The following is a 288,358-nucleotide window of genomic DNA, read 5'->3' as shown; positions in this document are numbered from 1 at the left end:
TGCATGACCACTCCGACCACAGCGCCCCCCGCAGGCAGCCGCTTCCGTACATCCCTCAGGATCTCTCGCATCTGGCGCAGTGATACCGGGAGAAGCACGGACTCCGGCCGGCACAGGAAGAACACCAGTCCGAAGCGCATAGTCCGGCTCGGGGCGGTGTGCGGCGGCTTCTCCCGCGGGGCTTCCTGGTCTTCAGCGTCAGGTTTCGGCGTCTGCTGCGGAGAGGCTTCCTTGTTTCTAAATAAGTCTCCTCCATTCCCCAGCTCAGCCGGAAACAGCTCCTGCAGGAAGCCCCGCAGCAGAGCCCGGCTCTCCGCCCGCTCCCACAGCTCCCCGACCAGCAGCACCTGCTGAGGACCCCCGAAGCGCTCCAGCACCCCCCGGAAGCGGCTCTCCGTGCAGTCTCTCGCCATGCCGGCCTCGGAGTGCCGGCGCCCACACTGTGTACAGCGCCGCACGGAGCGCTGGCCGGCACATAGTCCAATGAGGAAGGGCCCAGCCGTCACCTGCGGCCGCCATAGGTCAGACACCGACACGCCCACCCCAGACTGCACCCTCGGGCCTATCGCCTCCATAGGACGGGATACGGTACACCCACCTGAGACCACACCCAAGTCATGTCTGTGGCCTCCCATAGGGCGGTACGTGACACACCCACTGGCCACACCCCCCGAGTCCTGTCCATGTCTTAAGGCCCCGTCTCACTAAGCGATTTACCAACGATCACGACCAGCGATATGACCTGGCCGTGATCGTTGGTAAGTCGCTGTGTGGTCGCTGGGGAGCTGTCACACAGACCGCTCTCCCCAGCGACCAACGATCAGGGGAACGACTTCGGCATCGTTGAAACTGTCATCAACGATGCCGAAGTCCCCCTGCAGCACCCGGTAACCAGGGTAAACATCGGGTTACTAAAGGTACCGTCACACTAAACGACTTTATAACGATATCGCTAGCGATCCGTGACGTTGCAGCGTCCTCGCTAGCGATATCGTTTAGTTTGACACGCAGCAGCGATCAGGATCCTGCTGTGATATCGCTGGTCGGAGCTAGAAGTCCAGAACTTTATTTGGTCGTCAGGTCGGCGTGTATCGTCGTGTTTGACAGTAAAAGCAACGATGCCAGCAATGTTAAACATGGAGCTAACGACCTGTGAGAACGATAAGTGAGTCACCGTTACGTCACAGGATCGCTCCTGCATCGTTCTGGAGCTGCTGTGTTTGACATCTCTACAGCGACCTAAACAGCGACGCTGCAGCGATCGGATCGTTGTCTATATCGCTGCAGCGTCGCTTAGTGTGACGGTACCTTAAGCGCAGGGCCGCGCTTAGTAACCCGATGTTTACCCTGGTTACCAAAAAAAACAAACAGTACATACTCGCCTTTCGGTGTCCAGGTCCCTTGCCGTCTGCTTCCTGCTCTGACTGAGCCGCCGTACACTGAGAGCGCAGCGGTGACGTCACTGCTGTGCTCTCACTTCTCACTGTACGGCCGGCAGTCAGTGAGAGCAGGAAGCAGACGGCAAGGGACCTGACGGACATCAGAAGGCGAGTATGTAGTGTTTGTTTTTTTTTACATTTACGCTGGTAACCAGGGTAAACATCGGGTTACTAAGCGCGGCCCTGCGCTTAGTAACCCGATGTTTACCCTGGTTACCAGTGAAGACATCGCTGGATCGGTGTCACACACACCGATTCAGCAATGTCAGCGGGGCCTCAACGACCAAAAAAAGGTCCAGGCCATTCCGACACGACCAGCGATCTCGCAGCAGGGGCCTGATCGCTGGTACGTGTCACACATAGCGAGATCGCTATGGAGGTCGCTGTTGCGTCACAAAACTTGTGACTCAGCAGCGATCTCGCTAGCGATCTCGCTATGTGAGACGGGGCCTTAACCTCAAGTCACTATTACCGCAGTGATGCCCGGGCCCCGCCTGCTGCTTCTCATCTTCAAGGGAACCTGTCACCCCCCCCCCCCCCAGGCGTTTTTAACTAAAAGAGCCACCTTGTGCAGCAGTAATGCCTTCACTCTGTGGTCCAGCTCACCCCAAACCATCTCGATTGGGTTCAGGTCTGGTGACTGTGGAGGCCAGGTCATCTGGCGTAGCACCCCATCACTCTCCTTCTTGGTCAACTAGCCCTTACACAGCCTGGAGGTGTGTTTGGGGTCATTGTCCTGTTGGAAAATAAATGATGGTCCAACTAAACGCAAACCGGATGGAATAGCATGCCTCTGCAAGATGCTGTGGTAGCCATGCTGGTTCAATTTTGAATAAATCCCCAACAGTGTCACAAGCAAAGCACCCCCACACCATCACACCTCCTCCTCCATGCTTCATGGTGGGAACAGACATGTAGAGTCCATCCGTTCACCTTTTCTGCGTCGCACAAAGACACGGTGGTTGGAACCAAAGATCTCAAATTTGGACTCATCAGACCAAAGCACAGATTTCCAGTGGTCTAATGTCCATTCCTTGTGTTCTTTAGCCCAAACAAGTCTCTTCTGCTTGTTGCCTGTCCTTAGCAGTGGTTTCCTAGCAGCTATTTTACCATGAAGGCCTGCTGCACAAAGTCTCCTCTTAACAGTTGTTGTAGAGATGTGTCTGCTGCTAGAACTCTGTGTGGCATTGACCTGGTCTCTAATCTGAGCTGCTGTTAACCTGCGATTTCTGAGGCTGGTGACTCGGACAACCTTATCCTCAGAAGCAGAGGTGACTCTTGGTCTTCCTTTCCTGGGGCGGTCCTCATGTGAGCCAGTTTCTTTGTAGCGCTTGATGGTTTTTGCAACTGCACTTGGGGACACTTTCAAAGTTTTCCCAATTTTCCGGACTGACTGACCTTTATTTCTTAAAGTAATGATAGCCACTCATTTTTCTTTACTTAGCTGTTTTTTTCTTGCCATAATACAAATTCTAACAGTCTATTCAGTAGGACTATCACATGTGTATCCACCAGACTTCTGCTCAACACAACTGATGGTCCCAACACCATTTATAAGGCAAGAAATCCCACTTATTAAACCTGACAGGGCACACCTGTGAAGTGAAAACCATTCCCTGTGACTACCTCTTGAAGCTCATCAAGAGAATGCCAAGAGTGTGCAAAGCAGTCATAGCAAAAGGTGGCTACTTTGAAGAACCTAGAATATAAGACGTATTTTCAGTAGTTTCACACTTTTTTGTTAAGTATATAATTCCACATGTGTTAATTCATAGTTTTGATGCCTTCAGTGTGAATTTACAATTTTCATAGTCATGAAAATACAGAAAAATCTTTAAATGAGAAGGTGTGTCCAAACCTTTGGTCTGTTCTCTATATATATATATTATATTTCATACAGAGTTAGATAGCAGAAAAGCTGGTAATTCAATTGTCGGGTTCTGAAAATCATTGCACAAGCCAACAGGATATGAGACATGGTCCATTAGATTTATATATGTCCCTCACTAATAATGCTAGTAGTGTGTGTGTTAAAATTTGCTGCTGTAGGTGTTAAATTAAAGTATTAATTCACAGAAAAAACTGGCATGGGCTCCCGTGCAATTTTCTCCGCCAGAGTGGGAAAGCCAGTGACTGAGGGCTGATAATAATAGCCTAGAGAGGGACCATGGTTATTGCCCCCCCCCCCCCCCCCCGGCATAAAACATCTGCCCCCAGCCACCCCAGAAAAGGCACATCTGTAAGATGCGCCTATTCCAGCACTTAGCCTCTCTCTTCCCACTGCCCTGTAGCATTGGCATATGGGGTAACAAGGGGTTAATGTCACCTTGCTATTGTAAAGTGACATTAAGCCTGGTTAATAATGGAGAGGTGTCAGTAAGACACCTATCCATTATTAATCCAATAGTATGAAAGGGTTAGAATACACACACAATAAGAATAAAGTCTTTTAATTAAATAATGAAACACAGGTTTAACATCCTTATTGTACGCTCAATCCAAGCAAAGCCCTCGTTCTCCTGTAAAAAAAAAAAAAAAAGCTAAATAAAAAAGCAACAATATCCCATACCTGTCTGCCGTACAGTCAAGTCCCACGCAGTAATCCATATCTGGGGGCATTTACATTTTACTTCCAGGAGCGCTGCTAATGTGACCGCTCCCGGCAGATGGGGGTTGTTCTCACAGCCCAACACCGTGCAGGATGATTGGCATTTGCTACAGAACACCAGGATTGGCAAATTTGCCACTGGCGCATTGCGGCAAATGCGAAGCGTCCTGCATGGTGTTGGGCTGTGAGCGCAACCCCCATCTGTGGACGTCAGGCACTCAGACCATCCTCATGGAGTCGGTTTTTAACCATTTGTGCAGGCACATGCACATTTGTGGCCTGCTGGAGGTCATTTTGCAAGACTCTGGCAGTGCTCCTCCTATTCCTCCTTGCACAAAGGCTGTGGTAGCGGTCCTGCTGCTGGGTTGTTGCCCTCCTATGGCCCTGTGATGGTGTGATATGTTATGTGGGTATCATTTTTGTGTATATTTATATTTTACTGATTGTTATCTTGTAGTATGAGTTATTTGCCAATTGATGAATGGCTGTTATTTGCCATCTGATATCAGCCCCCACATTCCTGTATTGTTATCTGTCCACAGGGTCAGTGAATAAACCTGTTTGCTAATATGCTAATGACATTGAACTAGCTTGTTGAAACAATGACCCCCTGTAGTGCCTTAATCCACCAGGCACCTTTGTCAGGTGTGGGAGGCCTGAAAACAACCCCATCCGGTCTGACTACTCCTGGAGATAAGGAGAGGACAGGAGCTGGGGGAGATTAGATCCTGTGTGGAACCCATGATGTGAAGACAGCACGTCAGAGAGAGAAAGAAGGGAATATGGACTGTCATCCTCTGTGCTGGATTGTTGGACTTTTATTCTGTAACTGAACTGTATTCGTGTTCTGGAATATTTAATCCTTTGTGTGATGGATCGTATATATGGACCTTTCGTGTTTTGCCTAAATAAAGGTCTTGGAATTGTTCACTATTCTCTTGCTCTGTTGATTGTATGGTACCCGAGAAGGAACCCGTGACAACTGGTGGCAAGCAGCGGGATCAACAGAATGTAACCTAATGGAGAACCACACACAGAGTGAGTACTGAAATTGGACTGTATCCATTTTACAGGATGGAGCCAGAGACCTGGGCCTGAACTACCAGGGACTGACTAAAGAGGCCTTAATTGATCTACTGGTGGGTGCTAGCCAGACTACCTACTCCCATATGTCTGAAGGACAAGCACTGGAGACGAGGACCCCCACCCCAAAAAGCCAGTGGGTGGTGTGGTACGAAGAAGACATGGCGGTTCTGGGCCCAGGTGTCTCTCAGGAGTACAAGGAGGAGGCTGCCCGCCGGGCACAGCGGAGACAAGAAGCAATGGAGCTTGAAAGAGGGAGTAATGCAATGTGGAATGTAAACCCAATGATCCGGGAGCCTGTACGGATCACCCGGACAGAGTTTAAGCCATTTGATGAGGCTTCCAGAGATGTGGATGGGTTCTTCAAGAAATTTGAGCAGCAGTGTGCTGTGATGGAGGTGCCCCACTCTGGCTGGATGCGTTTGTTAGTGGGCCTCCTGAACGGTAGCCTTGCGGAGGCTTACCGAACCATTGACTCACAGCGGAATCGGGATTATAACATTGTAAAGCAGACTCCTGGATTACCATGCTATCACCCCAGACTCATATAGGGCCAAGTTCCGAGACCTCCCATGCACTACGGGGGGATCGTTTAGGATGTATGCACATAAGATGTCCCAGGCATGTCGGAGATGGCTGGAAGCAGAAAATGCCTTTACTGTGGAAGATGTTATACAGGCGTTCCTTATAGAACAATTTCTTGCCAAGTGCCCCGCAGAGGTACGGGAATGGGTCCGGGAGCACACGCCGTGCACCGTGGATAGAGCTGCAGCCCTGGCCGATGAAGCCCTTACTATCCGACCGCAATGGAGGAGGCTTCTGGACAATGAACCACGGCCTTCGACCGCTCCCCGTCCCCCTCCGACTATATCTGCCCTTCCACCCAGCCGCAGGCCGATAACAATCACAGCTCACAATCCTGGGCCCCAACAGTTCCTACCACGACCTGGGGGTATCACAGAGAGATGTTACGGGTGTGGGCAACCTGGACATTTGCAGTCTGGCTGTCCCTCAAGGATTCGGAGGGAGTCCCACGCAGCCCCACCTCGTCCAGTGCACCTTGTGCACTCCATCCCGCCTGAGGAAGAGCTACCACCACCCCCACCAGAGTGGACCACTGACCACGGCACCATAGATACCCCTCCTGGAGTGTACAGACTCTGGCCTTTGTCCATCAGAAATGCACAGCAACGGCATTGCCACCTGCAGGATGTCTTAATTGATAGATACAAAGTGTCGGGATTTAGAGACACGGGAGCATTCCTGACTATCGCTGACCCCCGTGTGGTTCGACCCGAGGCAATTCACCAGGGCCCGGGAATTCCCATTGTCCTGGCGGGGGGTGTCCGCAAATATATACAGAGAGCTTTGGTACGTTTGGATTTTGGTTTTGGAGAAAAACTGTGTTGGATTGGAGTTATGGGAGCACTTCCTGCAGATATCCTCCTTGGAAATGACATTGGGGAGTTGCAAAGTCATTTTGTGGGAGCAGAAGGTCCGTGGGCCTCTCACTCTGAAAGAACAATCGGAGGGAGATATCGCAGATACCGTAACGCCCATCATTCCCTACGTTCTAGAGTTCAGAGACTGTCTCGCCAAGCTAGCTACCTTGACTAATGAACATCAGCGAACGGCCCAGTCCAGTCAAAAAGCCTGGTATGACCATAAAGCCAGGACCCGGGAATTTATGGACAACAAGTGCTCATGATTATTGCAACCCCTGCCACTGTACAAGGAACTATAAACAGTGGAGCAAAGTGGACTAAAGTGAGCAGGCCAGAGGTCTGTGTAGACCTAATGGCGTGCTCACTTATTATAAGGGGGGAGAGGTTGTGATGGTGTGATATGTTATGTGGGTATCATTTTTGTGTATATCTATATTTTACTGATTGTTCTCTTGTAGTATGAGTTATTTGCCAATTGATGAATGGCTGTTATTTGCCATCTGATATCAGCCCCCACATTCCTGTATTGTTATCTGTCCACAGGGTCAGTGAATAAACCTGTTTGCTAATATGCTAATGACATATTGAACTAGCTTGTTGAAACAATGACCCCTGTAGTGCCTTAATCCACCAGACACCTTTGTCAGGTGTGGGAGGCCTGAAAACCACCCCATCCTGTCTGACAGTCCTGGAGATAAGGAGAGGACAGGAGCTGGGGGAGATCAGATCCTGTGTGGAACCCATGATGTGAAGACAGCACGTCAGAGAGAGAAAGAAGGGAATATGGACTGTCATCCTCTGTGCTGGATTGTTGGACTTTTATTCTGTAACTGAACTGTATTCGTGTTCTGGAATATTTAATCCTTTGTGTGATGGATCGTATATATGGACCTTTCGTGTTTTGCCTAAATAAAGGTCTTGGAATTGTTCACTATTCTCTTGCTCTGTTGATTGTATGATACCGGAGAAGGAACCCGTGACAGGCCCCCTCCACGTCTCCTGGTGTACTGGCCTGTCTCCTGGTAGCACCTCCAGCCTCTGGACACTACACTGACAGACACAGCAAACCTTTTTGCCACAGCTCGCATTGATGTGCTATCCTGGATGAGCTGCACTACCTGAGCCACTTGTATGGGTTGTAGAGTACGTCTCATGCTACCACGAGTGTGAAAGCACAACCAACATTCCAGTGACCAAAACATCAGCCAGAAAGCTTTTGTACTGAGATGTGGTCTGTGGTCCCCACCTGCAGAACCACTCCTTTATTGAGGGTGTCTTGATGATTGCCAATAATTTCCATCTGTTGTCTATTCCATTTGCACAACAGCATGTGAAATTGATTGTCAAACAGTGTTGCTTCCTAAATGGACAGTTTGATTTCACAGAAGTTTTATTTACTTGGAGCTATATTCTGTTGTTTAAGTGTTCCCTTTATTTTTTGAGCAGTGTATATATACAGTACAGACCAAAAGTTTGGACACACCTTCTCATTTAAAGATTTTTCTGTATTTTCATGACTATGAAAATTGTACATTCACACTGATGGCATCAAAACTATGAATTAACACATGTGGAATTATATACTTAACAAAAACGTGTGAAACAACTGAAATTATGTCTTATATTCTAGGTTCTTCAAAGTAGCCACCTTTTGCTTTGATGACTGCTTTGCACATTCTTGGCATTCTCTTGATGAGCTTCAAGAGGTAGTCACCGGGAATAGTTTTCACAGGTGTGCCCTGTCAGGTTTAATAAGTGGGATTTCTTGCCTTATAAATAGTGTTGAGACCATCAGTTGTGTTGTGCAGAAGTCTGGTGGATGCACAGCTGATAGCCCTACTAAATAGACTGTTAGAATTTGTATTATGGCAAGAAAAAAGCAGCTAAGTAAAGAAAAACAAGTGGCCATCATTACCATTACTTTAAGAAATGAAGGTCAGTCAGTCCGAAAAATTGGGAAAACTTTGAAAGTGTCCCCAAGTGCAGTGGCAAAAACCATCAAGCGCTACAAAGAAACTGGCTCACATGAGGACCGCCCCGGAAAAGGAAGACCAAGAGTCACCTCTACTTCTGAGGATAAGTTTATCCGAATCACCAGCCTCAGAAATCGCAGGTTAACAACAGCTCAGATTATAGACCAGCTGACATTGCATCGTTCGCCCATACTCATGCGTCAGATCCCACACCTCAGGCAATTAAATGGGAAGCACTGAAGTGCATCATGAGAGGCACCTTAATCAAACATGGGGCTAGAATCAAAAAACTTCAGACTGAGGAAATAGACGCTTTGCTGTCACAAATTCAGACCCTGGAAAGCAGGCATAAGAATTCGAGGTCCTCCGAGACTTTGGTCGAGCTCACTACAAAACTTAAAGGCCTGCTGGATAGACGGTTTATGGGTGACAAGGAAAGAACTAAAGGGTTTTTCTACAAAAGAGCTAATGTTTGTGGGCGCCCTCTAGCACGACTGCTTCATCCCAGATCGGGTCCCACCCTTATCTCATCACTCAAAAATGATAAGGGCCAACTGGTCCATAGTAATGAGGAGATCCTAGAGGTCTTTCAAAAGTTCTATAAATCCCTGTACAACATTAGGGGCAGGTACGCTGACTTGGATCCCACCACGTTGAAAAATAAAATTAAATCTTATATGAATAGGATCAAGGTCCCGTCCCTCCCTGAGGCGGATTTGGCGGTCCTGGAAAAGGACGTAACCCCTGAGGAGCTGTCAGAAGCTGTTAAATCCACGTCCACCTCTAAATGTCCTGGGCCGGATGGGTTCACTCCCTTATTCTATAAATCCCTTCTATCTGACTTGCTTCCCCAAATGGTCCTCACCTTTAATGCGATTTCTGAGGAGAATAGCTTTACCCTCCAGTCCCTAGAGGCTCATATTTCTGTTCTTCCAAAGCCTAATAAAGATCCCCTGCTGGCCGGGAGTTATAGGCCAATCTCCCTGATCAACGTCGATGTAAAATTATTTGCCAAGGTATTGGCTGACAGATTGTCGGGACTTCTCCCATCTATTATCGACCTTGATCAGGTGGGCTTTGTCAAGGGCCGGGAGGCACGGGACAGCATTATCAGGTCTCTTCACCTTATTGAGAGGACCAAGATGCAAAAGTCCCCTCTTTGTCTTCTGTCGATTGACGCGGAAAAGGCCTTTCATAGAGTCCATTGGGACTTTCTATGGGAGACCCTGACCCATATTGGCTTACAATCCAATTTCCTGGGGAAAATTATGTCATTATATTCAAAACCCTCAGCTCGTGTTAGAGTCAATGGATCTTTGTCCGATCGTTTTTATATTCAGAACGGTACTAGACAAGGCTGCCCGTTGTCGCCCCTATTATATGTTTTAGTTATTGAGCATTTGGCTAAGGCTATCCGAGTTAATGACAGTATCTCAGGGATTCAGGTTGGAAACTCTAACCATAAAATGGCCCTATTTGCCGACGACATCCTCCTCTTCGTCTCTAACCCAGTTGTCTCTTTTCCAGTGCTTATGAAGGAGTTTGAATCCTTCGGGGATTTAAGTAACTTCAAGATTAATTACTCCAAAACTGAGGTCCTAAACATTTCTCTATCTTCTTCCGTGGTGGCTTCCTTGAAGCGGGCCTTCCCCTTTAGATGGCAACAGGATCAGATTTCATATCTCGGGGTGAACCTCACCTCGGATCCTCTTCAATTATTTTCTTTGAACCATCAGGTCATTTTGAACAGGGTGGGATCCCTTCTGGAGTCTTACGGCCCATTGAGGCTGTCGTGGCTCGGTAGGATTCAGGTGGTTAAGATGGATATCCTGCCGAGATTTCTTTATATCTTTCAGGCGATTCCCATTTGGCCACATAAATCGTTTTTTATTAAAATACAATCCTTGATTTCCCGTTTTATCTGGAAGGGGAAAACACCGAGGGTGAGTTACAAGGTTTTATCTAGGCCACGCCAGTTTGGTGGGGTGGGTCTACCCAACCTCCGAAACTATTGCAGGGCGGCCATATTAGTTCGCCTCTTGGACTGGAAATATAAAATTAAATTTAAAAAATGGGTAGAGTTGGAACAAGAATGGTCCGATTTACCTCTTCATTATCTTCAGTGGATCCCAAAGCAATATACTCTTCAACGGGGGAGATTTTCCTTCCTAACCTCAGAGGCTATGAGGGCATGGCACTGCAGTGGTGTGAAGGGGTCCGCTCCTCTTGGGGCCAGCCTTCTTACACCTATTTTTTGCAACCCGGCATTTCCTCCGGGCATTCACAGGAAAGCCTTAATGGGATGGAAATACGAGGATGACATACGGGTTGGTGATATCTTACAGCGTGGCGAGATTCCCACCCTCTGTTCCCTCCAAACCCAATCTCCCTCCACTAAACTTCTTTGGTGGGAGTACTTGCAGGTCTGGTCCTTCCTGGCCTCTTTGAATTTGCCAAGGGGTTCGATGTTATGATCCTGGTGGTAGGATCTCAAACTGACCTGACACATATACCCTGAATATATAGGACAAGTTCTGGGGATGTGGAAGCTATACTGACTGCAATCCTGATCCTATCCAAACACACTAAAGGCAGCTGTGGAGCGTTACCTGAAAACCTAGACGCCTCGTCACAGCCTGAGAAACTGACTACCCCTAGAGAGAAAGCAAAGACCTCACTTGCCTCAGAGAAATATCCCCAAAGTTTTAGATAGCCCCCCACAAATAATAACGGTGAGTTAAGGGGAAAACACAAACGTAGAGATGAAACAGGTTTAGCAAATGAGGCCCGCTAATACTAGATAGGCAGATAAAGATAGGTGTCTGTGCGGTCAGTACAAAAACTATCAAAAGTAAAGCACGCAGAGAATACAAGAACCCCCACACCGACTCACGATGTGAGGGGCGCACTCTGCACCCCAGAACTAACCAGCAAGCAAAAAATCACATGAAAGCAAGCTGGGCTGAACTCATAATATAATGAGAAACGTTTTCAAGGAAATAATGAGAAACTGAACAAGCAAACTTAGCTTCTCATAGCAGGAGACTGGTCACAAGGAATATTCAGGAGAGCACAGGATCAGGACTGAATACACCGACAGCAGGCGACAAGTAAAGGTCCAGGTGAGTTAAATAGGCCCAGCCTAGCAGGAGATGAAACAGCTGAGCCCAGCCATATCGCTAAAGGCCACCAGAGGGAGCCCAAGAACAAACTCACACAGTACCACTCATGACCACAGGAGGGAGCCCGAGAACGGAATTCACAACAGTACCCCCCCCCTTGAGGAGGGGTCACCGAACCCTCACCAGAGCTCCCAGGCCGATCAGGACGAGCCAAATGAAAGGCACGAACCAAATCGGCCGCATGGACATCGGAGGCGACAACCCAGGAATTATCCTCCTGACCATAACCCTTCCATTTCACTAAGTACTGAAGTCTCCGTCTCGAAATACGAGAATCCAAGATCTTCTCCACCACATATTCCAACTCCCCCTCGACCAAGACCGGAGCAGGAGGATCAACAGAAGGGACCACAGGCACCACATATCTCCGCAACAATGACCTATGGAACACATTATGAATGGCAAACGATGTTGGGAGGTCCAAACGAAAAGACACAGGGTTGAGGATTTCCAAAATCTTATAAGGACCGATGAAACGAGGCTTGAACTTAGGAGAGGAAACCTTCATCGGGACATAACGAGAAGACAACCATACCAAATCCCCCACACGAAGTCGGGGACCCACACAGTGACGGCGGTTAGCAAAGCGCTGAGCCTTCTCTTGGGACAACGTCAAATTGTCCACCACATGGTTCCAAATCTGCTGCAACCTATCCACCACAGAATCCACCCCAGGACAGTCAGAAGACTCAACCTGACCCGAGGAGAAACGAGGATGAAAACCAGAATTGCAAAAGAAAGGTGAAACCAAAGTAGCAGAACTAGCCCGATTATTGAGGGCGAACTCAGCCAATGGCAAAAAGGTCACCCAATCATCCTGGTCAGCAGAAACAAAACATCTCAAATAAGTTTCCAAGGTCTGATTAGTTCGTTCGGTTTGACCATTCGTCTGAGGATGGAAGGCTGATGAAAAAGACAATTCAATGCCCATCTTAGCACAAAAGGATCGCCAAAATCTGGACACAAACTGGGATCCTCTGTCGGACACAATGTTCTCCGGAATACCATGTAAACGAACCACATTCTGAAAAAACAGTGGCACCAAATTGGAGGAGGAAGGCAACTTAGGCAAGGGTACCAAATGGACTATTTTGGAAAAACGATCACAAACCACCCAGATGACAGACATCTTCTGAGAGACAGGAAGATCCGAAATAAAATCCATGGAAATATGTGTCCAAGGCCTCTTCGGGACAGGCAAAGGCAAAAGCAATCCACTGGCACGAGAACACAAAGGCTTGGCCCGAGCACAAATCCCACAGGACTGCACAAAGGAACGCACATCCCGCGACAAGGAAGGCCACCAAAAGGATCTCGCCACCAAATCCCTGGTACCAAAAATCCCAGGATGACCTGCCAACACCGAAGAGTGAACCTCGGAAATAACTCTACTGGTCCATCTGTCTGGGACAAACAGTCTCTCCGGTGGACAACGGTCAGGTCTATTGGCCTGAAACTCCTGCAACACCCGTCGCAGGTCAGGAGAGATGGCAGACAAAATCACCCCCTCTTTGAGAACACCAGTCGGTTCACAAACTTCCGGGGAGTCAGGTACAAAACTCCTAGAAAGGGCATCAGCCTTCACGTTTTTCGAACCCGGAAGATATGAAACCACGAAATTGAAACGAGAGAAAAACAACGACCATCGAGCCTGTCTCGGATTCAACCGTTTGGCAGACTCGAGATAAGTCAAATTCTTGTAATCCGTCAAGACCACCACACGATGCTTGGCTCCCTCAAGCCAATGTCGCCACTCCTCAAATGCCCACTTCATTGCCAACAACTCACGATTACCAACATCATAATTCCGCTCGGCAGGCGAAAACTTTCTTGAAAAGAAAGCACATGGTCTCATCACAGAGCCATCAGAGCTTCTCTGCGACAAGACAGCCCCTGCTCCAATCTCAGAAGCATCAACCTCAACCTGAAAGGGAAGAGAGACATCGGGCTGGCGCAAGACAGGAGCCGAAGAAAACCGACGCTTAAGCTCCTGAAAGGCCTCCACGGCCGCAGGAGACCAATTCGTCACATCAGAATCCTTCTTGGTCAAATCCGTCAAAGGCTTAACCACGCTAGAAAAATTAGTGATGAAGCGACGGTAAAAATTAGCAAAACCCAAGAACTTCTGAAGACTCTTCACAGATGTAGGTTGAGTCCAGTCATGAATAGCCTGGACCTTGACTGGATCCATCTCAATAGTAGACGGAGAAAAAATAAAGCCCAAAAAAGAAATCTTCTGGACTCCGAAGAGACATTTAGAGCCCTTCACAAACAAGGCATTGGCACGCAGGACCTGAAATACCATCCTGACCTGCTTCACATGAGACTCCCAGTCATCAGAAAAGACCAAAATATCATCCAGGTACACAATCATAAATCTATCCAGATACTCTCGGAAGATGTCGTGCATGAAGGACTGAAACACAGAGGGAGCATTAGAAAGCCCAAAAGGCATCACCAAGTACTCAAAATGGCCTTCGGGCGTATTAAATGCTGTTTTCCATTCATCGCCCTGTTTTATGCGCACAAGATTATACGCTCCTCGAAGATCTATCTTGGTGAACCAACTGGCCCCCCTAATCCGAGCAAACAGATCAGACAACAGTGGCAAGGGGTACTGAAATTTGACCGTGATGTTATTTAGAAGGCGATAATCTATACAGGGTCTCAGAGAACCATCCTTCTTGGCCACAAAAAAGAACCCCGCACCCAAAGGGGACGAGGACGGGCGAATATGCCCCTTCTCCAAGGACTCCTTTATATAACTCCGCATAGCGGCATGTTCTGGTACAGATAAATTAAAAAAGTCATCCCTTAGGGAACTTACTACCAGGAATCAAATTTATAGCACAATCACAATCCCTATGAGGAGGTAGGGCACTGGATTTGGGCTCATCAAATACATCCTGGTAGTCTGACAAAAATTCAGGGACTTCAGAAGGAGTAGAAGAAGCAATTGACACCAAAGGGGCATCGCCATGAATTCCCTGGCAACCCCAACTTGACACAGACATTGCTTTCCAATCCAGGACTGGATTATGAGCCTGCAGCCATGGCAGACCAAACACGACAACATCATGCAAATTATGTAGCACAAGAAAGCGAATCACCTCCTGATGTGCAGGAGTCATACACATGGTCACTTGAGTCCAGTACTGAGGTTTATTCTTGGCCAATGGCGTAGCATCAATTCCCTTTAGTGGAATGGGGAATTGTAAAGGCTCCAAGATAAAACCACAGCGCCTGGCAAATGACAAATCCATCAGATTCAGGGCGGCACCTGAATCCACAAAAGCCATAACTGAGTAGGATGACAGAGAGCAAATCAAAGTAACAGACAGAATGAATTTAGGTTGTACAGTACCAATGGTGACAGATTTGGTAAACCTTTTTGTGCGCTTAGAGCATGCTGAGATAACATGAGCAGAATCACCACAGTAAAAGCACAACCCATTCTGACGTCTGTAGTCTTGCCGTTCAACTCTGGTCAGAATCCTGTCGTATTGCATAGGCTCAGGTTTCTGCTCAGAAATTACTGCCAGATGGTGCACAGGTTTGCGCTCCCGCAAACGCCGATCAATCTGAATGGCCAAAGACATTGACTCATTTAGACCCGCAGGCGTGGGGAACCCCACCATGACATCTTTAAGGGCTTCAGAAGGACCCTTTCTGAAAATCGCAGACAGGGAGCACTCATTCCATTGAGTGAGCACAGACCACTTCCTAAACTTCTGACAGTAAATCTCTGCTTCATCTTGACCCTGAGAGAGAGCCAACAAAATCTTCTCTGCTTGATCTACCAGATTTGGTTCCTCATAAAGCACTCCAAGTGCCAGAAAAAACGCATCCACATTTAGCAATGCAGGATCTCCTGGCGCCAGAGAGAATGCCCAATCTTGAGGGTCACCACGTAACAAAGAAATTACAATTTTAACTTGCTGAACAGAGTCACCAGAGGAGCGAGGTCTCAGAGAAAGGAACAACTTACAATTATTCTTAAAGTTCAAAAACCTAGATCAATCTCCGGAGAACAGTTCAGGAATTGGTATTTTAGGCTCTGACATAGGACTGCGGACTACATAATCCTGAATGCCCTGCACCCTTGCAGTGAGATGATCCACACTAGAAGACAGACTCTGAATGTCCATATCTGCAACTGAATTCAGAACCACCCAGAGATTAAGGGGAGGAGAGAAGCCAAACACAGTGCAGAGGAAAAAAAAAAATGACTTCAGGATTTCTCTTCTCCCTCTTCTGCTGCATTAACACTTTGTGGCCTGCTGTACTGTTATGATCCTGGTGGTAGGATCTCAAACTGACCTGACACATATACCCTGAATATATAGGACAAGTTCTGGGGATGTGGAAGCTATACTGACCGCAATCCTGATCCTATCCAAACACACTAAAGGCAGCTGTGGAGCGTTACCTGAAAACCTAGACGCCTCGTCACAGCCTGAGAAACTGACTACCCCTAGAGAGAAAGCAAAGACCTCACTTGCCTCAGAGAAATATCCCCAAAGTTTTAGATAGCCCCCCACAAATAATAACGGTGAGTTAAGGGGAAAACACAAACGTAGAGATGAAACAGGTTTAGCAAATGAGGCCCGCTAATACTAGATAGGCAGATAAAGATAGGTGTCTGTGCGGTCAGTACAAAAACTATCAAAAGTAAAGCACGCAGAGAATACAAGAACCCCCACACCGACTCACGATGTGAGGGGCGCACTCTGCACCCCAGAACTAACCAGCAAGCAAAAAATCACATGAAAGCAAGCTGGGCTGAACTCATAATATAATGAGAAACGTTTTCAAGGAAATAATGAGAAACTGAACAAGCAAACTTAGCTTCTCATAGCAGGAGACTGGTCACAAGGAATATTCAGGAGAGCACAGGATCAGGACTGAATACACCGACAGCAGGCGACAAGTAAAGGTCCAGGTGAGTTAAATAGGCCCAGCCTAGCAGGAGATGAAACAGCTGAGCCCAGCCATATCGCTAAAGGCCACCAGAGGGAGCCCAAGAACAAACTCACACAGTACCACTCATGACCACAGGAGGGAGCCCGAGAACGGAATTCACAACATTTCGAACTGTAGACTCTCTCCCTTGGAACTGTTGTTTGCAGGTGGAGACGCCCCGAGCAGGGGAATCTCTTCCCTCTACTCAATTTTTTCAACACCTGACTCTGACGCAAGGCTCTATTTCCAGTCTGCTTGGGAGAAGGATTTAGGGCGGACTTTGTCGGATGAGGAATGGGAGCGTTGCTTCCTGATGAACCATAAACTCCCGAGTTCCAGTGAGGCCTCGGAGAAGGGGTATAAACTGCAATATAGGTGGTACCTCACACCTGACAGGTTACACAAATTTTCTCCCTCAATTTCAAACTGCTGCTGGAGGTGTGGAAATGGCATTGGCTCCCTTTTGCATATCTGGTGGGGCTGCCCCTTGATTAGAACATTCTGGGACCAAGTGTTCCGAAATTATGGTTTGATCACAGGCAAGCACATCACCGGTACTCCGGAGATGGCATTGCTCTCCATGATTCCCGGTTCGGTGGGATCCCAAAAAAAGGACATCCTTAAATTTTGCCTAGCGGCTGCTAGGACAGTGATCCCCCGCCGATGGCGAGACCCGGTTCCCCCCGATGTTGTGGAGTGGTTTTCAGAATTTGAAACCATCTTTAGGATGGAGGAAATTGATGCAGACCTTTCACAGACAAGGGTCTCCTTTTTAGGTATCTGGACTGAATGGATTCTATTTAAACATTCTGCTCATTTCCCTGACCTGTTTACCTGAATACACCTGTCTATTCTACAGTCGATTACTAAGCTACTCTTCTTTTCTTTTCGTGTTCTCATTTTATATTTCTTTTCTTGAGCCCCACCTACGTGGGCTCCCTCCTCTATTTCCTCCTCTTTCTATCTCCCCCCTGGGTGAGCTGTTCACCTTCCACCAGCTCAGTGTGATAGGTCTGTACCATGATTTACCAGTTACTTTTATAATGTTACTATTTGCGTTCATGTCTCGCTCTAGGGGACATGGGCGAACTGATTTTAGGTATGCTTTCTTTTATTCACGGTAATGAAAGTCCTCGCCTGTTGCGGGGCAAGGAGTTATTGCTTATATGTTAAAGTTACTGTTTTTTTTTTTCTTTCTTTTATGTAAGATTTATGCAAGGTTTGTGAACGAGTGTTTTTTGTGTTACTCTTCTCGAATTGTATATTATAAGAAAAAGTACTTTGATCATTGTCGTAGTTTTCAACTACTGTTTTTCTTGTAAAATTCTCTTCTCTTTAATAAAAATATATTTACCCACAGATTATAGACCAGGTCAATGCCACTCAGAGTTCTAGCAGCAGACACATCTCTACAACAACTGTTAAGAGGAGACTTTGTGCAGCGGGCCTTCATGGTAAAATAGCTCCTAGGAAACCGCTGCTAAGGACAGGCAACAAGCAGAAGAGACTTATTTGGGCTAAAGAACACAAGGAATGGACATTAGACTAGTGGGAATCTGTGCTTTGGTCTGATGAGTCCAAATTTGAGATCTTTGGTTCCAACCACCGTGTCTTTGTGCGACGCAGAAAAGGTGAACGGATGGACTCTACATGCCTGGTTCCCACCATGAAGCATGGAGGAGGTGTGATGGTGTGGGGGTGCTTTGCTGGTGACACTGTTGGGGATTTATTCATAGTTGAAGGCATACAAAACCAGCATGGCTACCACAGCATCTTGCAGTGGCATGCTATTCCATCCGGTTTGCGTTTAGTTGGATCATCATTTATTTTTCAACAGGACAATAACCTCAAACACACTTCCAGGCTGTGTAAGGGCTATTTGACCAAGAAGGAGAGTGATGGGGTGCTACGCCAGATGACCTGGCCTCCACAGTCACCAGACCTGAACCCAATCAAGATGGGGTGAGCTGGACCACAGAGTGAAGGCAAAAGGGCCAACAAGTGCTAAGCATCTCTGGGAACTCCTTCAAGATTGTTGGAAGACCATTCCCGGTGACTACCTCTTGAAGCTCATCAAGAGAATGCCAAGAGTGTGCAAAGCAGTCATCAAAGCAGAAGGTGGCTACTTTGAAGATCCTAGAATATAAGTCATAATTTCAGTTGTTTCACACTTTTTTCTTAAGCATATAATTCCACATGTGTTAATTCATAGTTTTGATGCTTTCAGTGTGAATGTACAATTTTCATAGTCATGAAAATACAGAAAAATCTTTAAATGAGAAGGTGTGTCCAAACTTTTGGTCTGTACTGAATATATATATATATTTATATAGGATAGTGCATGTCCATAGAAACGTGACTGAGGTATATGTATGTTTTGTGGTGTTAATTACATTGCCACTTGACCGGCCATTTATGATCTGAAGAAATATTATTTGTTTGACAAGGATATCGTACAGTGGGGCAAAAAAGTATTTAGTCAGTCAGCAATAGTGCAAGTTCCACCACTTAAAAAGATGAGAGGCGTCTGTAATTTACATCATAGGTAGACCTCAACTATGGGAGACAAACTGAGAAAAAAAAATCCAGAAAATCACATTGTCTGTTTTTTTATCATTTTATTTGCATATTATGGTGGAAAATAAGTATTTAGTCAGAAACAAAATTTCATCTCAATACTTTGTAATACATCCTTTGTTGGCAATGACAGAGGTCAAACGTTTTCTGTAAGTCTTCACAAGGTTGCCACACACTGTTGTTGGTATGTTGGCCCATTCCTCCATGCAGACCTCCTCTAGAGCAGTGATGTTTTTGGCTTTTCGCTTGGCAACACGGACTTTCAACTCCCTCCAAAGGTTTTCTATAGGGTTGAGATCTGGAGACTGGCTAGGCCACTCCAGGACCTTGAAATGCTTCTTACGAAGCCACTCCTTCATTGCCCTGGCGGTGTGCTTTGGATCATTGTCATGTTGAAAGACCCAGCCACGTTTCATCTTCAATGCCCTTGCTGATGGAAGGAGGTTTGCACTCAAAATCTCACGATACATGGCCCCATTCATTCTTTCATGTACCCGGATCAGTCGTCCTGGCCCCTTTGCAGAGAAACAGCCCCAAAGCATGATGTTTCCACCACCATGCTTTACAGTAGGTATGGTGTTTGATGGATGCAACTCAGTATTCTTTTTCCTCCAAACACGACAAGTTGTGTTTCTACCAAACAGTTCCAGTTTGGTTTCATCAGACCATAGGACATTCTCCCAAAACTCCTCTGGATCATCCAAATGCTCTCTACCAAACTTCAGACGGGCCCGGACATGTACTGGCTTAAGCAGTGGGACACGTCTGGCACTGCAGGATCTGAGTCCATGGTGGCGTAGTGTGTTACTTATGGTAGGCCTTGTTACATTGGTCCCAGCTCTCTGCAGTTCATTCACTAGGTCCCCCCGCGTGGTTCTGGGATTTTTGCTCACCGTTCTTGTGATCATTCTGACCCCACGGGGTGGGATTTTGCGTGGAGCCCCAGATCGAGGGAGATTATCAGTGGTCTTGAATGTCTTCCATTTTCTAATTATTGCTCCCACTGTTGATTTCTTCACTCCAAGCTGGTTGGCTATTGCAGATTCAGTCTTCCCAGCCTGGTGCAGGGCTACAATTTTGTTTCTGGTGTCCTTTAACAGCTCTTTGGTCTTCACCATAGTGGAGTTTGGAGTCAGACTGTTTGAGGGTGTGCACAGGTGTCTTTTTATACTGATAACAAGTTTAAACAGGTGCCATTACTACAGGTAATGAGTGGAGGAAAGAGGAGACTCTTAAAGAAGAAGTTACAGGTCTGTGAGAGCCAGAAATCTTGATTGTTTGTTTCTGACCAAATACTTATTTTCCACCATAATATGCAAATAAAATGATAAAAAAACAGACAATGTAATTTTCTGGATATTTTTTTTCTCAGTTTGTCTCCCATAGTTGAGGTCTACCTATGATGTAAATTACAGACGCCTCTCATCTTTTTAAGTGGTGGAACTTGCACTATTGCTGACTGACTAAATACTTTTTTGCCCCACTGTATATGCATGATCTGAGTCCCCGGAGGCGTAGTGTGTTACTGAATGTAGTCTTTGTTACAGTTTTTCCCGCAGTACGTTGTTCCCAGCCGCCATTACTTTTCCAGGAGGGCCATCCCTGCCCTGCACAAACATGTTGCGGACCAAATCTGGCGTGCACTGTGATACGTGAGTACAGGTAGGAACATTATATCTCCCTAATTGCCCACTGGCACTGGGACTGGGGTGAAAGGTGTTCTAGCTCTTGTACTACTGCCTTGTATTGCTGGACGTTTATCTGTCCAGGTTCGGTCCTCCTCCTACTCTGCTTCCTCCACCGCCTCCTCATTCGGTGAAAGGAAGACCTACACCATCAACTTGAGCACAGCCAGTGGGTAACGGTTCTTAAACTCCTCTGTTTGGGGGACAAATGCCATAACGTGTAGGAGCTGTGGACTAGGATCAAACAGCAGACAGATGAGTGGTTGGTGTCGGTGAACCTCAAGCCCTGCCTGGTGATGTGCGATAATGGGAGAAATCTCGTAGCAGCTCTGTAGCCGTTTTGACACACATACCTTTCTTGGCATATGTGCTAAGCTTGCTGGTGCAGAGCTTCCTGAAAAATGACCCACACATGTCGGAGCTGCTGCTGAAAGTGCGGGCAGTGTGTGCGCACCTTCATCGTTCTCACACTGCTACTGCTTGCTTGTCTGCGCTACAGCATCACTTCTGCCTTCCTGCTCACAGGCTGATATGTGACTTACCAACAAGGTGGAACTTCACCTTGCATATGTAGCGCCCCCACTGCCTCAGGGACGAGGGGTACCCGGTACCGGGCCTCTAAGTCTCTGTTCTGGGGTTGTCACGGTGGCTAGACCCGGTCCGTGACCATGCTGAGGGGCGTACAATGAAGGTGGAGGAAATGGTGATGATGTGGTGGTGGTGCGGTGCAGTAAATAACGAGGACACCAGGTTGCAGTCTCTTTACCTCTTTACTGAAGGCTTCAGGGTCCTCAATCCGGAATACGGTTAACTGGGCTGCGCAAGCCTGGTCGGTCCGATGGCACCTCCAGAGTTCCCTTTGCAGGTGGAAATCTGTGCCTACCCGCTAGCGCTTGTGTGTTGTAGTCCTTCCCTGCTGAGCACCACGGGATAGTCCTCACAACTGTTGTGTCTGTTTCTCGTGTTCCCTCACAACTCGATTCTGATGTTCTTCCATGTCCCCCAGATCTTATGGTTAGGACGCACCCGTATGACGGGGAGGCTCGGAGCTATTCCGGGACTCTAGCGTCGCCCCACTCCTGTTGTTACCCCCCTGTGTCTTCCTAGGTCAATTGGGTGAGACAGCCCGCCTCTAACTGACTGTCCTGCCATAGGTTTGAAGTTTGGCTTGGAGCTCTATACTTCCTCGGCGTTCCGGCCACCGGTATTGCGCCTCAATAGGATGTTGCCTCGTCTTACAGCATGACTCCTACTGGTATTCTCCTTGTTGCGTTGATCTTGTTTCTCACTCAGCACAATATACCTCGCTTCTTATCCTTTCTTGGGATACCGCCGCTATATCGTGCAGGCGCGGTCCCGTAACGTTCTCTCTGTGTGCTAGGCCTCTGTCAGGATCCCACCCCTGACAGGGACCCCTCTGAATCTTCCCCTACAACACCCTCTGCCACAAGGTGTTGCCTGGTTCCAACCCAGTCAGCTTTCTCCCTAACTTCCTGCCTAACCCCCAGTTTTACCAGATTGTGAGGAGTGGCCTAATGAATAGAACCCTTAGCTCCCCCTGGAGGCCAGACTGTGAAATGTATTGGTGTCTGTGATACCTGGTCAGAAGAACTCCTTCAGTGCCATCAGACGTACCATAGCCCCCCTTAGCGGCGGAGCCACAGTACTGCAACGACCAGGACTCTGGGGCGCTGCACATATGCTGGAGAGGCTGTGCAAACAGCATCAGGCAATAGGGGAGTTCCAGCTGCAGCATGCACAGCTGAGTCGCTCTGCAGAACAACACCACTTCACCACCAATGACAATGTAGGACGTGTGTGCCGTATTGTGCTGCTTCAAATATTCCACTAATATGGCTAGCGCTGATGATGCCATCATCAACGTTACTATACCACTTATTTGACTGCTGGAAAAAAAAAATTCATGCCATGATGTCTGAGGTGGTGGCACAGGAGGAAGAGGAACAGAAGTAGGAGCACAGCCAATTCACATCGTTATCAGGCCTGTCGTCCACACATGGATCGTAGGGTTGCCACTGGACAGTTTTGGAGGATGTTGATGAGAAGGAGGAGTCGAAAGAGAAGGAACAACCGTATTCACAGCAAGGTGGCATACAGATCAGCTCATGGGCATGCCTGAAGTGTGGCTAGGGGGATACAGGGTGCCCAGATGATATACCTCCCACCGAGGACAGATTGTCATCATTGTCTCTGGGCAGCCTGGCACACATGAGCCAATACATGCTGCAGTGCCTGCAGAATGATCACCGAGTTACCCATATAGTTACCAGTGTAAATTACTGGGTGACCACCCCTCTGGATCCCTGCTACAAGGGCAACTTACCATCATTATTTCCATCACGAGAGGGATCACAAAATGCATGAATACAAGCCCACACTGGTAGAAAAACTACTAATGGCTTTCTGACCTGACAGCGAGGGCTGTGTGGAACAACAAGGCAGAGGCGGAGTAGAAAGTTGCCAATGCAGCTGGAGCACTGCCAGCACCTCGGAAAGCAGGGTTAGCATAGCCAAAGCAAAACTTTATGAGCATGCCACAACATCCTGCACCACCATCTGATACGATCCACATTAGCAGGAGGCAGCATTACAAAAACATGGTAGAAGAGTACGTGTCCCCACGTACTAATAGATGGGTCTGCCCCATATAACTTCTGAGTCTCCAATTTGGACACATGACCTGAGCTTGCCCTCTATGCCTTGGGGGTGCCCTGCGGAAAGTGTACTGTTGGGTTCATTCTATATTCTGTATTCTTTGAAATCAGTTCCCTAACAAAATAAGAAACCGTATTGAACACAAGGAAACGGAGTAGAAATGTCCAAAACCACATATTTATAAAAAACATTAAATCTTTATTTCTCATAAATTAGACTCAATATAAACAATTATAACACAATATTATGTGCATTGAGCACTAAAAGGAGAGCAACAGGAAGGAGACATGACAAAAACCAAGCACAGTCGGGGGAAACATGGGTCAATCTACGTCCCTTTCTAAATCAGCAGCAATGGAAAGACCCTGATAATATGTATAAGGACCAGCCGGTATCCCACACAGAAAGTAACCTAATTATATTGCTGAATATAGCAAAACAGGATATCAAGCTTACCCATTGCGGTCATACAGGTAGATTACCCCCTCCTTGCTTGGCGCCCCCGGACGCGCGTTTCGCGTATTCGCTTTCTCAGCGGGGTACACACAGAGTCAGTCTCGTGCTGTTTAAATAGCCCAAAATACAGGAAATGGAGCCGGGAATGTAGCGCATGCGCAGTGGCGCCCGGCGCTCGTCGCGTCTGGAGCTGTCATAGCAGGGCGGAAATCCGCCTGTGACGTCATGTGACGCGCACCCTGCTGTTTAAGACAGCTACAGCAAGTGGCCAGCACTCCGGGCGGCAGTGGGCATGCGCACCTCCGGCAGCCATTTTTAAGAAGACCACGGCAGCGGCCATATCTAAGAAGATCAAAAAATAAACTGCATAGACATACTCTCTGAAAAGCGTGCACAGTGACTATAATGAGCAGCGTGCAACAGTGAGTATAGCATATAAAGAAAGAATAATACGCCACACCTATCATAAACATTTAAAAGAACAATCAAAAAATCAAAATGCATAAAAAAGGACATCCCAAATATGTATACAATATAAAGTGACAAGTGCAGTGAATAAGGGCAAAATCATGCCATACAATAATAATAATGGAATCAGAGCTTTATTATTCTTTATCCTCTTTTCTATGTTCCATATTCTTTTATTCATTCAATATGAGTCTTTAGTGAATTCCACAAGGGAAAAAGCAGCAGAGGGTTGATGCAGAAAAAATGGCATCCGCAGCCGTGGGCACATATAAGAAAATACTAAAAACAAAACACAAGACAAATTGTTAATAGACAATAATTAAATAGAATGGTGGATTAACATAACTTCCAGAGAGAGAACCAATTGGTCAATCTAATGATCAGTAACATATCCAATACCACACAGGCCTAATAAGAAATAGTGGTACGCATATAAGTAGCGTCATATTACTTATAAAAATGGGGCAAAACTTAGCTTCTCATTCAACCCATTAGGGGCCATGGTATCGAGGGTGACAATCCACCTACATTCACGTTGTGCGAGTATTTTGGTCATGTTGCCACCCCGAATCCCACCATGTATCCTCTCAATGCCCCTTACTTTCAGACCTCTGGGGTCAGATCCATGACACTTCCGAAAATGTCTTGGCAGGGTTTTCAAGCTTGCCACATCTATCACTTCTTTCGCGGCCAAAATATCGGGTACGTGCTCACGTGTCCGAATTCTCAATTCTCTAGACGTGAGACCGACATAGACTAGGGAGCAGGGGCATGTAGCGTAGTATATCACAAAGGATGTACTACATGAGATATAATCTCGTATTTTATACTCCCTGCTCCCGTCTGAAGTTCTGAAGGTCCCACATCTGAGAATATTCGGACACGCGACGCACGACCCACATGGGAAACACCCCTGTCTTGGGCTACCAACATCCAAGAAGCTTTTGTTCTTATTCTTGGCCACATAATGGCTCCTTACCAAGGCATCTTTCAGATTTTTACCCCTACGTTGTGTCATTAGGGGTGTCTTCGTCAATTGTGAAGCCAGTATGCTATCAGTCTGCAAAACCTGCCAATGTTTAGAAAGTATCTCACGGATGTGGTTCCATTGGCAGTTAGCCGTAGAAATGAATCTGACCCCAGAGTCGTCATCTGATTTGGGTCTCTTAGTTGGTAACAACAAATCTGCCCTACATGTAGATTTTGCCCTTCCATACCCTGCCCTGATGCAACGACGGCTGTAACCCCGTGCCCGGAACCGTTCAGCAAGGATGGTGGACTGCCTCTCAAAGCGGGTCTCTGTGGAGCAGACCCGTCTATTCCTGAAGAACTGTCCAACTGGGATGGCCTTAATCACCGAATAATTGTGTGCCGAGGATGCATGCAGTAGCGAATTTACTGATGTTTCTTTCCGGTAGAGATCAGTCTCCACAGAACCATCCCCGGCAACACATAAAGTGATATCCAAAAAATCAATTGTATTTTTGTGCCAAAAATAAGTGAATTTCAAATTAAATGTATTGTGATTTAATTCCTGCATAAATTTGGATAGGCTGGCTTCGCTATCGTTCCAAATCATTAGAACGTCATCAATATAGCGAAACCAGCCCACCACTGGGTCCGTGGCGTGTGCCCCGTCCCCCTGGAAGATGTGTCTCTCCCAGAACCCCAAAAATAGGTTTGCATAGGACGGAGCACACGCCGCGCCCATTGCAGTACCTTGTAGCTGTAAATAATATTTGTCCTTGAAAACAAAATAATTATGGGTTAAAATAAACTCAAGTAACTCCAAAATAAATTCAGAAAGGTTGCCATCCCAGTTGGTGCTCTCGAGGAAAAAACGGGCCGCCCTCAATCCATCCTCATGTCTTATCGATGTGTATAAAGATTCAATGTCAATAGTGACCAGAATCATACCCGCCTCGAGAGACAGTCCATCCACTCTTCTTAGTACATCAGTAGTGTCCCTGACATAGGAGGGAAGTGTCTCCACCAGAGGTTTCAAGTAGAAATCTACAAATTTGCAGATACCCTCACACAACCCCCCTATGCCAGAGACAATTGGCCGTCCGGGTGGGTTAACAGCGTCTTTATGCACCTTGGGCAGGGCATAGAAGGTAGCAATTCTAGGGAATTTGGGCATAAGTCCCTCCAATATCTTCCCTGGGACAATACCCGACCCGCTCGCCAGATCCAAAATACGTGCCAATTCATCAGTAAAAATCTGAGTGGGATCTCGTGGTAATACACGATACGTATCCTTATTCCTCAACTGCCGCAGAATCTCCCTTTCATATTTATCAATTGGCCATAACACCACATTCCCCCCCCTTGTCCGCCGGCTTAATGACCACGGAGTCTAACTCCTGTAATTCTCTCAATGCTTTCCTTTGATTTATTGTCAGATTATCATTATGTACTCTCCTTGACAATTTCGTCAGATCTTCAATGACCAATCTGCAAAAAATATCCACCTGTGGGCATAAAGACAAGGAGGGGAATGTGGTGGACCTAGGCTTGAGTGAGGAGGGAAATTTACCTATAAAATCAGGTTCCTGTTCTCTGAGCAAGTCTTCCAATGCTGATAAGGCCTGAGCCTCCACATCATTTAACGACTTATCGCCAAGATTTTTTTGACCATGTAGCTTCTTGAGGAGCAGTTTGCGACAAAATAGATGAGTATCTTTTACGACTGTAAAAAAATCAAATCCGTTAGATTGAACAAAATTAAGACCTAATTGTAAAACTTCAATTTGTGTTTTGGATAAAGAGTGAGTGGATAAATTAATCACCTCTAAGTTAGTGCCTTTTGCCTTCCGTTCATAAGACGGTGGAGAGGTGAATTTTCTTTTTTTATTATTGTTTTTTCCTTTTGCCGCTCTATTCGGCTGTATCTTTCTCCCTCTATCTCCATATGTTTTCGATTGATCGGAGGCCACACTTGACTCTTCAACAGATGTAACTGATGATATAGAGCCTGATCTCATATGTGATATTGGGCGAGTTTTCATTTTACCCATCCTCCATCGGTACACTCGATTGTCACGATAATCTGCATTATCTCTCTGTAGTTTTTTAGTTTTAGTAGCACTGATTTCCTGCTCCCATTTTGCAAAATCATTATCCAAGTCATTATTTAATTTTTCCAATGCATCTGTCGTTAGATCATCTCTTATGGTACATTGGATATTATCAATCTCCCTCTCCAACTCAGCCAGCTTATCTGCATCTAACTTCATGAGTAGTTCAATGAACCCTCTGGAGCATTTTGTAGCAATTGATTCCCACTCAGATCTAAATGATTCGTCCTCGACAGGGAAGGACGGAAATATCTGGACACGTAGACCTCTAGGAATCAGGCCACGGGCCAGGTACTGTCCCAGAGTGGCCCTATTCCACCATAATCTCGTCCGCCTGTGTAGCATGGACTTTAATTTAATGATTCTCTCTCTGGAGTCACCACCACTCGTTAATAAAAGACCGTCAGAATCCTCCCTAAAAACCTCCTGTAGACGAGACAACCAAGTCTGGTCTCGTGTCCGAAAATCCATCGGCTTCTGATTGTTAGCTGTGAAAAACACAGAGGAACAATATTTATTAATTGGATCAGAAAGCACAAAAGTGAATGACACAGGTGAGCACACCGAATAGGCTCCCCTACAATATTCAAAGGACGACCAAGCGTCAGGACAACTCCAAACAGAATTGAACACAAGGAAACGGAGTAGAAATGTCCAAAACCACATATTTATAAAAAACATTAAATCTTTATTTCTCATAAATTAGACTCAATATAAACAATTATAACACAATATTATGTGCATTGTGCACTAAAAGGAGAGCAGCAGGAAGGAGACATGACAAAAACCAAGCACAGTCGGGGGAAACATGGGTCAATCTACGTCCCTTTCTAAATCAGCAGCAATGGAAAGACCCTGATAATATGTATAAGGACCAGCCGGTATCCCACACAGAAAGTAACCTAATTATATTGCTGAATATAGCAAAACAGGATATCAAGCTTACCCATTGCGGTCATACAGGTAGATTACCCCCTCCTTGCTTGGCGCCCCCGGACGCGCGTTTCGCGTATTCGCTTTCTCAGCGGGGTACACACAGAGTCAGTCTCGTGCTGTTTAAATAGCCCAAAATACAGGAAATGGAGCCGGGAATGTAGCGCATGCGCAGTGGCGCCCGGCGCTCGTCGCGTCTGGAGCTGTCATAGCAGGGCGGGCGCAGGGCGGAAATCCGCCTGTGACGTCATGTGACGCGCACCCTGCTGTTTAAGACAGCTACAGCAAGCGGCCAGCACTCCGGGCGGCAGTGGGCATGCGCACCTCCGGCAGCCATTTTTAAGAAGACCACGGCAGCGGCCATATCTAAGAAGATCAAAAAATAAACTGCATAGACATACTCTCTGAAAAGCGTGCACAGTGACTATAATGAGCAGCGTGCAACAGTGAGTATAGCATATAAAGAAAGAATAATACGCCACACCTATCATAAACATTTAAAAGAACAATCAAAAAATCGAAATGCATAAAAAAGGACATCCCAAATATGTATACAATATAAAGTGACAAGTGCAGTGAATAAGGGCAAAATCATGCCATACAATAATAATAATGGAATCAGAGCTTTGTTATTCTTTATCCTCTTTTCTATGTTCCATTTTCTTTTATTCATTCAATATGAGTCTTTAGTGAATTCCACAAGGGAAAAAGCAGCAGAGGGTTGATGCAGAAAAAATGGCATCCGCAGCCGTGGGCACATATAAGAAAATACTAAAAACAAAACACAAGACAAATTGGTAATAGACAATAATTAAATAGAATGGTGGATTAACATAACTTCCAGAGAGAGAACCAATTGGTCAATCTAATGATCAGTAACATATCCAATACCACACAGGCCTAATAAGAAATAGTGGTACGCATATAAGTAGCGTCATATTACTTATAAAAATGGGGCAAAACTTAGCTTCTCATTCAACCCATTAGGGGCCATGGTATCGAGGGTGACAATCCACCTACATTCACGTTGTGCGAGTATTTTGGTCATGTTGCCACCCCGAATCCCACCATGTATCCTCTCAATGCCCCTTACTTTCAGACCTCTGGGGTCAGATCCATGACACTTCCGAAAATGTCTTGGCAGGGTTTTCAAGCTTGCCACATCTATCACTTCTTTCGCGGCCAAAATATCGGGTACGTGCTCACGTGTCCGAATTCTCAATTCTCTAGACGTGAGACCGACATAGACTAGGGAGCAGGGGCATGTAGCGTAGTATATCACAAAGGATGTACTACATGAGATATAATCTCGTATTTTATACTCCCTGCTCCCGTCTGAAGTTCTGAAGGTCCCACATCTGAGAATATTCGGACACGCGACGCACGACCCACATGGGAAACACCCCTGTCTTGGGCTACCAACATCCAAGAAGCTTTTGTTCTTATTCTTGGCCACATAATGGCTCCTTACCAAGGCATCTTTCAGATTTTTACCCCTACGTTGTGTCATTAGGGGTGTCTTCGTCAATTGTGAAGCCAGTATGCTATCAGTCTGCAAAACCTGCCAATGTTTAGAAAGTATCTCACGGATGTGGTTCCATTGGCAGTTAGCCGTAGAAATGAATCTGACCCCAGAGTCATCATCTGATTTGGGTCTCTTAGTTGGTAACAACAAATCTGCCCTACATGTAGATTTTGCCCTTCCATACCCTGCCCTGATGCAACGACGGCTGTAACCCCGTGCCCGGAACCGTTCAGCAAGGATGGTGGACTGCCTCTCAAAGCGGGTCTCTGTGGAGCAGACCCGTCTATTCCTGAAGAACTGTCCAACTGGGATGGCCTTAATCACCGAATAATTGTGTGCCGAGGATGCATGCAGTAGCGAATTTACTGATGTTTCTTTCCGGTAGAGATCAGTCTCCACAGAACCATCCCCGGCAACACATAAAGTGATATCCAAAAAATCAATTGTATTTTTGTGCCAAAAATAAGTGAATTTCAAATTAAATGTATTGTGATTTAATTCCTGCATAAATTTGGATAGGCTGGCTTCGCTATCGTTCCAAATCATTAGAACGTCATCAATATAGCGAAACCAGCCCACCACTGGGTCCGCGGCGTGTGCCCCGTCCCCCTGGAAGATGTGTCTCTCCCAGAACCCCAAAAATAGGTTTGCATAGGACGGAGCACACGCCGCGCCCATTGCAGTACCTTGTAGCTGTAAATAATATTTGTCCTTGAAAACAAAATAATTATGGGTTAAAATAAACTCAAGTAACTCCAAAATAAATTCAGAAAGGTTGCCATCCCAGTTGGTGCTCTCGAGGAAAAAACGGGCCGCCCTCAATCCATCCTCATGTCTTATTGATGTGTATAAAGATTCAATGTCAATAGTGACCAGAATCATACCCGCCTCGAGAGACAGTCCATCCACTCTTCTTAGTACATCAGTAATGTCCCTGACATAGGAGGGAAGTGTCTCCACCAGAGGTTTCAAGTAGAAATCTACAAATTTGCAGATACCCTCACACAACCCCCCTATGCCAGAGACAATTGGCCGTCCGGGTGGGTTAACAGCGTCTTTATGCACCTTGGGCAGGGCATAGAAGGTAGCAATTCTAGGGAATTTGGGCATAAGTCCCTCCAATATCTTCCCTGGGACAATACCCGACCCGCTCGCCAGATCCAAAATACGTGCCAATTCATCAGTAAAAATCTGAGTGGGATCTTGTGGTAATACACGATACGTATCCTTATTCCTCAACTGCCGCAGAATCTCCCTTTCATATTTATCAATTGGCCATAACACCACATTCCCCCCCTTGTCCGCCGGCTTAATGACCACGGAGTCTAACTCCTGTAATTCTCTCAATACTTTCCTTTGATTTATTGTCAGATTATCATTATGTACTCTCCTTGACAATTTCGTCAGATCTTCAATGACCAATCTGCAAAAAATATCCACCTGTGGGCATAAAGACAAGGAGGGGAATGTGGTGGACCTAGGCTTGAGTGAGGAGGGAAATTTACCTATAAAATCAGGTTCCTGTTCTCTGAGCAAGTCTTCCAATGCTGATAAGGCCTGAGCCTCCACATCATTTAATGACTTATCGCCAAGATTTTTTTGACCATGTAGCTTCTTGAGGAGCAGTTTGCGACAAAATAGATGAGTATCTTTTACGACTGTAAAAAAATCAAATCCGTTAGATGGAACAAAATTAAGACCTAATTGTAAAACTTCAATTTGTGTTTTGGATAAAGAGTGAGTGGATAAATTAATCACCTCTAAGTTAGTGCCTTTTGCCTTCCGTTCATAAGACGGTGGAGAGGTGAATTTTCTTTTTTTATTATTGTTTTTTCCTTTTGCCGCTCTATTTGGCTGTATCTTTCTCCCTCTATCTCCATATGTTTTCGATTGATCGGAGGCCACACTTGACTCTTCAACAGATGTAACTGATGATATAGAGCCTGATCTCATATGTGATATTGGGCGAGTTTTCATTTTACCCATCCTCCATCGGTACACTCGATTGTCACAATAATCTGCATTATCTCTCTGTAGTTTTTTAGTTTTAGTAGCACTGATTTCCTGCTCCCATTTTGCAAAATCATTATCCAAGTCATTATTTAATTTTTCCAATGCATCTGTCGTTAGATCATCTCTTATGGTACATTGGATATTATCAATCTCCCTCTCCAACTCAGCCAGCTTATCTGCATCTAACTTCATGAGTAGTTCAATGAACCCTCTGGAGCATTTTGTAGCAATTGATTCCCACTCAGATCTAAATGATTCGTCCTCGACAGGGAAGGACGGAAATATCTGGACACGTAGACCTCTAGGAATCAGGCCACGGGCCAGGTACTGTCCCAGGGTGGCCCTATTCCACCATAATCTCGTCCGCCTGTGTAGCATGGACCTTAATTTAATGATTCTCTCTCTGGAGTCACCACCACTCGTTAATAAAAGACCGTCAGAATCCTCCCTAAAAACCTCCTGTAGACGAGACAACCAAGTCTGGTCTCGTGTCCGAAAATCCATCGGCTTCTGATTGTTAGCTGTGAAAAACACAGAGGAACAATATTTATTAATTGGATCAGAAAGCACAAAAGTGAATGACACAGGTGAGCACACCGAATAGGCTCCCCTACAATATTCAAAGGACGACCAAGCGTCAGGACAACTCCAAACAGAATTGAACACAAGGAAACGGAGTAGAAATGTCCAAAACCACATATTTATAAAAAACATTAAATCTTTATTTCTCATAAATTAGACTCAATATAAACAATTATAACACAATATTATGTGCATTGTGCACTAAAAGGAGAGCAGCAGGAAGGAGACATGACAAAAACCAAGCACAGTCGGGGGAAACATGGGTCAATCTACGTCCCTTTCTAAATCAGCAGCAATGGAAAGACCCTGATAATATGTATAAGGACCAGCCGGTATCCCACACAGAAAGTAACCTAATTATATTGCTGAATATAGCAAAACAGGATATCAAGCTTACCCATTGCGGTCATACAGGTAGATTACCCCCTCCTTGCTTGGCGCCCCCGGACGCGCGTTTCGCGTATTCTCTGTGTACACACAGAGTCAGTCTCGTGCTGTTTAAATAGCCCAAAATACAGGAAATGGAGCCGGGAATGTAGCGCATGCGCAGTGGCGCCCGGCGCTCGTCGCGTCTGGAGCTGTCATAGCAGGGCGGGCGCAGGGCGGAAATCCGCCTGTGACGTCATGTGACGCGCACCCTGCTGTTTAAGACAGCTACAGCAAGCGGCCAGCACTCCGGGCGGCAGTGGGCATGCGCACCTCCGGCAGCCATTTTTAAGAAGACCACGGCAGCGGCCATATCTAAGAAGATCAAAAAATAAACTGCATAGACATACTCTCTGAAAAGCGTGCACAGTGACTATAATGAGCAGCGTGCAACAGTGAGTATAGCATATAAAGAAAGAATAATACGCCACACCTATCATAAACATTTAAAAGAACAATCAAAAAATCGAAATGCATAAAAAAGGACATCCCAAATATGTATACAATATAAAGTGACAAGTGCAGTGAATAAGGGCAAAATCATGCCATACAATAATAATAATGGAATCAGAGCTTTGTTATTCTTTATCCTCTTTTCTATGTTCCATATTCTTTTATTCATTCAATATGAGTCTTTAGTGAATTCCACAAGGGAAAAAGCAGCAGAGGGTTGATGCAGAAAAAATGGCATCCGCAGCCGTGGGCACATATAAGAAAATATTAAAAACAAAACACAAGACAAATTGTTAATAGACAATAATTAAATAGAATGGTGGATTAACATAACTTCCAGAGAGAGAACCAATTGGTCAATCTAATGATCAGTAACATATCCAATACCACACAGGCCTAATAAGAAATAGTGGTACGCATATAAGTAGCGTCATATTACTTATAAAAATGGGGCAAAACTTAGCTTCTCATTCAACCCATTAGGGGCCATGGTATCGAGGGTGACAATCCACCTACATTCACGTTGTGCGAGTATTTTGGTCATGTTGCCACCCCGAATCCCACCATGTATCCTCTCAATGCCCCTTACTTTCAGACCTCTGGGGTCAGATCCATGACACTTCCGAAAATGTCTTGGCAGGGTTTTCAAGCTTGCCACATCTATCACTTCTTTCGCGGCCAAAATATCGGGTACGTGCTCACGTGTCCGAATTCTCAATTCTCTAGACGTGAGACCGACATAGACTAGGGAGCAGGGGCATGTAGCGTAGTATATCACAAAGGATGTACTACATGAGATATAATCTCGTATTTTATACTCCCTGCTCCCGTCTGAAGTTCTGAAGGTCCCACATCTGAGAATATTCGGACACGCGACGCACGACCCACATGGGAAACACCCCTGTCTTGGGCTACCAACATCCAAGAAGCTTTTGTTCTTATTCTTGGCCACATAATGGCTCCTTACCAAGGCATCTTTCAGATTTTTACCCCTACGTTGTGTCATTAGGGGTGTCTTCGTCAATTGTGAAGCCAGTATGCTATCAGTCTGCAAAACCTGCCAATGTTTAGAAAGTATCTCACGGATGTGGTTCCATTGGCAGTTAGCCGTAGAAATGAATCTGACCCCAGAGTCGTCATCTGATTTGGGTCTCTTAGTTGGTAACAACAAATCTGCCCTACATGTAGATTTTGCCCTTCCATACCCTGCCCTGATGCAACGACGGCTGTAACCCCGTGCCCGGAACCGTTCAGCAAGGATGGTGGACTGCCTCTCAAAGCGGGTCTCTGTGGAGCGGACCCGTCTATTCCTGAAGAACTGTCCAACTGGGATGGCCTTAATCACCGAATAATTGTGTGCCGAGGATGCATGCAGTAGCGAATTTACTGATGTTTCTTTCCGGTAGAGATCAGTCTCCACAGAACCTTCCCCGGCAACACATAAAGTGATATCCAAAAAATCAATTGTATTTTTGTGCCAAAAATAAGTGAATTTCAAATTAAATGTATTGTGATTTAATTCCTGCATAAATTTGGATAGGCTGGCTTCGCTATCGTTCCAAATCATTAGAACGTCATCAATATAGCGAAACCAGCCCACCACTGGGTCTGCGGCGTGTGCCCCGTCCCCCTGGAAGATGTGTCTCTCCCAGAACCCCAAAAATAGGTTTGCATAGGACGGAGCACACGCCGCGCCCATTGCAGTACCTTGTAGCTGTAAATAATATTTGTCCTTGAAAACAAAATAATTATGGGTTAAAATAAACTCAAGTAACTCCAAAATAAATTCAGAAAGGTTGCCATCCCAGTTGGTGCTCTCGAGGAAAAAACGGGCCGCCCTCAATCCATCCTCATGTCTTATCGATGTGTATAAAGATTCAATGTCAATAGTGACCAGAATCATACCCGCCTCGAGAGACAGTCCATCCACTCTTCTTAGTACATCAGTAGTGTCCCTGACATAGGAGGGAAGTGTCTCCACCAGAGGTTTCAAGTAGAAATCTACAAATTTGCAGATACCCTCACACAACCCCCCTATGCCAGAGACAATTGGCCGTCCGGGTGGGTTAACAGCGTCTTTATGCACCTTGGGCAGGGCATAGAAGGTAGCAATTCTAGGGAATTTGGGCATAAGTCCCTCCAATATCTTCCCTGGGACAATACCCGACCCGCTCGCCAGATCCAAAATACGTGCCAATTCATCAGTAAAAATCTGAGTGGGATCTCGTGGTAATACACGATACGTATCCTTATTCCTCAACTGCCGCAGAATCTCCCTTTCATATTTATCAATTGGCCATAACACCACATTCCCCCCCTTGTCCGCCGGCTTAATGACCACGGAGTCTAACTCCTGTAATTCTCTCAATACTTTCCTTTGATTTATTGTCAGATTATCATTATGTACTCTCCTTGACAATTTCGTCAGATCTTCAATGACCAATCTGCAAAAAATATCCACCTGTGGGCATAAAGACAAGGAGGGGAATGTGGTGGACCTAGGCTTGAGTGAGGAGGGAAATTTACCTATAAAATCAGGTTCCTGTTCTCTGAGCAAGTCTTCCAATGCTGATAAGGCCTGAGCCTCCACATCATTTAATGACTTATCGCCAAGATTTTTTTGACCATGTAGCTTCTTGAGGAGCAGTTTGCGACAAAATAGATGAGTATCTTTTACGACTGTAAAAAAATCAAATCCGTTAGATGGAACAAAATTAAGACCTAATTGTAAAACTTCAATTTGTGTTTTGGATAAAGAGTGAGTGGATAAATTAATCACCTCTAAGTTAGTGCCTTTTGCCTTCCGTTCATAAGACGGTGGAGAGGTGAATTTTCTTTTTTTATTATTGTTTTTTCCTTTTGCCGCTCTATTTGGCTGTATCTTTCTCCCTCTATCTCCATATGTTTTCGATTGATCGGAGGCCACACTTGACTCTTCAACAGATGTAACTGATGATATAGAGCCTGATCTCATATGTGATATTGGGCGAGTTTTCATTTTACCCATCCTCCATCGGTACACTCGATTGTCACAATAATCTGCATTATCTCTCTGTAGTTTTTTAGTTTTAGTAGCACTGATTTCCTGCTCCCATTTTGCAAAATCATTATCCAAGTCATTATTTAATTTTTCCAATGCATCTGTCGTTAGATCATCTCTTATGGTACATTGGATATTATCAATCTCCCTCTCCAACTCAGCCAGCTTATCTGCATCTAACTTCATGAGTAGTTCAATGAACCCTCTGGAGCATTTTGTAGCAATTGATTCCCACTCAGATCTAAATGATTCGTCCTCGACAGGGAAGGACGGAAATATCTGGACACGTAGACCTCTAGGAATCAGGCCACGGGCCAGGTACTGTCCCAGGGTGGCCCTATTCCACCATAATCTCGTCCGCCTGTGTAGCATGGACCTTAATTTAATGATTCTCTCTCTGGAGTCACCACCACTCGTTAATAAAAGACCGTCAGAATCCTCCCTAAAAACCTCCTGTAGACGAGACAACCAAGTCTGGTCTCGTGTCCGAAAATCCATCGGCTTCTGATTGTTAGCTGTGAAAAACACAGAGGAACAATATTTATTAATTGGATCAGAAAGCACAAAAGTGAATGACACAGGTGAGCACACCGAATAGGCTCCCCTACAATATTCAAAGGACGACCAAGCGTCAGGACAACTCCAAACAGAATTGAACACAAGGAAACGGAGTAGAAATGTCCAAAACCACATATTTATAAAAAACATTAAATCTTTATTTCTCATAAATTAGACTCAATATAAACAATTATAACACAATATTATGTGCATTGTGCACTAAAAGGAGAGCAGCAGGAAGGAGACATGACAAAAACCAAGCACAGTCGGGGGAAACATGGGTCAATCTACGTCCCTTTCTAAATCAGCAGCAATGGAAAGACCCTGATAATATGTATAAGGACCAGCCGGTATCCCACACAGAAAGTAACCTAATTATATTGCTGAATATAGCAAAACAGGATATCAAGCTTACCCATTGCGGTCATACAGGTAGATTACCCCCTCCTTGCTTGGCGCCCCCGGACGCGCGTTTCGCGTATTCTCTGTGTACACACAGAGTCAGTCTCGTGCTGTTTAAATAGCCCAAAATACAGGAAATGGAGCCGGGAATGTAGCGCATGCGCAGTGGCGCCCGGCGCTCGTCGCGTCTGGAGCTGTCATAGCAGGGCGGGCGCAGGGCGGAAATCCGCCTGTGACGTCATGTGACGCGCACCCTGCTGTTTAAGACAGCTACAGCAAGCGGCCAGCACTCCGGGCGGCAGTGGGCATGCGCACCTCCGGCAGCCATTTTTAAGAAGACCACGGCAGCGGCCATATCTAAGAAGATCAAAAAATAAACTGCATAGACATACTCTCTGAAAAGCGTGCACAGTGACTATAATGAGCAGCGTGCAACAGTGAGTATAGCATATAAAGAAAGAATAATACGCCACACCTATCATAAACATTTAAAAGAACAATCAAAAAATCGAAATGCATAAAAAAGGACATCCCAAATATGTATACAATATAAAGTGACAAGTGCAGTGAATAAGGGCAAAATCATGCCATACAATAATAATAATGGAATCAGAGCTTTGTTATTCTTTATCCTCTTTTCTATGTTCCATATTCTTTTATTCATTCAATATGAGTCTTTAGTGAATTCCACAAGGGAAAAAGCAGCAGAGGGTTGATGCAGAAAAAATGGCATCCGCAGCCGTGGGCACATATAAGAAAATATTAAAAACAAAACACAAGACAAATTGTTAATAGACAATAATTAAATAGAATGGTGGATTAACATAACTTCCAGAGAGAGAACCAATTGGTCAATCTAATGATCAGTAACATATCCAATACCACACAGGCCTAATAAGAAATAGTGGTACGCATATAAGTAGCGTCATATTACTTATAAAAATGGGGCAAAACTTAGCTTCTCATTCAACCCATTAGGGGCCATGGTATCGAGGGTGACAATCCACCTACATTCACGTTGTGCGAGTATTTTGGTCATGTTGCCACCCCGAATCCCACCATGTATCCTCTCAATGCCCCTTACTTTCAGACCTCTGGGGTCAGATCCATGACACTTCCGAAAATGTCTTGGCAGGGTTTTCAAGCTTGCCACATCTATCACTTCTTTCGCGGCCAAAATATCGGGTACGTGCTCACGTGTCCGAATTCTCAATTCTCTAGACGTGAGACCGACATAGACTAGGGAGCAGGGGCATGTAGCGTAGTATATCACAAAGGATGTACTACATGAGATATAATCTCGTATTTTATACTCCCTGCTCCCGTCTGAAGTTCTGAAGGTCCCACATCTGAGAATATTCGGACACGCGACGCACGACCCACATGGGAAACACCCCTGTCTTGGGCTACCAACATCCAAGAAGCTTTTGTTCTTATTCTTGGCCACATAATGGCTCCTTACCAAGGCATCTTTCAGATTTTTACCCCTACGTTGTGTCATTAGGGGTGTCTTCGTCAATTGTGAAGCCAGTATGCTATCAGTCTGCAAAACCTGCCAATGTTTAGAAAGTATCTCACGGATGTGGTTCCATTGGCAGTTAGCCGTAGAAATGAATCTGACCCCAGAGTCGTCATCTGATTTGGGTCTCTTAGTTGGTAACAACAAATCTGCCCTACATGTAGATTTTGCCCTTCCATACCCTGCCCTGATGCAACGACGGCTGTAACCCCGTGCCCGGAACCGTTCAGCAAGGATGGTGGACTGCCTCTCAAAGCGGGTCTCTGTGGAGCGGACCCGTCTATTCCTGAAGAACTGTCCAACTGGGATGGCCTTAATCACCGAATAATTGTGTGCCGAGGATGCATGCAGTAGCGAATTTACTGATGTTTCTTTCCGGTAGAGATCAGTCTCCACAGAACCTTCCCCGGCAACACATAAAGTGATATCCAAAAAATCAATTGTATTTTTGTGCCAAAAATAAGTGAATTTCAAATTAAATGTATTGTGATTTAATTCCTGCATAAATTTGGATAGGCTGGCTTCGCTATCGTTCCAAATCATTAGAACGTCATCAATATAGCGAAACCAGCCCACCACTGGGTCCGCGGCGTGTGCCCCGTCCCCCTGGAAGATGTGTCTCTCCCAGAACCCCAAAAATAGGTTTGCATAGGACGGAGCACACGCCGCGCCCATTGCAGTACCTTGTAGCTGTAAATAATATTTGTCCTTGAAAACAAAATAATTATGGGTTAAAATAAACTCAAGTAACTCCAAAATAAATTCAGAAAGGTTGCCATCCCAGTTGGTGCTCTCGAGGAAAAAACGGGCCGCCCTCAATCCATCCTCATGTCTTATCGATGTGTATAAAGATTCAATGTCAATAGTGACCAGAATCATACCCGCCTCGAGAGACAGTCCATCCACTCTTCTTAGTACATCAGTAGTGTCCCTGACATAGGAGGGAAGTGTCTCCACCAGAGGTTTCAAGTAGAAATCTACAAATTTGCAGATACCCTCACACAACCCCCCTATGCCAGAGACAATTGGCCGTCCGGGTGGGTTAACAGCGTCTTTATGCACCTTGGGCAGGGCATAGAAGGTAGCAATTCTAGGGAATTTGGGCATAAGTCCCTCCAATATCTTCCCTGGGACAATACCCGACCCGCTCGCCAGATCCAAAATACGTGCCAATTCATCAGTAAAAATCTGAGTGGGATCTCGTGGTAATACACGATACGTATCCTTATTCCTCAACTGCCGCAGAATCTCCCTTTCATATTTATCAATTGGCCATACCCTGCCCTGATGCAACGACGGCTGTAACCCCGTGCCCGGAACCGTTCAGCAAGGATGGTGGACTGCCTCTCAAAGCGGGTCTCTGTGGAGCGGACCCGTCTATTCCTGAAGAACTGTCCAACTGGGATGGCCTTAATCACCGAATAATTGTGTGCCGAGGATGCATGCAGTAGCGAATTTACTGATGTTTCTTTCCGGTAGAGATCAGTCTCCACAGAACCTTCCCCGGCAACACATAAAGTGATATCCAAAAAATCAATTGTATTTTTGTGCCAAAAATAAGTGAATTTCAAATTAAATGTATTGTGATTTAATTCCTGCATAAATTTGGATAGGCTGGCTTCGCTATCGTTCCAAATCATTAGAACGTCATCAATATAGCGAAACCAGCCCACCACTGGGTCCGCGGCGTGTGCCCCGTCCCCCTGGAAGATGTGTCTCTCCCAGAACCCCAAAAATAGGTTTGCATAGGACGGAGCACACGCCGCGCCCATTGCAGTACCTTGTAGCTGTAAATAATATTTGTCCTTGAAAACAAAATAATTATGGGTTAAAATAAACTCAAGTAACTCCAAAATAAATTCAGAAAGGTTGCCATCCCAGTTGGTGCTCTCGAGGAAAAAACGGGCCGCCCTCAATCCATCCTCATGTCTTATCGATGTGTATAAAGATTCAATGTCAATAGTGACCAGAATCATACCCGCCTCGAGAGACAGTCCATCCACTCTTCTTAGTACATCAGTAGTGTCCCTGACATAGGAGGGAAGTGTCTCCACCAGAGGTTTCAAGTAGAAATCTACAAATTTGCAGATACCCTCACACAACCCCCCTATGCCAGAGACAATTGGCCGTCCGGGTGGGTTAACAGCGTCTTTATGCACCTTGGGCAGGGCATAGAAGGTAGCAATTCTAGGGAATTTGGGCATAAGTCCCTCCAATATCTTCCCTGGGACAATACCCGACCCGCTCGCCAGATCCAAAATACGTGCCAATTCATCAGTAAAAATCTGAGTGGGATCTCGTGGTAATACACGATACGTATCCTTATTCCTCAACTGCCGCAGAATCTCCCTTTCATATTTATCAATTGGCCATAACACCACATTCCCCCCCTTGTCCGCCGGCTTAATGACCACGGAGTCTAACTCCTGTAATTCTCTCAATACTTTCCTTTGATTTATTGTCAGATTATCATTATGTACTCTCCTTGACAATTTCGTCAGATCTTCAATGACCAATCTGCAAAAAATATCCACCTGTGGGCATAAAGACAAGGAGGGGAATGTGGTGGACCTAGGCTTGAGTGAGGAGGGAAATTTACCTATAAAATCAGGTTCCTGTTCTCTGAGCAAGTCTTCCAATGCTGATAAGGCCTGAGCCTCCACATCATTTAATGACTTATCGCCAAGATTTTTTTGACCATGTAGCTTCTTGAGGAGCAGTTTGCGACAAAATAGATGAGTATCTTTTACGACTGTAAAAAAATCAAATCCGTTAGATGGAACAAAATTAAGACCTAATTGTAAAACTTCAATTTGTGTTTTGGATAAAGAGTGAGTGGATAAATTAATCACCTCTAAGTTAGTGCCTTTTGCCTTCCGTTCATAAGACGGTGGAGAGGTGAATTTTCTTTTTTTATTATTGTTTTTTCCTTTTGCCGCTCTATTTGGCTGTATCTTTCTCCCTCTATCTCCATATGTTTTCGATTGATCGGAGGCCACACTTGACTCTTCAACAGATGTAACTGATGATATAGAGCCTGATCTCATATGTGATATTGGGCGAGTTTTCATTTTACCCATCCTCCATCGGTACACTCGATTGTCACAATAATCTGCATTATCTCTCTGTAGTTTTTTAGTTTTAGTAGCACTGATTTCCTGCTCCCATTTTGCAAAATCATTATCCAAGTCATTATTTAATTTTTCCAATGCATCTGTCGTTAGATCATCTCTTATGGTACATTGGATATTATCAATCTCCCTCTCCAACTCAGCCAGCTTATCTGTCATGATCTCAATGGCAAGAGATCATAGCATCAGCATATATAGGAACTAGCTCTTGGAAGATGGAAACTGAGCTGACCATGAACTAAACCTAACGCACAACTAGCAGTGGCCGGGTAGCATGCCTACGTTGATTCTAGATGCCCAGCACCAGCCGGAGGACTAAATAAAGCTAGCAGAGGAAAATATTAGTCCTAGCTCACCTCTAGAGAAATACCCCGAAAGGAGACAGAGGCCCCCCACATGTATTGGCGGTGAATCAAGATGAAATAACAAACGTAGTATGAAAATAGGTTTAGCAAATTTGAGGTCCACTTACTACATAGCAGAAGACAGAAAGGACACTTTCATGGTCAGCTAAAAACCCTATCAAAACACCATCCAGAAATTACTTTAAAACTCTGGCATTAACTCATAACACCAGAGTGGCAATTCCTGTTCACAAGAGCTTTCCAGACACAGTAACGAAACTACAGCTGTGAACTGGAACAAAAATGCAAAAACAAACATGGACAAGAGTCCAACTTATCTAGTAGTTGTCTAGGAGCAGGAACAAGCACAGAGAGGCTTCTGATAACATTGATGACCGGCAAGCAACTAACAGAGCAGCAAGGTTATATAGCGACTCCCACATCTTGATGGGAACAGGTGAACAGAGAAGATGAAGACACCAGTTCAATTCCACCAGTAGCCACCGGGGGAGCCCAGAATCCAAATTCACAACAGTACCCCCCCCTCAAGGAGGGGGCACCGAACCCTCACCCGAACCACCAGGGCGATCAGGATGGGCCCTATGAAAGGCACGAACCAGATCAGAGGCATGAACATCAGATGCATTCACCCAAGAATTATCCTCCTGGCCGTATCCCTTCCACTTGACCAGATACTGGAGTCTCCGTCTGGAAACACGAGAGTCTAAGATTTTCTCCACAACGTACTCCAACTCACCCTCAACCAACACCGGAGCAGGAGGCTCAACGGAAGGTACAACCGGTACCTCATACCTGCGCAATAATGACCGATGAAAAACGTTATGAATAGAAAAGGATGCAGGGAGGTCCAAACGGAAGGAAACAGGGTTAAGAATCTCCAATATCTTATACGGGCCGATGAACCGAGGCTTAAACTTAGGAGAAGAGACCCTCATAGGGACAAAACGAGAAGACAACCACACCAAGTCCCCAACATGAAGACGAGGACCAACACGACGACGGCGGTTAGCAAAAAGCTGAGTCTTCTCCTGGGACAACCTCAAATTGTCCACCACCTGCCCCCAGATCTGATGCAATCTCTCCACCACAGCATCCACTCCAGGACAATCCGAAGATTCCACATGACCAGAGGAAAATCGAGGATGAAACCCCGAATTACAGAAAAACGGGGACACCAAAGTGGCAGAGCTGGCCCGATTATTGAGAGCGAACTCCGCCAATGGCAAAAAAGCAACCCAATCATCCTGGTCAGCAGACACAAAACACCTCAGATATGTCTCCAGGGTCTGATTAATCCGCTCAGTCTGGCCATTCGTCTGAGGATGGAAAGCGGACGAAAAAGATAAATCTATGCCCATCCTAGCACAGAATGCCCGCCAAAATCTAGACACGAACTGGGTCCCTCTGTCAGAAACGATATTCTCAGGAATACCATGCAAACGAACAACATTTTGAAAAAACAGAGGAACCAACTCGGAAGAAGAAGGCAACTTGGGCAGAGGAACCAAATGGACCATCTTAGAGAAACGGTCACACACCACCCAGATGACAGACATCTTCTGAGAAACAGGCAGATCTGAAATAAAATCCATCGAGATGTGCGTCCAAGGCCTCTTAGGAATAGGCAAGGGCAACAACAATCCACTAGCCCGAGAACAACAAGGCTTGGCCCGAGCACAAACGTCACAAGACTGCACAAAGCCTCGCACATCTCGTGACAGGGAAGGCCACCAGAAGGACCTTGCCACCAAATCCCTGGTACCAAAAATGCCAGGATGACCTGCCAACGCAGAAGAATGAACCTCAGAGATGACTCTACTGGTCCAATCATCAGGAACAAACAGTTTATCAGGTGGGCAACGATCAGGTCTATCCGCCTGAAACTCCTGCAAGGCCCGCCGCAGGTCTGGAGAAACGGCTGACAATACCACTCCATCCTTAAGGATACCTATGGGCTCAGAGTTACCAGGCGAGTCAGGCTCAAAACTCCTAGAAAGGGCATCCGCCTTAACATTCTTAGAACCCGGTAGGTATGACACCACAAAATTAAACCGAGAGAAAAATAATGACCAGCGCGCCTGTCTAGGATTCAGGCGCCTGGCAGTCTCAAGATAAACCAAATTTTTGTGGTCAGTCAATACCACCACCTAATGTCTGGCCCCCTCAAGCCAATGGCGCCACTCCTCAAAAGCCCACTTCATGGCCAAAAGCTCCCGATTCCCAACATCATAATTCCGCTCAGCGGGCGAAAATTTACGGGAAAAGAAGGCACAAGGCCTCATCACGGAGCAGTCAGAACTTTTCTGCGACAACACTGCCCCAGCTCCGATCTCAGAAGCGTCGACCTCAACCTGAAAAGGTAGAGCAACATCAGGCTGACGCACCACAGGGGCAGAGGAAAAACGGCGCTTAAGCTCCCGAAAGGCCTCCACAGCATCAGGGGACCAATCAGCAACATCAGCACCCTTCTTAGTCAAATCGGTCAATGGCTTAGCAATATCCGAAAAACCAGCAATAAATCGACGATAAAAGTTAGCAAAGCCCAAAAATTTCTGAAGACTCTTAAGAGAAGAGGGCTGCGTCCAATCACAAATAGCTTGAACCTTGACAGGATCCATTTCAATGGAAGAGGGGGAAAAAATATATCCCAAAAAGGAAATCCTCTGTACCCCAAAAACACACTTAGAACCCTTCACACACAAAGAATTAGACCGCAAAACCTGAAAAACCCTCCTGACTTGCTGGACATGAGAGTCCCAGTCATCCGAAAAAATCAGAATATCATCCAGATACACAATCATAAATTTATCCAAATAATCGCGAAAAATATCATGCATAAAGGACTGGAAAACTGACGGAGCATTTGAAAGACCAAAAGGCATCACTAAATACTCAAAGTGGCCCTCGGGCGTATTAAATGCGGTTTTCCACTCATCCCCCTGCCTGATTCGCACCAAATTATACGCCCCACGAAGGTCAATCTTAGAGAACCACTTGGCCCCCTTTATGCGAGCAAACAAATCAGTCAGCAACGGCAATGGGTATTGATATTTAACAGTGATTTTATTCAAAAGCCGATAATCAATACATGGTCTCAAAGAGCCGTCTTTTTTTGACACGAAGAAAAAACCGGCTCCTAAGGGAGATGACGATGGACGAATATGTCCCTTTTCCAAGGACTCCTTTATATATTCACGCATAGCAGCATGTTCAGGCACAGACAGATTAAATAAACGACCCTTTGGGTATTTACTACCCGGGATTAAATCTATGGCACAATCGCACTCTCGGTGCGGAGGTAACGAATCAAGCTTGGATTCTTCAAAGACGTCACGATAGTCAGACAGGAACTCAGGAATTTCAGAGGGAATAGATGATGAAATGGAAACCACAGGTACATCCCCATGAGCCCCCTTACATCCCCAGCTCAACACAGACATAGCTTTCCAGTCGAGGACTGGGTTGTGAGATTGCAGCCAAGGCAATCCTAGCACCAAATCATCATGTAGATTATACAGCACCAGAAAGCGAATAATCTCCTGGTGATCCGGATTAATACGCATAGTTACTTGTGTCCAGTATTGTGGTTTATTATTAGCCAATGGGGTGGAGTCAATCCCCTTCAGAGGAATAGGAGTCTCCAAAGGCTCTAAATCATACCCACAGCGTTTGGCAAAGGACCAATCCATAAGACTCAAAGCGGCGCCAGAGTCGACATAGGCGTCCGTGGTAATAGATGACAAAGAGCAAATCAGGGTCACAGATAGAATAAACTTAGACGGTAAGGTGCAAATGGAAACAGATTTACCAAGCTTTTTAGTGCGCTTAGAGCATGCTGATATAACATGAGTAGAATCACCACAATAGAAACACAACCCATTTTTCCGTCTAAAATTCTGCCGCTCGCTTCGGGACAGAATTCTATCACACTGCATACTCTCTGGCGATTTCTCAGTGGACAACGCCAGATGGTGCACTGGTTTGCGCTCCCGCAAACGCCTATCGATCTGAATAGCCATTGTCATGGACTCATTCAGACCCGCAGGCACAGGGAACCCCACCATAACATCCTTAATGGCATCAGAGAGACCCTCTCTGAAAGTCGCCGCCAGGGCGCACTCATTCCACTGAGTAAGCACAGACCATTTACGGAATCTTTGGCAGTAAATTTCCGCTTCATCTTGCCCCTGAGATAGGGACATCAAAGTTTTTTCTGCCTGAAGCTCCAAATGAGGTTCGTCATAAAGCAACCCCAAGGCCAGAAAAAACGCATCCACATTGAGCAACGCAGGATCCCCTGGTGTCAATGAAAAAGCCCAGTCTTGAGGGTCGCCCCGGAGCAAGGAAATCACAATCCTGACCTGCTGTGCAGGATCTCCGGCAGAGCGAGATTTCAGGGACAAAAATAATTTGCAATTATTTCGAAAATTCTGAAACCCAGATCTATTCCCCGAGAAAAATTCCGGCAAAGGAATTCTCGGCTCAGATACAGGTGCATGACAAACAAAATCTTGCAAATTTTGTACCTTCGTGGCGAGATTATTCAAACCTGCAGTTACACTCTGAAGATCCATTGCAAACAGGTGAACACAGAGCCATTCAAAGGAGAGAAAAAAAAATAAAAAATTTCAGCAGACTACTTATTTCTCTCCTTTCTCAGCCAAGGATTTTAACCCTTTAGTGGGCCGGTCAAACTGTCATGATCTCAATGGCAAGAGATCATAGCATCAGCATATATAGGAACTAGCTCTTGGAAGATGGAAACTGAGCTGACCATGAACTAAACCTAACGCACAACTAGCAGTGGCCGGGTAGCATGCCTACGTTGATTCTAGATGCCCAGCACCAGCCGGAGGACTAAATAAAGCTAGCAGAGGAAAATATTAGTCCTAGCTCACCTCTAGAGAAATACCCCGAAAGGAGACAGAGGCCCCCCACATGTATTGGCGGTGAATCAAGATGAAATAACAAACGTAGTATGAAAATAGGTTTAGCAAATTTGAGGTCCACTTACTACATAGCAGAAGACAGAAAGGACACTTTCATGGTCAGCTAAAAACCCTATCAAAACACCATCCAGAAATTACTTTAAAACTCTGGCATTAACTCATAACACCAGAGTGGCAATTCCTGTTCACAAGAGCTTTCCAGACACAGTAACGAAACTACAGCTGTGAACTGGAACAAAAATGCAAAAACAAACATGGACAAGAGTCCAACTTATCTAGTAGTTGTCTAGGAGCAGGAACAAGCACAGAGAGGCTTCTGATAACATTGATGACCGGCAAGCAACTAACAGAGCAGCAAGGTTATATAGCGACTCCCACATCTTGATGGGAACAGGTGAACAGAGAAGATGAAGACACCAGTTCAATTCCACCAGTAGCCACCGGGGGAGCCCAGAATCCAAATTCACAACACTTATCTGCATCTAACTTCATGAGTAGTTCAATGAACCCTCTGGAGCATTTTGTAGCAATTGATTCCCACTCAGATCTAAATGATTCGTCCTCGACAGGGAAGGACGGAAATATCTGGACACGTAGACCTCTAGGAATCAGGCCACGGGCCAGGTACTGTCCCAGGGTGGCCCTATTCCACCATAATCTCGTCCGCCTGTGTAGCATGGACCTTAATTTAATGATTCTCTCTCTGGAGTCACCACCACTCGTTAATAAAAGACCGTCAGAATCCTCCCTAAAAACCTCCTGTAGACGAGACAACCAAGTCTGGTCTCGTGTCCGAAAATCCATCGGCTTCTGATTGTTAGCTGTGAAAAACACAGAGGAACAATATTTATTAATTGGATCAGAAAGCACAAAAGTGAATGACACAGGTGAGCACACCGAATAGGCTCCCCTACAATATTCAAAGGACGACCAAGCGTCAGGACAACTCCAAACAGAATTGAACACAAGGAAACGGAGTAGAAATGTCCAAAACCACATATTTATAAAAAACATTAAATCTTTATTTCTCATAAATTAGACTCAATATAAACAATTATAACACAATATTATGTGCATTGTGCACTAAAAGGAGAGCAGCAGGAAGGAGACATGACAAAAACCAAGCACAGTCGGGGGAAACATGGGTCAATCTACGTCCCTTTCTAAATCAGCAGCAATGGAAAGACCCTGATAATATGTACAGTTAGGTCCATATATATTTGGACAGAGACGACATTTTTCTAATTTTGGTTATAGACATTACCACAATGAATTTTAAGCAAAACAATTCAGATGCAGTTGAAGTTCAGACTTTCAGCTTTCATTTGAGGGTATCCACATTAAAATTGGATGAAGGGTTTAGGAGTTTCAGCTCCTTAACAAGTGCCACCCTGTTTTTAAAGGGACCAAAAGTAATTGGACAATTGACTTCAAGGATATTTCATGGACAGGTGTGGGCAGTCCCTTCGTTATGTCATTCTAAATTAAGCAGATAAAAGGCCTGGAGTTGATTTGAGGTGTGGTGCTTGCATTTGGAAGGTTTTGCTGTGAAGTAAACATGCGGTCAAAGGAGCTCTCCATGCAGGTGAAACAAGCCATCCTTAAGCTGCGAAAACAGAAAAAAAAACATCCGAGAAATTGCTACAATATTAGGAGTGTCAAAATCAACAGTTTGGTGCATCCTGAGAAAGAAAGCACTGGTGAACTCATCAATGCAAAAAGACCTGAGCGCCCACATAAGACAACAGTGGTGGATGATCGCAGAATAATCTCCATGGTGAAGAGAAACTTCTTCACAACAGCCAACCAAGTGAACAACACTCTCCAGGAGGTCGGCGTATCAATATCCAAATCTACCATAAAGAGAAAACTGCATGAAAGTAAATACAGAGGGTTCACTGCACGGTGCAAGCCACTCATAAGCATCAAGAATAAAAAGGCTAGACTGGACTTTGCTAAAAAAAACAACTAAAAAAGCCAGCACAGTTCTGGAAGAACATTCTTTGGACAGATGAAACCAAGATAATCCTCTACCAGAATGATGGAAAGAGAAAAGTATGGCGAAGGCGTGGTATAGCTCATGATCCAAAGCATACCACATCATCTGTAAAACACAGCGGAGGCAGTGTGATGGCTTGGGCATGCATGGCTGCCAGTGGCACTGGGTCACTAGTGTTTATTGATGATGTCACACAGGACTGAAGCAGCCGAATGAATTCTGAGGTATTCAGACCCACACTGTGTGCTCAGATCCAGCCAAATGCAGCCAAACTGATTGGTCGTCATTTCATACTACAGATGGACAACGACTCAAAACATAAAGCCAAAGCAACCCAGGAGTTTATTAAAGCAAAGAAGTGGAATATTCTTGAATGGCCAAGTCAGTCACCTGATCTCAACCCAATTTAGCATGCATTTCACTTGTTAAAGACTAAACTTCAGACAGTAAGGCCCACAAACAAACAGCAACTGAAAACCACCGCAGTGAAGGCCTGGCAGAGCATCAAAAAGGAGGAAACACAGTGTCTGGTGATGTCCATGAGTTCAAGACTTCAGGCAGTCATTGCCAACAAAGGGTTTTCAACCAAGTACTAGAAATGAACATTTTATTTAAAATTATTTAATCTGTCCAATTACTTTTGGTCCCTTTAAAAACAGGGAGGCACATGTTAAGGAGTTGAAACTCCTAAAACCTTCATCCAATTTTAATATGGATACCCCCAAATGAAAGCTGAAAGTCTGAACTTCAACTGCATCGGAATTGTTTTTTTTTTAAATTCATTGTGGTAATGTCTATAACCAAAATTAGAAAAATGTTGTCTGTGTCCAAATATATATGGACCTAACTGTATAAGGACCAGCCGGTATCCCACACAGAAAGTAACCTAATTATATTGCTGAATATAGCAAAACAGGATATCAAGCTTACCCATTGCGGTCATACAGGTAGATTACCCCCTCCTTGCTTGGCGCCCCCGGACGCGCGTTTCGCGTATTCTCTGTGTACACACAGAGTCAGTCTCGTGCTGTTTAAATAGCCCAAAATACAGGAAATGGAGCCGGGAATGTAGCGCATGCGCAGTGGCGCCCGGCGCTCGTCGCGTCTGGAGCTGTCATAGCAGGGCGGGCGCAGGGCGGAAATCCGCCTGTGACGTCATGTGACGCGCACCCTGCTGTTTAAGACAGCTACAGCAAGTGGCCAGCACTCCGGGCGGCAGTGGGCATGCGCACCTCCGGCAGCCATTTTTAAGAAGACCATGGCAGCGGCCATATCTAAGAAGATCAAAAAATAAACTGCATAGACATACTCTCTGAAAAGCGTGCACAGTGACTATAATGAGCAGCGTGCAACAGTGAGTATAGCATATAAAGAAAGAATAATACGCCACACCTATCATAAACATTTAAAAGAACAATCAAAAAATCGAAATGCATAAAAAAGGACATCCCAAATATGTATACAATATAAAGTGACAAGTGCAGTGAATAAGGGCAAAATCATGCCATACAATAATAATAATGGAATCAGAGCTTTGTTATTCTTTATCCTCTTTTCTATGTTCCATATTCTTTTATTCATTCAATATGAGTCTTTAGTGAATTCCACAAGGGAAAAAGCAGCAGAGGGTTGATGCAGAAAAAATGGCATCCGCAGCCGTGGGCACATATAAGAAAATATTAAAAACAAAACACAAGACAAATTGTTAATAGACAATAATTAAATAGAATGGTGGATTAACATAACTTCCAGAGAGAGAACCAATTGGTCAATCTAATGATCAGTAACATATCCAATACCACACAGGCCTAATAAGAAATAGTGGTACGCATATAAGTAGCGTCATATTACTTATAAAAATGGGGCAAAACTTAGCTTCTCATTCAACCCATTAGGGGCCATGGTATCGAGGGTGACAATCCACCTACATTCACGTTGTGCGAGTATTTTGGTCATGTTGCCACCCCGAATCCCACCATGTATCCTCTCAATGCCCCTTACTTTCAGACCTCTGGGGTCAGATCCATGACACTTCCGAAAATGTCTTGGCAGGGTTTTCAAGCTTGCCACATCTATCACTTCTTTCGCGGCCAAAATATCGGGTACGTGCTCACGTGTCCGAATTCTCAATTCTCTAGACGTGAGACCGACATAGACTAGGGAGCAGGGGCATGTAGCGTAGTATATCACAAAGGATGTACTACATGAGATATAATCTCGTATTTTATACTCCCTGCTCCCGTCTGAAGTTCTGAAGGTCCCACATCTGAGAATATTCGGACACGCGACGCACGACCCACATGGGAAACACCCCTGTCTTGGGCTACCAACATCCAAGAAGCTTTTGTTCTTATTCTTGGCCACATAATGGCTCCTTACCAAGGCATCTTTCAGATTTTTACCCCTACGTTGTGTCATTAGGGGTGTCTTCGTCAATTGTGAAGCCAGTATGCTATCAGTCTGCAAAACCTGCCAATGTTTAGAAAGTATCTCACGGATGTGGTTCCATTGGCAGTTAGCCGTAGAAATGAATCTGACCCCAGAGTCGTCATCTGATTTGGGTCTCTTAGTTGGTAACAACAAATCTGCCCTACATGTAGATTTTGCCCTTCCATACCCTGCCCTGATGCAACGACGGCTGTAACCCCGTGCCCGGAACCGTTCAGCAAGGATGGTGGACTGCCTCTCAAAGCGGGTCTCTGTGGAGCGGACCCGTCTATTCCTGAAGAACTGTCCAACTGGGATGGCCTTAATCACCGAATAATTGTGTGCCGAGGATGCATGCAGTAGCGAATTTACTGATGTTTCTTTCCGGTAGAGATCAGTCTCCACAGAACCATCCCCGGCAACACATAAAGTGATATCCAAAAAATCAATTGTATTTTTGTGCCAAAAATAAGTGAATTTCAAATTAAATGTATTGTGATTTAATTCCTGCATAAATTTGGATAGGCTGGCTTCGCTATCGTTCCAAATCATTAGAACGTCATCAATATAGCGAAACCAGCCCACCACTGGGTCCGCGGCGTGTGCCCCGTCCCCCTGGAAGATGTGTCTCTCCCAGAACCCCAAAAATAGGTTTGCATAGGACGGAGCACACGCCGCACCCATTGCAGTACCTTGTAGCTGTAAATAATATTTGTCCTTGAAAACAAAATAATTATGGGTTAAAATAAACTCAAGTAACTCCAAAATAAATTCAGAAAGGTTGCCATCCCAGTTGGTGCTCTCGAGGAAAAAACGGGCCGCCCTCAATCCATCCTCATGTCTTATCGATGTGTATAAAGATTCAATGTCAATAGTGACCAGAATCATACCCGCCTCGAGAGACAGTCCATCCACTCTTCTTAGTACATCAGTAGTGTCCCTGACATAGGAGGGAAGTGTCTCCACCAGAGGTTTCAAGTAGAAATCTACAAATTTGCAGATACCCTCACACAACCCCCCTATGCCAGAGACAATTGGCCGTCCGGGTGGGTTAACAGCGTCTTTATGCACCTTGGGCAGGGCATAGAAGGTAGCAATTCTAGGGAATTTGGGCATAAGTCCCTCCAATATCTTCCCTGGGACAATACCCGACCCGCTCGCCAGATCCAAAATACGTGCCAATTCATCAGTAAAAATCTGAGTGGGATCTCGTGGTAATACACGATACGTATCCTTATTCCTCAACTGCCGCAGAATCTCCCTTTCATATTTATCAATTGGCCATAACACCACATTCCCCCCCTTGTCCGCCGGCTTAATGACCACGGAGTCTAACTCCTGTAATTCTCTCAATGCTTTCCTTTGATTTATTGTCAGATTATCATTATGTACTCTCCTTGACAATTTCGTCAGATCTTCAATGACCAATCTGCAAAAAATATCCACCTGTGGGCATAAAGACAAGGAGGGGAATGTGGTGGACCTAGGCTTGAGTGAGGAGGGAAATTTACCTATAAAATCAGGTTCCTGTTCTCTGAGCAAGTCTTCCAATGCTGATAAGGCCTGAGCCTCCACATCATTTAACGACTTATCGCCAAGATTTTTTTGACCATGTAGCTTCTTGAGGAGCAGTTTGCGACAAAATAGATGAGTATCTTTTACGACTGTAAAAAAATCAAATCCGTTAGATGGAACAAAATTAAGACCTAATTGTAAAACTTCAATTTGTGTTTTGGATAAAGAGTGAGTGGATAAATTAATCACCTCTAAGTTAGTGCCTTTTGCCTTCCGTTCATAAGACGGCGGAGAGGTGAATTTTCTTTTTTTATTATTGTTTTTTCCTTTTGCCGCTCTATTCGGCTGTATCTTTCTCCCTCTATCTCCATATGTTTTCGATTGATCGGAGGCCACACTTGACTCTTCAACAGATGTAACTGATGATATAGAGCCTGATCTCATATGTGATATTGGGCGAGTTTTCATTTTACCCATCCTCCATCGGTACACTCGATTGTCACGATAATCTGCATTATCTCTCTGTAGTTTTTTAGTTTTAGTAGCACTGATTTCCTGCTCCCATTTTGCAAAGTCATTATCCAAGTCATTATTTAATTTTTCCAATGCATCTGTCGTTAGATCATCTCTTATGGTACATTGGATATTATCAATCTCCCTCTCCAACTCAGCCAGCTTATCTGCATCTAACTTCATGAGTAGTTCAATGAACCCTCTGGAGCATTTTGTAGCAATTGATTCCCACTCAGATCTAAATGATTCGTCCTCGACAGGGAAGGATGGAAATATCTGGACACGTAGACCTCTAGGAATCAGGCCACGGGCCAGGTACTGTCCCAGGGTGGCCCTATTCCACCATAATCTCGTCCACCTGTGTAGCATGGACTTTAATTTAATGATTCTCTCTCTGGAGTCACCACCACTCGTTAATAAAAGACCGTCAGAATCCTCCCTAAAAACCTCCTGTAGACGAGACAACCAAGTCTGGTCTCGTGTCCGAAAATCCATCGGCTTCTGATTGTTAGCTGTGAAAAACACAGAGGAACAATATTTATTAATTGGATCAGAAAGCACAAAAGTGAATGACACAGGTGAGCACACCGAATAGGCTCCCCTACAATATTCAAAGGACGACCAAGCGTCAGGACAACTCCAAACAGAATTGAACACAAGGAAACGGAGTAGAAATGTCCAAAACCACATATTTATAAAAAACATTAAATCTTTATTTCTCATAAATTAGACTCAATATAAACAATTATAACACAATATTATGTGCATTGTGCACTAAAAGGAGAGCAGCAGGAAGGAGACATGACAAAAACCAAGCACAGTCGGGGGAAACATGGGTCAATCTACGTCCCTTTCTAAATCAGCAGCAATGGAAAGACCCTGATAATATGTATAAGGACCAGCCGGTATCCCACACAGAAAGTAACCTAATTATATTGCTGAATATAGCAAAACAGGATATCAAGCTTACCCATTGCGGTCATACAGGTAGATTACCCCCTCCTTGCTTGGCGCCCCCGGACGCGCGTTTCGCGTATTCGCTTTCTCAGCGGGGTACACACAGAGTCAGTCTCGTGCTGTTTAAATAGCCCAAAATACAGGAAATGGAGCCGGGAATGTAGCGCATGCGCAGTGGCGCCCGGCGCTCGTCGCGTCTGGAGCTGTCATAGCAGGGCGGGCGCAGGGCGGAAATCCGCCTGTGACGTCATGTGACGCGCACCCTGCTGTTTAAGACAGCTACAGCAAGCGGCCAGCACTCCGGGCGGCAGTGGGCATGCGCACCTCCGGCAGCCATTTTTAAGAAGACCACGGCAGCGGCCATATCTAAGAAGATCAAAAAATAAACTGCATAGACATACTCTCTGAAAAGCGTGCACAGTGACTATAATGAGCAGCGTGCAACAGTGAGTATAGCATATAAAGAAAGAATAATACGCCACACCTATCATAAACATTTAAAAGAACAATCAAAAAATCGAAATGCATAAAAAAGGACATCCCAAATATGTATACAATATAAAGTGACAAGTGCAGTGAATAAGGGCAAAATCATGCCATACAATAATAATAATGGAATCAGAGCTTTGTTATTCTTTATCCTCTTTTCTATGTTCCATATTCTTTTATTCATTCAATGTGAGTCTTTAGTGAATTCCACAAGGGAAAAAGCAGCAGAGGGTTGATGCAGAAAAAATGGCATCCGCAGCCGTGGGCACATATAAGAAAATACTAAAAACAAAACACAAGACAAATTGTTAATAGACAATAATTAAATAGAATGGTGGATTAACATAACTTCCAGAGAGAGAACCAATTGGTCAATCTAATGATCAGTAACATATCCAATACCACACAGGCCTAATAAGAAATAGTGGTACGCATATAAGTAGCGTCATATTACTTATAAAAATGGGGCAAAACTTAGCTTCTCATTCAACCCATTAGGGGCCATGGTATCGAGGGTGACAATCCACCTACATTCACGTTGTGCGAGTATTTTGGTCATGTTGCCACCCCGAATCCCACCATGTATTCTCTCAATGCCCCTTACTTTCAGACCTCTGGGGTCAGATCCATGACACTTCCGAAAATGTCTTGGCAGGGTTTTCAAGCTTGCCACATCTATCACTTCTTTCGCAGCCAAAATATCGCGTACGTGCTCACGTGTCCGAATTCTCAATTCTCTAGACGTGAGACCGACATAGACTAGGGAGCAGGGGCATGTAGCGTAGTATATCACAAAGGATGTACTACATGAGATATAATCTCGTATTTTATACTCCCTGCTCCCGTCTGAAGTTCTGAAGGTCCCACATCTGAGAATATTCGGACACGTGACGCACGACCCACATGGGAAACACCCCTGTCTTGGGCTACCAACATCCAAGAAGCTTTTGTTCTTATTCTTGGCCACATAATGGCTCCTTACCAAGGCATCTTTCAGATTTTTACCCCTACGTTGTGTCATTAGGGGTGTCTTCGTCAATTGTGAAGCCAGTATGCTATCAGTCTGCAAAACCTGCCAATGTTTAGAAAGTATCTCACGGATGTGGTTCCATTGGCAGTTAGCCGTAGAAATGAATCTGACCCCAGAGTCGTCATCTGATTTGGGTCTCTTAGTTGGTAACAACAAATCTGCCCTACATGTAGATTTTGCCCTTCCATACCCTGCCCTGATGCAACGACGGCTGTAACCCCGTGCCCGGAACCGTTCAGCAAGGATGGTGGACTGCCTCTCAAAGCGGGTCTCTGTGGAGCAGACCCGTCTATTCCTCAAGAACTGTCCAACTGGGATGGCCTTAATCACCGAATAATTGTGTGCCGAGGATGCATGCAGTAGCGAATTTACTGATGTTTCTTTCCGGTAGAGATCAGTCTCCACAGAACCATCCCTGGCAACACATAAAGTGATATCCAAAAAATCAATTGTATTTTTGTGCCAAAAATAAGTGAATTTCAAATTAAATGTATTGTGATTTAATTCCTGCATAAATTTGGATAGGCTGGCTTCGCTATCGTTCCAAATCATTAGAACGTCATCAATATAGCGAAACCAGCCCACCACTGGGTCCGTGGCGTGTGCCCCGTCCCCCTGGAAGATGTGTCTCTCCCAGAACCCCAAAAATAGGTTTGCATAGGACGGAGCACACGCCGCGCCCATTGTAGTACCTTGTAGCTGTAAATAATATTTGTCCTTGAAAACAAAATAATTATGGGTTAAAATAAACTCAAGTAACTCCAAAATAAATTCAGAAAGGTTGCCATCCCAGTTGGTGCTCTCGAGGAAAAAACGGGCCGCCCTCAATCCATCCTCATGTCTTATCGATGTGTATAAAGATTCAATGTCAATAGTGACCAGAATCATACCCGCCTCGAGAGACAGTCCATCCACTCTTCTTAGTACATCAGTAGTGTCCCTGACATAGGAGGGAAGTGTCTCCACCAGAGGTTTCAAGTAGAAATCTACAAATTTGCAGATACCCTCACACAACCCCCCTATGCCAGAGACAATTGGCCGTCCGGGTGGGTTAACAGCGTCTTTATGCACCTTGGGCAGGGCATAGAAGGTAGCAATTCTAGGGAATTTGGGCATAAGTCCCTCCAATATCTTCCCTGGGACAATACCCGACCCGCTCGCCAGATCCAAAATACGTGCCAATTCATCAGTAAAAATCTGAGTGGGATCTCGTGGTAATACACGATACGTATCCTTATTCCTCAACTGCCGCAGAATCTCCCTTTCATATTTATCAATTGGCCATAACACCACATTCCCCCCCTTGTCCGCCGGCTTAATGACCACGGAGTCTAACTCCTGTAATTCTCTCAATGCTTTCCTTTGATTTATTGTCAGATTATCATTATGTACTCTCCTTGACAATTTCGTCAGATCTTCAATGACCAATCTGCAAAAAATATCCACCTGTGGGCATAAAGACAAGGAGGGGAATGTGGTGGACCTAGGCTTGAGTGAGGAGGGAAATTTACCTATAAAATCAGGTTCCTGTTCTCTGAGCAAGTCTTCCAATGCTGATAAGGCCTGAGCCTCCACATCATTTAACAACTTATCGCCAAGATTTTTTTGACCATGTAGCTTCTTGAGGAGCAGTTTGCGACAAAATAGATGAGTATCTTTTACGACTGTAAAAAAATCAAATCCGTTAGATGGAACAAAATTAAGACCTAATTGTAAAACTTCAATTTGTGTTTTGGATAAAGAGTGAGTGGATAAATTAATCACCTCTAAGTTAGTGCCTTTTGCCTTCCGTTCATAAGACGGCGGAGAGGTGAATTTTCTTTTTTTATTATTGTTTTTTCCTTTTGCCGCTCTATTCGGCTGTATCTTTCTCCCTCTATCTCCATATGTTTTCGATTGATCGGAGGCCACACTTGACTCTTCAACAGATGTAACTGATGATATAGAGCCTGATCTCATATGTGATATTGGGCGAGTTTTCATTTTACCCATCCTCCATCGGTACACTCGATTGTCACGATAATCTGCATTATCTCTCTGTAGTTTTTTAGTTTTAGTAGCACTGATTTCCTGCTCCCATTTTGCAAAGTCATTATCCAAGTCATTATTTAATTTTTCCAATGCATCTGTCGTTAGATCATCTCTTATGGTACATTGGATATTATCAATCTCCCTCTCCAACTCAGCCAGCTTATCTGCATCTAACTTCATGAGTAGTTCAATGAACCCTCTGGAGCATTTTGTAGCAATTGATTCCCACTCAGATCTAAATGATTCGTCCTCGACAGGGAAGGACGGAAATATCTGGACACGTAGACCTCTAGGAATCAGGCCACGGGCCAGGTACTGTCCCAGGGTGGCCCTATTCCACCATAATCTCGTCCGCCTGTGTAGCATGGACTTTAATTTAATGATTCTCTCTCTGGAGTCACCACCACTCGTTAATAAAAGACCGTCAGAATCCTCCCTAAAAACCTCCTGTAGACGAGACAACCAAGTCTGGTCTCGTGTCCGAAAATCCATCGGCTTCTGATTGTTAGCTGTGAAAAACACAGAGGAACAATATTTATTAATTGGATCAGAAAGCACAAAAGTGAATGACACAGGTGAGCACACCGAATAGGCTCCCCTACAATATTCAAAGGACGACCAAGCGTCAGGACAACTCCAAACAGAATTGAACACAAGGAAACGGAGTAGAAATGTCCAAAACCACATATTTATAAAAAACATTAAATCTTTATTTCTCATAAATTAGACTCAATATAAACAATTATAACACAATATTATGTGCATTGTGCACTAAAAGGAGAGCAGCAGGAAGGAGACATGACAAAAACCAAGCACAGTCGGGGGAAACATGGGTCAATCTACGTCCCTTTCTAAATCAGCAGCAATGGAAAGACCCTGATAATATGTATAAGGACCAGCCGGTATCCCACACAGAAAGTAACCTAATTATATTGCTGAATATAGCAAAACAGGATATCAAGCTTACCCATTGCGGTCATACAGGTAGATTACCCCCTCCTTGCTTGGCGCCCCCGGACGCGCGTTTCGCGTATTCGCTTTCTCAGCGGGGTACACACAGAGTCAGTCTCGTGCTGTTTAAATAGCCCAAAATACAGGAAATGGAGCCGGGAATGTAGCGCATGCGCAGTGGCGCCCGGCGCTCGTCGCGTCTGGAGCTGTCATAGCAGGGCGGGCGCAGGGCGGAAATCCGCCTGTGACGTCATGTGACGCGCACCCTGCTGTTTAAGACAGCTACAGCAAGCGGCCAGCACTCCGGGCGGCAGTGGGCATGCGCACCTCCGGCAGCCATTTTTAAGAAGACCACGGCAGCTGCCATATCTAAGAAGATCAAAAAATAAACTGCATAGACATACTCTCTGAAAAGCGTGCACAGTGACTATAATGAGCAGCGTGCAACAGTGAGTATAGCATATAAAGAAAGAATAATACGCCACACCTATCATAAACATTTAAAAGAACAATCAAAAAATCGAAATGCATAAAAAAGGACATCCCAAATATGTATACAATATAAAGTGACAAGTGCAGTGAATAAGGGCAAAATCATGCCATACAATAATAATAATGGAATCAGAGCTTTGTTATTCTTTATCCTCTTTTCTATGTTCCATATTCTTTTATTCATTCAATGTGAGTCTTTAGTGAATTCCACAAGGGAAAAAGCAGCAGAGGGTTGATGCAGAAAAAATGGCATCCGCAGCCGTGGGCACATATAAGAAAATACTAAAAACAAAACACAAGACAAATTGTTAATAGACAATAATTAAATAGAATGGTGGATTAACATAACTTCCAGAGAGAGAACCAATTGGTCAATCTAATGATCAGTAACATATCCAATACCACACAGGCCTAATAAGAAATAGTGGTACGCATATAAGTAGCGTCATATTACTTATAAAAATGGGGCAAAACTTAGCTTCTCATTCAACCCATTAGGGGCCATGGTATCGAGGGTGACAATCCACCTACATTCACGTTGTGCGAGTATTTTGGTCATGTTGCCACCCCGAATCCCACCATGTATCCTCTCAATGCCCCTTACTTTCAGACCTCTGGGGTCAGATCCATGACACTTCCGAAAATGTCTTGGCAGGGTTTTCAAGCTTGCCACATCTATCACTTCTTTCGCAGCCAAAATATCGCGTACGTGCTCACGTGTCCGAATTCTCAATTCTCTAGACGTGAGACCGACATAGACTAGGGAGCAGGGGCATGTAGCGTAGTATATCACAAAGGATGTACTACATGAGATATAATCTCGTATTTTATACTCCCTGCTCCCGTCTGAAGTTCTGAAGGTCCCACATCTGAGAATATTCGGACACGTGACGCACGACCCACATGGGAAACACCCCTGTCTTGGGCTACCAACATCCAAGAAGCTTTTGTTCTTATTCTTGGCCACATAATGGCTCCTTACCAAGGCATCTTTCAGATTTTTACCCCTACGTTGTGTCATTAGGGGTGTCTTCGTCAATTGTGAAGCCAGTATGCTATCAGTCTGCAAAACCTGCCAATGTTTAGAAAGTATCTCACGGATGTGGTTCCATTGGCAGTTAGCCGTAGAAATGAATCTGACCCCAGAGTCGTCATCTGATTTGGGTCTCTTAGTTGGTAACAACAAATCTGCCCTACATGTAGATTTTGCCCTTCCATACCCTGCCCTGATGCAACAACGGCTGTAACCCCGTGCCCGGAACCGTTCAGCAAGGATGGTGGACTGCCTCTCAAAGCGAGTCTCTGTGGAGCAGACCCGTCTATTCCTCAAGAACTGTCCAACTGGGATGGCCTTAATCACCGAATAATTGTGTGCCGAGGATGCATGCAGTAGCGAATTTACTGATGTTTCTTTCCGGTAGAGATCAGTCTCCACAGAACCATCCCCGGCAACACATAAAGTGATATCCAAACAATCAATTGTATTTTTGTGCCAAAAATAAGTGAATTTCAAATTAAATGTATTGTGATTTAATTCCTGCATAAATTTGGATAGGCTGGCTTCGCTATCGTTCCAAATCATTAGAACGTCATCAATATAGCGAAACCAGCCCACCACTGGGTCCGCGGCGTGTGCCCCGTCCCCCTGGAAGATGTGTCTCTCCCAGAACCCCAAAAATAGGTTTGCATAGGACGGAGCACACGCCGCGCCCATTGCAGTACCTTGTAGCTGTAAATAATATTTGTCCTTGAAAACAAAATAATTATGGGTTAAAATAAACTCAAGTAACTCCAAAATAAATTCAGAAAGGTTGCCATCCCAGTTGGTGCTCTCGAGGAAAAAACGGGCCGCCCTCAATCCATCCTCATGTCTTATCGATGTGTATAAAGATTCAATGTCAATAGTGACCAGAATCATACCCGCCTCGAGAGACAGTCCATCCACTCTTCTTAGTACATCAGTAGTGTCCCTGACATAGGAGGGAAGTGTCTCCACCAGAGGTTTCAAGTAGAAATCTACAAATTTGCAGATACCCTCACACAACCCCCCTATGCCAGAGACAATTGGCCGTCCGGGTGGGTTAACAGCATCTTTATGCACCTTGGGCAGGGCATAGAAGGTAGCAATTCTAGGGAATTTGGGCATAAGTCCCTCCAATATCTTCCCTGGGACAATACCCGACCCGCTCGCCAGATCCAAAATACGTGCCAATTCATCAGTAAAAATCTGAGTGGGATCTCGTGGTAATACACGATACGTATCCTTATTCCTCAACTGCCGCAGAATCTCCCTTTCATATTTATCAATTGGCCATAACACCACATTCCCCCCCTTGTCCGCCGGCTTAATGACCACGGAGTCTAACTCCTGTAATTCTCTCAATGCTTTCCTTTGATTTATTGTCAGATTATCATTATGTACTCTCCTTGACAATTTCGTCAGATCTTCAATGACCAATCTGCAAAAAATATCCACCTGTGGGCATAAAGACAAGGAGGGGAATGTGGTGGACCTAGGCTTGAGTGAGGAGGGAAATTTACCTATAAAATCAGGTTCCTGTTCTCTGAGCAAGTCTTCCAATGCTGATAAGGCCTGAGCCTCCACATCATTTAACGACTTATCGCCAAGATTTTTTTGACCATGTAGCTTCTTGAGGAGCAGTTTGCGACAAAATAGATGAGTATCTTTTACGACTGTAAAAAAATCAAATCCGTTAGATGGAACAAAATTAAGACCTAATTGTAAAACTTCAATTTGTGTTTTGGATAAAGAGTGAGTGGATAAATTAATCACCTCTAAGTTAGTGCCTTTTGCCTTCCGTTCATAAGACGGCGGAGAGGTGAATTTTCTTTTTTTATTATTGTTTTTTCCTTTTGCCGCTCTATTCGGCTGTATCTTTCTCCCTCTATCTCCATATGTTTTCGATTGATCGGAGGCCACACTTGACTCTTCAACAGATGTAACTGATGATATAGAGCCTGATCTCATATGTGATATTGGGCGAGTTTTCATTTTACCCATCCTCCATCGGTACACTCGATTGTCACGATAATCTGCATTATCTCTCTGTAGTTTTTTAGTTTTAGTAGCACTGATTTCCTGCTCCCATTTTGCAAAATCATTATCCAAGTCATTATTTAATTTTTCCAATGCATCTGTCGTTAGATCATCTCTTATGGTACATTGGATATTATCAATCTCCCTCTCCAACTCAGCCAGCTTATCTGCATCTAACTTCATGAGTAGTTCAATGAACCCTCTGGAGCATTTTGTAGCAATTGATTCCCACTCAGATCTAAATGATTCGTCCTCGACAGGGAAGTACGGAAATATCTGGACACGTAGACCTCTAGGAATCAGGCCACGGGCCAGGTACTGTCCCAGGGTGGCCCTATTCCACCATAATCTCGTCCGCCTGTGTAGCATGGACTTTAATTTAATGATTCTCTCTCTGGAGTCACCACCACTCTTTAATAAAAGACCGTCAGTATCCTCCCTAAAAACCTCCTGTAGACGAGACAACCAAGTCTGGTCTCGTGTCCGAAAATCCATCGGCTTCTGATTGTTAGCTGTGAAAAACACAGAGGAACAATATTTATTAATTGGATCAGAAAGCACAAAAGTGAATGACACAGGTGAGCACACCGAATAGGCTCCCCTACAATATTCAAAGGACGACCAAGCGTCAGGACAACTCCAAACAGAATTGAACACAAGGAAACGGAGTAGAAATGTCCAAAACCACATATTTATAAAAAACATTAAATCTTTATTTCTCATAAATTAGACTCAATATAAACAATTATAACACAATATTATGTGCATTGTGCACTAAAAGGAGAGCAGCAGGAAGGAGACATGACAAAAACCAAGCACAGTCGGGGGAAACATGGGTCAATCTACGTCCCTTTCTAAATCAGCAGCAATGGAAAGACCCTGATAATATGTATAAGGACCAGCCGGTATCCCACACAGAAAGTAACCTAATTATATTGCTGAATATAGCAAAACAGGATATCAAGCTTACCCATTGCGGTCATACAGGTAGATTACCTCCTCCTTGCTTGGCGCCCCCGGACGCGCGTTTCGCGTATTCGCTTTCTCAGCGGGGTACACACAGAGTCAGTCTCGTGCTGTTTAAATAGCCCAAAATACAGGAAATGGAGCAGGGAATGTAGCGCATGCGCAGTGGCGCCCGGCGCTCGTCGCGTCTGGAGCTGTCCTAGCAGGGCGAGCGCAGGGCGGAAATCCGCCTGTGACGTCATGTGACGCGCACCCTGCTGTTTAAGACAGCTACAGCAAGCGGCCAGCACTCCGGGCGGCAGTGGGCATGCGCACCTCCGGCAGCCATTTTTAAGAAGCCCACGGCAGCGGCCATATCTAAGAAGATCAAAAAATAAACTGCATAGACATACTCTCTGAAAAGCGTGCACAGTGACTATAATGAGCAGCGTGCAACAGTGAGTATAGCATATAAAGAAAGAATAATACGCCACACCTATCATAAACATTTAAAAGAACAATCAAAAAATCGAAATGCATAAAAAAGGACATCCCAAATATGTATACAATATAAAGTGACAAGTGCAGTGAATAAGGGCAAAATCATGCCATACAATAATAATAATGGAATCAGAGCTTTGTTATTCTGTTATCTGTTTGGAGTTGTCCTGACGCTTGGTCGTCCTTTGAATATTGTAGGGGAGCCTATTCGGTGTGCTCACCTGTGTCATTCACTTTTGTGCTTTCTGATCCAATTAATAAAAAATAAGAAACCGTGTAGGATTATTCCTCCCTTGCCACTTCCACCCATACCACCAGATATTTATTAATTTAACTCATTTATATAGCACCATTATTTCCACAGCGCTTTACAAACATTATTCCATTGGGGCTCACAATCTAGAATCCCTATCAGTATGTCTTTGGAATGTGGGAGGAAACCCACGGAAAACATACAAACTCCTTGCAGATGTTGTCCTTGGTGGGATTTGAACCCAGGACCCCAGCGCTGCAAGGCTACATTGCTAACCACTGAGCCACCATGCTGCCCCCAATACAACATTTCCTTGACTCAGACCTACACCTCGATAGCTAGTTTTAGTTTTGTAAATTTTAGGTTGTTTTAAGGGAGTTGCATTAAAAAAAGACATTAAAAAAATACAAGAACAAAAAGTTGGTTTAGTCCTCCTTGCCTCTTCTACCCATATAGACATATCCACCTCTTCCTCCACTTGAATCTACGTCTCGTGGTTAGAGATAGCTAATTTTCTAAATTGTAGGTTATTTTAAGTCAGTTCCATAACAAAAATAGAAAACAAAAGGCTGAAAAAAAACTGAAAAAATAGTGTTGGATTTCTACCCCTTGCTTCTTCCATCCACCTCACTTCCTTCACTTGAGCCTACGCCTCATGGTTCGAGATAGCTAGTTTTTTTTATTTTTTTTATTGCAGATTCTTTTAAGTGAGTTCCAAAACAAAAATAAAAAGTCTGAAAAAAAAAAAAAAAAAAAGCAGTGTTGCCTCTTCCACCCAAAACAAAAAGCAGTGTTGCCTCTTCCACCCAAAACAAAAAGCAGTGTTGCCTCTTCCACCCAAAACAAAAATAAAAAAGTCTGAAAAAAACTAAACAAAAAGCAGTGTTGCCTCTTCCACCCATTTCAACACGTCCAGCTCTTCCTCCACGTGGACCTGTGCCTTGTGGTTCAAGATAGCTAGTTTAGCTTTGTAAATTGCAGGTTGTTTTAAGTCAGTTGAATAATAAAAAAGAAAAAACAAAAACAAAACAAAATGAAAATAATAAAAGTCTGAGAAAAAACAACAAAACAAAAACAGTGAATACAAAACTCCCAAATACATTTTGTGAGCGCACAAGGTTTGGCAGTAGATACACCAAAAGACCCCGACCTCACCAAATCAGCTCAAAACAAACCATGCCAAAAGGAGAAAAATTCAGAGCAATGATTTATAAAACAAAACTTTAATTGCCATAAATAGTACAAAAATATATATCAAAACATTACATTATTTAATGACTAGAGCACAGGATGAATGTCCCAGGAATGCTGGAAAAGCGCCCATCCCCCAACTATGGTTATCCCCCTGAGGAAGTGGCACTGGTGGCCACGAAACGTGCGTTGGGGACCATCGCCCAACCGCCCCCTCCTACCTCTGTGTAGTGGTAAGTGCTAGCACCTTTTTTCCACCACCATACTTAATGGCATTATTATAGAATCCCACTGTTTTGGGGTGACCTTGGTTGGATAATGTAGGTGCTTTTCCTTATGCATACCATTACAAGGGTATTTACATCTGGGGGAGTGGGGGGATGGGCGCTTTTCCAGCATTCCTGGGACATTCATCCTGTGCTCTAGTCATTAAATAATGTAATGTTTTGATATATATTTTTGTACTATTTATGGCAATTAAAGTTTTGTTTTATAAATCATTGCTCTGAATTTTTCTCCTTTTGGCATGGTTTGTTTTGAGCTGATTTGGTGAGGTCGGGGTCTTTTGGTGTATCTACTGCCAGACCTCGTGCGCTCACAAAATGTATTTGGGAGTTTTGTATTCAATATTCTCTGTGTTTCTCACAGCTTTCCCATTTTTAGGCATGGATTTCCGTGCGCGTGACTGCACCTGGCGAGCACAGATTAATGATGTCTGTCTTGACAATGCTGACGGGGTGGTTGAGGGGTCCTCCAAGGAGTTGCAGGAGGTGGTACATCGTTTTAAGGAACTTTTACGTAAGAGGACTCGGACATGGTGGAACCACGAGTTTCTGGATATGTATATCCAGAAGGATCTTATCCCACGTGGGCTTCGGATCCAAGTGTTTCCGTCATTCCCTATCTTGGATGACAAGTTTAAAAATGATTGGGAGGAATTGACTAATACCTGCTCCAGGGGGTTCATGGTTCTACTAAAACGGTTGAACCATGAATCTCTGGAAGTAATTGAGAAGGAGATTGATGAGTTACAGGTGTGCCTGCAGAAGGACATGTCAAGTGACGCTCTAAAAAAGCTAAATGAAGAAATTGATGCCGACTTGCAGAAGTGGGCCCATGACATTCAAACAACTAAAACAAAAAAATTTAATCGTGATATTCTGGATAAACAGCAGTCTAGAGTATATAGATGGCGGAACCCATGGGGTCGTTCTCGCCCAAGGTCGAGGAACATGTCTTATTCCCGGTCGAGATCCACTTCAGCATTTTCTGGCAGATCCAACCATGAGGAAGACGCCAGGTCCAGCACTTCTCAGTCTGAACAGGTTCCAATGTCTGAGTCCGGCAACAAGAGGATGACTACCAGACAACACACCAGGAATAAGGGAGCTGGGGGAGCTATGGCCCGGGGTGGCCGCCAGGGTGGACTCCAGGTATTGAACTTATCATCACATGCACTTACTGAGTCTCAGTTGGATGTTCTGAGTAGGGGTCTGAGTTTCTCTCCAACAAATTCATTTGACTATTTTACAGCCCTAAAGGACCTGCATCTCTTTTCCCGCAAATTGATTTTGAGAAAACTGCATGGAAGGGATCCTACATCAGAATCCATGAGTGCAGTTGAAGCACAAGCACTTCGTGATTTGGAGGACCTATTGGAGGAACAGGAGTGTCCGAATGTAAGTAGTTTTCCGTCTTTTATCCTGCCCAGGTCCACAAGGTTCCCCCCCTTGTCCTTAAGCCCGGCAATTGAAGTATTCACTAGATTGGTTAGTGAGGATTTCAAAAAATTGTCTACTAGGCGAACTTACGATAATTTAACCGCTAAACAACGTCAGGCTATCGGGCAGCTTCAATCATTGCGGGATGTTGTATTTAAGCCTGCGGACAAGGGGGAGAACATTGTGGTCTGGCCAAGTGATAAATATGAGCGAGAGGCATTCCGCCAGCTCCGGAACTCTGACACCTACATTAGGTTGTCCTCCAATCCGATGGTGATATATCTGCGGGAGTTAGAGCAGGTTCTATTTGGAGCTTTCGAGGGGGGTATTATCCCCAAAAAGGTCTTCGATGGTTTGATGGTCAGATCCCCCAGAACTCCTACCTTTTATTTGTTGCCCAAAGTCCACAAGGATGCCCTCAACCCCCCGGGACGTCCGATTGTGTCTGGGATTGGGGGTTTATGTGACCGTGTGTGTCAATTTATTGATTTCTATCTGAAGCCCCTAGTCCAGACATTACCTTCTTATATTCGTGACACCACGGATGTCCTAGCACGGGTTGACGGCATCCTTGTGGACAAAGCAACCCTTCTCGTCACTGCTGACGTTGAAGGGCTGTATACTTGCATAGAACACTCTTGTGGGTTGGAGGCGGTTCGCTTTTTCCTCGGGACCTCCGATCTGGACGGCCCCTTACGTGGATTGATACTTGAGCTGCTGGACTTTGTTCTCACACACAATTTTTTCGTCTTTAAAGACGTTTTTTATTTACAGAAGCGCGGCACAGCCATGGGCGCGGCCTGTGCGCCTTCGTATGCTAATCTCTTCCTTGGTTATTGGGAGAGATTCCTTTTTGGCGATGAGGGCCCACCGGCCGCCTCCCATGTGCTGTGCTGGTATCGTTTCATTGATGACATTCTTTTTTTGTGGGATGGGACTGTCCAGCAGCTCCAGGACTTTATGGGTGCTGTGAATAACAACACTCTTAATATCAAACTTACGCACGTTTACAGTGAGGTTGCGGTCGACTTTCTGGACGTCCGTCTTGAGATCGACAACCATCGTCGTATCCAGGCGGATGTCTTCAGGAAGTCGACCTCTGTTAACGCACTGTTGCATGCCTCATCGGCACATGATCCGTCCACGGTTAGGGCCGTCCCGATCGGACAATTCCTGAGGATGCGGCGAATCTGCTCCTCTGAGTCAAAATTTGAGGCACAGGCCTCTGATCTCAGGGACCGATTTTTGGCTCGGGGGTATAGCCGGCGATCCATAAAACATGGTTATGATCGCGCCAGAAAGACCCCACGTGAGACTCTACTGCATCCACGTGACCGGCAGATTGGCAGGGATGGGGCTGGCACCATTCGCTTTATTTCTACGTACAATCATGAGTGGAATGGGATGCGCTCCATCCTTGCTAAGCACTGGTCAGTTCTTGGGGCTGAGCCCTCCCTGGCGGCCTCCCTTGGCCCATACCCTCAGATGACCTCTAGGAGATGCAAAAATTTGAATGACCTGCTGGTGCGTAGCCACTATGTCCCCAGTCCGAGTAACCCATTTGGTTCGAGGGGCCCCACTTTGGGGTGTTTCCCGTGCGGGCACTGTCTTGCCTGCACCAATGTCCTGCAATGCTCCAGTTTCACTTCTACTGATGGAACGAGAGAATTTGACATCAGGGAACGGATCTCATGCAGCACAACTAATGTAATCTACTATGCGACATGCCCGTGTCCTATGATTTACATAGGCCTTACCACACGGGAGCTGAGAGTACGTGTCCGTGAGCATGTCCGGGACATTGGTGCGGCCAAGACAGTGACCGACACGTCGGACCTTAAACCCATTCCACGACATTTTTTGCGGCACCATAAGTGCAATGCAAATCTATTAAAGGTGAGGGGTATTGATGCCTTGCACTCGGGTATTCGGGGTGGGGACAATAAAAAACTTCTAGCATAAAAAGAAACTAGGTGGATAGTTAGACTTGGTACTATGTCACCAGCGGGTCTGAATGAGGCTTTAAGCTTTGCTCCCTATTTATGAGTACTTAATGGCCACACTAAGCTGAATGTGCCTGCCCTCGTCAGATCGCAAATGCTAAGCAGCTTGAGGCTAGGCAAGGACCAACATGGGAGACTGGCTGGGAATCCCTGGTACCGTTTGTACTATTTATTGTTTATTCCTTATTTGTGTGTGCCAAGGTGTCATTCTCTGCTTCCTTTTGTATTTAAATATATGACCCTTCCAGCCCTGGGCGTCCTTATCCCCTGTATGGTTCGGGATTTTTTGGTTTTAGCATTTGTTTTTATGTTTGTGTTTGTGATTTTAACCTCTGGTTTATTTACATTATTAGTGATAATAATTGATCCGAGGCCTTAAGGTTTGACTTTTGAATATGTCCTTGGCTCCGTTCAAGTAACCAGCGTGGATACCATCCAAATCGGGGCAAAGTGGACTCATCAAGACATCTGCTTCAGAGAAAATGGGACAAACATTCTTACTATGGAGACTGTTATACTGAAGCGATGCACCTTTCCCACTATAATGTGAAGCCGATGTATAGAATACGGCTTAGTTCCACTTTGTATATTTATTTATTTACCGGTTTTTATTATGAGCTGTATTTTTGATGGGTCCTCAATTGTCCTGTATTGGTAGTAGCTATGAGTAGTGGATGTGGAGGGAGTAGCTTTTATATCTATATTGTGCATCTTAGTATCTTCCCTCATCAGTGGCCGTGCGCATCGCGCTGTGATTCGTCCTGTCCCTGTGTGGACCGGCGTCTTAGGGCTCGGTGTGTGCGCTCTGGGCATTTTTTTGCCCTGGGCGTGCGCACCTGGTATGACGCTGAGTTTCACTGCCGGGACCTGCCGGACACAGTGCGCATGTGCCGATGGTGCCACTGTGATTGGCTGCTGTGTACCATGTGACCGGGGCCAAGGGCTATTTTAAGGTCCTGTTAGGCAGTATATGGTTATCCCCTGAGGAAGTGGCACTGGTGGCCACGAAACGTGCGTTGGGGACCATCGCCCAACCGCCCCCTCCTACCTCTGTGTAGTGGTAAGTGCTAGCACCTTTTTTCCACCACCATACTTAATGGCATTATTATAGAATCCCACTGTTTTGGGGTGACCTTGGTTGGATAATGTAGGTGCTTTTCCTTATGCATACCATTACAAGGGTATTTACATCTGGGGGAGTGGGGGGATGGGCGCTTTTCCAGCATTCCTGGGACATTCATCCTGTGCTCTAGTCATTAAATAATGTAATGTTTTGATATATATTTTTGTACTATTTATGGCAATTAAAGTTTTGTTTTATAAATCATTGCTCTGAATTTTTCTCCTTTTGGCAAAACAAAAACAGTGTTGGATTGCTGCTGTCTTGCCTCGTCCACCCATACCGACATGTCCACCTCTTCCTCCACTTGGACTTATGCCTCTTGGTTCGAAATAGCTCATTTTGTTTTGTAAATTGTATGTTGTTTTAACCCCTTAACGACCAGAGGTATTTTTGGTTTTGCATTTTAATTTTTTGCTCCCCTTCTTCCCAGAGCCATAACTTTTTTTTATTTTTCTGTCAAAATGGCCATGTGAGGGCTTGTTTTTTGTGGGACGAGTTGTATTTTTGAACAACATCATTGGTTTTAACATATTGTGCACTGGAAAATGGGAAAAAAATTCCAAGTGCAGTGAAATTGCAAAAAAAGTGCAATCCCACAGTTGTTTTTTGTTTTGCTTTTTTACTATGTTCACCGAATGCTAAAACTGACCTGCCATTATGTTTCTCCAGGTCATTATGAGTTCATAGACACCAAACATGTCTAGGGTCTTTGTTATCTAAGTGGTGAAAAAAAATTCCAATCTTTGTTAAAAAAAATTGCGCCATTTTTCGTGATGTTGGATTGGGTGAGGGCTTATTTTTTGCTTACCAAGCTGATGTTTTTAATGATACCATTTTGGTGCAGATACGATCTTTTGATCACCCATTATTGCATTTTAAGGCCGGCCTCACACTCAGCGTATGTAAATACGGTTCGTTTTTTACGGCCGTAATACGCAGAAAAGTCCCCAAAATAGTGATCCGTATGTCATCCGTAGGCAGGGTGTGTCAGCGTATTTTGCGCATGGCATCCTCCGTATGTAATCCGTATGGCATCCGTACTGCGATATTTTCTCGCAGGCTTGCAAAACCGATATCTAATGGATTTATGTGCTCAAATGTTCGGTAAAACATAGATTATATATATACTGTATGTATCATTGAGACACATATATATATATATATATATTCTGTATTTATATTTAATTCAGCGCGATATATGTGAAAAGCCGGTAATTCAATTGCCGGCTTTTCATTTCTCCTTCCCAAACCCGACAGGATATGAGACATGGTTTACATACAGTAAACCATCTCACATCCCCTTTTTTTTTTTGCACATTCCACACTACTAATGTTAGTAGTGTGTATGTGCAAAATTTGGGCGCTGTAGCTGCTAAAATAAAGGGTTAAATGGCGGAAAAAATTGGCGTGGGCTCCCGCACAATTTTCTCCGCCAGAGTGGTAAAGCCAGTGACTGAGGGCAGATATTAATAGCCTAGAGAGAGTCCATGGTTATTGGCCCCCCCGGCTACAAACATCTGCCCCCAGCCACCCCAGAAAAGGCACATCTGGAAGATGCGCCTATTCTGGCACTTGGCCACTCTCTTCCCACTCCCGTGTAGCGGATATGGGGTAATGAAGGGTTAATGTCACCTTGCTATTGTAAGGTGACATTAAGCCAGATTAATAATGGAGAGGCGTCAATTATGACACCTATCCATTATTAATCCAATTGTATGAAAGGGTTAAAAAAACACACACATTATTAAACAGTATTTTAATGAAATAAACACACAGGTTGTTTTAATATTTTATTGCTCTCTCAATCCACCTGAAGACCCTCGCTCTGAAAAATAATAAACCAACAATATACATACCTTCAGATGATCTGTCACGTCCCACGAAGTAAATCCATCTGAAGGGGTTAAATCATTTTACAGCCAGGAGCTGTGCTAAAGCACTCGCTCATGCCTGTAAACCCTGGGTACTGAAAGGAAAGCAGGATGATCTGTACTTACCTTGAGTTGCGGTGATGCGCCCTCTGCTGGATGTCCTCATGAACTGGAGCCTTGGAAAAGTTCCCACGCTCGAGTTCATATGAGGACATCCAGCAGAGGGCGCCTCACCGCAACTCAAGGTAAGTACAGATCATCCTGCTTTCCTTTCAGTACCCGGGGGTTTACAGGCACGAGCGAGTGCTTTAGCACAGCTCCTGGCTGTAAAATGATTTAACCCCTTCAGATGGATTTACTTCGTGGGATGTGACAGATCATCTGAAGGTATGTATATTGTTGGTTTATTATTTTTCAGAGCGAGCGTCTTCAGGTGGATTGAGAGAGCAATAAAATATTAAAACAACCTGTGTGTTTATTTCATTAAAATACTTTTTAATAATGTGTGTGTGTTTTTTTTAACCCTTTCATACAATAGGATTAATAATGGATAGGTGTCATAATTGACGCCTCTCCATTATTAATCTGGCTTAATGTCACCTTACAATAGCAAGGTGACATTAACCCTTCATTACCCCATATCCCACCGCTACACGGGAGTGGGAAGAGAGTGGCCAAGTGCCAGAATAGGCGCATCTTCCAGATGTGCCTTTTCTGGGGTGGCTGGGGGCAGATGTTTGTAGCCAGGGGGGGGGGGGGCAATAACCATGGACCCTCTCCTGGCTATTAATATCTGCCCTCAGTCACTGGCTTTACCACTCTGGCGGAGAAAATTGTGTGGGAGCCCACGCCAATTTTTTCCGCCATTTAACACCCTTTATTTTAGCAGCTACAGCGCCCAAATTTTGCACATACACACTACTAACATTAGTAGTGTGGAATATGCAAAAAAGAAGGGATATGAGATGGTTTACTGTATGTAAACCATGTCTCATATCCAGTCGGGTTTGGGAAGGAGAAATGAAAAGCCGGCAATTGAATTACCGGCTTTTCACTAACACTGCTGCGTATTTCTCGCAAGTCACACTGCTGGTGCGTGTGGAATCCGTATTTTTCTCGCCCCCATAGACTTTCATTGGTGATTTTTTTTGCGCAATACGGTGACAAACGCAGCATGCTGTGATTTTCTACGGCCGTACAAGACCGTATATTACGGATGCGTAATATACGGCAGATAGGAGCTGGGCCATAGAGAATCATTGGGCCGTGTGTAATGCGTATTTTACGGACGTAGTTTATGCGCTCATACGTCCGTAAAACTCGCTAGTGTGAGGCCGGCCTAATGCAATTTCGTGGTGACCAAAAAAACGTAATTCTGGCGTTTTTTATGTTTTTTTACCGCTATGACATTTAGCAAACAGGTTAATCCCTTTTTTAATTGACAAACTGGGCGATTCTGAACGCGGTGATACCAAATATGTGTATGTTTGATTTTTTATATTGTTTTATTTTTAATGGGGCGAAAAGGGTGTGTTTTGAACTTTTATATATTTTTTTATTTTTTTTTAGATTTTTAAAAACTTTTTTTACTTTTGGCATGCGTCAATAGTCTACATGAGAGACTAGAAGCTGTCATAACCCGATCGGCTCTGCTACATACAGGCGATGATCAGATCGGGTGGCGCTCACAGCAAGCCGGCAGTGACAACCATAGTTGTACCCTTTTCTTTTTTGCTTGCTGGTAGTGCTTCATCCTTAGGTGTGCCATCTTCATCCTCTACAAATATTTGATATCAGTTCTTCAGTTGTGTGGTTGGTGATTTCTCCATGGTCTTCTTGCTTCTTTTGGTCACATGCTTCCACTCATCTGCTTTTGGAGGTTCTCTGACACTTTTTTCACCTTCTGTGACCAGTAGAGATGCTTCTGTTCTGTCTAGAAAGTCTTCATTCTCTTTGAGTTTCAAAGTTGCTATTCTTTCTTCCAGACCCCGCACCTTTTCTTCTAAAAGGGCCACTAGTCTACACTTCTGATAGGTGAAATTGGATTCTTCTTCTGGTCGATCTGTGAACATGTAGCACATGCTGCAGCTCACCATGCAGGTTGTCATATCTGCCATGTTGCTCCTAGATCCTGCTGACTTGCTGTGTGTTTTCCTTCTTGTGTAATCTACTCAGCCAAGCTTTCTTGCAATAATGTCCTACAGGCAAAAATTTGCGCGCCGTAAGGCGCGCGGTTTGGTGATGCTTTCCAAGCAGCTGGTCCTGGCTGTACCCAACGATCTTCTTGCTGAGGGAGACTCTTCGCTTTTCCCAGAAGGCACCTGGAATATGCAAATTATCCTCCTCAAGCTTGAATCCCTGGTTTGGTGATGCTTTCCAAGCAGCTGGTCCCGGCTGTACCCAACGATCTTCTTGCTGAGGGAGACTCTTCGCTTTTCCCAGAAGGCACCTGGAATATGCAAATTATCCTCAAGCTTGAATCCCTGGTTTGGTGATGCTTTCCAAGCAGCTGGTCCCGGCTGTACCCAACGATCTTCTTGCTGAGGGAGACTCTTCGCTTTTCCCAGAAGGCACCTGGAATATGCAAATTATCCTCCTCAAGCTTGAATCCCTGGTTTGGTGATGCTTTCCAAGCAGCTGGTCCCGGCTGTACCCAACAATCTTCTTGCTGAGGGAGACTCTTCGCTTTTCCCAGAAGGCACCTGGAATATGCAATTTATCCTCAAGCTTGAATCCCTGGTTTGGTGATGCTTTCCAAGCAGCTGGTCCCGGCTGTACCCAACGATCTTCTTGCTGAGGGAGACTCTTCGCTTTTCCCAGAAGGCACCTGGAATATGCAAATTATCCTCCTCAAGCTTGAATCCCTGGTTTGGTGATGCTTTCCAAGCAGCTGGTCCCGGCTGTACCCAACGATCTTCTTGCTGAGGGAGACTCTTCGCTTTTCCCAGAAGGCACCTGGAATATGCAAATTATCCTCCTCAAGCTTGAATCCCTGGTCATGCATACAAGGATAGGGATGAGGAGCCATGCATACCAGGACAGGGATGAGGAGTCATGCATACAAGGATGGGGATAAGGAGCCATGCATACAAGGATGGGGATAAGGAGCCATGCAGACAAGAATGGGGATAAGGAGCCATGCAGACAAGGATGGGAATAAGGAGTCATGCAGACAAGGATGGGGATAAGGAGCCAGGCATACAAGGATGGGAATAAGGAGCCATGCAGACAAGGATGGGAATAAGGAGCCATGCATACAAGGATGGGGATAAAGAGCCATGCAGACAAGGATGGGGATAAGAAGCCATACAGATAAGGATAATGATAAGGAGCCATGCAGACAAGGATGGGAATAAGGAGCCATGCATACAAGGATGGGGATAAAGAGCCATGCAGACAAGGATGGGGATAAGAAGCCATACAGATAAGGATAATGATAAGGAGCCATGCAGACAGTGATGGGGATGAGGAACCATGCATACTAGGATAGGGAATGAAGGGACAATGCATACCCCGGCTTATACTCGAGTCAATAATTTTTCCCAGTTTTTCGTGGCAAAATTAGGTGCCTTGGCTTATACTCAGGTCGGCCTATACACGGTATATATGGTACTTCCTATTTTACCATGATAGCTATGGTGACAACTCCTTTTTAGTTATTTCCCTTTTTACATTTGTTTGAAGGACAATCATCCTTCTTTGACCTCTATTTAGCTTACTTTTGCAGCCCCTTAGCTCGGACTATGACCATTTTATAGCCATTATAAAGCATCGAAGTTGGGTTCTATTGGGAACTTTAGTACAAAGTTCAGTTTGGGTACCAGAATTGTACCCGAACTTGAACCTGAAAACAAACCTCATTGAAAAGATCTCTTTCTCTCCTTCTGCTCATCTCTGTAGATGAGGTGAATTGCATATAGCAATCTACCAACTGATACATGTACCTCTTGTATGAGTTGAATTAATGAATTTTGTGACTCTCGCTTATTCTGGCATCTGTAAACAATGGAGTTCTTATCTCTTTATATTATAGATCTACTTTATTTACACTCCTTTAATTTTTAACAGAAGTCAATCTGAGAGCAAAGCCTCACTTCCAAATCAGGGTCAAATTCTTATCAATGGCAGAAGCAGAGAGATGGTCAGGAACAGTTAAATGAGGTAAATCTACTGGTCACATGTGATAAACAGTTGCCACATTGTATTTAAAGAGAACCTGTAATCTCGTAAAATGCTATTTACCTGCAGTTTCTGGTTAATCTGCTGGTAAATAATAGAAAGCTGCCCAGCCGCCTTAAGGCCCCGTCTCACATAGCGAGATCGCTAGCGAGATCGCTGTGAGTCACAAGTTTTGTGACGCAACAGCGACCTCAGTAGCGATCTCGCTATGTGTGACACGTACCAGCGATCAGGCCCCTGCTGTGAGATCGCTGGTCGTGTCGGAATGGCCTGGACCTTTTTTTGGTCGTTGAGGTCCCGCTGACATCGCTGAATCGGTGTGTGTGTGACATGGATTCAGCGATGTCTTCACTGGTAACCAGGGTAAACATCGGGTTACTAAGCGCAGGGCCGCGCTTAGTAACCTGATGTTTACCCTGGTTACCAAAAAAAAACAAACAGTACATACTCACCATCTGATGTCCGTCAGGTCCCTTGCCATCTGCTTCCCACACTGACTGAGCGCCGCAAAGTGAAAGTACAGCACAGCGGTGACGTCACCGCTGTGCTCTGCTCTCACTGTACGGCGGCACTCAGTCAGAGCAGGAAGCAGACGGCAAGGGACCTGACGGACATCAGATGGTGAGTATGTACTGTTTGTTTTTTTTGGTAACCAGGGTAAACATCGGGTTACTAAGCGCGGCCCTGCGCTTAGTAACCCGATGTTTACCCTGGTTACCCGGGTGCTGCAGGGGGACTTCGGCATCGTTGAAGACCGTTTCAACGATGCCGAAGTCGTTCCCCTGATCGTTGGTCGCTGGAGAGCTGACTGTGTGACAGCTCCCCAGCGACCACACAGCGACTTACCAACGATCACGGCCAGGTCGTATCGCTGGTCGTGATCGTTGGTAAATCGCTATGTGTGCCGGGGCCTTTACTGGAAAGTGCGGGACAAAACTTATCTTCTCCCAGGAGTCGTCAGCTTGCAGTCATGGTAGCTTTGCAGGAAGCGATTAAAGTCACAAAACCGCTCTCTATATATTCACTATTTCAATAACTTGTTAGATATCTCACTATACTATGAGTGGCGACTGTAGGAACGCCCCAGCACTTTCATTGACAGCAAGCTATGCTGTCTGGTTCAAATACAATAATATTAGAAATCCCAAAACCATATTATTAGTCTGGAACAACACATATGTGTTGTATATAACCAGACCCATCAATTCGCTCCAAACAATATGAAAGAAAATAGGAGAAACAGGAGCATAATTATATAGAAAAAATACTTTATTATGACAAAAAAGTTAAAAACAGCAGTAATATTAGGAGGTATATAATAAGTACCATGATTCGCATATGTCAGAGGGCACCCACCCCTCTAAAATCCCCATATTAATAATACTCCAAGAGGGAGATCCCCCATATAATACAACCTGGTTTAGCGATCAGCAAGGAGATCAAATGTTAATTCAAAAAAGTACTGAGTAATAAATTAAGCTAAATCAGCTTACCAGGGTGCAGAATGTCCTCTTGGATTGTGTGACCCCTAAAGGACTCAATGAGTCCTTGAGTTTTGCTCCATACCTCTAGTTATTCACTGGTTTTAAGTGTGATACATATGGGTTCTCATCATTATCTCGCTAGTTTTATTTATTTGTTTTTATTTTATTTTTTTCTACTTTTAACTCTTGTTGTTCTCGTTTTTGCAGTATTAATTATTGTCCTTACCTGTGGGCCCTTCTTTGGCCGTTGCTACTCCTCTGTCCTGTCGGTTTGGATCCGTTGTTCCGGAGTTTCTGTTGCCTCAGGATGTGGACATCTGTGGAAGTATAAATCAATCATTATACCATCTGTGTTACTTATTGGATATATTGATTTTGCCGTCCTTTTTAGGGTGCAGATGCATTTTGACATCTAAAAAGACTTATGTTTAATTATGTTTATTATTATTATTTTTGTAATTTCGATGCATTGCTATACTATGTATTGTATATATTTAATTTTTTATATTTTTGTCATTCAGAGAATATATACCATCTATGCTCGATATTCAGTATTTTTGTAAAGCTTATATAATTGTTACTGTATTATGTTGCTATGGCAATGCATCCTCTGTACCCGTCTCAGATTCCATCATGTGATGTTATATATCTTTATATATTGGTGTATATATTCTTAGACCCACATATAGGCGTCCATTCTTGAGACCCAATTATGCTCCATCTTGTCTGAATACATATAAATTACTATGTTATGAATTTTGGCCGGGACTCCAAGTAGCCACCTCCACTCAGTGGCCGTGCGCATCGCCCGGTTGGTGGGCGGCTCCCTCATGTGGGCGGGCGTCTCAGTGCTTTGTGCGGGCGCTCCGGGTTCACTCTCGGCGCGTGTGCACTCGGCCTGACGCCCTGCCCCCATGGCGGACCCGTCCGTGACCGTGCGCATGCTCCTGTTTCTCCTATTTTCTTTCTGGTTCAAATACAGTAGAATAAAAGACACAAAAGTAAATCTACTTTGCAGGAAGGGTGAGCTACTAGTTGGATTTTTGGGTGGTGTTCGTAATAACCCACTCTCAGCAAAAATACAATAGGTACACTGTAAAAGTTTTGGCACTCCTGGTCAAAATTACTGTTATTATGAACAGTTAAGCAAGTTGAAGATGAAATGATCTCTCTCTATATATAATGCAGATATTATATATATATATATATATATATATATATAGTACAGACCAAAAGTTTGGACACACCTTCTCATTTAAAGATCTTTCTGTATTTTCATTACTATGAAAATTGTAAATTCACACTGAAGGCATCAAAACTATGAATTAACACGTGGAATCATATACTTAACAAAAAAGTGTGAAGCAACTGAAAATATGTCTTATATTCTATGTTCTTCAAAGTAGCCACCTTTTGCTTTGATGACTGATTTGCACACTCTTGGCATTCTCTTGATGAGCTTCAAAAGGTAGTCACCGGGAATGGTTTTCACTTCACAGGTGTGCCATGTCAGGTTTAATAAGTGGGATTTTTTGCCTTATAAATGGTGTTGGGACCATCAGTTGTGTTGAGCAGAAGTCTGGTGAATACACAGCTGATAGTCCTACTGAATAGACTGTTAGAATTTGTATTATGGCAAGAAAAAAGCAGCTAAGTAAAGAAAAACGAGTGGCCATCATTACTTTAAGAAATGAAGGTCAGTCAGTCTGAAAAATTTGAAAAACTTTGAAAGTGTCCCCAAGTGCAGTGGCAAAAACCATCAAGCGCTACAAAGAAACTGGCTCACATGAGGACCGCCCCAGGAAAGGAAGACCAAGAGTCACCTCTGCTTCTGAGGATAAGTTTATCCGAGTCACCAGCCTCAGAAATCGCAGGTTAACAGCAGCTCAGATTAGAGACCAGGTCAATGCCACACAGAGTTCTAGCAGCAGACACATCTCTACAACAACTGTTAAGAGGAGACTTTGTGCAGCAGGCCTTCATGGTAAAATAGTTGCTAGGAAACCACTGCTAAGGACAGGCAACAAGCATAAGAGACTTGTTTGGGCTAAAGAACACAAGGAATGCACATTAGACCAGTGGAAATCTGAGCTTTGGTCTGATGAGTCCAAATTTGAGATCTTTGGTTCCAACCACCGTGTCTTTGTGTGACGCAGAAAAGGTAAACGGATGGACTCTACATGCCTGGTTCCCACCGTGAAGCATGGAGGAGGAGGTGTGATGGTGTGGGGGTGCTTTGCTGGTGACACTGTTGGGGATTTATTCAAAATTGAAGGCATACTGAACCAGCATGGCTACCACAGCATCTTGCAGCGGCATGCTATTCCATCTGGTTTGCGTTTAGTTGGACCATCTTTTATTTGTCAACAGGACAATGACTCCAAAGACACCTCCAGGCTGTGTAAGGGCTATTTGACCAAGAGGGAGAGTGATGGGGTCCTACGCCAGATGACCTGGCCTCCACAGTCACCAGACCTGAACCCAATTGAGATGGTTTGGGGTGAGCTGGACCGCAGAGTGAAGGCAAAAGGGCCAACAAGTGATAAGCATCTCTGGGAACTCCTTCAAGATTGTTGGAAGACCATTTCCGGTGACTACCTCTTGAAGCTCATCAAGAGAATGCCAAGAGTGTGCAAAGCAGTCATCAAAGCAAAAGGTGGCTACTTTGAAGAACCTAGAATATAAGACATATTTTCAGTTGTTTCACACTTTTTGTTAAGTATATAATTCCACATGTGGTAATTCATAGTTTTGATGCCTTCAGTGAGAATTTACAATTTTCATAGTCATGAAAATACAGAAAAATCTTTAAATGAGAAGGTGTATCCAAACTTTTGGTCTGTACTGTATATTTTTTCATCTTTTACATTTTAACACATACAAAAAGGAAAATGATCTGATGCAAAAGTTTGGGCACCTGTTGTGAATTTGGATTCTGGGCTCCCCCGGTGGCTACTGGTGGAATTGAACTGGTGTCTTCATCTTCTCTGTTCACCTGTTCCCATCAAGATGTGGGAGTCGCTATATAACCTTGCTGCTCTGTTAGTTGCTTGCCGGTCAACAATGTTATCAGAAGCCTCTCTGTGCTTGTTCCTGCTCCTAGACAACTACTAGATAAGTTGGACTCTTGTCCATGTTTGTTTTTGCATTTTTGTTCCAGTTCACAGCTGTAGTTTCGTTACTGTGTCTGGAAAGCTCTTGTGAACCGGAATTGCCACTCTGGTGTTATGAGTTAATGCCAGAGTTTTAAAGTAATTTCTGGATGGTGTTTTGATAGGGTTTTTAGCTGACCATGAAAGTGTCCTTTCTGTCTTCTGCTATGTAGTAAGTGGACCTCAAATTTGCTAAACCTATTTTCATACTACGTTTGTTATTTCATCTTGATTCACCGCCAATACATGTGGGGGGCCTCTGTCTCCTTTCGGGGTATTTCTCTAGAGGTGAGCTAGGACTAATATTTTCCTCTGCTAGCTTTATTTAGTCCTCCGGCTGGTGCTGGGCATCTAGAATCAACGTAGGCATGCTACCCGGCCACTGCTAGTTGTGCGTTAGGTTTAGTTCATGGTCAGCTCAGTTTCCATCTTCCAAGAGCTAGTTCCTATATATGCTGATGCTATGATCTCTTGCCATTGAGATCATGACAGTTTGACCGGCCCACTAAAGGGTTAAAATCCTTGGCTGAGAAAGGAGAGAAATAAGTAGTCTGCTGAAATTTTTTTTTTTTTTTTTTCTCTCCTTTGAATGGCTCTGTGTTCACCTGTTTGCAATGGATCTTCAGAGTGTAACTGCAGGTTTGAATAATCTCGCCACGAAGGTACAAAATTTGCAAGATTTTGTTTGTCATGCACCTGTATCTGAGCCGAGAATTCCTTTGCCGGAATTTTTCTCGGGGAATAGATCTGGGTTTCAGAATTTTCGAAATAATTGCAAATTATTTTTGTCCCTGAAATCTCGCTCTGCCGGAGATCCTGCACAGCAGGTCAGGATTGTGATTTCCTTGCTCCGGGGCGACCCTCAAGACTGGGCTTTTTCATTGACACCAGGGGATCCTGCGTTGCTCAATGTGGATGCGTTTTTTCTGGCCTTGGGGTTGCTTTATGACGAACCTCATTTGGAGCTTCAGGCAGAAAAAACTTTGATGTCCCTATCTCAGGGGCAAGATGAAGCGGAAATTTACTGCCAAAGATTCCGTAAATGGTCTGTGCTTACTCAGTGGAATGAGTGCGCCCTGGCGGCGACTTTCAGAGAGGGTCTCTCTGATGCCATTAAGGATGTTATGGTGGGGTTCCCTGTGCCTGCGGGTCTGAATGAGTCCATGACAATGGCTATTCAGATCGATAGGCGTTTGCGGGAGCGCAAACCAGTGCACCATCTGGCGTTGTCCACTGAGAAATCGCCAGAGAGTATGCAGTGTGATAGAATTCTGTCCCGAAGCGAGCGGCAGAATTTTAGACGGAAAAATGGGTTGTGTTTCTATTGTGGTGATTCTACTCATGTTATATCAGCATGCTCTAAGCGCACTAAAAAGCTTGGTAAATCTGTTTCCATTTGCACCTTACCGTCTAAGTTTATTCTATCTGTGACCCTGATTTGCTCTTTGTCATCTATTACCACGGACGCCTATGTCGACTCTGGCGCCGCTTTGAGTCTTATGGATTGGTCCTTTGCCAAACGCTGTGGGTATGATTTAGAGCCTTTGGAGACTCCTATTCCTCTGAAGGGGATTGACTCCACCCCATTGGCTAATAATAAACCACAATACTGGACACAAGTAACTATGCGTATTAATCCGGATCACCAGGAGATTATTCGCTTTCTGGTGCTGTATAATCTACATGATGATTTGGTGCTAGGATTGCCTTGGCTGCAATCTCACAACCCAGTCCTCGACTGGAAAGCTATGTCTGTGTTGAGCTGGGGATGTAAGGGGGCTCATGGGGATGTACCTGTGGTTTCCATTTCATCATCTATTCCCTCTGAAATTCCTGAGTTCCTGTCTGACTATCGTGACGTCTTTGAAGAATCCAAGCTTGATTCGTTACCTCCGCACCGAGAGTGCGATTGTGCCATAGATTTAATCCCGGGTAGTAAATACCCAAAGGGTCGTTTATTTAATCTGTCTGTGCCTGAACATGCTGCTATGCGTGAATATATAAAGGAGTCCTTGGAAAAGGGACATATTCGTCCATCGTCATCTCCCTTAGGAGCCGGTTTTTTCTTCGTGTCAAAAAAAGACGGCTCTTTGAGACCATGTATTGATTATCGGCTTTTGAATAAAATCACTGTTAAATATCAATACCCATTGCCGTTGCTGACTGATTTGTTTGCTCGCATAAAGGGGGCCAAGTGGTTCTCTAAGATTGACCTTCGTGGGGCGTATAATTTGGTGCGAATCAGGCAGGGGGATGAGTGGAAAACCGCATTTAATACGCCCGAGGGCCACTTTGAGTATTTAGTGATGCCTTTTGGTCTTTCAAATGCTCCGTCAGTTTTCCAGTCCTTTATGCATGATATTTTTCGCGATTATTTGGATAAATTTATGATTGTGTATCTGGATGATATTCTGATTTTTTCGGATGACTGGGACTCTCATGTCCAGCAAGTCAGGAGGGTTTTTCAGGTTTTGCGGTCTAATTCTTTGTGTGTGAAGGGTTCTAAGTGTGTTTTTGGGGTACAGAGGATTTCCTTTTTGGGATATATTTTTTCCCCCTCTTCCATTGAAATGGATCCTGTCAAGGTTCAAGCTATTTGTGATTGGACGCAGCCCTCTTCTCTTAAGAGTCTTCAGAAATTTTTGGGCTTTGCTAACTTTTATCGTCGATTTATTGCTGTTTTTTCGGATATTGCTAAGCCATTGACCGATTTGACTAAGAAGGGTGCTGATGTTGCTGATTGGTCCCCTGATGCTGTGGAGGCCTTTCGGGAGCTTAAGCGCCGTTTTTCCTCTGCCCCTGTGTTGCGTCAGCCTGATGTTGCTCTACCTTTTCAGGTTGAGGTCGACGCTTCTGAGATCGGAGCTGGGGCAGTGTTGTCGCAGAAAAGTTCTGACTGCTCCGTGATGAGGCCTTGTGCCTTCTTTTCCCGTAAATTTTCGCCCGCTGAGCGGAATTATGATGTTGGGAATCGGGAGCTTTTGGCCATGAAGTGGGCTTTTGAGGAGTGGCGCCATTGGCTTGAGGGGGCCAGACATCAGGTGGTGGTATTGACTGACCACAAAAATTTGGTTTATCTTGAGACTGCCAGGCGCCTGAATCCTAGACAGGCGCGCTGGTCATTATTTTTCTCTCGGTTTAATTTTGTGGTGTCATACCTACCGGGTTCTAAGAATGTTAAGGCGGATGCCCTTTCTAGGAGTTTTGAGCCTGACTCGCCTGGTAACTCTGAGCCCACAGGTATCCTTAAGGATGGAGTGGTATTGTCAGCCGTTTCTCCAGACCTGCGGCGGGCCTTGCAGGAGTTTCAGGCGGATAGACCTGATCGTTGCCCACCTGATAAACTGTTTGTTCCTGATGATTGGACCAGTAGAGTCATCTCTGAGGTTCATTCTTCTGCGTTGGCAGGTCATCCTGGCATTTTTGGTACCAGGGATTTGGTGGCAAGGTCCTTCTGGTGGCCTTCCCTGTCACGAGATGTGCGAGGCTTTGTGCAGTCTTGTGACGTTTGTGCTCGGGCCAAGCCTTGTTGTTCTCGGGCTAGTGGATTGTTGTTGCCCTTGCCTATTCCTAAGAGGCCTTGGACGCACATCTCGATGGATTTTATTTCAGATCTGCCTGTTTCTCAGAAGATGTCTGTCATCTGGGTGGTGTGTGACCGTTTCTCTAAGATGGTCCATTTGGTTCCTCTGCCCAAGTTGCCTTCTTCTTCCGAGTTGGTTCCTCTGTTTTTTCAAAATGTTGTTCGTTTGCATGGTATTCCTGAGAATATCGTTTCTGACAGAGGGACCCAATTCGTGTCTAGATTTTGGCGGGCATTCTGTGCTAGGATGGGCATAGATTTATCTTTTTCGTCCGCTTTCCATCCTCAGACGAATGGCCAGACTGAGCGGATTAATCAGACCCTGGAGACATATCTGAGGTGTTTTGTGTCTGCTGACCAGGATGATTGGGTTGCTTTTTTGCCATTGGCGGAGTTCGCTCTCAATAATCGGGCCAGCTCTGCCACTTTGGTGTCCCCGTTTTTCTGTAATTCGGGGTTTCATCCTCGATTTTCCTCTGGTCATGTGGAATCTTCGGATTGTCCTGGAGTGGATGCTGTGGTGGAGAGATTGCATCAGATCTGGGGGCAGGTGGTGGACAATTTGAGGTTGTCCCAGGAGAAGACTCAGCTTTTTGCTAACCGCCGTCGTCGTGTTGGTCCTCGTCTTCATGTTGGGGACTTGGTGTGGTTGTCTTCTCGTTTTGTCCCTATGAGGGTCTCTTCTCCTAAGTTTAAGCCTCGGTTCATTGGCCCGTATAAGATATTGGAGATTCTTAACCCTGTTTCCTTCCCTTTGGACCTCCCTGCATCCTTTTCTATTCATAACGTTTTTCATCGGTCATTATTGCGCAGGTATGAGGTACCGGTTGTGCCTTCCGTTGAGCCTCCTGCTCCGGTGTTGGTTGAGGGTGAGTTGGAGTACGTTGTGGAGAAAATCTTAGACTCTCGTGTTTCCAGACGGAGACTCCAGTATCTGGTCAAGTGGAAGGGATACGGCCAGGAGGATAATTCTTGGGTGAATGCATCTGATGTTCATGCCTCTGATCTGGTTCGTGCCTTTCATAGGGCCCATCCTGATCGCCCTGGTGGTTCGGGTGAGGGTTCGGTGCCCCCTCCTTGAGGGGGGGGTACTGTTGTGAATTTGGATTCTGGGCTCCCCCGGTGGCTACTGGTGGAATTGAACTGGTGTCTTCATCTTCTCTGTTCACCTGTTCCCATCAAGATGTGGGAGTCGCTATATAACCTTGCTGCTCTGTTAGTTGCTTGCCGGTCAACAATGTTATCAGAAGCCTCTCTGTGCTTGTTCCTGCTCCTAGACAACTACTAGATAAGTTGGACTCTTGTCCATGTTTGTTTTTGCATTTTTGTTCCAGTTCACAGCTGTAGTTTCGTTACTGTGTCTGGAAAGCTCTTGTGAACAGGAATTGCCACTCTGGTGTTATGAGTTAATGCCAGAGTTTTAAAGTAATTTCTGGATGGTGTTTTGATAGGGTTTTTAGCTGACCATGAAAGTGTCCTTTCTGTCTTCTGCTATGTAGTAAGTGGACCTCAAATTTGCTAAACCTATTTTCATACTACGTTTGTTATTTCATCTTGATTCACCGCCAATACATGTGGGGGGCCTCTGTCTCCTTTCGGGGTATTTCTCTAGAGGTGAGCTAGGACTAATATTTTCCTCTGCTAGCTTTATTTAGTCCTCCGGCTGGTGCTGGGCATCTAGAATCAACGTAGGCATGCTACCCGGCCACTGCTAGTTGTGCGTTAGGTTTAGTTCATGGTCAGCTCAGTTTCCATCTTCCAAGAGCTAGTTCCTATATATGCTGATGCTATGATCTCTTGCCATTGAGATCATGACAGGCACCCTGCATGGTTAGTACCTAGCAGCAACTCCTTTTGAAAGTTTCACAGTTTGTAAATGCTCTTTGTAGCCAGCCGAGAGTCTTTCAATTCTTGTTTGAGGGATTTTCATCCATTCTTCCTTGGAAAATTTTCGAGTTTTGTGAGATTCGTGGGTTGTCTTGCATGCACTGCTATTTTGAGGTTTAGCCACAGATCTTCAATGATGTTCAGATAGGGGACTATGAAGGCCATTGTAAAACCTTCAGCTTGCGCCTTTAGAGGTAGTCTATTGTGGATTTTGATGTGTGTTTAGGATCATTATGCATTTGTAGAAGCCATCCTCTTTTCAACTTCAGTTGTTTTACAGATGATGTTATGTTTGCATCAATGATTTTTTTTTAAGTCATATTGCAAGACTTGTTAAACGGTTGATATTGACATGTAGGGTTGCTACTTCCAATAGGTGGCACTGGAGTTGAAGTCCTCTTCCTTTCTGAAGAGACAATTTGTATAGTTAATTTCCCAGAGGAGCATGCAAGTCTCCTCATACTGGCATGCCAGACCTGGCATGTCACTCTCCACAAGGAGAAACATTACACCTTAGATCCCAGTCTTAGCTTCTCACTTAGCCAAATCAGATCTCATACTTGCACTGTCGTGGGACAATAAAATATTCTATTTTAACCTCATCGGTCCGCATCACAGTGATCAAAATAAAAAAGTAGTAAATCAAACCCCCCTTTATCACACCATTAGTTAGGTAAAAATAATAAAATAAAAAATGTATTTATTTCCATTAGGGTTAGGCTAAAGTTAGGGTTGGGCTAGGGTTGGGGTTGGGCTAGGGTTAGAGTTGGGGCTAGAGATAGAGTTGGGCTAAAGTTAGGGTTGGGCTAACGTTAGGGTTGGGCTAGGGTTGTGTTTATGGTTGGGATTACGGTTAGGGTTGGGATTAGGGTTAGGGGTGTGTCAGGGTTAGGTTTGTGGTTAGGGTTATGGTTGGGATTAGGGTTAAGGGTGTGTTGAGGTTAGTGTTGGAGTTAGAATTGGGGGGTTCCCACTGTTTAGGTACATCAGGGGGTTTCCAAATTCGACATGGAGCCACCATTGATTCCAGCCAATTTTGCATTCAAAAAGTCAAATGGTGCTCTCTCCCTTCTGAGCCCTGCCATGCGCCCAAGCAGTGGCTTTCCCCCACATACGGAGTATTGGCGTACTCAGGAGAAAGTGCACAACAAATTTTGAGCGTGTGTACTCGTTGCTCGGGTTTTTGGGTAGCAACCAGGCAACCCCCACATGTACTTAGGCTGGCTACTAGCTATAAATCATTCAGCGGCCTCGATGAAAACTAAATCTCCAAGCAGTCATAAATACTCGGAGGCCACCCGAGCGTGCTCGGGAAAACCCGAGCAACGAGTACACTCGCTCATCACTAATAATGATAAGATCCACAAACAATCTAATTAGGAATTCCAATGGATAGAACGCTCCAGCTGCCCCTCAGTCTGAGGAGGACACCGGTTTAGTGTTGAAACGTGTAGTTTTATGCATCACAAGAAAGGTTTAGTGCATTGATCTTTGTCCCTTGGATCATCCACAGTCTGAACATCTTATCTCCATTAGCGTCCCTACTCGTTACACGCACATGCATGGTGGATACTTCTACACTACAAGTGCTTTTCTTCTCTATTAGGATCTGCACAAACAATCTGATGTCTGTCGAACTCCTGGCCAAAACTACAAGACTTTACTGCAAATATAAAAAAGAACATAGCCTCCGGCATCGGATGTCATAGATTTTTCTTGAAAGGGTACGTGCACACAACTTCTTTTTCAGCTGGGTCCGTTCCGTAACCCATTCCAAAATGTACTAAAGAAAAGCTGAAAAGAATGAACATATGAAATGCAATGTGAACCGACTTGCCGTGCATATTTTCAGTCTTCTGAACTTCTTTTAGCTGATTCATTTTTCCAAAGACATGAAGCAGGTAAAAGAAGTGGCCTCGCCATTCTTCAATTGTCTTCCATTTGGAAGCTCCTCACTAGTTTGTTCAATACAAAATATGAAAAAAAAAAACCTGAAAAACTCACTGGGGTCACACATGTCTAAAAGATGTCATGTGGACATACCCTAAAAATAGAGGAATATGAGCTTTACTAGAATTCAGGGACCATCAAAGTCAGGTACTGACATACGTCGAAATGGGATTTTTTTCTGCAGGTTAATTCTGAGGACCCTACTAAGAAAAGCATGGATAAGAATATATGTAGTTTCTAAAGTGAACACTTTTATTGAGAAATGGATAAAAGCATATTAAAATAAGTATGGAATCCATTCAAGATCCAGATCCAGATAGGAGAATGGGCTGGGCACCTGGTGGACCCATAAGGGTTGCACAATGGTGATGAACACCATGCACATGCAAATTACAAAGGTGCAGTGACACTGAATGAATGACACCCGTGACAGTTATATAAGAGAATACAAATGTAAGCCACAGTCAATGAAACTTGATACTCAACATAATTAAAAAAGTAACAGGTAGTCACAACAGAACATTGCACTAGCTAGGAAAAATATATACAGCATAATCAAGTTCAAGGTAATAATAATCTTTATTTATATAGCGCCAACATATTCCGCAGCGCTTTACAGTTTAAGGTACCAACCAAAGTGGATGGGAGTCCAGGTGCCTGGCCAGCAGACATGCGTTTCACACAGCGTGCTTTATCAGGGGTAAGGTTATTTCTGCAGCATTGCTGGAAATTAGTCAAACCCCATTATGATATATAGCATTGATTATTTCTGCAACACAACTTTACCACTTGTAAATGTACCCTAAAAGCCCTCCATTGCTTTGCTATTGAAATAAAGATGGCTGGCATGAAACAGATGCTTTTCCAGTTTTGAGTTTAAATGTATACATAATTATAGACGCTATTTTATAAGAAGTGAGTGCTAGGTGACGGCTATGTTGTCACTTTTGTTCCCTAAGTGATGTGCTTGCTGTAAAGAATTAATGAGGCTATACTTCCTCCCATGGGGGCGGCCGGGGCTGTCATCAGTACTACTCATCCTGCACAGCTTTCTAAGTCATAAAATGTATTTCAATTAGTGTAAAATACTAAAAGGAACTTTCCCGGCAATATTTTACTGCCAGTGAAAACTGTGAAGCCTTCAGAATGTGCTCTCATGCTCAATGTGGTTAACTGTTAATTCAGTAAGGGCAGCACGGTGGCTCAGTGGTTAGCACTGCAGCCTTGCAGTGCTGTAGTCCTGGGTTCTAATCCCACCAAGGACAACATCTGTAAGGAGCTTGTTTGTTCTCCCTGTGTTTGCGGGGGTTTCCTCTGGTTTCCCTCCACATTCCAAAGATAGGGAATTTAGATTGTGAGCCCCATCGGGGACTGTGAGGATAGTGTGTGCAAAACTGTAAAGTGCTGCGAAGATTATTACTATATACAGACACATTCATTAAATGGCCACTTTATTAGAGACACCGGCTCTTTGACAATTAGACATTAGTCACCTAATCCTGGAGTGACATCAAGTCAACAAGTTTTCTGTGGGTCAGCACCAGTGGGAATCCACATCAGACTCGGAAAATCAGTTGGCTTGGCCGAGAGTATACCAAGACTGGTGTGATTGTGGAAAGACATGCAGCAAAAGGGGATCCTGTGGAAATAAAACAGCTCATCAGCAAAAAGAATCAGGAGTCAAGAATGATCCTCACGAATAGGCGCTGCCGAGCTGAATACAACACGGGTGATCCTACTGGCATGTCTGAACAGAAAACGTGTTCCTTAGCAGAGCTAAGCAGAGCCATTATGAATGTCATTACTGCCTAGAGGAAGCAGGACAAGACTCCAGTGGGTAAAGGAGCCCAAATTTGGATATCTGAGCAGTAGAATAACATCTGGTCGAATGTATGCAGATTTCATTTTCACCATGCAGTTGGAAAGGACGGACTCTGGTGCGAGCACTTTGAATCCATGAACCCTTCCTTTCAAGTGTCAGCACTTTATCATGAGGTTGGGTTCACAACTCATTTGCCCCTACATTCAGTGTCGCCATTGGGGCTCATGTCTAAACCCCGGCAAAATGGAATTTGGGTGTATACGCTGATAGGGCCATGGACTATAAGGCTGCCATCACACTATCAGTATTTGGTCAGTATTTTACCTCAGTACCTGTAAGCCAAAACCAGGAGTTGGTGATAAATGCAGAAGTGGTGATGTGTTTCTATTATACTTTTCCTCTAATTGTTCCACTCCTGGTTTTGGCTTACAAATACTGATGTGAAATACTGACCAAATACTGAGAGTGTGACCGTAGTCTAATGATGCAGACGGAGTTACAGTGTGTTCTGTCCTGCATCAGCTTTGGTCGTATATGCCTAACTGAGGCGGGCAGCAAGAAGTAATCGACTACGTCCTACTGCCCACCTCCAATAGACATATACAGCCAAAAATGATGCATGACAGTGCAGACTGTGACTCTGTCTGTATCATTGTAATCAATGGCCTTATCTGCACATACGTCCGAATCCTGTTTTACGGGGATTTGGACATAATCACTGATGGAGCTACTGGATGTAGGGGCAAATGCTATGTGAACATAGCCTGATAGAGATGAAGTAACGTGCTGTGGGTGACGTTTTCTTGGCACTCACTGGGTGCGCTTTGGATAGATGTTTGGACAGTAGGGCTGTCATAGCTCATCCCTTTATGGGAGCTTCTTGTTTTCCTGGTCTTCACAGACCCCAACTCTTAATCCTGTAAAGCATCATTTGGACACAGTAATGATGCCAAAGGAGGTCTTACACATAAAGTGGTCAATTTATATTACCAACATATACTGCCGGGCTGTACAGAAATAAAATCCACTCACACTATGGGTTTTATTACTACATATCAACATAGAGACATTATATTGATGACTTTAGAGATTAATGATCACACTTGAATTATGCACATACCAACCAAATGGAGGACATACGGACTCCCTCAGAATTATGGCACTTTTTACCATGTAGCGCATTGAGACTGCCTATCCCTGTTTACTTTGAAGTTAATAGGGCTAGACAAAGAATTATGGAAGCATCCAGATCAATGTTTGACATGTGATTAAAGTCTTTAATCTAGCTTATAGATGTAAAGGAAAAAACACATTAGGAAAGGGTGTGGAATGGCTTCTTTCAGGTAATTGCACCTTTAACAACACAGTAAACGTCATATTTCGATAATGCTCGGCCCCCCACCTCAATAGTGGGTCCGTCAGTATCTCCTGCATGATGGGAAGCATGTCCTCTGTGCAGTGCTGGGCAAAGGTAAAGTTACACCATGTTGTAAGGCATGGAGGGAAGCATAAATGTAAGGCCATGTTCACACGCTGCGGTTTTTACCGCGGAACCGCGGCGATTTTGATGCTGCGGGTCCGCAGCAGTTTCCATAGCGTTTACATTAACATGTAAACCCTATGGAAACCGCAAACCGCAGTGCACATGCTGCGGGAAAAACCGCGCAGAAACGCAGCGGTTTACAACCCGCAGCATGTCACTTCTTTGTGCAGAATCGCAGCGATTCTGCACCCATAGGAATGCATTGAACCGCTTACTTCCCGCATGGGGCTGTGCCCACGTTGCGGGAAGTAAGCGGATAATGTGCGGGTGGTACCCGGGGTGGAGGAGAGGAGACTCTCCTCTAGGCCCTGGGAACCATAAAATAGTGTAAAAAAAAGAATTAAAATAAAAAATGATGCTATACTCACCTCTCAGCGCTGCCCGCGGCCGTCCGGTCTCAGTTGCTGTGCCGAACAGGACCTGTGGTGACGTCGCGGTCACATGACCGTGATGACGCCGCGGTCACATGACCGTGACGTCACGAAGGTCCTTGTCGGCACAGCAGCTTGCAGCGCCGGGGAGATCGCAACGTCAGTGGGTGAGTATAGCCAATTTTTATTATTTTTTACATTACTATTGATGCTGCATATTGCTGCATATGCAGCATCAATAGTACAGCAGTAATCCCGCAGCGGAAACCGCGGAACAAACCGCGATAAATCTGCAGGGATAACCACAGCGGTTTTGCCCTGCAGATTTTCAATTCCGCTGCGGGATTAACCCGCAGAGGAACCCGCAGCGTGTGAACATGGCCTTAATGATCACTCTCCCACAAGTCAGTGCATTAGATTTTATTAGTTAACCTCTTCATGACTGTGACATTTTTCTACTTGTGTTTTTTTCTTCTCTATCCAAAGGCCTTTGGAAACTTTGGAAGGGCTGAAAATGTTTTTGAAGTGTGGGGAAATCCAGCATTGTTTTTTTGAGTTTCAGTTTTCTATTATTTATTAGGTTGTAAAAATGACCTGGCAATATGATTCTTTAGATCAGCACAATTATGGCAATTCCAAACTGTCATATTTAGTCATTTAAAAAAAAAATCAGGACTTTTTGTTTTTACAAATTGGTTTCGGTCACCATTTTTTAAGGCTAGTATTTTTTTTCCTTTGCTGGACCTGTGATGATTAGTTTTCTAAGCACCAAGCTGAAACTTCTATTGATAACACTTTAGGATACATATTACGTTTTCCTAACTTGTTATCAAACTATTTTGGGTTATTTTGGCACACAATTTTTTTTTTTTTTTTTTTTTTTTGGGGGGGGTGCATTTAACATACAGTGTGAATAATTTTATACTTTGGTTTCTACTTATATTTTTATTTTTCAGCTTGGAAAAGGAATTTGAACGTCATGCTTTTTAGAACAATTTTTGAGGGGGCCTCCAGTAGGCCCCTGGCTGGAACGGTGACTCAACGGCTCTCCGCAATTGTTTTCTGCAACTGCAATATGTCCAGTTAAATGTCGCTGTTGGTGATTGACAGCAGCATTTAAATGGTTAACCAGCAGATATGAGGGCTAGCTCTGGTCGCTGCTGTCACAGGTAAATGCAGCTAAATATACCACACACGAGATCTGTGACAAAAATCAGGTCATTAAAAGGTTAAACAGTAACCACTGAGAAATGCTTACATATGTTGTGATCGCTTTTCTTGTGCACGCAGATGTTTATAGAATGTCTAGAAAAACAATGCTTGGTTTTGGGGACTTTAGTTGCCAATGGCGTTTTTAAAAACAGAATGCTGCAAGTATGACTTTTTGAGACATAAAAAAATTTACAGAAAGAAATGCACCCCCCCACCCCCCATTATCAAATATGATTGAAAGAAATTCATTGTGGGTACAAGAAATGTTGTGTGGAGGAGACCTTACAGCACCACTCCAGCATTTTTTTACTTTTATTTCAGCAGTGGAGTGGTGCCACTAATCTACGGTAAGTTCCCCGCACTTAGAATTATACTCACCAGGCACCGTCTTCTTCTTTTATTGGTGCCGCTCCGGTCGTCTTCTGCTGGTTGTGACCTACCGGATCGCTCCAGTGTTTGCTGGGGAACTGGAAGTGTCTACTCAATGTAAGTCTATGAGAGACGGAACGAGGCCAGAACAAGGGTCTCATAGACTTACACTCAGAGCTTGTGACAGTTACCTCTAACTTCCAGTCAGTCAGAAGTTGTAGTCACAAGATGGCAGCATGGGAAAGGAGCGGTGCCAGGAACTGCAAAAGACGGCGGCTTGTGAGTATAAGACTAGGCTCAGGGACCTTACATTAGTGGCACCACTCCAGTGTGGTAATAAAAAAAACAAACTGTGAAGCGGTGCTTTAAATGTTGTCAGAGAAGGACGAGATACGTAAAACTTAAACTCGGTCATACTCACCCTACCACCCATACCACTCCATGGTCTACACAGAGATAGTAAGCAGTGATGTCCTCATTCCACCAGCTGCTGGACCACATCATAAAATATCTGATGAAGAGCTGCTGTAGTCACTGGACCACTGCAGTCAATCACCAGCAGCACAGGTCTGGCAGTTGGTGGAACCGTGACATCACTGCTTCAGATCTCTGTGCGGACCATGGAGCGGCCTGCGCTGGATCCAGGAGGGTACCAGTAAGAGAGTATGACTGAGTTTGTTATTTTTCACATATCCCATCTGCTTCCCATCCAGGGAACACTTAAACAACAGAATATAACTCCAAGTAAATCAAACTTCTGTGATATCAAACTGTCCACTTAGGAAGCAACGCTGTTTGACAATCAATTTCACATGCTGTTGTGCAAATGGAATAGACAACAGATGGAAATTATTGGCAATTATCAAGACACACTTAATAAAGGAGTGGTTCTGCAGGTACCAATGCTTTCTGGCTAATGTTTTCACCATTTTTGAATGTTGGTTGTGCTTTCACACTCGTGGTAGCATGAGACGGACTCTACAACCCACACAAGTGGCTCAGGTACTGCAGCTCATCCAGGATGGCACATCAATGCGAGCTGTGGCAAGGTTTGCGGTGTCTGTCAGCGTAGTGTCCAGAGGCTGGAGGCGCTACCAGGAGACAGGCCAGTACACCAGGAGACGTGGAGGGGGCCATAGGAGGGCAACGACCCAGCAGCAGAACCGCAACCTCAGCCTTTGTGCAAGGAGGAACAGGAGGAGCACTGCCAGAGCCCTGCAAAATGATATCCAGCAGGCAACAAATGTGCATGTGTCTGCACAAACGGTTAGAAACCGACTCCATGAGAATGGTCTGAGTGCCCGGCGTCCACAGATGGGGGTTGTGCTCACAGCCCAACACCGTGCAGGACGCTTGGCACTTGCCATAGAACACCAGGATTGGCAAATTCGCCGCTGGCGCCCTGTGCTCTTCACAGATGAAAGCAGGTTCACAATGAGCACATGTGACAGACTTGGCAGAATCTGGAGACACCGTGGAGAGTGATCTGCTGCCTGCAACATCCTTCAGCATGACAGCGGCGGGTCAGTAATGGTGTGGGGTGGCATTTATTTGGAGGGCCGCACAGCCTTCCATGTGCTTGCCAGAGGTAGCCTGTCATTAGGTACCGAGATGAAATCCTCAGACCCCTTGTGAGACCATATGCTGGTGTGGTTGGCTCTGGGTTCCTCCTAATGCAGGACAATGCCAGACCTCATGTGGCTGGAGTGTTTCAGCAGTTCTTGCAAGATGAAGGCATTGAAGCTATGGACTGGCCTGCCCGTTCCCCAGACTTGAATCCGATTGAACACATCTGGGACATCATGTCTCGCACCATCCACCAACATCACGTTGCACCACAGACTGTCCAGGAGTTGGTGGATGCTTTAGTCCAGTTCTGGGAGGAGATCCCTCAGGAGACCATCCGCCGCCTCATCAGGAGCATACCCAGGCATTGTAGGGAGGTCACACAGGCACGTGGAGGCCACACACACTACTGAGCATCATTTCCTTGTCTTGAAACATTTCCACTGAAGTTGGATCAGCCTGTAACTTAATTTTCCACTTTGATTTTGAGCATCATTCCAAATCCAGACCTCCGTGGGATATTAGTTGTGAATTACGTTGATAATTTTTAGGTTTTATTGTTCTCAACACATTCTACTATGTAATGAATAAAGATTTACAACTGGAATATTTCATTCAGTGATTATATTTTTGAGCAGTGTATATTATTCCAAAGACCATTAATTTAGTAATTACCACGCACACTGACATCACATTAGCATTTGGGCTTTGTCGGTTCCAGGTTGTCCGGCATCAGAGCAGTAGATGGAGGTGCTGAGTTCTGCAACAGATTCATCCATCATGGCTGTGCTGTCATTATACACAGCTCAGAGAACCTGAGGATTAGTGATTTCCCTTGCGCAGACCTTTCTTAATCCATATTTAGCGTAATCCAGTTTAAAAATAATATGCTACTAAAATCTCTTGATCATATGATTACTTATCTGCTAAGGATCCCTCAAGTAGCATTTATTGCTGAGATAACCTGGTTGGTATAATTGGTTACTTATACATGGGACTGTAATTCTAAAAAAATTATTGACTGTGCAAGTGGACCTAGAAGAATCAATGCTTTAATGCTGCTTTTGGAGTCAAAAGGAGATTACACTAAAGATCGATTTTAGATCTCACTTTACATCTAGTTATGATAAAAATTAACTTAATATTTCTATTTTTGAAAGAATTCCTTGCAGCATTTTTTTCCTGTTTGCCTATAGCTTTTGCACGGTATCGTATAGTCAGACACAGCACCATATACAGTGTCACTGTATGTACCCTGCTGAGCTCTCCTATAGTTAAAGGGAACCTGTCAGCAGGATTGTGCTCAGTAACCTACAGACAGTGTCAGGTCGGAGCTGTTATACTGATTATAATGATATCTTGGGTGATGAAATCCGTCTTGTGGTTGTTAATATTTTCAGTTAATGATATGCTTGTGCTCTGGGGCGGCCTGTGGGGGGGTCTTCATATGGTTCTCTGCTTACATATTCATCTGTATGGCTTCTGACAGGTCACCGATCCCTCACTGACCTGACCCCTAGTTTACATACTGTATATCTTATTATTTGAAAAAATAAAAATTATATTCATGTCAGCGCTGTAGCATGATTGGATCTATAATAGGCATATTTTCATGTTATTGTCATAAATTTCTTGAGAAAAAAAATTCTTAATCAAAATGGCGCCGGCGGCTGTGCTTGTACAGTAGCATAATTCGGAATGCAATAGATGCTACTGCGCATGCTCCGCCATTTTGCTACAGAAAAAAAAGATTTGGCTCAATAAAGATGGCAGTAGTAGCATGGGCAGGACGGTGGCGCAGTGGATAGCACAGCAGCCTTGCTGGAGCCCCACTAAGGACAACATCTGCATCTATCGGATCGCCAACAGATGCTACTGCGCAGGCACCACTGCCATTTTGATGGAGCCAAATTGTTTATTTTCTCTAGCAAACTGGCGGAACATGAGCAGTAGCATCTTTCGCATTCCGAATGATGCTACTGCACAGGCACCATTTTCATTAAGAAATTTCTTGAGAAAAAAATATGACAAAATCAAAAGAAAATATAGTTATTATAGATGCGATCATGCTACATCGCAGGCGCTGCCGACTTCATGATGAATGTAATTTTTTTTTATTTTTTCAAACAATAAGATATGCAGTATGTAAAGTAGGGGGCAGGTCAGTGAGGGATCAGTGACCAGTCATAAGCCTTAAAGGATGAATATGTAAGCAGCAGTGTTGAGCATTCCGATACCGCAAGTATCGGGTATCGGCCGATATTTGCTGTATCGGAATTCCGATACCGAGATCCGATACTTTTGTGGTATCGGGTATCGGTATCGAAACAACATTAATGTAAAAATGTGTAAAAGAGAGAATTAAAATAAAAAATATTGCTATACTCACCTCTCCGACGCAGCCTGCACCTTACCGAGGGAAGCGGCAGCGTTCTTTGTTTAAAATTTGCGCTTTTCTTTCCTTTACGTGAAGTCCCGGCTTGTGATTGGTTGCGTCGCAGTCACATGGGCGACGCAACCAATCACAAGCCGGGACGTCACGGGAGGCTGGACAAGCGCGCATTTTAAAATGCGCGCGTGTCCAGCCTCCCGTGACGTCACGGCTTGTGATTGGTTGCGTCGCCCATGTGACTGCGACGCAACCAATCACAAAGCCGGGACGTAATTTTAAAATCCTTAAGGACCTGAAATTACGTCACGGCTTGCTGTGATTGGTTGCGTCGCCCATGTGACTGCGACGCAACCAATCACAAAGCCGGGACTTCACGTAAGGAAAGAAAAGCGCGAATTTTAAACAAAGAACGCTGCCGCTTCCCTCGGTAAGGTGCAGGCTGCGTCGGAGAGGTGAGTATAGCAATATTTTTTATTTTAATTCTCTCTTTTACACATTAATATGGATCCCAGGGCCTGAAGGAGAGTTTCCTCTCCTTCAGACCCTGGGAACCATCAGGGATACCGTCCGATACTTGAATCCCATTGACTTGTATTGGTATCGGGTATCGGTATCGGATTGGATCCGATACTTTGCCGGTATCGGCCGATACTTTCCGATACCGATACTTTCAAGTATCGGACGGTATCGCTCAACACTAGTAAGCAGTAAATATATTTAGACGTAAGTACAACTGCTATCTGGTGCGCAAGTAGGTTCCCAAACCGTGCTGGACTAGTAGGGTATGTGCACACGTTGCAGATTTCCTGCAGATCTGCAGCTTTTTTTCCCGCACAGAAACGCTGCAGATCTGCAAGTGATTTACACTACAATGTAAATCAATGGCAAAAAAAAAAATGCTGTGCTGATGGTGCGGAAAAATCTCCACGGAAAACGCAACAGGTTCAAAAAAGGACCATGTCAATTCTTTGTGCAGATCTGCTGCGTTTCTGCACCCATTCCATAATAGAAATCTGCATAAAAATCTGCAACGTGTGCACATACCAAAAAAAGGTGCAGATTCTGACCTGCGTTTTCTGCCAAGAAATGCAGAATCTGCACAGAAAATTCCACGGTCAAATCTGCAACGTGTGCACATAGCCGTAGAGTAAACTTGGCACACAGGAAATTGCATAAGTTGTATTAATGATCCATGTGTTGTAGTAAAAAATTATACATACAAACGTTTCGGCCAATCAGACCTTCCTCAGTAAACCGACTGCAAATAGAAATAGGTATGTGGTATAGACACGGTTATCCAGTGCCATACGACAAGCGGTGGATACCGCGCCGCTGCCCCCCACTCATCACAGCAAGATAAGGTGTTTTCCTTTTGATACAGCCATAGGCCATTCATCACATAGCAGTGTCTTTACCACATACCTATTTCTATTTGCAGTCGGTTCACTGAGAATATGTCAGCAGAGCACCACCCACAGGAAGCCCGAGCACCAGCATATCATTAACTGAAAATAAAGATTAAACAACAACCACAAGACGGATTTCATCACCAGGTATTATTTTATTCAGTATAACGGCGCCGACCTGACAGTGTAGGTTACTGTGCACAGTCCTGCTGGTAGGTGACGTGCAAACACTGGATAGACGGAGTCCAAATATTTGGTAAGAAAAACCAGGTCATGCGAGGACTGTGCGGTACACAGGTGCCACCTGGTGGACAAACAGGAATACTGCAAAGAACTACAGTATTTTGTACATTTTGAATTATCCTATGTCATGTACCCTCTATTATTTATTCATACAGCACAATTGATTCCATGGTGCTGTACATGAGAAGGGGTTACATAAAAGTTACAGATATCACTTATAGTAAGCAAACTATCACAGACTGATACAGAGGGGCGAGGACCCTGCCTTTAAGGGCTTACATTCTACAGTCCCTCTGTCAGCCATCCAGGTTCTTTAACCCCTTTAGCCCCAAAGGCGAAGGTAATTTGCACATTAATGATCAGGCCAATTTTTACAATTCTGACCACTGTCACTTTATTTGGTTATAACTCTAGAACGCTTCAAAGGATCCCGGTGATTGTGAGACTTTTTTGTGACACATTGTACTTCATGTTAGTGGTAACATTTCCTTGATATGACTTGTGTTTATTTGCGAAAAAAAAATGGAAATTTGGCGAAAAATTTCGCAATTTTAACATTTTGAATTTTCATGCTCTTAAATCACAGACATCACACGAAAAAGTTAATAAGTCACATTTCTCACATGTCTAATTTACATCAGCACAATGTTGGAACCAACATTTTTTTTTTGTTAGGAAGTTATAAGGGTTAAAAGTTGACCAGCGATTTCTCATTTTGCTGGAACAATTGGCAGACACCATGTTGCATTTTGAGAGCTCCTGATGTACCTAAATAGTGGAAACCCCCCACAAGTGACCCCATTTTGGAAACTAGACCCCTCATAGAACTGATCTAGATGTATGGTGAGCACATTGAACCCTCAGGTGCTTCACAGAAGTTTATAAAGTTGAGCCGTGAAAAAAAAAAAAAAAATTCCCCACAAAAATGTTATTTTGGCCCCAAATTTTGCATTTTCATAAGGGTAACAGGGGAAATGGCACCATACAATTTCTCCAGATAACCCATATGTGGGGGAATACTACTTTTGAGGCAGTTAAAGAACACCCACTGAAAATGCAGAATTATTATTATTTATATAGCACCATTAATTCCATGGTGCTGTACATGAGAAAGAGGTTATGTACAGGTTATAGATACCTCTATCCAGCGAAATCCCTAGTAGAGGAAATATTGCGTCTGTTATCAATCTGCTAATGGACATATGAATGGCAGACCATTCGGATGAAAATATTGTTGGAAGAGAAAAAAAAAAAAGAAACGAGTAGTCTTAAAGAGTATGGAAACATTGCTTTAAGAAAGGTAATAAAAATTAAAAAAAAAATTGAAAAAAAATAAAAATAAAAATGTATTCTCCCCCCCTCCGCACTCACTCCGAAACGTGCCTCGGGGACACACCGGACCACCCAGGTACTCTACATGTTGCTCCCCTAGCTTAGCCTCCATGTAGTCACTGATTTGGCTGACTTGAATGCTTCATGCACAGTCATCCTATATAAACTCTATTCACTTGGTACGTCCAGCCACACTGTGTATACCAATACTGATTTACCCATGCCACAGTGCATATACCTTATTACATGGTGTCATACATTGGGTCATCCATGCAATAATCGAAAAGCACTCACATTTTGGGTTTTACATCTTGCCATCTATAGCTCTGGCAGGGGTCTTCTATGATATTGAATCTTCACAACCATACTCTGTTCCTCCTCCTGAGAGCTTCATATTTTTTTTGCAATCTGCTCATCACCCTTAGGAGCCATGGTGTACATTTAAGGAGAGCATATTGTACCCTATGTGTGATGTCATGGTAGACCTCCATGCTGTACAGGTTATCCATTGATTTGTGCGTCACAGAGCGAATTTCATACACTCTGTACATACACCATTCCGCCCGCGTTCTACATATACTTTTGGAGATTGCTACAGGTAGGGCACCAAGTCAGCCACATTGAGTAACATTGGGTAGCGGTGTCTTTGTACTGTGCATGCTGTGTATGTTTTTTGTACATGAGTGCGGGCACCTATTTGTATGTAGTAACACTTTTACCATGTTTATCCAATAAAAAATACTTTAACTTTTCTAAAAGCAACATTTCTGTACTCTTTTAGACCACTCGTTCAGGTTTGAGGCACAGTGCAATATTCAGAAGGGAAGAGGCGCCATATTGGGGCTCAGATATTGCTGGAATGGGTTGAGGGTGCCATGTCACATTGGCAGAGCCCCTGAGGGGCCAGAACAACAGAAACCCCCTAAATGTGAACTCATTTTACAAACTGCACTCCCAAAAGATTTCATCTAGGGGTGCAGTGATCATTGACATTTTCCAGAAACAAGCAGCAATGAATGTTGCGAGTAAAAATTGCAAACTACCGTTGTAATGACCAGTACGCTGTAGGGACCAGTACGTTATGCCCAGCCCATGCTTCTGGAGGCATAAACCCGCAAGTTAGGCAGGCTCTCATCGCTCCAGAAATGCCAAACGTGGGTGCTATATGTGGTTTAGGCGCACTGGGGCTCAGAAGGGAGGGGGCATTTGGAAGCGGAGAATTTGCTGAAATTCTTTTGGCAGGTGAGGAGCCATTTTGCTTTTCCAGAGCCTTTGTGCTAACAGTAATGTGGAAGTCCCCTGTATTTCCATTAACAGATGGCAGATCTGAGTGATGGCTTGCTTTTTCTTTGTGGATTGAGTTGAAGTTTTTATTGTGAACATTTTACATAACGCTTGGGATCACAGTTATCAGTCTCAACGCTGAGCACTTACATTGGGGTTTCCATCTAAATCTCTGAGTGAAATGACTCAGATGAATCCCCCGGGGGATCCATTCACTATGAGACAGCAGAATTACTTTGGACTCTGTCTGGCCTCTATTCAGCAGTGTTCTTTTCAGAAGTGCACAAAACTGTGGCCGATGGCACTTTTATGCAATCCTAAGAAGACGGACACCACCAGATCACAGGTCAGATGTCGTCCACACTGCCTCCATCTGCCTCATTATAGGAATCTTTCCCCAGAGGTTCAGTCTGAATCACGCATTTCAGATATTTACACAGAAACCCCGGTGTAAGCGCTTAGTGCAGGATAAATGTGCACCGAGCCTTACTACGATCTTTGGGAGGCAGAATGAAAAAAAAAAAAAAAAAATCAACAGCCAGTGAAGAATTGGTTTAATTTTTTAATGCCGTTCCTCATGCGGTATAAGTGATTAAGCGACTTTATTCTTCAGATCAGTGCGATTACATACAGGTCCTTCTCAAAAAATTAGCATATAGTGTTAAATTTCATTATTTACCATAATGTAATGATTACAATTAAACTTTCATATATTATAGATTCATTATCCACCAACTGAAATTTGTCAGGTCTTTTATTGTTTTAATACTGATGATTTTGGCATACAACTCCTGATAACCCAAAAAACCTGTCTCAATAAATTAGCATATCAAGAAAAGGTTCTCTAAACGACCTATTACCCTAATCTTCTGAATCAACTAATTAACTCTAAACACATGCAAAAGATACCTGAGGCTTTTAAAAACTCCCTGCCTGGTTCATTACTCAAAACCCCCATCATGGGTAAGACTAGCGACCTGACAGATGTCAAGAAGGCCATCATTGACACCCTCAAGCAAGAGGGTAAGACCCAGAAAGAAATTTCTCAACAAATAGGCTGTTCCCAGAGTGCTGTATCAAGGCACCTCAATGGTAAGTCTGTTGGAAGGAAACAATGTGGCAGAAAACGCTGTACAACGAGAAGAGGTGACCGGACCCTGAGGAAGATTGTGGAGAAGGACCGATTCCAGACCTTGGGGAACCTGAGGAAGCAGTGGACTGAGTCTGGTGTGGAAACATCCAGAGCCACCGTGCACAGGCGTGTGCAGGAAATGGGCTACAGGTGCCGCATTCCCCAGGTAAAGCCACTTTTGAACCATAAACAGCGGCAGAAGCGCCTGACCTGGGCTACAGAGAAGCAGCACTGGACTGTTGCTAAGGGGTCCCAAGTACTTTTTTCTGATGAAAGCAAATTTTGCATGTCATTCGGAAATCAAGGTGCCAGAGACTGGAGGAAGACTGGGGAGAAGGAAATGCCAAAATGCCTGAAGTCCAGTGTCAAGTACCCACAGTCAGTGATGGTGTGGGGTGCCATGTCAGCTGCTGGTGTTGGTCCACTGTGTTTCATCAAGGGCAGGGTCAATGCAGCTAGCTATCAGGAGATTTTGGAGCACTTCATGCTTCCATCGGCTGAAATGCTTTATGGAGATGAAGATTTCATTTTTCAGCACGACCTGGCACCTGCTCACAGTGCCAAAACCACTGGTAAATGGTTTACTGACCATGGTATTACTGTGCTCAATTGGCCTGCCAACTCTCCTGACCTGAACCCCATAGAGAATCTGTGGGATATTGTGAAGAGAAAGTTGAGAGACGCAAGACCCAACACTCTGGATGAGCTTAAGGCCGCTATTGAAGCATCCTGGGCCTCCATAACATCTCAGCAGTGTCACAGGCTGATTGCCTCCATGCCACGCCGCATTGAAGCAGTCATTTCTGCCAAAGGATTCCCGACCAAGTATTGAGTGCATAACTGAACATTATTATTTGATGTTTTTTTTGTTTGTTATTAAAAAACACTTTTATTTGATTGGACGGGTGAAATATGCTAATTTATTGAGACAGGTTTTTTGGGTTATCAGGAGTTGTAGGCCAAAATCATCAGTATTAAAACAATAAAAGACCTGACAAATTTCAGTTGGTGGATAATGAATCTATAATATATGAAAGTTTAATTGTAATCATTACATTATGGTAAATAATGAAATTTAACACTATATGCTAATTTTTTGAGAAGGACCTGTAGATACCAGATTTATATTGGGTTTTTATGTTTGGCTGCTGTCACACACTAAGGCTATGTGCACACGTTAGGCTTAGGAATTTCTGGTGCGGATTCTGCATCTCTTGGCAGAAAACACAGGAGCGGATTTGCTGCGTTTTTTACCCCTGTGGATTTCTATAATGGAATGGGTACAAAAACGCTGCAGATCTGCCAAAAAAGAAGTGACATGCTCTTTTTAATCCGCAGCGTTTCAGCATGGAATTTTCCGCACCATCAGCACAGCGTTTTTTTTTTTTCACATTGATTTATATTGTACTGTAAATCACTTGCGGATCTACAGCGTTTCTGCACCGCAAAAAACACTGCGGATCCACAGGAAATCCGCAACATGTGCACATACCCTAAGGCTATGTGCACACGTTGCGGTTTTTACCACGGCGATTTTTATGCTGCGGGTCCGCAGCAGTTTCCATTGCGTTTACAGTAAACATGTAAACCAATGGGAAACCGCAAACCGCTGTGCACATGCTGCGGGAAAAACCGCGCAGAAACGCAGCGGTTTACAACCCGCAGCATGTCACTTCTTTGTGCAGAATCGCAGCGATTCTGCACCCATAAGAATGCATTGATCCGCTTACTTCCCGCATAGGGCTGTGCCCACATTGCGGGAAGTAAGCGGATCATGTGCAGATGGTACCCGGGGTGGAGGAGAGGAGACTCTCCTGCAGGCCCTGGGAACCATATTTGTGGTAAAAAAAAAAAAAAAAAAAGAATTAAAATAAAAAATAATGCTATACTCACCTCTCAGCGCTGCACGCGGACGTCCGGTCTCAGGTTTGCTGTGCGAGCAGGACCTACGGTGACGTCGCGGTCACATAACCGTGACGTCACGAAGGTCCTTCTCGCACAGCATCTTTGGAAACGGACCGCCGCGTGCAGCGCCGAGGAGATCGGGATGTCAGAGAGTGAGTATAAACCATTTTTATTTTTTATTTTTAACATTACTATTGATGCTGCATATGCAGCATCAATAGTAAAACCAAAACCCGCAGCGGAAACCGCAAGACAAAACGTGATAAATCTGCAGGGATAACCGCAGCGGTTTTGCCCTGCAGATTTATCAAATCAGCTGCCGGAGAACCCGCAGGGACCCGAACCTACGTGTGCACATGGCCTAAAAAGTCGCTTTTTATTGCGGAAACTAGTTTTTGCATCACCATGTTTTGAAAGCTATAATTTTTCCATTTTTGGCCCAGAGTCATGTGATGGCTTGTTATTTTTGTGGTGCACGTTGACGTTTTTATTGATATCATTTTCAGACAATACATTTATTGATTGCTTTCCATTTCGATTTTTGAGAAGCAAAATGAACAAAAACGAGCAATTCAGGTTTTTTTTTTTTTTTTTTTGGGGGGGGGGGGGGGAATTGATAAGGCAGCTTTATTCTTTGGGTCAGTACGATTACAGCGATAGCTCATTTATAACTTTTTTATGCTTTGGCACTTGTACACAATAACAATTTTATAGAGAACAAAATTATTTTTGCATCGATTTATTCTGACAGCTATAACTTTATTTTCCCACTGTATGGCGGCTTGTTTTTTTGCGGGACAAGATTACGTTTTCAGTGGTGCCATATTTATTTATATCTGTATTTTTGATAGCGTTTAATTCCACTTTTTGCTTCAGCTGTATGATAAAGAATTGTTTTTAGCCTTTTTTATGGTGTTCACTAAACGGGCTAACTAGTAGGACAGTTTTATAGATCAAGTCGTTCTGGATGTGGCAATACCATACGTGTACTTATATTGTTATAATATTGTATTATATTGTTATATAATGTCATACAAAAAATTCTTAATGGGTACTAATATACTAATAAAATATATATATATATATACATACACACACACAATTTTTTTTTATACTTTGCCCCACTATGGGACTATCATTTTTGCAGGGCGATCACTTGTTCAGCAAGGGGATGTAGCAGGATCCCTGTGCTATGAAAACTGTCAGCTCTGCACGGACAGGGAAAGTTGTTGATCATGCACTGAACCTGATCTAGCAACTTTCCTAGCTCTGGTGACCCAGATATCGTCATGATGACATCGGATCACCATGGCAACGACTGGGACCCCATGAGGTCTCCGATCCAAGGGCAGAGGGGCTGTCATCCCTCTGCCTGCCCTGGGAATGCTGGGAGCAGTGCGGGACCGCTCCTGGCACTTAGTGATGGGTGTCAGCTGTCAGAATCCGCTGATACCCAGCGGCAATCGTGTGCGCACAGCCTATGTGCACACACGATCGCTTGGACGCAATAATCCGTCCCATAAGGCCCAGAGCGCGTGGACGTATTCCAATGACTTCCAATGTCAGAAAGGGGTTAAAGAAAAATCTGTATTCCTCATTATAGAGCAGGGGGCGCTGAGTAGATTGTTACATTGTTCTACAAGAAAAGATTCAGAATAACCCGTTTTCAGCATTTAATCCTGTCCTCTTTCTGGGATTAGGTGGTTCCATCAGTGACTGACAGCTGGCTGTGTATAGGAATGTATACATGGATAGCAAGCAATCACTGTTGGGACCACCCACTGGTCAGAGAGTAGAGGATTAAATGACTAAAGCACAGATTATTACTGAATTATTTCTGATAGTGTTAGCAGTCTGCTCTGCTCCCCTGCTCCATAACATGGAGCCTGCAGATTGGATGGCATTTTCCATTTAACGATACTGCACTTATAAACATTATTGTTGCAGGATGAAGTGATCATAAAAAAAACAAACAAGTGTTAAACACAAACCCCAATTCCTAGTGGGAGTCATGCTGCGCTCGTGTAAAGATTTGGGCCCTCCATGAGTTTTGCCCACATAGTGAACTCCTTTCATGAGAAGATTCCAGTAAAGGTGTAAAAGTATTAGGGCTTATACAGACTGCTCAGAGATCGGACTGCAATTACCGGCCTCATCAAAATACATGACACTTTTATGGCTCAGAGATTAGTTTTTCTCATAAGAATTCCATCTGTGATTATCTCAAACAGAACTTGTACAAGTAATCTACACAAAATCACAGACAAGTCTGATTTTGATCAAAGGATAAAGGGGTATTCCCATCTCCAAGAGCCTATCCCAATATGTAGGAGAATACAATAATAGCAAATACCTCCAATTAGAAATGTAGTATAGTTCTTCTGATAAGCTATGTCGCTTACCCCATGTGCAGGAATTGCAGTAGCTTAGGTATCCATGGTTACAACCACTCGTACAGTGACAGTTAGTTGCTAGTGGCCATAACCATGGATACCTATCAGGGCAGCGCCCTGATGCCATCAGTGTAGGAGGAAACCCACGCACACATGGGAGAGCATACAAACTCCTTGCAGATGTTGTGCTTGGTGGGATTTGAACTACGTTCAGAAACGCCCGATAAAAATATAAAAGCCGATCTGATCGGTAATAGGCATAAAAATGCCAGAACTACGTGGTTTTTTATTGGGTTGCCGCAACACTGCAACAACAGGCGATCAAAAGATTGTATCTACCCCAAAATAGTATCAATAAAAACATCTGCTCTGCGCTCAAAAAAAAAAAAATAAGCTCTCACCCAGCCCCAGATCACCAAAAAAAAAAAAAAAAAAAGAATCGAGATGCTAAGGGTCTTGGAAAATTGAATTTGGATTTTTTTCACCACTTATCATAATGGCAGGCCAGCTTTAGCGAACATGGTTATATATTAAAAAAAACCCCACAAAACAATTGTGTAATTGTACTTTTGCAATTTCACCGCATTTGGAATTTTTTCCCACATTTTCCAGTACATGATATAGTAAAACCAATGGTGTCTTTCAAAAGTACAACTCATCCCGCAAAAACAAGCCCTCACATGGCCACATTGACGGAAAAATAAAGTTATGGCTCTGGGAAGAAGGGGGGCAAAAAAAGAAAAAGCAAAATCCCAAGGTGGTGAAGTGGTCACTTGATTGCACATAACCATGACAGATACCCAGAGGATTTTTTACATAGAGTTTACACAATTCTGTAGACACGGGCAGGAATACAATTCCCACTCATCACCGCACATATTCGCACCACTTATTACAGTCATAACCATTCATCAGCTGAGAGAGTGACAAAAACTTCCGACATAAAAAAAGATCCAGAATGTTCATTTATTTATACAGAATGTTTAGATCCTTGAAGGGTACAACATCTGCAAAAAAGAGAGAACACAAACATTAGAACTGCAAATATTTTTTTACAGTTTGACTTAATCTTCATCCAAACATCTGACAAAACTGGAAGAGAACAATTTTACTTTTCATAGTCAAGGAATGCGTCAATTTAGGATAATATAGAAATTTAGTAAATTTTTTGATGAAGTGTAGATTATAGATAACAATGGGAATGAGAGGATTTTTTAACCCCTTAGGCTACGTTCACATTTGCATTGTGCGCCGCTGCGTCGGCGACGCAACGTACAACGCAAACAAAACCGCAACAAAACGCACGCTAAAACGCTGCGTTTTGCGACGCATGCGTCCTTTTTTGCCGAAAGATGAACGCAAAAAAAATGCAACTTGTTGCGTTCTCTGCGCCCAACGCTTGCGGCCATGCGTCGCAAAACGCAGCACAACGCATGTCAATGCGCCCCCATGTTAAATATAGGGGCGCCCGACGCTTGCGGCGACGCTGCGGCGCCCGACGCTGCGGCGCCGAACGCTAATGTGAACGTAGCCTTAGTGACGGAGCCACATTTTTTAAATCTGACCAGTGTTACTTTAGGTGGTAGTAACTATAGAAAGCTTCAACAAATCCCTGTGATTTTGAGACTGTTTTTTCGTGGCACATTATACTTTATGATAATGGTAAATTTAGGTTGATATTTTTTTATAAATAAACACAAAACATAAAAGAAATTTGAGAAAAATGTTAAAAAATTAGCAATTTTCAAACTTTGAATGATTATCCCTTTAATTCAGATGGTGATACCACAGCAAAACATTAATAAATAACATTTCCCACATGTCGGCTTTACCTCAGCATCATTTGTAAAATGTTATTTTATTTTGTTAGCATTTTAGGAGGTTTAAAAATGTAGCAGCAATTTTTCATTTTTTCAAGGAAATTTACAAAATGTATTTTTTTAGGGACCTATCCAGGCTTGAAGTGCCCTTAGGGGTCCCATATATTGGGAAACCTCCAAAAGTGATACCATTTTAAAAACAGCACCCCCTGACATATTGAAAAATGCAGTCTGGTAGTTTATTAACCCTTCAGGTGAGTATCAGGAATTAATGCAAAGTGACATGACAGAAATGAAAATGTGTATTTTTACCACCTAAATGCCTCTAACTTCTGAACAGGCTACAGCAACCGGCAGACTCTAAGGCCGCTATTTGGCTGTGAATTGTCACCGCAAACATCAGGACCACAATATCATGATCTGAGGGCACCAACTGGGATAAACAGGAAGCCCACACACTGTTAACCATTTATATGATGTAATCATTATTGACAGCAGCATCTAAGGGGTTAAACAGATTTGGATGGTGCAAACACAAACGTGGCTGATACAGCAAGTTGTCAGCTATAGTGGACAGCAAACAGCTGCTGGATTGTCACCTGTATGGGGAGGCTATTCTCTTATATCTCAGGTCAGTTAAAAGACGTATTGGCTGCCATTAAGGGGTTAAACCATGTATTGTTGGCAACAAATGTTTACACCATGGTTTCATTGAATGTGTTTAACAGTTTGGCTTCTACAGCCTTTGTCTCACAGAACATGGTTGACTGCAAAATGAGGTACGGTAATGTGTCAGTCTGTGAGCTCATCGCTAAGGAGATAAGGGTGTCACTTAAAGGGCCACTGTCACCCCCTCCAGCCGTTATAAAGTAAAAGAGCCACCTTGTGCAGCAGTAATGCTGCATTCTAACAAGGTGGCTCTTTTAGTTTTTGATTCAGTTAATCCCTCAATAAAGCGTTTTAAAGTTTGCCACAAATACCTGACTTTGTACCTGGAGGCGGTCCGAAGCCTCCTCTATGAATCTCCCAACTGCCGTCACTCTTCTCTTCAGGGGCGATGGTCGCCGCCCCCTTCGCGCTGTTGCTTCTTAAATCCGGCGCCTGCGCTGTGCGTGCCTGCCTGGGGCAGGCGCAGTCTTCATTGTCAGTCACAGCTCAGACGCAGGGTGCCGCAATATACACTAATCCTCACCAGCGTTTGTAATGAGGCAGCCGCAAATAACAATGCTGGAAGGCGGGGGAGCGTCCGAGATGGGGGAGCGCCTGAACAGCGCAGTGCGCATGCCCAGGAACCCCAGCCCCGCACTGTGCATAATTAATAACAGTGCGGGGCGGGGATTCAGTAACAGGGCGGCCGCACTGCCCGCACAGGCGCAGTCAGGCACCCTGCATCTGAGCTGTGACTGACAATGAAGACTGCGCCTGCCCCAGGCAGGCACGCACAGCGCCGGATTTAAGAAGAAACAGCACGAAGGGGGCGGCGACCATCGCCCCTGAAGAGAAGAGTGACGGCAGTTGGGAGATTCATAGAGGAGGCTTCGGACCGCCTCCAGGTACAAAGTCAGGTATTTGTGGCAAACTTTAAAACGCTTTATTGAGGGATTAACTGAATCAAAAACTAAAAGAGCCACCTTGTTAGAATGCAGCATTACTGCTGCACAAGGTGGCTCTTTTACTTTATAACGGCTGGAGGGGGTGACAGTGGCCCTTTAAAGACAAAATATAATACTCTCATGCAAATTCAGTGTTGACAAGCGGGATCCCCTTTTGAGGACTCACAACTATTTGAACTATTACAAGTATCGTCCTTGTTCCGAAAGAGTCAACATAAGCACAATACATTCACCTATTACTTTCCACAGGAACTAAAGGCCCCGTCTCACTTAAGGCCCCGTCTCACTTAGCGATTTACCAACGATCACGACCAGCGATACGACCTGGCCGTGATCGTTGGTAAGTCGCTGTGTGGTCGCTGGGGAGCTGTCACACAGACCGCTCTCCCCAGCGACCAACGATCAGGGGAACGACTTCGGCATCGTTGAAACTGTCTTCAACGATGCCGAAGTCCCCCTGCAGCACCCGGGTAACCAGGGTAAACATCGGGTTACTAAGCGCAGGGCCGCGCTTAGTAACCCGATGTTTACCCTGGTTACCAAAAAAAACAAACACTACATACTCGCCTTTCGGTGTCCCTTGCCGTCTGCTTCCTGCTCTGACTGAGATCCGGCCGTACAGTGAGAGCAGAGCGCAGCGGTGACGTCACTGCTGTGCTCTCACTTCTCACTGTACGGCCGGGAGTCAGTGAGAGCAGGAAGCAGACGGCAAGGGACCTGACGGACATCAGAAGGCGAGTATGTACTGTTTGTTTTTTTTTACATTTACGCTGGTAACCAGGGTAAACATCGGGTTACTAAGCGCGGCCCTGCGCTTAGTAACCCGATGTTTACCCTGGTTACCAGTGAAGACATCGCTGGATCGGTGTCACACACACCGATTCAGCAATGTCAGCGGGGCCTCAACGACCAAAAAAAGGTCCAGGCCATTCCGACACGACCAGCGATCTCGCAGCAGGGGCCTGATCGCTGGTACGTGTCACACATAGCGAGATCGCTATGGAGGTCGCTGTTGCGTCACAAAACTTGTGACTCAGCAGCGATCTCGCTAGCGATCTCGCTATGTGAGACGGGGCCTTTAGCGACGCTAAAGCGATCCCGACAACGATACGACCTGTCAGGGATCGTTGCTGCGTCGCTATGTGGTCGCTGGTGAGATGTCAAACAGTGAGATCTTACACGATCGCAGCTGCGATCTCACTGTTTGACATCTCACCAGCGACCTGTAGCGACCTGTACAATGATGTCACATGGGAGCTATTATGACGATTCAGTGTCTGAGTCGTCAACGAGGTCGTTGGTAAGGTGTCAAACACAGCGCTGTGTGCTACCCAGTGGGACCTCAACGATCAAAAAAAGGTCCAGGCCATTCCGACACGACCAGCGATCTCACAGCAGGGGCCTGGTCGCTGCTACGTGTCACACAAAGCGAGATAGCTACTGAGGTCGCTGTTGCATCACGAAACTTGTGACTCAGCAGCGATCTCGCTAGCGATCTCGCTAGCGATCTCGCTAGCGATCTCGCTAGCGATCTCGCTAGCGATCTCGCTTAGTGTGACGGGGGCTTTACTCATGTAGCACCACTAAAGTAAAAACAAAAAAGGACACAACCCTTTTAGGACGCAGTCAGATGGCTGTAAAAATCGTACTGAGATTGGACAGCAATGCCTGGATTGGCCGCGGGTCTGCCGATCCAAAACGTGACAGCAGTATAGAAATATATGAAGCCATCGCACCTGGGTTGGGAGAGCTACCGGTCAGTCTGTGCATGGCGGTCCAATTTATACAGCCGTCTAACAGCCCTTTCGCACGCTATTTTTTGGCTAGTCATGTCATGTGGAATTAGAAATTCGAAGGAAAGATCATCAGTTCTAGATTTATAGCAAATAGGGGAGCACTAGCACAGGCGGTGACATTACCAGCCAAAAATCAGGCTGCTGAATTTATCTCACAAAAGGTAAATTAAAGGGACCAACAGCTACATGCTACATATGGCTTGGGCAGAATGTATCAGGCACTGGCTGTAGGATTTCAGATAGATGTGCTGGACTCCTCCGGTGAGCAAGCTGCTCTGCAGACTAGTTACATTGAATTCTGATTGGTAAACCTTGCATGAGTGGTGGTTAACACACCATTAACGTAAACAATAAAAATGGCCATAGCAACTAGTTAAAAGTAGTTATCCAGGACCATTTTTTCTCACCACGGGCCTAAGAACTTACAGGCCAAGACGTTAACTACCTGCCTGTTGTGCCCACTGCCAATCTCTGCAGTTTGCTTGCTGGCGATTCAGCAGCTTCTGCCGACGTCACACAGAGCAGTGGCTAATTGCTGGGAGTCGGCAGTCAATCAGCATGACGTCTGCAGTCGCATCCCATCAACAGAGAGGTCTGGAGGCAGAAGAGCTGCTCTGTTGATGCTGAGCAGCTGAATCATCAGCAGAAGTGGTCGGTTAGGGCTCGGAGTCGGTAGATGAGTTGCCCATTAGGCTATGTTCCCAAAAAACATTTTTAATTCCTCCTGTGCTGTATGGAAATCGTCTTGTTCCGATGGGTGTTGCTTTGGGCCTCTCCATCCTCATTCTTTAGTTGAAATGGATGTCGATCCACATTCGCGGTGCAACATCTTGTGCACAGTATGCTTTGCCCAACTGCAGGCAAAGCCGATAAACAGAAGGGCGCATGCACTGCACAAGCATTTCCAGCTCACATACTGGAAATGCATGTGCGGTGCATGCACATTTCTGTTTTTCAGCTTTGCTCGCAGTTGGGCAAAGCATACTGCACAGACACGAGATGCAATATTTCTGCACAGGCACGAGATGTCGCACAGCGATGTGGATGGACGACGAGGCGTCATCCACATCAATTAAAGAAAGACTGCGAGCAGCTGCCGGAGGGGAAGGATCCGAAACCAGGCCCATCGGACCAGACTGAGGTTACCATACAGCGCGCGAGAAATTAAAAAAAGGTTACGTCATCCACAGTCTACACACTCCAGCGCAGGCGCTGGTAAAGGTCAAAGAGGCCCAGAGCACTGCAGTACTTTACTCTGCCCTCAACAGGGCAGAAAAGTACGCCTGCGCAGGAGCGCAATACTGTGGAGACGGTGTGGATGACGTAGGGACGCATCATCCTCACGAAGCAAGAAGGACAGCATTTCAAAGAGGGAGGAGCTGGACCAAGACCAGTGACACCCCTCGGACCTGACCGCCCTGCAGGTGAGTAATAAAATCTTTTTCTTCTCTTTCAGGTCGGGTAGGGAGCAGATGTACAGCATTATAGAATGCCGCACGTGAGGGCTGAAAGGTGATGGCCGTATCTCATATCAGCCAAACCTGGCAACAGGTTTGTTGTAAGTATGTATGTACATTTGCCATTTGTGTATTTTAAAGCAAAGCAACTAGAGGTTTACAAGTGACAAGACGCAACATGAGCACGACACCATAAACCATATACTAAGAAACCTATAAAGACGCACAAGAAAATGCCTCAGCCTTTTAAGTTCATGGCTTGTACTCACCACGCGGATTCTGTGTCCCATCGCCTTGGCCGGCAGGTTTGAGCGAAACTTGGCACGCACCATGCCACTGTTGCCATGAGCTCTGGTCACCTTACCCCAGATCACACGAGTTTTATTTGGTTTGCCTCCTGGTGTTACTGTTTTGCTAGAAGAAAAATCACAAGAGGAAAACCATATTAAAAAGGGGCACCGGAGAGATGAGAAACAATGGTAGAGTCTCAAATAATATTTGTTTTTCAAAGAACAATTCCTCTAAAGAAAATGGAATCACAGTAATTGGATTTTATCGTCACTGAGAATTGTGTTCCTGCAATCAAAAACTTCACCCGGAATTAGAAAGTATTGCCAACAAGAGAACACAACATTTGCTGCCACTGAGTAACATATTACTGTGTTAAACCAATAGGGTAACAAATCTTCATAAAGTAAACTAAGGTACTCAGATGTTTGGATAAAAAAAGGCAATAATGTATTAGTATTGCTAAAAAGGTTCCAGGTACATTAAAAACATTGTACTAAAAGGAAAAAAAGGAGCGTTTCGGACATGGAACTGTCCTTAGTCATGGTAACAAACCTTCATGCTTATTAATAAGTTAGGGAAAATCAAGCAAAATGCATTAAAATTCTTTTGGAATTTACACCCCACTGGTTTGGTTTGAAAAGTGCACAGAAAAGGGGATATTACTTAAGAGAAGCTCCAGATTTACTAACGGCATGCACTATTATTTTGGAGCAAAATAAGCCAACACGTGTCCTTGTTCGGATGAGTGCTCCAATGTACTCTATAAGAGCCGTCACCAGACATGTCTGGCGGTGGCATAATGCCGAGATTAAATTAGAGTGGACATGCCCGATCAAAATCCGCCCCCCACCAATCAGGGACCCACACACAGAATGCCAGTCAATCCTGGCTGCCATTAGTCTAACATGTATGTGGGGCTTTTAGGCTATGTGCACACGTTGCAGATTTACTGCAGATCCACAGCGTTATTTTTAACATGCAGAAACGCTGCAGATCCGCAAGCGATTTACAGTACAATGTAAACCAATGGAAAAAAAAATGCTGTGCTAATGGTGAGAAAAATTCCAAACGGAAAAGCTGTGGATTAAAAGAAGGAGCATGTCACTTCTTTTGTGCGGATCTGCAGCGTTTTTGTACCCATTCCATTATAGAAATCCGCAGGGGTAAAAAAACGCATCAAATCCGCACCTGCGTTTTCTGCCAAGAGATGCAGAATCCGCACAAAAAATTCCAGAGGCAAATCTGCAACGTGTGCATATAGCCTTAGACTGCTGCCATCTTCCCTTGCAGCTGTCTCTTGTGATAGACTTGTGTTACAATCACCGGCACACCGAGAAGTCAGTGCAGAAAATGTACTAAGCAACTACTGAGAATCGGGTATCAGGTAACTACCGCACAAAAACCATTGGAGGGTAGATCCTGGAGTGTCACGTAGGAGTGGGAACTCTGCTAACGTTGGCACAATTCACCCCTGGAGAGATGAAACACTTACTTTTTTGCTTTGTATACATAGGCGCATTTCTTGCCCAAGTAGAAATCTGTCTCATCTCTGGCGTAGACCCCTTCAATCTTCAGGAGGGCTGTGTGCTCCCTCTGGTTTCGGAGGCCTCTCTTGTAGCCAGCAAAGATTGCTTTGCACCACAATCTGGTATAGGGGGAAATGATACACAGATTAGGCATCTGCAGAGACCAGACCATTGGGATAGCACAGGAGACTTTACTAGCTTACCTGCCAGGCATTTTGAGATCGTATCCAGATGCAGGGAGTACTGCAAGGAAACACAAGGAGGTGGTCAGAAGTGAGAAAATCAACTCCATCACTCATACAGCTACAGGGATTCTGTCCACTTATATGTAGGCTACAAGTTCCAGAGACTTTACTAAAGATGTAAGGCTGCCACAAAAATTAGCCTAAGAGATTATGAATGATACTGACCTGCTAAACTACATATGACCGATCACAATACAAGTATCACAGTCACAGCTTTGGCACATGTTGGATATTAGCCGAGTAGGTTTAGGTGATGTTCACACGCAGAGGTTTTTGCAGCTTTTTTTTTTCCTTCAGCCAAAACCTGCTCTCTTGGCAGTAAAGATGGCACAGGTTTTGCTGCAGATTAAATGTGCGATTTGTCCACAGTACAGACAGTTTTATTAACAAAATGCAGTAACATCTGTTTGCTGCTCTTTTTTTACAGCACACTCTGCTTTCTATGGGTGAAAAAACGCTAAGAAGGGACATGCTGAGGATTTTAAAAGTGTTGCAGTTCTCATATTCAGCCAGTAAAAAAAACCCCTTTGTGCTTGAGATTTCTAAAACTGGTACTGCAGCACCAAACGCCGTGTTAGAGCATAGCCTTATAACACTGGGCATTACACTCATCACCTGCTGTCATTGAAGAAGGACATTCGCTATTTCATATGATGAATACAGTATAAGCCACACAGACCAAGTATTCATCATATTCCATCAGATAAGCCCTGGCTGTGACCGGCAGGAGGAAAAGGCATCTAACCCCCCACCTAAGGTATCGCAGGCCTCAGGGTAGGTGGGAGATAGAAGGATTTCACCACCAGATCCCTGCGTTCTGCTGGCAGATAACCCACAGTGGTTTACTCTGCTCTCCCCATAGACAGGAAGGACACCCACCCTCCCCATCCATAACTGGGGGAGTCAGGACAAAAGCCGTTCATTAGGCCGACAGCTGGAGGAAATGCTGTTCTCCAATAAATTATTTGGCACAGGCCGGTGTTTTCTTCTAGAAATGTGAATACATTGAGGTTGGGGTGTTAGTAGCTGACGGGGTAGTTTTTTAGTTTAGTCACAAGTTTCCAGGAGGAACAATAGGAGCGGCAGATTATGGGGAATACTGGGATTTCCTAACCTAGAGCACAGGGGATGCGAGTATTCGGGGGGCGATCGGAACCTCTCAGCAGTGACATCTTTCTACCCAGGAAACTTAGAATGTACTCACTCACGGACAGCATGCAGCCACCTGGAAACTCAGGCATTTCCCAACCACGTCCATGATCAGGCTCTACAAGCGCCGGACCCCTGAGATAGCAGCCGGACCCCTGAGACAGCAGCCGGACCCCTGAGACAGCAGCCGGACCCCTGAGACAGCAGCCGGACCCCTGAGACAGCAGCCGGACCCCTGAGACAGCAGCCGGACCCCTGAGACAGCAGCCGGACCCCTGAGACAGCAGCCGGACCCCTGGGATAGCAGCCGGACCCTTCAGCACCCTGGGGTGAGCAGCCATATCCACACATGGACATCAGTGGGCCGCACACTACGAGCTGCTGCGGCCTGACCCCACACATCACTGGTGGGTACGTGGCCATCTCCAGCAGCCCCCACCGATTACCAGGTGGGACCCCCTCGTAAAGCTGCAGTAACCCTTTAGCCCCTGGAGCCCATATGGACATACCATGAAGGCAGCGGCGTACGGGCGGTCAGGGCAGCGCTGCAGGCAGGACACGCCGGGAACCCCGCTCCCACACCGTAGCGACCGGCCACGTCCTGCACATAGTGCGGCAGACACTGACAAGTCCCCGGGGCCGCACAATCCGGCCGATATCGCTGCCATCCCCCCGCGCACAGCCCCGCCACACCCCGCAGGTCACGGAGCAGCGCCCGCACTACACGTCCGGCCCGATATTCCGAGCACAAGAGGCCTCCACAGCCCGAACCCCGCAACCTGCATCAGACACTCAGCTCCGCTCACCCGCACCGGAATCCAAGATGGAGGGAAAGGAAGTCAAGACGCGCTGCACGCTGGGAAATGCGAAGCGCCCTCTACTAGGTGTCTTTACTATTGCCTGGGCGGAATATACACGGAACTCTGTGTATCCAGCGATTATACTCACGGACGCCGTGTAGCGAGTGTCAGTACACCGGGAACCGGACAGCACATAGAGGTAAAACAAAACAGGCAATCAACGAGTAGCACAAAAAAGGCCCCTGGGGGCGGAGCTTTGGTGTCCATGGAAACGCAAAGCCACATTTAGACGCCATCTGTAACTTACCGGAGTATCGAGCTGGTAAGGCAGATGCAGCACCGCGGTGTATTAGTTACCTCTTTATAGCGCTACACATGACGTCCAACCCTCACAGTGCGCCCTGTCATGTAGCGGACGGATAGTGCCGCAGCACACAGAGATGGCGCATCGCATGGCTCAGATTCCCTGCGCTTGTGGCCGCATTCACACTATCAGGATTTGGTCAGTATTCTACCTCAGTATTTGTAAGCCAGAACCAGGAGTGGGTGATAAATGCAGAAGTGGTGCATATGTTTCTATTATACTTTTCCTCTAATTGTTCCACTCCTGGTTTTGGCTTACAGACACTGAGGTAAAATACTGACCAATTACTGCTAGTGTGCACGTGGCCTTTCTGTCATGTCACTTGCCCGACACGCCGTCCACCACGAGGCCGAGGGCTGCACAACGGAGCGACACGGCGCGGCCATTAGGCGGAATATTCACTTTCTAGTGGAAACCTCAGGAGACGCTTCTTCCTTCCTGGAGGTGGTGGGGACGTTTACCGTTCCCTGAAGTGTTTGTGGAGAGGTATTTTTTTCGCAGCTTTCTGACAGAACGGCGCCTGGTCTGGGGCATTTCTCATCACGAGCCGCTTGGAAGAAATCACAGGCACTTTCTCTTCTCCCATCAGATGTTCTTGAAAACACAAAGTAGAAATTAACGCCCAGAAGTCTGGAGGTGTGAGGGGCGCCGGGGTTTTACAGCAGAAATGATTAGGAAGAGTCTTTTTAGTGTCTTTTGAGCCCTGTATTTGTAGCAGTTTTAGGGTATGTGCACACGCTGCGGATTTTGCTGCGGATCCGCTGCGGATTTTGCTGCGGATCCGCAGCGGATTTGACGCTGCGGATCCGCAGCGGTTTTCCCAAAGTTTACAGTACCATGTAAACCTATGGGAAAAAACCCCGCTGTGCACATGCTGCGGAAAAATCCACGCGGAAACGCAGCGGATTATTTTCCACAGCATGTCAATTCTTTGTGCGGATTCCGCAGCGGTTTTCAACCAGCACCAATAGAAAAGTGCAGTTGAAAACCCGCAGAGGAATCCGCAGAAGAAACCGCGAGAAAATCCGCAGTGAAAACCGCAGTGGTTTTGCACTGCGGATTTTCCAAATCCGCTGCGGAAAAATCCGCAGCAGAATCCACAACGTGGGCACATACCCTTAGAAGCAGACCCGCTAATAAAGACTCCGGCAGAAGACACAGTGTGGACACGCGCTTAGGTCATGTGCGCACAGCACAGAGTGTGTGTGCGTATGTATATATATGTTTTTAGGAGTTTTTAGAGCGTGCCCACTTGAAAAAAAATGGCTGAAAAATTCAGACCTGCTGAAAAAACTCTTCCCTTCGATTTGTTGTAAAGCCCCGATGCCGCCCACACGTTCAGTGTTTGGAGCGTTATTTTCCACTTCTAGGTTTTGAAAAACACTTTGTGGGAGAAAAGAAAGTGCAGGTGATTCCTTTGACGCGTCTCATGAGGACAAATGCCCCAAATAAGAAACTGTCCAGACAGAAGGCTGCAAGAAATAAACGCTAAGAAAACTCTTTATAACACACAAAAAGCTTCCAGAGACTCCAGGAAGGAACGTTTCCAAAACTAAGTTTCCACTAAAAGATTCACCAGTTTTGACCACCTAATGAAAACTCCACGTGAACATACCCCTAGGATTTGTGCCCACCCAAAATACATACATTTCATGTACACAAATAACGGGAGATTCTATAAAGAGCCCAGTTTTCGATAAATGTGGCCGCTTCTGGACTGCCGGACATCAGACAATCTACGTCGGCCAGAGACATGGACGGTAGATTTATCACTGCCTTTAGAGCAGCAGTCTGATGTAACCTCACTGAACACTGCCGCATTGTGCCATTAATGTACTTTTACTTTCTTGTATCAGATCATATTGATTTGACATTTTTCTCTATCTTTATCACTAGGTAGATGGCGTATTAGTAATCGTCAGCAGGATATACAAAGATTTCTCGTTCTTTATTCATGTTCTGTTGTCGTTTTCATGTACAAATGCCATAGAAATCCAGGCCAGAGGCAGAGACACGGAAGGGATGGTATCATTGCCAGAGATAGAAGTCCTGCGGGTGCGCACGGTGCTGGAGGACAGCTTGGATCAACTCTCTGTCCTAGGATACATCATGCCAGTCTCTTACCAAGGTAGAAATAACGTAAGTAGGAACGTGAGGAGAAACCACAAAAAAAGCAAAATGTCGAAGAAATGTTGCCGTTTTCTGTGCAAACCTTATTCATCAAGTGAATAAAAAAGGTACAAGCCATGTAATACATTTACTATGGAAATGTGTTGTATACCAGTGCCCATCACCCAATTACAACAGCTCCTCCGCTCTCCCCAGGGACAGGACTCCGCTCAGTACATGCCAATTGCATCTTCTGCTCCTGCTTCTGTTCTCAATGTACAACACCTTCTCCTTCTGCTCATACAGGCAGTGATATGGGTGAAAGTAGTATACAGTGGAGCAGGAGTATTTGTAAGGCTACATTTCTATGATGAGTACTTAGTCCCTTTTTTCTGATGTGTATACAAGTGCTTCTCACAAAATTAGAATATCATCAAAAAGTTAATTTATTTCAGTTCTTCAATACAAAAAGAGAAACTCATTATATAGAGTCATTACAAACAGAGTGATCTATTTCAAGTGTTTATTTCTGTTAACTTTGATGATTATGGCTTACAGCCAATGAAAACCTAAACGTCATTATCTCAGTAAATTAGAATACTTTATAACACCAGCTTGAAAAAATGATTTTAACATCCAAAATGTTGACCTACTGTAATGTATGTTCAGTTAATACACTCAATACTTGGTCGGGGCTCATTTTGCACCAATTACTGCATCAATGCGGTGTGGCATGGAGGCGATCAATCTGTGGCACTGCTGAGATGTTATGGAAGCCTAGGTTGCTTTGATAGCAGCCTTCAGCTAGTCTGCATTGTTGGGTCTGGTGTCTCATCTTCCTCTTGACAATACACAATAGATTCTCTATGGGGTTAAGGTCAGGTGAGTTTGCTGGCCAATCAAGCACAGTGATACTGTTGTTTGTAAACCAGGTATTGGTACTTTTGGCAGTAAGGAGAGGTGACAAGTCCTGCTGGAGAATGAAATTTCCATCTCCAAAAAGCTTGTCGGCAGAGGGAAGCATGAAGTGCTCTAAAATTTCCTGGTAGACGGCTGCGCTGACTTTGGTCTTGATAAAACACAGTGGACCTACATCAGCAGATGACATGGGGCGAGAGGTTTAGGTCCTAACAGCAACACACACAGCGGACTCTGAATTTTCCAGGTAATTATTTGCGGTGTTTAAAATTCCATTCAACAATCACATCGGCCACTTGTATTTCCTACTTTGCAGGACACAATCTGGTTTGATTTATATACATCAATATGTATTTATTTGGATTGGACATTGCACCTTATAATATATATATATAGTTTAAACATTTGTGTATAGATTTCTACTTAAAACGCTGGTACAGCTGTGTTTGGCTAGATTTTGGCATTACATACATGCATTTTTCTCAGTTTGGGAGCCACAGTACCACCTCGTGGCCAATTACGATATTAATGGCATTAATAAAAAAATTGTTTTATAAATAATTTCTTTGCACTATGCACTTTAATTAATATTTTGACATGGATATTTAAAATTTATTTATGAATATAATTTGCCATTTATCCATTGGTTGCCATTTGTGGTTATACTGTGCTATTTAAAATTGTCTGCCTTATATGTCAGTAGTGATCCTTTATTTACCCTCTATTTTTCCAGTATTTGTTATGTTCCTGAACATTTTTTAATCATGTTTTGAATAAATTAATAAACTATTGTAGTTTTTTAAAATATTTTGTGTCAACCTCCAGAGATTTTTTCTTGCGCCTCTTTTTTGATTACGGTGCATGAGAAATAAGGCTGTTTTGATAAACTAGTAGGAAGTGTTGGACCTTGTTTATGGGCACTCTTACTGATTGAGGACTTGTTGGTTTGATCAATGTGGCATGGCGGCGATCAGCCTGTGGCACTGCTGAGATGTTATGGAAGCCCAGGTTGCTTTGATAGCAGCCTTCAGCTAGTCTGCATTGTTGAATCTGGTGTCTCATCTTCCTCTTGACAATACTCCATAGATTCTCTATGGGGTTAAGGTTAGGCGAGTTTGCTGGCCAATTAAACACAGTGATACTGTTGTTTTTAAACCAGGTATTGGTACTTTTGGCAGTGTGGACAGGTGCCAAGTCCTGCTGGAGAATGAAATTTCCATCTTCAAAAAGCTTGTCGGCAGGGGGAAGCTTGAAGTGCTCTAAAATTTTCTGGTGGACGGTTGCGCTGACTTTGGTCTTGATAAAACACAGTGGACCTATACCAGCAGATGACATGGCTTACAAACCATCTGATTGTGGATACTTCACACTAGACCTCAAGCAGCTTGGATTATGTGCCTCTCCGCTCTTCCTCCAGACTCTGGGACCTTGATTTCCAAATGAAATGCAAAATTTACTTTCATCTGAAAACACCACCTTGGAGCACTGAGCAACAGTCCAGTTCGTTATCTCCTTGGCCCAGGTAAGAAGCTTCTGGCATTGTCTATTGGTCATGAGTGGCTTGACACAAGGAATGCGACACTTGTAGCACATGTCCTGGATACGTCTGTGTGTGGTGGCTCTTGAAGCAATGACCCAGCAGCAGTCCACACCTTGTGAATCTCCCCAAAATTTTTGAATGGCTTTTTCTTAACAATCCTTTCAAGGCTGAGGTTATCCCGGTTGCTTGTGCACATTTTTCCACCACACTTTTTTCTTCCACTCGACTTTCCATTAATATGCTTGGATACAGCACTCTGTGAACAGCCAGCTTCTTTAGCAATGACCTATTGTGGGTTACCCTCCTTGTGGAGTGTGTCAGTGACTGCCTTCTGGACATCTGTCAAGTCAGCAGTCTTCCCCATGATTGTAGAGCCTACTGAAACAGACTAAGGGACCTTTTTAAACGCTTAGGAAGCCTTTGCAGGTGTTTTTGTTAATTATATTAATTTACTGAGATTATGACTTTTGGGTTTTCAATGGCTGTAAGCTATAATCATAAACATTAACAGAAATAAACACTTGAAATAGATCACTCTGTTTGTAATGACTATATAATATATGAGTTTCACTTTTTGTATTGAAGAACTGAAATAAATAAACTTTTTGATGATATTCTAATATGGAGAGAAGCACTTGGATATATGTGCAAAACTCCAGGATGCTACATTTTCAGCAAAGAGTCAGTGATTTATAAAAATCTCATGCCCACTAGTGATTAGCGAGTGTGCTCGTTACTAGAGATTTCCGCGCATGCTCAAGTATTCTCTGAGCATTTGGCTGGGGTCACACATGGCGTAAGAAAATACGCCACGTATTATACGTCCGTACTACGGCCGTAATACGGAGAAATGTCCCCTAAATATTGATCCGTAGTCAGGGTGTTTCAGCGTATTTTGCGCATGGCATCCTCCGTATGTAATCCGTATGGCATCCGTACTGCGAGATTTTCGCGCAGGCTTGCAAAACCGACATCTAATGGATTTATGTGCTCAAATGTTAGGGAAAACATATATACAGTATATATATATATATATGTCATTGAGACACATATATATATATATTCTGTATTTAGATTTCATTCAGCGCGATATCTGTGAACAGCCGCTAATTCAATTGCCGGCTTTTCATTTCTCCTGCACAAACCCGACAGGATATGAGACATGGTTTTCATACAGTAAACCATCTCATATCCCCTCTTTTGTTGCATATTCCACACTACTAATGTTAGTAGTGTGTATGTGCAAAATTTCAGCGCTGTAGCTGCTGAAATAAAGGGTTAAATGGCGGAAAAAATTGGCGTGGGCTCCCGCGCAATTTTCTCCGCCAGAGTGGTAAAGCCAGTGACTGAGGGCAGATATTAATAGCCAGGAGAGGGTCCATGGTTATTGGCCCCCCCGTGGCTAAAAACATCTGCCCCCAGCCACCCCAGAAAAGGCACATCTGGAAGATGCGCCAATTCTGGCACTTGGCCACTCTCTTCCCACTCCCTGTAGCGGTGGGATATGGGGTAATGAAGGGTTAATGCCACCTTGCTATTGTAAGGTGACATTAAGCCAGATTAATAATGGAGAGGCGTCAATTATGACACCTATCCATTATTAATCCAATTGTAGGAAAGGGTTAAAAAACACACACACACATGATTACAAAGTAGTTTAATGAAATAAACACAGCGGTTGTTGTAATAATTTATTGTTCTCCCATTCCATTTCCAGGACCTCGCTTGGCAACATAATAAACGCACAAGATACATACCTTCTGCTGTCAGATCTCGTCCCACGAAGTAATCCATCTGAAGGGGTTAACTAATATTACAGGCAGGAGCCCTGCAAATGCAGCTGTGCTCCGTGCTTGTAATCCCCGGGGAATGAATGAAATGTAGGTCATTGACCTACATTTCCTTCAGTCGTGGTGATGCGCCCCCTGGTGGATGTCCTCATATGACCTGGAGCGTGGGAAAAAGTTCCCAGGCTGCAGTTCATGAGAACATCCAGCAGGGGCGCATCACCGCGACTGAAGGAAATGTAGGTCAATGACCTACATTTCATTCATTCGCTGGGGATTACAGGCACGGAGCACAGCTGCATTTGCAGGGCTCCTGCCTGTAATATTAGTTAACCCCTTCAGATGGATTACTTCGTGGGACGAGATCTGACAGCAGAAGGTATGTATCTTGTGCGTTTATTATGTTGCCAAGCGAGGTCCTGGAAATGGAATGGGAGAACAATAAATTATTACAACAACCGCTGTGTTTATTTCATTAAACTACTTTGTAATCATGTGTGTGTGTGTTTTTTAACCCTTTCCTACAATTGGATTAATAATGGATAGGTGTCATAATTGACGCCTCTCCATTATTAATCTGGCTTAATGTCACCTTCCAATAGCAAGGTGGCATTAACCCTTCATTACCCCATATCCCACCGCTACAGGGAGTGGGAAGAGAGTGGCCAAGTGCCAGAATTGGCGCATCTTCCAGATGTGCCTTTTCTGGGGTGGCTGGGGGCAGATGTTTTTAGCCACGGGGGGGCCAATAACCATGGACCCTCTCCTGGCTATTAATATCTGCCCTCAGTCACTGGCTTTACCACTCTGGCGGAGAAAATTGCGCGGGAGCCCACGCCAATTTTTTCCGCCATTTAACCCTTTATTTCAGCAGCTACAGCGCTGAAATTTTGCACATACACACTACTAACATTAGTAGTGTGGAATATGCAACAAAAAAGGGGATATGAGATGGTTTACTGTATGAAAACCATGTCTCATATCCTGTCGGGTTTGTGCAGGAGAAATGAAAAGCCGGCAATTGAATTACCGGCTTTTCACTAACACCGCTGCGTATTTCTCGCAAGTCACACTGCAGGTCCGTGTGGAATCCGTATTTTTCGCGCCCCCATAGACTTTCATTGGCGTATTATTTGCGCAGTACGCTGACAAACGCAGCATGCTGCGATTTTGTACGGCCGTAGAAAGCCGTATAATACTGAACCGTAATATACGGCTAATAGGAGCAGCCCCATTGAGAATAATTGTGCCGTATGTAATGCGAGTTTTACGGACGTAGTTTCTGCGCTCTTACGTCCGTAAAACTCGCATGTGTGACCCCAGCCTTTTACTGTACTCGGAGATTATGTTTGAGTCGCCGCAGCTGCATGACTTGCGGCTGCTAGATAGCCTGAATACATGTGGGGATTCCCTAACAAACATGCAACCCTCACATGTACTCAGGCTATCTAGCCGCCGTAAATCATGCAGCTGAGGCAACTGAAACATAATCTCTGAGGATGCCCAAAATACTCGGAGAACACCCGAGCATGCTCAGTAATCTCGAGTAACGAGCACACTCACTCATCACTAATGCCCACTGATCTTTTTTTTTTAAACACAGTATCAAATGACCTATGGTGCAGTTTTGAAATCCACAGCATGTCAGTTTCACTTACAGTATATATGCGTTTTGTTTGTGGATTTTACTCATCGACTTGATCGAAATGTGGAAAAACCACAGATAAAATATGTATATTCAATTTAATTGCATTTTCACCGTGGATATACAGTAAAGACGCAAGTGATCTGCACATGACTATCGTGAGGCTTTTTTCCCCACGATCCCTTTTGGTGAGTTTTGATGCTGCTTATTTTTGAAGAAATGCAAGTAAACTTAAATGGAATCTGTCACCCCCTGGGATGTATATGACTTATTAATATGGACATACAGGTAATAGAAATGTTACACTAGTCCTATCTGTATGCCTCATATATTAGTGGTCTTGTTGTTAAGAAATGTCATATATTCTGTCGTTATGCTAATGATTTCTTCCAGGCTCCGGGGCGTGCGGTGCATAGAAGAAATCTCTACCTCCTGTCTTCATTGTAATATTACTCCCCTTCCATGCACGTCAGTTATGACCCTGGAATCCCACGCCTCCACCGATTAGGAGGAGAAATGCTGCAGAGAATCTGCAGCATCAAAAATACTCAAAATGGAAACTTAGGGTACCGTCTCACTATACGATTTACCAACGATCACGACCTGCGATACGACCTGGCCATGATCGTTGGTAAGTCGTTGTGTGGTCGCTGGGGAGCTGTCACACAGACCGCTCTCCAGCGACCAACGATGCCGAGGTTCGCTGGTAACCAGGGTAAACATCGGGTTACTAAGCGCAGGGCCGCGCTTAGTAACCCGATGTTTACCGTGGTTACCAGCGTAAAAGTAAAAAAAAACAAACAGTACATACTGACCATCTGATGTCCGTCAGGTCCCTTGCCGTCTGCTTCCTGCTCTGACTGAGTGCAGCCGTACAGTGAGAGCAGAACGCAGCAGTGACGTCACCGCTGTGATCTGCTCTCACTTTCCGGCCGGCAGACAGACAGAGCGGGAAGCAGACGGCAAGGGACCTGACGGACATCAGATGGTCAGTATGTACTGTTTGTTTTTTTTAACTTTTACGCTGGTAACCAGGGTAAACATCGGGTTACTAAGCGCGGCCCTGCGCTTAGTAACCCGATGTTTACCCTGGTTACCAGCGAACGCATCGCTGGATCGCTGTCACACACAACGATCCAGCGATGACAGCGGGAGATCCAGCGACGAAAGAAAGTTTCAAACGATGTGCTACGACGTACGATTCTCAGCAGGGTGTCTGATCGCAGTAGCGTGTCAGACACTGCGAGATCGTAACGATATCGCTAGAACGTCACGAATCGTGCCGTCGTAGCGATAAAAATGCCACTGTGTGACGGTACCCTTAGCCTAATACCACGTTTACACATTCATTATGTGGTCAGTATTTCACATCAGTTTCTGTAAGCTAAAACCAGGAGAGGAACAATAAGAGGAAAAGTATAATAAATACAGAAGTGGTGATGTGTTTCCATCACCCACTCCTGGTTTTGGCTTACAAATACTGATGTAAAATACTGACCAATTACTGAATGTGTGACCCTGGCTTAATAGTACGTAGCAGACACTGCAGGATCACTTGTATTTCTCCTCTTAGATTGTCGGAAGTGAACTTGGTAAAATTTTGAAGACTCAGAGACAAATAGAGGGAAATTTTGAAGACTTGATGGGGACACGTGCAGACATCCAGCTATCACCACCTCCCGTGTTAAGCAAGTTGCAGGATCTGAAGGTGGAGGTCCATGAAACTAGTGAAAAGCTGAAAATGAGCAACGTGCAGTTCACAAAGGCCGTCAGACAAAGCCCTTTAACTTCGGACAACCTAAAGAAAGTCCAAGCGGACAGGTAAGGCTCTCATTCACAGTCCTGTATGTTCTACTGTTACCACCTGACCAGAAGCTCTATTATTATCATTATTAATCTTACCATCTGCATTATTAATGCAGACATGCTGTGTTATAAACTTAGCTCTTTGTCTTACAGACAGTTTGCAGCAGATATTATTGCAAATATGTTAATGGAATTGGAGACCTCTGGATCGTTTTTGAGTCTTGAACGTGTTGTGGCAATGGAGAAGGAGAAAAAGGAAGACCTGTACAATATAATAGAAAGGTGATACTTGGTGTAAGCCTTCTAATGTAGCCCTGGAGATAGACCGCCTTGAACAAACATTTCATAGATTATTAAAAACCTGTACATTTCCTAATCCTAATATGCCAGCATTATTTACAATATGTATAACATCACTATTCTTCCACAGAGAACAGGAGGGGAGAAAAAAGATCAAATTGCTACAGAAGCAGTTACAGGATGTAAAACAAGAGAAGAAGGTGGAATTACAGGTAAAAAAAAATGGCTTTTTATACACGATTATACGATTCTTTTTCATGGCAAATAAAATGTAGGATTATAATTGATCTGAAACGTTGCATATCTACAATCTCCGTCTTGTTCATATGGTTTGTGAAGTGTTCAATAAAGCCATCCCTTATTTTACTTGGATCCTGGGAGCTGGGTGTTACTTTGTTTTCCTACTAATATAGCACCACTATATTCCACAGTGCTTTACAGGCAACATCAGACATCATCACTGTCTCTGTTGGGGCACATAATATAAATTCCCTATAAGTATGCCTTTAAAGTGTTGGAGGACTAGAGTACCCAGTGGAAACCCATGCAAACACCAAGAGAACATATAAACTTCTTGCAGATGTTGTCCTTAGTGGGATTTAAACATGTCGTATTTAACGGTTTTCTGACTGTAACAACTGATGATCATTAGTGGACAGAGATGGTGGAGAAGTTGATCTTCTTTCTTCAAACTGCACCTTTAACCCAATCCCACCTTTACCCTCCCTTATCCTCCCCTCTTTTGAAGTCTACTCTGTCCGCAACTACTCTCCCTCCAACTCCAAGTGGCCGTCATATACCGACCTCTGGGCCCGACCACTGCCTTTATTGACCAATTCGCCATCTGGCTTCTTCACTTTCTCTCTGCTGACATTCCCACCATCATCATGGGTGACTTCAAAATCTCCACTGATACCCTTCAGTCAGCAGCCTCCAAACTTCTGTCCCTTACTTCATCTTTTGGACTTACTCATTGGTCCTCTGCAGCCACCCACACAGATGGACATACACTAGACCTGGTCTTCACCCGTCTCTGCTCTCTATCTAACTTCACCACCTCCCCTCTCCCTCTATCCGACCACCATCTGCTCACGTTCTCATCCCTGTCCTCCTCACCGGTCACCCATGCCCAGCAACATGCGCACCCCCGCAGAAACCTTGCACACCTAGACGCCCACACACTCTCTGACTCTATCCTACCACTGGCATCCATATCCTCACTCCACGACACAGACAGTGCCACTGCTTTCTAGAATGCCACTCTTGCATCAGCTATTGACGCGGCTGCCCCTCTCGTTCATGGCAGAGTGCAACGTATCAATAGACAACCCTGGCACAATAACACCACTAAAAAGCTCTGGCAACTGTCCAGGGTTGCAGGGCGGCATTGGAAGAAAACACATTCGCAAGATGACTTCACTGCATTCAAACAGGCAACACTTGCTTTTAAATCTGCTCTCACCTCGGCTAAACAGGCCTACTTCACAACCCTCGTATCTTCCCTATCCTACAACCCCAAACAGTTATTCAAAACCTTTAACTCCCTCCTCCGCCCCCCACTACCCCCTCCAACCTCCCTCATCTCTGCTGAGGACTTTGCCACACACTTTAAAAATAAGATTGACCAAACAAGGCAAGTCTTCATTGTTCAACCACCACAACCCCTTTGTATACCAGACCAATGCCCAAACCCCATAACCTCCCTATCCAACATCACTGAAGGGTGGCTTAATTGTCTCCTCTCCAAATTGCACCTCACAACCTGTGCGCTCTACCCCATCCCATCCCACCTCCTCCCCAACCTCACCACCACTCTTATCCCATCCCTATCCCACCTCTTCAACCTATCACTAACTTCTGGCATCTTCACTTCTGCTTTCAAACATGCCACAATCACATGTATCCTTAAAAAGCCAACCCTCGATCCAACAGCTATGTCCAACTATCTCCCAATATCGCTGCTCCCATTCGCTTCCAAACTCCTGGAGCAGCACGTCCACGCTGAACTTTCTTCCCACCTCTTATCTAACTTGCTCTTTGACAATCTACAATCTAGTTTCTGCCCCTATCACTCAACTGAGACAGCCCTGACCAAAATTACTAACGACCTACTTACAGCCAAAACTAACGGACAATACTCTGTACTCCTCCTTCTAGACCTGTCCTCTGCTTTCGACACAGTTGACCACTGCCTCCTACTACAGATCCTCTCCTCCTTTGGCATCAAAGACCTCACCCTATCCTGGATCTCCTCATACCTTTCCAACCGCACATTCAGCGTCTCCCACTCCCACACTACCTCCTCATCCCACCCTCTCTCTGTTGGAGTCCCCCAATGCTCTATTCTAGGACCCCTACTCTTCTCAATCTATACACTTAGCCTGGGACAACTCAAAGTCTCATGGATTCCAGTACCACCTTTATGCTGATGACACTCAGATCTACCTTTCTGGCCCAGACATCACCTCTCTGCTGTCCAGAATCCTGGAGTGTCTATCAGCCATATCCTCCTTCTCCTCCCGCTTCCTCAAACTCAATGTGGACAAATCTGAACTCATCATCTTTCCTCCGTCTCATAGATCTTTCTTACCTGATCTATCACAATTAACAACATCACGCTTTTTCCCGTACTGGAAGTCCACTGCCTCGGAATAACCCTCGACTCTGCCCTGTTCTTCAAACCGCACATCCAAGCTCTTTCCACCTCCTGTCGCCTCCAGCTCAAAAATATCTCCAGAATCCGTCCTTTTCTCAACCGTCAATGTACTTAAATGCTTGTGCATGCCCTCATCATCTCCCGCCTTGACTACGGCAACATCCTTTTCTGTGGCCTCCCTGCTAACACCCTTGCACCTCTCCAGTCCATCCTTAACTCTGCTGCCCGACTAATTCATCTCTATCCTCGCTACTTCTCCTCTTCTCCCCCTCTGCAAAGCTCTTCACTGGCTCCCATTCCCTCAGCGTATCCAGTTCAAATTACTAATACTGACCTACAAAGCCATCTATAACCTGTCTCCTCTATATATCTCTAAACTAATCTCCCGATATCTTCTCTCACGTAATCTCCGGTCCTCCCAAGACCTCCTTCTCTCCTCAACCAACCGCCTCCAAGACCTCTCCCGAATATCCCCCATCCCCTGCAATTCTTTGCCCAACACGTCCGACTATCAACCACATTCGGATCCTTCAGTTGGAACCTGAAAACCCACCTCTTCAGGAAAGCCTACAGCCTGCACTGACCCCGCTGCCTCCTCACCACTACCGAAGCTACCGCCTCACCAACACCGGAGCTCCTGCAACCCTCAACCTATTGTCTCCTTCCCCACCATCCTGTAGAATGTAAGCCCACAAGGGCAGGGTCCTTGCCCCTCTGTATCAGTCTGTAATTGTTAGTTTGCTTACTGTAAGTGATATCTGTAATTTGTATGTAACCCCTTCTCATGTACAGCACCATGAAATCAATGGTGCTATATAAATAAATAATAATAATAATTAGTGCTCAAAGGCCAAATTTACCTCTCCGTATAGAGACCATGTTGTACGGACTGGTCAACGGCTCTCCCAACAGGAATTCAACAGCCTACATACTATACAGTGGTAAAAGTTTGGCCACCCTTGTCAAAATTACTCTTATGAACAGTTATGCATGTTGAAGATGAAATGATCTCCAAAAGGCTAAAGATGACACTTTAACCTTTGTTTTTTTGGCATTTTTTGTCATTTTGTACATTTTAAAAGCTATAAAAAGGAAAATGGGCCAATGCAAAAGTTTGGGCACCCTGCATGGTTAGTACTTAGCAGCACCACCTTTTGAAAGTCTCATGGCTTGTAAACGATTTTTGTAGCCAGCCGAGAGTCTTTCAATTCTTGTTTGAGGTATTTCCATCCATTCTTCCTTGGAAAATTCTTCCAGTTCTGTGAGACTCCTGGGTCGTCTTGCATGCTTTGCCATTTTGAGGTCTAGCAACAGATTTTCAATGATGTTCAGATCAGGGGACTGTGAGGGCCACTGTAAAACTTTCAGCTTTCGCCTCTTGAGGTAGTCTATTGTGGATTTTGAAGTGTGTTTAGGATGTTCATCCATTTGTAGAAGCCATCCTCTTTTCAACTTCAGCTCTTTTACAGATGGTGTTCTGTTTGCATCAATAATTTGTTGAAATTTCATTGAATCCATTCTTCAATCTACCCGTGAAATGTTCACCGTGTCATTCACTGCAACAGAACCTCAAAGCGTGATTGATCCACCCCCATGCCTAGTGGCTGGCGAGATGTTCTTTTTCTGAAATTCTGTGCTCATTTTTTTCCACACATACCTTTGATCATTTTGGTTCTATTTTAACCTTATCGGTCCACAGGACTTATTTCCAAAATGCATCAAGCTTATTTAGATGTTCTTTTGCATTCTTCTGATGCAAAATGTTATAGTGAGGATGCAAGAGAGGTTCCACAACTCCAGAGTCTGCTAAATCTTTCTGAAGGTCTTTTGCAGTCAAGTGGGGGTTCTGATCATAAGTGTTCTAAACAGAACTAAGGAAAAACGTTGTTTTTGCAAATATAACTCTTGTTTTCTGTCCTCCCAGAGTCGCACTGAACTAATTGCACACCTAAAGGATCAACTACAGGAGATGAAAGCTAAAACCAGCATGGAAGGCAGATATGTGAAGAAGGACTCCGACCTTCAAGTGTCTCAGACACAGAAGAGGTGCAACACAGCAGAGTCTGACCTGCTGATGGAGCTCCAGGTGCAGGAAATAACTTACTAAAATACTTTTCAAGTTACTAAAGTCCCATTTAGGCGAGCCAGTAATCGAATGTTTGTCCTGCCTTTGTGAACATGCTGCCGATCACCTGGGGTACGAGGAAAACACTCATTCATCTGGTGATTGGGTCATTTATGCCAATTGTTTTTGACAGGGAATGTTGTGCCAACAACATGGTACTGTATGGGGACTGAATGATCGTTCTTCCTCATACAATTTTTGTCAGCCTGTAGTAAACGAGCACCGATTGACTTGACTATAGTTAATCATGGCTCATTGATAAGCCAAATCTGTCCATGTAATTGGGCCTTCCGTCGTTATACAGCAAATATTCAGTAAAATAAGTACATACCAACCAAAACAATTACTGAACAACATGAATAAAACATGAAAAAGACAAGACATTTCCACCCAAATTAAGTCAGGAGCCAGGAATAAATAATTCTACACTTTTGGACATCAGATCTTGAGATGCTTATGGCATTCACATATTTTTTTTTATTTCCAGATGGCTACTAAAACATCAGTGGCTCCCAATCATGTGAAAGTGTTGGAATGACAACTATTTAGAGAAAAACCACCTGAAAGAGCGCCCAGAAAACACGCAAAAGACTGAACATGTATATTTCTAACGAAAAACAAGTTCAGTCTTTTGATTATCTTTTAATTGCTTCAGGTTTTCAAAGATGCCAAAGAGTTAAGATAAGTGAAGTGACCATTCTTCAGGTGACTTCTGCTCGGAAGATATTCATTAGTTTATATATTCAAATACTATAAAATAATGAAAAAGTCAACAGGAAGGCTCAAAAGATTCCAGAATATATGCATGTGCGTCCTTTAGGGCACTGTGTCAGCGGTTTTTGTTACAATAACTGCTAGCGGTTTGTACATTGTTGGAGTTAAAAAACTATCAGAAAAATACCAGCATAAAAGACGCACCAAAAACAACGGAAAAACGCTTAAAAAAAACAATAATTGTCAAAAAAGTAGAAAAAGCAGTCAGGAAACTTCAGGGAAAAAAAAAAATAAAACGGCATTTCCTGAAGGGTCTTTTTAAAAAAAACCTCTGGGATCACCTGTCTGAACAAGATGTTGTCGTAGAGGGTTTTGGTTACCTAGAGCTTCACAATTCATACCTACAAATGCCAATGAAGCCCTTAGTAGGCACAGCCAATTAAAAATGTATTCTGCGAAAATTTAATTTTAACCTCTTCCCAGCATGTGACATACAAGTGCTTCTCACAAAATCATCAAAAAGTTAATTTGTTTTAGTTCTTCAATACAGAAAGTGAAACTCATTATATAGAGTCATTACAGAGTGATCTATTTCAAGTGTTTATTTCTGTTTATGTTGATGATTATGACTTACAGCCAATGAAAATCCAAAAGTCATTATCTCAGTAAATTAGAATACTTTATAATACCAGCTTGAAAAATGATGTTAAAATCCGGAATGTTGGCCTACTGAAATGTATGTTCAGTAAATGCACTCAATACTTGGCCGGGGCTCCTTTTGCATCAATTACTGCATCAATGCGGCGTGGCATCTGAGAGCAGCATAATGTAGGGACAGATTTCAGCAATATGCTCCTTGTGGACCTGCTTGCTGTAATTTTGAGAATCTGCTGATAAAACAGTGATTTTATCACAAGAGGACTAGCAAACCTCCTGCCATGTAGTCCTGCATATTTATTAGCTTTGCATAACCCCGCCCCACTACTGATTGGCAGCTCTCTGGCAGTGTACACAGAATGCTGCCAATCAGTGGTGTGGGAGGGGTTATACAGAGCTCAGCATTTGGAGAACTGGTAGATATGCAATAGACAAAACAGTAATTTTATAAAAACTGCAGCAAGCAGCCCAGTAAGTGACACATTGCTGAAATCAGGGTCTCTGCCTCTATATCATTCTGATCTCAAATGAAGAAGCAAAAACCTGCTCACAGATGCCTTTGTCAAAATGACACCTAAACTGGATCTACTAAGGGCATCTTTTTGATATTGCAGGAAGAAAACTATCAGTTTGTGGTGGAGGCAATAACCTTTAGCTGTAGAATTACAGAAATTAAAAAGTTGTGATGAGCCCTACTAGGACGACCCCTTCTCAATCTGAATGTTTGCCTTCGTTAAAATAAACATCTATACTCACCTTCCATAGTGGCGCTGTTCAGGCGGTGCCGGCACTCGTGTGCCCAAGGTTCACACGAGGTTGTTACGTCACATGAGCGCTGCATCCAATCAGCGCCGGCTTCACTGCCCCCGCCTTTCAAGAGCAGCCACAGCCCTGACTTCGTGTCAATGCTCGATTCGTCCGCACGTGGTGACAGTGAAGCCAATCAGTTGCAGGGCTCGTGTGACGTAAGAACCTCATGTCAACAACGCTGGAGCCGCACGGGAGGTGAGTGTAGGCATTTTGTCCTAGTAGTCAATAACCCCTATAGAGAAGTGTTTATGAGCCACACAAGGTGAGTAATATGATACATTTCTGGGCCTTGATATGTAACCTCAAAGTTTTTTTTTTTTTAAACAGAAAATTAAAGAAAAGATGGATGAGGAGATAAGGGTCCACGTTGAGATAGAAAATTTTCTTAGGCAGCATCAGCAGGTGAGTATAACATTCCTCACATTGGTGATACAACTAAAATGACAAGATTTGGGGCTGGATTTCCCAAGGTCACAAGTTAAATACATTGAAATGTCGGAAAGTTACTGCCAGCTCTGCCAAAGTTGGCGGAGATGGCGCAGGATAGGACAAGGTGAAGCCTGCCCAACAAATTCAGCAAAATGTATACTAAAAATATACTCCCTGACTGAAGTGCCATTACTGGAGGAGGCGCACGGCTTAGATGCACCTAATTCATTAAGTAGCTGAGGAATGAGGTGCATCTCATTCCAGTGGTGCCTTCATGAAGACTAGCTTACAAAGGTCCGGTCTAAGTGGATCAGGTCCATTCTATACAGATTCCAGCAATAGTATTGTCTGCCATATATTTCCTTTTGAAAATTATATTTACTGGATTCCATCTTCAAAAATATACTTTAGGTCATTTATTTTGTCATCAGTTCATTACCTCATTCTTGGACAAAGCAGGGGGGTTGTTGCAGCAATGAGGCGCCAGAGGGAGCTCCTTATTCCTGACAACCACCTTCATGCTGTAGTCACTATTGACTGTGGTATCTAAGGGTTAAACATATGGAATCAGAGTCCTCATACTGACAGCTCCTGGCTAGGTCCTGGTGCTACCACTGTGAGGTCTGGTTTATTTTTGTTTCTGTGGACATCACTTAAACCGAATATATGGGCATGTGAAGGTAGCCTTTATAGGCCAGTAAAGGAAATCAGTCACCAGTTTGGGTGTTGGAAAACTGCTGACAGTACTAAATAAGGGAATAGGAACTCTGTCAAATAAATTTAAAGGGTATGGCTCTAGTAGCAGTTTAACTGAGAAAATTCAGTTTTAATCTGACACAAGCTGTCATAGCAAGTGCTTTCTGGGCAAAGCCCAAGATTGGCGTGTCCTCCGCTTTCTGCTGAAGCCCTCCACAACCCCTTCCCTCTGCTGGAGTTCTGGGAGCGCACTACAACCGCCACACAAGAACGCTGTGGAGGGCTTACTGAGGAGCCGGGGGCACTTCAGTGGTATGGAATGCCCTTACCAGCATGGCCTACGCTAGATTAAAAGTTCACTATTTAGTTATACTGCTACTAAAACCCTACACAAAGGGATGTTTAAATATCTTTCCATGTTCTTGGGTATTTACCATTGTCAGCAGTTTTGAAGGGTCAAACTTGCAAAACAGACTAATTTAATATTTCATTTGGGGGTTGTCCCCTTCATTGAACTTGATGGAGCTGCAGTACATAGGGTGTTAAGTCTGATAACAATGAAGGAGACAGCTTCCCAACTTCCTTGTCAGAGCTGATTGTTGGGGTGACACTCCCATTGATCAGATATGGCTGGCTTCTCCAAAAGATTGCACATCATAGACCAATGTCCTCACGGCCCCCAACAGATCAGGTTTTCAGGATTTCCTTAAGGTACCTTCACACGAAACGACATTATAACGATATCGCTAGCAATCCGTGACGTTGCAGCGTCCTCGCTAGCGATATCGTTTCGTTTGACACGCAGCAGCGATCAGGATCCTGCTGTGATGTCGCTGGTCGCTGAATAAAGTCCAGAACTTTATTTGGTCGTCCGATCGCTGTGTATCGTTGTGTTTGAAAGCAAAAGCAACGATACCAGCGATATTTTACACTGGTAACCAGGGTAAACATCGGGTTACTAAGCGCAGGGCCGCGCTTAGTTACCCGATGTTTACCCTGGTTACTAGCGTAAAATGTAAAAAAAACAAACAGCACATACTCACATTGCGTCCCCTGCAGTCTGCTTCCTCCTCTGACTCAGCGCCGCAAAGTGAAAGTGAAAGCAGCACAGCGGTGACGTCACCGCTCTGCTCTCACTGTACGGCGCTCAGTCAGTCAGGAAGTGGACGCAGGGGGACGTGAATGTAAGTATGTGCTGTTTGTTTTTTTTAGATTTTACGCTGGTAACCAGGGTAAACATCGGGTTACTAAGCGCGGCCCTGCGCTTAGTTACCCGATGTTTACCCTGGTTACCAGGGGACCTCGGCATAGTTGATCGCTGGAGAGCGGTCTGTGTGACAGCTCTCCAGCGACCAAACAGCGACGCTGCAGCGATCGACATCGTTGTCGCTATCGCTGCAGCGTCGCTTCGTGTGAAGGTACCTTTAGTATTGCTCAGATGAGAGAACCTGTGACTGTTTCTGATGCATTGATAATAATTCTATCACCTCTGTAATATTAAGGAAATTCTGAAAACGTGATCTGTTGGGGGGCCGTGAGGACTGGAGTTTCGGAAATTCCTATTGGCCAAATAGACCAATTGGTACCTAATGGTACAGTCTGTAGGTTGTTATATGAGTGTTTATTTCTTCCATAGTCCAAATGTTGTGGTTATTTACCATGTTAATTAATCGTTAGGAGCTGGAAGAGAAGTTGGAGTACTGGATGGAGAAGTATGACAAAGACACAGAAGAGAAACAGGCTGAACTGAATGCTCTGAAAACTTCTAGAGCTAATGACCTTTCACTGCTGAATGAGCTAACTAAGCAGGTAAGGGTAACACTCGCTGGGTCGCTCTCTGACATGTGTATTTGCGGTAGAAATCATGTCTTCATTTAGGCAACCATGCTGGAACATCTACAGGTAGCGGATTGCAGGGTTCTTCTGCGAACCCTTTTTTCTCTTGATGAACTACTCAATGTGAAGGGAAATGAGTCGAGATTTTCATGAGTACACTTATTTGTTATTATCTATAGCACTGACATTTTGCCATACAAGTTTATGTATACCACTGGTTAGGGGACCATTTTAAGTGGATTAGTATACAAACAATTGGTTACTTAATGTTTTCATCTGACGTGGGTTTTATGCAAGTCATGTGAATACACAGAGCAGACCTAGGGATTACTATGGTAAGTGGATGTTGAGGGGGGACGCAACTGTCATGTTATCTTTAGGGTGCCATCTCTTACGATCAGGCAGGTGACACGAATATGCATATTAGGGTCTCTTACTTTCTTCTTGACTTGTTTACCCCTGATAATGTCATCAGTTTACAATATAGGGAATTTTTCCCTCTTTGCAGGCTTTGCCTTTTCACTTCTTACAAACCATGCTAGTTATATTATGTACACACACTCCTTTCATGGTATAATCATCTGAGGTCATTTTTTGATGCATAGCTAATAAATTTGTTTCTTTATCGCTTCATTGGGGAACCCAGGTAACCATGGTGTGTGCTGCTGTCGCTAGGAGGCTGACACTAGACAAACACCCACCGACTGGCACAAGGCTCCTCAGTTTTAGCAAAGTGCCAGTAGGGGACAGACGTGGATATGATCTCAGATCCATCTTTTTCTCCTTAGGTCACCCTGTTGTATGTTATTAACTTTTCCTTTTGTCTTTCAGATTCTGGTCTTCAGGGTAACGGGGTGTAAAGTCTCACCCTGTTTTCCCCAAATAGCTACTGAGAGAATGATGTGGTGCCGTCCACATCATCTACGAGGCAGTACTTTTCTCAATAACACAAGCGTGTCTCATGGTGGATCGTGGCAGGCAGTCCTTTGCCTTCTCCCCACCCCATCCCTCCCCTAGGAGCGGTGTTGGGAAGAAAACAATGGCCACTTCTCAGTGGCCCTCCCCTCCACAGGGTCGACACAGTCTTCTGCACCATCTGGGACCAGGACAGTGTGGGAAGGAAAACGTCCTTTTCCGGTGACCCTCACCTCACCTGGGGCTCCTGATATCATTCTTGGAATGGAAAAGAAGGAGTCAGGACCTAGTCTAGACAGGTACCCTTTTCTTCACAGTACATCTTCAGGCGGCGGAGAGGCATCACAAAGAGGTGGAGATCATAGCTCCCCCCACCAGTTCTCTGAAGCGCCAATGTGCACACACTATAAATTTAATCCCTGGTCTCTCTTGACGCCTACTCGAGCTTTAACCACTCACCCCTTGTGCGCGAATCCAATTAGGAATCGTGGGCTCGCATGCTCTTTTTTCTGCTCCTTCCTTCATTATCAGGCTACACTCAGCCACAGCCCCCTACGAACACCAGCCAATAGCGTGCAATGTCTTGTGTGCCTTTTCCGGCCTATGGGAGCCCAACTTATTATTATAAGGACGGACCGTAACGCACGTTGGGGCGGGCTCACACTCCCCTGGTCCCCTACCTCTTGCTGCGCACTCTGCACTTTATAGTGAGTATTGTGATAGATATAAATGTGGGGTGGTGTCTCATATGGACATGGCCCAGTGATGAGTCACAAGCTGTGAACGTGTGATGGATATTTGGTGCAGGGCAGTGTTAATGGGGAAAAGACCCTGTTTTTAATTATAATAGATAATTTTGTTATGGGAATTGGATATTGCTGGCGATACACAGGGGGGTGTTGTGCCTTATGGTATAAGTGTTTTTCATAGTTGCGTTGGACACACACCTGTCAATTTCTTTTAATTGATTCTAATAAAGATTATATATAAAGTTTTAATTGGACAAGTAGAATCCTTTGTTCCATAGTGGAATTTGGTTGTCAGTGCCATAGCCTGTAGATTGGGATACATAAACCAACAGGGTGGGACACACAGTGAATCAGTCATGCTAGAGGTCTCACTGATTCCATCTTGGGCCAAACGGAAAGTACCAGCGATCCACATGCCAGGCGTGGACAACTGGGTCTCCGACTTCCAAAGTCGTCAAGGTTTCTCCTTGGGTGAATAGTGCCTCAACCCATCTGTGCTCAAACAGGTCTGTCAGAGGTGGAGCACTCCGATGTCGATCTAATGGCGTCTCTGGTGAAAAACAAGGTGCCTCAGTTCGTGGCCAGGTCTTTTGACTCCCTGGCGATTGGTTACGATGCCCTGGTCATTCCATGGTCTCCGTTTCAACTTCCTACCTTTTTCCACCCCTTCCTCTGATTCCCAGACTCATCAAGATGATCAAGGCTGAAGGAGTTCCAGGCATTCTAGTGGCTCCAGTCAGACCCAGAAAAGCTTGGTACGCAGAATTAGTCAACCTGCTTTCAGACGTTCCTTGGAAGCTCCCAGACTGAACAGACCTATTGTCTCAGGGTCCCCTCTTTCACCAGAATTCTCGGTCTCTCGATTTAATGGCATGGCCGTTGAAGCCGAAGTCCTGAGAAAGGCAGTCTTCTCTCCTCAGGTAATTCAGACTATGATCAAGGAGAGGAAACCGTCATCTTAACGCATTCATCATCAGTCCTGAAAGGCGTTTTTTCGCTGGCGTGAAGATAGACACACAGCTCCCATGTCCTTTGCTCTTACATCTATTCTGGCTTTTTTGCAATCAGGAATATAGTCCAGTTTGTTTCTTAGTACCCTCAAGGGCCAGGTCTCGGCACTCTCAATCCAGTTCCAACAAATTTTGGCATCTCGCCCCCCAGGTCAAGGCTTTCCTTCAGGGTGGCACTACCATATCGTCCCCCCGTTGTCACGATCGTGGTTTGTGGAACCACTGTGCCACGGGCCGCGGAGAGCCTGGAGGGGCATGACTAAGCGAGCATCAAACTGTTCACTAGAGCCTCTGATGGTGAGGTTAGACTTGGCTCCCGATGAACGCCAGGTGCCACTCCAGGACAGACCATTTGTCACGCAGCAGCTGCACCCATAGGACAGACTGAATGGGGCAGCAGGCAGAGCTTGTATCAGAGAAAGAGTTTGTGTCTGAGTGCAGCAAGCAGGATTTGCTTCAGAGTGCAGCAAGGAGGCTTTGCTTCTGAGTGCAGCAAGCAGGATTTGCTTCTGAGTGCAGCAAGCGGGATCTGTACTTGGAGTACAGCAAGCAGGATTTATACTTAGAGTATAACAGGCAGGACCTGCACTGGTATGCGACCTTACACAACATAGACTGAAACAGGAACATTGCTCAAGCACCTCCCCAGTGGAGAGGAAGCAATATATACATAATGCCTCAAAACCATTGGCTGGGGAGGAAATAGCAAGTGCATGCGCTGGACCTTTAAGTGGGCGGGAGCGCACGAGTGCCCTTATAACATAGCCAGAGGCCCGGCTGGAAGTGCTGCTGGGAGCATGTGGAGCATGAGAGGAAGAGGAACCAACTGCAGTGCGGGTGAGTGAACTGACACGCCAGGAAGCCAGCATGGTGCTAACACCCGTGGGACCTTATCCTAATTATAAGCATTCTCCAGGGATCCCCCTTTAAGCCCATCCAGAATATCTAAACTCCCTTCTCTCCTGGAAGGTTGCAATCACTTCCATTAGACAGATCTCTGAATTAGCAGCTTTCTTGCTGCTGTCCCTTTCTTGTCTTTCCCCAGGATAAGTTGCTTCCAATGCCCTCCTTCCTTCCTAAGGTGGTTTCCCTGTTCCATATCAGAGGATATTGTCCTTCCATCCTTCTGCCTGTCACCCGTACATGATCTGGAAAGGTCTGTCCACAACCTGGACCTAGTCAGAGCACCGTGCTTCTACCTCTGAAGGACAGCATCCTTCAGACGATCGGACTCCTTGTTCGTCATTACTGAGGGTCACCGGAAGGGACTCCCTGCCTCCAAATCTACTATCACCCATTGGATCCGCTTAGCTATTCGGGAGGCTTATCATGTCAAAGACAAATGGCTCATTCCACTAAGGTGGAAGGCCGCTACTTGGTCATCTCTCCATACATTTGCAAGATTCTATAGGGTACATACCTACAGTTACGCTGATGCCGTCCTAGGTAGGAAAATACTGCAAGCGTCGTTAGCCCAACGTGATTTGAGCAAGTTATTCTGTCCCCCAATGAAGCGATAAAGAAAGAAGTATTTTTGGTACTCACCGTAAAATATCTTTCTTGGAGCCTTCATTGGGGTACACAGCACCATCCCTGGTTTATGCATATGTTGGGCCTATGTACCTTCAGTTGGGCCTGTACATAGTTGCTATTGTTTGCTTCTCCTACTGCCTTTTCACTAAGAGCTTTGTGCTAGTCGGTGGGAGGAGCTAATTCTTTTTTTTGCCTTGTGTCAGCCTCCTAGAGGCAGCAGCATACTCTCATGGATACCTCTGTCCGCCAATGAAGGCTTCAAGAAAGATTTTACGGTGAGTAGCAACGATCCTTTAAGAGGTTTTCTCACAAACATTTTGTGATATAGATGCCTTATTGATTTTTAGTTGTGGAAAACTATCATTAACATAGTCCCCAACATAAGAAACAAAAAGCTTTTCAATACAGTTTCCTCAAAAAGGAGCAAAAGAGGAATAAAATACCTACAATTTTCTCAAAGGTGTTTCACCAATTTCTGTTAGATTGCCATTGCTTTCTTGTTATACCATTTCCCTACCCTTTTGACTCTTTTCAATCCACACATTTAGGCTGGGGCTACTGTGACTTTGGCTGCAATAGCTGTAGGTGTTGCCTGTGTGACAATGCAACACTACCCCATTAACTTATATAGCGACACAATCTACCAGTGACACTGAGCAAACATCTGTCATGGCTAAAGTCACAGTATAGCCACAGCCTTAGCATCATTTAGAATCCTACAATATGAAGTCATAGCCATAGAGAGGTACAGAGGTTATACAGAAATGGAGTGCAGAAGGCTCTTATTCCTATCCAGGCTGATATGTAACAATGATCGACCATTACTACACTAGAGTCACAAAAATATTTTTAAAAGTGTTATTTCTTCAGCTTTCGCTGAGGACATACTTTTATTCATCGCTAATCCAGCCCAAGTAATTCCGGCTATAATGGAGGTCCTGAAAGACTTTGGCAAGTGCTCAGGCTTCAAAATCAATTACAACAAATCTAGGCCGTATCACTCTTCAGATCGGGGAGGTTGTGTGATCCCTTATTCCCATTTCATTGGAGCCAAGAGTCTATTAATATATTTGGGTATACAGCTCCCAGCAGACCCGTCCATTTTATATAGAATCAATTATAGAACATTAATATCTACTATGTAATTGTCTAAGGGTCACTTCTGTCTGTCCTTCTGTCTGTCTGTCTGTCACGGATATTCATTGGTCGCGGCCTCTGTCTGTCATGGAATCCAAGTCGCTGATTGTTCGTGGCAAAACAGCCACGACCAATCAGCGACGGCCACAGTCCGGCAGAAAAATTGCCACCCCTTCCTCCCCGCAGTCAGTGCCCGCTCCGTACTCCCCTCCAGTCTGCCCTCACACAGGGTTAATGGCAGCGGTAACGGACCGCGTTATGCCGCGGTGTAATGCACTCCGTTACCGCTGCTATTAACCCTGTGTGACCAACTTTTTACTATTCATGCTGCCTATGCAGCATGAATAGTAAAACGATCGAATGTTAAAAATAATAAAAAATCGTTATATACTCACCGTCCGTCGGCCCCCGGATCGACAACAGGCCTCTCCCGCTTGCGACGCTCCGGTAACCGGTCCATGATGCGATCTCGCGAGATGATGACGTAGCGGTCTCGCGAGACCGCAATGCACTCTTGGGACCGGAGCGCACGAGCAGCGTCGGTAACCTCTTCGCTTGGATCCGGGGGCTCCGGAAGGTGAGTATATAACTATTTTTTATTTTATTTCTTTTTTTTTTTTTTTTAACAGGGATATGATGCCCACATTGCTATATACTACGTTGGCTAGGCAATATACTACATGGGCTGGGCAATATACTACGTGGCTGGGCAATATACTACATGGGCTGTGCTGTATACTATGTGGCTGGGCAATATACTACGTGGCTGGGCAATATACTACATGGGCTGTGCTATATACTACGTGGCTGGGCAATATACTACGTGGCTGGGCAATATACTACATGGGCTGGGCAATATACTACGTGGCTGGGCAATATACTACGTGGCTGGGCAATATACTACATGGGCTGTGCTGTATACTATGTGGCTGGGCAATATACTACGTGGCTGGGCAATATACTACATGGGCTGTGCTATATACTACGTGGCTGGGCAACATACTACGTGGCTGGGCAACATACTACGTGACTATACAACGTGGGCTGCGCAATGTACTACGTGGGCTGCGCAATGTACTACGTGGCTGGGCAATATACTACGTGGGCTGCGCAATATACTACGTGGGCTGCGTAATATACTACGTGGGCTGCGCAATGTACTACGTGGGCTGCGCAATGTACTGCGTTTGTTGTGCAATGTACTGCGTGGGCTTCGCAATGTACTACGTGGCTGTGCTATACACTACGCATACATATTCTAGAATACCCGATGCGTTAGAATCGGGCCACCATCTAGTCATCAATAATCAGTCTCCTAAACTCTTGGAAACACTTCACATTATCCTTTTCAGGACGATGCCACCTTATCTAAATGGTAGCGTTTCCTAAATTGATGTACGCTTTTCAGACTCTTTCTCTACTACTATCCCGAGCAGATCTCAAACTGTTAAACACAGCTTTTCGGAAATTTATCTGGGGTGATATGGGTAGGACACGCATAAGACTATTAAAATTACAGGCATCAAGGGCAGAGGGCGGAATTAATTTCCCAGATATAGGTAGGTATAACCTGGCAGTTAATTTTAGGTACGCCATAGACTGGATATGGAGAGTCTCTCATTTCGCTAATGTAAGCCTAGAACAACAACTATGTTCACATATTTCACTGTCGGCTATATTGCATCTGGGCGGTGAGGAACTTCCGGCTGAGGTCCAGAAACACCCAACATTGTGGCAAACAATATTGACTTGGAGACGGTGTAGAAAGCTTTGCAAACTACATACCAGGCTATCCCCATTCCAACCATTTATAGGTAAATCCTGGCTTCTTAAAAGGCACTCCAACGTCGTCTTATAAACTTCTCGCAGATCAGGGATGCACACAAGCAATAGATTTGATGGACCGTGGATTTTCCGTGCTGTTTCTTGATCTAGCATCACAACGCTTCCCGCTGTTTAACCCCTTTCTGCCAGCTGACGGAATAGTACGTCAGCTGGCAGATCCCCTGCTTTGAGGTGGGCTCCGGCGGTGAGCCCACCTCAAAGCCGCGACATGTCAGCTGTTTTGTACAGCTGACATGTGCGCGCAATGAGCGCGAGCGGAATCGCGATCCGCCCGCGCCCATTAACTAGTTAAATGCCGCCGTCAAACGCTGACAGCGGCATTTAACTAGCGCTCCCGGCCGCGCGGCCGGAGTTGCTCGCACCGCTGACCCCCGTCACATGATCGGGGGTCATCGGTGCATTGCCATAACAACCAGAGGTCTCCTTGAGACCTCTATGGTTGTTGATGGCCGATTGCTTTGAGCCCACCCTGTGGTCGGTGTTCAAAGCAACCCTGCATTTCTGCTACATAGAGGTGATCTGTGCTTCACTTCTATTTAGCAGAGCCGATCGTGTAGTGCATGCTTCTAGCCTCCTATGGAGGCTATTGAAGCATGCCAAAATTTTTTAAAAAAGTTTAAAAATATAAAAAAAATAAAAAATATATAAAAGTTCAAATCACCCCCCTTTCGCCCCAATCAAAATAAAACAATAATAAAAAAATCTAACCTACACATATTTGGTATCGCCGCGCTCAGAATCACCCGATCTATCAATAAAAACAAAGGATTAACCTGATCGCTAAATGGCGTAGCGAGAAAAAAAATCAAAACGCCAAAATTACGTTTTTTTGGTCGCCGCAACATTGCATTAAAATGCAATAACGGGCGATCAAAAGAACGTATCTGCACCAAAATGGTATTATTAAAAACGCCAGCTCGGCACGCAAAAAATAAGCCCTCACCCGACCCCAGATCACGAAAATTGGAGATGCTACGGGTATCGGAAAATGGCGCAATTTTTTTTTTTTTTTTTAGCAAAGTTTGGAATTTTTTTCACCACTTAGATAAAAGAGAACCTATACATATTTGGGGTCAATGAACTCGTAATTACCTCAAAAATCATAATGGCAGGTCAGTTTCAGCATTTAGTGAACCTAGCAAAAAAGCCAAACAAAAAACAAGTGTGAGATTGCACTTTTTTTTCACTTTCATCGCACTTGGAATTTTGTTCCCGTTTTCTGTTACACGGCATGGTAAAACCAATGGTATCGTTCAATGGTACATCTCGTCCCGCAAAAAATAAGCCCTCACATGGCCATATTGACAGAAAAATAAAAAAGTTATGGCTCTGGGAAGGAGGGGAGCGAAAAACGAAAAAAGCTCCGGGGGTGAAGGGGTTAATAACCATCCTTTTCTCTTCCTTCAGGCACGTAGTTTGGTACAAAAATGCTTGCCAGGTGGAGGTGTGGGGGAAGGGAGGAATAGTATGGATGGTTTTCTCAGGAATGCGAGATTACAATCGGCATCCACAAGTAGCATTTACGCTTTACGGCGCAAAAAGTGGTCATGGGAGGAGAGAGATACGGGATTAGCGAAATGGTCAAGGGACATTCTGGGCTTTGAGACGGGTGACTTCCTTGATGCCACTGCTGCACAGAGAAAGATCTTGGCATATAGCAGCTATACGGATATGGCTCTATTGATATTACACAGGGCCTATATAACCCCATATATCCAATCTAAAATGTCTCCTTCAACTCTTTATTCATGCTCAAAATGCAAACCACGAAACACTGATATATACCATAATTTGTGGAGTTGTTCAAAAATACAGGAGTTATGGGGTATCATACATGCAGAGCTACAAAAGATGTGTGGGATTACCTTACCACTCACACCACAGCGGGCTATCTTTAATATCCTGGAAGAAACTCAGTGTAAATTACCTAAACATATTAGAGCTACTCTCACGATTTGGGCCTCGGCCACTAGGAAAAGCATATTGCACCACTGGTTGAGCCCGGCTATACCGCCACAATCCCTCATACACACTAAGATTATGTGCCCTTTCAAAATGGACTGGCTGGATGCGCTGACCGATAAGGAAAGATTGTCGGGGAAAATTTTAAACACATGGTCTCTCTTTATCCATTTCTTCCTTCAGGGATCAAAGAAAAACTACAAGCTCAATTTGAGAATACCCAATGGTACCCAATGCAGCGGATAGGTGGTCCTACACCAATTCCATAGTATAACTCATGTAATAGGTGCACGCAGAGAAGGGTAGGGTGGGATTAGGGAGGGTTAGGGTACTTGGAAACAAAGTTGTTAGCTTCAGTCATTGGTATTGCTATATGATTTGCTTAGATGTACTGTTTATATGTGCTCTTATAGTAAATTTAATAAACAGAATTATAAAAAAAAAAGTTATTTCATGGATCACTATTTCAATATATTTTTGGTTCATTGCATGTAAAACAGGAGACAAAACCACAGATGGATTACAGACCATGAATGCTACACCCTTGTACTTTATGGATGTATTTGAAGTGACAATATCCACTCTAAATTGCCGAGATTACTGCAGTTTCAGCTTCCTGGATGCTGTGAATGTGCCGCTGAGTTAGACAAAATACACAGCATAAATCCACAACATTCTCATTCACCATACTGTTCCTTTAATCTGCAACAGAACGCACCCTTATGATTTGCTGTAATCTGCATGCCGGATCATATTAGGTGTATTCTTGAGCTTTTGTGGCCTATTCAACAATTTTTTTTTATTATTCAGTATGAAGAGTATGAAACTGTGATTATTGAAGATCGCTTAGAGAAAGAGAGAGCCCAGCAAAAGAAGAAGCAAGAAAAGATGGAACTCGCAAGTGCAATTAAGGTAATCTATTTGGAGTATGTTAACCCTTTCATTATATTGAACGTAACGGTACATCCTACTTCCAAAGTAATTACTGCAAATGAATGTAACAGGTGCGGCCCCTGCTAGCCAACTGTTCCCATGTAGGGGAGGGTCCCTCTGCGTCAGACGTACAAACACCACGATACCCCAGAAGGAACACTGAAGGATTCAAGCACTTTGGCCAGAGAAGTCATAGATTGCGACAGAGACGAGACCCACTCAGGGGACTTAGGGCACTGGGGTCAGTGTCAGCGAGGGGGGCTCCTGAATGCATTTGGGCTCACAGGCTTTGCAGAGCAGCAAACTCTGAGCTTTTGGAAATGCAGACTGGCGGGGGTTACATGAAGTGAAAAAGACTAAGAGCCTTATGAGGCTTTTTAGGTGCCTGAAGCTGGGACATCATGTACTCCTATGTGCCCCCTTAATCAGGGTTCCCACAGAGGAAAGGATACTGAAAGGGAGAGAGAGCTAATGCAGCGCTCCTTACCCAGGTCCTGTGTCCCAGCCACGAGAATCACACTCCGCGTTGCTATTTGGGCAAGCAGGAGGCTTCCTGAGCATCCGGAGGCCCTGTCAGCTTTGCGACAGGGTGTAGGAAGATGGCCAACGAGATTTCATGGGCAACTCTCGTTCAGAACGAGGAGCGCTGAAAAAGTGGGCGGGGCCACTGGAACGCATCACAGCGGGGGCAGAGCGGGCGCAGAGCTTTGGCCTGTACAAGGCCAAATCCGAGAACTAAATTTTTACCCAGGTCCGAAAAACGCCCCCCCCCGCCAGGAAGTCTGCTGCCTGTGCCCGGACTGCTCAGAGCCCCCCTCCTGGAGAAGTCCTTCGGACGATGTTGCAGGTACCTTCGCTGTAGTGCAGGTACCTCCGTTGTGCAGCTGCTGTCGCTGGTGATTTTGGGACGGTGCAGGGATGTGCATATTTTTTTAATTTTTTTAATTCGTTTATTAATTCAGAATAAAACAAACATTACACAGATTTGCATTTGTCATTGTCAATTACACCATAATATACAAATAATTGCAGAGTTATATCTTATCCACAGTTTACAGAGGTATTACGCTGTGTATGTTAAATCACTTGTACCTTATAAAATACCTATTATATAACTTTAACTACTTAACCTTCTATAGTAAGTCGCCGAAAGGAAAATCATACGTAAATCCTGCTCTGCGAACGGTGCCCCCAAAAACCACTCATCTATCTCCCCACATTTGCATCCAGCCCGTGTAGATAACAGAGTGTGGTGAGAGGAATTCCATCTACCCCAGATCTTTTCAAATTTACCTGGACATCCTCTATTTTGGTATAGTGTTTTTTCATATGGGATAACCAAATTCACCAAATCTATCCAAGCCCTGAGAGTCGGGGGGGAACCACCCATCCATCTTAACGCCAGTACCTTCCTTGCCATGAAAAGTGTTTCTCGAAGGAAGATCCCAGTATAATGATCCCAAGTTTCCGCATCCCACACCCCGAATAAACAGGTCAGCGGCTCAGGTGGGACAGGAATTGACAATAAAGACGTTAGTAATGTCGTCACCTCTTTCCAGAAATGTAGAACTATCGGGCACCTCCAAATCATGTGAATAAAGTCTGCATCACGTGTATGACACCGTAAGCAATCTGATGAGGGGAAGCGACCCATTCTGAAGAGTCGTGTCGGAGTCAAATAAGTTTGGTATATAATATATAACTGGGTCATCTTATTATTCACTGAAGGAGAAACTTTAGTAGGAGACTCCAGAATCTCTTCCCATTCCTCTCCCATTACATCGGGAAGAAGTCCCTCCCACTTCCCTTTGATAGAACTGATGGTGGACCCATCTCCCATAGAAGGGATGTGCATATTTGACGCCTCAAAAAATGCAACATGGTGCGTTCGCCACACACCGCAAAACGATGCATGCTAATGCATCCGCATACAAACGCATCCCAACGCATGTCCCTGCTTACACAATGTAAAATATATGTACGCAAGATGCATGCAGATCTATACGCAGGCATACACTGCGCAGATACGCTAATGTGAACCCGGCCTTATATAGACAGGTGTGTGCCTTTCCAAATCAAGTCCTATCAGTTTAATTAAACATTGCTGGGCTCCAATGAAGGAGTAGAACCATCTCAAGGAGGATCACAAGGAAATGGACAGCATGTGACAAATACGAGTGTCTGAGCAAAGGGTCTGAATACTTATGACCATGTGATATTTCAGGTTTTTATTTTGTATTAAATTTGCAAAAATTTCTACATTTTAAAAGGTGTCTGAATACTTTCCATACCCACTGTATATAGATTAGATTGAGTTTCATAAAACATTTTTAACCCATAACATGAAAATAAGGTTAATGATATAAATTTTTATTACAAAACCTTCAGTTTTACTCAAATCAGTTGATGCAGAAAAGACAAATTTAGCCATTGGGTTCAGATCAGGAGAGATACTTGGCCACTGAATCACTTTCACCCTGTTCATCTTCTGAAATGCAGCAGTGGCCTTAGATGTGATTGTCGTGATGAAAAAAGTGCACAACTACTAAGAGCACAGGTTGATGGTATCAGAGGCAGAACAATTTCCGTTGCAGTGGATGCAACCTGGCCTGAGCGGGAGGGGGGCTGCCGACGCCTATTTCAGCTGGATTGTGCATACTCTGGGTACAGTTCAGCTGAAATGTATTGCAGTGCAGAGACCCTCCTGCTCCCTGCAACACTATACATGCAACTTGCCAATCAGAGCGGTGCTTTGCAGTGACGTCATGCTCCGCCTGTAACAGGCAAGCTAAAGTCGGCTGCCCGCCTCTGCGCTAACTATGGAAGAGGATGCCGCACTTCTTGAGAAGATAAGAATCATTGTTCATTTCTTTTTTTAAATGGAAAAGATTGGCAGTGGCATTACTACTGGAAGGGGCCAAGATGGGGGACATTATTACTGGAAGAGGCCCAGGATAGGGGACTTCCTTACTGGAAGGGACCAGGATGGAGGACATTATACCAGGAAGGGGCCATTATACCGAGGGGCCTAGCATAGGGGACATTGTTACTCAAGGTGACTAAGATGGGGCACATTACTTAAGGTCCCCAGTATAGGGGACATTTTTACTAAATGAGGGACAAATACATATGCCTTTATAGGATCTAGAATACTACAAGGGCCCATATATCTGACCAACAGGTCGGTAATGGCCCAGGTCCAGGATGCACCTGGGCCCATCGGACTCTAGTTCTGCCACTGGATGGTAGCATCTTGTCTTTCAATTTAGAGCAGTACGAGTTCATGATAGCTTCAATGAAATGTAGCTCCCTAATACCAGAAGTACTCATGTGGCCCAACAGAAGGACACTGTTGCCTTTTTCTTTGTACTGCTCACCTTTGCGACACCATACAGTTTTGAAGCCATTAGTTCCAAGAACATTTAGTCTCATTATTCCAGATTAGAGAGTTCCACTCTTCATATTTTTCAGCACGGGTCCTTGCAACTTGAAGATGGGCTTTTTTTCAGTATGGGCCCTAGGAGAGGCTTCCTTCTTGGACGATACGCATGCATGCCATTCCTCTGCAGTATGCGCTGTACTGTGTCATGCAAAACACTCACCCCACTTCGGCTTTCTGTTTCTTTAGGTAACTGCAGTGAACTTGCATGTTGATTTTCTTTACTCCTTATCAGAATATGTCCCTGATTAGATGTTAGACCTGACAGGTAAGACAGATTGCTGAGTGAGATCATACAGCCAGTCTGACTTAAAGGCTGCGGTGTTCCAGAGAAAAACACTATTTTTCGGATTATAAGACGCACTTTTTGCCCCCAAAATTTTGGGTAAAAAATGGGGGTGCGTCTTATAATTCAAATATCCCTTGCCGGCTGCGGTGGAGCGGGGTCCCAGGGTCACTGATGGCGTAAGCAAGAGTGGGGCGATGCTGTTTCCTCAGGCTGGGAGGAAGGGGTGTTCAGAGGTGTGGGGTATCCGACATTCTTTGAAATCCCGGAACCCCTGCACTTCCATGGTTTACATTGCGTTGGACTCCGGGAAAATGGCCACCAGGGGCGGAGCATGCGCAGATGTAAATCTCGGCACTAAGATTTAGGGAGATGAGGTCTTGGCACTGAGATCTCTATCTGCGCCGCCCCGCCGCCATTTTCCCCACAGTCCACCACAAAGTAAATCATGAAAGTGTGGGGGCTCCGGGCTTTCACAAAATGTTGGTGGAGCCCCCGCACCACCAAACACCCCTTCCTCATAGCCTGGGGTCCGCAACATCGTCCCACTCCTGCCTTAGCCACCAGTGACCCTGCTCCACTTCAGCCGCCACCCCTGATAAGCAATAAGACGCAAGGATTATAAGAAACACCATCTATATTAAAAAACATTTCCTATTTTTCTCCCCCAAATTTGGGGTGCATCTTATAATCTGCAAAATACAGTACCTTAAAAGCCTTAGATTGTACAAACCGAGAGCAAGAACTCTCCAAATCCTCCTAATAAAATTGGAGTTTCCGCTCACTTTCTTTGCAGAAAGCTCAGTGATTTAAGCCTCTATTCATTATTGCCTTTGTGCCTGTTTTTTATTCAGTTGTGGGTTTGATTTTTTTGCAAATACTTAATTACGGTATTTTATTTGCACTTTCTTGATGTCTATTTTATATGTGCTCACTTGTTTTATTTTTTTAATTTTCCGCTTTGTAGACAGATAATTGATAAGATGTTTTCACCTGATTCATCAATTGCTAGTTCTTAAAAAGTTTCAAAACTTGGCAGCATTTTACCCCTGACCACCCCCGGTGTATTTTTCAGTATGTCGGCACCAAAAAGACAAAAAACGTTTGATAAAAAAAAAAATATATATATATTTTTTTTAACTCTGCACGAAATTCATGAATTGCCTGGGCAATTTTGAAGAATTTGGAGTGAAAACGGCAATACCACAAGACAAAAAACGAAACGCAGAATGGTAAATCATGCACATACCCTTAGAACTGAAGGGAGCAGTGCTCAGCCAACTATAGCAACAGTTACTACCTCCAAATATAGTATAGTAGAAAGAAAACCAGCAGCTAACAGAATGACTCAAGTGTGAGCACTTGCAAGTTACTGTGACTATTACATGCCCAACAAGGCATGCAGCAGCCTGAGGCTGCAGTGTCACCATGACATTTACGGTACTTTTCAGTTCAGCTTTCATATAAACAGTGAGCCACATAAAAAAAAATATGTATCTGACACTGGCATATAATGAACATGAGTATTATGAGCCAGTCACACACACAAAATGAAAATAAAAATATTTGATTATAATTGACAAAAAATGTCTAGCTTAGGAAAGCTGCAGTGCTGAAAGGACACCTGCAGATGTGTCAGAGTAATAGCTGAAAGCGTTGGCACCTTTGAAATTGTTCCAGAAAATTAAGTATTTCTCCCAGAAAATTATTGCAATTATATGTTTTTTATACATGTTTATTTCCTTTGGGTGTATTGGAACAACACACAAAAAAAAGCAGAAAAAAAGGCAAATTGGACATCATTTTACTCAAAACCCCCAAAATGGTCCAGACCAAATTTTTGGTAAACAACTTTGTTTCAAGCATTTGATGCTTGTTCAGTTTGTGACAAGTAACTGATGTGGTCAATCTCAAAATCACACCTTAAACCAGAAAAAAGGGGAGAAGTTGATTTGAACTTTGCACTGTGTGTGCGACACTTGGCACGAGACCAAGATAGAGCTTTTTGGTAAAACACATCATTCTAATGTTTACCCAAAACGGAATGAGGTCTAAAAAGAAAAGAACATAGTACAGTCAAATATCCGGGAGGTTCAAAGATGTTTTGGGGTTGTTTTGCTGACTATGGCACTGGGTGCCTTGACTATGTGCAAGGCATCATGAAATCTGAAGATTTCCAAAGGATTTTTGGTCACAACGTAGTTCCTAGTGTCGGAACGCTGGGTTTGCGTTCTACATCATGGATCTTGTATGATCCCATGTCATCTATTCGGCATACTATAGTTTATAGTGTACACCTCTGTATATATACGGTACTTGCGTCTTATACCATTTCCAATTTTTTCTTCATAGTCATTACTAGGACAACTCCTTCTCATTCAAGTTTGGCCTTGTTAAAATAAAAACTATACTCGCCTCTGGTGCTGTTCCAGCGGTGTTGGCACTCATGTTCCCGAAGCTCAAGGTAGGTTATGCCAGATGAGCCCTGTGTCCAGTTAGCACCAGCATCACTGTCCCCACCTTCAGACATATTGAACATCAACAGAAAACCAAGGCTACGGCTGACTTCCTCTTGATGTTCGATTTGTCCAAAAGTGGGGACAGTGATGTCAGTGCTGATTGGACGCAGAGGTCACATGATGCAACAACCTCACGTGATCTTTAGGATTGAAAATGCTGACAACACTGGAACAGCGCCAGGAAGGGAGGTGAGCATAGGTGTTATTTTAACGGGGCCAAACATGAGGAATAAGAAAGGGTTGTCCAAGTAGTGGACAACCCCTTTAATACATTGCAATGTTTTGTGAATGTAATTGTTCATACATGTATTACTTTTATTACAGTATTTAAGCCAGTAAGGATGTGAATGGCTTGTGATTTGGGCTTTATGCACAAAAATTTATCCACAAAATGGCTGTAAGAAAAAAAGAACAGAAATATCTACAAACTTATCTGATCACTTTGTTCTAGAAAAATGAAAGCTGAAATCTAGTTGTTGCAAGAACAGTTATTATTCATGAGCTTAATACGTCTATACCAGTGAATGTCAGGACACAAAATGCAGTCATGGGATCAACCAAGGCAATGCAGCCTCAGGCTCGCAGTCTCACATTATGTCCTGAGTCAAGCATGGAAGAAACAACGCTCTGTTACTTCTTGTAGGTCTACATAACCCCATTGGGCGATTTAGGATTCCTTGCAGACAAAGATCGTTGTGACAGAATGTGCCGACTATGCAGAATATGGGCTAATGGGCACAAACATTTAACATGTTAACATTTTGCACAATTGTCTTTTCAGATACAAGCCTGGTGGAGAGGCATAATGGTGCGGAAAGGCCTGGGACCTTACTTGAAAACAAAAAGCAAGAAAGAGAAAGGCAAAAAGGGCAAAGCAAAAAAAGGAGGTAAAAAGAAGAAATGAGTTATTCAGAAGCCTTGAGGGAGGAAAGAATCGATAAATCTAATAAAAGAATTACACTATTAAGTCATGGGATTCTGGTTTACCTATTTTTCAAAGCATAGCAGAAAATCTGGCGTATTGCAGTTTTCACAGCTCAGCAGATGAAAGCTGTACATCTCTTGGTTACTATGGACAATAAATACCGTTCTGATGAGACCATATGTATGTACAATGTTATTACTACGTCATTACCATTTATTCCAGGCCTCAGTTCCTTAGACAAGATATATCACTGGGTTTATTTCAATTTACGGAGACCTACCAGTTTTAGGCGCGTATATAGGTGTATATAATGCCATCACTTCAGATCACTAAAAGGGACTGTCAGCACAGAATGACTGTTCAAACCAAGTACAGGAACTTATGGACTCTTGGCATGTCCACACAGTTCAGTGCATCTTCCCACCTACTTGTTTTCTATTTCCACCGTTCTTTGGCTGTATAAAGCCAGAGCTGTCAATCAAAGAAGAGGGGGCAGTGCAGATAGAGGGAAAACAAGCAGGTGGGAAGATGCACTTAAAAGGAACCTGTCAGCAGGTTTTTGTTATGTAATTTGAATACAGCAGGAGATAGAGGCTGAAACACAGAATTCAAGGAAGTGTCACTTGTCAAAAAGTGTACTGTTTACTAACTGTGAAGGATTTATCACTAAGAAATTAAAATTGTCAGACTAGTAGCAATCAAGCACCTCACTATTTATGGACTTTGTACATGGAGAGCCTGGTGTGGGCGGGGTTAGCTGTGGTGTGGGCGGGGTTAGCTTCCTCTGCTCTGCTTCATTCTAAATCGAAAAGCTCTGATTGTGCGAGAACAGCCGCACACAGTAATCTAAGTGATACATCGTTGGATTCAGCTTCTCATTACCTAAATCATGCTGCTCTTAGATGAGGCAACAAAAACTTGCTGACAGATTCCCTTAAAATTTTCGGCCACAACAAAGGTGCACGAAGCGCCTGTACTTTGTTTGAACAGTCATTCTGCAGAAATCTGCAGTAAGGCCACTGGCCAGGATCTTCAGCCATGTTGCAAGAACAGAAATATGCGCTAAATAAACTTGTGTGAAACTAGTATAGAGAAATCCCCATGACCAACAAAAACTAATTGGTTTATATCGACAGGAGATAAAAGGCAGAAAACAGCAGATGACGTGTTTGAAAAGGTACATTTTATTCAGCTTACCACTTGTATCACACTTTGTCAGGTAAAGAACAGCAACAGTAGACAACTGGGAAGAAACCACTAGATGTACAGACAAATATATCATTTTTAACCATCTTAAAAATATGGAATGTATTTACAACAATTAACAAACCTTGTGAACCGTGTAATGTTTACAAACTTCATATTCCCTGTCCATCTGTACATTTTACATTCCGCACTCTAATGCAAATATCAACTGAAAGCGTGGCGAGTGGGTCGTAGCTTTCGGGGATCAGTTCCCCACCACATAGATGTGTATGTGTCTGCATAACTGTGGATTTACTGGACAGGTTAATAGTCAGTTGTCAGCCAACAATAGCATATACAGCAAATGGGTTGTCCAGGACTAGACGGCCTATTCTTCTCTGCAGATACAGAGCCATACTTGCCAATGGTCTACGTCATATATTGCAGGTTATCCCATGTGGATAGGACTGGGCTGCAATATTTGGCACAATCCACAGAAGTGTGGCACTGGTCTTGCAGAAAATAAACTTAGGTCATATTAAATTACAGTGCCAAGTTATTTAGGAAACCCTCATAAGTAAGGCCTCTTTCACACTTCAGTCTTTTGGCGTCAGTTTGAATCCGCCATTTTCGTCAAATAGCGGATCCGCCATTTTTTTTTGGCGGATCCGCTATTTTCCCATATACTTGCATTAGCGACGGATTGTGGTGGATGGTCGTCCGTTCCATCCGCCATGTGACGGATCCGTCGAGATTTGGCGGACGTCATCTTGACATTGACAGACATTATAACGTTTTTTGTCTGCGCCGAAATGGCGGTTCGCGGTTCCATAGAATGGCCGACGGATCCGTCGCGACCGTCATTTTGGCGGATCCGTCGCCCCAATCCGCTTTTTCAATTGCGCATGCTCCAAAAGGTAGATACTTTTCCCAGACAACCCCCAAGTAACGGATCCGTAAAAAAAAACGGATCCGTTAGAACCGTTTTCTCAACAATTGTGACGGATCTGTCGATCAGTCACTGTGTCGGAGCAGACTGACGCCAAACAACTGAAGTGTGAAAGAAGCCTAAGGAGGGCAAATAAAAAAGTGCTCGTCTTAGTAGAAGTCTCTAAAGAAAACGTGTACATTCCATTACTGGCCAATCATCACGTGGCAGACTAGTACAGACAGCTTTACTAATCGGATAATTGCTTGTGCAAAGGTTTTTTGTTTTTTTTATGTGCTCTATCCAACAGGCTCCCAAGATTTAGGCTATGTTCACATGCAGCATTTTTTTCTGCAGCCAGGACCTGCTTTCTTGGCAGTAAAAACGCTGACAGTTTTATGGGGGTTTTTTTGCAGCGTCGTTTGGGTGTGGATTATGTGTGTGCTTTGTCTACAGTATGTTTCATAAAGTTAGTTTTTATTCACCAAAAACATGTTTTGCATTTTTTTGCATCATTTTTACACACTGTTTCTATGGGTGAAAAAATGCTGGAAGAATTGACATGCAGCAGATTTACATAAAAACAAAACAAAAAAACAGCACTTCTCACATTGTCAGGAAAAAAAAAAACAAGTGTGTGCATGAGACATGTGAAGTCTTCCGGTACTGTAAAAAGCAGCTGAAACTTTGCATAAAAATTGCTGCACGTAGCCCTAGAGGCAGTTTTTTTAGTTTTTTTTTAAATGAACAAAAAGTAGGAGTGGAGTTTAAATGAAGAAATAATGGAAAGCATTATAAGTCCTTTATTAAAACTTTCCTTGAGCAACAAAAAAAATGCCTGAAATTGTTATAGTGTGATCTGGGTATAAGACGATGAAAAAAAAAAAAAAAAAATTTATATGCCTTTGTTCAGATCAGGTTCGGCTTTATAATGTGGCTCAAATGCTAGAAAAATCTGTGAACATATGTGCATAGCATAGTGTAAAGCCCTGTATATCCATCAGGAATATAGTTCAGCCATACTACAGGGTGGAGCGCGGTAATTTGCTGATTTGGGAATGAAATTAAAAAAATTTGATCATTAGAAAAATTTATTTTATATTTTAATTATACTGAACAGTAATGGAATTTTTAAATTACATGGTTTTAAATAGTGTATCTGGCAAATGTCGACCTTCGCTATCCACACACTGCTGCATACGTTTTCTGACGTTTTCATGAACTCTAACAAGCATGTCCACTGGTATTCTGCCAATTTCAGCTTCAATATTGTTCCTTAGGTCTTCCAAGGTGTTGGGACGGTTGATATACACCTTAGACCAGGTAACCCCAAAGGAAAAAATCGCATGGGGCTAAATCTGGTGAGCGTGCTGGCCAGTTCACATCTCCCCTCAAAGAGATAAGCCGTCCAGGAAACATTTGCCTCAAACAATTCATGGTAACCCTCGCTGTGTGTGCAGTGGCACCATCCTGTTGGAACCATGTATCCTCTAGTTCCATTGCCTCAAGAGCCGGCTGAAAATAATCCTGTATCATTTACGAGTACCGTTCGGAGTTCACAGTTATGGCACGACCGTTATCCTGAAAAAAGTAAAGACCAATGATGCCTACTCGTGATATGGCGCACCACACAGTGACGCGGTCCGAATGCAGAGGTCTCTCGTGAACTTCTCTGGGGTTTGTTTCACTCCAGTAACGCATATTTTGTTTGTTTACACACCCACTGAGGTGAAAATGTGCCTCATCAGAAAAAAACACAATTGCGTCACGGGGTATCGTTGCTAACATGTCTTCACAAGAGGTCCGCCGTGTCAAATAGTCCCGTGCTGACAATTGTTGGACCACGCACATTTTATACGGGTGAAAATTCAGTTCATCATGAAGAATCCGGTGGAGAGAACGTCTTGAAATGCCAAGAGCAAATGATTGCTTCCGAGCAGAGCGTTTCGGAGATTGCAGTACTGCTGCTCTAACTCTCTCGATGTTTTGTGGTGTTGTAATCCTTCTCTCAGGTCCCCTTCGTACACATGACACATTCCCTGCTGTTCTGAATGCATTCACCCAATTTACAATTGATTGCCGTCCAGGAACACGTCCGCGTGGAGGAACAGCGAATTGTAAACGAAAAGCACGCTGCACTGCAATGATCGAGTGGGCATTTGAAAAATACGCTTCAACACAAAATGACCTCTCCTCACGTGTCCACTGCATGATGGCAACTGAAAGGCGGAGGAATACAAATCTCCCATCAGCCACTGTAAGCCACACCCACTCTCCCCTCTCTTCGACCGACAGTGCCGCCACAGCATGCAGTGCAAAAAAGCAAATTACCGCGCTCCACCCTGTATAACCTGTGTTATGTTCTCTCTTAACCCCTCAAATCTGACTTATGTCACTTAATGTGGTAATGACTCTGGAATATTTCAGCATATCCCAGTAATGGAGACTGCTTTTTCATGGCATATTATATTTTATGACAATGGTAAATTTAGGGCGATATATTTAGCATTTATTTATTAAAAAAAAAAAAAAAATTAGATTGACAAATTTCTAAAAAATTACCAATTTTAAAACCTTGAATCATAATCCCTTTTAATCCAGATAGTCACACCACACAAAAACATTAATAAATAACATTTCCCTTAGGTCTGCTTTACATCTGCACCATTTGTACAATGTTATTTTATTAGGATGCTAGAAGATTTAAAATTGTGGCAGTCATTTTTCATTTTTTCAATGAAATTTACTAAAAAAAATTTTATAGGGACCTATTCAGTTTTGCAGTAACTTTGGAGAGTCCTCAGTATTGGAAAAACCCCCAAACTGATATTTTAATAACAGCACCCCTCAGTATACTCAAAGCTGCTGTCAGGTAGTTTATTAACCCTTCAGGTGATTGTCAGGAATTAATGTAAAGTGGCATGACAAGAAAGAAAAAATGTAATTTTTACCACCTAAATGTTTCTAACTTCTGAACAGGCTGCTATATCCGGCAGACTCTTAGGCCATTATTTTCAATTTCAAACATCAGGACCACACAATCATGATTAAAGAGGGAGCCCCCACACTCTGTTAACCATCTAGATGCCATAGTCACTATTTACAGCAGCATCTAAAAGGTTAAACGGCCATGGTCGGTGAAAACACAGATTGTGACTGAAGCAGCAGAATATCAACTATATTGTACAGCTGACAGCAGCTGTATATTCATCTGTCAGGCGGTGCTATTCACTTATGTCTCAGGTCAGTTTTAAGTTGTATTGGTGGTGATTAAGGGGTTAAGATGCATCTGTACTAAGTAAAAAAAATGGATTATTACAATTTTCAATACACTTTAAAAAAAAATATGCAGACACATACCACCTGAATACCAAATGGACATTTTTGGCATATTTTAGATCAATTGGAGCTAAAGGGAACCTGTCATGTGAAAAAACGCTATTAACATGTAGATATGGGGTTAATCTGCAAGTTAATAGCGTTCTGAAGCCGTGTGGCCGGCACACTGGAAGCCCAGCTTCCAAGAGAAAATTAACCTTATTCCTCCCAGCAACATCGGATCAGTACTAATGCACCACAGCGCTGGCTGTCAGTCAAAGCCGGGAAGTGGTTACAGCCATAGTTACTGAAGCCACATCTCTATGACTGAAAGCCGGATGCTGCTAGCAGGAATAAAGTTCATTTCTTCCCGGTAGCTGGGCTTTCAGCGAGACAGAAACATGGCTTCGGAACACTATTGACCTGCCGATTAACCCCATAGCTTAACAGTGATGTTTGACAGAACAGGTTCTGTTTAAAGCATACTAGGAGCATTGAAGGCATGTACATGAAACATAGGCATAACATTTGATATAAAAATAGCATAAAGCCAGTCAAACATTTTACAATGCAGAATTAAAAATTCTGCACATCTTTTATAAAAGTGGCATCATTTTTTGCAATACATTTTATGACTTTTCTGCAACATTTCACTTGATAAACATGAGACAGTCAAGTGTTATACCGTTCACTACAGACTGCAGTTGCAAAAGCAATTTTAGGGATAGACTACAGGGATTCAGAAGATTTTGTTTGGTCCTAATTATATACATTTTAATGTTAATTTTAATGTTAACTAAATCGCTTTCAAACATTTTAGTGGGGCATTTTGTTTTAGTAGATGGGCTGTCACTTAGGACTCCCATCTATGTGCTAGCTACACTGTGTGCAGAATTATTAGGCAAGTTGTATTTTAGAGGATTATTTTTATTATTGATCAACAACTATGTTCTCAATCAACCAAAAGACTCAAATATCAAAGCCTAATATTTTTGGAAGTTGGAGTGTTTTTTTTTTTATTTGGCTATCTTAGGAGGATATCTGTTTGTGCAGGTAACTATTACTGTGCAGAATTATTAGGCAACTTAATAAAAACCAAATATATTCCTATCTCACTTGTTTATTTTCACCAGGTAAACCAATATAACTGCACAAAATTTAGAAATAAACATTTCTGACATGCAAAAACAAAACCACCAAAAATGAGTGACCAATATAGCCACCTTTCTTTATGATGACACTCAACAGCCTTCCATCCATAGATTCTGTCAGTTGCTTGATCCGTTTACCATCAACATTGCGGTCAGCAGCCACCACAGCCTCCCAGACACTGTTCCGAGAGGAGGACTGTTTTCCCTCCCTGTAGATCTCAAATTTTATGAGGGACCACAGGTTCTCTATGGGGTTCAGATCAGGTGAACAAGGGGGCCATGTCAATATTTTTTCTTCTTTGAGACCTTTACTGGCCAGCCCCGCTGTGGAGTAGTGGGAGGCAAGTGATGGAGCATTGTCCTGCATGAAAATCATGTTTTTCTTCAACGATGCCAACTTCTTCCTGTACCACTGCTTGAAGAAGTTGTCTTCCGGAAACTGGCCGTAGGTCTGGGAGTTGAGCTTCACTCCATACTCAACCCGAAAAGGTCCCACAAGTTCATCTTTGATGATACCAGCCCATACCAGTACCCCACCTCCACCTTGCTGGTGTCTGAGTTAGAGTGGAGCTCTCTGCCCTTTACTGGTCCAGCCTCTGGCCCATCCATCTGGCCCATCAAGAGTAACTCTCATTTCATCAGTCCATAAAACCTTTGAAAAGTCAGTCTTAAGATATTTCTTGGCCCAGTCTTGATGTTTTATCTTATGTTTCTTGTTCAAAGGTGGTCGTTTTTCAGCCTTCCTTACCTTGGCCATGTCCCTGCGTATCGCACACCTTGTGCTTTTTGTTACTCCAGTAACGTTGCAGCTCTGAAATACGGCAAAACTGGTGGCAAATGGCATCTTGGCAGCTTCATGCTTGATTTTCCTCAATTCATGGGCAGTTATTTTGTGCCTTTTTAGCCCAACACGCAACTTGCGACCCTGTTGGCTATTTGCCATGAAACGCTTGATTGTTCGGTGATCACGCTTCAAAAGTTTGGCAATTTCAAGACTGCTGCATCCCTTTGCAAGACATCTCACAATTTTGGACTTTTCAGAGCCCGTCAAATCTCTTCTGACCCATTTTGCCCAAGGAAAGGAAGTTGCCTAATAATTAAGCACACCTTATATAGGGTTTTTATGTCATTAGACAACACCCCTCCTCATTACAGAGATGCACATCACCTGATTTACTTAATTGGAAGTTGGCTCTCAAGACTGAACAGCTTGGAGTAGGACAACATGTATAAAAAGTATCATGTGATCAAAATACAACTTGCCTAATAATTCTGCACACAGTGTATATAACGAGCTCTGGACCCAGAATATTTGGGCATTGCAAGGAAAGCCCATTTATTTCATTCAGGCAATATCAGACAGAGCCTATTTACAAGAATGGTTCTGAAAAAAAAATCAATCTAGTTTTACACAACTCCTGTTATTGCACAGTGTAGGTGTAATGGTGCCACATATTTTGATTGGTGATGTCCTACCTTTTTCAGTGAGTACCCGCATCTATAAATTAACAATTAAAACCTATGGGGCTCAACCTAGAAGAATGGCCATCCAAAATATGTTTAAAGATCAATGCAAACACAGAGTGGGCATAAGTCCCTGCAGCAAGTAGGGAAAGACATGATTGCCATCAGTGACAAAATCTACAAGAAACAGCCGCTGTTCAACAATTAAAAATTGTGGATTATTTTGTACTTAAAAAAAAAAAAAATTACAATTGGAAATCAATTTGCCAAAAAAAAAAAATTCCACAAAAATATATTACATCAACAAATTTCCAATAAAAGTAATCTCTTACAGTTATATCCTATAGACAGACATTTAGCATACTAATATAGTTAAATCTACAGATAAAGCATCTGAATTTGAAATCATTTACAAGGCTTGGTAGTATGTGTAGGGCAATATATGAAGTCGGGTACACGTTTTTGTATAAAAGTAAAGAGATTTACGGTAAAATAACAGTAAAATACTACTCGTAGTATGGAGGTCCAAATTATGTACCAACAGTTACTTTGCGTGTATTCTGTAATAACCATTAGGCCATGTTCACACGATCCTTTTTTTGATCCTTTTTTTGATCCTTTTTTATTCAGGTCCTGATTTGGAAAACCCGCAGTGCAAAACTGCACTGCTGATTTTCCTGCAGTTTCTTCTGCAGATTCCTCTGCGGGTTTTCAACAGCACTTTCCTATTGGTGCCTGTTGAAAACAGGAGCTGAATCCGCAGAAAGAAGTGACATGGTACTTCTTTTTTTCTGCAGGCAAATCCTCGCGGATTTGCCTGAGAAAAAAAGGATAGTGGGCACAGCGGTTTTTGTTTTCCATAGAGTAACATTGGACTGTACCCTGCATGGAAAAAGGACCTGAAAAAAAAAGGATCAAAAAAAGGATCGTGTGAACATAGCCTTATGGGTATATGTGGCATGATGTACAAAATCAACATGCAGATATCATCTGTTAGAGACTAAATAAGCACTAAATAAGCAAAAAGAATCTTCTAGTAACGTCCAGATCCTATTCACTGACAATACAGAAAAGTATCGCAAGAGAATAAGTCTTAATATTTACATCACTTGAACTTCTAAGCATTATAGTATAAAGAAACATTCAATGAAGAAAAGACAAGAAATGGATTCCAGCAGAATGAACAGGAACTCCATTCTCAAATCTTTATGCAAGGCTTTCCTCCCTTTAGTGGGATCCTTTCTAATTTAAGGCTATCAAATATGGAACAGGCAATGGACCTTTATTATTGGTATGGACAAGGCCATAAAGGTACATGTAGGGCTGGGAGTAGATCCTTCTAACACAAAATAAATGCACTTTTCTCTTCCTGTGGGGACACATTAGGTTTACATTCCCTTTTATTAGGCTTTCCATTTGTACACTGCCAAAAAATCTTTTACCATTTGGAGCTTAAGAGATCTCAAGCAGTGATGGTGGAATTATATATAGAATATTAAAAATAATATTACATTAAATGGTAAGAGAGTTTGAGCTTTATTCAAAACTAAAACTTTAAGTCCCCTTTGAAATGCGCATAATTTTTCTAAACCATTTATGTAAAAGTCTACAAGCAGAAATTACAGGAGCTACAAATACCTTCTAGATCATGGTCACACATAGTATACCGTAATCATAAGAAAACCGAATAATACGATGACTGTGTATGGCTCAAGTCTTTGGGGTTAAAAATAGAGATCCATTTAAAAAAAAAAGAAACAATTATGATTTTCCATTACCAAATGTAGTCAGTCAGGTTTAGACATTGTATCTAGCCAATCTTTGGAAAATTCTAGTGTATGGTTAGATCGCAATGCTCCGAGCGACAAGACTACTTTCATTTTCTTCTGTATGGTCAAGTCAGTTGCAATACAGACATTCAGTCTATTAGGTTAGCCCTAATCTCCTATAAAAGTTTTATGTTATTTTTTAAGAGACGACCGGTGTGCAATGTAATATTTACAACATTATGAGGCTCCGAATACCAACTATTGGCGACATCAAACTCTTTTCTGTAAATGTGTTCACTGTGACCAAAGACTGGAATTTCCAAAGCTTAAAAAGATAAAAATAAAATAAATAAAAGCATAAATTAAAAAAAAAAAAAACACAAAAAAATTGCTCCACCAAGTCGCAAGTCAAGGAATTCAAATTCCAAGAACATAAGGTTAACAAGTCCACAAGTCCATACAGGAAAAGTCACTTTATAAGTCAGTTAAAATGTTGTATTTTATGTTCAACTTCTGCAAATGAAACCAAGGAAAGGTTGTGTGCACAGTGGCTTTCATTCACTTACAATAGTCGGTAATGTTCAGATGCCGGGCCTCCAGAGAAGAGCGGAATGGTGCGTTGCTTTATTACCTTGATATTCCCAGCACATTAGCTACAAACACTCGGTGCAGAATGTATGCATTAGATTGTTCAGGGAATTCCTCAGGGACACTGCAGACTTCCTTTCATTGGGATAAACAATAAAAGGATCTTGCCATAGGTGGGAACAAGGAAAATAAAATAAATAACTTGTCCCTTTGCAGGGTTTTGGATCTGCTTTCCATTCTCTTGGTGTCAGTTATGCACAGAACAGTTGAATATTGCACTTCTTTCTGTTTTATAGCCCTTTTATTGGATGGGCATGATTGATAATTACATTTTTAGAAAGTGCTTATACCATTGATAATGAATGAAGAACGTAGGGTGAGCGCTAAAAAGTTTTTGTTTTTAAAATTCAATTAAAACCCTTTGTGAACAAAATTGGAACATATGTGTGTAAAAATCCCCACTTGTTAAAAGTCCGTGATTGTTTTCGGTGGGCCCTTTAGTGAAAGCAGGATGCTGAAGTGGTACACAAAGTGAGGAGCCTTTGGATCCCATGCCATTCACACACTAGTGGGGGAAAGTGGTTTGGGTGGTGCAAGATCCAGCAAGGCCTGCACTGTTCCTGCTACTTCCACTAATCCAGTCTCTTCGAGGATGTGCGGAGGCAGGCACAAACGTTCCTGGACATGAAAGTGAGAGGAAGGGGGGTATTTGAACGAGAGGAGGAAAAACAGAAGGGGAGGAAGAAAAAAAGAAGGAGGGGGAAAAAAGGCAAACAAAAAATTATAAAAATAACAGTATACTCAGAATAATGATATCATTTAGCAGATGTCTAGGCCGGTAGGCAAATATATACCTTCTAAAATAATAGGCTATGAAGAATATCTATGAAGTTCAAGAATGTGTAGTGTATGGAAAAATTAAAGAAAATGTCATTTTTACAGTCAAAAGAGAAGAAAGCAGGAAAAACAGGAATGTAGACCGTTATCTCAGTAGCAAAATTTATTTTAAAAATTCAGCAAAAAGCAAAGTGCAATTGATCAGGAGCTGCAGAAGAAACCAACATACATCAGGACTTTGCATTTCTTCTTGTTTCTAACAGTCTACTACACCATGCATTGTGTGTGTGAGGCCGGCTGGGGCTGCACAGCAACTAAAACTGGCAAAGAAATGTCCCTATGGAAAAAAAGGTTGCAAGCCACCTTGCCATGATCGCAAAATCATGTGACCTCAGTAAAGCTTGTGATACTTGCAGTGTAGCCTCAGCCAAAAGCTTCAGTTTTCCTGCTACCAAGGACAGGACCCCTTGCACATTTATGTGGTTGGACTAAGGCACATAAGCCTCTCAATCTTGTCTGTTGCAGCAATTGGTCAGAACACCACGTTTCTGGGTCTGTCTGTTCATATCATAGACACAAGCAAATAACTGGTATAAATTTTAGAAAATCTGCCATCTTTTTACTGGTCACAATCATGTTAATCATGATGGCAACGATCACGAATACAAGTCCATTACAAGGAGTCATTTTTAGCATGTAAATCTGCCCTTAATGATGTTTGCGTTGTTTTTAGCAAAACGTTTCTGCTTCTACATCGTTAGTTACCAATTTGCAAGGCTGTAGGTTTGGTTTGGCTAGCTGCATAGAAAGACATAGCCATGCTGTGCTTGACATTGATCCTCAGTTGAGGTAGAGAGTGATGCATGGTAATATTCGGCCTAAACTGCAGACTGTGGTTTTTCCAAGAATTTCTCCATAATCTATTTCATAGGAAGTTGCTATTGCTTTAATATATACATAAATAGTCTGGTGTATCAGAGGAACAAGCATTAGTGAAGATCACACGTACAGGAGAGGAGTGTGAAATCAGGAAAGATGCTACTTTGGCTTCAGCGTCAATGAGGTCTATTTAGGTCAAGGTAATACAATATTTGAAGTAACACCAATGAGGAAAATACGCTCATCATAAACCCTTGCTGTCAAAACCAGATATTAGGTGGAGCTCACCAGACTGTCCTCAAACTAAACTGGATAATCTGCATGGGGATTAGGCTAGAGTATTAGAGGCACCAGGCTACAGAAGACTGCTGGTTGCTAAAATATGGATTTTGCATACAGACGCTTGTACTATAAATGTCTAGTCCATGTCAATTCAGGGCCCCGGATCGGACAAGATAACACTTACAAACGAACAATTATTACCAACTCAAATTCTGGGGCTCAACTGAACACTGGAAACCCAAGCTACATCAGACTCTATAACGCTGGGAGATAGCAAAGAGGTAGAAAGGAGGGCCACTAGTAAAACAAGTAGAGTCTTGTTTATTGTAACACAAAGAGAAAACAACAACAAAAAAATAAATAAAAACAGTATCTGATGCATTTTCGCACCAGAAAAATACTGTTGGTATAATCATGATTAAAGACTGGTTTACAGTCAGAAACGCAGAAACAGAGATTTACAGGTCCTTCTCCAAAAATTAGCATATAGTGTTAATTTTCATTATTTACCATAATGTAATGATTACAATTAAACTTTCATATATTATAGATTCATTATCCACCAACTGAAATTTGTCAGGTCTTTTATTGTTTTAATACTGATGATTTTGGCATACAACTCCTGATAACCCAAAAAACCTGTCTCAATAAATTAGCATATTTCACCCGTCCAATCAAATAAAGTGTTTTTTAATAACAAACAAAAAAACAATCAAATAATAATGTTCAGTTATGCACTCAATACTTGGTCGGGAATCCTTTGGCAGAAATGACTGCTTCAATGTGGCGTGGCATGGAGGCAATCAGCCTGTGACACTGCTGAGATGTTATGGAGGCCCAGGATGCTTCAATAGCGGCCTTAAGCTCATCCAGAGTGTTGGGTCTTGCGTCTCTCAACTTTCTCTTCACAATATCCCACAGATTCTCTATGGGGTTCAGGTCAGGAGAGTTGGCAGGCCAATTGAGCACAGTAATACCATGGTCAGTAAACCATTTACCAGTGGTTTTGGCACTGTGAGCAGGTGCCAGGTCGTGCTGAAAAATGAAATCTTCATCTCCATAAAGCATTTCAGCCGATGGAAGCATGAAGTGCTCCAAAATCTCCTGATAGCTAGCTGCATTGACCCTGCCCTTGATGAAACACAGTGGACCAACACCAGCAGCTGACATGGCACCCCACACCATCACTGACTGTGGGTACTTGACACTGGACTTCAGGCATTTTGGCATTTCCTTCTCCCCAGTCTTCCTCCAGACTCTGGCACCTTGATTTCCGAATGACATGCAAAATTTGCTTTCATCAGAAAAAAGTACTTGGAACCACTTAGCAACAGTCCAGTGCTGCTTCTCTGTAGCCCAGGTCAGGCGCTTCTGCCGCTGTTTATGGTTCAAAAGTGGCTTTACCTGGGGAATGCACGGTGGCTCTGGATGTTTCCACACCAGACTCAGTCCACTGCTTCCTCAGGTTCCCCAAGGTCTGGAATCGGTCCTTCTCCACAATCTTCCTCAGGGTCCGGTCACCTCTTCTCGTTGTACAGCGTTTTCTGCCACATTGTTTCCTTCCAACAGACTTACCATTGAGGTGCCTTGATACAGCACTCTGGGAACAGCCTATTTGTTGAGAAATTTCTTTTTGGGTCTTACCCTCTTGCTTGAGGGTGTCAATGATGGCCTTCTTGACATCTGTCAGGTCGCTAGTCTTACCCATGATGGGGGTTTTGAGTAATGAACCAGGCAGGGAGTTTTTAAAAGCCTCAGGTATCTTTTGCATGTGTTTAGAGTTAATTAGTTGATTCAGAAGATTAGGGTAATAGGTCGTTTAGAGGACCTTTTCTTGATATGCTAATTTATTGAGACAAGTTTTTATGGGTTATCAGGAGTTGTATGCCAAAATCATCAGTATTAAAACAATAAAAGACCTGACAAATTTCAGTTGGTGGATAATGAATCTATAATATATGAAAGTTTAATTGTAATCATTACATTATGGTAAATAATGAAATTTAACACTATATGCTAATTTTTTGAGAAGGACCTGTATATTACATTGCTGGATGAAATTGAAGAGGTCATTCATTTTTTAATTGCGCTGGAATAAAGTGTTTTGTTTTTTTTCCCAGAGCGCTGGGCTGCACAGCAAGTATAGCATAGTAACTAGTGCACAGTTGTGTAGGCACACAGGACAATGTGTAAGCTACGATAAAAACAAAATGTGCAGTAGGTAAATAGTAGTAATCGTACATGTACATAACATAGGGTGCTTAGTTGATAACCAACTACCCTATATTATTTTCATGCACTATTGCTATTTACTTACTGCTCATTTTGTTTTTATCCCTGCCTATGTTTGTTAATGGCCACAGTGTGAATCGGCACCTATACATTCTACTCCCACCAACATATGCTCAAGCCCATTTATTTAGTTTTACAGTATATTATCTATCTGCACATACTATTAGCATAGTATCTAGCTGTACAGTCCATCTGTTTGTACAGAAAGTGATATTCTGATTACTTTGTGTTTGCACACCAACAAAATATCAACAACAGTTTAGTAATCCCCATAGTTATGGGGGTGGAAATGGTTAATTGGATTTTATCATTGCGGGACCTATTTAGGTTTATAAAATGAAATCGGTCATGTACTATCTTAACAGCCTGGAGGAGATTCATCATGCTGGTAAATAAGCATGGTACAGTGCGGTTTATTAGTGCCGCCAACAACTGCTTTTTACTGTAAACGCCCCGACTGATTGCCATCTGACATCATTGTCTAGATGGAAAACTCCGTACAATGCATGAGATAGCCAGGGAGGATAGTTCTATGCAGTACACAGGACTGGATTATGGCGCCCCCATCTACCTCTAGACATCTACCTTATCTGGAGCCAGATCTATTGAAGCTTACTAGTGTTCAGTTCAGCCCTACAATCTAATTGATAAAGTATATTTTCAGTTCTTTCAGGTAAGATCTTATTTGTGAAGATTTCTGCTAGAACATTATCCTCCAAAGTCATTTTATAATCTGTGTGAATGTCAGATTACATTAAGATAATCATGTTTATTCTGCAACTTTAAAAAGAAACAAGGCACAACATATTCTTAGGAATACAAATGTCCTGGAAAACACTGTAGTGTTAGAAGGAATGCTTAAACCTCACACTGTACGTGAACCTGTAGTACGCTCCTAGTATTTAATAGTGACGCTCTCACTCAGGATTTTAGCTGCATTTACTGGTTATAAACAAAAAAGAAACCTATCAGCTAAAACCTTCTCCAATAATCATGGACATTAAGCTCAGAAGGGGATGGATGAATCAGCTAGGAAATGCAGTCATCTCTGGCTTACCCCTTGGAGGCACACAGGATTAGACAGGCTAAAATCTAATCTGTCCCACACTTAAGGTACCGTCACATTAAGCGACGCTGCAGCGATATAGACAACGATGCCGATCGCTGCAGCGTCGCTGTTTCGTCGTTGTGTGGTCGCTGGAGAGCTGTCACACAGACAGCTCTCCAGCGACCAACGATGCCGATATCCCCGGGTAACCAGGGTAAACATCGGGTTACTAAGCGCAGGGCCGCGCTTAGTAACCCGATGTTTACCCTGGTTACCAGTGTAAATGTAAAAAACCAAACACTACATACTTACATTCGCGTCCCCCGGCGTCCGCTTCCCTGCACTGTGTAAGCGCCGGCCCTAAAGCAGAGCGGTGACGTCACCGCTGTGCTTTGCTTTACGGCCGGCACTGACACATTCAGTGCAGGAAGCTCTGAGCAGCAGCGCGGACCCTGGGGGACGTGACAGACATCAGAGGGTGAGTATGTAGTGTTTTTTTTTTACTTTTACAATGGTAACCAGGGTAAATATCGGGTTACTAAGCGCGGCCCTGCGCTTAGTAACCCGATATTTACCCTAGTTACCATTGTAAAACATTGCTTGAATCGTTGCTTTTGCTGTCAAACACAACGATACACGCCGATCTGACGACCAAATAAAGTTCTGGACTTCTAGCTCCGACCAACGATATCACAGCAGGATCCTGATCGCTGTGTCAAACACAACGATATCCAGGACGCTGCAACATCACGGATCTCTATCGTTGTTAAGTTGTTCAGTGTGAAGGTACCTTTAAAGAGAATCTGTCACCAGATTTTTGCTACCAAATCTGTGTAATCATAATCTACAGCCTGAGATGCAGATTCCAGCAGTGTGTCACTTACTGGGCTGCTTACTGCAATTGTGATAAAATCACTTATCTGTGGGAGAGTGTTACTAGAGGACTAATAAACCTGCTGCCAAATAGTCCTCCATACGCATGAGCTCTGTATAACTCCACCCCCACCACTGGTTGGCAGCTTCCTGCCTATGCACAGTATTCGCAGAAAGCTTCCAATCAGTGGATGTGATGGGGTTATAGTGAGCTCATGAGTATGGAGGACTACATGGCAGCAGATTTACAGGTGCTCTAGTGATAATCTCCTGCTGATAAAAAGTGATATTATAAAAACTGCAGTAAGCAGCCCAGTAAGTGACATCACTGGAATCAGGGTTTCTGCCTCTATAACATGCTGCTTGTAGATGAGGTAGCAAAAACCTGGTGACAGATTCTCTTTAATTCCTAGAAAGGAAACATCAAAGGGTATTTGGCCTATGCATTACACTGTTGCTGAAAATAGGATCCACCAAATATCTGTAGTATCTACAAATACCACAGAGCTAAAATAGTGAAAAGGATTACACAGGTCAACAAAAAAAAAAAATTTTTCTGGTGTCCAAAATATTTTAATGAATTTAGGGTATTTTTGGGGTGCTGATTCTGAATATGCTATCAGTTTTGCCAGATTGGCTCAAGTTTTTGAGATTTTTGGTATCTTATTTATAGCACTTGTTGGTAAATGCGACGCATCATCGCATTAATTTCTTTGGATTAGTACTTGAACTGAGCAGTTCTCAATATAGTTTTGTGTTAATTAGTGTTCTAAAAGTTTGTTCATAGCTTGATTTTTGCACTAACTTTATGTTGTTGTCTGTTTTCCAATGAAAAGCATGAACTCATCAAGAAGAAGTTGTCTTAACGATCCAGACTCATTCTGTTACATTTGTGGTGAATACACACTGCCAAAACATAGAAGAAACATAACAGACTTCGTAAAAAAAGTGTATTTTGCCTATTTTGGGGTTATGCTTGGGGACCAAGACAAGTTTTGGGCACCACACATAGTGTGCAAAGCATGTATCGAATTATTACGAAAATGGAGCAAAGGACAAAGAAAAAGCTTCAAATTTGGTGTTCCAATGGTGTGGAGAGAGCCAAAAAATCATCATGATGACTGTTATTTCTGTGCAGTGCAAGTGCAAGGATTCAATAAGCATAAGAAACGAAAATGGGAGTAACATGGAATCTGCAAGAAGGCCTGTCCCTCATTGTGAAGATGTGCCTGTACCTGTGTTTACCATAAATAACAGTCATCATGATGATTTTTTGGCTCTCTCCACACCATTGGAACACCAAATTTGAAGCTTTTTCTTTGTCCTTTGCTCCATTTTCGTAATAATTCGATACATGCTTTGCACACTACGTGTGGTGCCCAAAACTTGTCTTGGTCCCCAAGCATAACCCCAAAATAGGCAAAATACACTTTTTTTTTTACGAAGTCTGTTATGTTTCTTCTATGTTTTGGCAGTGTGTATTCACCACAAATGTAACAGAATGAGTCTGGATCGTTAAGACAACTTCTTCTTGATGAGTTCATGCTTTTCACTGGAAACAGACAACAACATAAAGTTAGTGCAAAAATCAAGCAATGAACAAACTTTTAGAACACTAATTAACACAAAACTATATTGAGAACTGCTCAGTTCAAGTACTAATCCAAAGAAATTAATGAGATGATGTGTCGCATTTACCAACAAGTGCTATAAATAAGATACCAAAAATCTCAAAAACTTGAGCCAATCTGGCAAAACTGATAGCATATTCAGAATCAGCACCCCAAAAATACCCTAAATTCGATGAAATATCTTTGGCACCAAAAATGCTGTTGACCAGTGTTATAGGGACTGAGATGCAGGAGCAAAGTCCTGGTAGTTAGTGGCTCTCTTGAAACTTTAAAGGGAGGCAATCATCAGAAAATGACATTTAAATCAGGTTAGTTTGTTACATTTACATTTTTTTTTCATATTAAAATCTTCATTAAAAGTCCTGAAATTTTCACACTGGGGCTTTTTAAGACTATAAATTTCTGTCCAGTCAGGATTAGTTTCCAGGACTTCATATGAGTAGAGGCAGGATTACACAACGGGGAAAACCTCTGTAAACAGCTGATTACACAGGATACAGCTATCACAGTAAGTGATGTCACAGCTGACCCTGTGCCCACTCCCTTCATAATGTGTTATTTCCTGACACAAATGGAATCTGGACCAAAAAAATAAAAGTCTAGTGGCTGGTGTGAAACCTGCAAGATTTCTATTTATTTTTAATACAGATGTGTTATTATTAAAAAAAAACAAAAAGCATTTAACCCATGAACAAGAAATCAATAATTTTCTGATTATAACTTCTTTTTAAATGAATGTCCTTTTCATGATACAACGTACAAGTAATGGGGCTGTAAACTCTTTCTCCTAAGCATTTAGATAGGCTGTCTGGGCTGATGACATTCGTGTCCCGTCAGCTCCGGGGGCGGCGGGATGTAAAGCTGAATAGCACTCATTCTCACACAAGGGAGCTGCGCCGTGATCTCCATTCACTGCTTACATGTGACTGTCGGCGGTGATGGATGTTAGACCCCCCAACAATCTGATATTGATGTCCCATCCTGTAGATATTTCAGATAGACTTGGCACACACGTGATGGAATGCTTGTGAAAGTTTTAATTTTAAGGAGAGTACATACACTAGACGTTTCGGTCATAGACCTTCATCAATGTACCTCACTTAGAGATTTGCTTCTTAATAGATTTTAGGAGATTTTAACCCCTATTAAATGTCTGGATCAGCTCTGCATGTGAGCCATATATGGCGCGAGAGAGGTGTAATCCGGACGCGGCATCCACCGCTTGTCCTGAATGTACATGTACATTCAGGACAAGCGGTGGATGCCGCGTCCGGATTACACCTCTCTCGCGCCATATATGGCTCACATGCAGAGCTGATCCAGACATTTAATAGGGGTTAAAATCTCCTAAAATCTATTAAGAAGCAAATCTCTAAGTGAGGTACATTGATGAAGGTCTATGACCGAAACGTCTAGTGTATGTACTCTCCTTAAAATTAAAACTTTCACAAGCATTCCATCACGTGTGTGCCAAGTCTATCTGAAATACTATACGGTTTGGGCACCTACTTGTGCACCACTATCAATAGTAGTGCCTACGGCTATCTCCCATCCTGTAGATACGCCATCAGTATCATTAGCACAGATAATCCCTTTAAATCTATGGTCTCTCAACAATATAAAAATGCAGTCTGCTGGAAACTCAGCCGGTACTGACGGGGTACGCCCGGGGTGACTATACATTTCCCCTGTAGTAGTCTCTCTGAGGGAAACGGCACATTACATGCCAGTGATTCATATGATGGGCCAGTGATTCTCATCTGCTCCTATAGTGCACCTCCCATTTCTGGCTCTCACAGGGGGTACAGGAAAGTTAGTGCTCCTATAATGTGACTTGAGTCCTGTTGTTGATATTTGCTAAAACAGGTTGACGCAAATGTATAAATTCAGCCCTTGTTTGTTAGTCATCATTTCGGTCAGACTAGTGAGCCTTTGGTATGGGATATTCCAGGGTGTCCTCTGAATGCATTTACCAAACTGGGAAAACAACTTTTAGCAACATTGACATGAAGGCACATGAAGGGTGCAGTCAGCTCTGAGAAATCAGCGACCGAGCCCGATCCCGTCTGTCCATCTGCTCTTCTGTGTATGAAGTGAAGAGCATTCATTTCTCCTAAATGTGCCTCACACTGCCTATCGGTCAAAGGTAACGTTGGTCAGCCATCATCTCTTATAGGTATCAAAGCATTGACTATTTCATGCTGAAAGCGGAGTGTGCAGCATAGAGGGTGTAGCACGTGCATCCGTGGGTAATCATGGGCACTGGCCCCGGATTAGAGCTCTGAATTACTTCACAGTAAAGGGTTAACATTGCCATTGTGCTTCAGTAAGAGGTTTGTAGGAGAATTCATAGTTGTAGGATCAGGAAAACGACCCCCCCCCCCCACCAACGTGAGAAAGCGGACCACCCCTGCCTCTTCACGCCTGGGTCCAGAAGGTAAGAAACCAGCGATAGAGCATGAAGAGGAGAAGCATAAGGGTGCAGTAGAAAACCCCAAAGCCCAGGAGGTGGGAGGAAAGAGCAGGTGCACGTGAGCCGTCTCCAAAGGAGAGGAGACTTTCCAGAGTCCCCGAAACGCTGCAGAGGTTTAGCTGGAGAATGTCTGAAGGGAGACAAACTTTGTCCTGTCCAGAGTGGGGTCAGCAGGAAGGGAAAAACAGAAAGCAGAGTCAGTCATGCAAACACCATCATGCAGTTAGACAAGAGTACGAGACAAAGGGAAGGGTAGAAAATGGACATAATGAAGCAGTTAGGCTATGTGCACACGTAGGAAAAGAGGGGCTGAATTTTCTGCACAAAATCCGCAGCTCCTGGCAGAATCCGCAGCCGCGGATTTGCCGCGGTTTTTATGCAGATTTTGTGTGGTTTTTATGCAGAATTGATGCGGATTTTGTGCGGATTTTCAGCGGTTTTTGCCACTGCGGATTTTTATCATGGAGGGGTGCAGAAATGCTGCAGATCTGCACAAAAGAAGTGACATGCACTTCTTTGAAATCCGCAGCAATTCCACACTGATTTTTCCACACAGCTATTTTTTTTTCCCATTACTTAACAATGTACTGTACATCACAGTGCAGATCTGCAGCGTTTCTGCGTGGAAAAATCCGCTGCGGATCGGCAGCAAATCCGCATCGTGTGCACACAGCCTTAATGTTCTCTCCCCGGGTATATCCCATATGGAAACATTGGTGTTAGAGAAGAAGAAATGAAGACCTATAATTCTGATAACTCCTTAGACCTTTACTGAGGAGTATAACAAATGTCCAATCAGACATCAGAAGTATCTAGAAATTTTACAGCTATGCCCATTGGATTACACGGCTCCAAACTGACTTTGTGGCTTGTTCTCCACATTATCGAGGCTGAACAGATTACAATTGGTGATAAGTGAACATGCTTGGATAAGGTGGTATAGGATAAGAGGTTACCCCGCATGCTCGTGTGCTGAGTGTCCTCGAATAATATGTTCGAGTCCCTGCGGCTGCATGTCTCACATCTGTTAGACAGCCATAACATATGAAGGGATTGTCTAACAAACAGGCTATCTATCCCTGCATGTGTTGTGGTTGTCAATCAGCCACGAGACATGCAGCCGCAGGGACTCGAATATATTTTTCAAGCACACCGAGGACACTCAGTTAGCACCCGAGCATGCCCTGATAACACCTTATCTGAACACGTTCGCTCATCACTCGTTACAATCTATCCTGACAATCTTGCTCCAGTTTTGTACCAAACACCTTGCAGGAGACTACAAATCAAGGAGCAGATAGTAGATGGGCAGAAATATTTTCTGGAAAGCCTCAGGGAGTTTGAGATAAAAGTCCAATGTGGCTCAGATGCAATGGCCTATTTTCTAGAGTGAACTCTACAACTCCACCATAAGAATGGCACCTTCCATGGTTAAAGAAGAATACACTGCTGCCAAGGGCAACGTTAACTCACAATGGCAGATTGAAAACACATTACAAAAAAGAAATGGAAAGATGTAGATGTCGCAATGGAAAACAAAATGTTATAACAGAATGTGAGAAGAAAGTAAAGTTGTACTTATTTGTTCATGTATGTTAAGATAGACTATAGCAGGCAGCCACAGAAAATGGCTGCAAAAAAAAAAAGGCATGCATGACGTGTAGTTTTAAAATAACACAAAAAGTGAATGTAATGTTGTGTTCTCATACAGCAGAGACCTAATGGCAGCGTTTTCTTACCTGGGGAACGCCAATTTTTTTGCAGGCTTCCAAGAAGTTTTCAACATTTCTCCTGCATTTTGCCATTTTGAGCTTAGGCTATGGAAGACAGACAATGACTGTTACTGGGGAAAGCACAACACTTATTTTCCATTTTTTTAGGATAAGACAATATCAGCATACTTACAACAGCAGGTGAGGGAACATGTATGCTCGGCACCGACCTTGGCCGAACATGATTGGCTAAATGACACAACACCACGCCATCGGTGAGAGCCGCTCCTAAGTCAGTGGGAAGTGATACCTTTAACCGCGATTCAATATTCTAAGGGGGGAAAAAAGGAAAACTTTAAAATTAAAGCAGTTATGTGCGAGCTTTTACAGTTTGGAGCAGTTGGCAAGACATGTTGGAGACCGCACTATTGAGTATTGAGACCACTACAATGATGTGTGCCTTGTGGAGGGTTCACTGACTGCATTCTAGCTCTATTTTTCTGCCTGCATCGAGGCAGCAGTTCCAAGCCCGAATAGTGGATGTAATACAGATAAGAAAATTTAGCTGTAATATGTTCAAGGGAACTTTGCTTTATTCTTTCTTGAAATAAAACAATGAAAAAAAAAAAGGAGCACTGTCTTTAAAAAAAATAATGTTGCCCATCCAGTATCTCTATGGGCCACTGCGTGTCCGTCAACAACAACCGCCATTTGTAATGGGTTTTTCTCACAAGGAACTAAAAGCTCAGTCTGGGAAAAAAAAAATGATCATTTGGTTAGATTCTATTTTGTAAGTGTCAAACTTACAGTCTTGCTTTAAGAGCGAGTCCTAAAAACATTTATCAGTTATCCAAAACATATATGAGTTCAAAATTCTTTAAGTCTTTAAATGACATTTTGAAAGTTATGCACCATTATGGACAGCCAGTGTCAGCCGTGAGGGACTGGGAGCACGCTAAGATTTTTGCTTATAAATCTACCATTTTGAACTAAGTGAAGGCAGTGATTTCTGTCTTGGAGGCCTACATATAGGGCAATTCCCTCAGTAAAGTTCTGAAGGCATTATCTGTGGTGATAGATCTTCTGGTGCAATAACACGTTTCATTCTTGCAATGTTTTGACATGTGGAAGTATGAGGATGTTATAATGGCAGAGATCTGGTTCTAGAGACTAATTACACGCAAGTTGTCCACATGTGCTGAGCTTTGAAGGACTGTATTCCCTAGGCCTAGGTCTGCGGAGTGTGTTAGTTAATATTGTGCCGTTAAGAGTCTCACATCCGACCAAGAGAACTTCAGTTTGGCCAAGGTACTGTTTTCGCCGGCGGACATTTATTCAGTAGCTCAGGTAAGCGGTAGGATGACAAGCTAATGAGGTGCTCTGCCTGTTAGGAAGGAGCTAAACTACTGAAGACCTGTGCCATCAGTTGCACAGAGCTGTTTAAAGGGGTTAAAAAGATTTAAAGGGACTCTGTCACCTGAATTTAGCAGGATATGTAAATGCCCTGTGTCCTGTCCCTCAGTTGGGCAAAGCATACTGCACTTGCGCGAGGCAAAATTGCATTGCGCACGCAGGAACTACGGAGGAAACCTACTCAAATTCAAGAAAATATTGCGGACAGCGGGGAAGGAAGGGGTGAATGAAAGAAGAGGAAACACCGCCCATCGGACCGGACACAGGGCATTTACATAGCCCGCCAAATTCAGGTGACAGAATTTAATGTATTAATTGATGGGAGTGTAGCTACTGGGACCAGCAACGATCAGCAGAACGGGGATCTTTTATGCCCATTAGAGTGGAATGGCTGTGCACTTGCTCAACCGATGCTCCATTAATTCCCCATAGAGCAGAAGAGAACAGCGCCTGGCTTTTTCAGATTTATGATCCCAGATTGCAAAGGATCATATATGCCAAGAGCTGATGGCATCTAGTGTGAAAATAACAGCTTTCTTTAACATTTCCTGGTAAGGCAGGTTAGAGACAGGTCTGTGGCAACAGATGGCATCTAGGTCAATGGAGGATAAGAGACATTACGACTTATTGCAATCTTTGCTCCACATCTTTTATTGAACCTCCGCATGTAGCGTCGGTGCCATGTAGTATAGTAGTTAGTTTTGCAGTTACAAACCTTTCTGAGTAGATCGGAGACATCCAATTCCTCTTGCCTAATTGTAGAGCTTGTACAATCGCTAGAAGCAGGAGGAGGGGTGTTACCTGTTAACAGAAGACAATGTAGAAATCACTACTACAATCTGACATATCTGATTACCATTGTCAAAACCAGTAGCCATCTGGTACAAATTCAATGTGCTTTTTCCACAGTAGTAAAATGGCAGAAGCTCGATTCTTCACAAATGAATACAAAATTTGTAAAATTGAAATATAAATATTGTGTTTTACAATGTATGGGTGATAGAATTTTTTTCTCCTCTTATCTGCATACGGATTCAGAACTGCAACCTTTAAGACTAAGGGACTTTTCGGATTACGTTTTCTCCTTACGTCGGACCTCTGTCTTGCAAAATTTGGGCCAAATATGCCTCCTGGAGTCGGATGGCTATAAATGTAAACGAGCTCTCACACTTACTTCTCTTGACTTCTTCTCGAACAGCGGCCCGGAATAAGAAGCTTTCTGGACGCTGAGGGGAGCATCGATATGATGTAGCAGATGCTGGCGAGGACAAATGTACTGCAAAAAATGTTTTTCACAGATTTCAATCACAATTGCAAAGATAATGTTCACTGATTACATCGCACGTACGCATTTATCTTGCACGTAAACAGTTTTATTTCCTATGTTTACCATTAATGCTAGAGTGCACAAAAACTACTATTGTGTACTACATAACCAAATTCAGGGGTGCACAACAGACTAACTGTGCTTGAGCCCATGAACAACCTTCCAGGAGAAAAGAGAATCGCAGCTTGCGCTATTCTGGTGCAGAACAATATGTATAATGGCAAGAAGCGTTGTTTTACAGAGCAGAATAGTGCATTTACGTGCAATGCGGAACACTAGACAGATCTGCACAAAGAACCCAATTATTACAACAGCCATGTGATCCAGGCCTTACAAGAATTTGGGGGGACTGCAGCATGAAAGATCCCCCAAGATCCCCAAGGCTAGCCTAAAGCTCCATTGGAATTAATACCAAAGCTACAATACAGAAAAAACAAACGTATCAAAAAGGAAGCCTAGCACTCCGGTGAAAGCTCAGACCGAGTGCTGCATGGAACCTACTTTATAGTTATTGGTGTTTGTTCACTAATAGGACAACCCCTTCAAATAAATGTTTGGCCCCGATAAAATAAGAAAAACATTTCTGCCTTTTGTGGTGAGGTCAACTTCAATTTCATATAAACAGTCCCTCACACTCACATGTACCCTCGCAGGTACAATTCAGAATGAACTTACCAGTCTGAGAAGTGGGTGAAATGGGAGTCAGCGATGACCTCTCATCACTCTGTTAAAAGTAAAAAAAAAAAAAAAGTAGAATAAATGGCATTCTTATGATAAAGTGAAAGACCAAGAAAAGGAACAAGGACGTAACACCATGCATGGGGTAACACCAGCTACTAAACTGCTGTCACTGAAGCCAATATACATAGAGAGCTTAGAAGGGAACCGATCAGGTCCCCTGACTGTCCCCAAACACTACTGTCACAGTGTGGGTGCAGATTTCTTTCATCTAAGGAGGCATTTTATGTGCTAACACTGCAGTGTTTGAAGCTTTGTTTTGCAGCGGAAAACAGGCATAGATCAGGGGGGAATCTTCCCCTGTGCTGGTCCTACGTTGGATCTGCTAATCAATCCTCCTTGTACGTGATGGACCTTCCTCCGTAACAGTCCTACCAAATAGAGGGGAGCATGAAGGGTGTCACTTAAGTCCAGGGAACAGCGTTTGGAAGATATCGAGACGGGACCAATAGAGGGAAGAGATGTCGCACTGGACTAGTCCTGATCTGATATGTGACACTGCAGAATAAAAGTTCATTCTTCAAACATCCAGTGTTAGAAAACTCATAAAACACCTATTCAGAAACCTTCAGGCATACCTCTGAAGCAGTGCTTGGGGACAGTCAGGATCTCTTTACAGTTATGGCACCAGAAGAAAGATTATCACAACTAGTTTTCAGTATCAGTCATTGTAAGGACTGAAAGTCTTTATATAGTCATGGCCAAAAGCTTTCGAGACCGACACAAATTTTATTTTTGACAAAGTCTGCTGCTTCATTGTTTTTAGATCTTTTAGTGAGAGGTTTCTATGGTTCCTGGTTCCTGAAGTATGTATAACCATCAGCATTTCATACGTTTTTAAGCTTTTATTAACAAACACACCAAGTATATGCAGAGACTCAATAATTAGCGTTCACCCTTATTTTCCAAGACTTCTTGCCCTTTGCCCTTGCAGCTGGATATCCGCTTCTGGGCCATTCCTGACTGATGCCCATTCTAACTTAATCAGTGCTTTGGAGTTTATCACAATTCTCGGGTTTTTGTTTTTACACCCGCTTTTTAAGGATTCACCACAATTTCTCAATTGGATTAAGATCTGGGGAATTTCCAATCTACTGACCCAAAATCAATGTTTTATTCACCATGCCACTTTATCGTCACTTTTGCCTTGTGGCATTGTGCTCCATCACGCTAGAAAAAGCATTGTTCATCACCAAATTGCTTCTGGATGATTGGGAGAAATCACTCTTGGAGGAGGTTTGGTTCCCATTCTTTTTTTCTTGACAGTGTTTTTAGGCTAAATTGTAAGTCCATTCCCTTGGATCAAAAGCAACCGCACACATGAATGGTCTTAGGATGCTTTACTACAGGCATGACACATGGATCATGGTAACGCTCACCTTTTGTTCTCTGGACAACCATTCATCCAGATGTCCCAAACAGTCTAAAGGAAGCTTCAGGAGAGAAAATAACTTTACCCCAATCCTCTGCAGGCCAATCCCTGTTCTTCTTGCTGAAGGTCAGATTGCTCTTTAAGTTTTCTTGGAGAGGAATGGCGTCTTTGATGCCATTCTGGACATGGACAAGCCTCTTATACCCTTTGCCTCACTGCGTTCAGAAGACTACTGCTATTCTTGAGCGAGCATTGCATGTTGAACAGATCCCGTAGAGGAAACCCCTTTAGAAGATGGTCATGGATGGACTTTCTTGGGCACCTTGAAGCCTTATTTACAGAAACTAAACTCCTCTTTGAAGCTTTTGATGATCCAATGAATGGTTGATGTAGGGCCAATCTTACAAGCAGCCTGACCGGTGAAGCCTTTTAATGCAATGCTGCCTGCATGTATCTCCTTGCAGGGAACCATGGTTAACAGAAGACAATGATTTTGAGCACTGCCCACTTTTAAAGCAACCAGTCTGCTCTTACCATTCAATCAGCATGAAGAGTGATATCAGCTAACTTCTCTGAAACTAACGAGACGATCACTGCAGTGATGTAAGCAGGTCATTTTGTGGCAGGCCTGAAATTCGTGGAAATGTGGTTTTTGTGATTAAGTTAATCTTCAAAGCAAGAAAATAGTCTTCTCTTTTTTTTTTAAGTTCATCTGATCATTCTTAATAATCTAATAATAAAAGGAATCTGCCAGAAAATATTTGCTATGTAATCTGAGAGCAGCAAGCTGTAGGGGCTAGAAGCCTGATTCCAACGAATCACTTACTAGGTTGTGTAAGTTGTGCTTTGCGGTTTCAATAAAATCAGTGTGTTACCAGCAGGAGATTAGCAGTACAGGACTAGATATCTCATGCCTTCTAGTCAACTTCTCTGTTTAACACCCCCCCCCCCACACACACACACACCACTGATTGACTGCTTTCTGTGTACACTGTGCATAGGCAGAAAGCTGCTAGTGGTGTGTGCAGAGCTATACAGATCTCCGTATTTGAACCCTGCTATATCTGCAGCAGAGAAAAGGGTTTCAAAATGACAGCATGCAAACTAGCAAGTGACATTGCTGGAGTCAGGGTCTCAGCCCTTACATCATGCTGCTCTCGGATTAAATAGAAAAACCTGGTGACAGATTCCCTTTATGTGTAATGCTACTATAAATGCTGAATCGGCAAACTTTGTGAAAACATTTGTGTCAGTCTCAAAACGCAGCGGAATTTATATCAGACGGATTGCTTACAGCTCCCTGGTATTTTGTGTTGCCGGTCTTCCTATACACAACACTCTCCTGGGTCAATGGAAGCAGTGCAGCAGCAGCTATGTCCCTATGACCCCTCCGTAACCACCACAAGTCCTGCTGTCTGAACACATACATGTTACAGGACACTTTCATGAATCTCAATAGTGAACGTTACACTGACCCATGGAGGCAGGAGATGACCAAAACCCCAGTAATGGCATGCTTTATTCACCTGCAGGTGGCTTCCTGGCCTCCTTTTAATGGTATTGGTGTTATTGTCAACCTCAAAGAAAAAATGAGGCTCAAAGCCATTCTGCCAGCAGGAGGAAGAAGACAGAAGAGGAGAGACAGAAACAGTGTGGCTCAAATGAAAGCAATCGAGAGAAAACATCATCTTGCAGCGCGCACCCACGAGAACAGGCAGCCAAGTGCATGCGGAGATTAGAGAGCAGAAAGCACAGCAACGATTACTGAATGGAGACAAATGGGTGGTCAGATCTCATTTATACAAGATGAAGAGCAGTTATCAGGAAGCACAGCCACAGAAGAGAGACCGTCCTGATTACACGGCAAAGCATTTTTTAGATTTGACTATTCTCGTTACCAATACAAAATAAAACAGCTGAGCACATAATGTATTTCAGTGGAACAAATGTTTTCGCTCGGAATCAGCATCGGCCTCCATATAATCCATGCACAACACAACTCGCTGCATTTTCTCATGTTACAAAGACGAAAGATCAAAGACCAGACCGATTAAAGAAAAAATATATACCTATATTTGGACACCTAATGAATCACATCACTTCATAATTACTGATATATGGAATGAAAATTAAAAAAAAACAAAAAAAAACAAAACAAAACACTTTTCAAAACATTTACCATCTATCATTTTCCACCATCACAATAGGGCAATACTGCCAGAGAAATAAGAGGGTGAGCTAGATGGTAGAGCTCGCCTTAGGATCCGCGGCTGAAGGAGAAATTCTGCCAGCAATTCACTTTAGTGGAGAGATCACGGGACCTGGGCTGCGCTTGTGGAACAAGCCGTGATGGTATACAACTAAGGTTTTTATTCACACCAATGCACTTCTGGCCGGAAAGGTGCCTTTTTCAAGGTAAAAAAATCTAATGGCTTTTTACCTTGAAGGCACCAGTCGGGGGCCAAAATGCGTTGGTGTGAATAAAAAAACTCAATTGTATACCACAAGGCAAATGCAGCCTAGGTCCCATCTTCATCGCCTTTAGCTACAAGACTATAGCTGGTAGACATGTGGAAAGAATGGTGATTGACTATGTTCACCGACACAGAAGGACAACCCTGACAAACAGCAAAGCAGAGCGCTTGGCTACTTCCGTCACTGGCCCAGATCTCAAACACAGAGAACACTCTTTTACCTAAATATAAGGTACTTGCAGGACAAATGGGTGCAGATTGTCAAAGGCTACAAATCTGCTAACTTTCTGATGAGGTTGAATAGTTTTGCAATTAGGTCAAAGCTAAATCATCTATTCTCTAAACGCTAAGAGCCATCATCCCGAACATCCTTCTAATCACTTGAATAAACCATTATCTTAATTTCTGCATTGCCTAAAACCTAAATTATACATTCTGTATCCAGATCTGATGCTTCCAGATAATTAGAGAATGTATTTTTTCAATTTGCTGGCACTAAAAAGGTTGTAAAGTCTCTGGGACACATCAGCCACGTGGATTAAGGCAAACATTACCAACCTTACAGTCTGGAAGAGATTGCTCTTCAAAAATGGCACAATCTTGGATACAAAGATATGAAAAGCCTATGAAACCTGTTCTTCCCAGCAGATCGATAGTTCAACAAGACACATTTAATTGTTCTTTTCCCCATTTTTTAGCACATTAAATGATAAAGTGAATAGTATCATTCAAAACCACAACTCGTTCAGTAGATTCCAAGAGTTCATCTTTTAATTCACAAATATCTGAGTCAATTTCACGGTTTTACTTTTAGATATTTTTTTAAATATGTAGTTACTAGTGATACAAATCTCTACATAACCATCGTTTTCTGTTTAGCTGTGTCCATGACACAGGCACTAGCACTTGGTCGAGCATGCATGTGTTCTAAATATTAGGAGGGGAGTAGGCCACCAATCCCCACCTCTGTTGGCATATTTTCCACTATAGGCCAGGTTCCCATGATGAATATTTTGTGCATTTTTTTCTGCACCAAAGAAAACTTTTTTGAAATTCTCATGCCTACTGAGCTGTAATCAACACAGAGAAAATTAACCTATGGTACTTTTTTTTTTAAAAGGGAACCTGTCACCCCCAAAATCGAAGGTGAGCTAAGCTCACCGGCATCAGGGGCTTATCTACAGCACTCTGGAATGCTGTAGATAAGCCCTCGATGTATCCTGAAAGAGGAGAAAAAGACGTTAGATTATACTCACCCAGGGGCGGTCCTGGTCCGGTTCTGGTCCGATGGGCGTCGCGGTCCGGTCCGGGGTCTTCCATCTTCTTACGATCACGTCCTCTTCTTGTCTTCACTCTGCGGCTCTGACGCAGGTGTACTCTGTCTGCCCTGTTGAGGGCAGAGCAAAGTACTGCAGTGCGCAGGAGCTGGGAAAAGTCAGAGAGGCCCGGTGCCTGCACAATGCAGAACTTTGCTCTGCCCTCAACAGGGCAAAGTACGCCTGCGCCGGAGCTGCGGCGTGAAGACAAGAAGAGGACGTTATCGTAAGAAGATGGGAGGCCCCGGACCGCGACGCCCATCAAACCAGAACCGGACAGGGACCGCCCGCCCAGGTGAGTATAATCTAACCTCTTTTTCTCATCTTTCAGGTTACATCGGGGGCTTATCTACAGCATTCCAGAATGCTGTAGATAAGCCCCTGATGCCGGTGGGCTTAGCTCACCTTCCATTTTGGGGGTGACAGGTTCCCTTTAACTCTGCAGCATGTCAATTTCTCTTGTGATAAATATGCTTTATATTTGCAAATTTTGCCCACAGACTTGAATGATATGTGGAAAATTCACATGTAAAAAATGCACATAGGATTTCAGTGCATTAACACAGTGAAAATGCAATCAAAACGTATGTAATCCGCACTATCAAAGTTTTTCCAAAGCTCAGCAACTCAGTAAATATATACCGTATAAACTTGAGTATAAGCCGACCTGAGTATAAGCCGAGGCACCTAATTTTGCCATGGAAAACTGGGTAAGCTTATTGACTCCAGTATAAGCCGGGTATGTATTGTCCCCCCATCCTGCCCTGCTATGCATGGCTCCCCCCATCCTGTCCTGGTATGTGTTTGTCCCCTGTTGTATGCATGGCTCCCCCAGTCCTGCATGGCTTAAACTACCCCCCCCAACCCCCCCCCCCCGTCCCATCGCTGTATGCACGGCTCACCGCTCACTTATTGTGTGGCAATTTACTGCTATTATGGAGTTTTAATCATGAAATTAGATGATTTTGTATTATATTTTTTTGCCTGTTGAGATACCCGCTGATAAATTTTAGTGATTGCAATTCCTTTTTCATTCCTGTACTATTCATGAATTTTTCTCACCTATAATTATAGGTTTGGAATAGGGCAGTGAGGGATAGCCCACGGTGGGTGGGGGCGCCAACCTCCACAGCTAGGCAAAGGCAATATAGTCCTAGTGTAGGGTATCTTGCAGGTTAGTCTATTATTAGGTCGCATATTTCGGTATATTTATATACTTTTTCACTGGGTTGGTGGTTTTTATTGTAATATTAAAAGTTAATTTTTAATGGAAGTATATGTTCACACACTGGAGTGGATGGGTAACCAGTGTAATGCATACCTCCCAACTTTTGAAGACGGGAAAGAGGGAGCAAATTTTAGGCCATGCCTCTGACCACACCCATTCATAATTAGTCACACCCATATCCACGTCCCAACCACACCCATTTAGCACTGCTGATCACACTGTTTCATATACAATAATTATTAACAAAAAAATATGGCAACACATGATGCCCCATACTGTATAATGGCCACACATGATGCTCCATACTGTATAATGACCGCACATGATGCTCCATACTGTATAATGGCCACACATGATGCTCCATACTGTATAATGACCGCACATGATGCTCCATACTGTATATTGGCTGCACATGATGCTCCGTGCTGTATAATGACCGCACATGATGCTCCATACTGTATAATGACCGCACATGATGCTCCATACTGTATATTGGCTGCACATGATGCGCCATACTGTATAATGGCCACACATGATGCTCCATACTATATAATGACCGCACATGACGCTCCATACTGTATAATGGCCACACATGATGCTCCATACTGTATAATGGCCCCACATGATGCTGCGTACTGTATAACGGCCACACATGATGCTCCATACTGTATAATGGCCATTGGCCACACATGATGCTCCATACTGTATAATGATCCCACATGATGCTTAATACTGTATAATGACCCCCCCCCTCCTGTATGCATGGCTCACATTCCCCCTCCCCCTGTATGCATGGCTCATATTTCACCCCCCTGTATGCATGGCTCATATTCCCCCCACTGTATGCATGGCTCATATCCCCCCCTGTATGCATGGCTCATATTCCCCCCCTATGCATGGCTCATATTCCCCCCCCTGTAGGCATGGCTTCTCCACCCCCCCCACGCTCCCATCTTGAATGCCGTCCTCCTTCATCCCCCCTACCCTGTCCCTCCATCCCTCATACTTACCTGTTCCTCACCGCGCGGCCATCCCTCTCGCTCTGTCCCGACTCCCGGATCAGCAGTGCACCTTCTTCATGCGTGAGCGGTCATGTGATACCGCTCATTATAGGTCATGAATATGCGCATATTCATGACCTATAATGATCGGTACCACGTGACCGCTCATTCAGGAGCGCTGCAGAAGCCGGAACCATGCATCGCTGGAGCAGGGTGAGTATCGTCTTCAAGGAGGGTGGGAAGCGGGCGCGGCGCGGGGGAGCGGGGTCGGTCGGGAGGTGACCCAGCTTTTATAAATAAAAAAAACAGCAACAGACCTTGCGTAGTGCGGGACAACTAATGTCCCTCCCAGGATCGCGGGGCTGACTGTCAAAATCAGGACAGTCCCGGGGGATCCGGGACGGTTGGAAGGTATGGTAATGACTGGCACAGGTAGAGACATCGGTATAACGATTGGTGAGGAATATGATCCTGACTGCAGCATTCAGGACAGATTGGAGCGGGGAGAGTTTGGTAAGAGGGAGGACGATTAATAGAGAGTTACAACAGTCCAGACAAGAATGAAAAATGAATGAATTAAGGTAATGAATATGCGCTCCACGCCTATAGGAGTGGAGATGCGTGCATATTCATTTCCTTGATGAGATGTACCACGTGACCACTCAACACAGGAAGAGCTGCCGGCGCCGGGACGGAGATGCAGCCACGGTGCGTGGAGGGCGAGTATGATGTCTTCTGCTAGCTGGCTCCTGCTGCTGCTCCGCAGCTCCCCCGCCGGCTTTCTGGACAGTGACTCGTGTACAAGCCAAGGGAGGCATTTTCAGCACAAAAAAATGTGCTGAAAATCTCGGCTTAGCACAAGTATATACGGTAGTTTCCAAAACAAAGCAAATAGTTAATATTAATATATATATATATATATAAAAATTTTTTTGCAATAAACGCAAGTAGCTTAAATTAGCTAACTGGTGGAAAAACACTGCAGAAAATCTGCTGTCTGAAATACGCACTAAAAACACATAGTAGGCACTCCATTCTAACAGGGATAACAGTGACTTTTCCGTGCTACGGTCACTCTCTATGGGGCCGCATTGGCTCTTCACGGCAGCCCAAAGGAGGCTGAATTGTGCAGAGGTTGGACAGCTAACCGTTACCTGCCGCTTCATTCCGTAGCAGGGACAAAATTGTCCTGATGAGGATAAGATTTCCTTGTTCTGATGACGGTGCAAGTCTTAGTGGTCAGACCTCCACTGATCAGTAAGTTATCACCTATCCTGTAGATAGCGGATAAAAGATTTGGCCGGTGATAACAAGTTAAGTACAAAATATCGGATTTGAATTCAACATTCCACCTTCCTCACAACAAAGGCTGAACGAATCACCAGCCATTACACAGATGGTCTGCCGCTCTCACCAAGTTCAGCCTACCATGGTCTAATGTGAAGGACCATCTTAAACCTCAATCTAGAGGAACTTGATGCACCACTAGCTAAACACAAGTATGTTCTGGATTAAATGACAGCTGACTAATTTGCTATTCCAAACAAGAATATTCCAGAAGTATAACAAAATCATAAATTATCATTGCGCACACAAAATAATTTGATTATATTTTTTAACCAAACTACATTTCATCATGTAGAAGACACAAAAAAGTGTAATTTTACCAATTTGCTTTGCATTCTTTGCTATTAGAGGAAAAGCAGAAGATATCAAATTGCCAATATGCCAGTCCCTCTAGTCTATAAAGCATCATACCACAACCAAATGCAGTGTTTTTACATATCCAAGAGAAGAAACCATTACTCCATTTGTCTGGTATGGCATTTATTGACCAACACCCTGACATGTAGAAGGCTAGCTTGGCATTTGCAGATACAAAATATTTTTTCATTTCTGCTTAGTCATAACTTCTTTGTTTCCGTAAAATTACAGTTTTGAGATCCTTATGTATTAAATACCTTTTACTATTTTTTTGTTATATGGCAGGGTTGGAAAGGGGGCTTACATAACATTATCCATAGACAACTATCACTTGGTGTCACACTACCACAATTCAACAGTACAAGTTAATAAGGTCAAATAAAAATGGTGACAAATTATATTTTCTTGCAGTGTCTGTGATAAGTCAAACACCATCACTAAAAGTGCACCAGCTCAACCAAAGTATTAAGATTTTCTTACTCTTTCCTTCAAAACATTCTGAGACATTTATGCTTTAATATCGAGGGAGGTAAACTAAAAGGTTTTCTGCTCTTTGTTAAAGTTACCAATAGGAATCTATCTTGATAAAAGAAGCCAAACTCTCCCCCGCCTCATAATGTTCCCTCAACTCCGAGGCCAAGTTCCCAGGATGAGTTTCTGGTGAGTTTTTCACATTGTATATTTAAGTATAAAAATATATAATAATAATAATAATAATAATAATTAAAATAGGTTACTTGCATCTTTTCAAAAAAAGGTTGTCCACTATTTTAGCATTGATGACCTAGTATCAAGAGGATAGGTCATCAATGTCTGATCAGTCGGGGTCTGACACCCAGCACACAAGCCAGTCAGCCGTTCTCCTTGGTGGCCAAAAGTTCTTACTTGTGGATCGGGCCATCTTCTGGCAGACCACAGCCGGGTACTACACATCGGCTTCCTATGGATCTGAACAGGAGGTGGATGTGCAGTATCTTGTTTCGGCCACTATCAGAAGACTGACAGCTCAGCAAGTGATCATTTTTCGGTCAGCGACGGTGGCGGCTGACCCTGATAACAGTTGATCAGTGGGGAGGGCGGGTATTGGACCCCGACCGATCAGACATTGATGACCTAAAGTAGTGAACAACCTCTTTAAGGTCATCAAAAAAATCCAAAAACTCCCCAAAATCTTATCATGGCAACGTAGCCTAATGCAGCCACACTGACATTCTCCACCAGATCTGAAAGTGAAGACCACCAATGACTTGACCACTACAGTCAGCGGTTGACTGCACGGTCGGGTCTGCATGTTATTACGTCCGGTCTGGCAAAGACAGAAGAACCTCTGTGGGCAAGTATGGCTTCTCTTATGCTACGTTCACATTTGCGTTGTGCGCCGCAGCGCACAACGCAAACAAAAACGCAGCAAAATGCATGCACAACGCTGCGTTTTGCGCCGCATGCGTCCTTTTTTTAATTGATTTTGGACGCAGCAAAAATGCAACTTGCTGCGTCCTCTGCGCCCGGACGCGGGCGCCGCAGCGACGCAAAACGCAAGTGCGACGCATGTCCATGCGCCCCCATGTTAAATATAGGGCCGCATGACGCATGCGGCGCCGCTGCGGCGCCCGCCGCTAATGTGAACGTAGCATTACTCCTCTCTCACAATGGCATCCAATTGGTAACCTTTAATAAAAAAAAAAACTTAAACCCCCTTTTAAACGTGAATGCTATTCTTAAATACTGTGATCAATGCAACATTTGAGCTAAATCATCAGTCCCCAACAGCATAAACCAGGACTCAGCCATTATACTAGTTATTATTTAATGCTTTTGTAATTACCTAAGATATTATAAGAGGCGGTCATACAAAATCCACGAACAGCCATATTTTATGGGATTTTTCTCTGTATGCAGCATTTCCAATTGTACACAGAATAGCTGAAGCAGACGGACATATGCTACTCCAGGAGAGCTATTCGTGATTACAGTAAAGTAGAAACTCCACAGCAAAATCACACCTGTAGAAACCAGTGCCATGCAAAGCTTTCAATTTCACATTTACGAAAGCAAACGTGAAAAAATGCTGCAAAATAACAGGAAAATCTTGGATTTAAGTCAACAAAAAAACCGTCCTGGTTTATGCTGGTGACATGCATCATCTACAAATGATTCCACGAGGAATTGTGTCATGCCGAAGGTGCTAGGTCATTCCATGCAGGGTTCTTACCACTAAGAGGGCACTATCATCTGTATGCTGGGAGCGTCTGGATGGGAGGGAACACTGAGATGGAGGCAGGGAGAGATGGAGCAATGTCAAAAACACGCAAACTCATAAAACAAGGAAAAAAAGAATAAAATGCAAATGTTCAGGTACCAGATGACGACACTAATGGAGAGAAGCAGATTTGTTTGTGGAAAATGGTTGGGACACTGAGTGAAAAAATGGCACCTCCTATGAAAACTGTAAAGAAACAGAATCAGCATCAGACGAGATCATGCCAAATCTGTCTGTTACCACAACACTGACGTGCCCTCATATTGTTAATATAAAAAAAGGTAAAAAAAATCCAATCTGAAGTAAGTAGAGTGATGCTTACTGCTCTGATGTCTGCACCTATAGAAAGAGGCCTGTATGTAGGTTTATTGACACAATTACATGTCACTGGTTGGCATAGTTATAAATGCACACTATAACATCATAGTTTGGGCACTACATGGTAGCACGTATGGGAAGGCAGTTCCCACATCAGGATCCAAACCCATGGTCGTCTCCGAGTGGAGTTTCTTCCGGTCGTCTGACTTTTCTACTCATTACAGCAATACTGATGCTGCACGAATGTAATGGACACCAGGCCAGCAGCGGCCATGACTCAGAAGTCGTCATGGACACAAAAGAAACAAATATAGATACAATGTTAATCTGGTAGAAGCTGATGGTAACAGTGTGATTCCAGAAACATGACATAACTTGCTGCAATGCATGCAGTGCGGACATCATACCACTTCTATAACTCTGCGCTATGACTTAATGCAGAAAAAATGCAATAGACAGATTCAATTTTATACTGAAAGCAGTATCAATGGCAGTCACCTAGAAAAGCGAAAATCTATCGCAATGGTCCCCAGTGTCCTGGGCCTCTAGTGACACATCATTCTTAGTTATTACTGTGTACTAGAATATATGAAAGCGAAAACATACATAATCCGTTATGAGAGGACAGCGCAGGATGTATTTACTCATTCAACATGGAGTTTGTAGATTTAGTTTAATGGGAACCTGTCACCAGGTTTTCCGAATATGGGTCATTTCCATATCAAGTGATCCAAATATGAATATTTTTTTTACCTTACGTCTTTAGATTTTTTTTATTTTTTGTTTTTATGAAGTACAACTTTAGTTAATTACAAATTAAAAGTTTAGAATTTTTTTCTTCATCAGTTAATTTTTTACAGATTTTTAAAGTTTTGAAAAAGCATGGATTTTGGCCTGGTATGGCTTTACATTTTGTATCATATCTCGGGCTAGAATTAAGATATAGAGGTGGGAGAAGCATCATTTTTCTCAGAACGGTACCGGCTTTCATTTGATATGTCACAAGACTATGTTTCTTTATATTTTGTTTTGGAGAAATCAAATTAAAAATTTTGATGCGCAATTCTGAAAAAAACGTATGTTTTAAAATTGTGAAAACATGCATGTGTGTTACTTGTGTCCTTGTTTACATTTGTACAGGGATTCAACTTGGGATCTATCACATTTGTATTTTTTTTTTAAGCCTTGAATCATCTGATTTTATGTTTGTGTGAGTTTCTTCCTTTTTTCTTTTCAAATTACAACTTACTGCATTCAACATTTATATGTAACAATAAAGAAACACAAAAAACAAAGTGCCAGAATAAATGCATCTTAGGCTACTTTAACACTAGCATCGTACTCGGCCCGTCGCAGTGCGTCGCGCCGACGCTAGCGTTGTTTGCGCTGCACAACGGGTGCAGCGGATGCAGATTTTCAGCGCATCCGCTGCCCCATTGTGAGGTGCGGGGAGGAGGGGGCGGAGTTCCGGCCGCGCATGTGCGGTCGGAAGACGTTCCCGACGTACCAAAAAACGTTGCAAGCAACGTTTTTTGATGCCGACGGTCCGCCACAACACGACGCAACCGTCGCACGACAGTTGCGACGTGTCAATGCGTCGCCAATGTTAGTCTATGGAGAAAAAAACGCATCCTGCAAGCACTTTTGCAGGATGCGTTTTTTGACCAAAACGACGCATTGCGACGGAGGACAAAAAACGCCAGTGTGAAAGTACCCTTAATCATCATAACTACTTGCTCAGCATTTTCAACCTGAATGCATTGAACAAGCCAAAAGATAAAAGGTGATCACATCCTCAAGTGTGGTTTTCTAAATACAGTCTGATCCTAATTATATGTTAAAAACAAGATTAAAAGAACCAATATTTCTACCACCTATTTATACATGGAACAATTTTTTTTCTACTATATCACTAAACATGTCATTTCTGAAGTGTACCCTCCGTCACATACAACTGATCTGACAGGCGCTTCTCTTTTACTTTCATTTCTCCTTCCTCACCAGATTGTGAGGAAAGCCCCTCCCTCCAGGTAGTCTCCTGTCTCTTGAAGGTCTGTGAAACCTGATATCACAGTTGGATTTCAGAGCTTCAGGGGAGAGGATATAGCTGCACAGATCTCTCAGGCTCATTGTATGTGAATACGTCACATTCAGTAAGGTTGGTATTTTATGTTTTTATTCATCACAATAAGGGTACTGTCACACAGTACCATTTTGATCGCTACGACGGCACGATCCGTGACGTCGCAGCGATCGTATGAATATCGCTCCAGCGTCGTAGACTGCGGTCACACGTTGCAATCACGGCGCTGGAGCGATGCCGAAGTCCCCGGTAACCAGGGTAAACATCGGGTAACTAAGCGCAGGGCCGCGCTTAGTAACCCGATGTTTACAGTGGTTACCAGCGTAAAAGTAATAAAAAAACAAACAGTACATACTTACATTCCGGTGTCTGTCCCCGGCGTTCTGCTTCTCTCCACTGTGTAAGCGCCATAGCCGGCAAGCACAGCGGTGACGTCAGACGTCACCGCTGTGCTCGCTTTCCGGCTGGCAGACGCTCACACAGTGGAGAGAAGCTGAGACGCTGGAGGACAGACACCGGAATGTAAGTATGTACTGTTTGTTTTTTTACGTTTACGCTGGTAACCACGGTAAACATCGGGTTACTAAGCGCGGCCCTGCGCTTAGTTACCCGATGTTTACCCTGGTTACAAGCGAACACATCGCTGGATCGGTGTCACACACAACGATCCAGCGATGTCAGCGGGTGATCAAGCGACGAAAGAAAGTTCCACACGATCTGCTACGACGTACGATTCTCAGCAGGATCCCTGATCGCTGCTGCGTGTCAGACACTGCGATATCGTAACGATATCGCTAGAACGTCACGAATCGTACCGTCGTAGCGATCAAAATGGTACTGTGTGACAGTACCCTAATTTATTTAGCTTGTTTTATGAATGTATAGCACAAAATGTGAGGATATTTCATAGAAATAAGGGAGATTTTATAAAAGAAAGTGTGCTGCTCAGGCATATACAGTAGTTCCCTAACATATTCCTTCTCTTGCTTCAGATTATCTGCTGAAATGGAGAGGAAAATGTACAATTTATCCAAACAACTTGATGTTGAGGAAGTAACAAACATGCTGTTAGATGATAGAGACCTCATACTGAATGAGGATTTAGGAGAGGAAAGTGAGATTGATTCTCATGAAGAGGTGGAAGAATGTGTCCTAGATTCTGAAACAGAGCAAGATGGTGACAGTGGTGAGGATGAAGAAGTTGGATCATATTATATTGGAAAAGATAAAAATACTAAATGGAACAAGAAGCCATTCCAGAAAAAAACGTAGGGAACCTTTAAACATTACTCACCTTCCTGCAGTAATAGGAACTGCACGTAATGCAAAAACTGCAGTTGAATGCTGGAACAGTATATTTACAGATGACATTCTGGACTCTATTGTCACATATACCAACCAATATATAGACATTATAAAGGACAAGTACATCTGCAACAGAACCATCAAGCCCACAGATGAAATAGAACTGCGTGCTTTTTTTGGATTACTGTACCTTGCAGGAGCTTATAGGGCAAATAGAAAAGTTTGGAGGAACTTTGGGGTAAAGATGGGGATGGAGTTGAAAAATTTAGCCTTGTTATGTCCATAAACAGATTCAAGATTCTAATTCGTTGCCTTCGGTTTGACGACAGAACTACCCGAACCGAACGCAAAACACATGACCGACTTGCTCCAATTCGTGATATATTTCAAAGATTTGTTGTAAACTGTAAACAAAGTTATTACCCTGGAGAGAATCTCACTATTGACGAAATGCTCCCTGGTTTTCGTGGTAGATGTGCCTTTCGTCAATATATTCCATCAAAGCCAAACAAATATGGAATAAAAATGTATGCCCTTGTTGATGCCAGTAAGACCTACACTTACAACCTGGAAGTTTATGCAGGAAAACAACCAGAAGGTCCTTACTGTGTGAGCAACAAACCCATTGATGTTGTAAAAAGACTGGCTGAACCCTTATTTGGATCGGGTCGCAATATTACAGCTGACAATTGGTTTACAAGTTGTGATCTGATTGATTATCTGAAAATTCAGAAGCTGTCATATGTGGGAACTGTAAGAAAAAACAAAAGGGAATTGTCGCCACAGTTTGTAAGTGTGAAAGAGAGACAACAGTACAGCAGTATGTTTGCATTCCATAATGGAAAGGCTTTAGTTTCCTATGTACCACATGCCAAAAAAATCGTACTTCTTCTATCAACACTTCATGATGATGCTGCCATCGATCCTGGGACTGGGGCAGAAAAAAACCCGGAGATAATTACATTTTACAATGCCACCAAAGGGGGTGTGGATACAGCAGATCAGATGTGCTCCACTTTCAACGTCAGCAGAAACATCAAACGCTGGCCAATGGTCATATTTTTTGCTATGTTGAATTTGGGTGGTATAAATTCACAAGTGATTTATCTTGAAAACAAGCTTGAACCACTCCGTAGACGATTGTATCTGAAAAAATTGGCCCATGAACTAGTACTTGGAGAGCTACGCAGGAGAAGCGTGAAAACAATTGGTATCCCCTCTCGCCTTCAAGTTCAGCTCAAAAGGTTCCGCCCAGAAGATGATGGTGAAAAGTCACCATCTGCACCACCTCACAAAAGAAGGAGATGCACCACCTGCCAAACGGAAAGCGGAACCAGAAGGCTTTCAAATTATGAATGTCTCAAATGTCATAAAGCAATTTGCCTGACACATGCAAAAATGGTGTGTAATTCTTGCTATTTGCTCTGCAAGTGTGACTTTTCTGGGGAAACCTCAGCATCTACTTCTGATTGAATATGTTTTTAATAGTACTTCAGGTACCTTAAAATTAAGTTTGTGTTCAAAAATTTTCTTTGTACATTTTTTTGAGAGAGTCTAACTGGGGACTATTTGGCGGGAGTTTTGAAAAGTTTGTATTTCATAGTTATTAGTTTTATGTTAAGTAAATGGTTTTTTTTGCAACTGATTATGTGTAGTCTCTTTTATTACATCCCTATGAAGGTCACTGATCACTTTTAGAGCACTGAAATTGCAAACATTAGATATTATAGGTATTTTTCCAGCAGGCGCCAGACAGGCACATTGTATGTGAACTCGTTAGTCCGAATATTGTATGTGACGGAGGGTTAAGAAGAATAGTCCAGTAGTTAAATCCTCGTTCTATAAAATATAGACTAATCAAACAATTAATAGGTTTTTACACTGGCCTGTTATCATCAATGTGTCCCTTCTAGAGGGTGAAATGTCATCTTGTCCATAAGCGCTCACTAGCAATGGCCGTTTCCTTCTGTGTCAGAGTATGTGCGGCTGTCATGGTGCTCGGCTCCACCTGAGTTATATCTGTTTTTTGTTCACTTTTACAATGTCTGATTTTCTTGGATACACAAAGGACGGCGCTGGACCAGAAAGTGCAGAAAAGTCACTTCTACGTCTTCATTTTCACAATCTTTGGAGAGTCCAGTAGCCGCCAGCGCTGATCATATTCACAGGTCACATAGCCAGTTGTGTCATCCATTGCCGATCTTGTGCCGCCTTCTACCACGTCATGGACGTCACGGTCTTTATTTCCACTACATGGGATGACAGTCCGGTATTGCTGAGTCCCTGTGATGGGTTCTGCTTCCTGTAACCGATATAACAAACTCTCCTCCTCCTCTTTGTAGTCCTGGTTTGTACAACACATGAACTGGATGTTAAGAACATTTTTCTCCCTCCATTTGAGGAGTTGCCTGGGTGTTCAGATTTGGTGTGAATACGGCCCGAGCTGCCGGCCTGTCATCTGCTCTGCAGTCACCGTCTACCCCTGGTCATTCTCAGCCCTAACAAAGCTTCTCCTCTGTCCTCTCCTGCTTCTAATACTCTGTAACATAATAAATAATACCGTAATATCTAGCAATCATGGATTATTTGGTAAATATAGACCTCACACTGTTAGACCACAAGCTGAGCAGATCTGAAATCAAGATTTTTGAACTGACTCTGTAATAGTTTTATTTTTTAAAATATGATCCCATCACGATCCCAGCTTGTATTTTGGTACAGATGTGAATAGGAGCATAGCAGGCACATGTGCAGTTTTTGAAATTTTTAAATTAAACGTTTTTTTCGGAAATGCGTTTTAAAGTTTTGCGCTTGCGTTCGCATAGGTAAAATATTATCAAAGATACTATTGTGACATATCTGGTGAAAGCCTGTACAATTCTGAGTAGAATGATGTTTATTTTGTTTCTCTATCTCTTTTCTAGCCTGAGTTATGGGGTGAAATGTAAAGGCAGGCAACACCGAAATTCGCACTTTTTCCGAACTTTGAAAATCAATAAAAAATTTAAAAAAAAAATCTAGAATTTTTTTCTTCTTCACATTTTGCATTCTCTGACACACTATTACCAAATAACAAAATCTCAAAAGAATTAAAAATATAGTGGTAAAAATCATTGGTTCACTTGACATGGAATGACCCATATAAAAATACGGCCACCACACTTAATGGTCCTTTTACAGTAGTTTAGCAAGTTGTATGTAAGTACCCAACATCCTATGAATAGCCCAAAAAATACCTTTTACATCCCCCCCATATGACACTGTCCGGTTGGGCCGATGAGTGTCGCTGGTCTTGCTTTGGCGCCTCCCCTCTCTGGCTTCATGAGGATGGCACGTCCTATGTCATCCACACAGGGTCCCAAACCGCACTCTTGCACAGGTGTACTTTGCGCTGCCCTCCAGAAGGCAGACCAAAGCACTGTAGTGTGCACGAGCCGGCCTTACTTCCTGGGGCATCTGTGCTCTCTGGACTCTCTCGGCACATGCACTTTACAGTAATATACTCTGCTCTCGGCAGTGCACGGCAAATTACGCCTGCACAGGAGTGTGACTGGGGACACTGTGGATGATGATCCACATGAACCAAACAGGATGATGGTGATTGCGAGAAGGCGCCGAAGCAAGAACAGCAACTCCCATCAGACCGGATCCCGCCACATGGAGGGGGGGGGGGGGGGGTGTAAAAGGTATTTTTAAGACTATAGATGGGTTTGGGGACTAATACACAGCTTGCTAGATTTCTGTAAGGCTGGTTTCACATTAGGGTTCGGCTGGGCTGCGGATAGCTGCGTACTTCCTCCCTTAAGCTCCGCCTATGCTCCGCCTGCATACCTATCTTTAACATTGGGTACGCAGGGACATGCGTTGTATGTGGATGCTTCCGCATGCAGCATTTTGATGTGTCCGGTGACCACACGGGAACGCATGCGGAGTAGGCGGAGCTTAAGGAAGGAAGAAGGGAGGGAGCACACAGCCATCCACACCCCAGCCGAACGTTAATGTGAAACCAGCCTAACAGAGCCAATAAAAGTGGTGTCCGTAGTTTACATTGGGAAAACCTGGAGACGGGTTCCCTTTAAAAGTCTGTGTTGCACAAATACAGCGTGCTGCCATATATCCAACATTTCTACGTGCTATTACGGTGTTCTGAAGCACCAATTACTTCAATATCTGTACTTTTGAGCCACGGATACGCTCTATGTTGCTATTTGGTGCCACTTTGAGGCCCTTAAAAAAACCAAAAACTGGAAAGTGGCTTTCCTAATTAGAGGCACGCAGACTTCAAGCTTGCGCCCATAGCAGCACTTGCCCAGTAGAGCAGTCCAAGCTGCCAGCTCACTCTCACTAGAAGCGATGGCTTCTCACTTGCATTTGCACATTAGGATGATGTTCTGAAAATGGAATCATAAGAACAACTGGATCGGTCATAAAGAGGGTGTAAGAGTCAGGAACCTTTTTTTCAAAGTGATATCAATAGAAAAATAAAGGAATATTTATAGTAAAATAAACAGTAATTTAATATTTAATTGTGGGACAGCCCTCTAAGTAGTGCATATATGTGGATTGTACAGTACTTCCAAAATAAAATGGGTTTGTCAAATTGGGAAAGCAAAAAAAATATACAGGATTAGGCTTCTTTCACACTAGCGTCGGGCTCGGCCCGTCGCGGTGCGTCGGGCCGAGGTCCCCGACGCTAGCGTTGTCTCCACCGCACAACGGGTGCAGCGGATGCATTTTTCCAGCGCATCCGCTGCCCCATTGTGAGGTGCGGGGAAGTGCGGGGAGGTGGGGGCGGAGTTCCGGCCGCGCATGCGCGGTCGGAAAAAACGGACCGTCGGGAGCAAAAAACGTTACATGTAACGTTTTTTGGTCCCGACGGTCCGCCACAGCACGGCGCAACCGTCGCACGACGGTTGCGACGTGTGGCAATGCGTCGCAAATGCGTCGCTAATGTTAGTCAATGCTGAAAAAACGCATCCTGCAAGCACTTTTGCAGGATGCGTTTTTTCGGCAAAACGACGCATTTGCGACGTATTGCAGTTAACGCTAGTGTGAAAGTAGCCTTACTGAGATATTTAGAATATCTGCAAATATGAAACTTAGCAAATGGAGTTTTATGATCTTAATACAAATAATATAACGCACAGGTGGTACCCAATAAAAGTAATTCTCCACATTACTGCGCACACCCTCACCTCACTGTCCAGCGGGCTCTGCTTTTCTGGACTCAATGTTTTCTGCTGGAAAAGGGAAAATAAATCCAATATTAAATGCAAAAGCCAAAACTAATTTCTAGCTGTGCAACAATATACAGGATGAGCCACTGCATGATGACATTCTAGTTCTGAACTGACTGTATACGATGGAACGTGCAGCTAAATTATCCTTATTTTTGGGGATATAAAACCATGAAGCTACTTCAGATAATGCTAGAAGATATTGACGGCAGAAAAAGGACAGAATACAGCAAGCAGACATTGCATACTTCACCCTGCATAGGTATCTGAGGTATGTCAAGAACGTCTACAAGTGATCAATGGGCAAAGATTGGCCACAACAAATGGTGAAAGAATTTATAATAGAGTTGTATAATTACAGATCAAGGTCATTTCAAAGTTAATGCAAATACAAATCTATCTTAAAGAAGTTGTCCACTACTGTAACCTTTTTTTTTTTTTTTTCATAAATCTTGCTATTATGTGCCACTGAAAACATCTACTGTGTTTATTTTAGCAATATTACCTTTTATCATGCTGTAGCAGCCCACTTTAGTGCTGGATTCAGCTCTCATGGGGTTAATCGACAACTTCCTTTCTCCTGAGTCATTGTGCTCTAATACTACAAGTTCCATGATGCATTGCACTGCTACTAAGCCTGAACCTAGCACACCCCCTCCAAAACACACCCAACCCCTCCCTCCTCTCCCTCCTCTAGCTTCAAACAGATTTGTGATGTCATTTCTGTCCAACCTCCTCTTTTACATTTGTCCAACCCACACTCCATTACAGATAGATAGAGGGAAAGATAGATAGATAGATAGATAGATAGATAGATAGATAGATAGATAGATAGATAGATAGATAGATATGGGATAGATAGATACATACAGATATATGTCTATTTCCATAGATATGTCCATATCCATGTTTCTAAACCCCTTCACCCCTGCAGCTTTTTTGTTTTCGTTTATCGCTCCCCTTCTATCCAGAGCCATAATTTTTCCGTCAATATGGCCATGTGAGGGCTTATTTTTTGCGGGACAAGTTCTACTTTTGAACGACACTATTGGTTTTACCTTGTCGTGTAGCAGAAAATGTGAAAAAAATTCAAAGTGCAATGAAATGGCAAAAATAGTGCAATCCCACGCTTGTTTTTTGCTTGGCTTTTTTGCTAGGTTCCCTAAATGCTCAGGCTGTGTGCACACATTGTGGATTTGATTGCAGATCCGCAGCGTTTTTTGCCGCACTGAGTTGCATCAAATCCGCAGTGTAGTGCACAACCAATGTAAGTCTATGGGAGCCGCAGACTTGTTGTGCACATGCTGCGGAAAAGGCCGCACCGAAACGCAGCTTTTTTTTCTCGCAGCATGTCACTTCTTTTGTGCGGAACTGCAGCGTTTCTGCACCTTTAGGCCATGTGCACACTTTGCGGTGTGCTCTGCAGGTTCTCCCGCAGCGGAATTGATAAATCTGCAGGGCAAAACCGCTGCGGTTATCCCTGCAGATTTATCGCGGTTTGTTCCGCTATTTTCGCTGCGGGTTTCCGCCTATACTATTGATGCTGCATATGCTGCAATATGCAGCATCAATAGTAATGTTAAAAATAATAAAAATTGGCTATACTCACCCTCTGACGTCGCGATCTCCTCGGCGCTGCACCCGGCGGTCCAGTTCCAAAGATGCTGTGCCGAGAAGGACCTTCGTGACGTCACGGTCATGTGACCCAGGCGTCATCACGGTCATGTGACCGCGACGTCACCACAGGTCCTGCTCGCACACCAACCCTGATACCGGACGGCCGCATGCAGCGCTGAGAGGCGAGTATAGCATCATTTTTTATTTTAATTCTTTTTTTTTTTACACTATTTATGCTTCCCAGGGCCTGTAGGAGAGTCTCCTCTCCTCCACCCCGGGTAGCAACCGCACATGATCTGCTTACTTCCCGCATCATGGGCATAGCCCCATGCGGGAAGTAAGCGGTTCAATGCATTCCTATGGGTGCGATTCTGCACAAAGAAGTGACATGCTGCGGGTTTTAAACCGCTGCGTTTCTGCGCGGTTTTTCCCGCAGCATGTGCACAGCGGTTTGCGGTTTCCATAGGGTTTATATGTTAATGTAAACGCAATGGAAACTGCTGCGGACCCGCAGCATCAAAATTGCCGCGGATGCGCGGTAAAAACCGCTATGTGTGAACATGGCCTTAGACTTTCATTGAGTCGGGCACATCCGCCGCAAAACCGCAGATGTAAAAAAGATCTGCAGTTTTGCTGCGGATGTGGGTCCGAGAAACGCAGCAGCTCGGGAGGATGGAAGTGTGTGGGCGGTGACGGTGTGCGTCTATGTGTGGGCGGGCGGGGTCTGCGGGCTGTTCGGATGTGTGCTGCGCTGTGCAGGACTGTTCAGGTGTGTGCGATGTCTGTGGGCTCTTCGGATGTGTGTGGGGCTGTGCGGGGGTCTTTTGGGGTGTGTGTGCAGCATCATCCGATGGAACTACAAGTACGCAGCATACAATCTGCAGCTCATTCGGATGTAATCCGGACAGTGGACACACACCCTACGCTATCCATACATCTATCAATAGATATCTATCCAGACACATCTACAGATAGATATATGAATAGATAGATGTATGCATCTATAGATCTATCTATATGTAGATCTGTCTATCCATTTCATCTATCATCTATCTGTCTATCTGTGTGTTTAAAGGAGTGTGGGTTGGACAAATGTAAAAGAGGAGGTTGGACAATAATGTCATCACAAATCTTTTTTTTTGTTCAATAATACATCTTTATTTACCTTTCAAAAACGCACCAAAACGCCTAAAAACCGCACAAAAACCGCAACAAAAGCGAATTAAAAAATGCATCAAAACCGTGCAAAAAACTGCATAAAAAATGCATCAAAACTGAAAAAAATCGCATCAAAACCGCACCATAATTGCATCAACACTGCACCAAAAACTGCATCAAAACTGTGCAAAAACCGCACCAAAAACTCCATCAAAACCACACCAAAACCACACTAAGAACTGCATCAAAACAGCACCAAGAACTGCATCAATACCGCACCAAAACTGCAAACTGCACCAAAACGGCAAAACTGCACCAGGTTTTGGTGCAGTTTTGATGCAGTTTTTGGTGCAGTTTTGATGCTTTTTTTGGTGCGGTTTATGCGCGGTTTTAATGCCGTTTTTGGAAATAAGTAAATAAACGGAAAATGTGCATGATTTGAATGGAAACATGCATGAAAAAACGGATTCCAAGGCCGGATTCATCATTTCACAGCTCAGTTTCATAGTTTTTTTGCCGCAAAAAAACGCATGCGTTTATTTGCGGCAAAAAAATGCATTGCTGTCTATGTAAACGCATGCGTTTTTAAGCACATGCGTTTGCGTTAAAAACACATGCGTTTTTATAGAAAAAAGAAAAAAAACACTGAAACACCACCCACCACCATCAGGGTGATAAAGGGATCCAAACCCTAACCCTACACCTAACCTCACCCCTAACCGTTTAATGAACATTTTCTGACATAGTGCCACGATATTTCAGTGCCACGTATATAAGTGCCACGTATATAAGTGCCACGTATGTAAGTGCCACGTGCCACGTATATAAGTGCCACGTATGTAAGTGCCATGTATGTAAGTGCCACGTGCCACGTATATAAGTGCCACGTATGTAAGTGCCACGTATGTAAGTGCCACGTGCCACGTATATAAGTGCCACGTATGTAAGTGCCACGTATATAAGTGCCACGTATATAAGTGCCACGTATATAAGTGCCACGTATATAAGTGCCACGTATGTAAGTGCCACGTATTTAAGTGCCACGTATTTAAGTGCCACGGATTTCAGTGCCACGGATTTCAGTGCCACGTATTTCAGTGCCACGTATTTCAGTGCCACGTATTTAAGTGCCACGGATTTCAGTGCCACGGATTTAAGTGCCACGTATTTCAGTGCCACGTATTTCAGTGCCACGTATTTCAGTGCCACGGATTTAAGTGCCACCTATGTAAGTGCCACGTATTTCAGTGCCACGGATTTAAGTGCCACCTATGTAAGTGCCACGTATTTAGTGCCACGGATTTAAGTACCACGTGACACGTATTTCAGTGCCATGGATTTAAGTGCCACCTATGTAAGTGCCACGTATTTCAGTGCCACGTATTTCAGTGCCACGGATTTAAGTGCCACGTATTTCAGTGTCACGTATTAAAGTGCCACGTATTTCTGTCACGTTTACGGTTAGGGTTGATGTCACCGCTCTATAGGACCCTCAGTGACACACTGACAGGAGGCAATGGCTCCTGCAGTGTATCACTGAGGTTACTAAAGTTCACTGGTCTCACTTTATGGCAAAAAGCTGCGTGGGAACTTTCTCATACAGCATGCCATAAAGTGAGACTAGGGACTATTTTCTCACAGGGGCGTAGGAATACATTGTGGGGAATACATTGTGGAAGGATACCTTCCTCCCCTCATTGTCTTCCTGGAGCCCCTGGTGAGTGGTTGCATCAGCAGATGCTCCAGCTCTCCACGGGAGATCGTCGAGGGACACTCGTTTTAATTGGATTTCTGCGGATCAGGGAGTATAGTGTTTATTATTTTAATATTTTTTACAGATGACAATGGCTTCGGGGATCAAAGTGACAAGTGATGGTGAGTATGTAATCTATGTTTAATGTACTGTATGTCTATATGTATGTATGTATGTATGTACTGTATGTCTGTATGTAATGTATGTATGTATGTATGTATGTACTGTATGCGCATGTCGTCGCATGCCGCATGTCGTCGCATGTAGTTGCATGGCGCATGTCGTCGCATGGTGCATGTCGTCGCATGCTGCATGTCACATGTTGTTGCATGGCGCATGTCATCGCATGCTGCATGTCGCATGTTGTCTCATGGCGCATGTCATCGCATGGCGCATGTCGTCCCATGTCGTCGCATGGCGCATGTCATTGCATGGTACATGTCGCATGCCGTCGCATGGCGCATGTTGCCGCATGGTGAGTGTCGTTGCATGGTGCATGTAGTTGCATGGCGCATGTCGTCGCATGCTGCATGTCGCATGTTGTCGCATGGCGCATGTTGTCGCATGGCGCATGTCGTCCCATGTCGTCGCATGGCGCATGTCATTGCATGGTACATGTCGCATGCCGTCGCATGGCGCATGTTGTTGCATGGTGCATGTCGCCGCATGGCGTCGCATGGTGAGTGTCGTCGCATGTCGTGTGTTGTATGTATGTATGTATGTATGTATGTATGTATGTATGTATGTATGTATGTATGTATTGTATATGTGTATTTTTTTTTTTTTTTTACATTCAACACATTAGCCGGATGATGGGACTACTACTGTCCCATCATTGGCTAATGTGTCACTCACTGCCACTGTAGCAGGCAGAGCCCGATGGGACTTCTTGTCCCATCGGACGATGCCTGCACACAGAGACAGACGTGATATGATGCAAATGTGATTTTAATAAGAGAGTACATACATCAGACGTTTCGGTCATAGACCTTCTTCAATGTACTAAACAAGATAATAAATAATAACAAAATAAATAAAGTATATACAATAAATTTCATATAAATCAATGGTCTCATGTATGTTAAAGTAATTAGACATGTAATTGCTGCAGAATTGACCATATCGGTCCATTGTGAGATGCACTATGGAAGAACGTTCTAATAATCATGCACTAGTAGTGTGGAGGAGACTTTTGGTGGTGACCGTAAGTGGTGAGAGGTAATTTATGCTCTGTGCATAAGGAAGTTATGTGAGGGAAGGAAGTTGGAAACCTACCCTCTCTCAAAGAGATGACAAATGAACGGATCTTTTGGGCAAAATACCTATAGATATGCATAAAAAGTCTCAGTTTCTGGGATTATGTAGTACCACCCTAGGAGGAAATGAGAGTGAACATACCCCTTAGGCTATCCTGTATAGATCGGCTCGGTCTGTGCGCTTGTAAAGCACTAAAAGATAAAGTAAATGGCTATCAAGGTCCTGCAATTGCGGTATGGTGGTGCTGAGTGAGCGGTGAAGTGCCTTGCTTACCTAGTGGTTTCCTGCACCGGACGCGGCATCCACCGCTTGTCCTCAGTGTGAAGGGGCTAATGGACCGGTGCCGGTATATGAGCGCGCTGCTGAGCCGCGCTACCGGAAGTGTCTTACCGGAAGTGACCTAGCAATAGGGGTATGGCTGAGATGTGTTCCACTGGTGCTAAAGTGGGTGGGACTGTGCGTTCCACAATGGGCATGCGCTGTCTATACTGCCCTAGAGCTCTGAGTTCCGTTTCTCCGAGGTGATGTGACATACTTAGAATAGTGGCAGGTGAACCTCCGTGGTGACACATATCAGTGATATAGTAGAGGTGAATTAGGATCCAGATGACATTAGTAAAGCCGGTTCTGAAAGGAGAGACATAAATGTTAGAATGGAGCATTGAAGTGACATTATTGTAAGAGATATGGTATAATACATTGGCACTCTAAGTGACATATGCAGATTAAATAATAAACATAATGTTCTATATACATTGCCAATGATTCGCTGGTCAGGACAGAAATGCTTGGATATCATAGTCTCTGTTGAGGCCCCTAGGGGCTAAAGTTTGTAGTTCGTGTATCCAGTAAGCCTCCCTCTTTTTCAGGAGGCTTATCCTGTCCCCCCCTCTGCGTAGTGGTGTCACTTGCTCGATGACTTGAAATTTTAATTGGGCAATGGAGTGTCCCTCGGTAATGAAGTGGTAAGGAATGGGCAATAAGGTGTTTTTGCACCTTATGGTGGACTTATGTTTAGAAATTCTCTGTTTGATGGGTTGTGTTGTCTCTCCGACGTAGTATAGTCCGCAGGGGCACTTGATTATGTAAATAACATATGTAGAATCACATGTGAAGAATCCTTTGATAGGATATTCTTTACCATTGTGTGGATGATACAGAGTCGTGCCCCTTTGTATATTATTGCATTGTACACATTGTAGGCACGGAAATGTGCCTGTCCTTGGGTTGGTAAAAAAGCGCTGTTTGGATATAGCTTGTGAACTGCCTATGTCCGCCCTGACTAATTTGTCACGTATATTACGTGGTCTCCGGAAGCAGGGGAGAAAAGGTTCGTTAAATTCTTTAACCCCTGGATGTGCTGCTCCTAAAATGTGCCAATGGCGTCGTATGGATTTATGGAGTAGGTAGACCAGGGGGTGATAGTTATGAACGAAAGGGATGCGGTGTTTGGTGTCTATCCTCCTGCTCTGGGAGGGATTTGTTCTGGTAGCCTCAAGGGTGTGAGGGGGATAGCCCCTCTCGAGAAATTTTGTCCGCATCTCCTCTAGTCGTTTCTCTTGTAAATTCTTATCAGAGACTATTTTATTGACCATGTGAAACTGGGATTTTGGTATGGAGTCTTTCATTTTTCTGGGATGAAAGCTGTCGTAGTGTAATAGGCTATTTCGATCTGTTGGTTTGGTGTATAGGTCTGTAGATAGCTCGCCTATTTCATTTTTCAGGATTATGGTATCTAAGAAATTTACTTTATTCTGGTCATAAGTTATTGTGAAGTCTAGGCCAGGCCAAGAGGTCTTGAGGAATTCAAAGAAAGATTCTAATGTTGTCTGGGGGCCATTCCAGATACAGAATATATCGTCGATGTACCTCTTCCACACTATGGCATGTGTGCGGAAGAGGTCATTGACATAGATGGTACTATCTTCGTAGTCTGCCATATAGGAATTTGCGTACGGTGGCGCAGCGTTACTACCCATCGCGGTACCTCTCTTTTGTAAATAGAATTTGTCCTCAAATAGAAAAAATTTTTTTGTGAGTATTAGGGACAGTAATTCACAGCAGAGGTTAATCTGGTCTGGGGCTAGGTCCGAGGTCAGGAGTAGTCTCCTCACTGATACGGATACCCTCCTCATGCGGTATGGACGTATATAAGTCCTTTACGTCAAATGTGACTAAATAGGCTTCTATTGGGACCGTTTCCAATTCCTTTATTTCCGTGCCTACAATGTGTACAATGCAATAATATACAAAGGGGCACGACTCTGTATCATCCACACAATGGTAAAGAATATCCTATCAAAGGATTCTTCACATGTGATTCTACATATGTTATTTACATAATCAAGTGCCCCTGCGGACTTTACTACGTCGGAGAGACAACACAACCCATCAAACAGAGAATTTCTAAACATAAGTCCACCATAAGGTGCAAAAACACCTTATTGCCCATTCCTTACCACTTCATTACCGAGGGACACTCCATTGCCCAATTAAAATTTCAAGTCATCGAGCAAGTGACACCACTACGCAGAGGGGGGGACAGGATAAGCCTCCTGAAAAAGAGGGAGGCTTACTGGATACACGAACTACAAACTTTAGCCCCTAGGGGCCTCAACAGAGACTATGATATCCAAGCATTTCTGTCCTGACCAGCGAATCATTGGCAATGTATATAGAACATTATGTTTATTATTTAATCTGCATATGTCACTTAGAGTGCCAATGTATTATACCATATCTCTTACAATAATGTCACTTCAATGCTCCATTCTAACATTTATGTCTCTCCTTTCAGAACCGGCTTTACTAATGTCATCTGGACCCTAATTCACCTCCACTATATCACTGATGTGTCACCACAGAGGTTCACCTGCCACTATTCTAAGTATGTCACATCACCTCGGAGAAACGGAACTCAGAGCTCTAGGGCAGTATAGACAGCGCATGCCCATTGTGGAACGCACAGTCCCACCCACTTTAGCACCAGTGGAACACATCTCAGCCATACCCCTATTGCTAGGTCACTTCCGGTAAGACACTTCCGGTAGCGCGGCTCAGCAGCGCGCTCATATACCGGCACCGGTCCATTAGCCCCTTCACACTGAGGACAAGCGGTGGATGCCGCGTCCGGTGCAGGAAACCACTAGGTAAGCAAGGCACTTCACCGCTCACTCAGCACCACCATACCGCAATTGCAGGACCTTGATAGCCATTTACTTTATCTTTTAGTGCTTTACAAGCGCACAGACCGAGCCGATCTATACAGGATAGCCTAAGGTGTATGTTCACTCTCATTTCCTCCTAGGGTGGTACTACATAATCCCAGAAACTGAGACTTTTTATGCATATCTATAGGTATTTTGCCCAAAAGATCCGTTCATTTGTCATCTCTTTGAGAGAGGGTAGGTTTCCAACTTCCTTCCCTCACATAACTTCCTTATGCACAGAGCATAAATTACCTCTCACCACTTACGGTCACCACCAAAAGTCTCCTCCACACTACTAGTGCATGATTATTAGAACGTTCTTCCATAGTGCATCTCACAATGGACCGATATGGTCAATTCTGCAGCAATTACATGTCTAATTACTTTAACATACATGAGACCATTGATTTATATGAAATTTATTGTATATACTTTATTTATTTTGTTATTATTTATTATCTTGTTTAGTACATTGAAGAAGGTCTATGACCGAAACGTCTGATGTATGTACTCTCTTATTAAAATCACATTTGCATCATATCACGTGTGTGCCAAGTTGTTCTACAAAGATATACGGTTTGGGCACCTACTTGCGCACCACTCCCAATAGTAGTGCCTATGGCTATCAACCATGCACACAGAGACAGACACACACACACACACACCACCCCCCAGCACATACCGGTCCGCACAGCGCCGGGGACCGGGACCGCAAAGCGCCGGCGACCGCACATCGCCGGGGACCGGGACCGCACAGCGCCGGGGACCGGGACCGCACAGCGCCGGGGACCGGGACCGCACAGCGCCGGGGACCGGGACCGCACAGCACCGGGGACCGGGACCGCACAGCACCGGGGACCGCCCGCACATCCCTGCCTAGCCCTGCCCGCCCCCAGCACGGCCCCGCAGGCAGCCTCAGCCCCGCCCACAGCCCAGTCACTCTTTGAGTGACTGCTGTCTGTGGAGCCTGGGGACACGCCTGCTACTGACGTCACGTCAATTTCCAGAGTCTGGAAATTGACGTGACGTCGGCGGAAATGAGCGGCGGCTGAAGCCTGGGGGTCACGTGACCCGGACTCAGGCACCAGCATAGCGCCGCTCACAGGCGAAAACGGCTAAAGAAGGTATTTACACAAATCATCAGGGGCCCCGGGGGGATACATAGGGGGGTTAATTGAAAGTAGTGGACAACCCCTTTAAACCAATATTTGGTGTGACCATCCTTTGCGTTCAAAACCACATGTGTTCTTCTAGGAACTCGGGCACATAGTTTTTGAAGGACAGGTTATTCCATGAAGACCATTTCTGGCCAGGCTTCTCCAAACAGTGTATGTGTATAGCAGAGTCAAACTGGTAGCTGCCAGTACTGAGCTGATGCCACTGCTAGACATTTTCCAATTTCAAAGCAAAGCAAACATAATGGATCTTTCATCTGCTGCATCATGTTTCCAGGGCTGAGCAAGGTGTCTATGGTCCTCAATGTTGACCATTTCTTGGTGACTTTTCAAAAAAAAAAAAAAAAAAAAAAAAATGTTAAAAGTACACTTTGAAACCACAGTCTGCTTTGAAATCTTTGCCTGGAAGAGACCTTGTTGATACAGTATAACTATCATTAGTCTTGTTGCTGTGCTCAGTCTTGCCATGGGGTCTATGACCTGTGACATCAAACTATCTTTCACAACCTCACCTTTGAAGCAAAGTTTTGTCTGTTACTCACCCAGTTTTAAACATTCTACACACCAATTTCAGTTAATGATTGTGTCAAACATTTGAACATGATAATCACCATCATTAGTTTGGTACAATTGGACTTTGTGCAACTGTACCTTGAAAAATAAATGCTGTATTTGAAAGGGTCAAACCAAAATATTTGATTTACATTTCTGTTCATTCATATTGCATCTTTCCCACACCTGTCTAACACTTGTGCTTGGTACTGTAATATATTTATTTTTATATTTTTCAAAGAAAAAGCAGAACAGCCTCTGTGGATGCTAAAGAGCAAAAATTGGATCTAGTCTTGTGAGATGATTGTGCGATGTTGATCCTGTTCATCGAAGTGGCAATTATTGCCTACAGAGTCCTTGGGTTATCACTCGCTTGCTTTCAACGCGCGTAGTCCGAGATGTCAGCACTGTTTATCATTCGTTACATGTTGGGAGGACGACAAACTGGATTGATAACAAGAGGTGCATAGAGGCAAACCTCTGTCCTGGTTAGAAGAATGACGAGTGGTGATCCACTTTGTACTTCAAGTGAAACTTGACTTCACATACAAAGTCCAGGCGTCAAACAGTGTCTACACAAACCATCAAAAGGCTTTTGCAAGACACTTGACTATGAGCCAGACGGCCATCTACAGATATTCCGTTGACTTTACGCCATTGCTCTCAAAAGCTATCATGGTGCAGAGCAAGATGGTAATGGAGGTTGGAATGGAGGTCTAGCCATCAGTCCCACTTTTGTCTTTGATACAATGATAGCTGGAAATTGGTCTGGAGGCTACATGGGCAACACCATGAAAAATCTTTCATAATGGAACCTTACTATGGTATTACTCAAGGGATTATGTTATGAGGTGCCATACTATATGACAGCCGGACCCATCTAGTCATTGCAGGTACACTAACAACTCGGGATATTGATTTGGTGGTGGAACCAGTGGTACGGACATTTCCCCAAAAGTGTACCAGGAGACTTTTTAAACATAACGCCAGGTCGCATATTGCTTATGCTACTGTGAACAACCAGCATGGCCTAAATATTCTAACATGGTCTGCAATGTCTATGGACTTGTCTTCTGTCGAGAACATCTGTGGCATCATTGGTTGGCAAATACATGTTACATACAGTGGGTACGGAAAGTATTCAGACCCCTTTAAATTTTTCACTCTTTCACTCTGGCCGTCCAGCCAAACTGAGCAATGGTGGGAGAAGAGCCTTGGTGAGAGAGGTAAAGAACTCCAAGATCACTGTGGCTGAGCTCCAGAGATGCAGTAGGGAGATGGGAGAACGTTCCACAAAGTCAACAATCACTGCAGCCCTCCACCAGCCGGGCCTTTATGGCAGAGTGGCCCGACAGAAGCCTCTCCTCAGTGCAAGGCATATGAAAGCCCGCATAGCGTTTGCTAAAAAACAAATGAAGGACTCCCAGACTATGAGAAATAAGATTCTCTGGTCTGATGAGACAAAGATAGACCTTTTTGGTGATAATTATAAGAGGTACGTGTGGAAAAACCAGGCACTGCTCATCACCTGCCCAATACAATCCCAACAGGGAAACATGGTGGTGGCAGCATCATGCTATGGGGGTATTTTTCAGCTGCAGGGACAGGACGACTGGTTGCCATTGAAGGAAACATGAATGCGGCCAAGTACAGAGATATTCTGGATGAAAACCTCTTTCAGAGTCCTCTGGACCTCAGACTTGGCTGAAAGGTTCACCTTCCAACAAGACAATGACCCTAAGCACACATCTAAAATAACAAAGGAGTGGCTTCAGAACAACTCTGTGACCATTCTTGACTGGTCCAGCCAGAGCCCTGACCTAAACCTAATGGAGCATCTTTGGAGAGACCAGAAAATGGCTGTCCACCAACGTTCACCATCCAACCTGATGGAACTGGAGAGGATCTGAAAGGAAAAATGGCAGAGGATCTCCAAATCCAGGTGTGAAAAACTTGTTTGCATCATTCCCAGGAAGACTCGTAGCTGTCCTAGCTCAAAAGGGTGCTTCTACTCAATACTGAACAAAGGGTCTGAATACTTATGACCATGTAATATTTCAGTTTTTCTTTTTTAATACATTTGCAAAAATTTCTACATTTCTGTTTTTTTTTCCAGTCAAGATGGGGTGCAGAGTGTACAATAATGAGAAAAAAAATGAACTTTTTTGAATTTACCAAATGGCTGCAATGAAACAAAGTGAAAGATTTAGTCTGAATGCTTTCCGTATCCATTGTACATATACAAATAAATTCAAATAGATCACTAACACCACAATATACACTACAAATGTGTAACCACATCATGACTTATAACCTCTCCTGCCAGCCTTTGGGTAATATATATTGTTGCTTACCTTTAAAGAGTCTTTATGTGCAATTCTGTCTCTTATCCTTTCATCTTCATACTGCTGAGCTGCAACTTGTGCCTCCCTCCGGGTGCTTTCTAAAATATCTCTTCTATGTCTGTCTAATTTTGTCTACACCCAAAAAAATGTATAAAGTGAGCACAAATTAGAAAAAGTCTATTGTTTTCACAGAGGTAAAAAAAATAAAGATGCTAACACAGGCAAAGTATTAAAGTATAAAATGATGTAATCAGATCAGTTCATTCATGGGCAGAAAGTACCAGACGCTTTCTCCAGACATTACCTGGTTTGGACCATTTGCCAAGGATAAAAGATATGTAGCATCTACCTGGGATCTAAAAGTAAAGATAAAAAAATAGATTAAATGGGTATTTTAAACACTTTAAATAATAATCTCTACTACTATAACACCTACATATTTTGCAACACATTGCTGCATGTCAAAGGTAAGCAAATAAAACTAAAAGAAGCCTGAACAGTATCATAATTAAGTTCCAAGAAGTGGAAACCACAAACTGATCCGGAGGTAAAAAGTTGTAGAGCCTTTTATGTATTTTTTACACAACAGTGATTCCAGCTAATAAAAAACTCCCAGCTATCTAAGGGAATATTAAATGCTCCATATAAAGGTTCTGACCATAAAATGCAATCATAATTCCCCAGAATAGCAAGTTTAAAATACTAACAATGACTGACTCCTGTCTTGAGGAAATATTAGAGCATGCAATAACTGACTGCTTCCTCAATTCAGATTGCAAGCCTGTGAGTGCAGGGTCCTCTTTTCCCCCTCTGTACCAGCCTGTCACTGTTGGGATCACTTTTTTTTTACATTGAACTCTATGGAAAACAGATGTGCTAAATACCCATCCGTTTTACTTCCATTTGAATAGGAACCATTTTTTGCTTACTGGAGGTGGAAAAATAAATACACTGCTCAAAAAATAAAGGTAACACTTAAACAGAATATAACTCCAAGTAAATCAAACTTCTGTGAAATCAAACTGTCCACTTAGGAAGCAACACTGTTTGACAATTAATTTCACATGCTGTTGCGCAAATGGAATAGACAACAGATGGAAATTATTGGCAATTATCAAGACACACTCAAAAAAGGAGTGGTTTTGCAGGTGGGGACCACAGACTACATCTCAGTACCAATGCTTTCTGGCTGATGTTTTGGTCACTTTTGAATGTTGGTTGTGCTTTCACACTCGTGGTAGCATGAGACTGACTCTACAACCCACACAAGTGGCTCAGGTAGTGCAGCTCATCCAGGATGGCACATCAATGCGAGCTGTGGCAAGAAGGTTTGCTGTGTCTGTCAGTGTAGTGTCCAGAGTCTGGAGGCGCTACCAAGAGACAGGCCAGTACACCAGGAGACGTGGATGGGGCCGTAGGAGGGCACCAACCCAGCAGCAGGACCGCTACCTCAGCCTTTGTGCAAGGGGGAACAGGAAGAGCACTGCCAGAGTCCTGCAAAATGACCTCCAGCAGGCCACAAATGTGCATGTGTCTGCACAAACGGCTAGAAACCGACTCCATGAGGATGGTCTGAGTGCCCGACGCCCACAGATGGGGGTTGTACTCACAGCCCAACACCGTGCAGGACACTTGGCATTTGCCACAGAACACCAGGATTGGCAAATTCGCTACTGGCGCCCTGTGCTCTTCACAGATGAAAGCAGGTTCACACTGAGCACATGTGACAGAGTTTGGAGACGTCGTGGAGAGCGATCTGCAGCCTGCAACATCCTTCAGAATGACCGGTTTTGGCAGTGGGTCAGTAATGGTGTGGGGTGGCATTTCTTTGGAGGGCCACACAGCCCTCCATGTGCTCGCCAGAGGTAGCCTGACTGCCATTAGGTACGGAGATGAGATCCTCAGACTCCTTGTGAGACCATATGCTGGTGAGGTTGGCCCTGGGTTCCTCCTAATGCAGGACAATGCCAGATCTCATGTGGCTGGAGTGTGTCAGCAGTTCCTGCAAGATGAAGGCATTGAAGCTATGGACTGGCCCGCCCGTTCCCCAGACCTGAATCCAATTGAACACATCTGGGACATCATGTCTCGCACCATCCATCACATCACGTTGCACCACAGACTGTCCAGGAGTTGGTGGATGCTTTAGTCCAGGTCTGGGAGGAGATCCCTCAGGAGACCATCCGCCGTCTCATCAGGAGCATGCCCAGGCGTTGTAGGGAGATCACACACGTGGAGGCCACACACACTACTGAGCACCATTTCCTTGTCTTGAGGCATTTCCACTGAAGTTGGATCAGCCTGTAACTTCATTTTCCATTTTGATTTTGAGCATCATTCCAACTGCAGACCACGTGGGATATTAGTTGTGATTTACCTTGATCATTTTTAGGTTTTATTGTTCTCAACACATTCCACTAGGTAATGAATAAAGATTTACAACTGGAATATTTCATTCAGTGATATCTAGGATGTGGAATTTTAGTGTTCCCTTTATTTTTTGAGCAGTGTATTTACCATGTACTACTGGATATGTGAATTTTCAAGATATCATTCATTTTGAAACTGATCCAGTTAGCAAAAAACAGATCCTTTTCAGATGGAAGAAAGACTGATGGCTATTTAACAGATCGGTTTTCCACAGACTTCAATGTTGAAAAATAGGGATTTTTGTGTGTACTCACCGTAAAATCCTTTTCTCCGAGCCACTCATTGGGGGACACAGGACCATGGGTGTTATGCTGCTGTCACTAGGAGGCTGACACTAAGCTGAGACAAAAAAAGGTTAGCTCCTTCCCTGCAGTATACACCCTCGTGCTGGCTTCCAGAGACCCAGTTCAGTGCAAAAAGCAGTAGGAGAATAATAACAATATATCATGTAACAGTAGAGTACAACATGACAAAGAAAGTAAAAAAAACGAAAAAGGAAAAGAGCCGAACAGGCTAACAGGGTGGGTGCTGTGTCCCCCAATGAGTGGCTCGGAGAAAAGGATTTTACGGTGAGTACACACAAAAATCCCTATTTCTCCATCGCCACATTGGGGGACACAGGACCATGGGACGTCCAAAAGCAGTCCCTGGGAGGGAAACAATACAACCAAATAACTCCGTGTACCATCTGACTTACAAATGCGCGACGGCCGCTTGCAGAACACGTCTGCCAAGGGCTGCGTCCGCAGAGGAATGAATGTGGACATTGTAGTGCTTTGTGAAAGTATGCAGGCTGGACCACGTTGCGGCCTTGCAAACCTGCTCCGCCGTTGCCTGGTGCCGGATGGCCCAGGAAGCACCCATCGACCGAGTGGAGTGAGCTCTAATCCCCGCCGGGATAGATCTGCCCCTGACCCGATAGGATTCCTGGATAGCAGATCGAATCCATCTGGCTATCGTGGCTTTAGACGCAGCCAAACCCTTTCTGTGACCCTCCGGGAGAATGAAAAGGGAGTCTGATTTTCTGAAATGAGCCGTTCTGGAAATGTACCTCCTAAGGGCCCGTACCACGTCCAGGGTATGAAGGGCTTTTTCAACCCTGTGTTTTGGCTGCGGGCAAAAAGAGGGAAGAATGATGTCCTCGTTAAGGTGAAAAGAGGACACCACCTTAGGGAGAAAATCCGGAGATGGACGAAGGACTACCTTGTCCTGGTGGAAGGCAAGAAAAGGAGCTCGGCAGGATAAAGCGGCCAATTCTGAGACCCGTATGATAGACGTTACGGCCACAAGGAAGGCAACCTTCCAGGAGAGGACCGTAAGCGGAATGTCCTGAAGAGGCTCAAAAGGAGGTTCATGAAGAGCCCCCAGAACCAAGTTGAGATCCCAGGTCTCTAACGGCATCCTGTAGGGGGGTACCACATGGGAGACCCCCTGAATGAAAGTCTTGACTTGAAGGTTGGCAGCGATCCTACGTTGGAATAACACGGATAACGCTGAGTTCTGACCTTTGAGGGAACTCAGCGCCAAGCCGGGGTCCAAACCGGACTGAAGGAAATCCAAAATGCAAGGAATAGAGAAAACGAGCGGAGGGCGACCTCGGAGCCTGCACCACGAGAAGAAGGTTTTCCAGGTGCGGTGGTAGATAGAAGCGGAAGACGACTTGCGAGCGCTTATCATGGTGGGAATGACCTGCTGAGAGAAACCAGCTCGAGTTAGAATCCAGGTTTCAACAGCCACGCCGTTAAACGTAGGGCCCCTGAGCTCTGGTGGCAGATCGGCCCTTGACGAAGCAGATCTGGGCGGTCTGGTAACCTCCAGGGGACGTCGGCTACGAGCTGAACGAGCTCCGCGTACCAAGCGCGACGGGGCAAATCCGGCGCGACCAGAATGACCGGAACCCCCTCCGTCTTGATCTTCCGGATCACCTTCAGCAGTAAGGGAAGTGGAGGAAACACGTACGGGAATTGGAACTGACGCCAAGGGGATATCAGCGCGTCCACTCCGATAGCCTGGGGATCCCGAGAACGTGCAATGAAATTGTGAACCTTGGCGTTCAATCTGGACGCCATCAGATCCACGTCCGGGGTCCCCCAGCGAAGGCAGATCTGTCGAAAAACCTCCGGATGGAGTTCCCACTCCCCCGAGGCAAGGCCCTGACGGCTTAGAAAGTCCGCCGCCCAGTTTTCGACGCCCGGAATGTGCACCGCGGAAATGGTGGAATGGTTGGCTTCGGCCCAACGAAGAATGTGGGAGACTTCCTGCATCGCCGCCCTGCTGCGGGTTCCCCCCTGGTGGTTTATGTATGCCACCGCTGTGACATTGTCCGATTGGACTCGAATTGGGTAACCCGCGAGCAGGGGGTGAAAGCGTCTCAGGGCGAGTCTGATCACCCGAATCTCCAGGATGTTTATAGGGAGCCTCGACTCCCGAAGAGTCCAACGACCCTGGGCAGAGTGGTGAAGAAACACCGCACCCCAGCCGAGAAGACTGGCGTCGGTAGTTACCACTAACCAGCGGATCGGGAGAAAAGACTTCCCCTGGAGGAGAGATGGACCCAGGGCCCACCATAACAGGGATTGTCTGATCCGCGGAGACAAAGGGCATGGACGATCGAGGGATAAGGGACTCCTGTCCCAGTTGTCCAGCAGAGCCTGTTGCAAGGGACAGAGATGGAGTTGAGCGAAAGGAACCGCTTCCATTGCGGCTACCATTTTGCCCAGGATCTTCATGGCGAACCGAATGGGTCGCGGACGAGGATGGCAGAGCGTCCGAGCTCCAAGCTGAAGCTCTCGGGCCTTGGACCGAGGGAGCAAGACCAGTCCCCTTGAGGTGTCCAGGATCATTCCCAGAAAGGAGATCCGACGGGCAGGAACGGGGGAGGACTTGTCCCAGTTAATCAACCAGCCCAGACGCGAAAGAGAATCCAAGGTAATATGGACGCTTGCCTCGCAGGCCTGATAAGACGGACCTTTTATGAGGAGGTCGTCTAAGTAAGGCAACCCGACCACTCCGCGAGAGTGAAGAATGGCCATGACGGCCGCCATGACCTTCGTGAATACCCTGGGCGCCGTGGCAAGACCGAAGGGTAAGGCCGTGAATTGGAAATGGTCCTCTAGGATGGCAAAACGGAGGAACCTTTGATGTGACGGGAATATTGGGATATGAAGATAGGCATCCTTGATGTCTATTGATGCCAGGTATTCCCCTCTCTCCATCGAGGAGATGACCGACCGGAGCGATTCCATCCTGAAGTGCCGTACCTTTACGCACTTGTTCAGGAGCTTCAGGTCCAAAATGGGGCGCACTGTCCCGTCCTTTTTTGGCACGACGAAGAGGTTTGAGTAAAAACCTCTGAACCTCTCGTGTTCCGGAACCGGAACAATGACCCCGCACTGGCGGAGGGAATGAATGGCGCAAAGAAGGGCGCGAGATTGAGCCCCCGAACTGGGGAGACAAGAGGGAAAAAAACGAGCTGGAGGGGAGGCAGAGAACTCTATTTTGTAGCCAGACGACACCAGATCCCTGACCCATTCCTCGTGGATGACGGAGAGCCAGACTTGCTGAAAGAGAAGTAGACGTCCGCCTACTTTGGTGGTATCGACTGGAACAGTTCCCGAGTCATTGGGAAGGGAATCTGGCAGGCCTGGACCCTCTGGTTCTGGGTTGCCTAGGCTTTCCTCGCCAGGACTGATTCGACCTAAAAGAGGGAAGAACGTCTCTGTCTGAGCGAGCGGATCAGTCCGATCTGGAAGGGGCGGCAGGATTGGACCAGGCTGGACTGCTACGAAAGGGCCGAAAGCAAAAATATGGTTGGCGCTGGAAGGCAGTCTTGGGCCTCTGTTGGGGAAGGAACTTGCTCTTACCCCCTGTAGCGTCAGAGATAAGCTGGTCTAGCTTTTCTCCAAAAAGACGCCCGCTCTGAAAAGGGAGAGAAATCAGAGACTTTTTAGAGGAGGAATCTGCGCGCCACTCTCTGAGCCAAATAGCTCTTCTGATGGTGATGGCGTTAGAAGCCGCCGATGCTGCACAGTTCGCTGCATCGAGAGATGCGTACATCACGTAATCACCGGCCATGGCAATCTGTTTGGCAAGGTCCGCCATCTCAGAGGGAAGATCCTGTTCCTGAACGGATTTTGCTAGGGCATCTGCCCAGGAAACCATTGCCTTGGCCACCCAAGCCGCAGCGAAGGAAGGAGAAAGAGAAGAACCTGAGGCTTCGTACACTGAGCGAGCTAGGGAATCTAGCTGACGTTCTGTGGGATTCTTAATTGAAGCGCCATCTGGAACGGATAAGAGTTTTGGAAGCTAGGCGCGAAACCGGAGGATCTACTAATGGGGATTCCGTCCAGTCTTTAACAAGATCTGCGGAAAAGGGATACTTCGATTCCAGGGCCTTTTTGCCCGTGAAACGCTTATCTGGACGCTCCCTGTGTCGCCTGACTATATCCAGGAAATCTGGGTGAGAGGCGAACGACTTATGGGAACGCTTGGCTCTAGTAAAGGAGACTGAGTGGTCCGGAGCAGGATTAGGGTTATCGTCCACTTTAAGGGCGTGATTGACTGCCTCAATGAGGGAGTCAACTGTAGATCTAAACTCCAGAGCATCCGGGTCTAAGGATACATCAGACTCATATTCAGAGTCGTGAACGCTACGAACCCCTAAAGAGGGTGAGCGAGAGGTGGAGCCGCCAGAAGCTGAGTGGCGTGGTGAGTGCTCAGGAGAGGTAGAGTGGATCTGTTTTCTGGATGACCGCGCCTCTTTCCGGAGAGAGCGGCCCCTGCTGGCCGACGATTCCCCTGTAACGGAGGGATCTCTTAATCCAAGAAAGGGATTGCCCCGCTCCCCAGGGGGGTTCTGAATGGATTTGATAGCATTGGCTAAAAAGTCCACGGACTGAGACAGTGAAGCGACCCACGCAGGGGGACTAGATACCCCGGGGCAGTGGCGGTGGAGGGCTCCTGGGCACTTGGGGCATCGCAGGCTGAGCAGAGGGGGGAAATCTGAGGCCGAGGAAGTGGAGCCTGGCAGGTGGTACACGCAGAAAAAAAGGTAGTATGCACCTTTGAGGAGGTTTTAGATCTTGTCTGGGACATGGTATACCCTAATGTAAGATAGACCGCAGGGTCTATAAGGAAGCGAGGGCGACGCTGCAGGGGAGAACCTGACGTGGTCTCCTTACCCGAGGTCCTGTGTCCCGCAGGGTGGTGCTGGCGACAGCCGGCGTTCACATCGCTGCACGTGGGAGAAGCTGCGGCTGGGAGAGCTGAAGCTGCTAATAAGTAGCCCTCCGGACCGCAGCAGGCGACCCCCTCTGAGGCACTTACCCCGATAGAGGGTGGAGCGCAGAGACTGCTGCACACAGAATCCTGGTGAGCTGTGCCCGGGGCGATTAGGACGGTGCAGGGATTGGGGAGCCTCCAACCACCATCCCCTGAAAGGGGGGTGGAGAGGAACCGTCCGCCACCATCCATCAACCGCGTATTCAGTGGTGATGCAGTGGGGGCTGCACGGACACCACAACATAAGGTGCCTCTGAACAGCCGAGGGCGAGACCTGGTGGGCAGGGCAGATGTCCGGTAATAAGGCCTGGCTGCAGAAGAGGGGACTGGAGGTGACACTCCAGTGCTCGTCTGTAAAATAGGGGGGAGATCGGTCCCTTGAAGGGGCCCGTCGCCCCTAGAATCAGCTCAGGCAGTGGCATCCCACGTCGCAGGAGAGGATACGGAGAGGTGAAACTCCCGTGCTCGCCTGTTGTTGGTTCGGGGGAGATCGGAACATGAAAGAATCCGTCGCCCCCTTCGTCCGGATTAAAAAGGTTTAAATCCAGTGTGCCTCCTACGGACACTAAGCTTGAACTGGGTCTCTGGAAGCCAGCACGAGGGTGTAAACTGCAGGGGAGAAGCTAACCTTTTTTTGTCTCAGCTTAGTGTCAGCCTCCTAGTGACAGCAGCATAACACCCATGGTCCTGTGTCCCCCAATGTGGCGATGGAGAAAAACTGATTTCAATTGGATCTGCTTTTTTAAATGGCCAAACAAGTTGTGTATTTACACACACGTTTTTAATTACTATGTAGTGTTTCATTATTTTTCAAAATAGATTATTATATGTGTGTAAACAGTCTTCACATGTACAGCACCCTGGAATTAACAATAATGTATCTGACCATGGGTGTTCCAGTCAAATAAAGGGGTTTAGTAAAGATGATGACAGCATCATGCCTATAACATGTTCTTTGAAACAGGTTACGAGATTCAACACTAGTGCTGAGTGTGTACACATAAAATGGTTGTGTAATAGCATTTTTATCACTTATGTGCAGTGAGCAGTCATGAAGAGCCTTGGCTCAGTACTCTAGAAACCTACTTCTTAGAGAGCACACGTCAGCTGCTGTTAATGTCATTACCTGTCAGACTGCCTACGTGGTGACGGCTGCCTCTGCTTATTTTGTATTAAGCTCAAAGATTCAGGTCGTTTCAATTCTTCTTGGGTTCTGCAGGATGACACAAATGAATGACATAAAGCACTGCAGATTTACTGCCAGTAAAGGCATGAAAGCAATTTTCTTGTTTCTGTAAAGGGATAGTCTACATAGAAAGCTCAACACATTTGTAATGCTAAGAGTGAAATCCACAGGAGTATAGAGAATAAAGGGCAGGATTGGACTTGGCCTGCCAAAGTATCAAAGGCTCCCTTTGAGGCCCAAGTCTGACACTTAAGACTCCGTTTCAGCAAAAGCCGACCACTTGGCACTGGAGTCTATTTCTTATGGTTGGATTCACAAATAACTTTTTAAAACCTTATTGAAGAAATGTCCTGTATGTGCAAAATAGGCATGCCCATATTCTGTAGAGATGGATGATGAACACAAGACTGTCGCTGATGTCGGGAGAGATCAAAATCTGCATGACGCTCTACAAATACAGTATAAGCAGCGTCTTCGACGTGCTTGAATAATAATTGAATTAATAATATTGAATAATTATGCTCAGTATTGGTTCCCATAAGATTTATGGCGTCCTCTATTACGGTTATCTTGAATATGTCAACTGTTTTACATTTATTTATTGTTAATAAAGATATTTTTATCTTCTATTACTTTTCTGGGATCTCTTCTTAGCCTCAGGATGATATCTATGGGACTAGTGTTGATATAGTGGTTGAAGTGCCCTAAGTGATTTTTTGGACATTTGGTGATTCATTCGTGCTTGAATAATATGTTTGAGTCCCCGCGGCTGCATGTCTCACAGCTGTTTGTTAGGCAATCCCTGCATGTGTTGCGGCTGTCTAACAGCCATGAGGACTCGAATATATTTTTCGAGTATGCAGAAGACACTCGGTTAGCACATGAGCATGCTCAGACAACCCCATATCTGAGCACGTTCGCTCATCACTAGTCATGAGGTTTCATATAAAGCAGAGAAGATAATAATGTGAAAAAAATGGCAGCATAATAGTTAAGTCCTAGAAGATGACTACCATGTTAAACATATAGGCGCAATAGACGTCCATTAATAACTACTATGGTAAAATGTCATTAATCCAGTATCATTGAGAATTCTTAGGTACCAGATAATCGAAAATGAAAAGTAATTTGCAAATGTACACATATATGTTTGCATACACACACACATGCAGTATATAAAACTATATGGAAACTCTCTAACCTGCTGTGGAATAAATGTCCTCTAGCCTCCTCTGACCTTTGTTGCTCTCTTGCTTGCGCCTGTTTAAAGGGTGAGCTCTAGAGAAAAATGATAAAGCACATTGTAGGAGGACATAATACTAATGCACTCAGTTTTTGGATTAGATTATCAACAATAGCTATTCGAGTATCCCTTTGCCTAATCTGGCATTCAAAAGGTAAAAAATAATCAAAATGATCTTCAGAAGTCTTCAGAAATATGAGAAGATGACATGTTGGTGAAGCCTGGTTTCTGATTTCCAGAATAAGATTTAATTTATCATTCTATATCTCAACTTTTTTTTCTTACCTCATGTGTCACTCGTCTCTCTTCTATGTATGCCATGAATTGTGAGCTCAGACTGTCTCCTCTGGAGAGTCTCGCTTCTTCCTCCTCTTCTTCTGTAGCATAACTATCTATGTAGTCTATCTGATCCAAGTCATTCTCCACTATTAGAAAAGAAATCTTTATGAACACTATGGACCCCCAAAAAAATCCTTAGAAGGGTAGTTCCAGCTGCAAGCTTGACTGATTTCTCATGTCATAAGTTTAAAGGGAATCTGAGAGTGGACACATGCTGCCCGAACCACAGGCAGCAGGTATCAGACACAGTTGTGTATGTTCGACTCTGAAATGCTGCAGCGAGACTAGTCGAAAAGGACGGTTGCCTATGACTGACAAGTCTCTCCCTGTACAAGCACGTAGCGAGAGACCTTATCAATCAGGGGGAATGAGCGGGGTGAAGCTGCTGGGGACCTGCCTTTTTGACTAATCACCTGCGTGTCTTAGTCCCCGGCTGGCTTTTAAGGTATGTTTTTCTCTGATACGCTGCAGGGTTTCAGAGCCAAGCATACACAGCTGAAATCATACAGTCAGTGTCTGGTAAATGCTGCCTGTGGTCCGTCCAGTATACAGTTAAGTCCGTATATATTTGGACAGAGACAATATTTTTCTAATTTTGGTTATAGACATTACCACAATGAATTTTAAACAAAACAATTCAGATGCAGTTGAAGTTCAGACTTTCAGCTTTCACTTGAGGGTATCCACATTAAAATTGGATGAAGGGTTTAGGAGTTTCAGCTCCTTAACATGTGCCACCCTGTTTTTAACCCCTTCACCCCCAAGGGTGGTTTGCACGTTAATGACCGGGCCAATTTTTACAATTCTGACCACTGTCCCTTTATGAGGTTATAACTCTGGAACGCTTCAACGGATCCCAGTGATTCTGACATTGTTTTCTTGTGACATATTGTACTTCATGATAGTGGTAAAATTTCTTTGATATTACCTGCGTTTATTTGTGAAAAAAACGGAAATTTGGCGAAAATTTCGCAATTTTCCAACTTTGTATTTTTATGCAATTAAATCACAGAGATATGTCACACAAAATACTTAATAAGTAACATTTCCCACATGTCTACTTTACATCAGCACAATTTTGGAACCAACAATTTTTTTTGTTAGGGAGTTATAAGGGTTAAAAGTTGACCAGCAATTTCTCATTTTTACAACACCATTTTTTTTTTAGGGACCACATCTCATTTGAAGTCATTTTGAGGGGTCTATATGATAGAAAATACCCAAGTGTGACACCATTCTAAAAACTGCACCCTTCAAGGTGCTCAAAACCAAATTCAAGAAGTTTATTAACCCTTCAGGTGTTTCACAGGAATTTTTGGAATGTTTAAATAAAAATGAACATTTAACTTTTTTTCACAAAAAACTTACTTCAGCTCCAATTTGTTTTATTTTACCAAGGGTAACAGGAGAAAATGGACCCCAAAAGTTGTTGTACAATTTGTCCTGAGTAAGCCGATACCCCATATATGGGGGTAAACCACTGTTTAAACAACACTGCTGAGCAAGCACCATCTACAAAAATTTACCATTTAAGGGGATCACCAACTGCATACCAAACAACAATGGAACAAAATAGAGCAAAGTGTATGCATGAGAAATGGGATCACCACAACAGTTTGAAATTTATACAAAAAACATCTTTATTTTAGGAAACAAACACAACAACATAAAAACATTTAAAACCCCCAAAATATGACCTGGGGTAAGGGGTCCATATAGATACCAGATAAATGCTATAATATTGCACACAACATTAAACAGCCTATGCACATTAATGTACAGATAACCAAACCACTATTCCCAGCATATGGGCGTTCTATAATACAGTATGATATTACACATCAAGTTATACACTCTTTAATAGAGGTTAACACTCCATACCGTACCCCATGTATGAGGAACTAACAAGGAAAATGGTGAATGGAATACAAAATATACTAGACACCAAGCAGATCCCTAGACCCTGCTGTGCACTGACCTAAGTCTTACCCTACCTAGCAGGCAGGCTGTACAAGGTTCCCGGGGTGGTGGGTTTAGTGGATTTCAATCAGGCTGTTCTGTTTGCTGAGACCCCACTGTTTGGGCGCATGGGAGAGCTCGGAAGGGAAGGAGCGCCGTTTGACTTTTCAATGCAAAATTGACAGGAATTAAGATGGGACGCCATGTTGCGTTTGGAGAGCCACTGGTGTGCCTAAACATTGAAACCCCCCACAAGTGACACCATTTTGGAAAGTAAACCCCCTAAGGAACTTACCTAGAGGTGTGGTGAGCACTTTGACCCACCAAGGGCTTCACAAAAGCTTATAATGCAGAGCCGTAAAAATAAAACAAAAATTTTTTCCCACAAAAATTATTTTTTAGCCCCCAGTTTTGTATTTTCCCAAGGGTAACAGGAGAAAGTTGTTGTCCAATTTGTCCTGAGTACGCTGATACCCGATATGTGGGGGGGAACCACCATTTGAGCGCATGGCAGAGCTCGGAAGGGAAGGAGCATCATTTGGAATGCAGACTTAGATGGATTGGTCTGCAGGCGTCACATTGCGTTTGCAGAGCCCCTAATGTACCTAAACAGTAGAAACCCCTGACAAGTGACCCCATATTGGAAACTAGACCGCCCAAGGAACTTGTCTAGATGTGTTGTGAGAACTTTGAACCCCCAAGTGTTTCACTACAGTTTATAACGCAGAGCCGTGAAAATAAAAAATCCTTTTTTTTCCCACAAAAATTATTTTTTAGCCCCGAGTTTTGTATTTTCCCAAGGGTAACAGGAGAAATTGGACCCCAAAAGTTGTTGTCCAATTTGTCCTGAGTACGCTGATACCCCATATCTTGGGGAAAACCCCTGTTTGGGCACACGAGAGAGGTCGGAAAGGAGGGAGCACTGTTTTACTTTTTCAACGCAGAATTGGCTGGAATTGAGATCGGATGCCATGTCGCGTTTGGAGAGCCCCTGATGTGCCTAAACAGTGGAAACCCCCCAATTATAACTGAAACCCTAATCCAAACACATCCCTAACCCTAATCCCAACGGTAACCCTAACCACACCTCTATCCCAGACACACCCCTAACCCTAATCCCAACCCTATTCCCAACCGTAAATGTAATCCAAACCCTAACCCTAACTTTAGCCCCAACCCTAACCCTAACTTTAGCCCCAACCCTAACCCTAACTTTAGCCCCAACCCTAACTGTAGCCTTAACCCTAGCCCCAACCCTAACCCTAACCCTAGCCCTAACCCTAACCCTAACCCTAGCGGGAAAATGGAAATAAATACATTTTTTTAAATTTTTTAATTTTTCCCTAACTAAGGGGGTGATGAAGGGGGGTTTGATTTACTTTTATAGCGGGTTTAGCGGATTTTTATGATTGGCAGCCGTCACACACTGAAAGACGCTTTTTATTGCAAAAAATATTTTTTGGCGTTACCACATTTTGAGAGCTATAATTTTTCCATATTTGAGTCCACAGAGTCATGTGAGGTCTTCTTTTTTGCGGGACGAGTTGACGTTTTTATTGGTAACATTTTCGGGCCTGTGACATTTTTTGATCGCTTTTTATTCCGATTTTTGTGAGGCAGAATGACCAAAAACCAGCTATTCATGAATTTCTTTTGGGGGGAGGCATTTATACCGTTCCGCATTTGGTAAAATTGATAAAGCAGTTTTATTCTTTGGGTCAGTACGATTACAGCGATACCTCATTTGTATCATTTTTTTTTATGTTTTGGCACTTTTATACAATAAAAACTATTTTATAGAAAAAATAATTATTTTTGCATCGCTTTATTCTGAGGACTATAACTTTTTTATTTTTTTGCTGATGATGCAGTATGGCGGCTCGTTTTTTGCGGCACAAGATGACGTTTTCAGCGGTACCATGGTTATTTATATTCGTCTTTTTGATCGCGTGTTATTCCACTTTTTGTTTGGCGGTATGAGAATAAAGCGTTGTTTTTTGCCTCGTTTTTTTTTTTTTTACGGTGTTCACTGAAGGGGTTAACTAGTGATATAGTTTTATAGGTGGGGTTGTTACGGACGCGGCGATATTAAATATGTGTACTTTTATTGTTTGGTTTTTTTAATTTAGATTAAGAAATGTATTTATAGGAACAATATATATATTTTTTTTTTTTTGGGGGGGGGGGGATTTTTTTTACACATTGGAATATTTTTTTTTTTACACTATAACATTGCCCCGGGGGGGGGGGGGGGGGCATCATGTTATAGTGTAAGATCGGTGATCTGACACTTTGCTGTGCACGGTGTCAGATCACCGATCTGACGTGCACTTTTTCTATGCTTCCCGGCGCCTGCTCTGAGCAGGCGCAGTGAAGCCACCTCCCTGCAGGACCCGGATGCCGCGGCCATCTTGGATCTGGGCCTGCATGGAGGAGGAGGTAAGAGACCCTCGCAGCAATGCGATCACATCGCGTTGCTCCGGGGGTCTCAGGGAACTCCGCAGGGAGCCCCCTCCCTGCGCGATGCTTCCCTATACCGCCGGCACACCGCGATCATGTTTGATCGCGGTGTGCCGGGGGTTAATGTGCCGGGGGTGGTCCGTGACCGCTCCTGGCACATAGTGCCGGATGTCAGCTACGATAGGCAGCTGACACCCGGCCTCGATCGGCCGCGCTCCCCCCGTGAGCGCCGCCGATCGCTCTGGACGTACTATCCCGTCGGTGGTCATACGGGCCCACCCCACCTCGACGGGATAGTACGTCCAATGTCAGAAAGGGGTTAAAGGGACCAAAAGTAATTGGACAATTGGCTCCAAGGCTATTTCATGGACAGGTGTGGGCAATCCCTTCGTTATGTCATTCTCAATTAAGCAGATAAAAGGCCTGGAGTTGATTTGAGGTGTGGTGCTTGCATTTGGAAGGTTTTGCTGTGAAGTAAACATGCGGTCAAAGGAGCTCTCCATGCAGGTGAAACAAGCCATCCTTAAGCTGCGAAAACAGAAAAAACCCATCTGAGAAACTGCTACAATATTAAGAGTGGCAAAATCTACAGTTTGGTACATCCTGAGAAAGAAAGCAAGCACTGGTGAACTCATCAATGCAAAAAGACCTGGGCGCCCACGGAAGACAACAGTGGTGGATGATCACAGAATAATCTCCATGGTGAAGAGAAACCCCTTCACAGCAGCCAACCAAGTGAACAACACTCTCCAGGAGGTAGGCGTATCAATATCCAAATCTACCATAAAGAGAAGACTGCATGAAAGTAAATACAGAGGGTTCACTGCACGGTGCAAGCCACTCATAAGCATCAAGAAGAAAAAGGCTAGACTGGACTTTGCTAAAAAACATCTAAAAAAGCCAGCACAGTTCTGGAAGAACATTCTTTGGACAGATGAAACTAAGATCAACCTGGGTCACTAGTGTTTATTGATGATGTGACACAGGACAGAAGCAGCCAAATGAATTCTGAGGTATTCAGAGCCATACTGTGTGCTTAGATCCAGCCAAATGCAGCCAAACTGATTGGTCGTCGTTTCATACTACAGATGGACAATGACCCAAAACATAAAGCCAAAGCAACCCAGGAGTTTATTAAAGCAATGAAGTGGAATATTCTTGAATGGCCAAGTCAGTCACCTGATCTGAACCCAATTGAGCATGCATTTCACTTGTTAAAAGACTAAACTTCAGGCAGAAAGGCCCACAAACAAACAGCAACTGAAAACCACCGCAGTGAAGGCCTGGCAGAGCATCAAAAAGGAGGAGACACAGCATCTGGTGATGTCCATGAGTTCAAGACTTCAAGCAGTCATGGCCAACAAAGGGTTTTCAACCGAGTACTAAAAATGAACATTTTATTTAAAATTATTTAATCTGTCCAATTACTTTTGGTCCCTTTAAAAACAGGGTGGCACATATTAAGGAGCGGAAACTCCTAAACCCTTCACCCAATTTTAATGTGGATACCCTCAAATGAAAGCTGAAAGGCTGAACTTTAACTGCATCTGAATTGTTTTGTTTAAAATTCATTGTGGTAATGTCTATAACCAAAATTAGAAAAATGTTGTCTCTGTCCAAATATATATGGACTTACCTGTATATCCGCCATCAGGTTCCCTTTAAAAGTGACAATGAGAGATGCAGCAGACAGCAGTAGTGCTCGTAACTAAAATTACTCTTGAGGATCAAACTCGACTTCTCCACTTTTTGGGCACTTACCTCCACCGTTTGCAATTAAGGAACTTCCTCGGGAATCTTGGTTTTGGTGATCTCTTCTTAACCTCTGCTCTTTATTTGCATCAGTTGTACGAAAAGACAGGTCCGTAAATTCATCTGTAGGCTATATTGAGGTAAACATTAAAAACAGAACTTTGAAACTATAAAAACAAATACATTTCAAGCAAAAAAAAATTCAACAATTAAATGATGCATTTCTAATTCTCCAAGTAAACCCATGAATTCAGTTCTGCTTATCTGGCAGGATAATTACTAATAGTATCCAGAAAGGTCATGTGAAAATACCAGCAGTGGGAACATGCGATATTGTGTACTTTAATGGATACGAAATCTAAAGCTTACCTCATTGCCAGACCATCTCTTGTCACCGCTGTCCACACTGTTAAATCCAGAGTCCAGTGCCCCATAAGTACGCCCAGGATACACATCATCATGACTGTAAGAAGTGACAGATTTTAGTATTTTCCATGTGGGAGCTACTTTTTTGGAACCCAACAGATGATCAACCACAATGTGACTAGGGATGGATTCATACACTGTTTGTCTGCTCCTGTTCCTGATGCGGTAGGGACCCCATAACATTACTGCACTCGCTCCCCAGCTAGCCCTCCGCCACTCATGCCCATGCTGCTCTATACCAAAGTGCATCAGGTGCAGCCATCAGGTGGCGAGTCCTAAACCAGCCCACAGGATTGGCCAAGATTCACCAATTTCTAGATGATTAAGCATTTCACTAGAATGTGAAAAAAACTGAATTCATTACTTTCTGCTCACAAAGACTTATAGCTTAGACAATCTCAAAGGAAATACGTCACCTGCAAAAACATTTACCAGCAGATTTAGGGTTAAAGAGATATGTCACATCTTCATCACACCAATTAAAATAGATAATTTCTTCCCTCTCGTAATGCAGAACAGTGATGAACTTACCAAGTACTAAAGCCTAAGGGTCTTCGATCAAACTCTGGCAGATCTGGAGCATTTTTAAGAGCTTCTATGTTCAGGTATTTGAATATATGGATTTTACCTTTAATACAAATCTGTTGAAATAAACAGACAATTACCATTGGATACTATTCACACGTCTGTGCGATGCCAAGAATCTAGACCACTCTTCAGAAGCTGGCAAAATATTACAGCACATACCTGTGCTGGAGGGGATTGGAGGGGATTATTATCCAAGATTATGGACTGGAGGTGACGTAGATTTCGGAAGCACGCTGGGATACTGGTTACTTTGTTGCATGAAAAATCCAATCGCACCAGCGGCAATTCAGCAAGTTCTGGGAAGGAACAAAGAAAAAAATATTACATTTAGTACAACTTCAAGGGTAAAAAAAAAAAAAAAAACTTTTTTAGAAAGTCAACCTGAAAAATAGCAACATTAATAAAATCGCTTTTATTTGAAAAAAATTCAGTTACGGTACCAAAAAGCTCATCCAAAATGCCATCCACTACGGGTCTCACATCCACTGTCCACTGCTGTCAAGTGAAATGAAAGGTTATGGGGAGTGGTGGCGACTCTCTGCTTGACTCCACCTGTCAACTACACAGCCTGTGAAAATCCGTTTCCAGCATCACCAGTCCATCTCTACACTGTAAGTAGCCATCACTCTCCCAGTAGGCCTATAATAATTATGACCTGCCTTGTACTCAGGGCTGTAAGCCAAACCTCTGACTCCTCAATTTCCATGACACCGACTCCACAGCCCTGCTTGTACCTGCAATTGTTGGTCTAAAACTGGGCAATTACACTTTGAAATGAACAGAGCAGGTATTCACGCACCAGGGGTCCAGCGGTTGCTCCCTGAAACGGTCATGGTTGAAGCTATGATTTCACGCAGACATCTTGCATCACTGCTGCAGCCAATCACTATGTTCAGTGACCCATACAGTCTACTGTGGCAAAGCTGCTGAGCTTAGTGATTGGCTGCAGCGGAGATGCGTGCTGTCAACATATAGCTGCAGTCAAAACAGCAAGTCTCTAGCAGAGCTGGCAATTACACAATAAGGTGTTATTTTAGGTATATAAGGGTGTTTATGGCCCTCTCCTTGAAGTAAATCAGTTTAACAAACCTGTTTAACAATCTTTCCCTCTGACAGTATGTTTAAGAGCTGTTCAGGATTAATTTTTTCTTTTATCTCCATAGGCTTGGCAAGTGTAAAAATACTAAAATCAGTTTATGGTGCTCTCATCTGTGTGATGTCAGTTCTTAAAACAGTCAGCATATTATCCTTTAGATCCGGAATTCTCACCATGGCTGTGGAGTGGGTAAGCCAAACCTCCGACTCCTCAATTTCCATGACACCGACTCCACAACTCCGAAGCCCTGTTTCGCACTACTTAAGTTGAACAATACCGGCTTGATAAATTCTACGGCCCCGATTCATCAAAGCTGTCATGCCCAAAAAAGTGGCTTAAAAGCTGTGAAAAGTTGAACAATTTTGGGGCAACTCAGAACGGTAGCAAAATTTTACAACTTTTGAGGTTTTAACATCCGTTTTTTTCCAGCTCCCCTGAAATTGAAAGAGTTGGGGCAAGCGATTCCACAATTTGTCTAACTCATGATGGGTTGTGGCACTCCCAAAACCAGAAATGATCCAGATTCATGAACAGGCGTACCCCTCTTCACTAATTAGAAGCGGCTGACTCCACCATGCCCCCTCATCAAGACCAGCCTTGATTAATCGGGGCCTAGTTTGGTGGAACCATTGAAACATCTGCTTTTTAAATGATCTATCAGGGTTGCAAACCTTCCAGAAATTCATAGACAGGCCGCAAAAATAGGGTACTTTGTTCACCGCCTGTTTCCAAAATGGATTTTGCCTTGGAAATGTACAGCTATAGATAAAAGTTATGCCCGGGCATTGTGGTAAATCTTAACTATAGATCAGAGTGGAATAATACAGTTCACGTGAGGCAATTTAGGACAAAACTTCACTTATAATAAAACTGCACAAGCTACGGTTTGTGGATTTCTCACCATGGGGCATTACCAGATTGCACACAGTGTATTGATCACAATGTCTATTGTTTCAGAAATCTGGTTCTCATTTCCCCAATTTCAGCAATAAGACAAATATTTATTACTTAAGGGGTTAAATAGCCACATATGCAATACTTTACTGTGCGAATTTTTCCTTGCCAACATAGTTTAGGCATTGCTCAGAATATATTCCAGCGAAAATATGTGCAGCGTTAAGTCTCTCCATCTTTCCTTATGTATCCGTAAAAACAGAAAATGGGAATCCAAACATTGGGAATGAAGCACTCTGCAATTCTTAGTATGAAATGTGCAAACGGAAACGGCCGAGACCTTTTACTGAACAGAAGGATATTGTTACCATTCACTCAGAACCTTATTGTCAACCGCTAGACATGAAAGGCACGAAATCCAGGAGCTTAAACAAAACTGCAGTACAGAGGAAACAAGGAAATGTAAAATGCAGTAAAAGTAGCTATACAGGAGTCTAAAGCTTTGTAGACAGCAAATCTCAAGTCTGACATGTACAGGGATTTCTCCTATGAAATAAAGTCGATTACACTGCAGCCCATGAGCACAATCACCCAGTAACAACCAACGAGCCTCCAAAAATCGCCGAATGCACTCGTCTGGCCGCCCATTGAATATTGCATTCAATGAGGTCCACTGCTGTCCCTGTCCCCAATCCTGGCTGCATTCTGCGGACTCGAGGATCCCGTCTTTTGACACGCCTGTCGGAACCAGACCTGGGGCAGTGAGTTCTGATATGGCAGATAACTTGCCAGTCATTACTTTGAAAAGCACTTTGCCATCAGTGATTAAAAACATCAGTAAGTCTTCATGCTTCATCTAGACGACTGTTTTTTAATGTGTGTGTTCTCGCCGGATGTCGTTTCTTTGACATGTGACATCCATGTGCCACACAAGTGGTTTCAGTTCTTTACTGTTTATTGGGCAGGAGACGCTTAGGAACCATTTTTTTCCCTGCGTAAAATAAAAGATGCCACATGGATAGAAAAATCAGACAGACCAATTATGCATGAAAACCTGATCCAGCACACTGATGGAAAGCGGACCAATTTCTCTTTTATGCACAAAAAATTGTGAATGAGGTTAAAGTCAGAGGGAAGATACAGCCAACAAGGGTTAACTAACATGCTGATTTGCATGGTTAAAGATGAATGCGCACAAGCCAATGACTACATGCTGTTGGTAAAGGTAGCAAGGAATTACACCAGTTGCTTAGAACTACACTGTAGAACACATCTGAGCCAAACTATGTCATTTTAAGTCCCTAAGGAATGTATTGTCATCGGCTTTTAGAGTACAAATCATTTTCTGTAGAAACATTTTCTAACCTGACATTCCTGTTAGCTTACACCGGATCCTGGCGCATCTCTCACTTCATAAACATTCACCAAAGTATGCAAATCCAAAATACGAAAAGTGAGGCCATATACAACCGACACAAGCCGACACTCAAGAATGACACATTATACAAACTATGACAGCTATAGAAAAAAAAGGTTAGCCTTTACCAACGTTCTCCAGCTCACCTTCTGGTAGCCGCACCAAATGATTTCTCCTAATGTTGAGATCCCGTAATGACTCTAGTTTACCAATCTGCTGGGGAAGGGTTTGGATCTCGTTACAGCTCACATCCTGTGGAGGACAAGGAAAAGAATAATTCATGAGGTTAGAGCAAGAATTTTAGTTGTTGCCTACAGGTGGAAACAGGCAGTGAGCACTGTTCTTGCAGCACTGGGTCTCTCCGACAGTCAAGCTCATAGCAAGCTCTCCCTGTGTTTCCTCTGAATTCTCAGATTTCCTGCTGTTGATACCTTTTAATGGCTAACTGAAAAGATGGTAACAAATTGCAAGCTGTCGAGACTGGGGTTGAGTGACTTATTTTTATAGGATCGGGTCGGGTTTCACGAAACCAGACTTTCTCAAAAGTCGGGTCGAGTGAAATCGGCCAATCCTATAAAAAAGTCGGGGTCGGCCGAAACACGAAACCCAATGCTGTGCAATGGGATACTATGGTTCCCAGGGTCTGAAGGAGAGGAAACTCTCCTTCAGGCCCTGGGATCCATATTAATGTGTAAAATAAAGAATCAAAATAAAAAATATTGATAAACTCACCCTCGGACGCGCCCTGGTACTAACCGGCAGGCTTCCTTCCTAAGAATGAGCGCGTGAATGACCTGCGGTGACGTCGCGGCTTGTGATTGGTCGCGAGCGGTCACATGGACAAGCCGCGACGTCATCTAAGGTCCTTCACGTGCTCATTCTTAGGAAGGAAGGCTGCCGGAAAGAAGCAGGGCGTGTCCGAGGGTGAGTATATTCCTATTAGGTATAAACTCACCCTCGGACGCGCCCTGCTTCTTTCCGGCAGCCTTCCTTCCTAAGAATGAGCGCGTGAAGGACCTTAGATGATGTCGCGGCTTGTCCATGTGACCGCTCGCGACCAATCACAAGCCGCGACGTCACCGCAGGTCATTCACGCGCTCATTCTTAGGAAGGAAGCCTGCCGGTTAGTACCAGGGCGCGTCCGAGGGTGAGTATATCAATATTTTTTATTTTGATTCTTTATTTAACACTTAAATATGGATTCCGATACCGATTCCCGATATCGCAAACACATCGGAACTCGGTATCGGAATTCCGATACCAGATTCAGAAGATCGCCGACCTCATGGCCGACCCCACACAGGGGTCGGGTCGGGTTTCATGAAACCCGACTTTGCCAAAAGTCGGCGACTTCTGAAAATGGCCGACCCGTTTCGCTCAACCCTAGTCGAGACTACTCAGGTCTCATCATCAGGCATAGACTAATACAAATTCTGAAAAATCACATATTTATGCACAACACAGCACAGAAATAATGTCATAGATAAGACAGGTGACATGAAGCAGAACTACCATTATGGGAGTTGATAAACAGTCATGTCCATAAATATTGGAACACTTTATAGATAAGGAGTGTGAATGTTTTATTGTCCGCTGATTGGGGTCTGGTTCTGTGTTGTGATGCCCCCCACAAGGTCTGAGGAGCAAATTCCTTAATTGATGTAAAAAGACATAAATCCATGCGACACATTCATTCCTGCACTGAGAGTGTCAAAGGTTGTCATAAGTTTATACTCCCAGACTCTTCAATTCTAAATATTTTTCTATCTACTGGCTAACACGGTACAAAGATATATATCTTCCCTGTATCAGATTTCCTTCCACACTCCAAAGGCATAGTTATAGGGAACTGAGATTAAGACCAGAAATGAGGGACGCCAATGCCTGTATAGCGCAGTGGATTATGTAGAAGCTCTATTTTCAAGCATAATAAATGTAGTATTTACATTAGAGAAGAGGAAATGAGTCATCAAAACAGGACCTATCTAAATTAGTTTTTTTTTAATAATTTTTGTCAATTTTTTTCATGTGACTATCAATAATAATAACAACAACAACAACATCAAGTCTTGCAATTTTCACACTGGACATAATTTTTTTCTTTTTTTAGACGAACATACTATTATTTCAGAAAATAACATGTACATAGTCACAATGGTAGGATCCCGACCCTGTCTTTTATATTAACCCCTTTCTGACCTCGGACGGGATAGTACGTCCGAGGTCAGATACCCCACTTTGATGCAGGGCTCCGGCGGTGAGCCCGCATCAAAGCCGGGACATGTCAGCTGTTTTGAACAGCTGACATGTGCCCGCAATAGCGGCGGGTGAAATCGCGATTCACCCGCCGCTATTAGCTAGTTAAATGCCGCTGTCAAACGCATACAGCGGCATTTAACAGGCGCTTTCGGCCGGGCGGCCGGAAATGAGCGCATCGCTGACCCCTGTCACATGATCGGGGGTCAGCGATGCTTCTGAATAGTAACCATAGAGGTCCTTGAGACCTCTATGGTTACTGATCGCCGGTAGCTGTGAGCGCCACCCTGAGGCTATTGAAGCATGGCAAAAGTAAAAAAAAAAAAGTTAAAAAAAGGTTAAAAAAATAAAAAAATATAAAAGTTTAAATCACCCCCCTTTCGCCCCATTCAAAATAAATCAATAAAAAAAAAAAAATCAAACCTACACATATTTGGTATCGCCGCGTTCAGAATCGCCCGATCCAGGGCTGTGGAGTCGGAGTCGTGGAGTCGGAGTTAGTTTTGGTTGGAGTCGGAGTCGGTAGAAATGTACCGACTACAGCTTTTTAAAAAAATTTATTAATATTTCATAATTGAACTTTCATATGAATTTTATAAATGTTACTCAAATATATATGTTCTATCAAACTATGAACAACAGTGATAAGCAGTTCTGCTGGAGATAGAGACATTTCTTAAGGTACCGTCACCCTCAGCGACGCTGCAGCGATATAGACAACGAGCCGATCGCTGGAGCGTCGCTGTTTTGGTCGCTGTAGAGACGTCAAACACAGCAGCTCCAGAACGATGCAGGAGCGATCCTGTGACGTAGCGGTGACTCACTTATCGTTCTCGCTGGTCGTTAGCTCCATGTAAAACATTGCTGACATCAGTGCTTTTGATGTCAAACATGACGATACACGCTGACCTGACGACGAAATAAAGTTCTGGACTTCTAGCTCCGACCAGCGATATCACAGCGGGATCCAGATCGCTGCTGCGTGTCAAACACAACGAGATCGCTATCCAGGACGCTGCAACGTCACGGATCGTTGTCGTTCTCGTTGCAAAGTTGCTGAGTGTGACGGTACCTTTACTTCTTGTGTGTCACTGTTCTCCACTGCCCTTATCTAATTTTATACTTGATTAATCTCATGCTGCCCCAACCCCCCTTACTTACAATGTATGAAACTGAAAGTGAAAATGTGTTGCAAATTCTTAGTAGTAAAGCTCCTCCTCTAGACTAGATGTTTATTAGGTGTGCGTCTTCCAAGCATCTCACAGCTGCTACTCAGAAGAGGAAGACTGTAAGAAGAATTATCCTTTCAACAAACTTTGCATCAGTTAACTGAGTACATGAGGAATAACAGTATTACTGACCACTATATCAGTTGTACGACCTGGCAATAATTTTGTACAATTGTTTTTAGGAAAAACAATTGTCATTTGAATTAAAAACCTGAGAATGTCAAAGAAGCGTCACATTAAATCAGCTGTATTTGAACATTTCACCATCACTCAAGATAGAAAACATTATGTCTGTCAGTGTATGACAAATGAAACAGACGAAAACAAATGCTGTGAAGCCAAGATCAGTGCATATTCAGACGAAGATAAAAATGCTGCTACCAGAGCTTCTAATCTAGAGACATTTACAGCGCTTTCATCCAGAAGTACTGAAAGCAGTGGATGAGAAAGACTGCATCCAAACCAATGAACCAGTGCCCAGCTCTTCCAGCCAAACAAAGGAGCAAAGAACTTTGCAGCCATCAGTTGCAAGATATTTTGTCAGTGACAAAGTTACTGTGACAATGACAGTAGATACATTTAAAAAACAGATCATAGAACTTGTTGTAAAGGATAGTGTGCCTATTTCATTATTTTCACGACCAGCTTTTGTGTGTCTGAATGGGGAAATGGCCCGCAAGCTTGGTGTTTCTCTGGAGAGAGAGAGTATTAGAAAATTAGTAATCGAAGCTTTTAAACAAAAGGAAGAACTTAAAAAAACTCTCAAGGGACGCTTTCTGTTTCTTAAAATGGATGCCTGCACACGTCACAGAGTGAACTATTTTGCCATCAATGTCCGATTTGTTTGGACAAAAATGAAAGAGTTACCAAGACATTGGCAGTAAAAGACACCAAAGCTCATGACACCAGTGAGTTTCTCCAGGTCTTGGTGGAAAAGGTTCTGCAAGACTATGAACTTAAAAAAGAGCAAGTTCTTTCTGTCGTAACTGACAATGCTTCAAATATGATAAGTACTATTAAGCTAATGAATGAGAGTAATGATGGTGACCAGCAGCTAGAAGAACATTCTGGGTCTACAGACACAGAAATGTTTGAAATAGAGGAACACAGTATTGTAACTGAGGAGCAAACTGAAGTTGCTTCAGATGAACAGCAACATGATAGTTTAGATGATCTTGTTGAAACTGTGTCAATACGTTCTTTCATTCATCACATGCGCTGTGTTGTGCATACGCTACAGCTGGCTATAAGAGACAGCCTGCAAGAAGGACATGCTGCTGCACTGATTGGCAAGGTGAGAAAATTGGCTACTGTTGCCAGAACCCCTAAAGTTGACTCAATTTTGAAGAGACGTGCTGGAAAAGGGGCAATTATTGATCAAGCCACACGATGGGGCAGTACTTACTTAATGATTCAGCGCTTGGTTGAACTGAAAACCTTTCTTGTAGACATGGCTAACCCTCAACTGACGCTAAATGAAAGTCAGTGGAATCAGGTGACTGAGCTAGAAAAATTGCTAGAGCACCCATTTACAGTGACTAAAAAATTACAAGCAGAGGACTTAACTCCAGGTATTTTCTTAAAGGAGTGGAAGAACCTGATGTTTCGCCTGTCCCAAAGAGGAGGGTTAATTGCAAGTGGCATTGCTGCATCAATGAAACGGAGAGAGGAGCTACTATTACAAAATAACATTCTTTTGGCAGCTGTTTATGTAGACCCAATGCATCGAATTCTTCTAGATGATCAACAGCTAACTAAAGGATAAGAAGCTCTGTTTGAAATAGCAGTAAGGATGAAAGGGTTGCAGAACAGTCAGGAGGAACAAGAAGAATTTGGTCGTCCTGCCACATCTTCACCCTCATCAACTGATGAAGAATTTCGAAAAATATTTGGATCACACGGATTGTGCAAAGCGTTCCCGCATAGAAGAGTCATCCCCATCAAAGAACACAGCCAGTACATTTCAGCAGAATTTTTCATGTGCACTAAAAGAAATTGAGAAATTTGACCGTTCATCAAAAATAACAGTGCAACAAGCGATTCCTCTGTATCCTGACATTGTCAGAGATGTTGCCCGAGTGGTTACTGCTTTGCCACCAACCCAAGTTAGTGTAGAGAGGTTGTTCTCTGCTCTCAAAATAATTAGATCAGATTCGAGGGCATCCATGAAGGAGGATCTGACAGAGGCAATACTTTTTCTGAGCACAAATTTATAGATTTCTTCTTATTAACTGCATAACAGTGTTTATTGCTATTTACTTACAAGAGTTTAGAAAAGTTTATAAAAGTTATTTGCTATATTCTAATTGTATTCTAATAAATATAGTTTTTGCTCTAAGTGGTCTGATTACTTATATGATGGTGAGAAACTGAATAAGCACGATGTTAATATTTTACAACAGTAAATTTATTGTTACGAATTGGCCATTCATGAAGGAGTCGGAGTCGGAACCTGATAAAATCCAGGAGTCAGAGTCGCAACTGTGGCTTACCGACTCCACAGCCCTGGCCCGATCTATCAATAAAAAAAAAGCATGAACCTGATCGCTAAACAGCGTAGCGAGAAAAAAAAAATTGAAACGCCAGAATTACTTTTTTTGGTCGCCACGACATTGCATTAAAATGCAATAACGGGCGATCAAAAGAACGTATCTGCACTGAAATGGTATCATTAAAAACGCCAGCTCGGCACGCAAAAAATAAGCCCTCAACCGACCCCAGATCATGAAAAATGGAGACACTACAGGTATCGGAAAATGGCGCAATTTTTTTTTTAGCAAAGTTTGGATTTCTTTTTCACCACTTAGATAAAAAAGAACCTAGTCATGTTAGGTGTCTATGAACTCGTAATGACCTGGAGAATCATAATAGCAGGTCAGTTTTAGCATTTAGTGAACCTAGCAAAAAAGCCAAACAAAAAACAAGTGTGGGACTGCACTTTTTTTGCAACTTCACCGCACTTGGAATTTTTTTCCCGTTTTCTAGTACACGACATGCTAAAACCAATGATGTCGTTCAAAAGTACAACTCGTCCCGCAAAAAAATAAGCCCTCACATGGCCATATTGAAGGAAAATAAAAAAGTTATGGCTCTGGGAAGGAGGGGAGCGAAAAACGAACACGGAAAAACGGAAAATCCCAAGGTCATGAAGGGGTTAAAGTGCAACATGAGCATATGCAAAGGGAGCACAGTCAGGTGTGACATCACTTATTGTGATTGGCAGATCCTGTGCTACTGTGCTATTGCCTGTGTATAGATGCATTACTTGTCATGGTAATCCTGCCTGCAATAATATGGAGCTTTGTGAGAAAACGCTTTCTGAAAGGAAACAAAACACAAATCTAAAAAAGCACCAGTCGCCAGTGTGAAAACTGCAGGATTACTTTTTTTTCTCCTTAAAGGGAATTTGTCAGGAGGTTTTTGCTACCTCATCTGAGAACAGCATGATGTAGGCAAAAAGAAGCTGAATCCAACGATGTATCACTTAGTTTACTGGGTGCAGCCGATTCACATAATAAGAGCGTTTAGATTTAGCAAAGAAGCAGAGCTGAGGACGCTAACCCCTCCCACACCACAGTTAACCCCGCCCACAGCAGGCTCTCTGTGTACAAAGTCCATAGACTGTGAGGTGCTCAGTAGCAGGACTAGTCTGGCAATGTTAATCACTTAGGGATAAATTCTTCAAAGTTAGTAAACAACAGCAACTGTTTGTTAGGCAAATTCCACAAACCACGCCCAAGATACTCGGATAACACATTGTCTGAGCACGTTCTCTCATCACTAATCGTAATGTAAAAAGACAAACACAGCCAAAACTTTTTTTAAAAAAAATCCACGTAACTCAAAAACCTAATTTAAACCATAGGTAATTTTATTTTAAGTCACCCTATGGAACCTACAGTTGCTGTGAGTGCATCCACCTGAGGCCCAAGTAGATGCAAAGCAACAGTGCTCAGATTGTGGACATAGCCTTATAGTGATGGCACAACAAGCTTTTATGGAGATATATCTGGAATTCTGTCATGGAGACAGGGTTGAGTAGAGATGATTTATTACAACACTACAGAACTTGTGTATTTAATGTTGGCGCTAATAGTGATACTTATATGGACTTTCCATTAAAGAATGTATTTCTTTTAATAAAAGCAAGTTTGATTTGAACCAGATGACATAACCAGTCATGCAAATATTCGTTCTCGGGCCTGGCCCATAAATCTGAGCTAAATGTGGATGCCCACGTGTGCACCTACCAGTTCGGTCAGAAGCCGCAGATGGCAGATCTCCTCTGGCAACGAGTCCAGCTTGTTGTTACTCGCTATAAGCACCTTGAGCGGGAGGCTGCAGACGTGCCCAGGAAGTGACGTCAGCTGGTTCCGACTTCATGGGGAACAAAAAGAGACAAAAGAGAAATAATTATTTAACCCTTTCATAATTTTGAATTTTTGCTCTTTCGTTTTCTCCTCCTTTTCTTTCCAGAGGTTTTGTTTACATAATTTTAATGTTTTAACTCAGGATAAGTTTAGAAATCAATATTTTGTGGAATAACCATGATTTTTATTCACAGCTTTCATGCGTCTTGGCATGCTTTCCACCAGTCTTTCACACTGCTTTTGGGTGACCTTATGCCACTCCTGGTACAAAAATGTAAGCAGTTCTTCTTTGATAGCTTGTGACTATCCATCTTCCTCTTGATTACATTCCAGAGGTTTTCAATGGGGTTCAGGTCTGGAGATTGGGCTGGCCATGACAGGGATTTGATGTGGTGGTCCTTCATCCACACCTTGATTGACCTAGCTGTGTGGCATGGCGCATTGTCCTGCTGGAAAAACCAGTCCTCAGAGTTGAGGAACATTTGCCTGAGCAGAAGGAATCAACTGTTTTTCCAGGATAACCTTGTATGAAGCTTGATTCATACATCGTTCACAAAGATTAACTTGCCTAATTCCAGCCTTCCTGAAGCATCCCCAGATCATCACCGATCCTCTACCAAATTTCACAGTGGGTGCAAGACACTGTAGCTTATACACTTCTCCAGGTCTCTGTCTAACCATTAGACGACCAGGTGTTGGGCAAAGCTGAAAATTAGACTCAGAGAAGATTACTTTACTCCAGTCCTCTATGGTCCAATCCTTATAGTCTTTGGCAAACTTCAGCCTGGTTCTCCTTAGCTTCTCATTGATGAAAGTCATTTTTTTAGCTTTACATGACTTGAGTCCTGCCTCTAGGAGGCTGTTACGAACTGTTCTTGCCGCGCACTTCACCCCAGCTGTCATTTGCCATTCCTTTTGTAGGTCACTTGATGTCATCTTGTGGTTGCTGAGTGACATTCCAATAAGATGACGGTCATTCCGTTCAGTGGAGGGTCGTTTTCGCCCTCTTCCTGTCTGTAGCTTTGTTGTCACCAATGTCTGCTGCTTGACCTTGTTGTAATGGACTGCCGTCTTAGAAATTTTAAGGATGGAGGCAACATGACGCTCACTGTGTCCCTCTGCTAGTAAAGCCAGAATTGAGCCCTTCTTTTCCTCACTCAAGACTTTTCTTTTCAACTCCTTTGGCATGGTTAAAATTTATTTTTTGATTCCTATTACCTTTGGGATATTACTAGCACTTCTTTTGCCATCCAGCTTGTCTTATTGCAAGAGGATTGTGAACATCACAGCAGGGTTTTTATACTTTCCTTCATTAAATAAGATTCTGTTGATGTGCTCACCTAATCAGAAGTACATTAAGTAGAATGAGGTGTACTCTGGTTGGAATTCATCTGACACTGGAATGGAATGGCTGTCAGACATGTAGAGAAGCTGATTTTTATAAAACTGCAGTGGTCTCTTAATTTCTGCCCGAGCTGTATATCACCCAGCAGATATTACACCCATATACGCTAATATTCATCTCTATTTCCTAACAAAATAATTCAGTAGCCGTGTCCCCAAGTAGCAGTGTCAGAGTTACATGAAGTTTTAGATTACACAGTAGGGAAATACCTGAGATTGAGGAAGGTTAAGGCTTGTAGGTTAAGAGTGGCTTCCGGCACATAGCGGACACAGTTCTGGTAAAGATTTAGGCTCTCCAAAGAGACGTAATTGCAGATTTCCGCAGGAATTTCAGACAATCGATTGCGAGACAGATCTGAAACAAAAGTACAATTTTTACTCCAAATATTCAGGAGCAGACATGAAAATAAAGCAGCATAATTCATTTCCGTCTTCGTGGTATGTCTGCCTTATACAACGGGCCACTGTTACTTACAAGAACCACTTGTACTTTTGACACATAACTGCATTGTAAAACTCATATTACATTTTCTTTTTTTTAAATTAATGGATGCAGTAAAACTTTATTTTTAATGTGACTTCCAAAATTAAAGTTTATTTACTGAAATTATAAAATATTGTAAAAAATTATTTAGTATACGTAAAGTTTAAACAAATCAACGGTTAGCAGAGATGCATAGTTGTAGCTTACAGCACCGCAGTGAAAAGCATAAAAAAAACCATAGCAAAAGCTTACTTCACAAGTGATTCTCTAATGCCAGACAGTGCCGATTTGGCGGAGTCTTGCACAAACAAGCATGGTGTAGACAGTGCGCTTTATATTACATGTTGTTAAGCAGAGCAAATATCCATACAATACATATAAAATGTATATAAAATATCATGTAAATAACCGCACTACAGGACAATCCCCATTCAATGTCCCTAATGTGTTTAGTAAAAAACAAACAAAAAAATCCTCAAATACTTACCTCTTCCACGCCAATTGTCGTGATCCCCGATGATCTCTGACATTGTTCCTGTCATGTGAGTGCCTGTCATGTGAGTGCTCCAGCCTATCAGCTGCCATTGATGAGCAGCAGCGTTACTGCTCAGTCTGATGGAAGTGTAAAGGCTGCAGCACTCACATGACATACAGTATGTGGCCTCACGCCAATTCTCTGATGTAAAGGGATAGAATGATCATCTGTAATAGGTAAAATTGCCAAGGGCTTGTAAAACCAAGCAGCTTTGCAATTCTACTTGTATTAAAGGGAATCTGTCATTAGGATTAACCCTACTAAGCCGTCTGGGCATGCAGGTCATAAAAAGTTGAATAAAGTGATAACTTGATATCTGCAATCCAATATCTTTTTCTAGAGTAATCCATGTTTTCTCAATATGTAATTTTGCTGTTCAGATCTCATCTCCCTGAGAATCTGCCTCCAGAGCTTAATCTTCAATTAAGGGGGCATCACCGGTGTGAGACATGTAGATCAGGAGAGCAGACTGTCAGCCATTCCATATCACAATGATAACACCACCCTTTCGTTTAAATCAAGCTCTGGAGGTAGACACTTGTACAGATCTGGATCTAGACAATAGATATTAACAGGTTATTTACACATTACAGGGAACCCATCATGTCAAAAAACGCAATTGACCTGCAGGATAATAGTGTTCCGACTCCCAGCTTTGAACTCCTACATAGCCTATGGTCCCGACTCAGAAACTGGTGAATCCCTGCAATACACAGTGTGCGCGCTTGGGAGATTGACAAGTCCGGAGGCACACATAGCGACCGCAGAGTTATCGATTTGGACGGAACAACCCCTTTAACCTGTAAACTGACATCTTGATTAATCTTTTTCTTTTTCAAGCATGTGTGGTGCATTTTACCTTTCTGTATTTTAGTGTAACAATTTATGGAGCTTCCTGTCACTGTCATGGCTGACTAGTAAAACCAAATGACTAGATGAATGGTGTATCGGTCGCATGAATAGCACTGCTGCCTGGTCCATTCTTGCTCTGACTCAACAAGCAACAATTCTTTTTGACACCTTGAGCTGACAGGCTGATGGCGCTTCAGTAGCTCCACATATTACACTGCAGTGACTCATGGGAATATTTACAAATCATAAATTAAGGCTTCTTTTACACTTGCCATGTTTTTTGTGGCCCTTTTTTGTGGGCCTTTTTTAGCGGGCCGTATTGCCGCAATTTTCACGGTCTGCCGGATTGCAGTTTTTCTGGTTTCAAGTACTAGGGAAAAAGTATTGAAACAAAAAAAAAACAAACAGAAATTGAAAAAGTATTGAAACCAAAAAAAACGGCGTTCCGAAAAACTGTATTCTCGGTGCACCGCAAAAACAAGCTTCTGTTGTTTTTGTGGCCCCATTGATTTTCAATGGGTACCGTGTCTGTAAGCTGTGAAAAAGATCGAGCAGGCTCAATGTTTTTTCACGGCCGTAAATATGGCCCTCACGGACATACGGCGGACTGACAAATTTTTGTGGCCCCATAGAAATGTATTGGGGCCTCAAAAACACGGCAAGTGTAAAAGAAGCCTAACGCAGAAAAAAGCAAACAAGGAAAACTGTTACGGTCAGGGCTATGAAATCCCAGGAAGCAGTTAGAAAATGCACATATAAAAGGCTGGTGCCATTTTGATCCTAGGGGACCGACTACTGTGTAACACATTGATTTGTCCTAAAGGACCACTTTTTGTTGCTCTTTGTCCCGTTAGCAATGTGTGTGTAGAGAGTATCTACAATACTTACCAGTTGCCGTCTTATACCATTTCCGATGTCGCTCCATAATTAAAGGGGTTGTCCATAACCTTCTCGATGTGAATGTTTGCCCTCGTAAAAATAAAAACACTTCTACTCGCCTCCTGTCCCAGTGCTGTTCCACTGGGGCTCACATGCGGCGAGGACACAAGCCCTGTCTGTGCCCAATCAGCGCTGGCTTCACTGTCCCCCCATTGAGCAGGCAGCCGCAGCTGATGCCATCTCTTGATTACATATACGTCTGAAGATAGGGTCAGAGACGCCAGCGCTGGTTGGGCACAGGGCTTGTATCATAGCTAAATGTGAGCCCTGGGAGCACAAGCGTCATCACCATTGTAATGGCTCACCTCTTCCGACAAGCCTACAGCCTGCAGTGATCCTGAACCTACTGAACCGCCGCACAACCAGCTCTGCCCTCTCCTAGTGTATCATCACCCATCCCCTGCAGATTGTGAGCCCTCGCGGGCAGGGTCCTCCCTCCTTATGTACCTGTGTGCCTTATTTTTTGCTCATGTTTAATGTATTTGTCTATATTTGCCCCGTATTTCACATGTAAAGCGCCATGGAATAAATGGCGCTATAAAAATGAATAATAATAATAATAATAATAATGGCGCTGGCACGGGAGGAGAGTGTAGGTGTAAGTGACTGCATTTGTGACTTGCTGGCTCACAGTGTCTTCAAGTGGACTGGAGGCCACTTCATGTAAGGCCGGGTGCACACGATCCGAAGTAGCAGCGTTTTAGACGAAGCACATGTTCCTTGCGTCCAAAGTGCTGCTGGGTAGTGATCGCAGGTGAATCTGCATGTGAGCACTGAACCGTGCGGATTCATCACACCCTATACATTGTACTGATGTAATTTCTTGTCTCTGCGAGAGAAATTCACATGGCGCAGTCTGGAGAGAAGTGCCACATGTCTGTCTCCGTGGGTGATCCGCGGGTTTCTGTGGAAGCACAGTGGACATGGGATTTCTTGAAATCCCATCCACTATGCGGTAACCTCTGCCCGCTGCGAGGTGAGGCTGCATAAGTACAGAGCGTCAAACCCGCAGCAACTCCAGATTGTGGACAAATACCCTAAAGTCTATGAGACTCAGAACAAGGCTCTCCTAGAAGACGGCAACTGCTAAGCATTGTCATGAACTCTCTAAATACACGATGCCGATTGTTAATAGAAAGGAGAAAAAAAGTCACTCGTCCTTAAAGTGCGTTACATTTCTAAAAAATATTTCACCACTTGAATCTAGAAACCCAAAGTTTAACCTGCTGTGAAATATGTGACACGTAGCATTCAGCAAGCACCAAACTGCACAACCTGCAATGTATGACCCAAGCACCTACAACCCTCCGCTCTCCGTCAGCAAGAAACAAGCAGAATTCGGAATTTGCTATCCTTCCCGGCATTAGGAATTCACATAGAGGACAAATCCATTACATGGACACAAACACAGCTCGACAGAACGCGCCAACTTTAATGGGGTCTGCAGAGTTTATGGTACATCATAATGTCAATCATACTGCAAAACAAAGTCTACAACACATGTGAACAGAGAATCATAACTGGACATGACCAAAACTACAAAAGCACAACAAGCATACTCAACATTTTATGTAGTATCGAACAGTGAATAATGCAAAAAGACCACCACAATTCATACAAGTATTATCCCCTGAAATATACAAGAGGAAAAAGACATGAACCTAAGGCTTTATTCACGTCAGTAATTGTATTTCAAAATCAGGAGCGTCTCCAAAACACAGAACAGGTACAGTGGGTACGGAAAGTATTCAGACCCCTTTACATTTTTCACTCTTTGTTTCATTGCCACCATTTAGTAAATTAAAAAAAGTTTATTTTTTTCTCATTAATGTGCACTCTGCACCCCATCTTGGCTGAAAAAAAAACACAAATGTAGTAATTTTTGCAAATTTATTAAAAAAGAAAAACTCATATCACATGGTCATAAGTATTCAGCCCCTTTGCTCAGTATTGTGTAGAAGCACCTTTTGAGCTAGTACAGCCATGAGTCTTCTTGGGAATGATGCAACAAGTATTTCACCCCTCTCCAGTTCTGTCAGGTTGGATGGTGAACGTTGGTGGACAGCCATTTTCAGGTCTCTCCAGAGATGCTCAATTGGGTTTAGGTCAGGGCCCCGGCTTGGCCAGTCAGGAATGGTCACAGAGTTGTTCTGAAGCCACTCGTTTGTTATTTTAGCTGTGTGCTTAGGGTCATTGACTTGTTGGAAGATGAACCTTCAGCCAAGTCGGAGGTCCAGAACACTCTGGAAGAGGTTTTCATCCAGGATATCTCTGTACTTGGCCGCATTCATCTTTCCTTCAATGACCAGTCGTCCTGTCCCTGCAGCTGAAAAACACCCCCATAGCATGATGCTGCCACTACGTTTCACTGTTGGGATTGTATTGGGCAGGCGATGAGCAGTGCCTGGTTTTCTCCACACATACCGCTTAGAATTATCACAAAAAACATTTATCTTCGACGCATCAGACAAGAGAATCTTATTTCTCATAGCCTGGGAGTCCTTCATGTGTTTTTTTTAGCAAACTCTATGTGGGCTGTCATATGTCTTGCACTTAGGAGAAGCTTCCGTCGGGCCACTCTGCCATAAAGGCCCGGCTGGTGGAGGGCTGCAGTGATAGTTGACTTTGTGGAACTTTCTCCCATCTCTCTACTGCATCTCTGGAGCTCAGCCACAGTGATCTTGGGGTTCTTCGTTACCTCTCTCACCAAGGCTCTTCTCCCATGATTGCTCAGTTTGGCTGGACGGCCAGGTCTAGGAAGACTTCTGGTGGTCCCAAACTTCTTCCATTTAAGGATTATGGAGGCCACGGTGCTCTTAGAAACCTTGAGTACTGCAGAAATTCTATTGTAACCTTGGCCAGATGTGTGCTTTTCCACAATTCTGTCTCTGAGCTCCTTGGCCAGTTCCTTTGACCTCATGATTCTCATTTGGTCTGACATGCACTGTGAGTTGTGAGGTCGTATATAGACAGGTATGTGCCTTTCCAAATCAAGTCCTATCAGTTTAATTAAACACAGCTGGACTCCAATGAAGGAGTATCACAAGGAAATGGACAGCATGTGACTTAAATATGAGTGTCTAAGCAAAGGGTCTGAATACTTATGACAATGTGATATTTCAGTTTTTCTTTTTTATTAAATTTGCAAAAATTTCTACATTTCTGTTTGTTCAGTCAAGATGGGGTGCATAGTGTACATTAATGAGAAAAAAAAATGAACTTTTTTGAATTTACCAAATGACTGCAATGAAACAAAGAGTGAAAAATTTAAAGGGGACTGAATACTTTCCGTACGCACTGTAAATCTTTTATAGTTTTTTTCTGTATATTTCATTCCTGGTTTTTGCATTTAAAATACTGACCAAACACTGACGTATGAATAAGCCCTAAGGAAAATGGAGCTATTCTCCTTTTCTGGCACAATGGTAAACCTGGTTGACCAGCAGATTGCAATTCATCATGGTTAACTTTACAGGAGAATAAGTGTGAACGCAGCTTAAAGGGAACCTGTCATGTCCAAAAACGAAGGTGAGCTAAGCCCACCAGCATCAGGGGCTTATCTACAACATTCTGTAATGCTGTAGATAAGCCCCCAATGTAACCTGAAAGATGAGAAAAAGAGGTTAGATTATACTCACCCAGGGGCGGTCCCGGTCCGGTTCCGGTCCGATGGGTGTCGCGGTCCGGCGCCTCCTATCTTCTTACAATGACGTCCTCTTCTGGTCTTCACGCTGCGGCTCCAGCGCAGGCGTACTCTGTCTGCCCTGTTGAGGGCAGAGCAAAGTACTGCAGTGCGCAGGCGCTGGGAAAGGTCAGAGAGGCTGTACTTTGCTCTGACCTCAACAGGGCAAAGTACGCCTGCGCCGGAGAAGCGGCAGGAAGACAAGAAGAGGACGTCATCGTAAGAAGATAGGAGGCGCCGGACCGCGACGCCCATCGGACCAGAACCGGACCGGGACCGCCCCGGGTGAGTATAATCTAACCTCTTTTTCTCATCTTTCAGGTTACATTGGGGGCTTATCTACAGCATTACAGAATGCTGTAGATAAGCCCCTGATGACGGTGGGCTTAGCTCACCTTTGATTTGGGGGTGACAGGTTCCCTTTAAAGATCAATAGTCATTTTATGTATTTTTTCATAAATCAATAGTGCAGGTAGTGTATCTTATTAGGGTTATCTGCTTCTTTATCTTTCTTGCACTGTTTTTTTCAGTGAATACAGATTTTCCCATTACAGAGACAGATGAGCAGATCGTGCTCAAAATGTTGCAGAATTTGCAGCAGAATGTCGCATCTGCCTTCTCCTCCATAGAACATGTGCATCTCTCTCAGTAAATGGAAAGTCTGCCTTTGAATACAGGTTTTACTGTATGAGTGAAGCAGATTCTCTGATCAGATAAGTGACAGTGGTTTCTTTACAGATGTACTACGGATTTATAAAACAACAAGCAGTCGGTTACTCCATGAATGCGAGAAGCCCATCTATCAGACAGGACACATCCTGTGGATATCCCTATATGTTTGGGGGAAACACCTTTACGCTGACAAGCAGAAAACCATTATTCTGTTATGTGCCTGCAAGTAACATGACCTTCCATAGTCTTCGCTTCTCATGCCCAAGGGTACAAAGTTGTGCCCTATAAAACAAGAGCCATTCACCATTCATTGGCTGCTTTAATGGTGATAAATCCGCCCATAGTAAAGATGAATGTCGCAGATACAGACAGCTGCCCAGTTATTTCTCTGATAGTCTCACACAGACGACCTGGCAATGACCCAAATGATTTCAGCAGTAATGTACAAGAGTGGCCTCTTCATGCTAGAAATGTGGCTGTTCCGGTCTTCTCTCTGCAGCACAATGATCCGTTTCAGATGATGTCATGGTGTGGAGGATGGCCTGGAGGAGTTAGTACAAGAACATAGGGCTTTTTATGGACACCACATCCCCTGCACACCCTCAGTATATGTGTCCTGTTCCATATGAGACAATCTTTGTGGGGCTCAGATGTAGGAGAATAGATATATGAAATGTGAACAGAAAGCACTTATACCTGGGCAGCATCACTGCTACGAAAAGTGAGCATGGATGGTGGCTAGTTAGCGGGGTCTACAGTTCGAACCAATGTTCAGTCCAAGGAACAAAAAAACAGCAGCGTTTGGATTGAACTACGCAACGCAAGTCAATGAGTGCGTGGGTAACATCAGACTGCACTTGGATGACATCTGAGTGCAGTCAGATTTCTGTGCACTGACACAATGGAGACTTTTTTTTTTTACTACATCTTCTCCTTATCCAAGAGAATTAGATTGCACTATGCTTACACTGATCAGAATGTCATTCGCATAATCAGACGGATTGTCTCGGATGAAAGACTACAGCCGCCAGTACCAGCCCTTACAAAAACAAATGCCTTCTTCCAAAAACCGTGCCACACCCATCCACTGGTTACGTGTGGTATTACAGGTCAGTCCCTTTTCACTTCAATGAAGCCAAGCTGTAATACTAGACATACCCTACAGACAGGTGCGGCCACATATGTAAGAAAGCAGTCATGTCTTCTGATCCTGTACAACCCACTTTGCCCAGTAAGCAATGACCTCTGATAACAGACTCCGGACTGATGGGGATCATTCACATGACTATTGTCTTACACATTATGGCTACAACTCCCAGTCCAACTGCAGGTCTTTTTATGACAAAAACCAGCAGCATTGCAGGAAACACATGGCCAAGAAGTGCAGCCGCAATACAGACACAGCATACACACGCTACCCAATGTGTGAATTATTAATTCATTATAGCAGACGGATCCGTGCAGATGATGAATATTCCGCTCACAGAGCACTGCATAAATAGATGCAATAGTATCCACTGAGAGGACTGCAAGTTATGGACCTGTTAGTCTGTGAATGGAAACTAGCGTCCTCATTCACAGCTAAATTCTCAATTATGTTGTAATTTAAAATGATAAAACTAAACAACAAAATAGTCCCTTAAAGGGAACCTGTTAGCAGGACTGCGCACAGTAACACAGTGTCAGGTCGGCACCGTTATACTGATTACAATGATACCTGGGTGATGAAATCCGTCTTGTGGTTGTAGTGTAATCTGTAGTTTCAGTTTTGAGTTAAGGTACCGTTACACTTAACGATTTACCAACGATCACGACCAGCGATACGACCTGGCCGTGATCGTTGGTAAGTCGTTGTGTGGTCGCTGGAGAGCTGTCACACAGACCGCTCTCCAGCGACCAACGATGCCGAAGTCCCCAGGTAACCAGGGTAAACATCGGGTTACTAAGCGCAGGGCCGCGCTTAGTAACCCGATGTTTACCCTGGTTACCATTGTAAATGTAAAAAAAAAAAAAAAACACACTACATATATACATTCCGATGTCTGTCACGTCCCTCGCCGTCAGCTTCCCGCACTGACTGTGTCAGCGCCGGCCGTAAAGCACAGCACAGCGGTGACGTCACCGCTGTGCTTTACGGCCGGCGCGCACACACGCCGATCCAGCGATGACAGCGGGTGATCAGCGACCAAATAAAGGTCCTGATCATTCGCAGCGACCAACGATCTCCCAGCAGGGGCCTGATCGTTGGTCGCTGTCACGCATAACGATTTTGTTAACGATATCATTGCTACGTCACAAAAAGCAATGATATCGTTAACAAAATCGTTATGTGTGACGGTACCTTAAATGATATGCTCGTGTCCCGTGGAGGGGTGGTGTTCATGTGTATGGCTTCTGACAGGTCACTGATCCTTCTAGTTTGCATAATGAATTAAATAAAATATATATATATATATATATATATATATATATATATATATATATATATATATACATATACACACACACACACACACACACATATACAGTGGGGCAAAAAAGTATTTAGTCAGTCAGCAATAGTGCAAGTTCCACCACTTAAAAAGATGAGAGGCGTCTGTAATTTACATCATAGGTAGACCTCAACTATGGGAGACAAACTGAGAAACAAAAATCCAGAAAATCACATTGTCTTTTTTTATCATTTTATTTGCATATTATGGTGGAAAATAAGTATTTGGTCAGAAACAAACAATCAAGATTTCTGGCTCTCACAGACCTGTAACTTCTTCTTTAAGAGTCTCCTCTTTCCTCCACTCATTACCTGTAGTAATGGCACCTGTTTAAACTTGTTATCAGTATAAAAAGACACCTGTGCACACCCTCAAACAGTCTGACTCCAAACTCCACTATGGTGAAGACCAAAGAGCTGTCAAAGGACACCAGAAACAAAATTGTAGCCCTGCACCAGGCTGGGAAGACTGAATCTGCAATAGCCAACCAGCTTGGAGTGAAGAAATCAACAGTGGGAGCAATAATTAGAAAATGGAAGACATTCAAGACCACTGACAATCTCCCTCGATCTGGGGCTCCACGCAAAATCCCACCCCGTGGGGTCAGAATGATCACAAGAACGGTGAGCAAAAATCCCAGAACCACGCGGGGGGACCTAGTGAATGAACTGCAGAGAGCTGGGACCAATGTAACAAGGCCTACCATAAGTAACACACTACGCCACCATGGACTCAGATCCTGCAGTGCCAGACGTGTCCCACTGCTTAAGCCAGTACATGTCCGGGCCCGTCTGAAGTTTGCTAGAGAGCATTTGGATGATCCAGAGGAGTTTTGGGAGAATGTCCTATGGTCTGATGAAACCAAACTGGAACTGTTTGGTAGAAACACAACTTGTCGTGTTTGGAGGAAAAAGAATACTGAGTTGCATCCATCAAACACCATACCTACTGTAAAGCATGGTGGTGGAAACATCATGCTTTGGGGCTGTTTCTCTGCAAAGGGGCCAGGACAACTGATCCGGGTACATGAAAGAATGAATGGGGCCATGTATCGTGAGATTTTGAGTGCAAACCTCCTTCCATCAGCAAGGGCATTGAAGATGAAACGTGGCTGGGTCTTTCAACATGACAATGATCCAAAGCACACCGCCAGGGCAACGAAGGAGTGGCTTCGTAAGAAGCATTTCAAGGTCCTGGAGTGGCCTAGCCAGTCTCCAGATCTCAACCCTATAGAAAACCTTTGGAGGGAGTTGAAAGTCCGTGTTGCCAAGCGAAAAGCCAAAAACATCACTGCTCTAGAGGAGATCTGCATGGAGGAATGGGCCAACATACCAACAACAGTGTGTGGCAACCTTGTGAAGACTTACAGAAAACGTTTGACCTCTGTCATTGCCAACAAAGGATATATTACAAAGTATTGAGATGAAATTTTGTTTCTGACCAAATACTTATTTTCCACCATAATATGCAAATAAAATGATAAAAAAACAGACAATGTAATTTTCTGGATTTTTTTTTCTCAGTTTGTCTCCCATAGTTGAGGTCTACCTATGATGTAAATTACAGACGCCTCTCATCTTTTTAAGTGGTGGAACTTGCACTATTGCTGACTGACCAAATACTTTTTTGCCCCACTGTATATAGATATCCATCTATCTATAGCTCACTTTCTGCAGGCAGGTGGCGGCGCTGCAGCATGATCAAATCTATAATGTGTATTTAATGCTTTTCTTTGATGGTATCCATAACAGGCGCTGTCTGTGTAGTAGCAGCTATCGGCGATCCGATAGATGCTACTGAGCAGGCGCCGACATCTTGGAGGAGACAATTTTTTTTTTTTTTTAAATCAGATAGCCGATAGCTGTTAATGCACAGCCGGTGCCATTTTCAGACAGATTTTCTTTTTTTTAATACATCTATACCATCAAAAATAATAATTAAATACACATTATAGATGCGATCATGCTGCAGCGCAGGCACCGCCTGCCTGCAGAAGGTGATTTACAAAAAAAAAAAAAAATATATATATATATATATATATATATATATATATATATATATATATATATATATATACATATACATATATATACACAATATTCATTATGTAAACTAGGGGGCAGGTCAGTGTGGGATCAGTGACCTGTCAGAAGCCACACTGACGAATATGTAAGCAGAGCACCACATGAAGACCCCCCTTCCCCACAGGCCGCCCCGGAGCACGAGCATATAAGCTCAAAACTGAAAATAATAACAATAATAATTTTATTTCTATAGTGCCGACATATTCCGCAGCACTTTACATTTTAGAGGGGATTTGTACAGACAATAGACATTACAGCATAACAATAATCACATAGATCAAAACAGATACCAGGAGGAATGAGGGCCCTGCTCGCAAGCTTACAATCTATAGGAAATAGGGGAGACACGAGAGGTGGATGGTAACAATTGCTTTAATTGTTCTGACCAGCCATAGTGTAAGAATAGGGTGTTCATGTAATTATTATTATTATTTATTTAACACCATTGATTCCATTGTGCTGTACATGAGAAGGGGTTACATACAAGTTACAGATATCACTTACAGTAAGCAAACTAACAATGACAGACTGATACAGAGGGGCGAGGACCCTGCCCTTGCGGGCTTACATTCTACAGGATGGTGGGGAAGGAGACAGTAGGTCGAGAGTTGCAGGAGCTCCGGTGTTGGTGAGGCGGTAGCGATGAGGAGGCCGCGGGGTCAGTGCAGGCTGTAGGCTTTCCTGAAGAGGTGGGTTTTCAGGTTCCGTCTGAAGGATCCGAATGTGGTTGATAATCGGACGTGTTGGGGCAAAGAATTCCAGAGAATGGGGGATATTTGGGAGAAGTCTTGGAGGCGGTTGGATGAGGAGCGAATAAGTGTGGAGGAGAGAAGGAGGCCTTGGGAGGACCGGAGATTACGTGAGGGAAGGTATCGGGAGATTAGTTCAGAGACATATGGAGGTGACAGGTTATGGATGGCTTTGTAGTTCCGTATTATTAATCTGAACTGGATATGCTGAGGGAATGGGAGCCAGTGAAGAGATTTGCAGAGGAGGGAAGAGGAGGAGTAGTGAGGAGAGAGATGAAGTAGTCGGGCAGCAGAGTTAAGGATGGACTGGAGAGGTGCAAGGGTGTTACCAGGTAGGCTACAGAAAAGGATGTTGCAGTAGTCAAGGCGGGAGATGATGAGGGCATGCACAAGCATTTTAGTAAATTGACGGTTGAGGAAAGGATGGATTCTGGAGATATTTTTGAGCTGGAGCCGACAGGAGGTGGAGAGAGCTTGGATGTGCAGTTTGAAGGACAGGGCAGAGTCAAAGGTTACTCCGAGGCAGCGGACTTCCGGTACGGGGGAAAGCGTGATGTCGTTAATTGCGATAGATAGGTCAGGTAAGGAAGATCTATGGGATGGAGGAAAGATGATGAGTTCAGATATGTCCACATTGAGTTTGAGGAAGCGAGAGGAGAAGAAGGAGGATATGGCTGATAGACAATCCGGGATTCTGGACAGCAGAGCGGTGACGTCTGGGCGAGAAAGGTAGATCTGAGTGTCATCAGCATAAAGGTGGTACTTGAAACCATGCGACTTTATGAGTTGTCCCAGGCCAAGTGTATAGATTGAGAATAGTAGGGGTCCTAGAACAGAGCCTTGGGGGACTCCAACAGAGAAAGGTGGGATGAGGAGGTAGTGTGGGAGTGGGAGACGCTGAACGTGCGGTTGGAAAGGTACGAGGAGATCCAGGATAGGGCGAGGTCTTTGATGTCAAAGGAGGAGAGGATCTGTAGTAGGAGGCAGTGGTCAACTGTGTCGAAAGCAGAGGACAGGTCAAGAAGGAGGAGTACGGAGTACTGTCCGTTAGCTTTGGCTGTAAGTAGGTCGTTAGTGATTTTGGTCAGGGCTGTCTCAGTTGAGTGATGGGGGCGGAAACCAGATTGTAGATTGTCAAAGATTAGATGAGAGGTGGGAGGAAAGTTCAGCGTGGATGTGCTGCTCCAGGAGTTTGGAAGCGAATGGTAGCAGCGATATTGGGTGATAGCTGGACATAGCAGTTGGATCGAGGGTTGGCTGAACCGGTTATCAGCCTAAGTATGTAACACTACAGACGCAGAGGGATATTAAATGCATAAAGCATGTGAGAACATGAAGCGAGGAACCTGGTTGTGGTAAAAAATTTTGATTGGGCCACCCAGGGTATAGTTAGGTTAATGCGTTGAGGCAGTAGGCCAGTCTTAAAACTGTGTGGATTGTGGATTAATCATATTAACCTGGGTAGTGCATTCCAAAAAATTGGCGCGACACGTGAAAAGTCTTGGAGACGCGAATGAGTGGTTCTGATTATTAAGGATGCTAACCTCAGGTCATTAGCAGAATGGAGGGCACGGGTAGGGTGGTAGGCTGAGACCAGGGAGGAGATGTTGGGTGGTGCTGAGCCATAGAGTGCTTTGTGGGTGAGGGTAATAAGTTTGTACTGGATTCTGTAGTGGATGGGTAACCAGTGCAATAACTGGCACAAGGTAGAGGCATCGGTGTAACGGTTGGTGAGGAATATGATCCTGGCTGCAGCATTCAAGACAGACTGGAGAGGGGAGAGTTTGGAGGGAGACTGATTAGTAGAGTTACAATAGTCCAGACGAAAATGAATAAGAGAAAAGATTAAACAACAACAACCGCAAAACGGATTTCATCACCCAGGTATCATTTTAATCAGTATAACGGCACCGACCTGACACTGTCTGTAGGTTACTGTATACAATCCTGCTGACAGGTTCCTTTTAAAATGGGTTTGCTCCCTTACTTTTAGATTGATACTTATCCTTTTAAACTAATGATCTATCCTGCTTAGGTTAGGTCATCAATATCAGATTGGTGGGGGTCCAATAGCCTTCGGCAGCACCACCAATCAGCTATTCACAGTGCTGGGGGCTGGAAGTTGACAGTTGCCAAGCTGAACAGTACAGCGCTGTCAGCTGCGTAGTGGCGGCTGCTGAGTACTGCAGGCACGTCTTTTTTCAAATACGAGTGACAATAGTTTAAAAGGGTGTAAAACACAGTTGCTTCATGTGTTTATAGGAAACTGGATCCTACAAATAACAGACTTATAAACCTACACAGTTCTCCAATTCAATACTACCTGTAAACGTATATGTGCATGCACTCCAGAATGGGAGGTAACGTGCCCCATTACAAGGATGTCAATTCTGCAACCACTGCATACCAGAAAAAAAAAATCTATTTTACCCTTTTCAACATGTTCCAGCTAGAGAAAATACTTCACCAAATAACTCAAGGGGAAATTCCAGTTTCCTCCACAAAATAAGAAGCTGATGATTGAGTCACAGAGGAATCCTGAGCGGCACAAGTTACATGGCTCTCCGGGAGCGCACGTCTGAGGCTTCTTTCACACTTCAGTTGTTTGGCGTCAGTCTGCTCCGACATAGTGAAGGATCGACGGATCCGTCACAATTGTTGAGAAAACTGTTCTAACGGATCCGTTTTTTTGACGGATTAGTTACTTGGGGGTTGTCTGGGAAAAGTATCTACTTTTTGGAGCATGCGCAATTGAAAAAGCAGATTGGGGCGACGGATCCGCCGAAATGACGGTCGCGACGGATCCGTCGCCCATAGGCGGCCATTCTATGGAATGGCGGACGCGACGGATCCGTCGCGAACCGCCATTTCGGCGCAGACAAAAAACGTTATAATGTCCGTCAATGTCTAGACAACGTCCGCCAAATTTCGACGGATCAGTCGCATGGCGGATGGAACGGACGACCATCCGCCACAATCCGTCGCTAATGCAGGTCTATGGGAAAATAGCGGATCCGCCCAAAAAAAAATGGCGGATCCGCTATTTGAGGAAAATGGCGGTTTCAGACTGACGCCAAAAGACTGAAGTGTGAAAGAGGCCTTACATAACAACCATTCACATGACTTTGATCAATGTCATCAACTTCGCTATGCCAACCTCCTCTGCTAAAGAGACCGCCTAACAAGCTACTAGATGGAGCACGCATTCTCTACTATACACAAATTGGATTTCATACCCGTCTTTTACTCAAGTATCTTGCGGCCATTCACAATCATGGTAGAATAAATGGGGTCAGGTTTTTTTGTATTATGGTAAACTAGAAATCAGCATGAGACCACATTGGTAAAATGAAAATTGATTCTTTTGGCCTTATTTTGGCCCTTGGCCTTTAGGGTATGTGAACACGTCAGGATTTCTTCAGGAATTTTTGCGGGCTTTTTGCGGATTTCCCCAATAAAAACGCTATAATACCGCATTAAAAAACGCATACATTATGCATCCTATCATTTAGAATGCATTCCGCATTTTTTGTGCAAATGTTGCGTTTTTTTCCGCAAAAAAAACGCATTCCGGAAAAAGAAGCAACATGTTCATTATTTTTGCGGATTTTTTGCGGATTTCCCATGAAATTGGAGTGTCAGGAAAAAAACGCAAAAATTCTGCATAAAATCCGCAAAAAAACCCACACAAAAAACGCGTAAAAAACGCGCAAAAAAATGCATGCGGATTTCTGGCAGAAATGTCTGGATTTTGTCAGGAAAATTTCTGCAAGAAATCCTGATGTGTGCACATACCCTTATGCAGTCAGGGGTCCAATATGGAGGAGCGACAGCCACACGCACCGCCTACCTCAGTAGAAGTGACCACGGCCTTAGGGAGAATTCACATATGTCTGTTAAGATAAGGATGCCATCTCGGACTAGATGGAAACGTGTTAAAAATGCACATTTTACAACATTTCAATAGTGGTCATCTGACATACGGTGCTCTTCATCTATACAAATGTCTTGGATCCAACCCTTATCCCCTGGAGTAGCAGAGCTAACAACAAGAGCAGTGTTCTGTATTCAGCACAATGAGATAGCCAAGGCTAAATACAGTGTGGCCACAGTTCAAAGGATGACATCAACAGAAAACAAGCCGCCTGTCTGCCTCCTCAGAGTACAGCTGGATGCGGATTCTTCTGATACTCCGTACAAGCACCACCTACTTCAGGCCCCTTCACACGTCTGTGTTTCTTGTACATGTGGCATCCGTTTTCACACACACATTATAATCTATGAGGCTTTGCACGTCTGTTTTTACACAGACTGTGTGTCCATGTGACCATACGTAGACATTTCCATATTTTTCAGGCAGCACGTACTGTGCACATGGATGACATAACTCACATCTGTGCGCCACGTACCGGAATGGAATGCAGAATAGAAATCAAAGATGTGCAAAGATAGAGATTGTTAGATCTGAGGTGAATAGATGATAGATAATATATGGATAAATAGATATCCGTGAGATATACAATTACCGTATTTTTCAGACTATGAGAAGCACTTTTCCCCAAAAAAATTAGGGAGGAAAATTGGGGGGGGGGGGGGGGTCGGGGGATGTGCGTGTTACAGTCCGAATGCAGGTTTACAGGGGGGTGCGGCGCGGCAGCGGCGAAGGGTCCCTTCCTCAAGAAGACGGCGGCAGAAGTGTGGCATGCTACAGGCCCGATGTCGGTGGTGAGCAGAGTGGGGTGCATCACTGGTTTCCCTGCAGCCGTTTTCCTGAAGCCGTGAGCCGCTGGAGGCAGTGCGTGCGCAGATTGGGATTTTGGCCCAACCGAGATATCACTCTGCGCACACCCCGCCAGAGGTGGACATTTTCCCCTGGCTGTGGGCTTCAGGGAAAAGGCAGCCAGGAAATATCTGATGCATTCTGCTCTGCTCACCGCCGACACTGGGCCCGCACTATCACACTGCTGGATACCCCCTCCTCCCACCCATTGCCCCACTTCCGCTGTCGCCAACCTCTTGAGGAAGGGACCATTCCTCCTGTGACCCTGCTCCACCATCGCCGGCCCCCTGGTAAGATACCTTAAATTGGGACAATAAGACAGACCCCTATCTTATAAAAATCATTTTTTTCCTATTTTCCACCCCAAATGCATATTATGGTCCAGTGTGTCCTATAGTCTGTAAAATATGGCAGTGCCTTGCGTTTGCACCTTACTGGACATGGATTAATCTAATAAATACGTGAAAAGAAATTGATGTCGGGTCCTCCAGATTTATTGGTAACCAGCAAAGGTAAAGAAAACATCTGTTGTCTTATATTATCTGGCTGAGAAGGTCCATGATCATTGGGCCCTTCCCAACCCGCAGTCACTCCAGAAGTGACGCATGACATTAGAGGCGCCAATTCTGGCGTTTCGCCTCTGCTCTTCCCGACTGCCCTGGTGCGTTGGCAATTGGGGTAATGGTAGTTGGGGTTGATGTCAACTGTGAATTGTCCAAAAACACAGCTGGCATCAAGCCTTTGTGTTAGTAATAGAAAGGTGTCTATCAGACATCCCCATTACTAAGTGCTCTAGCACCCTAACATAAGGTGGAAAGCTGAGTAGTATACCTCACTCAATAATGACAAGTGCAAAGTAGTGACTTTATAACTTCATACTGTCTGGTACACCTCTAGCTGCCTAAGCATGCCTGTAATACAGAAAATCCTAGTGCATATAAACCCAGACGTTGTAATGATATCTACCTGCAGTCAGCACAGCGTGAGTGATGTATACTACTCAGCTTTCCACCTTATGTTAGGGTGCTAGAGCACTTATGCATTTTTATAATTTTTCCAATAAAAGCCTTAATTCACTTTAGCCTGGATCTCTTCGTTTTGGCTGCCTTTAAGGTGTGACCGCTTTTGCTTATTATGTATTCAGAAGTGCCAGCTTTATTATCTGGACATTGGTAATCATATCCCCATTACTAACCCAGTAATAAAAGAAAAGAGTAAAGAGTGGTGAGGTCAGTAAGGTTACTGGTCTAAACGAGGCTCCATAGGCTTTGAACAACAGATTAAGGGAACGTCGTGGGAAGCATTGGACTATGTTGGACCTGTGTGGGAACTTTTCTTTTAGAATAAATTGGTGAATAAGGAACAGTAAGGCTAGGTTCACATTGCGTTCGGGCAATCCGTTTAGCGCTAGCACATTGCGCTAACGCAATGTATTTGTAGGGGCCGCGTTTAGGGGTCGCGCTAACGTCCCCGCTCTCGCAGATCCCCGATCTGCTAGAGCGGGGAACGGACCTCGGGCGCGCCGCGGACGCTGCAAGCAGCGTCTGAGGCGCGCTCCAAAAGAACGGCACATTGCCAGCGCGAGCCGAAAAAGGCACGCGCTAGTGATGCGCTGCAAGCGAAATTTACATTGCTGTCAATGGGTGCGCTAACGGACCCGTTGCACGGCGTTAATTGCGACATTTTCGCCGTGCAACGCTATCCGTTAGCGACCACCCACTAACGCAATGTGAACCTAGCCTAACTTAAAAGAGAAAAGAAGATTTTTCAGATTTACATTTGTGGACTATGTCCGATTCCCTGGACTACGGACCTGCGTGGGATTTTTTTTTCTTATACATTGGTGATCCAGGGAAAGAGTTGGGGTACTTTTTATTTTAAATAACGTATTTTTGTGTGCTTTTGTTTAGTACTAGGGGTGTCTGAATGACACCTCTCCATTACTAACACCAGGGCTTGATGTCTGCTGTGATTTTGGACAGCTGACATCAACCACCATTCCCTCAACTGCCAACATACCAGGGCAATCGGGAATAGCGAAGCACCAGTACAGGAGGCTATATTGTGATGCGCCACTTCTGGAGCAGCTGGGGGCTGGGAAGGGCCCAACAAATAGACTAGACTTTCCCAACCTGATGATAATAGCTCTCTGCTTTACCTTTGCTGGTTACCAAAAATGGTGGGGGACTCCATGTCATTTTTTTTCATTTATTAGGATCATATATGTACAGAAGGCTACACAAACAAGGATATCACAGATATCTATTATCTATCTACCCCCATATCTAGCTCTATTTTTGCACATCTTTAACACCTAAAAATTTGTAATTTCTATTCTGCATTTTATTCCGGTACGTGTCACGCGATCGGCACATTCCTATGGCACACATGGACGGTTAACAGAAAACCACACGATATCGCACTTTTTTTTTTTTTTTTTTTTAAAGCGAGCGTGTGAAGGGTGCCTACTGTGTAAAAAATAAACCCATAGTATCAGGGGTAGACCTTTCATTGGTGCAGCACATAGGAGCCCAAGAGGTAAAGCAGACCACTGCTAACTCCAAAGTAGGTGGAATTGTGCATAATAATGAGATATTGGGTTGTAAATGGACAATATATTGTACTTGCACAGGGGCCCTCTTCTGCCTGTGCCACCACTGCATAGTATAACAGGAAAATCTACCTTTGTACTACATAAATGAGTGATTGATATTAGCCTTATAAAGGAGCACATCAACCAAAACATATCTACATAAAGGGGTTATCTCATCTTCATATAAGTGATGGCATTCCAATGGAGGTTTGATCTTTTTCACACAAGCAGAACCATAGAATGGAGAAGCCAAAGCTCTGCGCCTCCTTCAGAGGGGAGTTTCAGATCACCTGTAGCAGTGCGGCATGTGGACTTTCCACACATTGCTGAAATTATTTTAGACTTGCTATTCAGGAAGTAAATCTGTGTGGATCATCCCTGATAACGTGAAACAGTGGCCATATCCAGCTATATAAGAAAGAGGTCAAACAGGTTTTTCCCACCACATAATTTAAAGGCTATATTCAACTTTACAACTCGCGTATAACACGAGGGTGAGACGATAAAGTAGCATATGACCAAACCTATGCTGGCACAGTAAAAAGCTTCATTGAGATCCCTACATATTTTGGGCTTAACAGTCAACTGGGTGGTCCTAATTGTTGACTTTACAGCTCTCTCTCTATATAACAGGGAAAGTAAGCAATAACTGATTGACTCCTAAGCTCAGAAAGAGCAGTGATTTCAGGTATAAAATATAATTTAGAGAGAATGTTTTCCCATAAACAAACATGCTTTGCTCAGCTCCTCTAGTTTATTAGATGCTGCCTGTAGATTACACGGCATTTCCAAGATAACACGTTCCCTTCAGGACGCTTTGCGAAGCCACTAACGCAGAGCCTAGGGGTATGTGAGCACAACATCTTTTACAAGCGAGTACACATGGAAATAAGGCTAAAATGAATGAACATACATGCGGTGATAGACAATCTACTTGCCATGGCATATGCTCAGCCTCTGAGCTTACTTTAATCGCTCCCATGTATGTTGGCTTCACATACAAAATCTGTACTTATCTAGATGCAGATTTTCTCAGTGGATTTGCCACCAATTTCCCTTCAAAGAAAGAATATGTAAAACCCACCACAGATCTGAAGAACGATAAATTCCTGCAGATTAGGGGGTTCCAGCATGCTCTATTTCCGCGATTTTAATTTGTCGACGTTTTTGCTTTGGCATTCAATATCTTTTAGTGGATCCAAACAAAAAAACCTGCTCTTCTCCTTTACCGTTAACACAAGTGACCTGACCTTCCTTCAGGTTCTTTCTGCTTAGGAGCCCTTGCTATTTTATGTATGCAATAAAAAAAAAAATGCAGGAGGCAAAGTTGCTGCAAAAATGACACGGAGAAGCCAAAAATGATGCTTCAGAACAAAACACCACTGGCATTTTCCTGAAGAGTATTGTGCTTGAAAAAGCCAGCGGGTACATCTGCACACACTCTACAAGTGGCTCGTAAAGTCCCTATGGTTATGTAATACAAAGAAGTAGGAACCCTTTTGTGCTGCCATATGAGACCATACTGCAGCGATGGCAGCTTTTTCTCATATCTTACTGGCATCACTTGTGGGGAGTGAGGACAATAAAAGTATGGCACCGCCTAGTCACAGCTTCTGAACAAACATTGAGTCCGCTCTGCTTGTACATGCTCCATCCCCTATCCTGACGACTGGCTTCCGCCCCTATGCCCGGCACAGGACGGTGCTTATGGTTTACCTCTTGAAGTATGCAGTCAACATTTTCAGTTTTTTCTTCCATCTTTTAATCAGTGACATAGTCAAGGAACTGATTCATTTCCTATTAACCCTTTTTCATTAGTGGAATATTCATTCCTAATATAAAACTAGAAAAAGGTCTCCACTATGATGAAATCTCAATCACACTATGAAATGTCTAAGAAATAGATCTGTGGCTGGAGCTTGTGCTGGTGCTGTGGATTTTTCCTTGTTGCGGTTTTAGCTTTGGCATTAGATATTTACTGGCGGATCCCCGCACACAATGCACTCATCTCCTTCCCCACGTTTGGCTGAAGTCATATATGGCCGCCAGCTAAATGATCAGACAACAACCATCTTATGCCCACGGTCATATCCCCAAGAAGCTTCTGGGCTCTGAGAACATAGGCCGTGTATATGACGTGTGTGATCACACTGCAATATATTTAATACAGATGAAAATATTTAACCCCTTAATCAGCTACGCACTAGATATAAAATGTCACAGCCCATCACTTTGTGGTTGAACTCTACCTTACCTATATAAATAGAAGCTAGTAAAATCGTCTGTAGCCGCGCTGAAGTATGCAGCCAGCCGGTGTATGGTTACATAACATGTTATATTTAAACTCCGGAGTAATTTGTAGCATGTGGACAACCAGCCGCAGATCTGACCGAGCAAACTGCTGCAAACACCAGTACGTCACACGGAAAGTAAACGGGACGACTCATTGAAAGCGGCCCCTGTATCACCACGATATATCACCTCCAGAGACAAAACTCATCGCTCACTACATCGCCTGCTCTGCTATGCTGTCGCAATGGACAGAAAGCAAAGCTAAACCCGAAGGGTTAAAGAAGATCAGTCAACAGGTCAAAGGTGGGCCAGTTTTGCTTTCATTTTATTCCTGCTGTTCCCTGAATATTACATTTTTGGATAAATTCACCATACGGTTTCAGAGATTTGGGATTATTATGTAGTGTAAATGTTAAGGTCTTCACCAAGGGGGCGGCGTTCACAAAGTAGTAATACAACACGTCCCCAGAGAATTCGGCAGGTCACGCCCCCGGTAAACGCCATAATAATAGGCACAAAAAAATAATGGTCATCTCTCTGTATGGCAGATTTAATAAAACAAAAAGAAACAAGTAAAAACCTGAATATTCAGCACCAGGGAGAAGAAGAAAAAAAAAAAGAGCAAAAACTGGCCACTTTTATAGAAGGATATGGTTATAACGGGCATTTTCAAAACAATCAGGTGGGTGTTTTCTGGGGTAAATGACAAATATTTTTTACTGTAAGGCTCCAACAGAAAGTACATAGGAAAAAATAAGTGCTACATGTTAACATACTTTAAATGTGTAGACATCCTTCCAGGCGGCCATCTTCAGCCACATGTAATATCGGGAACATGGCTGCTTATTCGCCACTTGTGCTAGAGTCTCTAACATGGCAGTGCATGGATAAAAAACAAAACACAGAACTCAGACAAAGCCCGAGTTGTTTCATGTGGTTTATCCGGTCATACACGGAGTTGCTTTCACAGGTATAGTTTTTTGGTTCAGTTCCGCGTTCGTTTGTTTTTCCTGTATTTTGCCAAAGTAAGGAGTGGATCTGAATTACATTTAAAAAAAAAGACATCAACAAACTGGAGCAAGTTCAGAGAAGAGCGACCAGAATGGTGACCGATCTGCAAACCATGTCCTATGAGGAACGGTTACAGGATTTGGGAATGTTTAGCTTGCAAAGAAGAAGACTGAGAGGAGACTTAATAGCTGTCTACAAATATCTTAAGGGCTGTCACATTGTAGAAGGATCGTCTTTATTCTCATTTGCACAAGGAAAGACTAGAACAATGGGATGAAACTGAATGGGAGGAGACACAGATTAGATATTAGAAAACAACTTTTTGACAGTGAGGCTGATCAATGAGTGGAACACTCTGCTACGAGAGGTGGTGAGTTCTCCTTCAATGGAAGTCTTCCAACAGAGGCTGGACAGAAACCTGTCTGGGATGATTTCGTGAATCCTGCTTTGAGCAGGGGGTTGGAACAGATGACCCAGGAGGTCCCTTCCAACTCTACCATTCTATGGTTCTATGATTCTACTATTTTGGAAAACCACCGCCATGGAAAACAAGTATCGTATGTGAAAGACTCATACCTGACATCTGCTATACACTTGTATTTTCTTTTTGTTGTATGACAAAAAAACAAAGGATGAAATAGTCTGGACAGCAACATTAGGATGCCCCTTAACCCAATGCCTCATACATACATCTAGCAGCACATACTAATGGGCTCTTCAGTAAAAACCTCTGCTGATGACAGACTTGGCCCAAAGTTTGTTTGGCCTCCACTTTGTGGCCTGGCTACCTCTACACACATTTATTTTGCTCACTAACAGTGTAAATAATTCCACAGTGCTTTACACAAACCATAGGCCAGGATCTCATCACCACCATAAGAGGGGATTAAGGCCTTGAGATACATTAATCCGACAAAAGACTGCCCTAAAAGTCCGTCTGTCCCCTATATGTCAGGGAATTCTCTCTTTAATCACAATTCTATATTTTATATAATGTTCTCCTGCACACACTACACAAAACAAGCAACACATCCATTGCAAAAGAAAATCTCCAAAGGAAAATCATTGAATAGTGACTTTTTTTTTTCTTATAGCCACTAACCCTTTAATTATCTGCTAAACAAGTACTGACCAAAATAATAACCCCCACCAAAAAAAAAGCTCACAGTAATATGCCTTTAGACACAGGCAATTAAATATCAAAAGTCAGATCTAGGAGATAAATATAAGAGCTGGAACAAAAAAAAAAGAAGCTTATAAAAAAAAAAAAAAAAAAAATTACAGGACTTGTGATATTTATTTCTAGAGCTCCACCGATTCCATGGTGCTAAATATGTAAAAAGGGTTTACACACGAAACATAAATTAGAGAAGAAAATAACACTGACAGACCGCTACAGGGGGATACGGCCCTGTCTCGCGGGCTTAGTCTACTGGCCAATCTGAATAGCAGTACACAGGCTTTACCTGCACAACATCAACAAATGCTGTAATGTACAATTATGTGGGATCTGGACAGTGACCGCAGACCAGAGCAAACGGTTTGTCTGGAAACGGAAGTGACAACGTTTCGTGTTGTACATTTCTATGACAAAAAGGATGCAATCTTCATGAATGAGCAACGCCTGGGAGGCAGGTGGAAGGATGTCATTATGCTCAAAACTATTTTTTCTTTCCCTCGAACACTCACATGCCAAAACAAAGTGCAAACTGTCCTGGAGCGCTGCCAGGCCGTACTTCCAGAGCGTAGCTGGCACCGGACGACAGCTGCACATCTGTACACCAGTCTGGCCGATTCACAAAGTAAAGCGGCCAGGCTCCCATGGAAGGAAGTAACAATATATTTAACGCTTGTGTTACAATAGGCTGATTAATGCAATGCTGGGCTCCATCCACACAAGGGTTTGGAGTTCAGTTTCAGGAACACAGAAGTAGAATTTATGTGGAAAATAGATCCATGACTAAACAGATGCAAGCGGCCCCGAACTGAAAGCAGACCGACCCCATGATAGTCAGTAGGGCCCTTCTGCTTGCTGGCAGTTTGCATTCTTGTAGCAGGTCTGTTTTCCATATGCATCCCGTTTCTTTGTTCCTAAAACTGAGCTGATAAATGGAACTCAGAATCCAGGTATGAACAGAGCCTTAAAGGGCTATTCTCAAGATTGAAAGTTATACCCTATCCATGGTATACTTACAGCTTACTGATTATTTGGGTCACATGCGAGCTCTAGATCCCAGGGATAGGGTGCTGCAGACTCCATTCTTGAATAAAATACAGGTGGGCAAGTTGAACTTCTGCTCTAACTGTCTATGGAACTGCTTGAAAAAGCTGAGCACTATACTCCGATTCTCAGGCAGTCACATAGACAATATGGAAGTCAAGCATAGCACTAATCAATATATGGCTCTGCAAAAACGGATTCCCGGGAACCAGAACCACAATCTCATGACCAATGGGTGCAGTCGAACCCTCCATGATAAGTTATCCCCAATAAGATTTTGCAAATAACCCTTTAATATATGTTTGCACCACATATATAAAACCAGTATAACACTACAATGCAAAAAATAATGGACATGAAGCACTCAGCAGATAATACTGAGATCTGATCTATTCACATACTTTTAAGAAAAAAAAGCCAGCAAAGACCAATTAACATGGGACACTTAAAGGGGTGGTCCACAACCTACAATGTATTTTCTAAATATCTACTTCTCACAATCTAGCTAATCCTTTAATGTTTTTACTGCACGGTGTCTCAAACATGATGTCACAGGAGGCTGGGGCTGCACTCACTCCCCGCAGCATCCATCGCTCCTCCTGGAACAGTACGACACAGGGGGCCGCACTGCAGTTACTCGCTAGTTTCTCCCTTCTAAGACATCCTAGATGCTGGAAGCTGTGGGAGATGCGAGTGCAGTGCCAGCACTCTGCTTCTATCTCTGCTGCTGGCATAGCTTCTAACTGAAAGACGCCGCCGTCAGGGGGTGGAGATAGAAGTGAGTGACATCAGTGCAGCCCCACAGCTTCTAGTACAGACCTCAAACGAATCACCATCAGAGGGCGGAGATAAAAGCAGCTAGTCAAACCAGCGCCTCCCCTGATAAATGATTAGTCGGAGGGAGTTGACAGAAGCTGTTGGGCGGCGCTGGTGTCATTCACTTCTATCTCCACCTCCTGACGATGTCTTCTTTCATTTGGAAGTTATGGCGGTGGAGTAGATAGAAGACTAGTGCCGATGCAGCACTCACCTTTCCCACAGCAACCATCACTCAAGATCCAAAATCCTGGATGTCTACAGAGGGCAGCGATGCAAAAAGCTAGTAAGTAACTTTAGTGCAGCCCCCTGATTATGTCTTGTTCCAGGAGGAGCAAAGGCCACTGCGGGGAGTGAGTGCAGACCCAGCTTCCTGTGATATCACGTTTAAGACAACTCTCAAACAAAATGTCACAGGAAGTTCCATAACAAAAAACAAACACATTTACGGATTAGTTAGATAGGGAAAAGTGTTGTATAATAAAGCAAATTACAAAAGTGGTTAGGGTGTAATGATATGTTTAGAAAATACATTTGAGGTGTCAGTCACCCATTTAAGCTATATGAACATTAACAGGAACCTTTCAGCTGATTTATGCTGCCTAAACCACAGGCAGCATGAATCACACAATGACTGCACTACTGCAGTCATGTTTCATTCAGACCACTGCGGTATTTCTTCACTGGGGATGTGCGCTTTTGCCACTCCCTACTATATATGCTGTCAATCACTGCTCGGCAGGGACAGACTGATTCAGCAGTGGTGGTCAGTCTCCTAGGCAACGAGATGTATACAAAAGAACAGCGACAATTTTAGTAAACTGTAAATTGCACAAATGCACCTTTTTACAAGCATTATTTGACAATACCCAAATATGAAGATCGGAATAACCTTTTAAAAGGTATTGTCCACCATAAGGAACAATTTATTTTTCTTAAATGCATTGCTGCTAAAAAATAAATAAAAAAGTGTTTTATTAAAATTTTTGCACAGTTGTGTTTTTACAGATTTTTTGTTTCCAGGCATATTTAAATATGAAGTGGTCATAAATCAGATGAGGGGAGCTCAGAAAAAGATCTCTGATATTTTGTCATAGATGGCTGACTGACAGGTTCTCAGATAACGGCTCATGCAGACATCTGTCCAAACTGGTCCAATCATAGACAGCTAAAACCCGGACTGGCAGCGGGTCTCCTGACTGGAGCGTGACAGCTTCATATACTTCTATTTTCCATGAGCGCTAACTCATTCTGCAGCCAGTCACAGATGAGGCTATAAAAAGCTAAATTTCCTAATAAAATCCAATTGAGAAAAAAAAAGGATTAGCCCCAATTAGATGCATTTAAATAATAAATTTAAAAAAGAGCCGAACAGTGGACAACCTCTTTAGTTTATCCATTAACATAAGAGCTGACAGCAATTAATTACCTTCGTCTACCGAGTGCTCTCAGCTCCCCATACACCTATTTGCAGATAATCTCTCTGCTCATAAACACTTGGAAGGAATCTGGTTTAAATGAACAACAAAATTCAACTAAACAAGTAATAAGATTGTAGGGAGATGAAAAAAGAACCCTGAAGTACAGAACACTGCGGTCCCGATCAGAAGGGCGGCCCAACAGAGGTCAGATCATGGTCATGTTTGTAAATGTCTTTTCCTAATGCCGTCATTTAACCCAATGTATTCAGTAATTAGTAGTACGGTGCCACCTGGCTGGGGCCTGGTATTCCTCGTACATTAGTGAGCATTCAGGACACAGCCCTGTCATTCTGAGTCACATCTGGGTAGGAACTGCCAGAAGATTCAACCCCATTAAAGGCCACCATTTACTGCACTACATCTAGGTACAGAGAAACGGTTTCCTAACAATAGCAAGTATGGTGCAGCAACACAAAGGAGACAAGAGCAGAAAAGAACAGGCACCAATCAGGGATCAGGTCCTATACTGATGCGCTAGACAGGCGGCCAGACTCAGCGACTATCCGCCAGTACACGCTCACAGCACGTCTCTAGAGATGGCCATGTCCACGTATCTATGGCAGGCTACTACACACCTACAGCCACTGCTGTCACCAGGGTGTATGGTCGGATCCTGGCAGCACACTGTGTACATGGAAATACCACTGTCACCAGGTGTATGGTCGGATCCTGGCAGCACACTGTGTACATGGACATACCGCTGTCACTAGGTGTATGGTCGGATCCTGGCAGCACACTGTGTACATGGAAATACCACTGTCACCAGGTGTATGGTCGGATCCTGGCAGCACACTGTGTACATGGACATACCGCTCTCACCAGGTGTATGGTCGGATCCTGGCAGCATACTGTGTACATGGACATACCGCCGTCACCAGGTGTATGGTCGGATCCTGGCAGCACACTGTTTACATGGAAATACTGCTGTCACCAGGGTGTATGGTCGGATCCTGGCAGCACACTGTGTACATGGACATACCGCCATCACCAGGTGTATGGTCGGATCCTGGCAGCATACTGTTTACATGGACATACCGCTGTCACTAGGTGTATGGTCGGATCCTGACAGCACACTGTGTACATGGACATACCGCCATCACCAGGTGTATGGTCGGATCCTTTCAGCACACTGTGTACATGGACATACCACTGTCACCAGGTGTGAACTCGGATCCTGGCAGCACACTGTGTACATGGACATACCGCCGTCACCAGGGTGTATGGTCGGATCCTGGCAGCATACTGTTTACATGGACATACCGCTGTCACTAGGTGTATGGTCGGATCCTGACAGCACACTGTGTACATGGACATACCGCCATCACCAGGTGTATGGTCGGATCCTTTCAGCACACTGTGTACATGGACATACCACTGTCACCAGGTGTGAGCTCGGATCCTGGCAGCACACTGTGTACATGGACATACCACTGTCACCAGGTGTGAGCTCGGATCCTGGCAGCACACTGTGTACATGGACATATCGCTGTCACCAGGTGTGAGCTCGGATCCTGGCAGCACACTGTGTACATGGACATATCGCTGTCACCAGGTGTATGGTCGGATCCTGGCAGCACACTGTGTACATGGACATATCGCTGTCACCAGGTGTATGGTCGGATCCTTTCAGCACACTGTGTACATGGACATACCACTGTCACCAGGTGTGAGCTCGGATCCTGGCAGCACGCTGTGTACATGGACATACCGCTGTCACCAGGTGTATGGTCGGATCCTGACAGCACACTGTGTACATGGACATACCGCCGTCACCAGGTGTATGGTCGGATCCTGACAGCACACTGTGTACATGGACATACCGCCATCACCAGGTGTATGGTCGGATCCTTTCAGCACACTGTGTACATGGACATACCACTGTCACCAGGTGTGAGCTCGGATCCTGGCAGCACACTGTGTACATGGACATATCGCTGTCACCAGGTGTATGGTCGGATCCTTTCAGCACACTGTGTACATGGACATACCACTGTCACCAGGTGTGAGCTCGGATCCTGACAGCACACTGTGTACATGGACATATCGCTGTCACCAGGTGTATGGTCGGATCCTGGCAGCACACTGTGTACATGGACATATCGCTGTCACCAGGTGTATGGTCGGATCCTTTCAGCACACTGTGTACATGGACATACCACTGTCACCAGGTGTGAGCTCGGATCCTGGCAGCACGCTGTGTACATGGACATACCGCTGTCACCAGGTGTATGGTCGGATCCTGACAGCACACTGTGTACATGGACATACCGCCGTCACCAGGTGTATGGTCGGATCCTGACAGCACACTGTGTACATGGACATACCGCCATCACCAGGTGTATGGTCGGATCCTTTCAGCACACTGTGTACATGGACATACCACTGTCACCAGGTGTGAGCTCGGATCCTGGCAGCACACTGTGTACATGGACATATCGCTGTCACCAGGTGTATGGTCGGATCCTTTCAGCACACTGTGTACATGGACATACCACTGTCACCAGGTGTGAGCTCGGATCCTGGCAGCACGCTGTGTACATGGACATACCGCTGTCACCAGGTGTATGGTCGGATCCTGACAGCACACTGTGTACATGGACATACCGCCGTCACCAGGTGTATGGTCGGATCCTGACAGCACACTGTGTACATGGACATACCGCTGTCACCAGGTATGAGCTCGGATCCTGGCAGCACACTGTGTACATGGACATACCGCTGTCACCAGGTGTGAGCTCGGATCCTGGCAGCACACTGTGTACATGGACATACCGCTGTCACCAGGTGTGAGCTCGGATCCTGCCAGCACACTGTGTACATGGACATACTGCTGTCACCAGATGTGAGCTCGGATCCTGGCAGCACGCTGTGTACATGGACATACCGCTGTCACCAGGTGTGAGGACTCATCCTGGCAGCACACTGTGTACATGGACATACTGCTGTCACCAGGTATGAGCTCGGATCCTGGCAGCACACTGTGTACATGAACATACTGCTGTCACCAGGTGTGAGGACTCATCCTGGCAGCACACTGTGTACATGGACATACCACTGTCACCAGATGTGAGCTCGGATCCTGGCAGCACGCTGTGTACATGGACATACCGCTGTCACCAGGTGTGAGGACTCATCCTGGCAGCACACTGTGTACATGGACATACTGCTGTCACCAGGTGTGAGCTCGGATCCTGCCAGCACACTGTGTACATGGACATACTGCTGTCACCAGATGTGAGCTCGGATCCTGGCAGCACGCTGTGTACATAGACATACCGCTGTCACCAGGTGTGAGGACTCATCCTGGCAGCACACTGTGTACATGGACATACTGCTGTCACCAGATGTGAGCTCGGATCCTGGCAGCACACTGTGTACATGGACATACTGCTGTCACCAGGTGTGAGCTTGGATCCTGCCAGCACACTGTGTACATGGACATACCGCTGTCACCAGATGTGAGCTCGGATCCTGGCAGCACGCTGTGTACATAGACATACCGCTGTCACCAGGTGTGAGGACTCATCCTGGCAGCACACTGTGTACATGGACATACTGCTGTCACCAGGTGTGAGCTCGGATCCTGCCAGCACACTGTGTACATGGACATACCGCTGTCACCAGATGTGAGCTCGGATCCTGGCAGCACACTGTGTACATGGACATACTGCTGTCACCAGGTGTGAGCTCGGATCCTGGCAGCACACTGTGTACATGGACATACTGCTGTCACCAGATGTGAGCTCGGATCCTGGCAGCACACTGTGTACATGGACATACCACTGTCACCAGGTATGAGCTCGGATCCTGGCAGCACACTGTGTACATGAACATACTGCTGTCACCAGGTGAGGACTCATCCTGCCAGCACACTGTGTACATGGACATACTGCTGTCACCAGGTGTGAGCTCGGATCCTGCCAGCACACTGTGTACATGGACATACCGCCGTCACCAGGTGTGAGGACTCATCTTGGCAGCACACTGTGTACATGGACATGCCGCTGTCACCAGATGTGAGCTCGGATCCTGGCAGCACACTGTGTACATGGACATACCGCTGTCACCAGGTGGGAGCTCGGATATTGGCAGCACACTGTGTACATGGACATACCGCTGTCACCAGGTGTGAGCTCTGATCCTGGCAGCACACTGTGTACATGGACATGCCGCCGTCACCAGGTGTGAGGACTCATCCTGGCAGCACACTGTGTACATGGACATACTGCTGTCACCAGGTGTGAGGACTCATCCTGGCAGCACACTGTGTACATGGACATACCGCTGTCACCAGGTGTGAGCTCGGATCCTGGCAGCACACTGTGTACATGGACATACCGCTGTCACCAGGTGTGAGCTCGGATCCTGGCAGCACACTGTGTACATGGACATAACGCTGTCACCAGGTGTGAGGACTCATCCTGGCAGCACACTGTGTACATGGACATACCGCTGTCACCAGGTGTGAGGACTCATCCTGGCAGCACACTGTGTACATGGACATGCCGCTGTCACCAGGTGTGAGCTCGGATCCTGGCAGCACACTGTGTACATGGACATACCGCTGTCACCAGGTGTGAGCTCGGATCCTGGCAGCACACTGTGTACATGGACATAACGCTGTCACCAGGTGTGAGGACTCATCCTGGCAGCACACTGTGTACATGGACATGCCGCTGTCACCAGGTGTATGGTCGGATCCTGGCAGCACACTGTGTACATGGACATGCCGCTGTCACCAGGTGTGAGCTCGGATCCTGGCAGCACACTGTGTACATGGACATACCGCTGTCACCACACTGTGTACATGGACATACCGCTGTCACCACACTATGCACATAACCTGTCACCGAGCCGCCTCGCCATACGGCCGGTGCCGTGCTGCCCCCACACCCGCCCGCTCTCCGCTCACCAGCTTGTGTTGTGTCACTGAGATCCTGTCGCGCTGCGCTCCGCGGAAACTCTCTCAATTTCCTGCCGCTCAGATTCAGAGACCCGGTGACCGCAGCTTCCTCCAGAGCCCTTTCTAGTGAACGGTTCCAAGCTGCAGGTCCCACACCAGTGCCGGAAGCAGAGGGCACTCCGTGACCATTATGGATAATACCAGTATAACTGGGAACCACCGAGCCTTCGGCCAACACCGCGGCCGCCATCACCCCCGACTCCTCAGTGAGCCTGCGCAACCAAGCTGACGGGAAACGCGAGCCAGGGGCAGGGACAGGCCGTAACGCGCATGCCCGTTAAGCCAGCACAGATGGTCTACCGCGCAGGCGTAACAGCCTGCCGGATGTGTCTACTGCGCAAGTGCGCATGTGTCGTTCTTTGATGTCGGGTTGTAAGCTTTATCGAACTTCATTAAGTGAACTACAGAACGTGAAGTCTGGTGGAATCCCAGGAAGGGTCTGCCGTGTGTGGTGTGCCGGGGGGCACTGTCCTGTGTGGTGTGCCAGGGGGCACTGGAGTGTGTGTTGGCCAGAGGGCACTGGAGGGTGTGTTGTGCCAGGCCAGGGGGCACTGGAGTGTGTGTTGTGCCAGGGGGCACTGGAGGGTGTGTTGTGCCAGGGGGCACTGGAGTGTATGGTGTGCCAGGGGGCACTGGAGTGTGTGGTGTGCCGGGGGGGCACTGACGTGTGTGGTGTGCCGGGGGGCACTGGAGTGTGTGGTGTGCCGGGGGGCACTGACGTGTGTGGTGTGCCAGAGGGCACTGGAGTGTGTGTGGTGTGCCAGAGGGCACTGGAGTGTGTGTATTGTGCCAGGGGGCACTGGAGTGTGTGTGGTGTGCCGGGGGGCACTGGAGTGTGTGGTGTGCCGGGGGGCACTGGAGTGTGTGGTGTGCCAGAGGGCACTGGAGTGTGTGGTGTGCCGGGGGGCACTGACGTGTGTGGTGTGCCAGAGGGCACCGGAGTGTGTGTGGTGTGCCAGGGGGCACTGGAGTGTGTGTGGTGTGCCGGGGGGCACTGGAGTGTGTGTGGTGTGCCGGGGGGCACTGGAGTGTGTGTGGTGTGCCGGGGGGCACTGGAGTGTGTGGTGTGCCGGGGGGCACTGACGTGTGTGGTGTGCCAGAGGGCACTGGAGTGTGTGTGGTGTGCCGGGGGGCACTGGAGTGTGTGTGGTGTGCCAGAGGGCACTGTAGTGTGTGTGGTGTGCCGGGGGGCACTGGAGTGTGTGTGGTGTGCCGGGGGGCACTGGAGTGTGTGGTGTGCCGGGGGGCACTGACGTGTGTGGTGTGCCAGAGGGCACTGGAGTGTGTGTGGTGTGCCGGGGGGCACTGGAGTGTGTGTGGTGTGCCAGAGGGCACTGGAGTGTGTGTGGTGTGCCAGAGGGCACTGGAGTGTGTGTGGTGTGCCGGGGGGCACTGGAGTGTGTGTGGTGTGCCGGGGGGCACTGGAGTGTGTGTGGTGTGCCAGAGGGCACTGGAGTGTGTGTGGTGTGCCAGGGGGCACTGGAGTGTGTGTGGTGTGCCGGGGGGCACTGGAGTGTGTGTGGTGTGCCGGGGGGCACTGGAGTGTGTGTGGTGTGCCAGAGGGGACTGGAGTGTGTGTGGTGTGCCGGGGGGCACTGGAGTGTGTGTGGTGTGCCGGGGGGCACTGGAGTGTGTGGTGTGCCGGGGGGCACTGGAGTGTGTGGTGTGCCAGAGGGCACTGGAGTGTGTGTGGTGTGCTGGGGGGTACTGGGGTGGATGCCATGCACATAGCAAGGGTTAAAATCTCTGATGAACTGGACACATAGAGTGCAGGAATGGGGGCTTCCAGCTCATCAGACTCGCAGTATAATCTTCCTACTCATCTGCTTGTCAGACGTTAGCGGTGAAAAGATACCCGTCACACCGTGAGTGACATGAAGTCTTAAGATTTATGTTAGGAATATATATATACTGTAGATGGAATGGGACAGTCAGCTAAACCAAAGCATTTTTACCAGAAGGCCTTAATAGAGTGCAGTGTGATCTGGATCTTTGGAATAGCCATCATGTGAGTGAGAAGAGCTGACAGGCACTGGGAACCTGGGAAGACAGAAAACGCATTTACATCACATTACTTATACATTAAGGCTTCTTCCACACTTCCATCGGTACGGGGCTGTCACAAAGCATCGGCGCCACGTACTAACAGACAGTGGTGATTTCCTGCACAACGTGGGCAGTGGACGCAGTGTTTCAATGTGTCCGCTGCCCATAGTAAGCTCCCAGGGAGGAGGGGTGGAGTTACGGTCGGGCATGCGCAGTTTAAAATGCAGGACACGACGTACGAAAAAACGTTCCCTTGAAAGTTTTTTCGCTGTGACGGCCCACCAAATACCGACGCATCCAGTGTACGACATGGAACGTGTGTCCATATGTCGCAATCCGTCGGACATACAAGTCTATGGGAAAAAAACGCATCATGCGGGCACATTTGCAGGATGCGTTTTTTTCCCAAAACGACGCATTGTGACGGATCTAAAAAGACGGAAGTATGAAAGTAGCCTGAGACGTAAATGAATGAGATGGCTTCTTTATTAATAACTGATGGAGGGCACAGCTTGCTTGTTTAGTAAGCCATGCTTCTTAACTTTAAAGAGAATCTGTCACCACATTTGTCCTATGGAACCTATTAATGTAGACATACAGGATATAGAATACTGATAACAGTCTTACCTGTGATATCAGATGCCTTGTTGTGGATAAATTATCTTTCATCACTTTATATAAATTAGCTCTTCAGGCTCTGTGGCAGATGGTACTTGGATGATAACTCTGCCTTTGTAATTCATTATCATGTGAATCGCCTCCCATGGCGTCACTGTGTGCCTGTGACGTTGGGTTTTTGTCCTGTAATCTTGCACCAGTGCAGTCCCAGTGGCATTGTTCCTCTTCGGTGTTCCTCCCTTCTCTGGGTATAGGCTTCACATTCCTACTGACTCACCTGCACAGTAGTATGGTCTAAGAAACTTCTCTACAGGTAACGTCACCTAAGCACTTATACACAAGGAATGGCGTAAAACATAAAACCAATTCTTGACTTACTACTGATTTGTTCATTCTTCCTCCCAAAGGTCGCAGTAAGGCTCGGCTCACATTTATCCTGTGCTCTGCGCTGAGCGCTTACATCGGGGTTTCTGTGTAAATCTCTTAAATATGTGATTCAGACTGAACCCCCGGCAGAAGATTCCTATAATGAGGCAGATGGAGGCACTGTGGACGCTGTCTGACCTGTGATCTGGCTCCATCTTTTTAGGATTGCATAAAAGCGCTGTTTGCCACAGTTTTGTGCACTTCTGAAAAGAAGGACACTGATGCACAGAGGCCAGACGGAGCCCAGAGTAACTCTGCTGCGTCATTATAGTGAATGGATCCCTTGAGGGTTTCATCTGAATCACGTCACTTGGAGATTTAGGCCGGAGTCACACTACCGTATAACATGGCCGAGTGCTATGTGATAAAAACATCTCATAGCACTCGGCCCAGTGTTATACTATGTGGCAGCGTGGCTAGGACGTGCACCAAGATAGCAGTGCTTTCCTGAGCTCTTCTGCATATGAGCCTGCAATCTTGATTTATCACCTATCAAAAGACTTTGATGGACTAAAAAGTACTAGAAGACCACCATCATCCTTGGATCCTTTCTAACCCACTGGGAAACTCTAGGTTTTCAAAATGCCCAAACCTGGACCGAAGGAAGGAACTGCCGTTCCTCAGACACAGATACCCAAAGCAACGTGAATACCATCTCCTCTCTGGCACCTGCGACTTCCAGACCAAGGTCCATGAACCCCCTGGACATCGAGGAGAGGACCCATCATCCTGTCCCGGGACCTTCACCAGTGATCAGGGGGAGGGTCCCTTCTCAAAGCAAGTTACCTATGCCAGCCGGAGTAAATGAAGAGATCGCAGTGAGTGATTCTCTGCTTCCACAGAGCAGCATGCTGCATCCATGTACTGAAGTGGAGAGAGGTGCCAGTTCAAAAACAGCTGGTATCTCTTCCAGGCAATCAAATTTAGAAGAGTCAAATTCCCTATTAAATTAAACTAAATAAAGTTGCATAAACTAAAAATCACAGATCAAGTAGACAGGAAGAGAAGCAATAATTTAAAGTTTAGGGAATCCCTGAAAGCTTCCCCCCCCTGCAGATCTGACTTCATACATAAAAATATCCTTCAAAAAGTTTTCCCTACTATTTCCGAATTGGAATCAACTTTGGACAGAACTCATAGGTTACAGAAACCTAAATCTCTCCCTAGAGAAGTTCCTACAATTTGAAAGATTTTATTCCGCATTATATAATTAAAAAAATGACTCCAACACCCAGCCTAAAATTGAAGATATAAATCACTTCCTTTCACGGATCAATTGACCCCATCTTAATTTAGACCAACCTAAATGTTTAAAACTTCCCTTTATCCCCTTCACGACATGCGCCGTACTAGTACAGCGCATGTCGTGTCTCCCCCTTTGATGTGGGCTCCGGCGGTGAGCCCACATCAAAGTAGCGACATGTCAGCTGTTTTGTACAGCTGACATGTGCGCGCAATAGCGGTGGGTGGAATGGCGATTCACCCTCCGCTATTAACCTGTTAAATGCCGCTGTCAAACGCTGACAGCGGCATTTAACTACCGCTTCCGGACGCGCGGATGGAAATGAGCGCATCGCCAACCCCCGTTACATGATCGGGGGTCGGCGATGCTTCAGGATGGTAACCATAGAGATCCTTGAGACCTCTATGGTTACTGATGCCGACCTGCTGTGAGCGCCCCCCTGTGGTCGGCGCTCACAGCACGCCTGCATTTCAGCTACATTGCAGCGATTTGATGATCGCTGCTACGTAGCTGAGCCGATCGAGTTGTGCCAGCTTCTAGCCTCCCATGGAGGCTATTGAAGCATGGCAAAAGTTAAAAAAAATGTTTTTAAAAATATGAAAAAAATATAAAAGTTTAACCCCTTTCTGCCAGCTGACGGAATAGTACGTCAGCTGGCAGATCCCCTGCTTTGAGGTGGGCTCCGGCGGTGAACCCACCTCAAAGCCGCGACATGTCAGCTGTTTTGTACAGCTGACATGTGCGCGCAATGAGCGCGAGCGGAATCGCGATCCGCCCGCGCCCATTAACTAGTTAAATGCCGCCGTCAAGCGCTGACAGCGGCATTTAACTAGCGCGCGCGGCCGGAAGTGCTCGCACCGCTGACCCCCGTCACATGATCGGGGGTCAGCGGTGCATTGCCATAACAACCAGAGGTCTCCTTGAGACCTCTATGGTTGTTGATGGCCGATTGCTTTGAGCGTCACCCTGTGGTCGGCGCTCAAAGTACACCACCATTTCTACTACATAGAGGTGATCTGTACTTCACCTCTATGTAGCAGAGGCGATCGTGTAGTGTATGCTTCTAGCCTCCTATGGAGGCTATTGAAGCATGCCAAAATTAAAAAAAAGTGTTTAAAAAAAATATAAAAGTTCAAATCACCCCCCTTTTGCCCCAATCAAAATAAAACAATTAAAAAAAAATCAAACCTACACATAATTGGTATCGCCGCGTTCAGAATCACCCGATCTATCAATAAAAACAAAGGATTAACCTGATCGCTAAATGGCGTAGCGAGAAAAAAAATCAAAACGCCCAAATTACGTTTTTTTGGTCGCCGCGACATTGCATTAAAATGTAATAACGGGCGATCAAAAAACGTATCTGCACCAAAATGGTATCAATAAAAACGCCAGCTCGGCACGCAAAAAATAAGCCCTCGCCCGGTTCCAGATCATGAAAATTGGAGACGCTACGGGTATCGGAAAATCGCGCAATTTATTTATTTTTTTTATTTAGCAAAGTTTGGAATTTTTTTTACCACTTAGATAAAAAAATAACCTAGACATATTAGGTGTCTATGAACTCGTAATGACCTGGAGAATCATAGTGGCAGGTCAGTTTTAGCATTTGGTGAACCTAGCAAAAAAGCCAAACAAAAAACAAGTGTGAGATTGCACTTTTTTTGCAATTTCATCACACTTGGAATTTTCCCGTTTTCTGTTACACGACATGGTAAAACCAATGGTATCGTTCAAAAGTACAACTTGTCCCGCAAAAAATAAGCCCTCACATGGCCATATTGACAGAAAAATAAAAAAGTTATGGCTCTGGGAAGGAGGGGAGCAAAAACCGAAAACGGAAAAAGCTCCGGGGGTGAAGGGGTTAAATCACCCCCCTTTCGCTCCATCCAGTACGAGAAATTTCTAGACTAATCAACTAATCAATAATTTTTCATTAGTTTCTTTTTACAAAATAAATTAGAAAAATTCTAAAATCCTCGGCTACCACTTACATAAGGATATGGAAAACGCTGTAGAAACTGAATTCCCTTAAGGTACCGTCACATTAAGCGACGCTGCAGCGATATCGACAACGATGCCGATCGCTGCAGCGTCGCTGTTTTGTCGTTGTGTGGTCGCTGGAGAGCTGTCACACAGACAGCTCTCCAGCGACCAACGATGCCGAAGTCCCCGGGTAACCAGGGTAAACATCGGGTTACTAAGCGCAGGGCCGCGCTTAGTAACCCGATGTTTACCCTGGTTACCAGTGTAAATGTAAAAAAAAAAAACACTACATACTTACATTGCCGTGTCTGTCGCGTCCCTCGCCTTCAGCTTCCCTGCACTGTGTAAGGCCGGTTTCACACGTCAGTGGCTCCGGTATGTGAGGTGACAGTTTCCTCACGTACCGGAGCCACTGACACACGTAGACACATTAAAATCAATGCATCTGTGCAGATGTCATTGATTTTGTGCCAAACACGGAGACATGTCAGTGTTCGTGGGAGCGCACGTATTACACGGACCCATTAAAGTCAATGGGTCCGTGTAAAACACGTACCGCACACGGACGTTCTCCGTATGCCGTGCAGGAGACAGCGCTTCAGTAAGTGCTGTCCCCCCCACATGGTGCTGAAGCCGCCATTCATATCTTCTGTGCAGCAGCGTTTGCTGTAAAGAAGATATGAATAATCCATTTTTTTAGTGGTATTTCGTGTTTAAAATAAAGCTCCATGTCCCCACCCCCTGTGCGCCCCCCCGCTGTTCTGAAAATACTCATCCGCCTCCCTCGCAGTGTCCTGTCCTGGCAGCACCTTCTACTGTATGCGGTCACGTGGGGCCGCCGATTACAGTCATGAATATGCAGCTCCACCTCCCATAGATGTGGAGCCGCATATTCATTACTGTAAATGAGCGGCCCCACGTGACCGCATACAGAAGCTGCGGCCAGGACAGGATACTGCGAGGGAGGCGGGTGAGTATTTTCAGAACAGCGGGGGGGCGCACAGGGGGTGGTGACATGGAGCTTTATTTTAAACACGAAATACCACAAAAAAAATGGATTATTCATATCTTCTTTACAGCAAACGCTGCTGCACAGAAGATATGAATCGTGGTTTCAGCACGATGCAGGGGACAGCGCTAAACTTTAGCGCTGTCTCTCCTGCACGGTCCGTGTGGTACCCAGGCGGCACATGGCTGCCGCACGTGTGCTACACGGATGGCCTACGTGAGCTCACGGACACACGGACACGGATAACTCCGGTACCGATTTTTTCCGGTACCGGAATTATCTGGACGTGTGAGACTGGCCTAAGCGCTGGCCCTAAAGCACAGCGGTGACGTCACCGCTGTGCTTTGCTTTACGGCCGGCACTGACACATTCAGTACAGGAAGCTCTGAGCAGCAGAGCGGATGCCGGGGGACGTGACAGACATCAGAAGGTGAGTATGTAGTGTTTTTTTTTTACTTTTACAATGGTAACCAGGGTAAATATCGGGTTACTAAGCACGGCCCTGCGCTTAGTAACCCGATATTTACCCTGGTTACCATTGTAAAACATTGCTGGCATCGTTGCTTTTGCTGTCAAACACAACGATACACGCTGATCTGACGACCAAATAAAGTTCTGGCCTTCTAGCTCCGACCAACGATATCACAGCAGGATCCAGATCGCTGCTGCGTGTCAAACACAACGATGTCGCTATCCAGGACGCTGCAACGTCACGGATCGCTATCGTTATCGTTGTTAAGTTGTTTAGTGTGAAGGTACCTTTACTCTTGGGAAGTTTCAAGTTTAACATTTTTGCATATCAAACTTACCAACCTTTTAAAGCACATTGTAGGAGTGAACTTTTCTGCTATCCTCAAAGAAATCCAATCCCTTAGATAACTTCTACAAAGTCAATACCTCCTGGTTGCGTAGAGTTATTATCTATAAAATGATGATCCTTCCTAAATTATATGTTTTTAGATCTATCCCTCTAAATATGTCACTTTCCTGGACTCATAAATTTCATAAGCAACTCTCCAATTATGTTTGGCAAAAAAAACCTAGAATATCTAAACTACTGTTTAAAAATAAAAATAATGGAGGCATAGGTCCCCCTAATATCCAGGCCTACTATGAATCTAACATTATCCTTCAAAGCAGAAACTGTTTTTTAACCAACAATAAACCAAATTGGTAATACCAATATGTCCAAAATAAATAACTGTTAGACACTTCAATTTACTATACATCAAAAAATGTCTGTAAGTGGCCTGATTGCCACCAGACAAAAAGAGATTACAACAAAATATAATCAATAAAAAAAATCAATTTTATTAATGCATAATTAAAATAAATAATTAAAACAGACTGGGCTAAAAATCTCCAAACGTGGAGGGGAGAAGCGAGCAGCGAAATGGCGCCCGTCGGGCGGGAGGGTGAGCATGGTCCCCGAGCACGCACCCTGATCTTTTTATTGGCCAGCAACACTTACCTTCAGGTAATGGATGTTTTATATTTGATCTATTTTGGCACATTTATTGGTCCCTATGTGGTTGATGCATCAGATATTATGATACACCAATTGATATATTGATACTGCTACATCAGATTCTATTGTGCATCACCTGCCAGAGTCTTTTCATTACGGGAATTATGGCTATTTATCAGTATATTGACTACTGCAATCCCTGACTCATTGTCCTCCACAGGGGCAATATATTTATATTAATATTTATTTCAATATTAGTGGTAATTTTTTGTAGTTTACTTGGCCTATAGGGTACATTGACCTTTTCAGGGTTTTTATTGGTTTACACATTTCCACTCTACTGCTTCTGAATTGTTTCTGTGCTTTCCCCTCCACATTTGGAGATTTTTAGCCCCGTCTTAATTATTTATTTTAATTATGCATTAATAAAATTGATTTTATTGATTATATTTTGTTGGCATTTCTTTTTGTCTGGTGGCAATCAAGCCACTTCCAGACATTTTTTGATGCATAATAAACCAAATTGGGTCTCCTTTGAAGAGGAAATGCTAGGAAACTCGTTTCATATCTCTTATATTGATTTATTTATTTGACTTCTCCCTCCCTTTACCTGAACAACTAACATTGAAATCTACAGTCATTCAATGGAGAAAACTGTACAGAATGACATTGAATAATATAGTAACATATCCATTGGAAAAGGTTCCCATTACCATCTTTCAAATAATTTTTCCCAATTTTCCATTTGAAAAATTGATAAGATTGGGGATCAAAAATGCTTTTTATTTTTGGGAGCAACTAAGGATATAATTATAAACTTTCAAGCTCTAAAATCTCTCATGGCCTTCCTGAAAAGGAACTACTAAATTTACTTGATCTCAGAAAATACATAAGGAACAAATTTACATTACCACTATCCCTACCGAAAGCTATAATACACTATTGGACAATATTACAACAGATTCAATCTGGAGTACGAAAAAAATATATACCGTATGTAGTGAAATATGTATAAATATATGTGTGCAGTGAACTATGTATAGGTTTATTGTGTGACTAGCAATAATTTAACATCTGTCCTGAAGGCTGCCGGTCTCACCCAGGTGTTAATATGTATTATTCTGAGACAGCAGACTTCTGTCTATAATCTCGCCAGGGGGCCTAGCTA

General features: G+C 44.2%; 4 protein-coding genes across 11 annotated transcripts in view; 1 reads left to right on the top strand and 3 right to left on the bottom strand.

Annotated features, from left to right (window-relative positions):
• C2H2orf72 (chromosome 2 C2orf72 homolog) overlaps positions 1-486 on the bottom strand; it is a 7,047-nt gene extending 6,561 nt beyond the window's left edge. Inside the window, exon 1 of the mRNA XM_077290169.1 lies at positions 1-486. This exon is cut by the window's left edge and continues 185 nt beyond it. Within this exon, the coding sequence (XP_077146284.1) occupies positions 1-413 (413 nt within the window). The 5' untranslated portion in view covers positions 414-486.
• Positions 487-108,757: 108,271 nt separating this feature from the next.
• On the bottom strand, positions 108,758-118,598 carry RPL35A (ribosomal protein L35a). 2 transcript variants are annotated; one of them, XM_077290168.1, is made up of 5 exons: positions 118,509-118,598; positions 116,512-116,551; positions 116,275-116,427; positions 114,761-114,905; positions 108,758-108,812 (listed from the first exon to the last, which is right to left on the bottom strand). In XM_077290168.1, exons 2-5 carry the CDS (start codon positions 116,520-116,522, stop codon positions 108,789-108,791), a joined length of 333 nt encoding a protein of 110 aa, XP_077146283.1. In that variant the 5' UTR covers positions 116,523-116,551; positions 118,509-118,598; the 3' UTR covers positions 108,758-108,788. The 2 variants fall into 2 exon arrangements, with proteins under 2 accessions (XP_077146283.1, XP_077146282.1); XM_077290167.1 differs by lacking the exon at positions 118,509-118,598 and adding an exon at positions 117,758-117,809.
• Positions 118,583-234,327, top strand: DRC9 (dynein regulatory complex subunit 9). Of its 3 annotated transcripts, XM_077290164.1 has the most exons (13): positions 118,688-118,824; positions 120,857-121,005; positions 128,439-128,686; positions 128,825-128,953; positions 129,102-129,183; positions 133,552-133,713; positions 136,261-136,335; positions 138,736-138,867; positions 148,856-148,957; positions 156,004-156,109; positions 157,284-157,324; positions 191,713-191,810; positions 234,246-234,327. In XM_077290164.1, exons 2-13 carry the CDS (start codon positions 120,889-120,891, stop codon positions 234,310-234,312), a joined length of 1,359 nt encoding a protein of 452 aa, XP_077146279.1. In that variant the 5' UTR covers positions 118,688-118,824; positions 120,857-120,888; the 3' UTR covers positions 234,313-234,327. The 3 variants fall into 3 exon arrangements, with proteins under 3 accessions (XP_077146281.1, XP_077146279.1, XP_077146280.1); XM_077290166.1 differs by lacking the exons at positions 157,284-157,324; positions 191,713-191,810; positions 234,246-234,327 and having other exon boundaries at positions 118,583-118,701; positions 156,004-156,323; XM_077290165.1 differs by lacking the exons at positions 157,284-157,324; positions 191,713-191,810; positions 234,246-234,327 and having other exon boundaries at positions 156,004-156,325.
• Positions 162,601-278,762, bottom strand: LRCH3 (leucine rich repeats and calponin homology domain containing 3). Of its 5 annotated transcripts, XM_077290160.1 has the most exons (22): positions 278,344-278,656; positions 245,959-246,103; positions 244,225-244,351; positions 236,636-236,741; positions 233,242-233,378; positions 233,026-233,135; positions 232,438-232,531; positions 232,078-232,198; positions 225,844-225,983; positions 225,517-225,593; positions 224,256-224,342; positions 215,724-215,775; positions 215,429-215,551; positions 202,312-202,356; positions 193,363-193,416; positions 184,954-185,034; positions 181,993-182,041; positions 181,165-181,266; positions 180,706-180,791; positions 178,771-178,908; positions 178,605-178,682; positions 166,965-167,228 (listed from the first exon to the last, which is right to left on the bottom strand). In XM_077290160.1, exons 1-22 carry the CDS (start codon positions 278,582-278,584, stop codon positions 167,109-167,111), a joined length of 2,313 nt encoding a protein of 770 aa, XP_077146275.1. In that variant the 5' UTR covers positions 278,585-278,656; the 3' UTR covers positions 166,965-167,108. The 5 variants fall into 5 exon arrangements, with proteins under 5 accessions (XP_077146278.1, XP_077146277.1, XP_077146275.1 ...); XM_077290162.1 differs by lacking the exon at positions 184,954-185,034 and having other exon boundaries at positions 165,712-167,228; positions 278,344-278,761; XM_077290159.1 differs by lacking the exons at positions 166,965-167,228; positions 184,954-185,034 and adding an exon at positions 176,660-177,017 and having other exon boundaries at positions 278,344-278,657.
• Between the last annotated feature and the right edge of the window lie 9,596 nt (positions 278,763-288,358).

This window comes from Ranitomeya variabilis, chromosome 2 (assembly GCF_051348905.1).
Source record: "Ranitomeya variabilis isolate aRanVar5 chromosome 2, aRanVar5.hap1, whole genome shotgun sequence".
In the NCBI taxonomy this organism is placed as follows: domain Eukaryota; kingdom Metazoa; phylum Chordata; class Amphibia; order Anura; family Dendrobatidae; genus Ranitomeya; species Ranitomeya variabilis.
Note: the sequence above shows the minus strand (reverse complement) of the source record. Positions and strands in the feature narration are given on the sequence as shown.

Excerpts from the sequence above, each read along its gene's own strand:
- DRC9 (XM_077290164.1), top strand. The coding sequence starts at position 120,889 with ATGGTATCATTGCCAGAGATAGAAGTCCTGCGGGTGCGCACGGTGCTG. Across the intron at positions 138,868-148,855 it reads TGAATGAGCTAACTAAGCAG|TATGAAGAGTATGAAACTGT; the intron begins GTAAGGGTAACA and ends TTTATTATTCAG. Across the intron at positions 191,811-234,245 it reads GTTCCCAGGATGAGTTTCTG|GCTTGGCAAGTGTAAAAATA; the intron begins GTGAGTTTTTCA and ends TTATCTCCATAG.
- RPL35A (XM_077290167.1), bottom strand. The coding sequence starts at position 117,794 with ATGCCTGAGTTTCCAGGTGGCTGCATGCTGTCCGTGA. Across the intron at positions 116,428-116,511 it reads GATCTCAAAATGCCTGGCAG|ATTGTGGTGCAAAGCAATCT; the intron begins GTAAGCTAGTAA and ends CCCCTATACCAG. Across the intron at positions 114,906-116,274 it reads TATGTATACAAAGCAAAAAA|CAAAACAGTAACACCAGGAG; the intron begins GTAAGTGTTTCA and ends TTTTTCTTCTAG.
- LRCH3 (XM_077290159.1), bottom strand. The coding sequence starts at position 278,584 with ATGGCGGCCGCGGTGTTGGCCGAAGGCTCGGTGGTTCCCAGTTATACT. Across the intron at positions 233,136-233,241 it reads TCCAATCCCCTCCAGCACAG|ATTTGTATTAAAGGTAAAAT; the intron begins GTATGTGCTGTA and ends TTATTTCAACAG. Across the intron at positions 215,552-215,723 it reads TGGCAAATGGTCCAAACCAG|ACAAAATTAGACAGACATAG; the intron begins GTAATGTCTGGA and ends TTTTGGGTGTAG.